Raw genomic sequence first — 288,358 nt, forward strand, 5'->3', positions numbered from 1 at the left:
TTAAAACTATATTGCTGTTAAGTATACAATGTTCTCTGTTCTGCTAATTTCTCTCTTCATTATTCCGTGCAAGTGTTTCCATGTTTTTTTAAGCTCATGGAGCTCATCATTTCTTATAGAACAGTAGTATTCCATCACAACCATATACCACAACTTGTTCAGTCATTCACCAATTGATGCTAACTATAATTTATCCTGTATATCTTTTGTTGGTCTGTTCTGCTTGCATATTGTCTCCCCCATAGCACTGTGAGCTCTGTAAGAATCAGAACTATCTTTTGCTGCTTAGCACGGTGCTTAGAATATATTAAATGCTTAATAAATGTCTATTGACTAACTGACAAGAGATGATTCCTTTCAGACTCTAAGAAATAACTTTATTTCTCCCAAGCTATTTCTGATAACTATTTCTGTCTCAAACCTTCTGTAGGTGATTTCAAGTCTCCCCAACCTGACCAACAGGAGTCTTAAACATGTCTATGGGATAATGGTGTCTGATAACACAATAGAACCACAGAATTTTAAACCTGCAAGGTCCTCAGGGCCCTTGTCTGATCAAGAATTTCCTTTTAAACATTCCAGAAAAGGGTCATAAAACACTAACTTTAAAACTTCCAGTAAGGGTAAAACTACTACCTCTTATGGCAGTCCATTCCATTTTGAAGTGGTTTTAATTATTGCACAGTTGTTCATCATGTCAATCCTAACTGCACCACTCTACTACCTGTTACTTCTAGTTCTACAGTGTTAATGAAAACAAATCAAGTTCTACCCCCACTGACAGTCCTTCAAATATCTGAAGCAAGCCTCCCTCCCTGCCAATTCTTTTCCAAACAGAATCCTCTTTTTCTTCCTTCAAGTTTCCTATCACCTCTAATCCTGATTTGCCCTCCTCTGTGTGGACAAGTTCTTCTTGTCAATATCCTTTCTGTAATTTGACACCTCTTGCTAAAAATAACACAATAGATATAGGTCCTTGGATAACAATAAATTTGGGGGCTTCAGTCTTATGTTTTTAATTGTTCTTGAAAGTCCCCTAAAGTTCCCAAATATACCTCATAAGAATTACTTTTCTAGTTATACTTCACCAATATTTTACTTGTGGAGATAATTTCTTGAACTCAGTTGTAGAACTATACATTTATTTTTATTAAATTTCATCTTTGGTCTATTGTTCCATTATTTTGAGATCTTTTTACATCCTCACTTTGTCATACAACATGTTAATTTCCCTCCTAATTTCTTGATGTCTATAAATTTGACCAGTAAATCATCTGGAGATTTTAGGCAAAGAGTAGATGACCACTTCAGTATTTGTCCAAGTAGCAGTTGGATTAGATAGTCATTAAAGTCCCTTCCAACTCTGAAATGTTGTGCTCATGAAATACTGTGAAACCATCTGACTTAGCCTGCAAGAGGCTGGGAGAAATTAGTTTCAATTAGTGGCCAGATTGCAAGAGGATGATGATAAAATGGAGACCCTGAGTATAGAGTCTATACTATGACTATTGATTTTAAGAGTTTGATAAAGGAAGGAGAGATGTAAGGCAATACATTGAGAGGAAAGCAGAGTTAAATGAGGTTTGGTTTTTTTGTTTTCAGGATCAAGTAGACCTAAAGCATATTTGTAGACTTTGAGAAAAAGGCAAATAGCCTGGAAGAAATTGAACATGGGGGGAAAGGAGAAGATAAAAGAAGTATAGATAGGGATTTTGAAGTGCAAAGTAATTCAGGGGAGCTTATGATTCATGGCCTTAGTTTTTTTCAGTAAAGTAGGAGGTCAGGACATCTGCTTAGAGAGAGGTGGTTGGAGGTGATATAAAAGATTTGTGAGAGAAGAAAAGGTTTACAGCAGCAGCTGAGGATATATGGTCAAACTCTTTCTCTTTTTTGTGCCCAACACTTTCAGTTCCCTTCCCCTGTCCCCAGCTTGCCAATCCCTGCATTGTTCTGAGTGTAGGTGCCATATTTAAGGAAAGGCTTTGCCAAGTAGCAAAAGATCCAGAAGAGGGTGGTCAAGATGGTGAGAGGACTGGGAATCATCCCATTTGAAGATTGACTGAAGGAAATTATGATTTTTAGTTTGAAATCATGTAGTTGATAGGAAACCAGCCTCAGAATCTGGGCGACCTTAAACACATTCTACTCACACATCAAGGAAACATAATGACCAGGATCAACCATAAATCTCTTTAAATACAACTTTCCAGGTTTCTAATGCGAAGTGATTTTATCTAGGGTGGATGCATATCTCCACATCTTTCTTGAGAATTATTTATTTACTAGTACTTGTAGTCAACAAAATGTTACTGAAATCCTACTTTGTGTCTAGCATTGTACTAGGGGTAGGATCTGTGGGCAGTTCACAAGAAAGAGACTAGATAATTAATTAGCTCCTTGATTGAATTTTTCATATTTTCTTTATATCTCGCCCATTGCCTAACACAGTGTTTCTCACATAGTAAATACTTAATAAGGAAGGAAGGAGGGAGGGAGGGAGAAGAAGGAAGAAGAGTTCCTTGGCTCTCAGACAGCTATAGGTTTGGATGATACTAATTACTTCAAAGGATCTAGAATATAAAGGTGGTTTGGGCAGATAAGATAACCACCAGTGGACATCAGCATCAAAGAGTGACAGATCAGCTTCTTTTTAGCCCCCATGATAAAGAAACCTTGAAACTTTGGAGTGGCTCCCAAGTTCCCATGAATTCTATAGGCCATCACAGACCTGAATGACCCCTTATAGCCCAGAGCCAGGAATTAATAATGCCTGCCCCTCAAAATATGGGTTAATCTGCTTTTAGGAAGATACGATCAGTTGTCTCTGGAGTCAGAAAATAACTGGGATTTAAGTTTAAAGAATCAATAAACCCATCAGTCCAAGGAAGTCCCTGCTGAGGATATCATGTCTATCAAGAACTTGGGGGGCTTCTTGGTCCCTGAACAGTGCTCTTTCCATCACCCAGCATATCACAGCATTCAGACCTCATGCAGACTCTCCTCCTATTGGCCTTAAGTTGCCTTTTGCCCAAATGTTTCTGATTCAGACATGTCTGTATGTTTTTTTCTTTGGATCTCAGCTTTTTTTTTGTAAGATGAAGGGGTTAAACTAGGTTCTCACTAAGATCCCTTCCATCTCTCATAGCTTTCTGAGTGATATTTGAAAAATAAGAATACCTCTATATCCACCACCACCCCTTACAAAGTAGCCAAGGCTCTATAGTCAACATTAGCATTGTTTACCTTCCTTAGCATAGATTTTCAGAGCATGGCTAGGGAGCCTTTCATTTTAAAACAAAATAAAATTATTTCTATGAATCATAATGAAACCTATTATGATTACTTTGAAACCCATTATTTTCTCCATGGTGCACATGAAACTCATGAGAAACTATTGAATCATGCCACTGTATCACATACCCAATTAGGGCCCACAGAAGCATGGCTGATATGTTCTCCTCATCAACCAGATCTGAGTGATAATGGCCCCAGGCCATGCTAACTTTAGGCAAAGGAGTCAGTCAGTATGTGCCTTTCTCCCCAACCCTCTGAAGTGCCGGTTGGCCTTTCTACTGGGTTATTTAATAAACAAGGAAGGATATTTTTAAAATTTGAACTTATATCAAAGACCTAGAAAAGAAAGGTTATTTCAACAAAGTCCTTGGCATTATCAAATACTTCAAGATCAAAATCTGATATGAATTTATCAGATGGAAATGATGTTAAAGAAGAATTTTTTGCTATCTGCTTTCAGAGGACCATGGGACCCTTCCATCTGATTTGTGACTGAAACCTTTTCTATGTATTGTCTCCCCAGTTAGAATGTGAGCTTCTTGAGATTAGAGGTTCTCTGACTTCTATCTGTATCCTCAGCACTTACCCCAGGGCTTTGCATATAATAAGCATTTCTCATATCCTTCATTCATTCATTTATTCTTCTATGTTGGAGGCAAGGAGAAACAAAGAAGAAATAAGATAGGAATAATATAACAATGAAAAGGCTAAAATATTCAACCTTTATTTTGCTTCTGCTTTCTTTTCCAAGGAAACTATTCTTCAGACTTGCCATGGTAAAACAAAAATCATTCATAGAGAGCTGACATCCAAGGTAGATCTCTTCAGTGAATTCAAGTTAGCAGACCAGCACAAGCTATATCATAGGTTAAGGACAGAACTGGCAAATGAGATTTCCAACAAACATTTATTAAGTACCTACTATTTGTCAATCACTATTCCGTGTTCTAAAAGGCAAAGGTGAGGAAGGAGTGGGTGCAATTGAAGTAAGGGAGACTACCTGGATAAATACATTTGAGATGAAATGTGGTGTGTGGGGAACTGCAAGTAGCCAGTTTGGCTAGAAAAGAGCATTCATGAAAGAGAGAGAAAGACAGGAAGTTAGGGAGAGACAGAGACAGAGAGACACAGAGAGAATGATGGTAATCAGCCTGGAAAGACAGTTTGGAGCAAGAATCTAAAGGGCAGTAGGGAGCTACGAGTAAGGTAGTTAAATGTGCTTTAGGAATAGCACTTTGGCAACGATGTGGAGGATGGATTAGAAAAGGGAGAGACAGTATGTAGGTAATTCAATTAAAAGGTCATTGTAATAGTCCAGGTGGTGATATTCTGAATTAGGGTGGTTGACCATACGTAGAGAAGGAGAAATGTGAAAGATGTTGTAGAGCTAGAATTGACAAGATTGGGCAGTTGATTGGCTAATGTAGTGACTATCAATATCAGCTTGAAACAGGGAGATATCTGCTTATCAGAGGCATTCATCATTGTTGTGGAGGAGTCCCTGTGCAAAGGACCAATAGGAAGGGAAGTCCTGATTGATAGAGATGGTCTCCAGATACTTCTGTTTGCAGATGACATTGTGCTGACTTCACTCAGCTCTGGAATAATACCAGGCTTCCTCAATCAATGCCAATTTCTTCATTTTTATTTCCCCAGTGGGAGGGTAGGAAGTTAAGGATGGCTAGGGATAGGATAGAAAAAGAAAAGAAAAGAGGATCAGTAAGGAATATTTTTTAATGGAGAGAAAAGAACAGGAAGGCCAGATGAGCAAGATATCTTTGAAAGCTATAGGGTGATTTTATTATATCATATAAAAGGCAAAATGCAAATAATAGAGACCTGCAATTTCATGTACGTTTTTTCCATTCTGCTATATATAGGCAAATGCCCCTTTTATTCGGTATTTGTTAAATTCAGACTAAAAATAAGAATTGATTTTTTTAAAAATCTATGACCAATTAAAGAAAGCAATGTATCAATCCTCACAGAAAAAAAATAACACTAGACGAAGAATGTATCCAAAGCCCAGATTGTAACACACAGTTATATGGAAAGAATAGTTAGTTCATCAATACATACATACATACATACATACATATATGTGTGTGTGTATACATACATGTATACATGTATGCATGCATACATACATGTATACATATATGCATATATATACATACATATATATATGACAGGTTCTACAGATACTTAAGTTAGAGAGACTACCCAACGTTGAATGTAAGGAAGAAAACAGAACTGATAATATTTGGAAAACTGAGTAATGCTTTCAAGGATCCCAAGATGCTTGCTGCCACAAAAGCCCATACTTTTAAGATAAATTTTCTCCTAGTAATTCTAGTTATGAGCACCATAATCTCAGAAGAATCACCATCACAGGTAATCCTAAAGGAAATAGAAAAGATACATGGACATAGCATACCATCACTGATGACTTACACATGAGATAAGCTGATAAAAAGAGTGCGGTTTCCTTTCCTTTAATGTCATTTGTATGTCTAGCAGAAGGCAGGGTTACAAATTTAGTAATTGAAGTCTGCCCCCTCCATGGACATCCCCTCAGATCTACTTTTTTTTTCCCTGGTACCTTCTTAGTGATAAGGATTGTCTGCTGGAGTGGGAGGGAAGGAGAGGGATAGAAGAAGAAGGAAGAGGAGAAGAAGAAGAAGAAAAAGGAGGAGGAGGAAGAGAAGGAAAAGGAGGAAGAAAGAAGGAAAAAAAGAAAGACCATATGAAAACCAGAGACCCATAAAGAGAGAATAATTTTAGAGAATTAAGGGTATTCTAGCCATTAGGCTAAGGACCTGAGTTTCAGTCCCTGCCAAGCCATTTAATAGATGACCTTGGGCAACTCACTGGTGCTTTCAGGCCCTAACCTGTAAAATGGGAAAGCTGGGCAGAGGTTCTCTAAGCTCTCTTCAGCTCTACCACCACTATATGATTCTAGCAACATGAGTAGTTTTATCCTGGCTCTGGCCATATATTCTCTGTGTTCAGTCTGTTTCTCCTCTTGATTTCCTGAGTGAAGAACTATTCCCTTGGTGAGCCTTTTCTGTTGCTGCCAACAGCTCTCAAAGGGATAATTCCAGTGTTCTCCTCTTTTGACTGTCAGTCAGCTGTCAGTCATGCAGACTTCCAAAGGGGCTATCAAAATTTGCAAGGCTGCCCGAAATTGTACCTCTGCAGACCCAGCTCAATGGGGACCAAACCTGGATAGGTCCAGAAAACTTCGTGAGCTTGTTTCCTCCTGTGCAACAGTAAAGAGAGACTTAGTTACTTCTCCATAAAAATGAGAGGCTAGAACCAGGTGACCTCTAATATCTATTTCAAATCTGATATTTTGTGATTTAAAAAATATATATATACTGCAACTTCTAGTCCACCACATACAGAATACTGGCATAGCTTCCATGAAATAAATTGCTCTAAAGGTAAGATTTGGGTACTTATATTAGGTACTTACTTAACACATATTTGTTGAATCGAAATATTTGAAGCCAGTATTTAGTCATTTTCCATTAGAGAAGAAAGTAGACAGCCACTGACTTTGACCTGAGTCTCAGTTAACTGGGTAATTTGGAGTCATTAAAGCTATGCTCGCCTTGGAGGCAGCTAGGTGGCTTAGTAGATAGAATATGAGGTCTGGAGTCAGGATAGACTTGAGTTCAAATCTGACCTCAGGTTCTCATTAGCTGTGATCCTCTAGGCAAGTCACTTAACTTTATTTTCCTCAGCTGTAAAATGAGCTAGAGAAGTAAATTGTAAACTACTCATGAATCTTTGCCAAGAAAACCCCAAATGTGGTCACAAAAAGTCAGACTCAACTGAACAACAGGGAGAGATAGGAGTCAAGGAATAATGATAGTTCATACTTGCATAGTGCTTTCACATGCACTTTTTTGATCTCCACAATATCCCTTTGATATAGGTGTCATACAATTTTGCCTTTGAGAAAACTGAACATAAGAATCAGATAGTCTAATTCTCTTATTTTATAGACAAGGAAACCCAGAGGCCCAGGGTGGTTAAGAGATCTGTACAAAGTCACACAGGTGGTAAGTGACACACCTAGAATTTCAGCTCAAGGTCTTCTGACTTGCAAGGTCACCCAGCTAGTAAATGCTGGAACCAGGATTTGAACCCTAACTCCAAAATTCTTTCCACTTTACCTATTAGGCACTGTGGCTGGTACTAACAAGAAGTTTCCAAGGGCAGCATTTCATGGCAAGTAACTGGGACCTCAACTTGGAGGAAGGCCAGTCATTAACAAATCTACAGACCATGAGAAGAGAGATCAGTTGCCCTTTCTTTGAAATCACACTTGAAATTGATCAGATTGTAGTAACACACAAATGTTGACTGGGGTTTGTTTTTTTTTTTTTTAAAGCAGAGAACCATTTGCTCCACCGTTTCCTTTAGGTGATAAAACTTCAGTATATAAGAAGCATCCACTTTCAGGCCTCTCTATTCTTACTCCCAAGGCAACTGGATTAGCATTTTGTAATTTTACATTTGTTCAAAGTGGAGAGCAATCTTTGCTAGACTGACAGTCATTCATTTCTTTCTGTCCTACAGACATAATAAATAAGAAACTATATGAATGCCTTTGAAGAGAAATAATTAGTTCCTCTGTTGCTATTTCTAAGGCACAGTAATATAGGGCTTTCTGACTATGAATTTGAGAGAATTTACATTGGCCTGAAGGAACAGATAGCAAACCTCCCAAGAAAAAAACTGCATGATGCCTTGCACTGGCTAAACCAGGAAACGTTGGTTTAATATTTGGGCAATTAAGAAACTTAATCTTTTCATTCTAAAAGTTACCTTTTAAAAATGAAAATGTGAGTCTACAGTTAAATATATATATGTATATATATACACACACTTATACACACATATATAAATTTTTATACACACGTGTGTATATACATATACTCAAATATATGTGTATATATGTTGATGTGTTTATACATAGACATACAAATCCAGTAGTAAAATTCCTGCATCTACAGAGCAATTGTGATTCACTGGGCTTTCCACAATAGCATCTCTAAGGACTCAGACCCAGTAGGGACTAAACTTAGATTCTGAAAGCCTAGCAGGTGTCTGCTTCCTCCTATGCAACTATAAAAAATAAGCATTATGTATAGTCACACACATTTATAGAAAGCTTTAAGTTCTGCAATACATTTTATATTTATTATTTCACTAGATCCTCATAATAAGGTGGGAGGAAGGGAAAAGAAATGAAAATAAGCATTTGCATAGTAGGTACCAAGCCCTGTGCTAAGTGCTTTTCAAATATTATCTGTGAAGTAGATGTTATTAACCCTATTTCCAGATGAGGAAACAGACTTAGAGGGGTCAAATAGTCTTCCCATGGTCACATACCTAGAAAGTGTTACAGCTAGAACTAGAATCCAAGTCATCAACCAGAAGATAGTTAAGCTATTATGACTGCTGTTTCTTGTTAAGGGAAACGTTTTTTTGGTTATCAGTACCAATGTCTCATAATCTCTACAGTTCATGATTTCTTCCTAAACCTTATCTAAAGCTATCAAAATGCAATTGAAGTTCTCTCTTACTGTCTTTAGTATGTAAGGGTGAAGGTTTTTGAACCAAATCAATCAAAAAGGCCTCAGAGCTAAGAAGGGTGGGGTGATTGGTTCAATCAACTCCCATCCTTACAAGTAGAAAGGGAGAAATGCTACTCATATATTATCCCTTCTTACTATGCTATTAAATATTTCCTTCATTCTTCACTTAAGGTATAATTTTCATTTACTGAACCCCTACTATGTATAAGACATTGTGCTAGGTCTTATGAGGGAATTTAAAGATAAATGGTCTCTAATTTAAAGGTGGTACAATAGATAGACCTATGGACCTGGAGCCAGGAAGACCTGAATTTAAATCTAACCACAGGCACTTACTTGTTGTGTGACCCTGTTTGCCTCAGTTTCCTTGTCTATAAAATGAGGTTAATAACAGCACTTCCCTTCCAGGATTGTTGTGAGGATCAAATGTGATAATAACTGTAAAGCACTTAGCACAATAGCTGGTGTATAAGAGCTATAGGAATGTTAGCCATCATTATTTAAAGAGCTTAAAACTGTTTCTGAACCACCGATGTCCAACCAGAAAGGGATTAGAAGAGATATCTAGGAATTGCACAGGGTAGGAGGTTGATGGGGAATCAATAATGAGAAAAGCAGTGCTGTGGTCAGCATATGATGCCCATTGTCAAGCAACTGGATGGTCCTCAGCAAAAGTATCACATGAGAAAGCAGAAAGAGGCATGCCAGGAGAGAAGGCTAGATCCCAGTCAAGGGAATGGGAGGCAGAGATAGTAGCCAATATTGAAGAACCATCCAAACAAGCCAAGAGGTCACTCACAGAAGTACAAATGAGCCTAGTAGAGAGCAAACTAACAATTTATTAATTGCGTCATCTATAAGAGAGGGGTGATGAGAACACCAGCCTCACTGAGTTGTTGTGAGGGTCAAATGAGATCATGAATATTAAAGCCCTAGGTAAACATGAGTTTTTGTTGCTGATTTGTTTGTTTGTTTACTGTTGTGTTTATTGCTGACATTGTGACAGGCTGACAGTATGCTCTGATGATCCATCCTTTTGAAAGAAACTCATGTTTGCTGGGTACACTTGCTTCTTGAAGGTAAAATGCTGTCAAGTGACTCACATTATCTCTCTGGAATATCCCTTGTAAACTATGAATGCAAGTATATTTGGCTTTTATTCACAGGATTCATATCCTTAAACTATCAGTTTCATTGTACTCTTCTGGATCCACTCCATGTGATCAGGTTTACATAGGCTATGTTCAATCTTGGGGAGTTTCTTAATAATCACATTTGTTTCATTCCCCAATTGATAAATGGTCAAAGGATATGAACAGGCAGTTTTCAGAGGAAGAAATTAAAACTATCTATAGTCATATGAAAAAATGTTCTAAAATGTTCTATTGATTAGGGAGATACAAATCAAAATAACTCTGAGGTACCACATCACCTATCAGATTGGCTAACATGACAAAACAGGAAGATGATAAATGTTGGAGAAGATGTGGGAGAGTTGGAACACTAATTCATTATTGGTGGAGCTGTGAACTGATCCAACCTTCTGGAGAGCAATTTGGAACTATTCCCAAAGTGCTATAAAAATGTGCACACTCCTTGACCCAGAAATATTGTTTCTAGGACTATATCCCAAAGAGATCATAAAGATGGGAAAGGGAACCACATGTACAAAATTATTTATAACAGCTCTCTTTGTGGTGGCCAAAAACTGGAAATCAAGGGGATGCCCATCAATTGAGGAAATGACTGAACAAGTTGTGGTATATGAATGTAATGGAATTCTATTGTGCTATAAGAAATGATCAACGGGAAGACTTCAGAGAGGCCTGGAAGGACCTATATGAACTGATGCTGAGCGATAGGAGCAGAACCAGGAGAACTTTGTACACAGCAACAACCACAGTGCATGAGGAATTTTTCTGGTAGACTTAGTACTTCGTTGCAATGCAAGGACTTTAAAAATTCCCAATGGTCTCTTGAGACAAAATGCCTTCCACATCCAGAGAAAGAACTATGGAATTCAATCGCAGAATGTAGCAGATCATTTTCTTTTGTATTACGTTTTGTTTTCTTTTATGGTTTCTCCCATTCATTTTAATTCTTCTATGCAACATGACTAAGGCGAAAATGTATTTAATAGCAATGTATGTATAGAACCTATACAAAATTGTATGCCATCTCAGGGAGGGAGTGGGGAGGTGGAAGGGAAGGAGGGGCAAGGAGGGGAAAAAAATCTAAGATATATGGAAGTGATTGTAGAACACTGAAAACAAATAAAATAATTTTTAAAAAATAATCACACTTGTTGGTTCATTATGCCACCCAGGGTTTCCCCTGGGAATATCTGAATTTGGTTCACATGTAGGTTTTCACAATGGAGAAAAGTGTCAGTCCTCAGATCCTGTGCAAGCACCCAGGCAAACAATACATTAATAATTGATACAGATTCCCTCAGATGTTAATGTTCTCATGTCTCTTCCCTTTTTAAATTCATATACGTGCATGTGAGTCTACTATAGCCCAGCAGGGGGTTAAGCACCATCAGGCTGAAGCCATGGGGGCTGACAAACTGCCCTCACAGTTGGTCCTGGGTCTATTGCTCTAGGGTTGCCAGTCTCTTCAATAGGGAAACTAGGCTCCCAGTGCTTCCATTCCACCCCTATTTTAGATTCTTCAGGACTTATCCTATTTTTGTCTCTGGTTTAAAGGATCCTCTCCAGTATAAGGGATGGAGAGGAGTAAGCAGGAAGGGAAAAGATAACCAGGGCACAAACATGAACAATCTTATTCCCAACAGAAAAGGAAATGTTGAGCAACAAAAATTCACAGAATGATTACAATCAGTCTAGAGGCTAGTTTGAGAGGCTCATGGGCACATTCATTAGATAATTTACATTTCACCTCCACTGAAGGGAATCCTGATCAACACCAAATACCTTTTTTTCTCTTCTGTGTCCTGTCCCTGTGGGTGGTAACTCTGCTTCTATGTAGGTCTCCCTCTGCCACAACTGCTTTGGTAACTGATAGTTTCTTGTTCAAGGGGTCCAGGAAGGGGATTATTATTAATATTACAGCTATTAATATTACAACAGTGATAGCATTTATATAGCACCTTATGGTTTGCGAAGTTGTTTACATGCATTATCTCATTTGATCCTTTCAATAGTCCTATGAAATCAGTACTATTATCCCTATCTTGCATATAAGGAAACTGAGGCTGAGAAATTAAGTGATTTGCCCAAGGTTATACAGCTGTCTGAGGTGGGATTTGAACTCACATCTTTCTGTCTCCAAGTCTGAAACTCTTAACTACCGGGTCTTCTAAATGCCTACATGCAAAGGCCTATACAAATTGGAGAAAGAGGCAGCTCCATCACAGACCCAGACTTTGTCCAAGAGGCCATAAACACTTTTCCCTCCCCATGATCTACCACCTTTCACAACTCAGAGCTCAACCTCATGCTTCAAAACCAGCAGGAAGAAGCATGAGGGAGTGAAGATGAACCCCTGAGTATATCCAGAGAGTTACAGCTCAGCAGTCAATGAAAAGAGTCCTCATAATCTACAGGAAGCAGAGGATAAGTGGACCTGATTTGAAGTTAGGGTAGGAAGGAAGGCTTTTCAATAACGAATGTCCAGTGGGATGGTACACTCATAACACATATGTGCAAATTAAAATCTAAGTTCCTTTGGGAATATAAGCTGTTCAAGCATACAAAATATCTTGCACAGAGGAGGTGCTTAATTACTGCTCCTTGGATTGAATTGGAATGCCCAACACACTTTATAAAACCAAACACAGAAAAACCTCAGAACAGAAATGGCTTGCACTTGAACCTGTGAATGGTCCTCCCCTGTCCCCCATTTCTCCAATGATCTCCTCCTTCCTCCAAGACCCAGACTGATACAGAATTCACAGAATCTTAGAGTCCTGAGAGATCATCACACCTAAAAAAAGAGCCCCCTCTATCACATATCTCCAAAATGTTAATCCAGTCTTTGACTGAACACTTCTAGCAAGGAGGTATCCACTCCTCCTTAGCGGGCCCATTCCAGTTGGGATAGTTCTAATAGTTCTAAAATAGTTCTTTTACATCCAAGCTAAACTGAATTAGGTTTTTGCAGCTTCTACCCACTGCTTGTAGTTCTGACCTCTGGGACCAAGCACAGAATTTTATCCCATCTTTCACATAATGACCTTTTAAAGACTTGATGACAGTTACTCCATTCCTCCAACATTTTCTCTTTTCTAAAGTTAAATATAGAATCAAGATTATACCTGTAGGCTTGCTCAGACGCCCCTAGTTCAGTGCTTCTTAAACTGTGGGTCAAGACAGTCTCACCCCACAACTTAAGAAGTGCTGAAGATGTCTTGAGTGGAAAAAGTTTAAGAAGCGCTGAAGTCCAAACTACCTTTTACAGATGAGGAAACTGAGGACCCAACTGGTGGTATCAGCAGTAGGATTTGAACCAAGGACCTCTGACTCCAAAGTTAATGTCCTTTACCTGCATAATGGTGCACAGATCCTTCAGTTTTCTGGATGGCCTGATCTCAAAGCTTTTCATCACCTTAGTTGTGCTCTCCTTAATGCTTTTCAGCTTATCAATGTCCTCACTAAGACACAACACTCCAAACTGTATACAACCAGTCAGATATGGGATTACAAGGTATTGCCTGTCAATATAGCCCAATAACATTTTTTGACTTTCTCATCATATTATTGACACTTAGTGAGCTTTGAGCTCATTATATCACCCCTTCCCAGATAATTTTCATTCTAACTGCCGTTTAACCATGGCACACTTATTTTAAATCTGATTTGTACAGAAATTCAAATTTACCCTTATTAAATTTTATCCTCTGAGATTTGTCTTAGTGTGACCTAGTCCTAGTCAAAACACCTAGTCAAGGTCTTTTTCAGAAAGCAGCATGGTACAGTGGAAAGTGCTCTGGGTCTAGAGTTAGACAATTTCGGTTCTTATTATCTGTGTTTCTTTGGGCAATTTGCTTAACATCTCTGACCTCAGTTTCCTCATCCATAACCAGTTAGTCAATCAACAATTGTGTATAAAGTGTTTGTTGTGTGTCAGGCACTGTGCTAAATGTTAGAAATGCAGAGAAAAGTAAATGAGGGGAAAAGACTAACATTCTCTCTAACTCTAACTATAATCTTATGATCTATCATCTGGTATGTTAGCTGTACTTGCCAGATTTATGTCCTTTTCAGATTTAATGAGCATACCCATGTGCTTATGGTAAGCTATACTTTCGATGGACAGTATTACCCTAGGTTTGAATCTAGGGAAAAACAAGGTCACTAGAAAGACTTTTATATGGCAAACCTCATCTAGGAGTACAGCTCTCCTGATTTTTAAGAGTGTCCTGAAGTCTATCCTACTATATATTTATATAGATAATATAGATACTGTACTATTTGGTATATCCTGCTATAAGGGGAATGAAATTTACTCCCAATCACCAGACTCACACAGATGATATAATTCATAATGCCCATGAAAGATAAAGTCTAGATTGGCTCTTCTATAAATATGGCTTCCAATCACTTCTCAATTTCAAGGTACTAGAAAATAGCCTACAACTGGATCCCTTTTCCATAAAGTAGATCTAAAAGCTATATCTTTACAAATATTAAAAATAACAAATAATATGAGCATATAGAAATACCAACATATCATTTATTCACTACCACAGTAGTAAGGCTATGATAAATACTGATCTGCATTGGGAAAAAATGCTGCTATTAGCCATCTTTTTTTCCCTCCAGATTGCACTTGTCTTTGTTTCAGAAGAACTTCACAAGCTGAAAATTTGGAGTCAAAGTAAGCAGTATTCTCTTACCTCCTCTCCCAGGTCAAATTTGACCAGAGAAGGTGCCCAACCTTGTTCAGTAGTTCGCAGGGAATTCATAGGATTTCCCAGGTAGTGCTTGATTCCTCGTGAATAGGGAGGATGGGAAATACAACTACATTTAGAATAAGGTTTTTCTTCCTACATACAGATATATCCCTTAGCCAATCATTGGCCTGAGTAAGTCCAAGGGGGAATGTGCAGTCTCTCCAACCCACATAAGAGAACAAGTTTCTGTTCCCATATAGTCATGATAAGTGAATGCTATCTATCGATGAAGAGAGAGTCTTTAAACATAGGTAAGCTTAGAGGAATTTGGCCTTTTCTGATTCTCCTATCCTGTTTTCCATTTTCAACATTCCACCCCCACCTTTTGAAAGCTCCTTACCTCTCACACCAGGCATTACGCTCCACCTCAGATCTTTCTCTACAAACTTATGGAATTTAGAAAAGGAGGAAGGGAAATAAAGTCACAGAGGTACAGAATACTGTAGCTGAAAGGAACCTGCACAATCATCTATTCCATCCCCTCATTTTACAATGCAGAAAATTGAGGCCTAGAGAAAGGAAATTGCTTGCTCAAGATGACACAGCTAATTAGTGGAAAAGCTAGAGCTAGAACCTGATTCCTCAACTCTTTAGTCTCATCATTTGAAAATTTTTTAAAAATCATATCTCAAAACCCAAAGAATGATACAGATGGATAATAAGTCTAGAGATGGAAAGAACCTCAGAGGTTTAGTTCAACTCCCTCATTTTACAGTTGAGGAAACAGTCCTAGAGAGATGGAGTGAGCTAACTAAGGTCCCACAAATAGTAAGAATCAGAAGAAGGATTTGAACTCAGCTCTTCCACATCCAGTGCTCTTTCCACTGTACCACATTGTACCAGACTCCCAAATCAATAAAAAACAGGAAAATTAGGTGTGGAAGTAATATACATATATTCTAACTAATATCTACTATTTGTTAAAATACAAATTCTTTTTAGGGTGACATTTGGCTGTGCCATTAATTTTACCTTCAGACATTGGAAATTTCATGACTGCTCACATATATTCAAGCCAAAAGTGATTCCTTGATTTTTCCTCTTGTTGTTATTACTTTCTGCTGTATTTGTTCTTTGACGCTGTTTGTATGGAAGCCAGAGCCCGCCTGCTTTTCGCTTTCACTTTCCATGGTAACAGACTGCAATGTTGTGCAGGGAGATGCTGAATTACAGACTCCCTGTAAGACTGAGCAGAAAGAAATGTTTCTACTCCAACCAGGCTTGGTCATTCAAATATCTAATCATTCAACCCCAAAGTGGAGATTTTTCAGACTAAATAAGGCTCCATGAAACCTGTTCTTGTCTTATTTTCCCCTATTGCAGATTATTTGAGATCTTGATGAGGCAATGTCCACTTTCATTTAATTTATAAAAATGCCCACTCATGTAGTACGTAGTCATTCAGCAGAAGCCCACAAGGCAGAGTTTCTTAACCTGGTGGTTCACAAATCCCCAGCAGCCTATAGATAGATTTCATGGGGTTTGCCAACATGGATGGGAAAAAAAATTACATCTTTATTCCAATATCATTATTTTCCTTTGCAATCCTGTGTATTTTATTTTATGCAACTAAAAACATTATTATGGTCCATCAACTTTACCAAATTGCTATGGGGGTCCTTGATACACAAAACTGTTGAAATTTTCTGTTGCAGGATAATAGAGCTACAGACAATCGGTGTGTTGTTGGAGAAAGAGCACTGGACCCCAAAACTTAGGAGAGCTGGGTTTCATTCCAAGTTCTGCCTCTTACTATCCTTGTGGTTTTGACTAAGGCACAATTTCTCTGAGCCTCACTTTTCTCCCCTCTATTGTGTCTTCTTACTAGATGAGACATGGAGTGGGAAATGTGTGGGATGCTGTGGAAAACATGGGATGGGTACATGGTAAGGAGTCATATTAAAGATGAAGAGTTAAAGAATTATTAGAAGGAAAAGGACTGGAGCTAGAGAATAAGGAAACTAACTGTGAAGGAAATTTGAACGGTTTTAGAGAAGCTGTGGAGAAAACCAGATTTGAGCAAGGGAAACTTGTGAGGATTTAAGGAGGAGAAAGAGTATGACTCTACCTTAAAAAAAAAAAAAAGACTTGTACTAAAGGAACATCCCATGGCTCTCTCCTCCCCTACTTGCTTAGCTGAGAACCTTGCCTCCAAATTCATAACTGTATGAAAGGGGAAAATCAAGGATGATTCTCAAGCCTCAAACCTGGATGTCTGGAAGAATGGTGGTAACATCAAATGGTCCAGCATGTGGCCTATGAAAATCCAAAAACATAGAAGAAGTTGGAAAGTTCAATTAATCTCTGTTGGGAAAAAAAATAAACCTTAAGGATCATACTAATGGATTGGTAAGTTTCACTCATTTGACATGGAAAGTGGCCAGGTAGTGAAGTGGCATAGTTTTTTCCAACTCTCCCACAGAATTAACTAATAAAATATAAAAGTAGAAACTCTGTCAACTTCCCCATACCTGGGGTTAGCAAATGGAAACTGAAGTGAGATGGTAAGTCAAGTGAAGACTTGGGATTTTGCTATAGTTTTGCACACACTCTCTCCCTCCTTTCCTCGTTTGATATGGAGAGATGACAACAAGTCAATGATGAAACCAAAATTAGAATTCAGACACCTACTCAGGTACCCTCTCCACTACAGCATTATGTCTGCCATGTACCTTACACAAGAATCATCGTAAAGAAAAAGAAAGGAAAGAAGATGTATTAAGAAAAAGGAAATACAAACAAGGAAAACACCAGAACTGAGGTATAGTCCAGATTTCAGGGCTAGGTTGATCTCATAGATCCCTTCTAACTTTCATCACACTGAGTCAGACCAATAGTCCATTCAGAACCACTCTTCCATTTTAGCAACGATACCACAAGGTCTTAGAATCTTAGAATTTTAAAGGAGTGGGGACCTTGGAGATCTACACCCTTTTCATTTTACAAGTGAGAAAGCTAAGGATTAGAGAATATATGCTGAGTTAGAGTGAAAGAGCTGTGACTAGAAACCAACTTTCTTAACAAGTAGTTCTTTGCTTTGTCTTTTTAACAATAATTCTATCTTAGCCAAAGTGTTAAATGCTTTCAGAGTAGGGTTTCACGAAAGACCTTCAGAAAGTCTAAATCAATGAAATGAAACCCACAGATTTCTTTTTTCTATATGCTTAATTTACCTTAATCAATATTTATTCCTTTTCCTATTAATACTGGATAATTACAATAGCCTCTGCATTGGTTCTGCCTTAAACCCTCTCCTTTTGCTTCTGACCTCTCCCCTCTTCAATTTATCCTCCACAAAGCTGCCAAAGTACTCTTACTAAAGTATACATCTGAGAGTGTCTCTCTGCTGCTCAGTAAATGCTAGTGAATTCGTATTGACTCAAGGAAAAATTAAATCTCATCCATTTGACATGTAAAGCCCTTCACAACTTAGTTTCAGCTTTCCTTTTTAGGCTTGCTTTATATTTTATTCCCCTTCACACATTCTAGAGTTCAGTCCAAGTGGACTATTTACTGTTCCTTGCACATGACATTTTATTTCCCATCTATGTTTTTACATAGGCTGTTCCCCATATCTGGAAAGCCCTCTCTCTTCAATTTGACCATTTAAAATCCTTAGCTTCTTTCAAAGTTCAGCTCAGCTAACATCTCCTACCTGAAGCCTTGCTTGATTCCTCTGTCTGCTAGTAATCTCCCCTCCTGAAATTACTTTGCATTCCTTTGGTCAACCCTAAATATTGTCTCACCTGACAGAAGGTAAGCTCCTTGAGGACAGGAATCATTATGTTTTTGTCTTTGTGTTCTCAGGATCTGAGTTCAAATTTGTCCTTGGACACTTCCTAGTTGTGTGACCCTCAGCAAGTCACTTAACTCACTTTGTCTTAGTTTTCTCATTTGTAAAATGAGCTGGAAAAGGAAATGGAAAACTGCTCCAGTATCTTTGTAAAAAAACAAACAAACCCAAAATGACATGGGATCAAGAAGAGTTGGACACAACTGAGATGACTGAACAACAACAACAAAATTTCAGTACTTAACAGTACCTGACCTAGGTTAGGGATTTAATGACGCTGATTGATAGATCAACACTTTGATGGTTATCTGACCTCTGATACCTGGCCATGTAGTATTCTGGGGCTTGATACAGTCAACAAGGTATTATTTACCAAAAACAAAGCAAAACCAAAAAAAAATCTAGAAGACCTCATCTTTTATAAAAAAATACTTATTTTATTTAAATTCTGTATAGGATGTCCTGCATGCCAGTAAAAATACTTGGATGAGTTTACTTCTCACCATTTCAATACGTAAGCAAAAGCTTTATCAAGGCACCAGAGTTATTCATTTACCTCCTGCCAAGCAAAGGATAAGCTTAAAATGCAGAGAAGCACATTTGGGGGGTCTGACCAATGTGGGATTTTACTTTACTGGGTTGTGGACATTCATCATGAGGGTATTTTGTTATCATTGTTGTTAATGATGCTATTCAAATGGGTAGTAGAAGAGAAGTGGAAAGGATAGATTATAAATGCAGGTAAAAAATAGATAAACAAAATTTTCAAAATTTATTTAGTATGATCAAGTAAGAGACAGAAGATTAAAAGATGGTTCAATATTAGGAAAATCATGAATATATAAAAAGCAAAATATTTAAAGACCTATTATATCAACAAATATTAAAAGAATCTGATAAACTGTCAATTCATGATTTTTTAAAAACCCACATGGGAAAAATTAACAGTATAAAAAAATCTACCTGAAACCAAGAGTCAACATTATATGTCACAGAGAACTAGAAAGAATTCCATTAAAGCAGGTGCAAAAGAAATATGCCCATTCTGACCACTTCTATTTGTCATAGTTCCATGAATGCTAATGATACAATTAAGAAAAATAAATTAGAGAAGTTAATACCAAAAATGAGCAGGTCAAACTAACATTATTTACAGCCAATATGACTGTATATGTAGAAAATACAAAGGACTAAACACAAATGTTTATTGCAACAATAAATGAGTTCATAAAGATAAACCCACAAGAATAGTTCACATTCTTATTCATTACTGATAAAGAACAAGAAAATCATATAAAAATAAATACCATTTACAACAAATAATATAAGGCATTTTGGAATGAATCTGCCTAGACACTCTGGGGGGCTTTAAAAAGATAACTACAAAAGTATTGACAGAAATGAAGGAAGAATTTAATAAATGAGTGAATATCCATCATTCATGGATTCTTCACACACTGATTCAACGCAACAATTATCAACATGCCAATGCACCTTTTAAAAATAGAAATGAACAAATCTTGACAAATTTATGGGGAATTTCAAGGAGTATTTCAGGGAACAAGAAGAGTTGAAGATGACGAATTTTCCCTCCCAGACATTAACAATGATTACAAAGCATTTGCTATTTAAATGTATGCACACACACTACATTACCAAAAACAATAGAATATAGTCCAGTAAAATAATAAATAAACTCCAATACATGTAAAACATTAGTTTTCCATAAATCTGTAGAAAGTAAAAAGTTTGGAAATGATTCATTATTTTGAAAGTTTTGTTAGGAAAACTAGATAGCAATATAGAAAATAATTATCCTGCTTTTCTACTTATTCCTTATACTGTAATAAAGAACAAAACTATAAGAAGGTTAGAAGAAAAAAGAATAATAGACTTCTCTCAGTTATGGAGGGAAAATAATTTATCTATTAAATAGGGAAAAAATATTAGGGAAGAGATGGAAGGATTTGAGTTCACAAAAATAAAAAAAATGAACATTTAAAAGCAATCTAACATGTAAGAAGAAAAATTAAAAAATAATGTCTGTATCAAATATATCTGATAAAACTTGACATCCAAAATTTACACAGAATTGGCACATATAATCAAGGCCAACATCCAATCTCTAAGGGATAGTCTAAGAATATGAATACACAATTTATACAACAAGACCAAAATTATAAATAATCATAAAATTCTCAATATCTCCAATAATAAAATAATTTCAAATTAAAACAATTCTGAGGTACTAATTCATATCTACCAGACTGTCAAAAATAAAGAAAGTGACAAAACTAATGGGGATATGAGGAAATAGATACACTCAAACATTGTTGATGATACTTCAAATTGATGACATCTTTTTGGAGAGTTACCTAGCAATATCCTAAAGGAATAAGCATTAATAAAAATAAACATTTCCTTGGATAACATACAATCCCAATATCAGGAATATACTGTAAGAGTATTATCAAAAGAAAATGCATCTATATTAAAATATTTATAACTATATTATTTGTAATAGCAAAAAAAAAAAAAACTAGACAAAATGTGGGTACCCAACAGTAGGAGAAAGGTCAAATGCTATATTGCCGTAATGGAATGTTGTAATACAATTAGGAATAATCAATAAGAAAAATTCAGAAACACAGAAAGACTCAGAAAAATAGGTGACAAAAAGAACAGAACTAGAACATTTACACCAAAAACGCTATTTTAAAAACAGGAGTTCTTAATCTTTTTTTGTATCATGAACTCCTTCAACAATCTGCTGAGACCTATAGATCCCCTCTCAGAATAATGTCTTTAAATTATTGGAGGAAATGCTAAGCTTGAGTCAAAGGTCAGTAAAAACAAAGATGTATTTTTCCCCACACAAGACTCCCTGAAATGTGTACATGGACCTCAGGTTAAGAATCCCTGATTTTATGCACGTAGATACATGAACATACATGGATGAATGGACAAAAAAGATTGGAAAGAGACAAGAAGCAAGTAATTGATAAATGATTATAGTCATTGTGTCCAAATTATCATTTAACGTAAGGATTATAAAATATTTGGTTGACTACATTGGTGATGTTTAAAGTAAAGTAATCTATTTATAATGGTCAAAAATAATAAAAATTACTCCTTTACCAATCAGGCACCAGACTTCCTTTGCTGAGTTCATAGTCCTCTGGAGAACCTTGTTGGGTGTTTCTTGAAATCTTCAACTCACCTCACTTCTAGTTCATATTTGACTTGTCCCACTTGATTGATTTTCCTCTTCTCTTCACCTGGGTTTATATTTGAAAAAATAAAAAATAAACATCTGTCCCTTACCATGACTTCTCTTCTTTTTTCATTTAGCCATCCAGGGTTTTTGTTCCAGAATCTAGTTTAAATGATTCATAATACATATTTTCCTGGACTTTCAGTAAGGTGTGTTCAAGCTCTCTTTCTGATTTCTTTTGAATTTTATTCTTTTTAAAAACACAGGCATTCCTTCTATTTTTATTTTTAACTAGCTCCATTTTTTATTATAGTTTAACTCTCTAAATTAAGTTACCTTGATGGACTGGAGGAATGGGTTATGTGTGTGGCTTTTATTCCCCTGTGGCACCATTGAACTTAGTTTTGATAGGAAATAAACTGACCTTGATCCTAAGGAATCAGTACAAGAGGTGTCTGTGGATAAACTATTATATATCGTTCCTATTTTTTCCTTAGGACCAAGGTCAGTTTATTTCCTTTCCTTATGGGTTCTAATACACCTTTTTTCCTTGGAAGAAGCCATTTGTCTAATTTAAGTCTCTTTCATAAATTATTAAGTTGATATATCACCAATCTTTGCATGGCTAATTAAATTTCTTCATTATTGTTACTTGTTCTAATTTTGCACTTTTTTCAGTCTCATATAATGTTGCAAACTCATACTCATTATCATGGTCAAGTGGTCTATATGTAATAGCCCTTCTGACCCTCCCTTAAATTGACCTCTTCTCCCTTCCTGTTTATCAGTTTCAGTACTACAGTATTTTCCTTAACTTAGAAAGGAGATCTTTCAAAATACTATTACCATTTATAATCATCAGAACTGATATTTATGTGCCACTTCAGAGATGACATTATACTTTATATCTTGTAATAATAGCATCCTCCACTAAAATTCTATTCCAAAAAGATTGGAGCTAATTTAGAAGTGACTGTAAAGTGCAACAGAGCAGTGACTATTTCATTCTTATCTTTGTCTAGAACCTATGAGAGTTCCTGGCACATAGTAGGAGCTTAATAAATTCTTAGTATTGTATTGATTGATTGCCAGGTGAAAGATTATATGGCTGTATTCTAAGAGCTAACAGCCAAATTAGGATCCCGAAGGGTGATGAATTATTGGGTCACAGAATCTCTTAAAGACTAGTCACCAAGAAACACCAAGGTTTTCATCTTTAAGGTACTGAAATAAAAATAATAGCAAGCAAAGAAAGGGGGTGTCCCGCTATATAGTTGTATTCCAGTGATGGATATGATTCCCCAAAGGGAAACAATTAAAGACAGGACCTAACAGTCATTATTGCCCCAAATGAGAGCATTAAAACACACATCAAGACCTCTGATTCTGAAATGAAGTCTCAGATAACTAGGATGAAACACTAAGCTAGTATTCTGAATCAGCTCTGAGGACAGAGACTCCCATACCACTCTGATGAGCATCTATAAGTCACCAAGTCAACAAATATCTTGCCATATGCAATCACCATTCTAATTGCTGGGAACATGTGTGTGTGAATGTGTTTCTGTGTGTCTTTAATATATACATATGTGTGTGTATGTATGGAACAGTAAGGAAGTTAGTATTCCAAAATCATATAGTTTACATAGAGCATTAAACTGTAAGAAGACTGGAAAGGTAAAAAAGATGCAGAGCCAATTTGTGAAGGGGCTTTAGTGACAAACAGAGGACTTGAAATTTGATCTTGGAAGCCACAGGGAATAACTGGAATTTAATGAATAACAGGGGATTTGGGAAGGAGTGTAATTTGTGGTCAGACTTGTACTTTTTGTAAATATCACTTTGGCAATTGAGTGTGGATGAATTAAAATGGGGACAGGCAAAGCAGGGAGACCAAGCAGAAGGCTATTGTAACTGTCAAGGCAAGAGATGATGATGAGTCTATACTAGGTTGGTGACTGTATGAGTGAAGAGAAGGGAAAGAATTGAGTGACGTTGTGAGGGTAAAAATGACAAGATTTAACAACTGATTAGATATTTGGGGTGAGTGCAAAGGAATCAAGGATGACACTGAGGTTGTAAGTTTGGGTGACTAAGTAGATACATGGTCATGCCCTCATCAGGAAAAGGAAACTTGGGAGGAGTGAAATGTTTAGAGGAAAGATAACAAATTCAATTTTGAAAATATCAAGTTTGAAATGCCTGCGAGGCATCCAATTCAAGATATACAAAAGACAGTTAGTGATGTGGGACTGAGACTCATTGGAAAGATTAGGGATGGATATATAGTCAGTCAGTCAACTAGTACTTCTTAAATACCCACTATGTGTCAGATAGATAGACACATAGACAGATAGATAGATAGATAGATAGATAGATAGATAGATAGATAGATAGATAGATAGATAGAAAGAAATATGAAATTATCTGTATTGAGTTGATAGTTGAACCTGAAGGGACTGGTAAGATCACCAAGATAGTACAAAGAGAAAAGAGAGGATCAAGTCTGAGCCTAGGTGAGGAAAGGGAATGGATACCCAAATTAATGAATGTAACCTGGATGAAGATCCAGCAAAGGAGACTAAGAAAGCATAGTTGGACAGGTCAAGGGAGCGAGGGGTCCCATGAAGACCTAGAGAAGGGAGTGTATCTAGGAAGGGAGGGTGATTAGCAGTGTCAAAAACTGTAGAAAGGTCAAGAAGGATGAGGACTGAGAAAAGGCCATTAGATCTGACAGGTTAATGAAGAGAGAAAGGACTTTAATGTTGAGAGGTCTTTCACTGGATTTCAATGGATCAGAAAAAGTATCTTCCAGACTAGGTGACCTCAATTACTTACCCCAAGCTCATCATAGTTGCTATCACTCTGGAGTGCCTCTTTCTCCCTAGGCCAACTCTTTGGACTGATTGGGGAATTCAAGTACCTTCTAATTCTCTTAATTGAATAATCACAATATTCAAGGGTAACCTCTCAATTCAGTTTAATTCACTTCAAGGGAACTAGGTGGGCAGTGGCTAAAACCCTGAGCCTAGAATCAGGAAGACCTGAGTTCAAATCTTGCCTCAGACATGTACTAGCTATGTGATTCTGGGCGAGTCACCTTCTGTCTGCCTCATTTTCCTCACCTTTAAAATAAGGATAATAACAGCACCTACCTTACAGCACGATTATGAGGATTGTATACGTGTTATAAGAACTGACTGGGGTGAACAGGGTGCTCAGAGAAGACTAGCACTTCTGGTATGAGGGCTTCCTGAGCCTTTTTCAGGGTTGCTCATCCACCTCTGGTCTCTACCTGCTCCCCAACTCTCATCTGTGGCTCCAAGAAGCTGTAGCATACACAGCAACCTCATTCCTGTGAAACAGTCTCAGCAGACAGACTAAACCAGGTTAAGGATACCGGAGGCCTCAGATCCTTCAATGAGTTAGGAAGGTATTTACCTCAAATATGTGACACCTTCCCCAGAGGAATGGGTGGATGAGAGCAATTTGTTCCAATGGCCATGAAGGCAGTTGAGTTGAGGCACTGACGGGTACTTAAAGCTTTGTCAGACATCCTGGGTCATTCATTACCAATCACTTTGACTTTTGTCTCGCCACTGGAGTTCAATGACCCTGGAAGAGAGAGTGAGGCTGATAACTTTGTGCAACTCTGCCTAACTTAAATCCAAATCACAAACAAATCAGGACATCATTCCATGATATCACTGGTCCTTTTCAACAAATAAAGTACAAACAACAATGAAGTTTAAGTGAGATAATATTTGCAAAGTGCCTGACACATTATAAGCCCTCTGTAAATTCACATTTCCTTCCTGCCTTTCAATAAGGATTTATTAAATGCCTCCTATGTGCCAGGCTTTGTGCTAGGTGCTAGGGATACAAAATTTAAAGAGTAAAACCAAAAATAGTCCCCAGTTCTCTCTAAACTAGGGCAGCTAGATGGCACCATAATGGATAGAATGACAGACCTGGAGTCAGAAAGACTTCTCTCCCTGAGTTCAAATCTCGCCTCAGACACTTACTAACTGTGTGACCCTGGGCAAGTCATTTCACCCTCTTTGCCTCCATTTTTTCCTCTAGAAAATGAACTAGAAAAGGAAATAGTTAACGACTACAGTATCTTTGCCCAGAAAACCCCAAAGAGGGTCATGAAGATTTGTACACAACTGAACAGCAGTACATTTTCTAAAGTAGCTCACATTTTATTGATGTGGAAACATGTATACAAATATACATGCAAAATATATGCAGAGAAAATTCAAAACAATTTCAGAGCATGGCAGCAAGACAAGAGAGCATTCTCAGATTGCTATTATTATTGATCTATCTCAGCTAAACAGGCCCAAACATATCGTGAGGATCCTTATTAGAAGAGCCTAGAATAGGACTTTGGAATAGTTTCCCTGAATAAGCGTATTGATCTATGAAAGACGGGGACCCTGAACTCAGGGTCCTGAACACAGAGTCATAGGATTTTAGAACTAGAAGTTGTGATCTACTGTAGTCTGATCTCACTTTACAAATGCAGAAACCAACAGTCGAAAGTAACACCCAAGTTTACACAAGTGACAAGCTCCTGAACCAGTGCTTAAATTCAAATCTTTGCATTTGGGGTGATTAGTTTAGGAGAAAAATAAGCTATTCCTTCTTTAATAGTGGATGGAGCCATCCTGTCCGAAATCCTCCCTTAAATTTAATGCTGGGAATCAAATCCTCTCTGAGAAGGTCATCATCAGAGAACATTTAGCAGCAAGTAGTAAACTTGCCTCATGCACATCTCTCTTAGGGAATCAGCTCTGTTCTTTACTCCCCCAGACTCCTTTTCAGTACTTAAATCTGCTTACTCGTGACTCAGACTTTTGTCAGAGAGAAGACCTCAGCTTCACCTTTTCCTCTGCTTTGGAAAGTTTACAAATGTCATAATCCATAAGATTCTCTTTGCTTTATCTGAGGAGTAGAAGTCATAATAGAATCTTGCTGATTTGGGCAGTGGATAAGTACACCTTTAAAAAATGAAACAACATAGGTAAAGACTGGGGTAGGGTTGTATCATAAATTAAGAAGGTATACTCATACGAAGGCAGTTGAATGGGGCAGTGAATGGAGTGCCAGGTGAAGAGTCTGGAAGACCCCTCTTCTTGAGTTCAAATCTGGCTTTAACACACTTACTAGATGTGTGACCCTGGGCAAATCACTTAATCCTGTTTGCCTCAGTTTCCTCATCTATAAAATGAGCTGGAGAAAGAAATAGCAAACAACTCCAATATCTACATTGCCAAGAAAAACCCAAAAGAGTTGGACATGACTGAAATGACTGAACAACAACATTAGTGTGAGGAAATTCAGGAATCAGAGCAGAAAAGAATGGTGGAGAACGCCAGAGGAGAAAGGTCTAGAAGTATTTTTGTCATCGTGGTAGAAAATAGACCACCTAGACATCAAGAAAAAAGTGATGAGGAATTTGGGAAATAGAATGCAAGCCTGGCACAGGGGCATAATGCTGTAGTGATAGAGAACTTTGGTTATCCAGACATCTGTTAGAGATCTCTCTGCCAAACTCAAAGTAACTTTCCTGACTTCTAGTGATAACTTCATCCTTCAAAAGGCTGAGAAGTCAACAAGAAAAAATTCTGTTCTACATCTGATCCTCATTAACAAGAAGAGACTGGTTGCTACAGTGGGGATGAAGGGCACTTTGGGAAAAGTGACAATTCTATCTTAGAATCATGCAAAAGAAGAGGAAAATTGAACATAGTGTAAAATGCACTATAGATTTTAGGAAGTCAGATTTCAATAGGTTCAGAGGAAAGGTGACTAGGATCCCATGAACTGAAATATTTCAGGGGAAGTCAGCCTAGGAGGAATTGGATATGTTCAAGACTGAAATTCTGAAAACACAAACTAAAGCAATTGTATGAGGAGGGAAAATGGGATCTGTCTGAAAAGACTGATATGAATACTCAGGGAACTCACCAACCAACTTAGATTTTTAAAAATGAATGTATAAAAGATGAAAGCAAAGCCCGAAGATGAACATTGGAGAGTGTGATGGTGCTGCAAAAATAATGTCAAGATGCTAAAGTATAGGATGAGCTGAGGTTAGGGAAGGAAACTAAGGAGAACAAAAAAAAGGCTGTTTTAGCTACATTGGGAGAAAAGGGAAGACCAAAGAAAGGTTCAGTAATTTGCTTGGGGGTAAGTGGGATAATGATAACTAATAGCAAAGAAGGAGAATTGCTGCTCAACTCATTACATTTCTGTTTCTCCTGCAAAGGAGAATGAACTTTGCACTGGAAATAACAGAATAAAAATCACAACAGGGAGGTGATGCCCAGTGTAGGTAAGGAGATACAGTAGTAAGAAGGTGCTACTTAGCTGTCATTGATGAATTCATGTCACCTGACCCAGAAGAACAAACCATGAGCCCCTGAAAGAATGAATATATATGATTACTTAACCACTATCAATGATATTTAAAAGATCATGGAAAACAGGAAAGTTATGAAGTGAGAGAAGGATAAATGTTATCCTATTACCAAGCCAGAGAACAGAGTATGAGAGCTATAAGCTGGAAAACTTGACTTCAATTCCTGGGAAAATTCTAGAAAATATTAAAGAGATGGCTGGCAAAGGTACAGTCAAGGTAGAAAAGTGAGAGTAAGCAGTGCAGTAGCTTTCCCTACACAAACTCCTCCAAACAGATCTAGAAAATGTACCAGACCTAATCCTGATAAGAAAAATCAAGAAAAATGTCAAAGTAAATAATTTATTCTGCCTAGCTTTATATAGAGAGAAAAAGAGGGAAGTTCGTAGATGCTGGGTACAGGCCGATGCCATCCCAGGAGCACTCCAGCTCCAGGGCAAGTCTATGCACTGGGGCAAGAGATCTTAGACCCAAATGGGCAGTCCAGATCCATTTGGAGGCACTGAGAAAGGGACAGTGTGAACTGACACCTTTGTCACCCACCATCCAGGTTTGTTATCACAGATCCAAGACAGACTGAAAATGGCATTTCCCATTTGTGGCATTACAAGGTATGGAGGCGCTGGATGGTTTACCAAGAAAGCAGGAAGTTCAGAAGCCAGCAGCAGTAGCAGTGTGGTTCAGACCCCAAGTACAGAGCAGTTTCTCATTTCCAGCATCTAGCCCAGCCTACAAAGGAATAACAAAGTAGGGGTCCTAGATGAAAGAGGAGCCTACAGTTCTGCCACTTTGAACCAATAGAGCTTTCTGATTACTCCATAGGGGGCAGAGTCCAGGAGCAGACAACTCTGGCAGAAACCCAAACCCAGGGGTGGTTAGATGGAACAGTGGATACAGTGCCAGGCCTGGAGTCAGGAAAACTCCTCTTCCTCAGTTCAAATCTGGCCTCAGACACTTAGTAGTTGTGTAACCCTGGGAAAGTCACTTAACCTTGTTTATCTCAGTTTCTTCATCTGTAAAATGAGCTGGAGAAGGAAATGACAAAACCCCAAATGAGCCATGAAGAGTTGGACATGACTGAAAAAGGAGTGAACAGCAAACCCAAGTCAGGAACTTGCAGAGTTACACTGAGAAGGGGGATGGAGTGGGGTGGGCAGCACACAGACTTTGCCTTAGATCAGACCATTTTGGGAGCACTGAAAGCTTTCAGGTCCTAGAATAATATAACACCCAAAACCTAAAGAAAGCAGCAGCAGGATCAACCTAGACCTTCTCTCCAGAAGCATGCAAAGCCCAGCCCTAATATAAAGGCCAAAGGTAGGAAGTAGACTAGAAGAATGGGGAAAATAAAGAATTCTACCATAATGATCTATTAGGGTGGCAGGGACACTCAAGACACAAATGTAGAAGAAAATAACTCTAAAATATTTATAAGCATTGTCTCTGAGAATAATGTAGTTTAGGTACAAACTCAACTAAAATTCCTGGAAGAGATGAGGCAAGAGTTTAAAAAGTACTTTTAAAAAATTTTATAAAAGGAATGAAAGTGGTTGAGAAAAAAATTGGAAAAGAAAGGAAAACTATGGGAGAAAGAATTGGAAAGGGAATTAATAGCTTGGCATAAGAGGTATGAGAACTTCTTCCACCAACAAATTCCCTGAAAACTAGAATGGATCAAGCAGAAGCCAATGACTTAATGAGGCACCAAGAAATATGAAAACAAAGTTAAAATGCTGAAAAAATAGAAGAAAAAATAAGTTATCTCAAAAGCAATTGACCTGGAAAACAAATTGAGGAGAAGATATATTTAGGTATTATTCTATTATCTGAATGCCATGACCAAAAGAAAAAGAAAGTCTAGACAATGTATTTCAGCATATTTTAAAAGAAAACTGCCCACATCTCAGAACTAGGGGGCAAAGTAAAAACAGAAATAAACAAGAAAAATATACCAAAATAAAATTTACCAAAAACATCAAAGCCCAATTCCAAAGTTTCCAGGTCAAAGAAAACATACTGCAAGCAGCAGGAAATAAAGAATTCATGTACCAGGGAGCCACAGTTACATCACACATGATTCAGCAGCCTCTACCATAAAAGACTAAAGAGCTGGGAATATGATATTCCAGAAGTCAAAGGATAAAGGGCTTGCAGCCAAGGTAATCTTACACAACAAAATTGAATATAATACTACAGCCAGAGTTGGGTTGGGCTTGAGGGAATAAACTTTTAATGAAAGAGAGGATTTCCAAGGATTCTTGATGGAAAGACCAGAGCTGAGGAGAAACTTTAAACGTTAGTTCTGGGCATCATCATTTAAGAGGATATTGATAAAATGGAGAAAGTACAAAGAAGGGCAAGGAGGATGGTTGAATGGTAAAGGGCTTCAGGTTCGTGATATGTAAGATTGAGCTGAAAGAACTTATGCACATTTATCCTGGAAAAAGGAAGACTCCAGAGGATTGTGATAGTTATGCTTGTGTATTAGAAGGGTTGCTCTGTTTGGCCCTGGACAAGGGAAAAAACCAGGAGCAAGGAGGGAGCACTGCAAAGAGTTTAGTCTTGGTATCAGGAAAAAGTGTTCTAACAATTAGGACTGTCCAAAAGTGAAATTGTTTCCCTTGTGAAGTGGTGAGTTTTCTACTCCTTGAAGGTTTTCAAAGCACAGGCTGTACAAACACTTATCAGTTATGTTATAGTATGTTATACAGATTGTGTGTGTGTTGGCTTAGATGGTCACTGAGATCCCTTTGAACTCTCAAATTCTATGATTCTGTGAACCTCAGTCACCTTTTCTCTCTTACTTTGCCACTGTCTCTCCCCCCGCCACTTTCTCTGCCTTCCCCTTCACAACTCATGAAACACTAAAACCAGAACAGTTAATATCAATCACTTAATATAGCCAGTTAATTCAAAACTAATGAGATAAAAATGATAAATCTAATTTTAAGAGCTGGGAAACTTTTGATTCTTACACACATCCTCCCGGTGGAAGAAAGAAGGAGGGGGAGGGGGAGAGGGTTGGGGAAGGAAGATAGAATATCTCAAAGAGGAAAGGGGGAAGGATTTCAGCACGACCAGACTTGCCTCTTGGTTGGTTTAAAGTCATGACCTATCTCATCGAAGGGAAGCCGAGCAATGGAACCCTCTATGCCCACTTGTACAGCATCCTAACTTGACTAGCCAAGTAAGACTGAAAATGCAACTTCCTCAAACTATATCCCTCCATGCTTCTGTGATGTTATTCAGTTCAAACCTCCCAGAACACTTTCTCCCTTCCACAAGAAATTAGTTTTGGGAAAACAACATTATCTATCCCAGAAATTCACACAGCTAGGTGCTGACAATGTTTTTCTCTGCTCACAGAAAACTGGCATCTAAAACCCTATCATATCTTTCTGACTTCCAAATTCTTTCTACTTTGCCATGCGGGTTTCAAACCATATTCTCTGGGCAAAGACTCTCACATTCTCTTGGTATACACAGCAAGATGTCAGGCACCAAAATAAAATTCTGTTCATTTAACGTTTTGAGGTATTTTCCCACAGTATTACTCAGGCCCACTCTAGTGAATGGAAACTGGACATTTCACAGAAGTGTCAGTGGCTGCGCATGGTGGTTATTGAGAATGAGTGGTTAACTAGGGAAATTCTCCATTTTCTCTGTCTCTTCCTTCTTTCTGTCTCCAACTGTCTCTGTCTCTCTGTCCTCTCTGTCTTTCTCTCTGTGTGTCTCCCCTTTCTGTCTTTCTCTCTCTGTCTCTCATGTCTCTGTCTCTATCTCTTTTTGTCTCTGTCTCTCTCTGTCTGTCTCTCTACCCCTTGAAGTTAATGTTCATTTCTTTCCCCAAGTCTTCCATTCTTCAAGGAAAACATCTCCAAGCCTTTAAATATAAACTTCCCTGGCAGAGTCCAGATGGCAGAGTAAAAGCAGGTGCTTGCTAGAGCTCTCCCCACAAACTCAGTCAAATACCTGTAAAATATTACTCTAAACAAATTCTGGAGCTGCAGAATCCACAGAATGATGGAGTGAAGCAAATCTCCACCCCAAGATAGCCTGGAAGGTCGCTGGGCAGTGTCTATCACACCATGCAGGGAGCAGAACACAGACCAGTGTGAGCTGAGCCAGCACAGATGAGACCTGAGCAGGCCTTGGGGGAACTGAATCTTGGGCATCTGGGGTGGTTTTCAGACTTCATAACCCCACAATGCAGAGGACAAGTTGGAAGATCAGTGGAAAAAATCTGTGGGACCTGTGTGAAAGAGTAGAGCGGTCAGGCCTCAGCCCCAGGGTAGCAGAGGGGGTTGGAGGAGCCCATGGCAGCAGCAGCAGGGGCAGGAGCAGCAGTTTCTGGAATTCTAGGTCTACAGACTGTGGGAGGATTGAGGGGCTGACAGAACACCCCACCCCCACCCCCACTAGAAGCAGAGAATTATCTTGACAAAGAGTTCAAAAGTCAAGTAAATATCTGGGGAAATGAGCAAAAACTGGAAAAAAAATCAGACTATAAAATCTTACTTTGGTGACAAGGAAGACCAAACAGAAGACAACAAAGTCAAAGCTCCTTCAACCAAAGCCTTCAAGAAAAATATGAATTGGTCCCAGGCCATGGAAGAGCTCAAAAAGGATTTTGAAAATCAAGTAAGAGAAGTAGAGCAAAAACTGGGAAGAGAAATGAGAGTGATGCAAGAAAATCATGAAAAATGAGTCAACTGCTTGCTAAAGGGGATCCAAAAAAATTCTGAAGACAATAATACTTTAAAAAATGGACTAGCCCAAATGGCAAAAGAGATTCAAAAAGCCAATGAGGAAAAGAATGCCCTAAAAAGCCAAATTGGCCAGATGGAAAAGGAGGTCCAAAAGCTCACTGAAGAAAATAATTCATTAAAAATTAGAATGGAGCAAATGGAAGCTAATGACTATGAAAAAATCAAGAAATTATAAAACAAAGCCAAAGGACTGAAAAAATAGCAATGTGAAATATCTCATTGGAAAAACAAATGACCTGGAAAATAGATCCAGGAGAGAAAATTTAAATGTTATTGGACTACCTGGAAGCCATGATCAAAAAAAGAGCCTAGACATTATCTTTCATGAAATTATCAAGGAAAACTGCCCTGATATTCTAGAACCAGAGGGTAAAATAAATACTTTAAGAATCTACCACTTGCCTCCTGAAAACTCCTAGGAATATTGTAGCCAAATTCTAGAGTTCCCAGGTCAAGAAGAAAATATTGCAAGCAGCCAGAAAAAAATAATTCAAATATTGTGGAAATACAATAAGGATAACACAAGATTAAGGGATCAGAGGACTTGGAATATGATATTCCGGAATCAAAGAAGCTAGGATTAAAACCAAGAATCACCTACTCAGCAACACTGAGCATAATACTTCAGGGGAAAAGATGGTCATTCAGTGAGGACTTTCAAGCATTCTTGATGAAAAGACTAGAACTGAATAGAAAATTTGACTTTCAAACACAAGAATCAAGAGAAGCATGAAAAGGTAAACAGGAAAGAGAAATAATAAGGGACTTAGTAAAGTTGAACTGTTTACATTCCTACATGGAAAGATATTGTAACTCTTGAGACTTTTCTCAGTATTTGGGTAGTTGGAGAGATTATATACATATAGACAGAGGTCACAGGGTGAGTTGAATAGGAAGGGATGATATCTAAAAAAATAAATTAAGGGGTGAGAGAGGAATATATTGGGAGGAGAAAGGGAGAAATAGAATGGGGCAAATTATCCCTCACATAAAAGAGGCAAGGAAAAGCTTTTTCAATGGAGGGAAAAGGAGGGAGATGAGAGAGAAAGAATGAACCTTACTCTCATCACATTGAGTTTAAGGAGGGAATAACATGCTCACTCAATTTGGTATGAAAATCTTTCTTACACTACAGGAAAGTAGGGGGGGAAGGGATAAGCGGGAGGTTACGGGGGATGATAGAAGGAAGGGTAAATGAGAGGAGGGTAATTAGAAGTAAACATTTTTTAGGAGGGATGGGGTCAAAAGAGAGAATAGAATAAATGGAGAGCAGGATAGGATGGAGGGAAATATAGTTAGGCTTTTACAATATGATTGTTAAGGAAGTGTTTTGCATAACTACATATGTATAACCTATATTGAATTGCTTGCTTTCTCAGTGGGGATAAGTTGGAAGGGAGGAAGGGAGAGTAATTGGAACTCAGAGTTTTAAAAATGAATGTTAAAAATTGTTTTTATATGCAACTGGGAAATAAGATATACAGGCAATGGGGTATAGAAATTTATCTTGCCCTACAAGAAAAGAGAGAAGATGGGGATAAGAGAAGGGAAGGGTGTGATAGAAGGGAGGGAAGATTGAAGGAAGGGGTAATCAGAAAGCATGATGTCTTGGGGTCGAGGAGGGGAGAGATGGGGAGAAAATTTGGAACTCAAAATCTTGGGAATGTGTCTGTTGAAAACTAAAAATAAATAAATAAGAATTTTAAAAACCAGACGGTAAACAAACAAATAAATAGCTTTTTTTGTAAAACTAAATAAATAAACTTCCCATGACATGGTCTGTGCTCCCCTCACCATTTTTATTACTTGTCTTCTGAAAATGTGCTACCAAGAATCAAGACACAATCAGAACAGACTACAGAACAGTAGAACTTTTACCTCCTTTCTGGATATTAGTCCTCTGTTAATAACATGCTGAAGACTGTTCTCATCCTTGAGTCAGAATGAAGTTGCTAGTTTAATTTTCTGTTTGACAATATTTGGTGCACTAACATATAGGCAGACACAGTTGATCCAAGTAGAAACCAAAAAGGAGAAGCTTAAATATAGTCCCAACAGTTACCTTCTCACCCTAGAGGATCTTTACCCCTGGAGTCTCCCTCTCCTGCTTGATAACTGCTTTGTCCAGACTGATATTTCTGGAAAAAGCAGAGGGATGCTTCATTTCACTCTCATCTGCTAACCCCCTCAATGACAATATTTTCTTTCTCCTCTGCCCCTCCAATCTGGAACCATGAAGCATGATCAAATCAACTCTGCCACTGTACCTGAATAGAGCGTATCAAGCTATACTCCTATATCCCCTTTCACCATCCCTATAAATGTCTGGCTTTAAATGCCATCATTCTCTTTTATGTGTTATCTTCCCCTCTTCAAATGTAAGCTTCCTCAAGGTGGGGTCCTGTTTTGCTTTTTGTATTTATATCCCCAGGGCTTGGAACATTTTAAGTGATAAACAGTTCTTCATTCATTCAATGAAGTCCAAATCACATCACATTTTTTTTTTTGCTAATTTTATTTTTTTGGCTGACTATTATCTCATAACAAGCTTGCAATCCACTACCTGCCCCAATCTTTTTCACCTGAAAAAGTTTAGCCATACCCTCCCCCCATTCCATAATTGTGCAGTTGAATTCTGGAGCTCAACAATGGAATTGTACATTTGTCACTATCAATTTCATTTATTAGTTTAGGCTCGTTGTTCTAGCCTGTGTTTGGATACTGACTCTTGTCCAGTGTAATAGCTGTCTCTTACAGATCTGTATTATCTGTCTGCAAGCTATGCCTTCATCCAAGTTCACGAAAATGTTGAACAAAAAAGGGACAAGGAGAGATCCCTGGGGCACTCCACTAGAGATTACCTTTCACGTTGATATCAATTCATTTATCACTATTTTAATGGTCTTGTCATTTGATCATTTCCTAACTACCTAAGGATACTGTCATCCAACCCACACCTCTTCATTTTATTTGTGAGGATATTACAAGTAGATTATGATTAAAGAGAGTAAGATAAGATTCTATCCATAACTTAATATCTGACTTATATTTTCTGAATTCCTTCCTCTCAGGCCTTAAGGGATGGACAAAGAAAAATCTAAGACCTTTTGATACTAATCGCATCTGCTCTTAACTTGAGTTTCAATTCCCTGTTAACCTATTTTATTTTAATCTTCCCAGCCTAAAGGTGTTGGGATTGGAAGCTCAATTCCGTGTGGACAGTCTCGGGCGGGTAAAGGTGGGAGCTTCTAAATCTTAGAGCTCTCACGAGACCCCCCCAGGAAACGGCAGGGGATCGAGGTGAACCGAGCTATCTCGAGTAATTCTGCCTCTTCCCCTGAGAAACATGATGGGAGAGAGATCTCCCCGCCCTCGAGATTGTCCCGGATCTGGGCACACCTAGTTACCTAACAGCACGGTATTCAGATGCAAACTATGCGGCTGAAGGTTAAGTAGGATTGAGGAAGCCTGAAAGCTCTCTTAGCACGTGAGGAGCCAAGAGGACAGTAGGCTCCGCTTCTCTTCTCTCTCCCCTCCCCCTCTCTCCCCGCTTGTACTTCTACTTCCAATCCCTTAAGATCTTAGCCTCCTTAGGAAATCTCCCCCTCTTCCTCCTAAGGAAGACCCCCCTGCACTTGTAACCGAGACCCTGAAATAAAGCTCAACCCTTGTTCGACTCTGGAACGTCCTTTCTCTCATATGAGCATCCGGTTTTGGCCAACCGAAGACCTTGGAGGTGAGGTAAGAAGACTCGGGTAGCCCACACAGGCCTCTAGGCCTGGCAGTTGGCGCCCCAACAGAGGACTGGGAGCGCAGATAATCTTGGGTGTTTTTGGGAAACACCCGGAATGGGCTGTGAAAGAAGCGAGTCCTGAATCCTAGATTCGGAAGGAGAGAAAGAGTGAGAGAAGCTTCCCACACCCATGGGAAAAGGGCAGAGATGGGGAATCTATTGCCAGTAATAAAGCCAGAGGAACAGGAGGTCTGGGCTGAGAAACTTCACAGGGAATGCAGGAAGGCGGAGGTCACAATAGAGTTAGATGACCTCCGAGAATTTTGTAAAAGGATTTGGAAAGTTTCTCCTTGGCTCAAGCAGGCAGGAATATCAAGAGAACCCCCCTGCACTTGTAACCGAGACCCTGAAATAAAGCTCAATCCTTGTTCGACTCTGGAACGTCCTTTCTCTCATATGAGCATCCGGTTTTGGCCAACCGAAGACCTCGGAGGTGAGGTAAGAAGACTCGGGTAGCCCACACAGGCCTCTAGGCCTGGCATAAAGGTTATATCTTCTCAGAAGAGAAAATAGAAGTAAAAAGAAAAAAGAAAAGAAAGATAGAAAGGAAGGAAAGAAGGAAGGAAGGAAGAAAGAGAGGAGTTGGTTAGTGTTTCCTTTGTTTTTCCATCCACCCTGAGCATCTTTTCTTTTTCTTTAATCCTCCTGCTTTCAGTTTAGCTAAGGAACCCCATTTATTATCTAGTACTCTTTGACATTCTCAGCTCTCTACAACTCACTACAATCTCCAGCACTACTTACAATGTTCTTAGAAGAATGCTTGGTGATCTGCAGTTGTTTCCATCTTTAAAGTTCTGAGTTGGCCAATAAATTCCATGTTCGTCACTTTAATTTCCTTTTGTGTTTGAGTCTTCTTGAAAGTATCTTATCCCTTGTGGGTTGACTTCTGTAGAATTTTAAGCCAATATCTTTTCTCTGATTCCTTTCAGTCAGCTAGCCAAGAATTTTTTTATTAAGTTTCTTCTTTGTGTCTTACATTGAGCTAAGCATTGAAAATAAAAAGAAAGACAAAAAACAGTCCCTGCACACAGGAGCTCATATTCTAATGGGGAGACAATATGCAAATAACTATGTACAAACAAGCCGTGTATAGGATCAATTGGAAATAATCAACAAGGATAAGGCATAATAATAATGATGATGATAGCTGACATTTATATGATGCTTATTGTGTGCCAGGCACAGTCCTAACAGCTTTACAAATATTATCTCATTTGAGCCTTACAACAACCCTGGGAGGTAGGTACTATTATTATCTCCATTTTACAGATGAGAAAAATGAGGCAAACTGAGGTTAAGTGATTTGTACAAAGTCACATAGCTAATATTTGAGATCAAATTTGAACTTGCCTTCCTGACTCTAAGCCCAACATTGGTCCACATAGCTGCCTTGCACTAAAATTACGAGGGATTGGAAAAGATTTCCTACAGAAAGGGGATTTTACCTGGAATTTGAATGAAGTCAGGGAAGCCAGGAAACAGAGATGAGGAGGGAGAGCACGCTGGGCATGTGGGACAACAAATGAAAATGCCCAAAGTCAAGAGATGGCATGTCTTGTTGCTTGAAGAGTAAATTGAGAGGTTAGAAGTGTAAAAAGGTATAAGGAAGGGCTAGGTTATGAAGGACTTTGAATGACAACAATAGGATTTTATATTTAATACTAGTGGTGATAGGGAGTCCCTAGAGTTTGTTGAGTAGAGGGGTGACATGTTTGGACCTGAGCTTTAGGAAAATCACTTTGGCATCTGACTGTAAGATACACTAGAATGGAGAGAGATGAGGCAGGCAGACTGATCGGCAGGCTATTGCAATAGTCCAAGTATGAGGAAATGGGAGCCAGGACCAGGGTGATGGCAATATCAGAAGGAAGAAGGGGGTATATTTGGGAAATGTTGTGAAAGTGAAGTCTATAGGCTTTAGCAACAGATTGTATGGGGGAGGGGAGGGAAGAGATAGTGAAGAGTTGAGGCTGGCACCTAGGTTTCAAGCCTGAGGAACTGGAAAAATGTTACACCTTCAATGGTCATAGTGAAGTTTGTGATGAAGGAAGGTTGGGGGTGGGGAGAAAATTACTTTTTGAACATGGTGAGCTTAAGATGTCTACAGGATATTCAGTTTGAGATAGGTAATAGTCTAACAGGCAGTTAAGATGCCAGACTGGAGGTCAGCAGAGAGATTAGGGTTGGATAAATAGATTTGAGAATCATCAGCATAGAGATGATAATTGGATCAATGAGAACTGATGAGATCACCAAGAGAAAGTACAGAGGGGGAAGAGAAGAGGACCCAGGACAGCTATAAATTTTAAGTATGACCATGTTCTCCTCATCTTTTATGAACTATAAGTTGTAGTGGCCAATTCTTCCAAAGGTACACATTATTTCTATTTAGGAAAACATTTCCTCCTTGTTTGTCAGAATTGACCCAGAATAGTTCATACTTTCCTTTTCAAGAATGAAATTACCAAGGATACTTACTCAAGACGTTCTCCAAACAAGAGGCGAGAGGAAGGGGGCGGGGAGAGAGAACCAGCAGTTATCCATATAATTGAAGTATCCCATTACTACTATATTATACATTAATATCACATTTGTGATCTCTTTCCCAAAGTAATCATTCATTTCCTCCTTTTGATTGAACTTTCTCTAGTGGGGCTGCAATAATGTCACTTCAGTTTCTTTCTCCATTAATCTTCACCCCACCATACTTTTCCCACTGGGCAACATGCCTCCAGACTGTAATATGTAATGCTATTACATGGACTCTTTGTTTAATCTATTCCTTCTGAATGAATTCTACTTTTTTACAGCCATATTAAATCTCAAGTAACATCTCTCTAAGTCTCAGGGATACCTAGGGGGTTGAACTTCCTCTCTAATTTACCTAGTTTATTACCTATACTCTGCACATTAGCATATCTGATATGAAGGATCTTACTATTACCCTTGTTCTTGGATATTGTCTCTGAAAATTACTGGTCTTCTTCCTGTATTGTATCTAGCCTTTACAGTATCGGATTTGGTCAATGTATTTCCTCCATTTCAATCAGATTCATAAATCTCCAGGCAAATACACACACACACACACACACACACACACACACACACACATATATACACACATATACATATTATATATATGCATGTATTTTGTTCAGCCTTCACTAGATGCACTTTCTTGACCAAGATCCCATTATTTCTATATCTTGAAAGGTGCTTCAGAAATCTAAATCCCACTCAAATTCCATCTTCTTAAACAAAAATTTGTTTCCCAAAGACTTACATGAACTGATGCTGAGTGAAGTGAGCATAACCAGGAGAACAATGTACACAGTAACAACCACCGTTGTGTGATGATCAGCTTTCATAGACCTAGCTCTTCTCACCAATGCAATGATCTAAGACAATTCCAAAAGACTCATGATGGAAAATGCTATCCACATCCAGAGAAAAAACTAAGTCTGAATGCAGATCAAAACATACTATTTTCTATTTCTTTTTCATGGTTTGTCTCTCTTATTCTGATTCTTCTTTTACAACATGACTAATGTGAAAACATGTTTAATATACTTGTACATGTATAGCCTATATCAGATTGCAAGACATCTCGGGGAGGGGAAAACTTAGAACTCAAAATGTTATCTAAAAAATTAATGTTGAAAATTAAAAATAAATAAATAGTTGAAATTTAAAAAAATAAATTTTTGTAAGGGGAGGATATTGGGCTATATCAAATTTGAGTGATCATGTTATTCAGTCAGTCAATCAACAACTATTTATTCTTACAATGTGCCGGACACAGATCCTAAGCTGTTCACTACTACAAAAGCCTATTTCTTTAATAGTAATATATTCCCAGTGAATATATATGTATATCTTTGAATCATGGAACACCAAGATCTTTGATCAAGGAAGTAGGTCTAAGGATAATATAATAGGTGCAATTAGGCAGAAGTATGTTACCAACCATGACTTCCATATAATAAGACTGCAAAAATTCTCATTGAAGACATAAATGTATGCTCAGAAAAAGAGGAAGGCTAGTCACTTAACGAAAATGAAATACAATATATGAATCCCTTGTGTTGTAAAAAGATATTCTATGGATCATTGTCTTAGAGCTAGAAAGAAACTCATAAGCAAAATATTCCAATTTCCCTAATTTCATAGGTGAAGAAACTGAGTAATCAGAAAGTTGAGGGCTTTGTCCAATGTTACAGGTAGGAAATATCAAAAGTGGGGATTTGAATCCAAGGTTCTCTGATTACAGAGATCTTTTCCTTTCTTTCTTTCTCTTTCTTTTTTCTTTCTTCCTTCCTTCCTTTTTTTTTTTTACTATATCTCTTTATATGTCATTAAAATAATAAATGTCATTATACTACATGATATGTATCACATTATACTATGTGATATTTACATAGAACTTCCTTTTATATTAATTATTTCATTTGATTCTTTAAGGAATAAAGTCATTTCTACGTGAAAAAAAAATCGCTTCCCAAATCTGCCTTGAATTGAATCAAGAGAAATGTTGAAAATGCTATTTATGTTCCTAATGTCTTTAGTAATAGGGTGGTACCATCAACAATAATTCTTTCAAAGAATAAATCATCCCCCTTGATACAAAGAGAATAGAAAGGCATTTCTTCAGTTCTTCTACCTTCTCCTTTAGAAGGAGAAATCACCAGCATTTTGTGCTCAAGAGGCTGTACTGACATGGGCAGAAAGACAAAGTGTCACTCTCTGCAGGTCCTCAGATGTTCCCCTTGTTCTGCCAATTCAAGTCACTCTTGCTGCTCGCTCTTATAGGGAGCTAACTCTTCTGGTTAACCACTGTGGCAAATTACTTGCCATGCCAATTTACTCTGCTATGAAATTAATCAATGAGGGCTCCTGTAGGATCATTCCTATACCCTGCTTTCTCCTTTTTTCTCATGAAATGATTACCCCATGATCAAATGCATTCAACATTAAATCAAAATAATTTTGCTATTGCCCTAACAAAAAAAGATAAACCCTCCAACTATTGTCATAAAGACTTACTTAGTCATTTAATTTCCAGTCACTTTTCACCTTTCCCCTTTACTTCTCTTCTGGCTGCTTGTCTTTGACTGCAACTCAGACGTCAAATACATTTAACCATGGTGTAGTGGCAAGAGCTCTGGATTTGAATAGTTTGCTCCTTAAGATGTGTCCTTGGGTACTTTTTCTCTCTGTACTAAAGTACTTAGTACAGTGCCTGGCATTTAGTAAGTCCCTAGTAAATATTTGTTCCCTTCCCTCTTTGATGTCTTACTATTTTCTCCAAGCTTCATGGGTTTTCATAGGCTAATCCCAGTCTTTCCTTGTCTACTGGCTACTTAACTACTGCCTACAAACACATCTATGACTCCTTGTCCTCAAAAATCCTAACTTGATCTGTCCCTCACCACTATTGGCCTATATCTCTACTCTCTTTTGTGGCCAAACTCCTTGTTCATTTTAATAGCCTTTTCTCAATTCCCATCTTTTTTGCTTTCTCTACAATTTTTGATACTGTTGATTATTACCTCTTATCCTTGGCAAGCTCCTGTATCTGGGTTTTGGTGACACTCTCTCCTGGTTCTCCTCCAAACTAACACCTTTTTCTCAATTTCCATTCCTGGACTATCATTCAGGTCATGCCCACTAACAGTGGGAATCTTACCAAGGTTCTGATCTGGATCCTCTTTTCTTCTACTTCCATATTCTTTTGCTATTCATAAGCCTGTTTGAATTCAATTATCATCAGATGATTCTCAGATTTATCCCACCCTAATCTCTCCTGACCTCCAGCACAGCATCTCCAACTGCATATTGGATATCTCAAACTGGATTCCCATAAATGTTTTAAATTCAACATGTCTAAAACTGAAACCATTATATTCCCTACTCCCCACTCCCAACCCTCCTCTCTTCCATACTTTTCTGTCACTGTTCAAGGTTTATCAACATCCTCCCAGTTGCTCAGGATAACAACCTATATGTCATCCTCACCTCTTTACTCTCTTTTAACCCCCATAACCAATCTGTTGCCAAGTTCTATTGTTTCTGTATTTCATAACTTCCATGTTGTTTTCACTCTTATGTATGCCCCCTTCTCTCCTTTGATATTGCCACCCGTCTGGTGAAAGCTTCTCAATACCCTTTGCCTAGACTACTGCAATAATCTGCTGATTGGTCTCTCTGCCTCAAGTTTCTCCCCATACAGTCCCTCCTCTATTGGGCTATTAAATTGATCATCCTAATATTCCATCCTATCTACATCAACTCTTCCCCCACTCAATATACTAAAAGTGTTCTTTATTGCTCCTAGTATAAAACGTAAAATTCTCAGTTCAGCCTTTTATAAACTGGACCTTTCCCACCATGGGATTATAGATTTACATCTGAAGTGGCTAGTTTAGAGATTATCCAGTTCAACACTCTCATTTTACTTATGAGGAAACAGGAATCCACAGACAAGGTCATAGAGGAAGTAAGTAAAGAGGTAAAATTTGAACTCAGGAATCATGATTGCAAGTTCAGTGCTCCAAATTCAGTACTCTTTACCAGCATTATGATACAAAGGAAGAAGTGGAGACTGAGAAAGATTAAATGGCTTACCCAAGGTTATACATCTAGGAAATGGCAGAGCTGGGATTCCAATTCCTATTCTCACTTGGAATCCAGTGTTCTTTCCATAGAATTTATGTTGTCACAGTATTATACTCTTTCCTGTGTATCCAACCCTATTTTTCCTACGGTGTTGTAGCCTGGCAGCTCTTTTATCAACTGGGTATCCTGCTTTTGCCAAGTTTCTGAGACACCATTTGCATCAAGGTCCTCACTTGCTGCCAAGCATTCTAGTTCATTCAATTTATTATTATCATGTCTGTCACACCTTCTGTTCGAATGAGCATATGTGAAATTCCCAGCATAGGATGCTGAGTGTTATATGTCACATATGCCCACTGCCAAGCGTCCTTCTCTAGGGATGGGAAATCAAGAGTAAGCTCAGATGGTACCATTCAGATCAGGAACTCTAGCTTGGATCTGACTGCAGCTTTCATCAGTACTTACTTCCCAAATCCTGGCAAACGCTCTATGTGGGCCATCAGCAGCATGAGCCATGACCATGAACTGACAGGTCCCTCTGAACACCCTCCCTTCCCATTTCCCCTAATAATAAAAGAAGTGGAAATGTCCAGAACTACTGAGGCGTATCACATCTGTACTCCTCTTTCTAGCCTCAACCAATCTCTTCCTTGCACTCTCTCTTCTGACTCTCTCCACCAAACACAGGGAAATTCAATCCAGTATATGTGAACTCCCTTCCTATTACCTAGTTCCCTTATATATCTTGGAAAAAAGTGCTGGTGCATTTGACTGACTTGCTTTAGTGGTTTCTTGTAGCCCTGGTGGGGCTAAAAGCATCCCAATGCCCCTTTTGCTACATATAAGGCCATCTGAGTCTTCCTCTGACTCAGGGACCCAGTAGTCTCCTATTCTTCTGAAATTATTTTTTGCTACTGTTCCCAAAGAAAATCTCTCAAAGACAACTCTGCAGTGTCTATTCGTATCCTATAATGGCCTGAGACTTGGTTCTACTTTGAGGTCCACTTCTAGCACTAATTCATGTTTGGCTCTTTTTAATTGCCCACACCCACTTCCATTTCTAGGCAGCTAGGTGGCATAGGGAATAGAATGATGAATTTGGAAGGAGTAAAATCTGAGTTCAAATCCTAACCCACACGCATACTAGCTATGCTACATTTCACTTCTGTCTGCCTCAGTCTCCTTATCTGTAAAATGGGAATAATAGTGGCACTTAGCTCACAAGGTTGTTGTGACTCTCAAATGAAAGGTTATGTAAAGAATTTTACAAAGCTTAAAGGGCTATATGAATATTACTTGTTTCTTCTCCTCTTTCCCCTGCTCCCTTTCTTCCATCCTTCCTTCCTTCTTCTTCTCCTTCTCTCCCTCCTCCTCCTCTTCCTTCTTCTTCTATTATTATTACCAGCCCCACCAGGATAGGTCAGACTACAAACATGATGTGAGATGCAGAAATAGCTGGTGAAGCTTAGAGGAAAGACAACAAGATGGAGAAATGACAGCCAGAGCTAACACACAGCTATACCTGCCTCCCTGCTATTGTAAGTATTAGGTTTGTGATAGTCAGGTGGTGCCCTGTGGGCATCAGCCTCTGAGATATTTGGGGAGTGCCTGTTTTTAAGTGCTGAGGTTGAAATAAGAGAGAGTACATGAGCCAGATATGGAATACAGCTCCTAGGCCTTTGGAGCTAGAGATTCTTCTGTCATGTTGGTCTATTAGGCTGTAGGTATGAGAAGTACCAAAAAATTCTACAATGTTTTCCAACCTCAGCAGGGTCAATCTGTTATAAATTAACTATCTGTGTCCTATTCCTGCATTACTAGGATATAAGAGGTCTAGCATGAGACATTAAAACTACAGAATGGTTCTCTCCTGCTTCCATACTATGGTTAGGAAGGGCAGCTAGGTGGTGCAGTGGATAGAGCACCAGTGCAGGAGTCAGGAGGACCTGAGTTCAAATCTCAGATGCTTGACACTCACTAGCTGTGTGACTTGGGCTTAAACCCACTTAACCCCAACTGCCTCATCCTGGGTCATCTCTAGTCAGACTGATTAACATCTGGTCACTGGATTCAGATGACTCTGGAGGAGAAGTGAGGCTGGTGACCTGCACAGCCCTCCCTCACTCAAAACAAAGTCAAGTGCAAGTCATGTCATTATTTCTCTGATGGCATGGTCTTCTTTGGCAATGAAGAACAAACACACACAGTATGATTAGGAAACTAAAGAGGAAGGAACTGCATTTCAACCATAGAGGTTTCTATCTTGGAACTGAGAAGCATTTAGGATATTGCATTTATGATACATGTGCCTGTGGCTTTCTTAATTCTTACATGTTACATATCCCCTCTAACTAAAAGATTATTTACCCATGACCATGGAGTTATAAATGACCAAAATTACTTTGAGTTTGGAAAGAATGAGCATGGTTAGTAGGTAGAGAGTTGAGCAGTTGAGTGAAAAGTCATGACATAGAATCTGGGATGTAACATGAGATTCTATGTGACTGATATTTATGGGACTGATATTTGTCCTATACTTGTGCTCCCAGTTTCCCTTGTTATACTGTGAAAACACTTCTGACTAAATGTAATTTCCTTCCTTGAAATTTCTACAACTCCTTTGAGCAATGAAATAAACTGAAAATATATATGTTATGAAGCTCTTATAAGTCATTGCTACAATTCACTGATTGCCTTACAGAAAGTAAGACCTTGAGGAAATGGAACATGGGACAGTCAAGTTTTCATGAAGGGCAGAGGGAGGCAGAGGCACTGTAAAATATGTAAAAATTGTTATATATCATATGACATCATTTCATATTATCAAGCTGTAAACTTGACAAACATCAATAAATTTGGGCATATATTATACAATGAACAAAAAAAGACTGTACATAAAGTTATGAATTTTTTCCATGCGTTGTTTTTTTAAAAGTATATATTACATTTCACATGGTAGTACCAACATTGCTTGTGGCTCCCTGCTTTTGAACTTTCTTCTGTTCTCTGAATTTTAAAAATATTTCATTAATACTCTTTTGTTTCTTTCTTTTTTTTTTTTAGGGGGATCTTAATTCCCCTTCTCCCTCCTTTCCTATAGCTTCTCATTTAAAAAAAAAAAGAACATAGACAATCAAAAACAAACCTATAAGTCTTTTGTGTTTTAAGGATTTGTAGTGATAGAAATAATAGTTCTACAACTGCTCAATTTTGCACATTGAATATTTTTCTAGAAAAGACCCTGTTGGTCCTTTTGTGGGACAAGAATCATATCTACATCTTGTTTTAAGGATTTTCCCCAGAGTTTCACTTTGGGATAACGGAATAATAATCCAGAGAATTCAAGAAAAGCTTGCTTCCCCTCTTTTAGAAGTTAGGCTTTTTAGGGACACAAATCTGCCTGATCTTTTCAGCCAAGGTCTAGGATCTTTCAATACCTGAGAAGGCACACCCTCCTTTTTCTTCCCTACCCTCCAAGCCTGGGCCTAGGAGGTCAAGGGTCTTACATCAATATACCTATTTAAATTCTGAATTCTGACCATTAAATTAATATTATATGTCTATTATGTTCATGATTCTTCAGTAAAATCATGTATTGAACTTTAGAAATTATGTCATCCAATCCTCTTATTCTACAGGTGAGGAAACTGAGGTCCAGAGAGAGGATGTGTCCAAGGCTTGGTAAATAGAATGACAATTCAAATGCAGGTCCTCTGACACCAAATCTAACAATTAACCTTGCATTTTTAAAAGGGAAACATAAGCAAAATATTCATTTTCCAGGTTCAACAAACACCATTTTAATCTTCTAGCTCAAATGCTTGACACAGCAGACACAGCTTCTGCCCTTAAACTATTCTAAATAAGAGCTGAATACACACTGTTTGCTTTAACAGTAAGCAAATAAACTATCATATAGTACCTATATATCTTCTGATATAAAAAGCAAACCGAAAAGGATCTGTGAGGGAGAAGAGACAGAGGCAGAGAGAGAGAGAGAGACAGAAAGACAAAAATGAGACAGGGAGAAACAGAGGCAGAAACAGGGAAACAGAGACAGTCATAGAAACAGACAGGCATTTACAGATGAATGAACAGACCAACATAGACAAAGACAAAAAAATAAAGGAAACAGAGACAAAAAGAGATAGAGAACCATAGAATGAGAGAGTCAGAAAGGAGAACCAAATTCCCCAACTCCCATTTCTTCTCATCTAGTCTATTTTCTGTTTTAGGCTCTGTCCCTCTAAGTTGTGATCCATTTCTTTCCTTTCTCTTCTTGATCACTGACATGAACACTTTACTCTCTATGCCTGCCTTCACTTCTCTCTCTCAAATCTATCTATTTCTCCTTTGTTTCCATCTCTCTCTTTCCCCTTACAAGATTTCAGAGTTTAAAGGGGGACATAAAAGGTCATCTAAAACAGGAAATCTTATCTTCGTGTATGTGTATGTGTGTGTATGATGTACCCATTTGACAATCTGTTGAAACCTAGGGACCCCTTCTCAGACACAGGAAATGTCAGATACAACAATTCAAACAAAGCGTGGAGTACAGAATAAAGTCATTGTTTCATTTTCTAGTGGTTCACCCAATTCTTGTGATTCCTTATAATTTGACTTTAATCAGATGGAGATCCTGCTCAATAAAGGTCTTGACCAATTAGCCATGAGAACTTTCATTGACATGCTCCAAGAAAATGGGAATGACAGAGTAGTTGATTCACCAAATCCATCAGCTGACAGGTATGAGAAAGTGGCAGACGGCAAGCCAAAATAAATAAATGCCTACTATACTTATGCCAGAAGGTGAAATAAAAACTTTATACTGGGCAGTTTGAACATTTGACAGAAAGTAGGAACCTTAACTAAGCATGTCAGAAACTTGATGGAAGAAGGATCCAGTGATGCTACCATCTTACTAGCTCCGTAGGAGGAAAAAATCATAAGAGAATGGACAGGATTGAGAAATAGCTTAAAATGCAAGGGGCAAATAAGTAATGTGAAAATCTTACTGCACAAAATTAGTACAGTATAATTATAAATTCCATGCTTAAATACCAAAAATGTGATCTCAGCAATATGCTACAAACTACAGGAAACTACAACCCACATGACAGTTTCCTGAACCATGCATAAACCAATACAGACTATTGACTATTGATCAGGACAATGAGATTTCACTATTTGGCCAAGTAGTAATAAAAGGAATTGAAGGGTGGGAGAATGCAATTATTCCAAGCAAGGCTGAGGTGGAAAAAGATATAGAGACAAGATTAAAAGCATGGGACAGATGATGCTTCCCAGAATAAAATTATATAACCTAAAGAAAGGAAATATACCGGGTTTGTTTCTGAGCAGTGAACAGGAACTGGTACAGGAAGTTTCCATGGGTGCACCATTATATAACAGTGATCACAACACAACAAAATTCAACATTCAGGCAGGAAAGAGAAACCCAAAAGAGTCTATAGGGCAGCTATCCAATTTTAAAAAGAAAAAAAAAATTCTATGACAAAATGTGAGTACTAATTAGACAAAAAATCAGTAATACATGGAAGTCTAAAGACTACAGAAGCCTTGTGACTATAAAACGCTATATAAATACAACTGATAATTGTGAAGTGTGGGATAAAGGTAAGCCAGAGATTTTAAAAAAAAAGAGCTCAGGCATTAAAGGAGAACAAAGATAAAAAAATATATAAACAAAGTCCTTTGAACTGCTAACTGCTGTTGAAATAAAGATTATCTTTCTGAGAGAGTTATCTTTCAAGGAAGAGAAAGATTGAGGCAAAACAGGAAAGTATAAAATGTGAATTGAGAAGCAAGTTAGAAATCAAGGAAGACATAAATGAATTCAAGAAGTAACTGACAATAGACCAGTCTAATAGTTATAAATTCTGTAGATAAATTAAAAGGAGGAAGGTACATTAGGTTATTTCATGATCATAATAAAAAAGTGCTCTCAGAGATAAAAAATATAGTAGAGATTAAATGTATTCTTTGCCTTGTCATTTTACAAATGTTGTATGATGCTTTTTTTAAAAAAAAATGCAGCTGTCATTTTCCAATTCCTCATCCCTACAGAATCCCTACCAGGGAAATAAAATTACGCAAACCAGACCAGTTGACCATGTCTGACATAGTATGTCTCAAGTTACATCTGTTGTTCACCAATTCTCTGTTGTGTCCACTAGAGTCAAGACTGGTCACCATAATGATCTGTTTGATCTGATACTTTTAGTTTTGTTTTCTTCTGTATTATTCTGATCACTCTGCATATAATTTTCTTGATCATTCATATAAACATATTGTCTTTCTTTTTCTCCCTCCCTTCCTTCCTCCCTCCATTTTCTCTTTTTCTTCCTTCCATATTTTCTCTCTTTCATGAGCTAGAAGTGCAACAACCACTCACTGACCCAATCCCACTGCTGACCTGATCCATTTCTGACCTTGATTGGTTCGCTCTTCTTTAAGCAGCATGATGTCCCCATCCCTCAAAGGGACTCACCATGTTAATTCCAGATTCAGTGTAGATGCCTAATTAGCTTTAGCCCTACTGTAGCTCAGGACTCCCAAGTTCAAGCAATCCACTGACCTCAGCCTCCCCAATAGTAGGAATTGTAAGCATGTACCATTACTATCAACCAGTTCATATTTTTGCCAAATTTCTCTGAATTCATCATCATTTCTTAAGGCAAAATAATATTCTGTTACATGTGTACACAAAATTTGTTCAGCCATTCTCCAAACAATATGCACCTACTTTGTTTCCAGGATTTTGCTTTGTTTTATTTTTGCTAATGCAAAAAGTTTTGCCTTAGTCTTTACTACATAAACTGGGAGGGACATTCCTATTTCAGATGGTAATTTTCCATAGTCTTATCTGAGATACATAATTTTTAAAAAGGCTAAGTACATGACATCTTAGAGACCCAATCAACAAACAGGATGAAGATCAATCACAGGAACTTCATGGCATCCAGTGAAGACTTAGGAAAGATGTCAAAGTCAGAATTGTGGAAAAAAAAAAAACAACCCCCCAAAACCAAAACATTTTAGTTTTTCATTATAGCCATTGCACCTGAGAGCCAATCTCCAAAGAATAAACTGGGAAATACAGAATTAGGACACAGTGATGCTCCCTAACACCATTGTTTTTGTGTGTGAATTTCTTTTGAGTAGTACCTTCAAGTGTCATAGATGGACAGTACAGAAACTACCAATTCTCCTACTAAAATAAGCTTAATTTAGGAATTGAGGAAAGAGTTTTCTCACATCTTCAGGGTGTGGCAGTAAATCTTTCAGAGTTGGGAAAAGTGGGCCAAACTTGCCAATGAAAAACCGGTATGGGGCTCTGAAAAATGTGCTCTGAGCTTGAATTTCTATGGCAAAATGGAAACATTTCATGGTTACTGTCAATGATATCTATGCTACATTAGGATAGTTTGTAGTTCTTCTGTGTTCATCGGAGTAAGCTTTCAGACAATCCTTCTATGTCCATTGAAGGAGGTAGGAAAAGCATCCAGACAATACACAGATTTAAAAAAAACAACTGTGTACATTTTTTTATTCTCATATTTAGTCCATGGTTTTCTGTTCTGCAGTTGGATAGCTGCATTATTGGTTGGTCTTCCTGTGTCTTGGTCATTTTCCTACCCTATCATCTTCCATTCATGAACTTACTACTTTTTTTCCTATTCTTCATTTTATTCTTTCTTTGATCCTTGACTCCCCAACTCCTATTTCTTCCCCTCCATTCTATTTTCTGTTTTAAGTTCAGTCCCTCTAAGTTGTGATCCATTTTTTTTCTCTTCTTGATCATTGACATGAATACTTTATTATCTGTGCTTTCTCTCTCCCAAATCTATCTATTTCTCATTTCTCTCTTTCCCCTTACAGAACGTGTTTAAAGGGACATAAAAGATGACTTAAAACAGGAATTCTTATCTGTGTGTGTGTGTGTGTGTGTGTGTGTGTGTGTGTGTGTGTGTGTGTGTGAGAGAGAGAGAGAGAGAGAGAGAGATGAAGTCTGATGAAACTAGGGACCTAGTCTCACACTAATATTTTTAAATGCATTTAAAAAACAAATAGAATTACCAAGGAAATAAAATAGTTAGCAAAATATTTTTAAAAATACAATCATAGATTTCAAGTTAAAAACCCCTGATCTAGACCAGGTCCTCATTTTCTGGAGGACATAGAAGAGTTAGATATTTTCTGCCTTCATGAAACATACTGTCCATGGGGTTTTCTTGGCAAAGACGCAGGAGTGGTTTGCTGTTTCCTTCTACAGTGGATTAAAGAAAACAGAGATTGGGTGACTTGCCCAGGATCACATAGCTAATGAGTGTCTGAGGCCAGATTTGAATTGCAGTCTTCCTGATTCCAGGTCCAGTACTCTGCCCACAGAGCCATTTAGAGGCCCCAAAGCATCACATACATGTGAGCTTTGATTATTTTATCTTCATATATCATGTGTCTACCACAACTTAATAAATTCTTGTTGGATTAGTTTGGATTAGAAATTAAAAACAAAAACAAAAAACCTCAGTCTAGCAGAATAGGTCGACATATTCTCAAATAACTACAGTACCAAATGATATTGAAGGCAGGTACAGGCAAAGTTCAGTGGCAGAAAGGTCCTTACTAACTGAAGAGATCAGGATCCACTTTGTGGAGGAAGGGCTGTGTAGGGAATCAACAGGCATATTTGTGTGGAGCAGGGGCATTCCCTGCGTAAGGAACATCATGAGCAAAGACACAGGGGTGATAAAATGTTGAGTATCTCTGAGAAACAGTCCAGTTTGGATCCAGGAGAATGTGGAAGAGAGTAGAATGTTAAGGAAGAAGGAGAGTGACAAAGATTGTGGAATCTTTAATTCCACAGGACTGAGGAGTGATCTAACCCAGATAAATGTACAAAGAAGAAAACTTTGAAAGTGGTTTGAAGAGGGAGAGGAAGAGAAGGAGGTAGGAAGGAAGGGAGGGAGGGAGGGAGGGAGAGAGAGAGAGAGAGAGACAGAGAGAGAGAGAGAGAGAGAGAGAGAGAGAGAGAGAGAGAGAGAGAGAGAGAGAGAGAGATTGGAAGACCCATTAAGAAGGTATTGCAATAGATCACACAGGTGGTAATAAAAGCTTATAACAGAGTAGAAAAGATAGCCTAATTGGCTACTTCGGCAAGGGAGAACAGAGTCAAAGGTAAGACCAACGTTTTCAACAAGATTGGGTGAATGGTAGTGCCACGGACAAAAATACCTTGTCAGTCTAAAAAAAATCAGAAGCAATAGGTTTGGGGGAAAGATGTTTTGGATATGTTGAATTTGATTTGTTGATGGGACATTCAGTTTGAAGGGGGCTGTCCGGAACTCAGGAGAAGGAACTGTCTAGAAATACTGATTCTTGAAGAGTTTGGCACAAGTTTGGGAACGAAAAGAGCAAAGGTACTGGAAGGATGAGTAGAGGTCAGTGGGCTTAGGTAGAATGGTAATGATGGGAACATAGGGTGGGAGGGAGTTAGAATACTGAGGAAGAGGACCTGTGAAGAAGTCATTTAGGGACAATATAATAGGATAGGAAGGGAGACAAGTTTTAGGGTCCTTTGTAGAAGGGGAACAATGGAAAAAGTCTAATGTCTCATTGAGGATAATTTCTTGGACAACTTCCCTCTCAGCTGGAAATTGTGCTGAGTCCCAAACGACAAACTGCTTTCCTTAACTTCCTTTTAAATATGCAGGAGTAAAAGAGAGCACAGGTAAGGGGGGGAAATGAGAGGGAAAGTACAGGAGAACCTGTAAGGCTAAAGAAGAGGAGAGGGAAACTTAGGGGAAAGAAGAGAGAACAGTAAAAGAAACAGAAGTGAGTGGAATTCTCAGTGAGAAAAGGAGACAAAAAAGGAATAAAAGAAAAGGATAGGCAAAGGAAGGGAAAAGGGTAAGAATGAGAGAGTTGGCTCAGAGTGGAGGAAGCTCTTGAGCCAGCTCTGAGCTTCTGTCTAACGCAAGCTTCGGTGAGCTGCCTTGTAGTCAACTTTATTTCGGAGCCTAGGAGTGTGTGTATCCGAGGTTACTTAGCCCTCCCCTCAAATGATACTACATGGGTGGAGGAGAGATTCTAATGCTAGTTCTGCAATTTAGCAGATTGGCTCATTTGACCTGCCTGTACCCAAGTTTCTCTTCCAAAGAAAGGTTTGGGCTCAATGACCTCTAAACATTTTGGAGTGGGAAGGGACCAATGAGTGGAAGGTTCCTCTAGGAGAGAAAATTGGACAGTTTCAGGTGCATTGCCTCCTAACTTGACCAAGGTCTATGGCCTTGCAAGGGAGCCTCCGGCCCGCCTCGGCCAAAGTCGGGCCATTACAGGTGGGAGAATCAGAGGCACGTTAGGGTGTCCGAACTGCAAGGGACCTCAAAGGTCATCTAGTCCAGTCCGTACCCTGCGTGGAGGGGTCGGTTTGGTAGGTGGGCGCCGGGTAGCCCTGCGGCCAGCCCTTCCGCCCGCGCCCCACCACCACGTCCCCCGCCCCAGCCCGCAAGGCCGCCCGCTCCCCGCCTCCCCGAGGCCGCGCTAAGCAGCGGAGGGCCAGCGGTGCCCAGCAGGGAGCCCAGGGAGCTGCGCGCTTGCTCTCAGGCCACGCGGGCAGCGAGAGGCAGTGCCCCAGTTTGTGGCCAATCAGAGAGTACGGGCCGTGCCCCGAGCCGGGCGGGCAGCGGTGCGTAAACAAACCCACGGAAACTCCTCCGCCCCCTCCGCGCTCCCTCGCTAGCCCCGGGCGCCTCGGGCTCCGCTCTTGCGCGCTCCTGCCGTTTCGAGTTCTCCCTCCTTCCCCCGCCGCTCACACACCCCACTCCTCCTCTTCCTCCTCCCGCGAAACTCCTCCGAGCCACTGTTCAGTTACCTACCGCCTCCCCACGCGCGCGCGCGTGCACACACATCCACCCGCGCAGACACACACACACGCGCACACACACACACACACACACACACACACACACACACACACATACACACACAGATCATGGCCTTTGGAGAGCAAGGTAAGGCAGCTGCGAGGTGCGGGAGCCTCCTTCCCTAGCCGGGGCGGGCCGGGAAGTTTCTTGCGTAGTTTTTTTTCTCTGCTCAGGGGTGCGGGCTGGGGGGAGGGTGTTTGCGGGGGATCGCCGGGGGGCTGTGCCCGCGGGGATCGCGGGCCGGGCCGCGCCGGGCAGGGGGTGGGGCGGGGGGAACAGCCGCCAGGCGTCATGTGTCACAAGTTGCCCAACAAGCCCGGGGCCGCGGCGGGGCTGCGGGGCCGAGAGGGCGGCCGCCGAGAGCAGCCGTGCGGGCCGCCGGCGGCCGCTAACTTTGTCCTCCGGGAAGCCCGCGGTTCCGCCCCGGCCGCCCGGGCTCCTGCCCGTAGTTGTGACCGGAGGCAGCCCAGGCGATGTGTTTGAAGAAGCTGACGCAGTTGGTGACGCTCGCAGCTTCCTGATGAGGGACCGGGAACAGCCGCACATTGCCAGGGCTGGGGAACAAGCGCCGCTTTGGGCCGCTTCCCCCGTTCGCGATTGTTCCAGCTACGCGCCCCGGCGGCTAGTTAGGGAGCTGCGGGCCCGGGTCCAGAGCATCTGTTCCCAGGGTAATTATCTCTGGCTCCTGTGCCATGGCAGCGCGGTTCGCTTCCGTTTTGATTAGCTCGGATTATTATATAAGATGTCACAGAAGGGAGGGAGCGCGGCAGAGGGGGAGGGAGAGCGGGCGTTGCGAAGGCATTTTTTTTCCTCCTTTCGTAAGTTGTGGGGGAGGGGCACGCGGGAGAGAGCGGGCGAATCCGCTTGGGGCTGAGGACCTGGGGACCCACCTGTGTGCCCTCCGGCGCCTCTCCTGGTGCATCCCCACGTGCATCTACGGCCGACTGGGGAGGGGAGGGGGACGACGGAGCTGCGTGTGTGTGTGTGTGTATGGAGGTGTTTGTGTGTTCTCTAAGCGCTTGTGTGGGAGCCGTGCCTCCCCGCTTACGCCCCCTCTACCCGCGTCTCACTTTTGAGGTGTGTGTACCTTAAAAGCCCAATTTAAATATTAAGAAATCTGCGTGTGCGCCCGTATAGTACGTACGGAACGTGTGGCCGCGCTCCGAAAGACGCGTGAATGAATCATCGGCTGCCTGGAATGAGCTCCGATGATTCACCCGGGCGAGGTACACACACACGTACACACGTATGCAGGCACACATACACGCGCTAGTACATCATGTGTTGTCTTTCCTGACAGTGAAAGGAGAATAGCCTCCCAGAATCGGGGGCCGGGGGTTTGCAAAATCTTTGTGAAGTCTGGCTTGGGGTGGGGGGCGGGGAGCACGGGATAGGAACCTTTCTCCCCCTCCAAATCTTACTCTGATTCCCTAGGGTGTCTTCATCTAAGTTACCTGATCTAGTTCACAGCTAGGCTGTGTCTTAATTACATTCAGAATTCACTTACTTTGGATGTCCTGTCGACATGCATAGGGCTAGATTAGACTAGTAACATCAATTTTCCTCTTTCTACTGGGAGAGGTGGAGTAATTAAGAAAAATTGGAGGAAATAACTTTAGCAGAGTTCTGCAGATAACTTAAGGAGTTAGATCGTTAGGTGAGTCAAATAATCTACTGTGCGACGCAACCTTAAAGAGTCGTAGTATGTACTTCTTGCCTTTTGCAAAGGACCTTATTATTATTGACCTCCACTTAGTATATGCCCCACTTCTCCATCTCTCTCCCACCCTCATCTCTGTCTCTCTAATTTCAGATCAACAGTTAGAAGTATCCTAGCCAGTATTCCTGACTGTCTCTGACTTCTCTTGAAGGCCAGAGCAAATCTTGCATATCATAGAGAGAAATGTAGAGCTTGATTGCATTTGTAAACCCTTGCTCTTAGGTATTATTAGGGGTGTTAGTTCCCTGTGTTTCAGCATGACATTTTCTGCTTCTGTGAACAGATGGCATCTGTAGTGAGTGTATGTTAAGTAATCAGAGTTTTAAGATACTCTGAATAATGGAAGCCCTGAGTTTAAGAGGAAGCCATTTAGAGGTTTGCTATTCTGTACAGTAAGGGACAGCTTTTAATTGTTCATTGAAAGTGATACAGAAAGTTTGGGAAGCTTAAGTGGCTCCTGAAAAGTTCAACTGCCATAGTGATGTACATAGTCTTCGTTAGATTTTGTATATTTAGGTTAAATTTTTTCCCCCCTAAGCTTTAGTGCCCAGACATTGCTTCAGTACTGGGGATAGCTCATAGTAGACAGGCAGTATCCAATATAGTTTAGGTTTTTAACCAGAATCATAGATGTTGGGGAGAAAAAGGGTGTGGTGATAAACATATGAATTAAAAGTCAGATGACCTGGGTTTATATTCTGGCTCTATGTAACTAACTGACTTTGTGATCTTGAGCAAGTAATTGAATCTTAGTTTCTTCACCTGTAAAATGAGTGAGTTGAGCTAAATGAGCTATGGATGTATATAATCTGTGATTGATATCTACTGAACTTAACTAACACCAAATATGATGAGTATTTCCATATACAGAAGACTTAAAACCCCCCCGAACTTGTCCAGCAAATGTTTGAACATATATATAATTTCATTTTTTGTCCTAAAAAAATTAATTCTGGATTTAATGAAAACAAAGAGAGAGATCGTTTCCTTGTACAGAACAGAACAGAGATAGATAATTGTGAAAATGCAAATCTGTATTGGACCTCTTGCTTTAAAAAGAAAAAGTAAATAATAAATTTATCATTTTACTTTCAAATGCTGTGCAGCTTGCCTGTTTTCTTTTGAACTTCCTTCAGTCTTCTCTACAATAAAAAAAAATGCTACAAGGACCATTATTATTTTCTCCTTTATTTGGTGACCCTGTTGCTGTCTCTAGTCTTTTCTCTTAATGCACACATGCACACACACCCATACAAAAAGAAAAATGCAGTCATTGTAACAAATAACCAAAGTCAAACAAAACAAATCCATCCCTTTGCCGAGTCAGAAGTGTTTGTCTCATTCTCTGTCTTGAGTCTACCATTCTTCTGTCATGAGATAGCACAGTGCAATGCACTCAGTCCTCTGGAGCTTGGCTGATCATTGAATTAATTGGTCAGAGTTCTTAAGTTATTCAGAGTTGTCCTTAGGATGCTGTTATTTTTATATAAATTTGTTTTTCTGGCTCTGTTTACTTCACTCTGCATCAGTTTATACAAGTCTTCCCAGGTTTCTCTGAAACTGCTGTCTCAACTGAGAATATTTGTGAAGTGCTTAACACAGTGCCTGGCACACAGTTGGTGCTTAATAAATACTTGTTCCCTTGTCCCTTTATCCCTTTTGCCATTGCCCTAGATGGCCTTTAAATCCCTTCCCCCTTCAACTTTCCATAATTCTTGTGATCATCTAATTGATGAATCCAAGCTAAAAAGCTAACAGAAATATTTCACTGCTGATATTTTAAGCTAACAGTAAGGTGGATTTTAAAAACATATACTTACATGTGTTTGCACATATACCTTTACAGAGATTTTAAACACTAAACTTAGAGTTTAATTCAAAATATATATGGTTCTATTATCTCATTGATGAGTATTATATCTGATGAGAGTGAACCTATTCATGCTGTCTGCCCTGCATGACTATTTCACATATAAACTGTGAAAACAAATTTAAATTTAAATAATATTAAACCTCACACACCTACATAAGGCTACTCAGTTTCCAGATTATTTTCTTGCCCGTATTCTCAGTGTTTAATCAATGAAGAATTAGAGTTGGCTGTGATATGGACAGTCGGCATTCATCTCTCCACAACATGTATTTTATTAAATCTTAGTGACTTCTGTCTAGGTTTCATAATAAAGTTTATTCCTTGGGATCAACTTGTTTAACTTGAGAATTGAAAAAACAGGAAAGCTCATCTCTCTTTTTCCTGCTTTTATCAAGGAGATAGTGAATTAAGCTGCTCAGTCAATGGATTTATTTGAAATTTTTTGTGGTCACTTGATTTGAAGTGATCTAGTTTCCCTTTTGATACATAAAAATGATTAAAGATTAGAACATAGATGTGCTTATTTTAATTAGCACAATTGCACATAAGAGACTTGGCTGGTTATGTTGAAATAATATTGAAACAGGATTCAGGAAACCTGAGTTTTCCACCTGGCCCTGCCGCTGACAAGTTAACCACTGGACCTTAGTTTTTCTCATCTGTAGAATAAGGGGTTTGGATTATATGATTTCTTTGGCTCCTTTCAGTTCTAACATCCCGTGAAATCAGTCAAGAACGCTTTTCGGATAGTAAAGCAATTGAAATGAGAAAGCAGATTATATGACTTATCTGTACTGGCCATGTGATACTCAGCTTGGTAGAAAGAGGCAAATAAAAGTAAAGAGTAGTTTGGTAGACTTGGTAATTTGTTTAAATGAAAAAAAGTTTAATTGGAGAGAATTGGTGAATTAAATTAAGATTTTCTTGATCATAGGGATAAAGAGGAAGGGAGGGATGTTAACATGAGGGTATCAAGGCATTGATTAAGTGTTGGCAGAACTAAAATTATGTTAGCATCATGATTTTGTGAACTATATGCTGTTCAATTCAACAGACATCACAGAGTACCATCTAACATGCCAGGCATGGTGCTAAGTACTAGAGATACAAAGACAAAACTCAAAATTCCCCTGCACTTAAGGACTTAACATTCTACTGAGAGGATATAACATTTATACAAATAATTGGATGAAGAATATTTTGGAGGTATATAAGGCAGCATGGTATAGTGGATGGATAGATAGCGTAGTTGGATTTGGCATCAGAGAGACTTGCATTGAAATTCCACCACAGATACTTACTAGCTGTGTGACAGTTGGCAGGTCCCTTAACCTCACTGTTAAATGAGGATAGTAATAGCTTCTGCTTCACAAGCTTGTTGTATGATTTAAATGAGATGTCTGTATAACTCTTTGTAAATTTCAAAATGCTGTATAAATTGCTAACTTTTGCAATTACTATTAATAAAGAAAATACAAAGCAGTTCATTGTGGAAGAGAGAGCACTAAAATTGAGCAGGATTAGGAAAGTCTCTGAATAAGAGGGAGTCCCTGAGATGAGCCTCCAGAGGAGCTAGTGTTTAGAGGTAGAAGAAAGGAAGATGAGCACTTGGGGCACGGGAAACAGCTTGTACAAAGGCCTGTAAATGGGACGTGAAGTATGTCTAGTTTGACTGGAAGACTGGATTGGGGTGGTGGTGTAGATAATGTGAAACAATTATGGAAAGCCTGGTCAGAATTTGATAATGAATATATTTAAATGCCACACTGAGAAGATGGTATTTCATTGGCACTAGGTAAATAGGGACTCCTTGAAGTTTCTTGAGTGAGAGATTGATGTGGTCAGATGCATTTAAGATTAACAATTTGACATTTTGTATTGAGGATAGATTGGAGGGAAGAGAAGTGAGAAATAGGGGGGTGATGGGAGCCTACTCAAGGTTTGTAGTGATCTGAGTGAAAATAAGGGGATGCCTGAGTATAACAGAGGTTGTCAAGGTAGAATCATTATGACTTGAAGAATTGAGGATGACTCCAAGCTTTTGAACAAGTGACTTAAAAAGGTTTATTGTGTGTTGTACAGAAATAGGCAGGTTTGGGGAGATGGAAAGCAAGTCCATTAGGGACATGTTAAATTTGGGATGCCAAAGGATATCCACCTAGACATGGCCTGGAATTATGAAGAGAGATGAAGGCTGCATATATAGATGTGTGAATTTTTTACGTAGGGAAAATAATTGAACATGGGAGTTGATGCTGTCACCAAAAGTAAGATGGCTTAGAGAAAAAAAGAGAGAGGAGGACCTGGGATAAAGCCTTGAGGATACCTACATAGAGGGATGGTATGTGGATGAAGAAATAGCAAAGTATTTTGATGAGTAACAACCAGATATATAGAAGAACCAGGAGAGAGGAGTGACAAAGACCTAATTAGGAGAGAGTATTCAGGAGGAGGGGCTGCTGAACAATGTCAGAAACTTCAGGGAAATCAAGGCAGATGAGAACTAAGAAAAGAACATTGGAGACAAAAATGGAGATCATTGATAACCTTGGAAAGAGCAGTTTTAGTTGAATGTTGTTGGGCAGCCAAATTTCAGGGCATTGAAAAGAAAGTAGAAAATGAGAAGGTGGAATCAAAAAGTGTAAATGTCTTTTTCTGGAGTTTGGTTGTGAAAGGGAGGAAATGTAAAGGATGATAACTTGAGAAGATTAAGGCTTTCTTCATTATGAGGAAATGTGGACATATTTGTAAGCAGCATGTGCAGAACCAGTGGATAAAGAGAAATTAAAGATTAGAGAGAAAATGATCAGAGGGGAAATCTTCAGAAGGAAATGGAAGTGGATGTGATCAGGGGTGCAAGTTAGAGGGTTTGGTCTTGTCAAGAAGAGCCACCTCTGTCAGAGACTGGAGCAAAAGAGGAGAGAATAGAGTTTGGTTGATGTTGAAGGATGTGAAGAAAATTTTGTTTGCAAGATGCTCACTATATGGTGGAGTAAAGGTGCAGTAAAAGCTCTCCAGAGCTCATCCAAATTCCCCTCCAAACAATTTAAAAATAACATCTCAAAGCAAAATACTAGAGCAGCAGAACCAGCAAAAGGATGGGGTGAAAGAATTTCCCAGCCCAATACAACTTAGAATGTAGGCAAGAAAATTCTGTCTCATGGGGGTGACAATGAAACACAGTCCAGTGCAGGCCAAGCACCAGCAAGCCAGCAGCAGGCCTTGGTGGTGACTGAATTGGCAGCAGAGGCTTCAGGAGCTCTCAGCTGGTTGGTAAGGGGGTTGACCAACTGGTCAGAAAGAGATTACAGGGAACTCTTTATAAGCACGTGGTGCAGGGCTTTGTTGTATTGCCCTTATGTGGTTCTGAGTCACAGTCCCAGGGCAAGAAGGAGCATTAGCACTCTGTGGCCACAGGGGACTCTAGTCACAGTTCCAGGGCAGAAAAGAGTACTTGTGGTCATGCATAGGCCAGGAGTTCAGTCAGCCTCTCCTTAGATCATACTACTTTGGAAGAACTGAAAATTTACAGACTCCTTTCCTCCGCCCTCACAATTAGCTCTGCAAACAACAGCATGAAAAACCTGAAGCTTGGAACAGTGCTCCATCCACCCCAGGAATGGAATCCAAGTTTAACATAAAGTTAAAAGTCAAGAAATAGGCTGCAAAAAAAATAAAGAACAAAAAAAGACTTGAGTGTACAAAGTTACTGTGGTGACAGGAAAAAACCAAAAATTCAGAAGAGGACAACAAAGTAAAAAACTGCTACATCCAGAGTTTCCAAGAAAGATGTGAATTGGTCTTAGGCCCAAAAAGAATCCCTGGAAGCACTTAAAAATTATTTTAAAAATCAAAGAGGAAGAGAGAAAATTGGGAAAAGAAATGAGAGTGATGCAAGAAAATCATGAAAAAAGAGTCAATAGCTTGGTAAAAGAGGCACAAAAAATACTGAAGAAAATAATGCCTTAAAAAGTAGAATAGGCTAAATAAAGAGCCACAAAAATCCACTGAAGAGAAGAACATCTTAAAAAGCAGAACTGGCCAAATGGAAAAAGATGTACAAAGGACCACAAAACCATGCATACCCTTTGACCCAGCAGTACTACTTCTAGGGTCTGTATCCAAAGAGATTTTAAAAAAAGAAAGGAAAAGGAACTATATATACTATGTGTGTGTGTGTGCGTGTGTGTGCGTGTGCGTGCGTGCGTGTGTGTGTGTACATATATATATATATGTATTTTTTAAAGTAACTTTTTTTGTGGTGGCAAAGATTTGGAAATCGAGGGGATGCCTATCAGTTGGGGAATGACTGAACAAGTTCTGCTATATTATTGTGATGGAATACTACTGTGCTATAATACTACTGTGCTTTTAGCACTACTGTGCTAAAAAACAGGATGCTTTCAGGAAAACTTGGAAAGACTTACATGAACTGACACAGAATGAAATGATCAGAACCAATAGAACATTGTATACACTAAGAGCAATATTATATGATGAACTACTGTGAATGACTTAGCTATTCTCAGCAAGGTAACGATCTAAGACGATTCCAACGTGCTTATGGTGAAAAGATGCTGTCTACCTCCAGAGAAAAAATAGATGGAGTCTGATTATAGATTGCAACACAATATTTTAGCTTTCTTTTTCATTTTTTGGTCTATGTTTTCTTTTACAATATAATATGGAAATAAGTTTTGCATGACTGTACCTGTATAACCTGTATCAAATTGCTTGCCATCTCAGGGAGGGGAGACAAAGGGAGAGAATTTGGAACTTTAAAAAAAAATTAAAATGTTAAAAATTATTTTTACATGTAATTGGAAGAAATAATTGAAAAATCAAGTATGAGACAGAATCTTGAAAGGCATTGGGATGGAATGATGGTGTAGTTGTCTTGAGAAAAGATTGGACATGACAGTATATGCCTATAATTTTTGTGACTTAGGGGTCTTGGGCTAGGGGATCAGGAGCTTGAGAGATCTGAACTACAGTGCACTGAAATAATCCAGGTATTAAGTCCAGCACTCCTTGGGAGTAGGAGGACCATCAGGATGCATAAGGAGATGTGAATTAGCCTAGGTTGGAAATAGTAGGTCAAAGTTTCCATCCTGATCAGTAGGGGAATTGGGCCTGTGGCTTGTGTCAGAGAGCAAGACTCAGTTAAAAAGAAAGAAAAAAGCAGCATGAAGACGAGGTTTGGAAGAGAGGCTCTATAGAGAGTGTGATATAGTTAGGGAATGAGTCAATAAAAGATTTGCGTTGAAACAATGAATCTCCATTTAAACTTAGTTAGCATGCCTTTTTGTTTCTCTCTATATAATAGTTCTTATTAATGGAAGTTCTTTTTTTATCATCTCCAAAGCGTCTGTAAATATCTGTTTCCCCTCCTCCTCCCAGAATGCCATGCCATATAACTAATGGCATTTTTAAAGACAAAAAAATGAGAAAAAAAAACATTTTAACTGCTCAATACAACGAAAAACTCTAAAATATGTGTAATGCACAACACCTGAGGAGGGCCTTCTCCTAGCTCTTCTTTTTAGATATGTTTGTTCTTTATAATTTTGCAACATTGTTTTTAGTGGTTCTTTCTACGCTGTTGTGGTCATTGTGTACATTGTTTCCTTTGTTGCACTTATTTCTGCATCAGTTTATGTAGATCTTTTCATGCTTCTCTGTTTATTATTTCTTACAGCATGGTAATGTTCCATTACATTCACGTAAGCACAATGTGTTTAGCCATTCCCCGATCTGTGGGCATCCACTTTGTTTCCAATTCTTTGTCAGTCAGTAACAATGTATTAAGCACTTACTGTACGCCAGGTACCATGCTAGCCTAGTGAAAATAGTGTCAAAGACAGTCCCTGTTCTCAGGGAACGTGCAAAGGAGAGACAACAGAAAAATAACTGTATAAGCGTGATATCTAAACACACACACACACATATATATGCATATACCTATACATATATATTCAGGATAAATTGAAAATGTTCAACATAAGAAAGGCACTAGCTTTAAGGAATCAAGAAAGGCTTCTTGTAGAAGGTTGAACTTTAGCTGGGATTTGAAGGAGACCAGGAGGGGCAGGAGAGGATGATAAGTTAGCAGGAGTGGGTTACCTGCAGCCTTGAGGCCACATGTGGCCTTCTAGGCCCTTGGGAGTGGCCTTTTGATTTGAATCCAGTTTTTACAGAACAAATCCTTTTATTAAGGGGATATGTTCTGTGAACTTTGGATTCAGTCAAAGAACTGCACTTGAGGACCTAGGGGCGTTGAGGCCGCATGTTCCCCACCCTTGAAGAGAATATTGGGCAAGTCAGTGAAAATACTTGAAGTCTAGAGATGAAGTATCTTGTTTGAGGAGCAGCCCTGAGGCCAGGTCACTGGATGGCACTACACATGGGAAAGAATAAGGTAAAAGAAGGTGGGAAAGGCTGGAGGAGGCTGCTTGTGAAGGGCTTTGAAAGCCAAACAGGATTTTTTATTTCATCTTCAAGGTGAATGGAGGCACTGAACTTGATTGAATAAAGTGATATGGTCAGTTCTGCCCCTTCAGAAGATCAGTTTTACGAGCTGAAGTGGGGAGAAACTTCAGGCTCTCATCCAGACTTTTCTCTGAACTTCTTTTAAGAAGAAGGGGAGGGGAGGGGGTGATAATCTCCAAAGTCTCTATTTGGCTGCTCTGTCTTCTCAGTCTTCTGATCTCTGCCTTCCCATCTCCGGTTGCTCCTTATCTGATTTCTGATTCCTCCATTTGAAAAACCTAGACTCCACAGTTCAGTCCTTTGCAACATAAACATGATATCACTTTACAATAATCTCCAAATGGTTCTTTGATTTCTATTGTTTTCAGCTCTATTTTTAAAACCTTGAAAATTATATTTAAATAAGCTGATTGGCAATATTGCCTTAAAGCCAGCTTTTCCTTGGTTTCTGGGCCTCTAAGAACCGCTTTAACACAAGTTATACTTCTCTGAGGGACTGTTTTATCTTATTCCTCAGAAGTATCTCCAGCTTCTTTTGAATTAAGCTATGAAAAAATATCAAGTGCTTACTAAGTACCTTATGGGATGCAAATAAAAAAGGCAAAGATAGCTTATCCCCCCAAGGACCTTTTATTCTAATGGGGGAGAACAGGTTAGGAAGGGAGATGGTTAGGGAGGGTTCTAGAGTGAGGCCACATGTGGCCTCGAGGCCTCTGGTTCCCCACCCCTGGTCTAGGAGTTCAGAGTGAAAATACAAGGGAGAGGCAGGCACTGATTAGTAAAGCTATTCTCCACAGTGCAAGGCTGTTGTCTAGAGACACAAAATATCATTTTCTGCCCTTTTCAGAAACTAAAATGTACACATATGAAAGAGGTGGATAGATGAAGCAAACCTCAAAGGGAAGAGAGGTTGCTGAGTGAAGGTGGCCCACAATAGATGGAAGTGGCAGTAAGGAGCTTGGAATATGCCTCTTCCTTTTCCTCTTCTAGTATGTAAGTGAGCATTCATTACTGGAGAGACATGGCCAGGCTCACAGTGTAATATGGAAGGGGCTAGGTATCTCTTAAATGCAAGAAGATGAAAGAAATGGGAGAGGAAAAGGAGCCCTAGATAGTGGTAGAGGGCTGAGATATGGTTGGTTAATTCACTGCCTCTATCTCAGGCACCCAGCTCAGAATGTGCAGGGATAACCTACTGAATCCAATTAGGTTTGCCCCAAATTTCAGATTTTTTGTTTTTGTTAACTTTTGTTGCCATTCTATGTGTGGATTTGCTTTGTGGCTTTTTCAGAAAGTTATGTTGGGGAAGAAAAGATAGATCAAAGAAGGAATTTAATAACTTCCTACAATTTGGTATGTAATAGGTTAAGATCACAGGAGAAAAGCTTCTTTGCTAAGGAGAGTGTTCTGTTGTCTGGAAAAGATATAACAAGAAGGGTTAATAGAAAGGTGAAAACCTGCAATGAGTTTAACTCTTACCCAGTACATTCTAGTATACTCAAACAACTAGTACCTATGATTGCTAATGTGGCCACTCAAATAAGGTGCACTTGTATTTCCTTCTGCTATTGATATCTTCCCTGTTGGTCTGTCTGCTTAGACTGAGTTTTCTTCCCCCTGAGATCTTTGGCAATTTGGTCTTTTATTTTTTTTTTAATTTCCCCCCACTTTTCACTTTCTGACTCCCCCTCCTTGGATGGGAGTCACATTGTCCTTCCATGCTGGGCAGTTTATGGCTCACCAGTATGTACCCCAAGACTTATAGGGGGAAAGAACTGACCCCAGTTGTATGCAAAGCACTTTTTTTCAAGTATAGTGACTACACAGTCCCAAGTGTGTGTGCCACATATCTCTGCCACTGTACTATCGTAGCTGAAGTAAACAAATAACTTCAATTTGGAACTCCAGCACAGGGAGATGGTGGGGAAGAAAGAAATGGAATGTAGGGTTGAGTTGTTTTGCAGGTCCCTGGGTTGGCCTATGCAGCCCTGCTGCCAGGATTGTGGTTGGGGGTAGGTGAGAGGACATTGAGTGACCCTGAAGTTGCTTTATCTTTTGTGCATAATTTCTATTTTGGAGAAAGGTCCTAAGCGTCAAAGAAAATGTCTAGTCTTTCAACTGGTAATGTAATTTCTTTCATAAATTTCTTTAATTCATTGATTGTAATCATGAATTTCTTTCAATTGGTCATGTAATTCAAGTTTCTTCTATATATGTCCTATATAGGTGAGGTCTAGACACAAAGTGGTATATAAATACCCCCACATGGTTGCTTTTGGGGTCTCTTACCTCATCTAGGCATGTGAGACATCCCATTTCTCTCAGTTTGACTCTCTCTTCTAGTTTCTTTTCAAACTAGCAAGTTTGATTTCCCCAAAGATAGACCACCACCATGCAGTCTTAGGGCAACCCTGTTTAAGAGAAATATGCTTCCTCTACTCACCATTCTAGATTTGGGGTCTTCATCCAATGTATTTTCTGTCTATGTCACTAGCTGCTCACAAGGCAACACAATATTGTGTATGATGTTTATACAGCCAACCATGCATAACAAGGGTACTTTGGAATCTGAAACAGAACTATTTACTTAGAAGGTAAAATAGATAATAAGATGATAGATATTCATCCTTTAAAGCAAATGTGTAAATAAGAAAATATACCACAATATGCATATAAGCCCAGATTATTCTCTCCTGCCAGCGAACTCATCTGCAAGCTTCATTGTAATTGGCTTCTTCAGGAGCATCTGCACCGTAAGAACCTACTTGGGCTCACTGTTTGGTTGTTGATGCTGTTTCTTCATCTGGGGAAATCCCTCTCCTCCTACATGGCCTTTAATAGTCTTTCATTTAAGTGTAACCCTTGAAAAGGCATTTAGAAGTTGTGAAGCCGTCCTGAACCTAGAGAAATGCAGAGCTGGGTTCACCATCTGTTGTGCTGACCAGCCCAGCCAGCTTTTCATTCCCTTGGGTATCTGTGCTGACCAGAGTGGAGCTCACAGCAGCATAGTTCTGGCCAGAATTCTGGAGCAGTTATAAAGCCTCTTCTGCTTTTCCTTCTCAGACCAGTAGTGGCAGCAGAGAGCAGTAAGCCCTTAGAAAGATTATTCCTGAAAGGCAGTAACGCTGAATAGAGCTCTCAGCAGATGAAATAATAACAAATAGGGGGTTTCTCAGCTGAAGTCTTCTGTCAGCTGACTGCTAACTGCCATAACTCCTATGGAGTAGCCTTTAGAGCCCTCCAGCTGGCACTTCAACCCTTCTCAGGGTCTCCTTCGCATGCTGTTGTCTTCCATGATACGCCTTGCATGTATTCATAGCAGAAATGAGTCTCCTGAGTCATCAGTCATAAACAATTCATCTTTTACCTAAAAAAGTCAAATCTCACCAGCTTTTTCCTCTCAAATCGACAGTCTCTATTTCAGTCATACCTCAGTTTCCATTTATATGATTTCTTTTCTTCAATTTTATCTGCTTTAATCATAAAACATGCATATGTAAATTAGCCTTGTTCTGAAATTTTCAACAAGGTCATCTCTCCTTGGTGCTACCAAAGATGTATTTCTTTAAAATCCCATTTCTCTGGTTTTTCATAAATAAAAGACGTTTCTCTGCCTGTATAGCATTATACTGCTTCCATACAAGTGAGGCTTCATTCCACCTTGGTGACAACAATTTTGGCCCTCACTTAGATGCAGTATATCATTCTTTCCAAACCAGCTATATCTTGTCTGAAAGCTGTGCTTCTTCATACGCATATTTTATCAGTTTACATTAAAGCTCCTGTCCACTTCCCTGCTTCTCTCCAGATCATTTTCTTTCCCAGACTCCCCCTAACCTGTCTGAAAGCTGTGTTTCTTCAAACACTTAATGTAATGGTTTACATGAGAGTCCCTAGGGTCCTGTCCTCCCCTCTCCCATCTTCTCTTCTCCTTAGTATATCTAGCGGTAGTTTAATAATAGTAACTCACATATACATATACATATAATTATATATATATATATATATATATATATATATATATATATATATATATACACACATATGACTTTTAAGGATTATCAAGACTTTAAATCACAATAACCTTGTAAAATAGGTAATATAGTTATTTCCCTCCATATTTTACAGATGAGAAAACCAAGGCTTATCAAATTTAACTGATTTTCCCAAAGATCACACAAGTAATTGTTAGATCTGGGAATCAAACCTAACTCTCTCGACTCTAGGTCCAGTGTTCTCTCATGTTATTTGTTTATTTGACTTCTGAAGAAACACCAAAGAAGACTTCAGTATTGATGGTGACTTGTCTTATCATTCAGGCCTCAACTGGAAAAGTACCATCTTCATGGAAAACAAATGGGTTAGAGTTGAACTGGCAAAAGATGCCACTGATAACATATTGGTTGCCTAAGGAATGATTATTTTATCTTAAAAAAAAAACCTTATCCTGTTGTCCTCTAAAACTGAATTCTCTCAATTTTTCCTTTACATTTCAAGTGAATTATAGTGAAAGAAAAATGGCTTTTCAGTAATATGAGTAAATGAAAGTTGCTGAAAAATAAACAGCACCATGAGTTTTTCCAAAAAATCACTTGAATCCCTTGGTTCACCAACTAGGTTTGCCTTCCTTACGCTATTACATCACACGCTACAGGAAGTAGCAAAACCATCTTCAAATTTTTATGGGGGAGGGGGAGTGAGTAGGGATGAGTATGCATGGAGGGCATCTGTGATTTCATTGGCTTAGGGAACTCTCAGTGTGGGCATGACTTACACTCATATAGATCTAGACCTGCCCTGCAATTATCTGGGGCAGATAGAGGTTCAGTAGACTTGCCCAGGGTCACGTAAACAGTATGAGTCAGAGGTTGAATTTGAACTCAGTTCTTCAAGACTTAGATTCATCTCTCTGCTACACACATTAAGCCATTGTTATTTCAGAACTGAGAATGCCAGTAATTTTTATTGTTTGTTTTTTCCAGGGGAAGGTTTTAAGAATGACAATAAAAAAACTTAAGGAAATGATCAAAGAAAAGTCAGTTTCATTTCATTATCTAACCTTCTTTTTCCCATCTTTAGGTTAAAGGTCTTGTTGTGTAGAAATTTTGACTAAAGATAAAAGTGTCCTCTTGAAGAAATTACTATAGGACAGAGTTGCACTTTCATGAGGACTCAAAGATATCAGAAGAAGATGTCAGAATCCATTTTATGTATTTCCTGATACAACCATCTCCTTGCTTCTTGCAAATATTGAATTTGAGGTTTAGATCAATGTATCTAGGATTCATTACCTTATGCCCATAAATGCTTTGATTCATTTCTATGGGACAGTTCAGTTCAATTCAACCTTTAAAGGCCCGCTGCTATGTGTTATTCCTGTTGGAAAGTATTAATTTTTAAGACAATTGTACTCTTAAAGTGGCCAGATTTGCAGGTGCATGCTCCTAGTCCTGCTGGTGAGGCTAAAGCTAGTGGATGTCTTGTGTTTGGGAGTTCTGAGTTGCAGTCAGGCTAAGTCTGGTACTGCTGTGGTGAATCCCTGAGCACAAAGAGCCCCCAGCTTGCTTAAAGTGAGGTGAACCAGCCCAGGTTGGAAAAAATGGTGCAGATTAAAAGCTTCTGTGCTGCTGGTCAGTATTGAGATTAGGTCTGTGGGTTGCCTGTTCTACTTTCAGCCTGGGCAAGATAGAGACTCATTTTCCCAAAAAAGTTTAACCATTAAATCAAAGTATACTTATTGAAGTAGAATGATTTTATAACCTAAAAAGTTTAACCATTAAATCAAAGTATGCTTATTGAAGTAGAATGATTTTATAATCTAAAAAGTTTAACCATTAAATCAAAGTATGCTTATTGAAGTAGAATGATTTTATAATTTAATTAATGAGTAGCCATGGGAAGCAGCCATTCACTTAGGTCCTGCAGATATCGCCTGGAACCTTATTACTTATGACTCATAGGAAAGGGTCATCCTCCATATATGAGTGTTGTGGCCTCTGGGAATGTATCTTTCATACAGTACATGTAGTTGCTTTAAACATGGATCAGTGATTGTGGGAATGGTTCCTTTTGCATTACCATATTACCACAGATGGTTGCTTGCTAGACTAAGGTGGCCATTTGGGGGAATTGACAGAAGAAACAGATGGTCTTATAAAGAACACAGATGTCACTTGATAGGAAGAATGACTCTTGATATGATGATCAGGAATGTCATAAATGGAAAGTTGGTGTCCATTTGGTCAAGTGATATTTCCATTTTCTGAATATTTTAAATAAGAAATCATGGGAAAGGGGAAATTTATATAAACTTGCTTCTATTTCTCTTTGAATATAGACCCTATGTAGACAAGAGTGTAATATTTACCCTTTCCCACTGCTTAGTATTTATAAAAATCTTGAGCACTTCTCACACAAAAAACACCAATTCTTTATAGCTCTCAAATGTCTAAAAATTGAGTGAGTGTGTACCATGATGATAAGCACAGTTTTAGATTTGGAAAGGAGTCCAGTGCTAGTGGCAGTTTGGTAATTCAATTTAGTAATCTTGGGAAATTCCAGGTCCAAGGGTCAGATTCTGAGCACACTTAAAGCTTGTAGATCTTACAGTTATATTAGTTATGATACTTATTTCCACAACTTTAATCATTAGCGATTGGAATGGGATTTAAATAACAATATTTTAAAGTCAGAAGTAGCTTCATTTGTGTAAAATGAGTTGAGATAGCATAGGATGGAGAAGAAAGTGCCAGATTTGGGATCAGATGATCTAGGTTTGATTTTTCAGCTTTATGGATGCATCTTCCTTTAACCTATTCCCCTAACACACACACACACACACACACACACACACACACACACACTACCCCCTGTGAATGCATTTTCTTTTAACCTACTCCCCTACACACACACACACACACACACACACACACACACACACACACACACACACACACACACACACACACACAACCCCCTCAACAAAGAAAAACATTGTAAAACTAGCAAACCCAGTGATTCAGTGTCTACACTGTGTTCCAGTTCTGTAATATGTCTCCTCCTGAGTAGAGCGAGGAATGCTGCATCATTTCTTTGGGGTTAGGACTAGTCATTATAGGCAATCAGATTTCAGTTGAACACTAGAATTGTGGGCATTTTCACTATTATATGCAGTGTCTATAGTTTTCTCTTGGTTCTGCTTACTTCATTCTGCATCAGTTCCTGCAAGTCTCTGAATTTGAATCAATTTTCTTTAAATTCTTTATATTCATTTTTAAACAGGGCAGTAATATTCCATTGTATTCATTTTCAAGAGTATATCTATTTCTTGATTGATGCACATTCATTTTTCTTTCCACAGAAACATGCTGATATGAATATTTTGATATATTTGGGGCCTTTTTTCCTGACTTTGACTTCCTCATGGTAAATGCCCAGTAGTGGGCCCACTGAGTCAAAGAACAATTTAGTAACTTTTCTTAGGTAATTTTGGGCAACTCATTTAACCTCTTTGCCCTTTTCCCTCATTTCTAAAATTAAGGGATTTGGCCTGACTGCTAATATTCATGCATAATCCAAATCCTTTAAATGCTTTTTGATACATGAAGCAAGACTGTTCCTCTAACCATTCTCCTCTGCTGAATGATCTTCCTGATAAGACCTCCTTGAGAAAAACTGTATATTATTTATGTTCAGAAGTACTAAGATTCTAGAGGGGCTTTTGTTGATCGTTAATGGGAACCAAGTAGCTTATCTAGGTTCTTATTAAGACTCCAACATTAGAAAAAGGTATGAAAGAGGACAAATTGCTGAAGATCATAAACCCTCTAAAAAAACATCTGCACTGTTTAGGCAGTTTACTTGTTCACTGTCAGATGGATGTCTTTAGTCAATGTGAGATAATATATGAAACTAAGAAATGAACTGGGCCCGTTTGGCTTAGTTCCTGCCCTGCTATTAAGTCCTGTGGCAGAAACCTTTGCCCAGTGTGGTGGATAAGGGTTTATTTACCAGTATAATCAGTCTGATACTGCTATTAACTGATAATTAAAATTAACTTTTGTATATTAATTTCATAACATTTTTCTTGTCAACAAACTTATTGGAATATAAAAAATGAAATGTCCTGGTTTTAAAACATTGAACTACGTTCTATGAGAAATATAAAGTACCGTCACTGAGGAAAATTGTAGCATCATTTAGATATGTTAATGTTAATAATACTTGTTTTTTCCTGAAGATTTGAATGACAGAATTTAATTTTGCATTTGAAAATGGTGTAATAACATACACACACACATGTATCAGTGAAATAGCAAACAGCATTATACTAAAAATACCGTTTGCCTTACAAAAAGCAGGAATGGCTGAACTTTTTAAGTTGTACTTTTTTAAAAAAGCATGATTTGGTTGTGTAAATATGTAGTTTAAAAATATTTTCTCTGTACAATTTGCTAAAAATAATCTTACCAAGTTTGTAAATGTTATAATAAATGTAATGAAATAATACAAAGTATTAATTGTTAAGTAAATTATATTGATAAGTGTAGGTTATATTATTTACAGTCTGCCTCCATGTATGAGTTCCTACACAGCACATAAAAAAAATGGAATTTTCCTATGCAAAAAAAATTATAATGGTGATTATTTTCTCATAAATTTAATGATCCTTCTTATGAACAAAAAGTTGGAGGGATCAGAATACCCAAAAATTTCTGAATATGACCTATCATCATGATGAGAAAAGTGCATCAATGGCTCTGTAAAGAGACTTATGTCATCATTCTGTATAACTGATTTATTTCCATTGATCTAATGGTAAATACTATGTCCCTTTCATCTTACTAAATCAATTTCTCTTTTTCTTAGTTTTTTAAAATGCTGAAGTTGCCAAAATTAAATGAATGAACTTTTAGCTGTAGAGTCAAAGAAAAAAACAACCTTTCATTAAATGAATAAATGAGTATTTGAATTGCTGTAGTTTTACAAATCTGCTATAGATATTCAGAGACTGTATGGTAGTAGATTTTTGACATATTTAGTAAATACTTCTCTTAAATTTCCAAAGTGGACATTAACCTAATATCCTATCTTTTCTGTTTACCTGAGAAATCTTCCAGTGTTTTGTTATTTATTAAGTTCTTGAAATCCATTTTCCTTTACTTTTACTTTGGTATTGTCAGCAAATTATCATCTTGCTGGCAGTATTTTGACTTATCTAAGAAATTCTTATATTCATTATCAGTTGCCTTTTTTTAGTAAAGTTAGTCCAGTAATTTTACTCCATTCTTAACTTAAATTGATTTGTTCTCACTGTAACCTAATATAGCTATAAATGGGAATTTTTTTTAAACCTTAAGGTACATAATAGATGTATCATTCTCAGAATTGGAAATAACAGAATCTAGTTCTGTCTCTGCCACTTATGAGTCTTGTAACTTTGGTGTGGTTATTTCGAGTCTTGAGTCTGGGTCAAATAATTTCTCAACTGTAGATTATAATAACTCTCTACCTACTTGATAAGGTTGTTATGAAGAACAGATGAGATTGTACATAATAGCTCCACCTCTTCTCTTTGGTTTCCAGAATAAGTGGCAACTAACTTGGCACCCTATAACAGTAGGTTAACTAAATATATAAATTTTATAATAATGTCACATTTTATACATGCTTTAAGATTTGGAAGATACAGTGACTACTCTGTGAGTTATTTAGTCCAAGTAAAATTATTTTTTCCAATTTAAAGATAAATACACTAAGGTTTTCTACCCTGTAATTTGCAAATACAGGTGCAACTATAAGAACTATTGCTCATTTTATATATGAGGAAATTGAGACTCAACGAGGATAATGACTTGTTCATACTTGTGTCAGAGTTGGGAAATAGTATTCTGAGATATACACAGGAACTACTGGAATGCAATTCTAAAATATTCTTTACACAAAGACAGATCTAAATAATTGGAAAAATACTAATTGCACTTGAATAGATCAAGCCAATGTAATAAAAATGGCAGTACATTCTAAATTAATTTACTTATTCAGTGCTGTGCTAATTATGGCAGCTAGGTGGTACAGTAGATACCTAGAGTCAGGAAAACCTGATATCTCATCCATCCATCCTCAGGCATTTATTACCTGTGTAACCCTGGGCAGGTCACTTAACCTGTTTACCTCAGTTTCCTCATTGAAAATGAGATAATAATAGCACCTACCTTCCAGGATTGTTGTGAGAATTAAATGAGATTAATAATTCTAAAGTGCTTAGAACAGAGCCTGGTGCATAGAAAGCACTATGTAAATGTCCGTTATTATTTAATTATGAAAATATTACTGTATTGAGCTAGGAGAGAAAAGGAATTCCGAGGAAGAAAGATAAAGAGTATCCAAGAAATTACTGAAAAGATATGAGAAGGAAGGGGCTACTAGTACTAGATCTCAAAGTATACTGCAGAGCAGTAACCATCAAAACAATTTGGCACTGGTTAAGAAACTGAGAGACGCTCTGTGATGTCGTCTCTCTGAAGAACCTCTTTCATCAGGTGTTCTTGAGCCTGTCTCTCTGTCTCCCATCCACATCTGCTTGGCCTCTTCCTTATACAACACCTGTAGCTTTTTTTTTTTTTTTACATTCAACAAACATTTATTATATGCCTGCTAAGTTGTGTATTTTGGGCCCTCATGGCTTACAGTGAATATCAGTGGTAACTGTTTCTCTTTGGAACAGCAACCCCGTGGGTCTTCCCTTCCCAGCTTGATTTTTTTTCTAATTAAAGGGGCCATCCCTTGACTCATTCCGTACGGAGGCCTATTCACTGAATGGGCTTTACCTCATTTTAAATAAGTACCTGAAAAGGTCTTAACCTAAAGGGGCTAGGGTCTTCCCCTGCATCCTGGGGCCATCTCCTGTCATTCTGATGAATATATAGTTACTGGATTCGGATGGCTCAGGAGGAGAAAGTAAGGCTGGTGACCTTGCACAGCCCTCCCTCACTCAAATCAAAGTCAACTGCAAGTCATGTCATCATCTCCCTGGTTCATGATCCTCTTCGAAAATGAATGACAAACAGCAACAACTAAGTTTATGGCTGTATTCACAGAAAAAAAATAGTTCCTACCCTCATCAGCGCCAAAAAAAGATGGAAATTGGTGTGCACTCGAGGAAGCCTTGAAGACTAGGGAACAGCTGACTTGAGAGACATGTAGAGAAAGAACAGAAGAGGGGGATTGAAAAGAGCTCTGAAGTGGAGTTGGAGACACAGACAGCAGAGGGCCTTCTCTAAGACCAGGAAGAACGCAAGCCACAGAGAAAGGAGGAGGAAGAGATGAAGCTTGCCCCTGATTGGGTGAGAGGGACTTCCAGTCCAAGCCCTGTGGTTGCCCCCAAATTACCTGAAACTCAATCTGGGCACCCAGCAAGTACTAGGACCAAGTACCCTGAGGTGTAGTTTGCATTGCTAATAAATTTGATTAGGTATTTCGGAGATTTAAATATAAACATATACACACACACAAGTGTCATGGTCACCAAAAAAAAAAAAAAAGAAATAGATTGATTGATGGAACAGATTAAGTACTTAGTATATGAGCATAGTAGTCTAGTGTTTGATAAACCCAAAGACCCCTGCCATTTGGGCAAGAACTCACTTTCTGACAGAAATGATTGGGAAAATTAAAAAAGCAGTTTGACAGAAGTTAAGCCTGGACCAAGTTCCCACACCATCCACCAAGATAAGTACCAAATGAGTACATGATTTAGAGATAAACGGTGACATCATAAACAAATTAGAGGAACAAGAGAAAGAGTTCATGACCAAAAGATGATAGGGAAGGTGACAGAAGGTAAAGTGGATAGTTTTGATTACATAAAACAAACAAGTTTTTGCAAAAGCCCTTGAAACTAAAATTAGAACAGACACAAATAAATGGGGAATAAAATCTTTGTAGTAAGTTTATCTGATAAAGGTCTCTTTTCTAAGACTGTAGGGATCTGATTCAAATTAACAATAAGTACCATTTCCCCATTTGATAAATGGTCCACTATACATGTTTACAATAGGTTTTTTTTTAATGAAATATGAGAGGGGAGATGAGAGCCAGAGAATGTGGATCTTCATGAAAATAAAATAAAATTTAAAAAGAGAAAGTAACTCGGTGTCCTGACTCAGCCAAATTTAATACTTTTTCATTGTGTCATGCTACTTCTTCTCTAATGTCTTAGGAAAATATTGTGGAAGATTATACAGCAGCTATAATTGTGTTTATGGAGGGATGTGCGATATCCTGAATTGGAATTACTTAACCATGTACATAAACAGGATAGGAAAAGAGGTGGTGTGGTGTAGTGGAAGGAACCATGAATTTAGGGTTTTAAGTTGCATAAGAGAAAGGGTATCCAGCCTAGGAGCATGGGTAGTGATGCAGTCACTTCTAGGGGCAGCCAATTTCTTATCAGGGCAAGATTAAAAGAGTTCAAATTAAATTGAAAGATTAAAAGAGAAAGATGTTTAATACAAAGTGATAATTATTGATAGAACCAGGGATCTAGAAACTACAGTGATAGGTGTAGGCAAAGCAGAATAGAGATCCAGGAAAGTTAGAACTGAGATGGATGAGACTGAGAGAACAAGGAGCGAGTGATAGCCATGTTCCCTCATGGACTGGGTAGCTAAGACTTTGGTCCATGGCTAAGTCTTGGTGTTGAGAGGTTTGGTATTTGGACCTTACTGTGATTAGGGAAGGTTGGGAGTTCTGTTAATTTTCTTACCCTTCCCAGTGTTTGAAAATGAAATAGAATGACTTAGTGGGTAGGTAGTGGGTCTCCTTCTCAATTTAGGCCTTCATGCCAAGGTTGGAGGACCATTTTTCTTATAGGTTGTGGAGGGGATTCTAACTCAAGTCATGGGTTGAACTAGGTGGCTTCTGAGATGTCTTTCAATGCTGGGATTATGTGGGAGAAAAAGACTGGAACTTGAATCCTGGCTCTGGTATTTACTACCTTTGTGGCTGTGGGCAAGCCATGTAAACCTTGTGCTTTTCCCTTTGCTCATTTTAAAAATGAGTGAATTGGGTTAGATGGTTTTAATGGTTTTTCAGGTTTATTTAATTACTAGGATCCTTATTGTTTTCTCACACTTTTATTGCAAACATATGGCATTTAGGCTATCCATAATGTTAATTTTGTGACTGACCTAAGATACTAATCACCATATATAACTATTTTTATGGGGAAATTATTCAGAGTTCCAAATAGCTGACTTAGAAATGAACTTTCGGAACATGACTTCTTGCTAAGTTGAATATTGCCATTGTATATAAAGGTACATTCTCCTAAATGGCCTGACAAAAATGAGTAGGTCTGTGTTCTTGCCTGACTTAAACTCTGATAATGAGGATCCAGTAATCATTTGGAAAATTCCATGAAAACAAAACACTAAGTTGCTGATGCTGTCTTAATTGTTCACTGAACCTGTTATTCAGAGTTAATTGGATGTTGAAAAAGTTTTGTTGTTTTGGGCCTCCTTTCTCTCTCTAGGTTACCAAAATATAACATATAACAGCCAATACATATTTGTTATTTCATAAAATCATAGACTTTGAGAGTTGGAAATGACCTTAGCAACCATTTAGTCAACTCTGCATGAAAGAATCTTCATTGTAACATCCCCAGCAAATGCTCATCTAACCTGTGCTTGAAGAAGTTGAGGGGATTCAAAACCTCTCAAAGCAGTCCATTCTACTTCTGGGCAGCCCTAATTGTTAGGAAGACTTTTCCAGACAACTAGCATGAATTTGGCCTCTTTTCAGTTTCTAGGACTAAACAGCACAAGGTTAATCTCTCTTCCACATGATAACCTTTCAAATATTTGGACCCAGTTATCATCCCCACCACATCCCTTTTCCCCCAGCCCTATCCCCACCAGAGTCACTTTTTTTTCCCTTCAGATTAAACATGTTCAGTTCCTTCCACTATTCATGTTATCAACTCAGGTCCCTTCAACAGCTTGGCTGCCCTTCTAGAGGTTCTCTACCCATTCAATGGGGCAGCTAGGTGGTGCAGTAGATAGAGCACCAGTGCAGGAGTCAGGAGGACCTGAGTTCACACCTCAGACATTTGACACTCACTAGCTGTGTGACGTTGGGCAAGTCACTTAACCCCAACTGCCTCATCTTGGGTCATCTCCAGTCATCCTGATGAATATCTGGTTACTGGATTCAGATGGCTCTGGAGGAGAAGTGAAACTGGGGACCTGCACAGCCCTCCCTCACTCAAAACAAAGTCAAGTGCAAGTCATGTCATTATTTCTCTGATGGCATGGTCTTCTTTGTCAGTGAAGGATGAACACACACCCAGTCAATATCCTTTATCAGTTTTCATAAACCATGGTGCCAGAACTGAACATAATACTCCAGAAGTGGTAGAGTAGAGTAGGATTGTCACTTCCTGTTTTCCTATTAAGTATCATTTCATTAGTGCCTGGCCCATAGTAAGTCCTTAATGAATTCTTGTTAACTTGTTTTGAGTAAGGCAATCTAAGGTGACATTAGCTCTTTTGGTTACCACATCACATCCCTGTTGAGGACATTGGAATCCCTACTCCCTCCCTTGCCTCAACCTTTTCAGAAAAAGTACTCTTTAACCACATCTCCCTCCGCTTATATGTATTGTTCAGGGTCTTCTTCTCCCAGTTTGAATTTTTTAAAGGGGCCATTCCTTGAGTAACTACTTAAAGAAGCCTATTCATTGCATGGGTATACCTCACTCAAAATGAGAATGTGATAAGACCTTAACCTAAAATGGCAAGGGTCTCACATTGCATCCTGGGCTATATTCAGCCATCCTGATGAATATCAGTGCATTGGACCCAGATGACTCTGGAGGAGAAAGTGAGGCTAGTGACCTTGTGCGGCCCTCTCTCACTCAAATCAAAGTCAACTACAAGTCATGTCATCATCTTGATGTCATGGTCCTCTTTGGGAACAAAGGACAAATACAACAACAATATATTGTATTTGTGGAATCATTTTTTTTTTTATCCAAGTGCAAGACTTTACATTTATCCATATTTAGTTTCATCTTATTAGTGTTATCCCAATGCTTTTTTACCTGTCAAAATCCTATCATCCCTTGAGTTAGCAATCCCTCCTAATTTTGCAAATTTGATGAGCATATCATGCATGCTTTTATCCAAAAAAATGTTAAACCACATTTCTTTATTTGTTTGGAACCTGGCTATCTGTTATCTAGAAAGGATCTTCCATGGGCTTCAGTCTTTATTATTTCAATTTACCAACTGTGCAATCTTGGGCAAGACACTTGAATATTTGGACTATTATTATACAAGATTATTGTGAGAATCAGATGAAAATGCTGTATGAGAAAGCAGATTATCAATTGTGAAGTATATCATCAGATAATTAATTAGTTTTGAAAAGTGACCTTAAAGATCATCTAGGGTCTAGACCAATCCCCTCATTTTATAAATTAGACCCAGAGGGGTTGTGGGACTTGCCCGAGGTTACATATCACCAGTGAGCCGGCCAACTAGGGTTCATTTTGTTTTTTGGTCTAGGACAATTCATCAAACAAACAAATACAAAATGGCCCTCAGACTTATACAATATCCTTTCACTTCGACACTGACCTTGACAGAATAATGGGAAAAAGTGGCAAAGTATGTTCAAAATCACATAATTTTTAGACAGTTAATAAACTTAATTTGACTTCCGGTATTCTAAATGTGAGATCCTTGTCTAATGACCAGTGAGTGGATGTATTGCTATAGGAACTGAATCCTATTGATTTTTGACATTCTATAAATGAAATCAGAAGAAAGAAGGAAGTTGCAACTAAACGCAAGAATGAGTCACAGGTACTTATTGGAAAGGCAAAGGAATGAGTTGGCAGAGTGAGTTTTATCTTTTTGTCCAAAGGCAACAAGAAACATTATTTCATGAGATACTTGTTCGTCACATATTGCACTATTAATGTTGTGTTGTTGTTAAGTTTTCAGTTGTGTCCGAGTACTAATGCTGAATGTTTGCAAAAACACTATCATGAAAATAATGGCAGCTTATGTACCAACATTAGTTGCTAGAGAAAGACAATTAGAAAAATTCTACAAGCAACTTAAATAGATTCTGAAAATTAAATCGGCATACACTCTGATATTAGTGCCTTCAATTCAAAGTTGGGAAAAGATGAGAGTCGAGTGAAATTATGGGTAAGCATGGTTCAGGATGAAGGAATGAGAGAGGCCAAAGACTTGGTGGATTACACAGAAGCCTCACACATCTACAGTACTAACACGTTCTTTGGTAAAAGAATTGGTAGATGCTGGGCATGGTGAGCACCAGGTGACACCACAAAGAAGAAAATCAGTTATTTTTTAACAGTCACAGAAAGACTTGTTATTGATGTGAGTTTTATCTTGAGTCAGCTATCTCAGACCATCAACTTCCCAGAGCTAAGATAAGAATTAGGTGGGTTTTTATTTAAAAAAGAAAAATAATAAAAGTGAGGCAAAATGTGGCATATACTTGAAGCAATTTAACTCTGAGCTATTTAAATAAGTTTACACATTTACAGAGAAAAAAATCTTGGGTTTTTTTCCCTTAAATTCTACTCTGAAAACATGGTCTCTGACCCATGTAGTCCAGATTCAGGGTTTTTGTGCATTAATTAGTTCAGTATTTCAAAGTAGGCAGCCCCCATCTAGTTGTTTTAGCCCTCTGTGCTACATGATGCAGCCCTTTCCTCCTTTATTCAGAACAATATGTAAGCAAACAAATCATTGTGAAAATAGTAAAATTATATAGTACATTTAAGACATAACATAAAATTTGAGTTTGAAACAGATGTTTTAGTGTCATTGCTAAAGATTTCGGTAAATATTTATGTGGCTTTGTTGTTGTTGTCATTCAGTAGTGTTTGACTTCATGACCCTGTGTACCATAGTACACCAATACTGTCCACGTGGTTTTCTTGGCAAAGATACGGGAGTGGTTTGCTATTTTCTTTTCCAGTGAATTGAGACAAACAGATTAAGTGACTTGCCCAAAGTCACACAGCTAGTAAGTGACTGAGGTTGGATTTAAACTCAGGTCTTCGTGACCCCAGGCACAGTGTTCTGTCCGCTGAGCCACCTAGCTATCTTGATTCCAAAATGGAGGACAGGTAATGGGTAACCATCACTTTCAAAATATTCTCTATGGCCTGAGGAGAGGAAGTTTTTCTGAAGGAATTAACTACAGCCTTCCATCCCTCCTTCCCCCTCAAACTTATATAGTGAATAATATCATGGTAGTTAGTCTGGCCCATCCCCATCTTGTAGAGTTCAGCTATCCCTGAATATATTTAATTAGTAGAACTCCTCTTGTATGGTTCTCCCTCTTGTCATACATTTAGCCTTTTAGAAAGATTAAGACATGAAGACTCTCTTGCTTTTAAGTACCACCAACAACATGGGCCTCACAGTCTAAAGTAGGAGAAATCCTAAGGAGGTATTGTTTTCCTTCTGTGATTTGTATCTGCTCATGTTCATAGTGCCTTTGAAATGTACGGTTCTCTTTTTCCTCCTTGCCAAAGTTGCCTGTACTGCCCTACTCTCTCTGCTATTTATCAAATAGACGCAGTTTATCATAAAGCACTAGAAGCAGAAGAGAGCCTTAGAGGTTGTCCAGACTGGTCACTGGTCCTGCTTGTTTTATTATCAGGGTCTAGAGAAAGTAAGGAAATTGCCAGTTTCACCCATTTTGTTCATGGTGTGGTTGGAACTATCATTTCCAGTGCTCGTTCCATTATGCTGGTTCCTTATGCACTATACTTAATAGTGGCTTCCCTTATGTATGTTTTTAGCTTTGAATTTCACAGATAATACCTCGTGTTCCAATTTTTAAGATGAAAAAATTCGTCAGGATTGTCTTCATTTAAAATACATACATACATATGCTAAATTTTGCTTCTTGCCCCAATCTTGGTCACTTTATCTATTCAGTTACATCATCTAGGGATTTAGCACCTAGGTGATGATTTCTTGTCCATTAGGGTCTGCCATAAAAAAAAAAAATCAGAAATTTAGTACAGGACAAAATTTGGCTATATTACTCTTTCTAATGGTCCACTTAGGTATAAAGAAATAACGTCATAGATCAGTATTGATTTGGTTTTGATAGCATAGCTTATTTTGTTCATTCATTTAGAATGTTAGAATAGAATCTATTGTACTGCTTACTAACTATATGATCACTGCTGTCTGAGACTTAGTTTTCTGTAAAATGGAAGAATTGGAAATTGGTTTCTAAGGCCCCTGAAAGAAAGCTCTCAATCCTATGATTTTATGACCTCCATGCTTTATGGATAAGAGAATAAGTCCAGAGCAATAAGTAGGGTTGTCCCACAGTATCAAAATTATTAGATGCTAGAAGAACCATATCCCAGGTCTCGTGACTCATGGCTTAGTGTTTTCTCCACTGTATAAAAATATAGTAATATAACTTGGTATTTCTTAAAGCCAGGAATTGAACCCAGGTGTGGTTTTATACCAGGTATATTACTTTCCTATGGAATAACTAGAAAACTATTATGAAGAAATGCAAAGAAATGGAAGAGGAAGCTATACATGAAGTACTTCTTTATTTATGGTTGTTGTCCTTCATCTTCGAAGAGGACCAAGATGACATCACCATGATAAAATGAAATTTCAATGTGTCCAACTGTGGCTAATCAGACCAATATGAACTTGGAATGCTCTACCACAGGTTGAGCACAGATAGTCCATGTGAATATTTGGGGTGGATATCCCAAATTTGCATATCCTGTGTTTACTTTGTGCTATCTCAATTCTGCTTTGCTCGAAGAGCACAATACCCTTTCTGATGTGGGCACACCATGCTAATGGGTCCTGTGCCAGTGTCTCCCATGTTGCACAGTCAAATCCAATGTTCTTGAGAGTGTCCTTGTATTGCTTCTTCTGGCGACCATGTGATCTCCTCCCATGTGAGTTCTCCATAAAATAGTCTTTTTTGGCAAGCGTACATTTTTTCATTTGAACAATGTGGCCATCCTGTCGGAGTTGCGCTCTTTGAAGCATAGTTTGAAAACTTGGCAGTTCAGCTTGAGCAAGGACTTCAGTGTGTGGTACCTTATCCTTTCTGGTGATCCTCAGAATCTTCCTAAGACGGTTCAAATGAAAGCGATTCAGTTTCCTGGCATGGCGCTGGTAGGCTCTCCATGTCTCACAAGTATTATAACAATGAGGTCAGCACAGTGGCTCTGTAGACCTTTAGTTTGGTAGTCAGTCTAATAACCTCTTCTCTCCCAAACTTTTCTTCAGAGCCTCCCAAACACTGAGCTAGCTCTGGCAATGAGTTCATCAACCTCATTGTCAATGTGTACATCCCTACAAAGTACACTACCAAAGTAAGTGAACTTATCCACAGCATTCAAAACTTCTCCATTTTTTATAATTGATGGTTCCACATATGGATGGTGTGGTGGTGCCTGATGGAGCACCTGTGTTTACTTGGTGTTAATTATTGGGCCAACATTAGCACAAGCAGCAGAAAATTGATCCCTACTTTGTTGCATCTCAGTTTCAGAGGCTGCTTTGAGTGCACAATCATCTGCAAACAGAAAATCATGCACCAACACTCCCTCTACTTTGGTCTTGGCTTGTAGCCTTTTCAAATTGAAGAACTTACCATCAGTATGGTAGTTGACCTTGATGCTGTGTTCATCCTCATTGAAAGCATTTGTCAACATGGCTGAAAACATCATGCTAAAAAGCATGGGAGCAAGCACACAGCCCTGTTTCATTCCATTTGTGACTGGGAAGGCATGAGAGCTTTGTCCATTATCCTGAACCTGAGCAAACATGCCATCATGAAATTGACATACAATATTGATGAACTCCTCCAGGCAACCAAATTTTGACTTAATTTTCCATAAGCCCTCATAACTAACAGTGTCAGAAGCCTTGGTCAGATCCACAAATGTGGTGTGCGGACCTCTGTTTTGCTCCTGGCATTTCTCCTGGAGTTGTCGGGCAGCAAACACTGTATCGATTATTCTTTGGCCCTTTCTGAACCATACTTTATCTCAGGTATATGGCCATCTTCCAGGTGAAGGAGCAGCCCATTAAGGAGGACTCTAGCAAGAATTTTCGCAGCACTAAGAGAAAGATCCCCCTGTGATTGTTGCAAGACAATCTACTCCCTTTATCTTTATAGAGATGGACAGTGGAGGCATCCTTGAACTCCTGGGAGATAACCTCCTCTTGACATATAACCTGGAAAATTTTAGTCAGCTTTTGTATGAGCAATGGTCCCCCACCTTGTAAATCTCAGCTGGAATAGAATCAGCACTAGGTGCTTTGCCACATGAAAGGAGCCTGATGGCCCTCAAAACCTCTTCTTAAGTTGGAAGTTCAGCTAAGGAAGGATTGACTTCAACCTGAGGTAAATGGTCAGTGGCCTCTGCATTGATTGATGATGATCTATTGAGAACACTATAGAAGTGTTCAGTTCATCTCTCTAAGATCATGTCCTTATCACTAATCAGTGTGAATTCATCAGCACTGAGTAGTTGTGATGCACCATAGGTTTTTGGTCCATAAATAGCTTTCAGGAGATCATAAAAGCGCTTTGGACTGTTACTATCAGCATAAAACTGAATTTCATCTGTCTTCTTACTGAGCCAGGAATCCTGCATCTCTCTAAACTTTGCTTGTACTTTGTTTTTGGTGGAATTAAATGCTGCTTTCTTAGATGTCAATGAACTATTCTGCTGGTAAATCCTGTGGAGTTCTTGTTTTTCATTTAGCAGCTTCTGAATTTCCCCATCATTTTCATCCAACCAGTCTTGGTGTTTGTGAGTGTTCTGACCCAGATGAGCAAATGTAGTGCTGTACACCAAATCTCTGAAAGCTGCCCACTCCTTTTCTACTCCGCTGTTGCCAACTGTGTGTTGGCTCAACTTTCCCTCCAAGTCAACAACAAACTATTCACGCCCAGAGAAGAGCTCTAATTTGTTGATGTTAATTCTTCTGGTAATCATTGCCTTGGGGGTGGTGCTTTTGATGAATGCGAATGTTTAGCCTGGAAAAGATAAGTCTATGATCAGTCCAATACTCTGTACCACACATTGCCTTTGTCACTCTCACATCTTGTCTGTCTCTTCTCCTTACAATCACATGCAAAGCACTATATGTAAGCAGTTAATGGGGAGTGGAAGATAGATTCCTTGCCTGTGAGCAATTTAAAATTTAGTTGGAGAGACAAACCAACCTTGTATACTTAATATTCAGGGCTTTCCAGTTTCATGGTTGTTATGGGTAATCCTATCACTGACACAGAAGACAACCCTTTTGTGACTAAGTATATGGTCTTAGTATGGCCCAAGTTTTTATCACTATACATCTCCAAACTGGTGATGATCTTCTCCAAAAATGAGCTAAATTGGTCCTCAGAAATCAAACAGACATCCATTTCTAGGCCTTTATTAAAAACTTTTCTAGCATGGTAAGAATTGCCAGAGCTTCTACTCCACTGGTATTGTCTTCAGAAAACTAAGTCACCCCTGTGCCATGATGAGGTCTGTGGTGGGGTATTAGTGATTACATAGTGAACTGAGACATGGAATAAGGTTGACCGGGGTTCATATCTCACCTCTGCCCAATACTGACTATAACTGTGGGCACATCACCCACATTTCCTAGTCCCCCCAGCAGCACTGTAAGATTCTGCCATTGTAGAGCATTGTAGAGAAGGTGATCTGCTTTAGTAGAGGGTACTTCCTCATTAAGAAGTATTTCCTTAGACCAATGAAATTCCAAGTCCTAGTCTAAACATTGTGTGTGTGTGTACATGTGCTATATATAGATATAGCTACAAGTACATCTGCAGTATAGCCATACTTATATATAAAAGCTCTGTTTTATAGATGAAGGAATTGAGACTTAGAGAGGTTGTGACTTGCCCACATTCACACAGCTGGTAAGCCTTAGAGCAAGATAGGAAACCCAGAGGTAGTTCTATACCACATCTTACAATCTTAGGAAATAACTAGAAAATGATTATAAATTCATGCAAAGAGATGGAATATAAAACTACACATCCTATTTAAAAACTCTTAAGATGTTTGAAATAAAGAACTGATTGAAGTGGGTTCATGATTCTTAGGACTTAGAACTGAAGAGGGCTTTGCGGATCATCTAGTCAAGATCTTTGAAGAAACAGACTTTCAGAGAGGGGTCAGCACTTGACTAAGGACATATCAGTAGGAAGTAGCTGTATAAGGAGTCCTTTGACTCTGAATCCATGTATATTGTCAACAAGGGACCCGGTACTGTTCTAATCATTGGAGACACAGGGACAATGAATGAAATAATACCTGCTTACAAGGAGCTCACCTTCTACCAAATTTGAAATTCAAAATCTAATAATTGATACCAAAAATAACTTTCAACTTATTGAAAAGCTGGTGGTACCCCTGAAAATAATAGGAAGTTGAAGTTGTTCATTTGGGTTTCTTTTTCATAGTAGTCTATAAAGTAGTGCCACATTTATCCGACCTCATTAGGGAATAAAACGTTGCATGGAATTAACTTTTCCTGAATAAAAAAAGCTTAACCTTTTAAGTATTAAAGCTTATTTTATGTTAACCATTTTAGATGAAAATTTTTATAGACATATTTTATATACCCATGCTATTTTACGGAGTATGAATATCATGTCTTAATGGGTTAAACCTTTATCTAGAAAAGCACACTTCTTGGATGGCTGATATTTTGAAGTATTTAAATGAGCTAATATCACATATAAAAGCTATCCTATGCTAGTTCTCCTTATCTTTCTGGTTCCTTTTAATTAGGATTTTTGAAATTTGAGTTCTTTTAGCTCAGTGGTTATGGAAGAAGTAGGAGGAAGTGTGGGTGGCTAGAAGGGACAGATGTAATCAGGACAAGTTCAAATTTAATAACGAAAGTCCAAGAATAAAACTTATGAAGTTTGGGTAAGTTAAATATATGGTAAAGTGGCAATATTTTAAAAATACGTTATAGTGTAGTTGAGTAAGTATTTAAATGTACATTATAGTTGATTTCATAATTATATCAGAATGGTTTAATGCCAATCTGATACAGGGTATGTGTATCCACAAATACCCTGATGCATCCTGAATGACCTGCTGGCCCAGGTTCTTAGATCTGCTTTTCTAAAAGGAAAGCAACTGTTAAGGAGTCAAGTTTTCTTTAATTTCATTCCCCAACAGAGAAAATACAAGCAGAGAAATAAAGACCAACAGACAGGACTTCTAACTGTCTGACCATAACCAATACATACATCACAGATCAACAAATAGATCCACCTGTCTGACCATTGCATATATATACATAGTTACCAGAGAGAGATGCACCAACATCTGGGTTTTCAAAGTAGCTGAGGGGGCCTACAGCTACCCAGAGTCTCACTCATCTGGCATATGAACCTTCTTCTAAAGAAGCCCCCAAAGCAAAACCTCACCTCAGAGTATATATACACTTTTTTTTTTATAATTAAATTTATTTATTTAAGTTTTAACATTCATTTTCACAAAATTTTGGGTTACAAATTTTCTCCCCTTTTATCCCCTCCCCCCCCAAACACCAAGCATTCTAATTGCCCCTATGACCAATCTGCTCTCTCTTCTATCATCCCTCTCTGCCCTTGTCTCCATCTTCTCTTTTGTCCTGTAGGGCCAGATAGCTTTCTATACCCCTTTACCTGTATTTCTTATTTCCTAGTGGCAAGAATATTACTCGACAGTTGATCCTAACACTTTGAGTTCCAGCTTCTTTACCTCCCTCCCTCTCCACCCCTTCCCTTTGGAAGGCAAGCAATTCAATATAGGCCAAATCTGTGTAGTTTTGCAAAGGACTTCCATAATAGTTGTGTTGTATAGGACTAACTATATTTCCCTCCATCCTATCCTGTCCCCCATTACTTCTATTCTCTTTTGATCCTATCCCTCCCCATGAGTGTCGACCTTGAATTGCACTCTCCTCCCCATGCCCTCCCTTCTATCATCCCCCCCACCCTGCTTGTCCCCTTATCCCCCACTTTCCTGTATTGTGAGATAGGTTTTCCTACCAAAATGAGTGTGCATTTTATTCTTTCCTTTAGTGGAATGTGATGAGAGTAGACTTCATGTTTTTCTCTCACCTCCTCTCTTTATTCCTCCACTAATGAGTCTTTTGCTTGCCTCTTTTATGAGAGATAATTTGCCCCATTCCATTTCTCCCTTTCTCCTCCCAATATATTCCTCTCTCACTGCTTGATTTCATTTGTTTTTTTTAAGATATGATCCCATCCTCTTCAATTCACTCTGTGCACTCTGTCCCTATGTATGTGTGTGTGTGTGCATGAGTGTGTGTGTAATCCCACCCAGTACCCAGATACTGAAATGTTTCAAGAGTTACAAATATTGTCTTTCCATGTAGGAATGTAAACAGTTCAGCTTTAGTAAGTCCCTTATGACTTCTCTTTGCTGTTCACCTTTTCATGCTTCTCTTCATTCTTGTGTTTGAAAGTCAAATTTTCTTTTCAGCTCTGGTCTTTTCATCAAGAATACTTGAAAATCCTCTATTTCATTGAAAGACCAATTTTTCCCCTGAAGTATTATACTCAGTTTTGCTGGGTAGGTGATTCTTGGTTTTAGTCCTAGTTCCTTTGACTTCTGGAATATCCTATTCCATTCCCTTCGATCCCTTAATGTAGAGGCTGCTAGATCTTGTGTTATCCTGATTGTATTTCCACAATACTTGAATTGTTTCTTTCTAGCTGCTTGCAATATTTTCTCCTTGACCTGGGAACTCTGGAATTTGGCCACAATGTTCCTAGGAGTTTCTCTTTTTGGATCTCTTTCAGGCAGTGTTCTGTGGATTCCTTGAATATTTATTTTGCCCTCTGGTTCTAGAATCTCAGGGCAGTTTTCCTTGATCATTTCATGAAAGATGATGTCTAGGCTCTTCTTTTGATCATGGCTTTCAGGTAGTCCCATCATTTTTAAATTGTCTCTCCTGGATCTATTCTCCAGGTCAGTTGTTTTTCCAATGAGATATTTCACATTATCTTCCATTTTTCCATTCTTCTGGCTTTGTTCTGTGATTTCTTGCTTTCTCATAAAGTCCTTAGCCTCCATCTGTGCCATTCTAATTTTGAAAGAACTGTTTTCTTCAGTGAGCTTTTGAATCTCCTTTTCCATTTGGCTAATTCTGGTTTTGAAAGCATTCTTCTCCTCATTGGCTTTTTGAACCTCTTTTGCCAGTTGAGTTAGGCTAGTTTTCAAGGTGTTATTTTCTTCAACATTTTTTTGGGTCTCCTTTAGCAGGGAGCTGATCGGCTGTTCATGCTTTGACTTCATGTCTCTCATTTCTCTTCCTAGCTTTTCCTCTACTTCTCTAACTTGATTTTCAAAATTCTTTTTGAGCTCTTCCATGGCCTGAGCCCATTGGGTGGGCTGGGACACAGAAGCCTTGATTTCTGTGTCTTTCCCTGATGGTAAGCATTGTTCTTCCTCATCAGAAAGGAAGAGAGGAAATCCCTGTTCACCAAGGAAGTAACCTTCTATAGTCTTATTTCTTTTCCCTTTTCTGGGCATTTTCCCAGCCAGTGACTTGACCTCTGAATATTCTCCTCACACCCACCTCGCCTCCTGATCCTCCCAGCCAGCGTTTGGGGTTTGAGATTCAAATGCTGCTTCCAGCCTCAGGGCTTTTGGCGGGGGCAGGGCTGCTATTCAGTGTGAGATTAAGTTCAGGTGCTCAGGTCAGGGCAGGGCCACCTCTCAGGCTCAGTTCCCTCAGGGGGTTTATGCACAGACCTTCCACAATGGATTCAGGCTCCTGCCTGCTTGGGGAGCCCTGGTCTGCAGCTGCCTCTCAGCTTCTACCTCCCGGGGGGGCCTGAGTTATGGGGGCACCCCACTCCCCTCTCGACCTGCCAAAGAGACTCTCTCACCGACCCCCGTCACCTGTGGGTGGAGGGACTTGTGCGGCCACTGGAGATCCCGTCCCTGAAGCCCGCTCGGATCTTTTCCTCTTGGTGCCGGGGCCGCAGCAGGGCTGCACTCAGCTCCCAGTCCCGGCGCCCAGTCCGCAGTGCGAAGGACCCCCCGCGAGAGGTTTGCAGGTCTCTCCGGAACAGAAATCTCCCTCGCTCCAATGTTCTGTGGCCTCTGGGTGCAGAATTCGCCGTGAGTTACTTCCCTGTAGCCGTTCTGTGGGTTGTGGGTTCGGAGCTGTGTATATGTGCGTCTTTCTACTCCGCCATCTTGGCTCCACCCCCTGTATATATACACATTTTAAAGCCAGAGGGCATGACCCTCCTGACCCGGTGCCTCATTAGCAATTAACCAAAGGTGTGGGCTTTCCTACTAAAGAAATCTCCCTTAATCTGAGACCCATTAATGGGTGGTGAGATCTTTCAATAACATAAATCTCAGTAAGGAAGAGGGAAAGTGAGTGAAATCTGGGAGAGGAAATTAGAAATTTTGGGAAAGGTATTTTTGAGGATTTGTTTTGAAAAGTTAAAAAACTCAAGTGATGAATAACATGTTTAGCATAATACATTAATGATTTGCTATCTGAACTTGACAGTAGATTTGTTACTTCATTGTTGTGGGTATTTCTCCCTATTTTGTATTGATGGCAGTCTGTCCATTCCTTACCATGTATAGTTTTTGTTCTTTGTTTTCCCATAAATCTTCCTTAAAAAATTTGAGTGCCAGAATTTTACTCTCCAGAGATGGCCCCTTAAAAAAAATGTAATAGATGACAATGTTAAGGGTGTTATGGAAGGAATTCATTATTGTATTGGCTGAACTAGAATAAAATTATGCATAATACATTTACATGTTCTTAAGCTAGTCAGACAACTTCAAAATTGTAAAGGATGGGGGAAGGGAGTAGGAAAGAGGAACACGGCGAATAGAAGGGAACAAAGCTTCATTAAGCACCTACTAGTACCAGGTACCTGCTAAGTGCTAGCCAAGGAAATTGAGGTAGACAAGACTTGCCCAGAGTTACATAGTAAGTGTCTGAGGCTAAATTTGAACCCAGGTCTTCCTGAGTCCAGGTCTAGCTCTTCATTCACTGTGCTATCTAGCTACCTAGGTGTTGGCATTACATAAACATCTGTTTTCCTTCCTGACTGAAGAGAAAAAAGAAAAAGTCTAAACCTGCTGGAATATGTTTTTTCACAGTGTCAGACTTTTCAGATATATTATATTTCAAGAATATAGTAGAGATAGTTAACACATTTGTGTTCTAGAAGTTCATTTGTGATTTGCTGGTTAGGAAAATTTATTTTTCTACAGGCATAATGTTATGAATGGTGGTTAAATTTCCAGGCCAGCTCTGAAAACCAGTAGTGTAGTTGAAATACTGTGTATTTTCAGTGAAAATGGAAAAGTACCAGGTGATTCCCCACTAATTAAACAAAACTTAAAATAGGGAAATTTAGCAGAAAATAGTCCTGATGTTAAATTCTAGTATTTGAAATTGGTGCAGTTAGAGTATGCTGAGGAGATAGAGTTTTTTTCATGGAGTCTGAAGCCTTCTTTTTGGCTCCAGAGCAGGGGCTTTTATCCTCTTTTGTATTCCGGACCCCTTTGGCAATCTAGGGGAGTCTATAGACCTTGCTTAGAATAATGTTTTTAAATGTATAAAACAAAACTTGTAATACATAGAAAACTAATTGTATTAAGATACAGATAATATCAAAATATAAAAAAAAGCCTAAGATCCCAGACCCTGGTTAAGAGCCATTCTGATTCCAAACTTGGTAGTACTAATTTTCTTTGCCTGGATTGAGCTTCAGGACTTAAGGGTTTTCTTTTTACTCGTTAGAGATGCCTCATGAGCTCTACACTCAAGATTATCAGACATGATTATGGTAATTCTTTTATTTACAGAGAGAGAGAGAGAGAGGTCTGTTTCCCTGAGTTCACTGAGCAAGTTGGAGAAGAAAAAAGGAGGAAGTGACTTATGAAGGGATAGGGTTATGTAAGAAAGAAATTTCCTGACCTTTAATCAGCCGAGCTGTGAATGATGAAAGACTAAAAAAAAGCAGGGACTAATAGCATGTACACAGTCTCCTAGGAGGAAAGAAAAAGGGAGATAATAAGGAAGAAATTCATGAGTTCTGAGATTTCTCTTCAGCCATTGAACTGCGAGCCCAGGAAAATCTTGGTTGCTGTCCAACACATGTAGAAAGAGGGAAGAGGAACTAAAAGCTAGCAAAAGGTGAGGAAGTGGTATACAACCAGCCAGCTGTTTTCACATATATTTGTAATGTGTAGAGTCTTTCAACTCTCTTTAGTCACTACCACCCAGACTTACTAGCTAAGTGTACTTCAAAACTTGTAAGGGTTGAATAATGGGGTGTCACATTGCTTCTGCAATCTCCTCTATTCTGTCACTAGGAAATAGACCTAAATAATTGGAGATATATTAATTGTTCATGGATAGACCAAGTCAATAAAACAAATATGACATATTTGTATGTAGGTACATAAAATACCTCAATTAGTTTACTTACTCGTTAAGTAATACTACTTAAAATATTAAAGGATTACTTTGTAGAGCTAGGAAAAAATGACAAAATTCATCCAAAGGAAAAAAGGTCAAGAATATTAATGATAAATTATAAATGATAATTGAAAATTTTGATGAATAATGATAAATTATAAATGATAAATGCACAGCAGCCACCCATTATTCTAGCTTTACAAGTTTTGAAGTACACTTAGCTAGGAAGTCTGAGTGGCAGTGGCTAGAGAGAGTTTAAGGGCTCTAGCCATTACAAATACATGTGAAAAATAGCTTGCTGGCTATATGCCACTTCCTCACCTTTTGCTCTTTTGGTTCCTTTTCCTTCTCTCCACCTGTATTGGTTAGCAACCAAGATTTTCCTGGGCCATCAGCTCATCAGAAAAGAAAAAAATGGGAAAGAAGGGGATCTAGCAGTTCCAGATCTCAAGCTATACTATAAAGCAATAATCATGAGAATAATTTGGTGCCAGTAATAAAAAAGAGAGACTGTTCAGTAAATCATCAGTCAACAAACATTTATTAGATGTTTATTATGTGCCAGGCGCTGTGCTGAGTGCTGGATCAGTGGAACAGATCACACAACATACGAAGAGACATATGACATAGAAGACAACAAATCTGGTAGCCTAGTGTTCAATAAACCTTATTAGATTCTAAGCTTCCGGAGAGCAGGAACTGCCTTTTGCCTCAGTGCTTAGCTTCAATTTTTGTTCAATCGTATCTGATTCTTTGTGACCCCACTTGGGGTTTTTTTAGCAAAGATACAGGAGTTTATGTTAGAGATGTCAGAGAGACAGAGAAACAGAAAGAGGGATCTGTTTCTCTGAGTTCACTGAGCAAATTGGAGCAGAAAAAGGGAGGAAGTTACTTATAAAGGGATGGAGTTTATGTGCCATTTCCTTCTCCAGTTCATTTTACAGATGAGGAAACTGAGACAAACAGATTGAAGTGATTTTCCCAGGGTCACACAGAGAGTCAGTGTCCAGATTTGAATTTAGGTCTTCCTAACTTTAGTCCTGGCACTGTGTCCACCGGGCCACATACTTGAAAATTCCAAGTGGGGTCATGGAGTTGGAAATGACTGAAAAACAACTGAATAATGCTTAGCACATTACAGTAAGTAGTGCTTGATTGATTAAGCCCAAAAACTTCAGCTACTGATGTAAGGATTCTCTATTTGATAAAAAATGTTGGGGAAGCTAGATAATAGTTTGGCAGAAATTAGGTTTAGATTAATACCATACACCACGTTAAATAGATCTAGAAATGGATATATGACAGAAATATCAAAGACCATATCATAAACAAACTAGAGAAACAAGGAAGAAATTTCCTTTCAGATCCATAGATAAGAGGTAGAGCTAATGACTTAGACAGGATCATGGAAGAAAAAATGGACAAATTTGATTACACATGTATAAGCAAAACCAATAAAGCTAAAATTAGAACAGAAACAGTTAACTGGGGGGGAGGATATTTTTAATGGTTCTTTGATAAAGTTCTCATATCCAAGATTTGGCACTGATTCAGTTTTATAAGTGCCACTAGATAAATACTCAAATAACACGAATGGGCAGTTTTCAAGGAAAGAAATTGAAAGGGAAGAAAAATGCTCCAAATCATTAATAATTAGAGAAATGCAGACTAACATAACTCTAAGGTTCTGCCTTACACTCTCAAGTTGTCACCGAAGGCAAAAAAGGAGAATGACAAATGTTGGAGAAACTGGAGGAGAAAGGAAAGCAGAGAGGACAGGAATAAAAGGAATTGAAAGAGCTATTATAACTTGCAGGACATGTTCCAAGGCAAGGTGTCTCTTGAGGTGACCATGACGTAGGCAGTGAAAAGCAGTACTTTGACTCCATTTGGGTTCTAACACATCATTATCCAAAGGGATATAATAAGAATTGAGGAAATGAAACAGGGAAGAGCAACTTGACTTGACCCAGTAAATATATATAAATGTATTTTAAAGATATTTAAAGTTGATTATTAAATGCCTTAAAAGACTCCTAAAAGAACTGAGAAAATGACAGAATTAATTTTTTAGAAGTGACTGTAAGAGGGGCAGAGCCAAGATGGTAGAGTAATAGCACACACTTTCTAGGGCACCGACCCCAAGCCCAACCAAATACCTGTAAAAAATGGCTCTAAACAATTTCCAGAGCTGCAGAACCCATAGAATGATAGAGTGAAGCAAACTGACAGCCTGGAAGATCGCTGGGAAGTGTCTATCATGCCACGCAGGGGTCAGGGCACAGTCGCTGTGCCAGCACAGACAGGACCTGAGCAGGCCTTGGGGAAACTGAATCTCTCACACCTGTGTCTGTTTCCAGACTTCAGGACCTCAAAAATGCCTAGGACAAATTGGAAGGTCAGTGGAAAAAGCCTGTGGGACCAGTGTGGGAGAGTGTAGTGGTCTGGCCCCAGCCCCAGGGCTGCAGAGGGGGAATGGGCAGAGGAGCCTGCAGCAGCCACAGCAGTAGCAGGGGCAGAGACAGCGACTGTTCCTGGAGCTGTGGGCCCACAGATTGTGAGGGAATTGAGCGACTGACAGTACATCCACCACTAGAAGCAGAGAGCTACCGTGACAGAGAGCTCAAAAGTCAAGTAAATGGCTGGGGAAATGAGCAAAAACCAAAAAAGGAATCAGACTATAGAATCTTACTTTGGTGACAAGGAAGATCAAAACATGTAAACAGAAGACAACAAAGTCAAAGCTCCTCCATCCAAAGCCTCCAAGAAAAGTATGAGTTGGTCTCAGGCCATGGAAGAGCTCAAAAAGGATTTTGAAAATCAAGTAAGAGAAGTAGGGCAAAAATTGGGGAGAGAAATGAAGGTGATGCAAGAAAGTCATGAAAAACGAGTCAACTACTTGCTAAAGGAGACCAAAAAAAAAATGCTGAAGAAAATAACACTGTAAAAAAATAGATTAACCCAAATGACAAAATAGATCCAAAAAGCCAGTGAAGAGAAAAATGCCCTAAAAAGCAGAATTGGCCAGATGGAAAAGGAGGTCCAAAAGCTCACTGAAGAAAATAATTCCTTAAAGATTAGAATGCAGCAAATAGAAGCTAATGACTTTATGAAAAATCAAGAAATTATAAAATAGAATAAAAAAAAAAAAAACCAATGTGAAATATCTTGTTGGAAAAACAACTGACCAATAGATACAGAAGAGACATTTAAAAATTATAGGACTACCTGAAAACCCTAATCAAAAAAAGAGCCTAGACACCATCTTTCAAGAAATTATCAAGGAAAACTGCCCTGATGTTCTAGAACCAGAGGATAAAATAAATATTGAAAGAATCCACTGATTGCCTCCTGAAAGAGCTTCCAAAAGGAAAACTCCTAGGAATATAAAAGTGACTATAAGAATCAAAGTACATCAGTAACTACTGGCTCACAGATCTAATTTCTCTTAGGTCTTTTTGAAAGTGGATTCTGCACATATTGAAGATATCCTTAATGCAAATAGGAGAAGGAAGCAAGCAGGCTTTTGAAGGTGATTGCTTATAGCAGACACATCTTCACATTTACACAGGTGCTGAGATGTGTAGATAATGCACAATCCCATTGTGTATATTCTTTTGGGCAGCCAGGTGGCACATTGGAGGGAGTGCTGGGCTTGGAGTCAGGAATACCTGAGTTCAAACTCAGCCTCTAGGCACTTACTGTGTGACTCTGGGCAAATCCTTTCACCATTATCTGTCTCAGTTTCCTCCACTGTAAAATGGGGATGGTAATAGTACCTTATTCCTCCAGGGTTGTTGTGAGGGTCAAATGAGATAATATTTTTAAAGCACTTAGCACAGTGCCTGGCACATAGCAGGCACTTAATAAGTGCTTGTTCCCTTCCCCTATATTACAAACAAAAACCATTTAACAAAATGCATACCTAAATGCTACCTTCCAATAATCTGTGCCCTTCCACGTGTTAAGGCCATTCAAAATTCCTTGACAGTTTCAACCATAGAAATAACTTTGTTCAGTGCCTCTGTCACTATTAAGCAAGGCATGCAGTAGATCTGTTCATCCCAGGTGTTTGTTTATGTTATGGAGAATTTCCTAGGCAGAGTCCTTAGGTATAAATAGTACAGTTCTATCTTAAATGTTCCTGATTATGATGATTATACCAAACTCTGGAATACTATAAGGGGCTCCGAAAAGAGATCCACAAAAACCCAAGAGTGTTGTCTAACAATCACATTAGAAAAACCAAGTGGATGATGAATACCAAATGTCCAGGCTGTTATATGCTATGTAGGTAGATGGACAGGCACTACATATGGTTGGTGATGCCCAGAATAGAAGAGGAGGAAGATATCACCATGGATCTTTGGATCACATTAAATAACATATTAATCTGTATCAATTTTGACTCTTACTTGAGCAGCCTTTTAAGTAATTCTCCAAATCCATCATTTGAACTGATGCCAAAACCAATTTATTTAACACTGATAGGTGTGCAAAGGAGTGATATTAAAGGCATTTAGAAGGACTTGTGTAATTGGAAAAGCACGTAGGCAAGTCTTGGATTAAGATCAAGGTGTAACAAAAAGATGGACAGATCATATTGAATTCATTTTCTTAAAAAGACATTTTAAACACAGAAGAATGGTTCTGGTGTTTTGGATAGAACCTCTGTGGAGGATTTATGGGAAGAGTCATTTGGGACAACAAGGCCTGGATAGGTTGGAGTCTGTACTATTGAGAAAGGCACCCATGGCAATAAGATTATGGATCAGTAGTACTATACAAAGTCAGAGAATCATAGTTTTGGAGTTGGAAGGACCTTTAGAGGTCGTAAACCACCTTATTTTACAGAATAGAAAAGTCAAAAGCCATAAAGGTTAAATACCGTGCCCCAGATCACAGATACTTGTGTGCATCTTTTCTTTTATTGAAGGCAAATCGGCAACCTCCTCTACAGATGTTGGACTTGGAGTCAGGAAGACCAGAGTCTAAAACATACCTCCTCTTTATTAACCATTAAATGCATTTTCATCATTGTACAGTAGAGATAATAAAAATATCCACCTCTCAAGGATGTTGTATCAAATGAGAAAATGTAGAATATGTACTTTGAAATCACAAAGGATTATTTGTAAACTTTATTTCTTTTATATTATTACAAAATAATAATTTGTAAGCCCCGTGAAAGCACAGTCCAATGTCCTATTCTTGCTTTGTTGTTTTAATTTATTTAGACTTTTTCTTTAGTAAGCTATTTGATTTTACTAATTATAAATTCTGTTCCATATACATTATGCATTTAATATAGGTGTCGATACAATTTAAACAGACCTTTTTATTTTTTTTCATTGTTAGGAATGAATTGAAATCCCTGGTAGAAGAGAACTTTATGAGTCAGTGGATACCAAAAAGAATGCTGTGAAAGTGGTAGAAGGACCACCAGAAATCAGAGGACAAGAGCTGGTATGAAACTTTATTATTTTTAGTTCTGTAGTAAAATCCTTTCATGGGAATTGCCCTGCTGTTCTGATGTTAAGTTTTTGTTATATGATAGCTTAATTCTCTGTGGCTATACATATTACCTAAGAGAAAGGTAGGAATCTCATTGTTTTCATTTCTGTCAGTGTTTTATGTTATTCTAAGCCCATGAAAACACAAGTCTTAGAAATACATTTATATTAAGCTCTGGTATATAGTATCCTCCTTGAGTTATGATTGACCCCATATATATGAATTATAGCAGTTGTTCAGGGCATTGTTGGATTTAGAACCTTGCCCCACTCCTAAAGAAGCCAGTGTTGCTACTATATGACTCTCCTCTCTCCAATACTGGAAAACTTGTGAGAATCTTTAACCCTCCCCAGCTCCTGGAGCCCTACATTTCTCCTTTCCTGACACACAAAGGCCTTCATGGGAACAGTTGTGGCTAGAACTCTTAGTAGTATGAGAGGCCACCTTTGGAGCCTTGGGCCAAAAAGTAGGGAAATACTTCACTGGAGTGCAGAGATGTTCTTGGTTTCCCTGGAACTTGGAAAATATATTCAACAGCAGCAGTGTCAGCAAACAAATATTTCTAGAGTATCTACATTGCAGTGGTCTAAGACAGACCAATAAACTGGTTTGGAAGTTTGGTTGGGAGTTGTTTGGAAGAATGAATGCTGAGTTAGGAATGAAATCTGAGAAGTAACTTGGAGTACTGGTTACTCAGAAAACCTGGGTCTATCTCTCTTGGACTCTGTTTCCTCTTCTATGAAAAGAGAGTTCAGATTGGGGGAGTCTTTGAGGTCTTTTCTTGCTCTGATATTCTGTGATTCTTTATTGAGCATAAGTGCGTGGACAGACATTTACATGAAGAGCAAGTATTTGGAACTCCATTCTGTTCAACATATATCTATTAAGTCTCTACTTAAATCAGCAAGCATTTATTAAGAATCTTCTATGTGCCCGGTACTGCCCTACACACTGGGAATGCAAAGAAAGACAAAAAACAGTCCCTACTTTCTTCTTCTTGTTGTTTTTAAATTATTATTTATTTTTAAAATTCAATTTTTAAAAAATCTTGAATTCCAGCTTCTGTCCCTCCCACCCCTCTCGCACTCATTAGCAAGAAATATTATATCAGTTATACATGTGAAATCATGAAAAATATATTTCCATATTATTCATGTTGAAAAAAAAAGCTAGAAAAAGAAAGTGAAAAAATTATGCTTCAGTCTGCAGTCAATTCTTTCTATGGAGTTGGATACATTTTTCATCAAAAGTTTTTTGGAATTGACTTGGATCATTGTATTGATACGAATAGCTAAGTCATTCTTAGTTGATTATTGTACAGTATTGCTGTCACTCTGTACAATATCCTCCTGGTTCTGCTCCCTTCACTTTGTATTAGTTCACATAAATGTTCCCAGGTTTTTCTGAAACCATCATCTTCATGATTTCTTATAACACAATAGTATTCCATCACAATTGATCAGCCATTCCCCAACTGATTGGGGATGAACATCTCAATTTCCAGTTCTTTGTCACCCCAAAAAGAGCCACCATAATTATTTTTGTACATATAGAACTTTTTTCTTTTTCTTTGATCTCTTTGGGATACAGACTTAGTGGTATCACTGAATCAAAGAGTATGCACAGTTTTATAGCCTTTTGGGCATAGTACGAAATTGTTCTCCATAATGGTTGGATCAGTTCACAACTCCATCAGTAGTACATTTATGCCCTGATTTTTCCACATCCCCTCCAGAATTTTTCATTTTCCTTTATCAGTCCTATTAACCAATGTGATAGATATGAGGTTGTACCTTAGAGTTGTTTTAATTTGCTTTTCTCTAATTAATAGTGAATTGGAGCATTTTTTCACATGCCTTTAGATAGCTTTGATTTCTTCTGAAAAGTACCTATTCATATACTTTGACCATTTATCAACTTATCACTCTCATAAATTTGACTCAGTTCTCTGTATATTGAAGAAATGAGCCTTTATCAGAGAAGCTTGCTATAAAATTTCTTACTTCTCCTGATTTTGACTGCGTTGGTTTTGTTTGTGCAGAATTTTTTTAATGTAGTCAAAATTATTCATTTTACTTCCCATGATCCTCTCTATCCCTAGTCATAAATGTGTCCCTTAGTCATAGTTCTGATAGGTAAAATTCTCTTTGTTCTCCTAATTTGCTTATAATATCACTCTTTGTGTCTAAATCATTACCTGTTTTGACCTTACTTTGATATGTAATGTGACATGTTGATCTATACCTAGTTTCTTCCAAACTGCTTTCTAGTTTTCCCAGCATTTTTGTCAGATAGTGAATTCTTGTCCCCAAAGCTTGGATCTTTGCTTTTATCAAACACTAGATTACTATGGTTATTTACTACTGTGTATTACATACCTAATCTATTCCACTGATGCACCACTCTATTTTTTAGCCAGTACCAAATTGTTTTCATGACTACTACTTTGTAGGTTTGAGATTTGTTATGGTGAGACTGTCTTCCTTCACATTTTTTTTTATTGATGCCCTTAATATTCTTGACCTTTTTCCTCTTCCAGGTGAATTTTGTTATTTTTTTCTAGCTCTATAAAGTAATTTTTTTGGTAGCTCAATTACCAAAGGCACTGAATAAGTAAATTAATTTTGGTAGAATTGTCATTTTTATAATATTGGCTCAACCAAACCATGAGCGGTTAGTATTTTTCCAGTTGTTTAGATCTGTCTTAATTTGTGTGAAAACTGTTTTGTAATTGTGTCTTCGTATAGTTCCTGAGTTGTCTTAGCAGGTAGACTCCCAAATATTTTATGTTGTTTGCAATTATTTTAAATGGAATTTCTCTATCTCTTTCTGCTGGACTTAATTGATAATATATTAAAAATGCTGATGATTTATATGGTTTTATTTTATATCCTAGATCACCTAGGTGGCACAGTGGATAGAGTGTGGGGCCTGAATTCAAGAAGAATCATCTTCTGAGTTCAAATCTGGCCTCAGATACTTATTAGCAGTGTGACCCTGGGAAAAATCATTTAACCCTGTTTACCTCCTTATCTGTAAAATAAACTGAAGAAGGAAATGGCAAACCACTCCAGTATCTTTGCCAAGATATACAATACCATCATATGATCTGCAAAGATTGATAGTTTGGTTTCCTGATTGTCCATCCTAATTCCTTCATTTTCTTTTACTTGTCTATTGCTAACATTTCTAGTACAGTATTGAATAACAATGGTGATGATAGGCATCCTTGCTTCATCCCTGACTTTACTGTGAAGGCCTCTACTTTATCTCTATTACAGATAATGCTTGCTGATGAGTTTAGATAGATACTACAGACATCCCTTGACACTCATGTGTTTCACATTCTCAGTTTTGGTTATTCATACATTAGTTGTCAGTAGTTAAATGGAAATTTTTGGAGATTCGTGGCAAACTGAAAAATCACAGATGGTGTGCTTATGTAAAGAAGACCAAAGATTTTTTTTCTAGGTCACAGATGCATAAATAATACATATTATCAAACCATTTGGCATTTACTATCATAAGGGTACATGCCTAAGTTTATTATAAATAGTTAAATTTTGTTTAAAATTTCATTCCACAAAAGAGCTGCAGGTTACTCACTCTTCTTGGGAATACCTCCTCTTTGTCTTTCTACCACCCAGACTCAGTCATGTGATTTTCCTCAGTCAGTGATCTTGTATCTTACAATTTTTGTAGGAGAAGGGAATCCATGAAGCAGTTGCTACAGCTGCACTAGCAGCTGCAAAAGACTCTGCATGAGATACTAATTTTTCTCTTATAGAAACTGCAGCATTTTTATGGGTCCAGAATGTTGTTTTGTTTTGTGTGCTAAATAAAGATGATAAGAATTATTAAAAATAAAGGTTTGGGGTGACGCTTAGAGTTATTCATGGTTTTTCACATTTGTGGGGGTCCTTTAGCCCTAACCCTGTCAGTGTCAGTAGATGGCTGTACTTATCATTTTAAGGAAAGCTCCATTTATTCCTATACTTTCTAGTATTTTTAGTAAGAATGAGTATTGTAGTTTGTCAAAAGCTTTTTTTGCATCTGTTGAGATATTCATGATTTTTGTTATTGATATGATCAGTTATGCTGATAGTTTTCCTGATATTGAATCAGCCTTACATTCATGGTATAAATCCCACCTGGTCATAGAGTATTATCTTTGTGATATGTTGCTGCAATCTCCTTGCTAGTATTTTATTTAAAAATTTTATCACTATTCATTAGAAAATTGGTTTATAGTTTTCTTTATCTGTTTTTCTTCTTCCTGATTTAGGTATCAGCACCATATTTGTGTCATAAAAGAATTTGGTAGGATTCCTTCTTTCCCTGTTTTCCCACATAGTTTATGTAGTATTAAAATTAGTTGTTCTTTAAATGTTTGGTAAAATTCACTTGTGAATTCATCTGGTCCTGGGCATTTTCACTTAGGGAGGTCATTGATGGCTTATTCAATTTCTTTTTCTAAGATACGATTATTTATTCTATTTCCTTTTCTGTTAATTTGGGAAACTTACAGTTCTTTTAAATGTTCATCCATTTCACTTAGACTGTCAAATTTATTGGCATATAATTGGACAAAATAACTTCTAATAATTGCTTTAATTTCATTTTCATTGGTGATATAGTCACTATTTTCATTTTTTGGTACTGATAGTTTGATTTTCTTCTTTTTTTAAATTCAAGTTAATCAGTGGTTTATCTATTTTATTGTTTTGTTCCCCATAAAACAAGCTCTTAGTTTTATTAGTTCAATGATGTTTTGTTTTGTTTTTGTACTTTTAATTTTATTAATCTCTCTTTTAATTTTTAGGATTTCCAATTTGGTGTTTAACTGGGAATTTTTAATTTGTCCTATTTTTAGTTTTTTTAGTCACATGCCCAATTCATTAAGCTGCTCTTTCTTTGTTTTATTAATGTAAGTATTTAGAGATATAAATTTTACTCTGACTATTGCTTTGGGTACATCCTATAAATTTTGGTATGTTGTCTCATTATTATCATCCTCTTTGATGAAATTATTTATTGCTTCTTTGATTTGTTCTTTGATCCATTCATTACTTGGGATTATATTACTTAATTTCCTATTAATTTTTGATCTATGTTTTCATGGTCTGTTATTGAATGTAATTTTTATTTGCATTATGGTCTGAAAAGGATCCATATTATATTTCTGCTTTTTCTGTATTTGGTTGTGAGATTTTTATGTCATATACATGGTCAGTTTTGGTAAAGGTGCCCTGTATAGCTAAGAATAATGTATACGTCTTTTCATTTCCATTCAGTTATCTCCAAAGGTCTCTCATTTGTAATTTTTCTAAAATTCTTCCTCTCCTCTCCTCCCCTCCCCTCCCTGATCTGCAATCAGCATATTGTGCAAGTTGAGTGAGGGAGGGCTGTGCAAGGTCACCAGCCTCACTTTCTCCTCCTGGGTCATCTGGATCCAGTGATCAGATATTCATCAGGATGACTGGAGATGGCCCAAGATGCAATGGGAGACCCTGGCCCTTTTAGGCTCCTTGAAGGCAGATACGATTTCATTTCTGTCTTTGTATCCTCAGCACCTAGCACAATGCCTAACACATAGTGGGTGCTTAATAAGTGATTGTTGAATTGAAATTAATTGAAGAACAGGAACTCTTGTCCAGCATCACAGAACTGTATTGATAATGCATTTTTTTTGCTTCTTAATGGGAAGATCTTTCCCATCCATTAGTGGACTTATGTGTCCTGTTTAAATCACCTAGATTTGGGACCCCAAAGTACAATGCCTCTAATTTGTTCCAGGATTTATGGCCATTTAGGTTGTAAGGTCAATGATCCTGGAAGGGTGGAGTATAATGGCAAGCAAAGTAGGATCTTTTGCTGTTTTTGTTTTAGTGTAATCAAGTGCCTCTGATTGAATCTTGCCTTTGATTGAATTTATCAAGAGTCTTTAACTAGAAACAGTATATGTATTTGTATTGTTAATTATTTTAATGTGATTAAAGATTTTGCCCACCCATTAATGGGCCTGAGCATTAAGCCTGTTGTTTGATTAGGGAAGATTTGTAGGAAGGTCTATACTTTTTGTTAATGAAGCACTGGTTCTCAAAGGTTGGGATGCCCTCTGACTCTGAAAAGTGTATAAAGACTCTGAGGTGAGGTTTTAGTTTGGGGCTTAGTTTTTAGAAGAAGGTTTGTGTACCAGATGAGACTCTGGGAAATTGCTGAGCAGCCTTCTGGCTTTGAAAACTCAGATGTTGGTGCTTCTCTCTCTGGTTACCATGTATGTATCATGTATGTATATGGTCAGACAGTTATCTGTCTGTTGATCTGTGATGTATGTATTGCTTATGGTCAGGCAGCTGGAAGCACTGTGTGTTGATCTTTATTTCTCTCTATTTTCTCTGAAGTTCAGGGTGCTGACTTTTCCCCCTAAACTAAGTGAATGATATATGAGCTAGATTAAAGTGATTTTTGACCCCCAAAAGTTGCCTTTCCTTTTAGAAAAGCAGCAGGCCCTCCTGTGTATGTCGGGGTGCTTGCTTTTACAAGAACTAAGACAGGATAATGCTGTAGCAACCAAGAGAGAAGAAAGTTTCAAGACGGATGAATTATCAGTAGATAACACAGAGACGTCCAGAAAAATCAGTGTTCTTTGCCCTAGAAATTAGCTTTGTTGGAAGAGAAGAAAAGGGTAAACATAAACAAAATATCACTTTTCTGGGTTCGACAACACCATGAATGGAGACTGGCTATTAGAGACTATTGGGCAGTTTCTAATAAAAACATTTAAATAAATAAACAGCTTTTAAAATTTCACTCAAAGCTTCTCTAACATCAGTACATTATACTCTTAAAGAGATAAATGGCTGTTGTTAGCTGGTGATGGCTATAAAAAGAGGCATATGCCATGTGAGGCATGTGTTCTGTACACAACACAGACATGATATTTGGAGTGTTGGCCATGGAAGTGTGCCGTGCCTCTTAGGGAAACTAGCAAACCTATTCCAGTTCCTCATGGTGCTAGACACCTGGTGCCATTTAGATAGCACCTGTTTTCTGCTGTTCAGTCTCTCACTCATCATCATCTACACATTTTTATCAGTGAGACTCAGGCACGTTTGAAATTCTGGATTGGACCCAGGTCTCTGTTATCTTTTATAGTCTCAAAAATTAGTGTGAAAAGTATGAGAGTCACTTTACATTTTTCATAGACTCTTCTCTGTCATATGCTCAGGAATAACTCTTTGATACATTCTCTACTCTGGGAAAAAATTTATAGACACACTAACTATTGTATTTACAAACTAGGAGATTAAATGCAAAACAAGTGTAATATGGGGTCAAATAGGAAAATAAATCTCAGTTATTTCTTTTACCCATCTGTTATAAGAATTTGCAGTAAGGTCTCTGATGTTTGCTCCCTTTCTGATCCTAAGCAAGTCATTATATCTCTGTGCCTTGGGCAGTTTCCAGGATTTATCTACTGACTTGATTGAGGGAGTTTCCCACTTGAGGAATTTCCCAAGTTGAGGTGATCACAGAGCCTTTGTATTTTCCTGTGTATGATTTTATAGAATTGTGTTGCATTGACAGTGTTTTTATTTGAACAGTTATTAAACTGTATTCCATATTTCTAACTGTATTTATCAAGATTCTTTTCATTAACCTAGTTGTTTATTGAGAATCTACCATACAAATAGCAAAGAATACAAAAGAAATATAGAACAAAGTCTTTGGCTTCCAAGGGCATACTGCTTGTATTTAGGAGATATAGGGTAGAGGAAGCTCTTAAAATCTTTTTTTAATGGAAAATTTACAGAAAAACAATGAAAAGAATCTCAGAATGAGAAGACATTGACGAGTTGCAATTTGTACCAGTGGAGAAAGTAACTACACAAGTGGGTTGACAAAAGCATTGATGACTTCGCTCTTTTATGTCCATGATATCTTTGTCTCTTTGTGTTTTCCTTTTATGGTTTCCCTAGCTTGTCTAGACCTTTGACTATAGTCTCCAGGGGGCTCAGTTCAGAAATACTAATACTTTGTATTTCGGTAGTGCTTTGCAATATAATGTTTCTATTAATGTAGCACTTTATAGACACAGTATCCTAAATGCATTATTTCATATGATTATCGTAAAAACTCTGCTTAATAGTTTTGCAAACAATTAACTCCCCAAGTATTTATTTGTTTACTGAGTGGAGTATCTACTGAAGGCAGTGCAGATTCAAAGACAAAAATGAAGTAAACATAAGATACTTGAAGGCAGGAACTGTCTTAAAGACAATGTGGACACATCTAAGTATATACCAAATATATACAAAATAAATCCAAGGTAAATTTCAGAGTGACACAAGTATCAACTGGAATGAATCATTAAAGTAATGCCAGAGTAGTTGAGAGAACTTTGAATTTTAGGGGGAGAAGTTTGGACTTATTCAAATAGAAGAAAGAACAGTCATAGATTTCCATATGATACATAATTTTTCCAGTGCTTAGCACAATGCCTGGTGTGTATTAGAAACTTAAGAAATGCTTCTTGACTTGTTGATTTAATTATAATGAAAGCGATATTTTCAGAAAATTAATCTGGGCACTGTAATAAAAGGGTAAATTGGAGTTGGGAGAGATTGGAAGCAGTTAGATAAATTAGGAGGCTATTGTAATCCATGATGTGATAAAAGATAGAATTAGAATGGAAAGGAATTGGAAAATTTTGAATGATATATTGGAGAAGGAGGGTGCACACCAGTAAAAGTGACTCTAAGGCTTTATTTCTGGTGCACCATACATGTGCAGACTCCAGTGGCTCTCTATTCCCTCCAGGATCAAATACAAAATGCTCTGTTTGGCATTCAAAGCCCTTTATAAGCTAGCCCCCTCCTACCTTTCCAGTCTTCTCACACCTTACTTCACAAACGTACTCTTCCATCTAGTGACATAAGGCTCCTGGCAGTTCCACAAACACACAGTCCATCTCTCAGCTTTAGGCTTTTTCTCTAGCTGCCCCTCATGCTTGGAATGCTCTCCACCCTCAACTCTGGCCACTGACCTCCCTGGCTTTCTTTGAATCTCAGGTAAAATACTCTTTTATAGGAATCCTTCCCCAACCCCGTTTAATTTTAGTATCTTCCCTCTCTTAAATATTTCCTACTTATTCTATGTATGTAGTTTTCTTTATATATATTTGTTTGTGTGTTGTCTCCCCATTAGGCTGAAAGCTCCTTGTGTATACTCCTTGTTTATACCCAGCTCTCATCACAATGCCTGGCATATAATAGGAGCTTAATAAATGCTTATTAATTGAATTAATGAATGTAAAAGGATTGCTCATAAGTATGAAATAAAGCTTATAAATAATAAAAGGCAGAATGTTGTGTATAATAATGAAGATAAAGAATAACAGCAATGTTGAAATACATATAAAATATCTTTGACCTTTCTAAATATATACTTTTTAAAATAGCAGAATGATATTTACCAAGTTTTATACATGACAACAGAAACTACCTTCTTGTTTGGGGATTTTTGTACTCAGGAGAATTCCATGTGTGGAATTCTGTGTCTGTGATTATGGAATCTCAAAGCTGTTAAAAAGTTAAAAAGCTTGAAATTGAGTCCCGTATTTTATAACGTATGGATTAGTTACATATAACCTAAATGTAGTGCAATAAAAGTAACTTGGTTATGAGATCAGTGGCAACCTGGAAGAAAAGCTTCTTATTTTTTATTTTTTAAATTATTTTTTTCAATTACCAAGCAATGTTTTTCCCTCCATCCCCTCTTCCAAATAAAATCCTTGTAACCAATATTCAGTCAAGCAAAACAAATTTCCATATTGCTTACAGCCAAAAAATGTGAGTCATTCTGCATAGAGATCATTATTTCTAAAGAATCCATAAAACAAAAGTTCTAATTTATACTGAAATACCAACTTTTATATCCTTCTTAGAACTGAAAATTCACGTTAATCAAATAACTAAACATTCATTTCAACTGTGGAAAAGAAATTCATAAAATCTTTCCTTAACTCACAGCATGAAAAGTAACAGCACATAATTTTTCTCCTGTAGGCCAAATGAAAATAGTAATACAGAGCATCAGATTTAGGTGCTGAAATTCGTAATAATCCACCAGAACTGGGTAGTAGATAATAGACTCTAGAGCTGAAAAATTCTTTAACATAGTGACTCACAAATCTTTAATCCTTGAGTTCCACATATATTTTAGCGACTGTTAGTGAGAAACATTTTTTAAGTTTAGGGGTGAGGGAATTTCATTATAATTAATCTCATATAATTAGTCCCAATTCTTGATATAATGTGAACCTGAATTCATCAAATTACTTCTCTTCCTCTGACTTTTTTATATTTTTTTATCCTTAGTATTAGGGACAAATAAGAAAATTTTAAAAATTAAATATATGGTTTAACTTTATGTGAACTGGTAATTTTCAGTGCTAAAATCTACTCTTTGGCATAGGATTTATCAGCATTAGGCAATAAACTAAATTTGATCCAGGTATGTTCTAGTAGGTTCTGCAAGACTCAATTTTTTACCTTCTACCAGATCTGCAAACTTTCAGAAGCTTAACTGAGTAATCAGTTCTCCCAAACCTGATAGTATGCAACCAACCAATTAGTACCTGTTGCCCCTTGGTTAGAGTTTCAGGTTTCTTTCCTCCTTCTTGGGATATCAGGCCACATCCAGCTGCAACAGCTGTAGTGTCCTTAATTTCAAAATATGCCCTCTCGTTGCAGCTGCAGTCTTTCAGAGGAGATGGGATGGTGATCTCTCACCACCCTGTCCTCCACGGACTCTTCTCACACCAGGATCCAGATTGCTGAAGCTGGCCATGGTGAGGCCGGATTTGACATATAGACAGACCTCCGCCTTGATCTCCAGTTGTCAGGGCAACTGCAGCATTATCTGTAAGTATTTAAGCAGGGAGCGTACAACTTGAAACCCTCTCTGTTCTCCCAGGTTCACCATCACTAATTCCCAGGTGGAATGGGAAAGTAGCCCTGCCCAAGTGTTACACGGGAGCTTTTTGTGTGTCTTTGGGACAGAAAATGAAGACAGGTGGGAAGCCAAAGCTGCTTTGTGCCAGTCAAGAGAAAACAGTTTTGTTTATTATTCTTTTTCCCTGTGCTGTAAGTCTTTGTCTCTATTCTGGCATGGGAAAAAGGACAGTCGATAATCTATTCTCCATGGAAAAGACTTGGCGATGGTTCTGTTACCTCCGTTGAATTACCATTTGTTTTGCCTGTTGGTGATTAAGCCACAATCTCTTCCTCTCTGCCTCTCTGCCTGGAAATGGAGATGGTGAAAATAAAATTGACCTACAAAGTTCTAGTAGGAATGATGATCACCTCATGCTACTGCCACCATTCCTGTCCCCCACCACACAAAGTACTAGGATGGGAATTGGGGGGTGTCTTATCCCTATAAATCATTGAATTTTAGATATGTAAGGGACTTTAAAAGGGACTTAATCTAGCTTCCACATTTTTATAGTGCACTGGAGTACATGTCAGCACCTCTGTCCAGTTCTAAGGTCTTTTGCCAGCTAACTGTGGAACTTTGGGCAAGTCACTTAACCTTGCTTTGCTTGGTTAACCTCGATTTGCTTGCTCTCATCTCTGAAAGATTTTGAAAAAGTTGAGCTCACTGATCTTGAAATTCTAGTTCGTAACATTCTATAAATTTCTGTGAAATTTGCCTCAGACAAGCCAGATCCACAGCTGGCCAGTAGCAGAGCTAGCTTTTTCCCATCCATTCTAGTACTACAGACTCTTTCCTTGGCCTGTAGGTCAGTTCATCCAAAGTTGGTATGTGGGGGGAATGGAATTAACTCCACCTCCAGACTTGGATATTATAGGGTAAGAAAAGGCTCTATAGCTAGCTCATCTGATTGTCACAGCCATCCTGGGAGATGTTATTACAGTACAGATATTATACTAGTGATACAGATAAGGAAACTGAGATTCAGGGACTTTAGTGAATTTCTTAAGTCCACATAGCTAGTAAATATCAGGGGTGGGATCTGAACCCAGATGATTTCTACAAAGGCTTAGCATACAGCATTTTGAGTAAGTATTGAATGAATGACATTGTGATTTAGATAATCTTTATAGGGGAATCTCCAATCTATTAAAAAGCTATTTTAAAATTTTATTTTGTCAAAATGAGCTTATAAAAATGTTTCATATAAGTAAAACACAATCCTTAATGAAAGGCCTGCAACAACACAAATAGTCGTCCTCCTTGTCCAGTACCTCTACTACTGAATCTATCTATCTGTCCCTGAATCTCCCCTCTTGCCTTGAAGCTGCGGGATTCACGGTGCTCTCTGCATTTGCCACATAGTTGGCTTCACATCTGCCTGCCCCATGTTTGCTCCCACTTTCCTATTGCCATTGAGTCCATCTTTCTCTCTCTTCTGCTACCATCCTGTGGAGTAGCATGTAGATGTCTCTCCCTCATAGGGGCAGAGAAAAGGATCTAAGCTTTGGGATCACAGAATCTTTGAATTGAAGGCACCTTAGAGGTCAACAGATGACATCTCCCCCCTCCTTAGTACCCTGGCCCTGAATCCCCTTCTCTTCTCTCTCTTCAGAGACAGTGGAGAGTTCCTCTCAGATCCTTCACTTAAGGAAGGCACTCAGGCCGTGTCTTCATTTCCTACATGACTGAACTGGACTTCGTCATGCCCTTTGGGTCCTATTCTACTTTTAGCTTCTTTTTGTGTGTTGTCTCCCGCCATTGGGTTGTGAGCTCCTCAAGGGCAGGGATTGTCTTTTTTTTTTTTTTTTTCCATATCCCCAGCATGTTTGTTGACTGACTGATTTGATACAGAAGACCCCTCTACGCCATCCCTACCAGGTGGTCATGAAGCATCTGTGCAAGCATGTCTAATGACAAAAGAACTCACTACCTCACAAAACAGACCATTCTATTCTTGGACAGTTCTAATTATCTAAAAATTCTTCCTTACATTGAGCCAACATCTATTAGAGTTGTATCATTGCTCTCCTGAGCAGCCTAATAAAAGTGTAATATCTTTTCCATATGACAGGCCTTTATCTGTTTTAAAACAGCTATTAACTCTCCCCAACACTCCATTCACCACCCTAACATTTTCCTCTCTGGGTTAAACATCCTCATTTATTTCAACCACCCAGTATAGAAAAGTTTCCAGACCCCATACCAAAGGGTTAAAGTTGGACAGAGCCTGTGAGGGCATCTATCTATCCTAGGTACTCTCTTTTGGACATATTCCAATTTGTCAGTGCTTTCTACTTTTTGAAAAAGTATCTTTAAAAAAAACAGACTTTTGGAATATTGTACTGACACTCCAAATGTGGTCTGAGCAGCTCAGAATGAAGGAAGGCTATTATCCCTTGATTTAGATCCTATGCTTCTGTTAATTTGGTCTAATATATTAGGTATTTAGCAGCCAAGTCATGTTGTTGGCTTATATAAATAGTTTAAATTTACATAGTAAAATTTAAATATGAAGAATTGTGCTCCTAAGAGATTGGAGGACCCTTGCTGTCCAGTAAAAGAACTCTAGGAAAGTCTCCATTGGGGCTTTTTTCACCATTTGTCCTTACTATTGACAAAGTTTTGGAAAATGCTCAGTCAAAGCTGTGTGTGTGTGTGTCTGTGTGTGTCTGTGTGTGTCTGTGTGTGTCTGTGTGTCTCTGTGTGTCTGTCTGTCTCTACTGGGCTACTTGTTTGATGACTGGTTCTCTGTATTCCTTAGGGGGATTACAATCAGATTGTCAAAACAGTCTTATGAATAATCTTCCTAGTTCTTTGACAGTTATCCAAATGTGTTCCCTCACAGATTTAATATCTAACAACCTAATTCCAAAATATAACTTAAATAAATTCTGTCTGCATGATACAATAGAACTAATAGCTCTGGTTGGCAGAGTTGTTGAAGACTTAATCAATCATTTTGTAGAAATTAAGTGACTTGCCTAGGCCATATAGCTCATTAATGGTAAGGCTAGGACCAGAACCTAGGTCTTCTGGCTCTCCTTCCATCCACTACCTTCCTCCCAGGGGAGGGATTCATTCTGGTCTCCAAAAATAAAGGTTAAAATGAAGGTAACAACAGTAGTCCATGTGCTCTAATACCTCTTTAATGTGAGTACACTGCTTGTTGTACTGATTAATGATATTTTTATGTTTTATCCTTTGGTTAAAAAAATTCTGATCCATTTGTCTAACACATTAATATTTGCTTTAGTGAACTGAATACACCTCATCTTTCTCAAAAGCAGTGAGGAAGCTAGAAAAGCCTATATTTTTCACTATTGTCAGTGAACTTTTCATTCCCATGTTCCAGGAGAGCAAAATTTAATATGATCTGCCTCTTGCCTAATGTATTTGAAGGTAATTTGTTAGGATCTTAAATAGTTTGCATCCTTCTTGCTATTTTTGTCTCTGTGTAAGTGTTTAATATCTTTATAGTGTTCATCTTTAGTGGTCTCACCTAATTTCCACCTTTTGTGACTATCTTAAATGTCCTTCAGCTTCTTAGTTCTACGTGTCACCAAATTAATCTTATTACCTGTCTTGTACCCTCACCAAAAGAACCTCAAGTCTTTATGTCCATTTCAGCAATTAATTATATTTGTTTTAAAACATAAATTTCAAAAGACTGCATCAAATAGCATCATTTAGTCCCTTTGAAAAAGAAATCAAAACACTAATTCTAATAGGGTAATGAGAAACACATCATAGTGTTCTATATTTGTTTAATGTGCCTTAATTGTTTTCTCATGAATAAAATCACAGAATCATGACATTTTAGAGCTTGAAGGACCTCCAAGGCAGTTATAGTGCAAACCAGAGCTCAAAAGGATCATCCCGGAGAAGCTGTGATCCAGCCTCTGCTTGAAGAAACCTTCCAGGAGGGAGGACATCTTTTACCTCCTGAGGTAGGCCATTCTCCTTTGGGGCAGCTCCAAATTGAGAGGAAGTTTTTCTTTGTGTAAAACTAAATCTTTCTCTTTGCAGTTTTTCCCCTCACTCCTGTTTGTGTCACACAGAACAAACTTGATACATTTTGCAAATGACAGTCTTTCAAATTCTTGGAGCCAGTTAGGATGTTCACCTCCTGAGCCTTCTGGTCTATAGATTAAGCATCTCCCTTTGGACATTATGTATACATACACACACACACATGCACACGCACACGCACACACACACACACACACATCATGCTGTCCAGACTCATCATCCTGGCTCTCTGGCTGCTTGTCAATGCCTATCCCAAAATGTGGTTGCCCAGAATGAGATGGAATCCTCCAGTTTCTTTGGGCCTGGCACAGAGGGCAGTAACCCTATCACCTTCCTTGTTCTGGGCACTGTTCTCCCCACCTTGGATGATATCAGCAGTTGTATAGCTATTGGCTGCACTGTTGTTGAGTCACTGAGCTTGTGTAGTCTATTTAAAAACAAACAACAGTTATCTTTTTCACAAGAACTGTTGGCCATCATTCATTCATTCAACCTATTAAGTATTTATTACATGCCAGGCACTGTGTGAGGTACTTGGGATACAAAGATGGAAACACAAGGCCCTGCCTACAAAAAGTTATGCCCTAATGAGGGGAAATAACATAGTTAAGGAAATTTTAAAATATGTCAAAAGTAAGTTTAATCGAATTTTTGACAAGTGGGGGAATGAGAAGGACACTAGCAAGTGGGCATCAGGGTAAAAATTGAATAGATGAATTGTGTCTTTAAGGAAGGTAGGATTCTTTTTGAGGGCTGGAGGGACTCCTTATTCAAATAAACATGGATGGAGGAAATGAACTGTCAGGTACAGCCAGTTTGGCTGGAATGTGGAGTGTGTAAAGAAGATAATGAACTGAGAAAGGTAGGCTGGATCTAAACTGTGAGGGGTTTTAAACGAGTAGAAACTCGTGTTTAATCCTGGAGATAGTTGGGAGCCATTGGAGAAGGAGAATGGTGCACAGGCAGACCTGTGCTTAGGAATGGCACTTTATCGGCTTTGTGGAACACAGAATCAGAGAAGGAGATTTAAAATAGGGAAATGTTAAGTGGCTATTGCATGTGTCCAGGCTAGAGGCAAAGAGGGCCTGAACCAGGGCCTCAAGCCCACATGTGGCTCTCTAGGTCCTCAAGTGCAACCCTTTGGCTGAATCTAAACTCACAGAACAAATCCCTAAAAGGTTCCCCAGCTCTGAACCTAAACCAAGATGCAATTGGAGGAAAAAAGGGGATGGATGCAGGAAGCGTTATGGAGATAGAGTTGACAGGATGTGACTACAAGTTAGATATAGCATTCTATAGGAGAGGGAAGACTCAGAGATTATACCTAGCTTGTGAGCCTGGGTGATGGGGAAGATGGAAGTGCCCTGAACAGAAATGAGGAAGTTAAGAAGCAAGGAAGATTTAGGGAAAACATAATGAGCCCTGCTTTGGTAGTGTTGAGTTTAAGTTCCAACATTCACTTGGAAATGTCCAATAGGCTTCATCCATACTGTTTTTTGGTAGTTAATTCAGTTTCAGACAAACATTTATGAATGTCAAGTACTGTACTAAGAGGTGGGAAGGTGAAGAAAGACAAAAACTGTCCCCTGACTCAAGGAAGTCAAAGTACAACTGCATACACCTGAGATCCTGGCAGTACAAATGAGGGATAAACTCAGAGGGAAGGGGCTCCAAAGACTTGTGGGAAGTAGGGTTTTAACTGAAACTTGAAGGTGTAGCAATAAGGACCCCGACATACACAGGAGGGTCTGCTGTACAGGTTCTTAGATCTGCTTTTCTAAAAGGAAAACCACTTTTGAGGGGTCAACAATCACTTTAATTAAGCACATATATCATTCACTTAGTTCAGGGGAAAAAAAGTCAGCACTCTGAACCTCCGATAAAATACAAAGAAATAATAATCCACAGAGAGTGCTTCCAACTGTCTGACTGTAAGCAATACCTACATCACAGATCAACAGACAGATCCAACTGTCTGACCATTACATACATACACAGTTACCAGAGAGAGAAGCACCAACATCTGGGTTTTCAAAGTCATGGGGCTCCTTAGCAGCTTCCCAGAGTCTCCTCTGGTCAAACAAACAATTCCAATGAGTAAGCCCCAAAGTAAAACCTCACCTCAGAGTATTTATACACTTTTCAGAGCCAGAGGGCTCTTGAACCAATGCCTTGAGAACCAATGCCTCATTAGAAAAATAACAAAAGGTACTCAAGACCTATTAATGGATGGTAAAGATCTAATTAACATTACACAGGGAAGCCTGGAGGGAGAGATGAGAAAGGAGCAAATTCCTAGCATGAGGGACAGCCAGGGAAATTGTGTGGAGTTGGGATACTGAATGTTGTGGAACAGCAAGAATTATTAAGCACCACTATTATCCTCAGTACAATTTTAGGCTTCAAGGAAAAAGATAGAAAATGAAGCATAACCTAAATTCAAGAATCTTATGTTTTACTGGGGAAAACAATGTATACTTACAATAAAATGGGAGCACTGACAATTGAGGGGCAAGGGATCTAAGGATTCCAGTCATCAAAGGTGAGGAGAGGAAGAACATTCTGTGCATAGTAGATACCATCTGTTAAGACACAGGGGTGGTATATGGAATATCATGTATCTACAGCAAGTAGACCAGTTTGACTAAAATATAGAGTATGGAATGAGAAATAATGTGATATTCTAGTTAATTCCTTAAGTCCCAATGTAGGATTTTACAGCTACTCCTTTTAAATTGAAACTTATTATAATCAATCCATCATTCGATCTTAATGAGATCTTCTTTGGTTCTCCCTCTTTAATTCTCTTTCTTGGATTTGGGATATCTAAAATTTTGATATGTACAGCTTCATATAAGTCATTGATGAAAATGTTGAACAACCTTGGGTCAAAGAGAAAAGATCCCTAAGGCACTCAACCACAGGCTTTCCTGAAAGTTGTTGTCCTATTAATTATTACCCTTTGGATCTAGTCATTAAACTGGTTTTAAGTACATCTAACTATATCATCAAGCCCACATTTTATTTAAAAGGGTAAGAGATCTGCTTTCAAATGCTTAGCTAAAATTCAGGTTTACTCTTATCTAATGTACATTTTACTTATGTACTATTTTCATAACCCTGTTCTAAAAGGAAAGAAAAGAGGTCAGTCTGGGCTTACCAGTTTTTGATGATCCTAGACTGGCTTCTTTTGATCACCATTTCCTTTTTAATATGTTGAATAATCATCCCTTTGGGAACACATTCTAGAACTTTGGTAGTGGGGACGGTAGTAGGAGGAGGAAGAGAAGGAGGAGTACAGCTTTCTATGGTGCCTTAAGGTTTGCACAGCACTTGATATTATACCTTGTCTCATTCAGCTCTCAAATCAAGAATCTAAATGAAGTGCAGTGGACTTTGTTCTTCCCTGTTTTGGAAAATGTGTGTAGAATTGCTTTTCTCCAGGCTTGCTACTTCTCTTTTCTTCTCTTCCCCACAGATCTGCTAAAGGCTCAGCCCCTGTCCAGTTCTTTTAGAACTCTGGAGTTGGTGGCCCAGGTCTGGTATCTTGAATTCACTGAGAGGGCTAGGTGCCCTCTTATTAATGCCTCACTTATCTTGGGTTTTAATTTCTTGATGTTTCTTGATCACCATCTTTCTTGGCAGAAATTAAGCAGAATGAGAGTTGAATAGTTCTGCCGTCTCTTTTTTTTCTATTACTGAGGTTCATACGGCAGTAATCAAGTAAATGCTTCTTTACAAGATAAGCTCCTTGAAGACAGGAGCTGTTTACCCTTTGGTATTTGTATCATCGTTGATTACCTAAGAGTCACTTATCAAAGGCTGGTTGGTTGATTGATTGATTTCTTATCCTTTTATAAGAAAATCTATGAAAATCTTGTTGCATCTCTTGGAGTATGGACAGTGATTCAAAAACCTTTGTTTACTCTTGCCTTTTACCATTTCTCCACTTATTTTAATCTATACCCCATGTTTAATGGGGCAGTTAGGAGGCATAGTGGATAGGGTGGATAGATATTTGGCCTCGAGTCAGGAAGATTCCTCTTCCTGAGTTCAAATCCAGACTCAGGCACTTACTAGCTGTGTGACCCTAGGCAAGTCACTTAATCCTCTTTGCCTCATTTTCCTCAACTATAAAAAAAGCTGGAGAAGGAATTGGCAAACCACTCCAGTATCTCTGCCAAGATCCAAATGGGATCATGAAGAGTCAGACATAATTGAAAAAATGACTAAAGAACAACATATATTATGATACATAATCGATAAATACTTAGATACTTTTTGAGGTAATTATATTTAAGTAAATAACACAAAAATTTATTGGCAACTGCCCTTTCATAGTCCAGAAGGTTGATGACAAAAAAATTACATGGGCTTTTGAACCACAGAATGCTGGATTTTTTTGCTTCACATTTATAAATAAACGTTTATTACATAAATAAACATTGCATAGTACAAACCCTGCACTTCCCACTTCTATGCTTTTGCTTATGAAGTTGTCTATGCCTGGAATGTCCTCCCTCACTATTTCTTCTTGTTGAATTCCTCCTCATTATAGCCCAATTCAAATGCTTCTTCCTCTCTTAAGGCTTCTCAATGCTTCCTCTGAATTGCTTTAGCTGTTCTCATCATTGAACCTCACACTGAATTGTTTGGTGCCTCTCTAATGCATCAGAATATATTATTGTGTATTAGTTATTTTCTGTCTTATCCCCTTATTATTTAAACTCTGCATCTCCTCTAGAGCTTAGCATTGTGCTCTGCAAACAGTAGTTACTCAATAAATGTTTGTTTAATTGAACTGGACAAAAGGGAAAAGTTAACATTTAGATATTGGAAAGTTAGGCACAATTTACAGGTCAGAGGTCATATGGACCGCCCTTGTCTTAGAATTAATAAAGGAATTTTTAAAATGGTGATAACCTTGTTGAAATTTAACATTTGCTTTTGAATCCCTGAATATTTGGGAAGGAAGACTAAACTGTAGAGAACCAAAATAAAAGTGCCACATGCATTTCTTATCTATTGAATGTGCTTATTATACTGCATTTCTGTCATTTCTCCACTGTGCTCTTTCTTACCCCTCATCTCCATCAGGGGCATCCCCAGGCCTTGGCCCTTCTAAGGTATGGCTATCCCCTAGAACTGTGTTCCTCTAATCACTTCACTCCTTCAGGTATCCATACTGGCTTGACCCACTGCTGGCCTACAAAGCTATTTTCCAATTTGAGCCGCTCTGCCCCATGTTTGTTTCAGCTTCATTCCTTGCTGCTAGCTGTCATGGACGTAGCTTTGTCCATGCAGCTCTCCCACTTGACTTACTTGTCCTGCCTTTTTACATAGAATTTCTTACACAAGCAAGTGCTGTATGGCCCTTCCTTCACCAGTCCCTGTCTTCAAAATTCACATTCCCTAGGAAGCATTCTTTAATACCATGATGGAAATCATTATTTCAGAATTTCTTCATTTACCAATCAGTGATTATTCACTGGGGAATTATTATTTATAGAGCATCTAGAAATGTACTGGATCAAGCACTGGGCCTGGAGTCAGGAAGATCTGAGTTCAAATGTGGTCTTAGACATTTACTATATGACCCTGGGCAAGTCATTTCATCCTGTTTGTCTCAGTTTCCTCATCTGTAAAATGAGCTGGGGAAGGAAATGGCAAACCACTCCATTATCTATGCCAGGAAAACCCCAAATTGGGTCATGAAGAGTTGGACATGACTGAAATGACTGAACAGTATCCACAACAACAGTTATTTATTACAGGCATGCTATATTCAAACACACATACAGTATCAAAGATACATACAGTATAAATTAGAGACAATTTCAGAGGGAAGGCAGGATCAGGAAAGGCTTCTTGCAGAAGATGAGAATGTAGCTGAGACTCGAAGGAAGCAAGGGAAACCAGGAAGGATGAAGAAGTAGAGTATTTCAGGCAGGAAATGCCTGGATAGCTAGCTAGTGGAAATGAATGGAGGAAGCAAGGAAACCAATCAGCAGGTGATTACAATAGACCATGTGTGAGGTGATGAGGAGTCTGTACCAGGGTGGTGGCATTATTAGAAGAAAAAAGGGGGCACATATAAGAAATGTTTCAAAGTTAGAATTAATAGGACTTGACAACAGATTGGATTATAGTGGGGAAAATGTGACAAAGGGGATGACACAGAGGTTGTAAGCTTGGGTGACTGAGGGTGGTTGTGCCCTCCACAGAAATAGGAAAGTTAGGAAGAAGGGAAGGTTTGAAGGGGGAAATCATCAGTTCAGTTTTGGACATGTTGAGTTTAAGGAGTCTGTGAGACATCCCATTCGAGATGTCCAGTAGGCAGTGGGAGATGCAAGACTGGGGGTCCACTGGCACAAAAAAACCAAGATAGATAAGAATATCAAAGAGAAGAGGATGATTAACAGTTTCAAAGCCTTCAGAGAGGTCTAGAAGGATAAGTAAGAATTAGGAAAAGGCCATTAGATTTAGCAAGTAAGAAATCATTGGTAACATTTTAGAATCAGCTGGTGGCATAATAGATAGAGGGCTGGGGCTGGAGTCAGGAAGACCTGTGGTCAAATCAGGCTTCAGATGCTACTTAATCCTGGACAAAAAACTTAATCTGTTTGCCTCAGTTTTCTCAACTGTGGAACAGGGATATTAATAGCACCTATTTCACAGAGTTGTTATGAGGCTCAAATGAGATAATATTTATAAAAAACACACAGCACATTGCCTGGCTCTTCGGCACTATATAAACACTTATTCAGCCTTCCTCCACTTTGGAGACAGCAGTTTCCACTGAAGGATGAAGTTGAAGTCAGACTGCATTGTTAAGAGTAGGAGAAGAGAAAGTGGAGGCACATCTTGTAGATGGCTTTCTCAGTGACATCTTGTGGGGTAGATGGATCAAGAGAAAGTTTTTTGCGATTGTGGGGTGGGAGGGGACTTGAGCTCTGTGTGTGTATGTGTACAGCAGAAAAAGTTGCATATCTTGTTTTACTCAACAAAATAAGAGCATTATTGATTAGGTATAAGGTCTTTTCCAGCTCTAAACATTTATGAAGTACTGATTTTTATATAGTGGATTTGCTTAATATTAGGACTTTTTAAAAAATCTGAACCTGTGATTTCATCTGCTTTAATATGGATCTCCCTCTTCTAATACTTAGCAGCAACTCATCTTTAACTTTCAGTCTTAGCCGGTTATGGTTAAATGATTTCCCTTGTCACACAGCTAATACATATCAGAGAAGCCAGGACTTGAACCCAGGCCTTCTTCACTCTATCCCCTACATGCTGCCTCTCAACATAAGGAATCCCTATACTGAGTTACATATAATTGCATGCTGCTTTATGACTAATTTTTGTCAATATGTTTTAAGCATAGACAGTGTAAGCAGGGAAAGTGTTTTCTACTTTATTTGTGTGCTTTCTTCCACTTATCACTCTCACTCATTCCCTCAATACTTGGTATAGGGCTATACAGTATACTTGGTATACAGTACACAATGGGCACTTTATTCACTCAACAAACATTTAATCAGCATTTACTATATGCCACGGCACTGTGTTAGACTAAAGGAAAAGAAAGATACAGGTGCAAAGGTTACTGTCAAGGCATTTATAATTTTATGGGGGAGGAAGAATAGTAAACAAATAACCCAGTCTAGTGAGTACTAAGCATTGAACTGCTGAAGTTTGATGAGATAACTGGAGAGGAGATTCTCTTCCCCAAAGGAAGGGAAATGGTTAGGGAAGGCTTCATTGAAGAGGTGGTAGAGAAAATGTGTGTGTTCGTCCTTCGTTGCCAAAGAAGACCATGCCATCAGAGAAATGATGACATGACTTGCACTTGACTTTGTTTTGAGTGAGGGAGGGCTGTGCAGGTCACCAGCCTCACTTCTCCTCCAGAACCATCTGAATCGAGTGACCAGATATTCATCAGGATGACTGGAGATGACCCAGGATAAAGCAGTTGGGGTTAAGTGACTTGCCCAAGGTCACACAGCTAGTGAGTGTCAAGTGTCCAAGTGTCTGAGGTGAGATTTGAACTCAGGTCCTCCTGACTCCTGCACTGGTGCTCTATCCACTCTACCATCTAGCTACCACTGCCACCCCTCCCTCCCCCATAGAAGAGTGTTTGAAAGAAAGTAGGGGGAGGTCTTCCATAGATACTGCTGATGGAGAAGAGGAAGAAGCAGAGGCAGGTAAGGCCATTTTAGGCTTTTAGCAAGCTAAGCATGGAGGTGGCAGAGGGCAGAATGAGAACTGGGATTAGAGAGGTTAGCCCAAGTTAGCTATGACATTTGCAAGGGTATGTGAAGAGAAGCAGTGTTAAATAAGATTGAAAAATAGGCTGGGGCTTAAAGTCCAAGGTTATTCTTTGTTCAATAGCCAGTGAAGATTTTTGAGTAGGGGAGGGAGATAGGAAGATGACTCAGGCATTAGACCAGAGGCAGGAGTGGTGGAGGAGCCACTTGTAATAGTATAGATGAGAAAGAAGAGGGCCTGAACAAAGGTAGTTACAATTGAGGGGGAACTGAAAGTTGAGAGGAAGAAAGAAATAAAAGAGATAATGTAGAGGAGGAATGGATAGATTTGGCAACTAATTGGAGAGGAAGAAATTAAGAGGACCCCAGGGTTATCAGCCTGGATGGCCATGAAGATGGTGGGTGTCATCAACAGAAATAGAAAAATGGGAGGAGCAGGTTTTAGGGGCAAGATAAAGAGTTGTTTGAGGTGCTGTTGTATCCTCTAAGTGAAGATATCCAGACAGCTATCAGAGAAGTGGAACTGGTGGAGTTGGGGATGGAAATAAAATCTGGAAGTCATTTTCATAGAGGTAAAGGATGATACAGTGGATGAGATCACCATAAGAAAGCTAGTCAGAGAGCAGAGTTGAGTACAGAATTTTTCAAGACTTCCATGTTGAAGGGGTAGAAATAAGTTGAGCCAGCAAAGCAGACTGGAAGGGGGTATTGACAGGAGAAGGTTGTCCTTTATCAGGGCCATGTGACTTGAATTCATCAATAAAATGGCAACTAGATGCTTTTACTTAACTCCTTTCTTAGCTTGGCCATCAATTTTGTTACCCACATCTTTTCTGTCATTTCCTGTCCAAAGAGGACTTTAGGGGGGAATAATTGCACAACTCTGCATTGGCTTTTTTGTCCGCTGTTTTCATCCCATTTATCTCAAGCACAGTTTCTATCCGTTCTTTTATCTTCTCTTTCTCATAGTTTAGTTTCAAACAAACAGTTCTTGCCCCCCTTTGGTTCCTTGCCTGCCTCAGCTCATTTGGAGTTTTAGTACCACTGACACAATTCTAACAGTAACAGTACTTGCTTTCTACATATGTATCCTCTCTTACCTGACAACCTGGTACAATGTGTGCTTAATTTGGACTTCAAATCCCAGATTTGCCACTTACTGTTTGTGTGACCTTAAGCAATGCTCCTAATTTCTCTGCGCCACAGTTTTTATTCATCCATAAAGTAAGGCAGTTGGACTGGATGATTTCAGGTCTCATGATCCTTTGAACTATGTAAGAATGTTTGTTGTATCATTTAAAATAAGGCAATAGGGACTCACAGTGTGAATTGTCACAGAGAAGTTAAAGAGGATAATTGCAGAAAAAAAGAAGCTGCTAGATTTAGTAAAGTAGTCATTCAGAATTTGGGGAAAACCAAGTGGTAAAGAGAAACCAGATTTTAAGGTTGTGAGCAAAGAAGTGTAGACTAATCTTTCTAGATTTGTGGCAGTGAAAAGGAGGAAAGAGAAAGATAATATTTAGAAGGGATTGAAGGGAAGGATTTTGAGGGTTGAGGAGAGGGGTGAGGATAGGGATCCATGCCTGTTGGCAGGCTAAGTGGAGACTACTCTTTTCTTTAAGTTTGGCCATGAAGCGGGAAGGGAGCAAGTAATAGCTTGAGGGAAACAGGTACCTAGAAGTTATTGGTGTTATGGTTGTGTATTGGGGGGAAGGGCAAATTTTCCATATGTGTAGGCTGAGGAAAAGCTGAGCCAGTAAAAAGTGAAGGATTGCTTGTGAGTCCAAAGTGATACTAATGAGCAGGGCAGGGACATGAAGGAGAAAGGTGCTAATAGGTCTCTTATGCTTTAATTTTTTAGGGGGGGGGGGGGCCAGAAGCTTCATCTTGATTTGTTAACCATTCTTTCCTTAGAAGTATACCTTTTGCAAAAGGAATCCTTGGTTCATATTATTGGAAGGTAATGCCATATGTACTCCTCCCCCCCAAAAAAGTTAACTTCTTCTGACCTTTTCTCACCATGCTATTTTCTCATGAAAGCAATTTGTCTATATTGATCCAAAGTCATTCAGTCTGTTTGGACAATATATAAATATGAATTGGACTTGTAAAATATATCAAGAAAATGGGAAAGCATCCATATATTTTGTGTATTTTTCAATACATATAGCTCTGCTGTGAATGATAATTTCTTAAAGTTGGCATGCTGCCATGTGTGTTATGACTTATTGTAATGGGAATCGCTTCCATTACATATTTTAAATGCGCTGGAAATAAGATGACTCTTCTTATATTGGTTTGTTTATTCTCAGAGATTAAAGAAACCTGCAGTCAAGTTCTTCAAGCATAAAGTCGTTTACCTAGCCTGTTTTCCCAGCTCATCATGATTGGTGTAACTTATTGAAGCTGATCACAGTTTAGCAAACTGGCAGATAAGAGATTTATGAAGGGTTCCCATTAGGATTAGTAAAGTATGATTGGTGAAAGTTGTTTTTGATGTGGAATGCTCTTTTGGTGTTACAACAGATTGCATTTGCTTTCTTTTCCCTTCTTCCCTCTCCTCCGGCCCCCTCCACCACAAATGTAAATATAGAAAGAACAATTCAAACTCTGCTCCTTCCTTTTAGTCATATGGGTTAGATTGAAGACAGAAATTAAGCTTTAAAGACACATACAAATTTTATTTAATTGTTAAGAGCCACTTCAGGCCCTAGCAACATTTTTGTCTCCTTCCCCCACACATATACATCCACACTCAGTAACTGAGGGAAGAATGATAATAATTGACTTTCACATATTGATTATGGAGGGTTTTATTGAGCACCTGCAAATGCTTCATAACATTTGTCTCATTTGGTCCTCACAACAGTGCTGGGAGGTAGGTGCAGCTACTGTCTCCATTTTACAAATGAGAAAACAGGTAAATCACCTGGTCAGGGTTATTACAGCTAGTAAGTGTCTAAAGCCAAATTTGAACTGGGTGTTTATGACTCCTGGCCCATTTCTCTTACCTATTGTGCCACCAGTCCCTGCCCTCTAAGTATAGATGATGTCTGGATGTATGTGTATGTATAGATATACATACATGTTATGTAATATAGTTATATAATCTATCTAGATCTATGTCACCTATCTATAACTTCATGCATGTGATGAGGTCAGGGAACCATAATGTTGAGGTTTGGGGTACTCAGGACTCCAAAATACCGACATGCCGGATCCTGCCAATTGAAATCAGCTTAAGCCTTTCAGCCAAAGTAAAACAAAGTTTATTAAAGATTTGCCATATAGGGCTGGCTCTTAAGGAGCCTAAGCATTTGTGATGCTTTCATTGACAAACGTGTCAGATAGAATCTCAGCTAGACAGAATCAGAGCTGGACTGAATCTGAATTCCTTCATGGAGGCGAGATGGAACTTATATACAGAAAGATCATGGGAAAGATCTAGAGGTGGTCCTTTAGTCTTCGAGGAGGGTCTAAGGAAGATTTTGATGAGTCTGGGGTGACTAGTGATGTAATCAAGGGTGGGAAACAGCTGGAGGCAATTGGGAGGTATCAGACAATGGAGGGCTGGGGTGGGAAGCAGGTGGGGCAATCCAGAGGTAACTGACAATGGAGGGCCAGGCTAGGTTAAGGGTAACATATTTGAGTATGAAAGGTCAGATTAAATGGGAAGATTCAAGGGCAGTTCAAGGAGGTTCCTAGAGTCTGTACCCCATCATATCTGTAGATCACATACTAATATATAATTACATGAATCTATAGATATGTCTGATTATAAAATCCATTTAGGGAGTTCTGACAGCTAAGGGGAAACAAAAGACCCTAGAAATGGGTGTCCCTTCAGCAGAGCTTTGAAGGAAACCAGAAATTCTAAGAGGCAGAGCTTTTGAAGAAGGAACATATATGTCCTGTGTGTGAGGAACCTCACACTACACTGTAGAGGTCCTGAAGGAGGAATTAATGTATAGCAAGATTGGAAAGACAGGCTGGTGAAGGGCTCCAAATATCAAATGGATTTATTTATGTTTGATCCTACAGGTTAATTGAGAGCCATCTGAATTTATTGAGCAGAGAAGCGATGTGCTTAGATCCGTTCTTTAGGAATCTCACTAAGGTTGACAAAGCAAGTTATATACTTTATGGTAATATACATTCTTATTTGAAACATAAAACAACCTTGTGTAGTAGGTAATGTCTTTCTCATTTTACAGCCAAGGAAACTAACTTTCGAAGACCTGCTCCATGAAGCTTGTTCCGTTGGAGGTCCAATCTGTACCCAAGATTTCTCTAGACTCCAGCTAACTGGAGTCTGGGAGGGGGAAAATAAAAGGATGCACTTTGCTGCTTAATGCACTTTAGTGTTTAAAAGAGTAAAGAAAGTCATTTAACACCCACCTTCTCCCACAGGCAATTGGCCTTTGGGGCTACTTTACCAGTTTTAAAGTGCCTTTTTTGAGTCTGTCTGGGCCGTCCCAGGTTATCATGGGGAGTCTTCCTCCTCCATCCCCCACCAAAGCGGTCCGGGAGGGTCCATCTATCGAGCGTTTGGTCTGTGAAGGGGCGAACCATGTGATTGTGGCCGAGAGCCGCCTCCTAGGTAGGGCCTAGCAGCTGGTGTAGCGGAGAGCCGCTACCAGGGGTCGGTAAATACTTGTTTCATGAGTTAAGTATACAATGGCAGGCGCGGGGTAGGTGGGGCTCGAGGTACCCTGAGTGGGGTTTGGTTTGGTTTTGTTAACTTGGGAAGCTAATTCTTCGTCTTGACCCATCCATTGATTTTGAGTCATTTCCATTACTTTTCAGGAAAAAAGTTTCTCCCGGCTCCCAGTGTCTACAGCGCCCGGCTCTTCCGACAGTTAAGGTAGTGACTTGGGCAAGTCGCTGACCACAGTGCCCCCGATGCCCCCGGGCCCCCAGCCGACCTGATTAAGGCGGGCGCGAGTGAGCTGGCCGCGGGTCTCCCCGCCACCCGGCGCACAGGAGCTTCACTTGGACGGACAGAAACCTTGACCGTTGCCTTTTCAAGCCACCGGGGCAGAAAAAATTGCTCATTGGTGATGATGGAGAAAAACAAAACCTCGCCCTAAATTTCGCCGCAGCCACGCGTTAAACCCGGGCTGAGGCACAGAGCGCGAGTGGACCGGTGTGGACTGAGCCTTCCTCGGGTGAGCGGGGCGTGGGAACGCGGGCCGACCACGGAGGGGGCGCGGCTCGGGTGGGGAGCGCGGGGCCGCTGGGCTGCGTTGGGCGTGGGGCTGGGAGCCTGGGGGTGGAGGTGCCCTGCGGGGCGGGTGCGGGCTGGCCTGTGCCCGGAGGCCCGGGGCGCGCTCCCGCCTTCCTGCGGGGGCGGGCTGGGAGGGGGCCTGGCCCAGGCCGCGCGGCGGGCCCCGCGGGTTGGGCTGGCGGTCTTTCTCTTTCACTTTCCTTCTCTCGGGCTGGCACGCTGGCGGGCGGCGAGCTCTGCGTTTGGGGCTGGCGGGTAAGGGGCGGCGGCGGCGGCGGCGGCCGCAGCGGGGTAGGGAGGGGGGCCCGCGGCGGGAGTGGGGAGCGCTCGAGCCCCCGCCCCCGGAACTTTGCACCCTTTGGGAAAGCGACCACTTGGAGGCACCTGCCGCAGCTGCCCAGCCCCGCCGGCGGCGAGGGGGAGAGGGCAAGCCGAGCCTGCCCTGCCCAGATCGAGGCGGGAGCCCACTCTGCCTCCTGCAAAGCGGGAGGGAGTGTGGGGTGAGGACTGGGCAGGTGGGGGGGACTCTGTTCTCTCCTCAACCCATTCGTAGGAGGAGGGCTTAGTTTGTAAGTCGCGTGTAAATGTCGAGAAAGGAGCGAAGACACGTGTTGACCTGTTAGAGCCAGGCCACCTGTGCATCCTTCAGAAAAACGGGACCCCAGTGTAGGTGCCCCAGCCTTTCCATTTAATGGTCATCAAACCCACACCCCACCGGGCCCACTCACGGACACAGAGGCCGAAAGAAAAGGCTTTACAACTTTGAAGAAGGCTTTGGATTTTTTTTTTAATTGCCTGTCTACCTCTTTCGATTTCTCATAGTACTGGGGGTTCCTCTCTGGTGCTGTTCTCACATTGCGTTTTGTAGTGTAACTGCCTGAATGTAATTCACTAAGGGAATTGTAACTGAGCTCCTTTAGGGTACGGACTCTAATGTATGCACCGTCTACAGTTTTCAGTAGCTGCTTAAGAAAGATTGAATGGTATGTTGAAATGAACTTTTATGAACCACTAATTTGTAGCATGTCAATAACTTGTTTCATTCTTGAATGATTTCATTTTCTTAGATTTCTTAGATTCTTCTTAGATTGGAAGGACCTTTGTTCATCTTAAGTCTTAACTCCCCATCCCCACCCTCACCCTCCATTTACTGGTTAAGAAAAAGAAGGTGCAGAGAGGGTAAGGTTTTGGAGTCAGTAAACATGAGTTTTGAGTCTTGGATTCTTCTGCTGACTAAAATGGGGATGATTTCCAGTACCTACTTCACACAGATTTTTGTAAAGAAGGCCCAATTTAAAGACTTCTGTGATTGTTTCCTCTTTTGTAAAAATGGCATTAGTAGTAGCACCTGCCTCCTAGGGTTGTTGTGAAAATTAAATGAGATAATATCAGAGAGCCATAGTATCTATGTCTAGGGAAACGATGGCCTCTCATTCTGTCTGGGTCAGATTACATCTGGAAAAACATGTTCAGTTGCATACCTTAAAGTGTTGTATAAATGCTAGGTATTAATATCATTTATTTGTATTCTATAAATTTTTATTGGTTGCCCCGTTAGACTTATAATCAGGAAGACCTGAGTTCAAAATTCAGGAGCATATTAGCTGTATAACCCTTTACAGGACACTTGATTTCTTTGCCTCAGTTTCCTTATCTGTAAAATGTGAGGCCTGGGCACATTGACCTCTAAGGTCCTTCTCACCTAAAGATCTGTGTCTTACAATGAATGAGTGGCAGAAAATAAATGAGTTATGTAGGTGGCAATGTGGTAAAGTGGATTTAAAGTCAGAAGATCTGTTTGAAGCCCTGCTTCAGCAGCTCTTAACTGCTTTTATGACTTTGGTTGGACAGCTCACTTAACCTCTGGGTTGGGTTAGATAACTTCCAAGTTCCCTTACATACCTAATCTGTGACCCTATTATTTTCCTTGGGTATAGGTCCTAGGTCAGGGATGGGGAACCTGTGGCTTCGAGGCCACATTTGACGTAAGTCCTTGAGTGAGGCCTTTTGACTGAGTCTTAAGTTTTACAGAACAAATCCTTTTATTAAAGGGGTTTGTTCTGTGAAGTTTAAATATATGATTTTAGTTATATGTGTGTATATATACATGCATATATATATCAGGAGATTTTTACAGTACATATGAAAGAAACTTTCTTAATTACTGTTTGCATTTTAAGAGCCTTAGACATGGTGATTTCAGTAGCTAGAGTGAGGTTCAGTAGGAAGTTTTTTATTAAGAATTTAGAAAATTTAGAGATACACTCATAATTTCGATAGTTGATATGATGTTTTTCCTTCTGAGTAAAACTAAGACAGTTTTAAAATCCTAATGTGTCAGAGGCATGTTTAAATTCAATCATTCAAGTTACATGTAGAACTAAACTATCATTATACAGCAGCTGATTTTTGAAAATTATTTTTATGACTTGTAGCAAAATTTCATATTTCCTCTCCCCTTTAAATAAACATAACAGGTATGAAAAAGCAAAACCTCCCAACAGAGTTATGAGCAGATTGATTCATTCAGATGTCTCAGAAAGTCCACCTACACAAAGAAGCACATTGGCTCCTGTGATTTGACTTTGATCCACAAAAGGTTTTCTTGTACAAACTACTCAACAATATCAGTTACTCCTCGAATGGCTACTCAAAGGAGGCACTTGGTGAAAGACTTTAACCCTCATATCACCTGTTACATCTGTAAAGGGTATCTCATCAAGCCAACTACTGTGACAGAGTGTCTCCACACCTGTAAGTATTCTTTTGGAAGGTATCAGTCAACATTATGTGCGCCTTTTTAAATTGTTTCTATTTTTATGAAATTGAAATTATGAAATTGCAAGTTTTTGAAAGAACAATGTTCTAACCGTCAGTTGCTAAGCATTTGTAAAGTGCCTGGGCACCAAAGATAAAAAGACACCATGAAACAGTTCTTACTCATGAACTTAGATTCTGTTGTGGAAGACAGCCCCTACACATATAAGTACATACAGAACAAATCCAAAGTAAGGGAATCAAAGAAGAGGTGGGTAAGGTGGTTGGTGATAAGGGAAGCTGGTTTAAGAAAGGCTTCGTGTAAACAGTAGTGTTTAAGTGGTGTCTTAAGGGAGTGAGAGAGTTTATAAGACAGAGGTGAGGAGAGGGTACAGTCTCGGCACAGGAAACCAACAGTACAAAAGCCAGTAGGACCTGACCACAGAGTATGGGAAAGGGAGCAGTGTACAATGAACCTGGAAACACAGGCTTGGACCAAGTTTTGAAGGTCTTTAAAAGCTAACCATGGGAGTTTGTTTTAAGTTAGAGACAACGGGGAGTCAGTGTAGTCCATTGAATTAGGAGAGTAACATGGTTGGATTTGTACTTAAGGGAAATTATTTTGGCAGCTTCGTGGAGTATGGATTGTAGTGCAGAGATGTGCGGCAGGGAGACCAACAAGAATGACATCGTAAAATAGACAGGGTGAGGGTTTGAACCAAAATGGTTGGCTGTATGAGCAGGGAGAAAGGGTGGATTGAAGAGATTTTGGGAAAGTAGAAATGACAAGGTTTTGCCACTTTGTTGGATATTTGGGTCAGGGGAAGTGAGAAGTCAAGGATACGAACCAGGGAGACTGGGGAAATGTGGTACTTTTGAGAGGAATAGAGAAGTTTGGTAGAGGAAGAGGGAAATAACGAATTCTGTTTTGTACATGTTGAGCTTGAAATGTCTATGGAACATGCAATGTTAAATGTCCAATAGGCAGTTGACATTGTGGGACTGATCCTCAGGAGAGAGGCTGCCCCAGGATACTTAGATCTGTAAATCATTTGGGTGGAGATGATAACTAAACCCTTGGGAGCCAATGAGGTCACCAAGAGAATAGAGAGAGCGAAGAGGCCTCTGTTAGGAGGTAGGATGTAGGTAATGGACTGATGGAAGAGACTTAAGAAGAGGAGGTGGTCACCCAGGCTGGAGGAGAATTGGGAAAGAGTAGTGACATGAAAAAAACAAGAGGAGAGCATGGTCAGTAGTTTCTAATACAGGAGAGAGATCAAGAAGGATGAAGACTGAGAAAAGAGTATCACTGTCAGACTTGGCAATGAAATTATTAGTAACTTTAAAGAGAGCAGTTTCATTTGAATGATGAGATCTGGAGCTAGATTGCAGAGGATTGAGGAGTTGGTCACAAGAAACGAAGTGGAGACAATAAATGTGGACAGCTCTGCCTGAGAGTTTGAGAAAGGCATGAGGACAACTTGAAAGGGGTGGTAGAATGGGGGAGACTTGAGTATGCCTAAAAGCAGTTGGGAAGTAACCAGCGGATGGGGAGAAACTAAAGATTAGATAGAGAGAGGGTGAGAAAGGAGAGGAAATAAGATGACAGAGGACAATCTGCTGCAAAAGATGGAGGGGGCAGGGTCAAGGGCACATAGAGAAGGGTTGGTACTGTTAAGGAGAAGGAAAACTTTTATCATCAGAAACCAAAGGAAGGGAGAAACTAAGGCCATATTTACTAGATTTACAACTTTTTCTAGTAAGGAGCCTTTAGAGAAGCTAATATTACCTTAATAGTATATACAGAGAGCCATAGCATCTATGTCTAGGGAAATGAAGGCCTCTCATTCTCTGTCTGGGTCAGATTACACCTGGAAAAATACGTTCAGTTGCAGGCATCACATTTTAGGAATGACATTGATAAAACTACATAGCACCCAAAATGGTAAAGGTAAAGGATGTTAAAACCTGATAGTTGAAGGGCGGAAATGTTAAGCCTGGAGAAGACTTGGAGAAGCGTGCTATCTTTCTACTCTCTTAGGTTGGAAACTTCATGATATTTGATTCCTCTTTCTTATTTCCTCATATGGGTTCATATTGAATCAGTCACCAAGTTTTATCAGTTTTACATCAACACTTACATCCATCCCCTTCTTTCCACTTTAGAGGTTCCTGCTTTGCTTCAGACCTCTATCAACCTTTTGCCTGAACTATTGTTAATTGTTCTCCCTTCCTGATCTCTTTCTCCTCCCCAATCTGTCTTCTACACAGTGCCCATGTAATATCTAGGAGGAACATCAGGCAGTTAGGTTGCATGGGAGCTGGAAAAGAGATTTGGGAGTCATCTGCATAGAGATCATTAATTGAACCCAAGGGTGTTGATGAGATTATTGAAATTGTACACTGAGAGGAGAGAACCCTGGGTTACATCTATAAATAAGGGATTGTATGTGGATCATGATCTAACAAAGAATACTAGAAGGAATGGTCAGGTGGGTAGAAGAATTAAGTATTAGTAGCCATGTGAAAGACTGCTCCAGATCAGTTGTAATAGGAAAGAGAAATCAACGCAAATCTGATGGTTCACTTCACATCCAAAAAAATGGGAAAGATGATGGAAATAACCAATGCTGGAGGAACTTGGAAAAGATATTCACACTTATGTTCTATTGGTGGACCTTTAAGTTGGTAGAATCATTCTGGAAATAATTTTGAATTATGCAAAAAAAAAAAAAACCAAAACACCCTGACCAATGTCCTCTTTCCTCTGACCTACATGTGTCCCTGCTAGACATTTGCCCAGAGAAGTTAAAGATAGAGAAAAGTTTAATACCCACCAAAATATTAATAGCACTTTTTGTGGTAGCAAGGAATTAGAAATAAAGTAGATAATCATTGATTAAGAAATGGTTTGTGAAATTGTGGTAACTAAATAAAATTGCTGAACAGTAAGAGAGGATGAAAATGAAGAATGCAGAAAAATTGGAAAGATTGATATGAACTGACCCTGAATAAAAATAAGCAGACCAGAAATACGCTATACACAATAACTTGAACAATGTATATGGAAAGAACAAAAGACACTGTTTAATTATAATGACTAAACTGTTTAATTATAATGACTAACCTTGTTTTCAAAGAAGAGATGAGAAGATAATCCTCTCACTCCCTTCAGGACTTAGTGTGGAACATTATATCTACCTCAGATTTGATTGGTATGACTTTTGTTACGAATGGTGACTTCCTGCCTAAAAGGGAGTGTGAAAACTACTTCCAACAGAAGCAGTCCATTCTAATTTTGAATTCCCATGGGTTGAACAAATGTCTCTATGCAAATGACTACCAAATCAGTAGATCCAGTCCCTTCTTCCTGTCTAGAGCTTCTGTCACCTACCACTTGTCTTTTGGACTATCTAACTGGATCTCAAATTCCACATGTCCAAAATGGAACAGATCTTCTTTCCTAAACCATCCCTTCTCTTGACTGCCCTGTTTTTTTGATACTCTTCCATATACTAGCACCTGGTAGTTATCCTCAGTTCTTATTCTCATTCATCTCCCATCAGTTATCAAGTCTTGTTGATTGTAGCTCCACCTGTTACACCACAACCAGTCTAGTTCCAGGTTCTCAGTACCACTTGCATGGACTACTGCAGTAGTCCAGTAGATTTCTCTACCTCCGCCCTTTTGCCTTTCAAGGCTTTGTTTCACACTACAGAGCTGCTAAAGTAATACTCTTGGTCACAGGCCTGACTATTACCTCCCTCCCAGGTTTAATTGGACCCCATTTCCTGTAAGATAAAATATAAACTTCTCCTGAAAATTTAAATTACCTCCCTAGGCTGAATCCCCGTTCATGCACTCTATATTCCAGCTAATGTAGCCTTGCTGTCGCTGCTCCTTGCTGGATATTCTGTCTCTGGTTTCTGTGTTTAATAATTGCCTTTTAAATTGATTTGAGTGTAGGGGAGAATGTAAAGGCTACCTCCTTAACTTAAAAGGGTCAAGACTGGAAAGGATAAAAGTGAGACCAGACCAGGGATGATGATGTTTGGGAAGGTTAGAGTGAAGATAAAGAACAGTCTTTAGGAGTGGCAAGGTATAGGAGTTTATGGTTCGAATAAACTGAGTAGAATTTGAAGTCTTTCTTGTACAGGATACATTGGACCTGGATCAGGAAAAACCAAGTTCAGATCGTGCCTCAGAACTTATTAGCTATATGACCCTGGGCAAGTAATTTCACATCTCTGTGCCTCAATTTCCTCGTCTGTAAAATGAGAAAGTCAGACTTAGTGGCCTCTCAAATTCTTCTAAATCTGCAATCCTAAAGGGGAGTATAAGGAAGAGGTTAGTGATGAAAGGTCTTAAACCCTGTCATAGCCCACGCATCCCCAGGATTCTTAGAACCTTTGTAGGTCATCATCCAAATGTCACGCCCCCCCATCTTTTCACCTAGTTCCTTTTTCCCATCCCCCTCCACCTTTCCACCCCAAAGTCCTAAAATTTCAATGAAACACCACCTAGCCTTTCCACTCTGCCCTATACGCAACAAATTTCCCTTCATCCTAAATCTTTACCTCCTTAACCTTTCTGTCTTTTAGCTGTTATAGAAACATGGCTTCCTCCTGCTTACCCAGCTTCCCTTGCCACTCTTAACAGTTCTGGCTGCCCCTTCACTCATTCTCTTCAGCTTCCTGATGAGGCAGTCCTCCTTGCCTATCCCCTTTCCTACCTCCATCACTCAGTAACCTCTCTTGAGATTCATGTCTATTCATCTTCATCACCCAATCAAAATCCTGGTAGCTATTTTCTACAGATATCCAGGTTGCTTCCCTTTCTTTCTCAATGAATTTGACAATTAGCTTATAATTTTTCTCTACTCCCTAGCTTCTGCCCTTGTAATAAGGTACTTTAACAGTTTCTAACCTACTCACCTCCAATGAGCTCAACTCCTCCACCTCACCTCAGCTACACACTAAGATGGTAGTACCTTCAATCTCATCATTACCCACAGATGTGTCACTTTCATGTTCAAGAACTCTGAAATTCCTTTAACTAGCCATAACCTATTGACTTTTTACCTCTCCTCTGCCTTCCCTTACAAAACTCTACTCTTTGTCTATAGCCTGATCACCAAACCACCACCCCTCTCACACCATCTCCCTTGCGTTAATCTCTCTCTTCCTTTTCCCATCTTGATGTATTGATAATTAATTTAGCTCTACACTATCTTCTTGAATTCCTTGCCCTCTTAACGTTATGCCAATTATTCCCTGCCAAGGGAATCACTTAAATTACTTAAATCACTCCCACCACCATTCACTGCCCTCACTCTTTCATACACACTGCTAAGCAAAGGTGGAGTTTCACTGATTCAGTTCACTGTAAATTTATGTGAGTTTCCCATACTCAGAGGTCTTTTAGCAAATACTGGATAACACAACCACTTTTTAAATAGATTGCTGAAGGGATTCTTGTTTTTGTTTGGATTGGACTAGACTGTCTAACCTGTTCCTCCCTACTCTGTGATTCTGTATATTATGCACATGTAACATCCCCCTAGAGCTAATCCTTCAGTTTACCTTGAAATTCCAGACAGATTTCTCTGAGAGTTGAGTTCCACTCATGAGCCCCCAGTGTTAATGGATGGTTTCCCATTAATAGTCAGCAAGTAGACTTAATTAGCTTTTAGCAAAGGCATTTACTAAGATGATAGAGTAAGAACAGTTCACATAAAACATTGCCAAGTTCTTAATCTGCCATAAATATACACAGCATCTGTGGGGAGAGTAGACTCAACTGAAGTATTATGGTAGTGAGGCACACTTGGAATATATATATTTGTGGACAAGGTTAACTTATAAAGAAATAATGATTATAGTTTTGTTTAAATAATATTAAGCTGTCTTTTATTGATAGTAATAACCTTGCCATTAAAAGAAGAAAGTTGATAATATGTGTGGTAGTACTACCACCTTTTAATTTAATTTTGTAAATTTTATGCTTCATATAGGAAGTAAAACTAGAAAAGGATTGAAAAAATGAGACCATAACAAAGCATCTTGATATTGAAAGCTGAAAACAAAGATAATAAATAGAAATCATAACATTTATACACTGGGTATGGCAGATATCTCCATTTTTCATATGTTTGAGGTTTGCAGAGGTTAATTTTCATGCCTCTACACATGCCTAATTTGGAATTTGAACCAGGGTCTTCTGTCTCTAAATCCAATATTCTTTGCACTGTGTCATGTGCTGAAAATTCTGTAGCTACCTTTATTACTGTAGTGAATGGAATCCATTTAGGAATGCTTGAAACTGGCAGGGGTTTGAGAAAAGTATAAAATGTATAGTATATAGCAAAAATATTAAAAATGCTCATCTAGATGACCTGGCCAGAATATCTCGAGAGGAAGTAAACCTATATTTAAAACTCATAGCACAAAACTGAAGATATACATCATCACCACATTCTAGTGATTCACTAGCATTCTAATGAGTCAGAGAAGATCAAATATAATATTTTTGACAGAGGTTGAGATCTTTTAAAACCTTAAAACTTAAAAAACTACTCAACTGATTATCCTTGTGTCAGTATAGGGAGTTCACTATATGACTGCATCTAAGAAGACCCTTGAACTTAATACTAGATGAGAACACATCTAATTCTTTGTTCAGGTTAACTCAGGTTACTGACATTTGCTTCCTTCTGCTAAGAGACCAATGTCATTAGCAAAATAAGTCAGCTTCTCATTCACAGTACCCTATCATAAGACCCAGTAATCTCATCACTTCTGCCTCTTTCTCAGTCAAGAGCAATTGGACCTGCTTGGGTTCAGTGCTCCCTTTGAAAGCAGTTAAATATCTGTGGCCAAGGAGCTAATCACAAAGGAGAAGGATGAAAGAAGTCAGAGGTTAGCCAGCCTTTGCCCTTTAATTGTAGATTAACTTAGAATTCTTTTTCTCTCCTGCCTGCCTTGACCTGAGACTTTTCCTGATCCATTAATCTTTGCTTGCTTCCCTAGGTTCAGGCTCTTGCCTGTTTTGATGTATTATGATGCTTGTCTCAGATTTTTTTTTTCAGTATACTTCTTAGATTCTAACTTATTGTTTGGTCACATATAACATCAAAGTAGACTTTTTTCACAAAAGAGAGAGCCTTCTCTAGAGAACCCATGTGTGTTATGGTGTCTTCTAACTTTTTCAGCATCTCATTTCTTAATTCTAGCGAGTGCTATTTAATGTGTTGCATATTGTCTTTGAAAGACTTCCAGAGGGAATCCTTCAGTTTCCACGACTATCCCTTTCCAGGGAAGAGTATATGTCTTACCTCTTTCTTTCTATCTGAGCTATTGTATATATAGCTTTACTATATCATCCTGGTAAGGCACTATAATCTTTCAGATATTGCACCAAGGATGGTTTGTCTCATTTTGGCAAGGTAAGGAGTGGTTCCCTAGGATCCCATGATCACGTGCCAGTAACCAAGCTTTTATGTCATGTTCTCAGGTTACCCCAGCTACTGCCAACCACTCGAAGGTTATCAGAAAGTCCATATTTGGGATTTGTGTTGGATTTATTCTGGTCAAGTTCATACTTTTCCTCTACATAAATTCCCTCAGCTCTCCTCCATCCCTTTCTGTTTCCTCATACATATCCTGCCTGCTTTAGCAGAAGAGGTGGCCCTCCTTGAAAAGGCTAACTAATCCGTTTGTATATATGATCCCAATCTTTTCCATCTCTAGACTTTGCTTCTGAAAGTAGGGACCATTTTGCTTGTGTCCATTAAATGAAAGGATGGAATGAGTTGATCTCTAGCATTCTTTGTAACTTCAGATTTGTGATTAATGATCATGAAGCCTCTGCTGATTCCTCTCCCAGGGGCTAAAATCATATTCAGCTCCTGTTTCCTAAAAAATAACTTTCCTTAATCTTGTTTACTACCTCATTACGCTATCTCATTCTGTCTATACTTCCTTTCTTTATAAGAACAAAGTCTGTTTACTGACTCTGCTTCCTTGCAACCCAGTCATTTGTCAGCCTTGACATCTGATTTTAGTTTCTGTCACTCTTCAAAAACTGTTCTCTAATAATGACCAAGTTATGAAGTCTTTGAGTTCAGAGACTTTGTTATATCTGTCTTTGTAAATAGTATACACCTAGCAGTATGGTATTTGGAGTCAGATTTGGTGTCAGAAGACTTAGGTTTGAATTTTGATTGTACTGACCAAAGACCTCTTAGCCTTGGTTACTTTATCCACAGGGGTTACAATTGGATGATTCCCCAAGTTTATTTCCAGTTCTGGTAGACTAAATTATCTACTTTGCTCCTGCATAGTTGCCACTGAATACTCCTCGTGTAACCTCCCTTAGTATATCCTCTAGAATAGGGGTCCTTACCTTTTTTGTGTCCTGGACCCTTTTAGCATTCTGGTGAGGTTGATGAACCCCTTCTTAAAATATTTTTGAATACATAAAATAAAACACATAGGATTATTAAGAAAATTCATTATATTGAAATGTAGTTTTAAGTTCAGAGACCCTAGATTAAGAATACTTAACCACTGTTTCCACTTCACTTTGAACATTTCAAAAATCCTGCTGGCTATTCTAATCTTTGACCACACTCATAGCTCTGACCAAGAGAGTGGACTAGGTACTTAAGCAGTAATCTTTAGGTATTAGGATCATAGGGTTTTCTGGAGGCCACAGCTGATCACCCAGGTCTCCCATCTTTCATGGAATTTTTCTGAGACATTTCCACTGATACTTTGACCTTGGAGAGTCCTTTATGTGCCAGTTACAGCCTATATCATGGCACATACCCCACAGTACCAAAATCCTCACTTCTCTTCATCAGTGACAGTGGCGGCTGCCACTTATGCATGATTTGCTGTGGCCTAGCCTGCTCAGCTATGAAGGCTCTAAGAAGTCTTCAGAGGTCAGATACATTGCTGCTGCTGAGTGAGACCTCTCTCTTTTTCAGGGGACAAGATATGGCTATCCCTTGCTCATCACTTGGTAAATCTCAACAACAAATACTGACCTTTCCCAAGTATATAGCAGACTTCTCTTGTTTTTAAATTTGCTGTTCAGTACTGACTTAACAGAGCTGGTATTCTATCCCTTATTTAGAGCCTTTTCACTGCCTTTTCCCCTTCTCCCCTTTAATCATAGGACAGAAGGGAGAAATACTATGTCTAACAAACCTTTTATATCTGGAGAATCTAGGATGCCTCCATTATTAAATAGACTAGGAACTGGGGCCAAGCGACTAATCTTGGAAGCCTAAACATAGAGTCAGTATACCCCAGTGAAAGACCAGGCTTTCCTTTGTAACCTGTCTTGACCAGTCTGGGTTCCAGAAAGAGCCAAGGATACTTCTTGGTCCGAGGGCCAATTAGATAACCTACTGATAATCCTATCACCTCTCCCAAACAGGGTCAAGGTAGAGTTGGCAGTTGCTTAACTCTCCTTTTGGTTATCACAATCCTTTGGGCCCAGAGCTACCTACACATAAGAAGGATGGTCTGACAAAAGGTAAACAGTAATCCCCCCTTGCTTTAGGACCATAGTGTATTTTTTTTGTTCCTGTAACTTAGTGCTTCTGCCTCAAATTCTCTGAATTCTGGACCTTTTCCTTCCTTAACCATAGAAACTCTGTACCTACAGAAACTTGTATATGCCTCATACCTGTGTTTTAACACATTGCCTGCTCTGATATACAATGCTTTTCAGTCTTTTTAATCCTTGTTAGACCTTTAAGGCTCTTGACTTACTTGCCTCACCTTGATACACACTCTGCCAAGCCATACTTGAATTCCTAGTGTCTTAGCTGGAGTCCTTCTCAATAATCCATATCCTGATGCCTTTCCTTACACCACAGCATAACAGTAAGAAGATATTCATCTCAATAGAAAATAATTAATAGATTTTCATATTGTTAACATATCTTTTTTCAGTAGACAACTTAGCTGTATTGTTAACTGTTTCCCAAAATCGAGCCAGTTCATACATAAGGAACATTATCAAGATGGGCCCTAACAGATAAATGGGGAAATGATTGAGCAAGTGAGTTTAAAATACTTATATCTTGGTCATGGAGCAGTACCAAAACATTTTTGAAATCAGACATAGTGAGAGAAGAAATGTATTACTGACATAGGGTAAGCTGCTAAACATTTATTATACCATTAAGTGCCTAGGTGAAGACAAAATGCTTGATGTTATGGATACAAAGATTAGTATAATATAGATCCTGCTGTTAGGGAGCTTACAATCAAATAGAAATGGCATGTACAAAAATAATTGTGATACAAAAGAGAGTGAGAGAAGTATAAATGGAGAGAGCCAGAGTGTTATGTTAGGAGAAGTTTGAGAAGGGAAGAACATTTGTAGATGGAGGGGAGAGAGGTGATTTCTGAACTGGTCATTGAAGACACTAGTGATACTTAAAGGATGAGTTATCTTATGTATGTTATGTATGTATGTATCTTATGTATCTTATATACATTCCAGGCAAGGATAATAATAGTATGTGCAAAGACAACTGAGGTAGGAAAGGATCCGATGAAAATAGAGAAAAACAAATGTATTCCACTTTGGTTTGAGTATGATGCATGTGCCGTGGAGTGATAATAAAGCTGCAATGGGATGTTAGAGCCAGAATGTAGAGGACCTTGAATGCCTAGATCAAGAGTATTTGCTTTTTTAGTGGATAAAATGTTGAACTTGACATCAGTAAGACCTGAATCTGATATTTAATAGATTTCTGACCTTGGGTAAGTAGCTTAGCATCCCTGAGCCTGGATTTCTTTATCTCTAAAATGGGTTTAAAATAACCATTTTACCTATCTCAGAGGATGAATTTGAAGCTCAAATGAAATCATGTATGTAAATCACTTTGTAAACCTTAAAGGCTATGGACTTGGTAGTTTTTATAGTTAGGTCAGTGGTGGGGAACCACCTGTGGTTTTTGAGTAGAAAAGTTATGTGACTGGAATGTTGGTCAGATACTCATGTTAAAAAAAAGAATTGAAATATGGAGTATTTGCATATGCAAGATTTTACTTTGTGAACAGACTTTACATGACAACATGTAGCCAAACACAGGTGTCAGAGATGTGATGCAAGCTGTTTGCTCTACCATGTAAGAGATAGAAGGGCCATATGAATCACAAGCAGTACAATGTGCAGTTCATTATAATAATTTTAAGAAAAAGTTGTCCTCAGTTGAAGTATGGGCACTGGGCTCAAGAGCAGAATTAAACTGCCTTGATGTTTTTCTGATAGGCCAGATAAGAACCAGGCAGATAAATATAAAAGAAGATGCTATGAACCTATTGACCTTTCCCATTTGTGGTGATATCCTCTGCCAAACTGTTCTTTCTTTCTGCTATGGTTCACTGAAATTCATTTGTGAGGTGAATAGTTAAGTTTGGTCCAGTTAAATCAGGGCATAGAGAATAATGTACATTATACTTATTCCTTTCATTCAGATACAAGTATAGCAGGAGTGTGTTAACTGTATACATGTCCAGAACAGGGCACCTTCCTCACTGAGTTGTTGACTGGGTCAGATGAGACAATGTACATAAAAAGCTTTGCAAACCTTAAGATGTTGCATAAGTATTGGTTACAGTTGCTCTTATAGTATTTCTTCCCAAATCCATTACTCTTCCAATCTTTACTATTTCTTTTTGAGTCTGTCTTCCAGGTTCCCAATCTCAAGTCATCCATGACATGACTTTTCTTATGCCCCTCTTCCCTGCTTGTGTCCAGTCAGATGCCAAGCTTCTACCTCCACAACATCTCTTATACCACCCTTCCTCTCTGGATTCCCAGGGCCAAAACCCTAGTTCAGCTCTTAGCTACTTCTTGTCTGGCCTCTTGCATTAGCTTCCTGATTGGTCTCCTCATCCTTACCATCTCTAGTCCATATTCTGCACAGCTCTCAGAACACCATTTCTGAAGTATGTGTCACAGCTCTCGTCCAGAAGCTCTGCTGCCCTCTATATAGAATGTAAACCTCCTTTGCAGCCTGACTCTATCTTTACGGGCTCCTTCATACACTCTGTAGTCCAGTCAGACAGGCCCTTTCGTGTGTCTCTCACACAGAGGAGACAATGGGGAGTTGTATGTCTGGATTTGAATCTTCCCCTTATTGTATTTGTGATCTGGGGAAAATCACTTCATTTCGGAGGGCCGCAGCTGGATTAGGTGGTCTCTAAATCTCTGATCAGCATTTCATCTTTTCTCCCTGTAGCTTTGCATAAGATATGCCCCCAAGCCTCTTCTGCCTCCTACAGTTCCTGCCTTCCTTTCCTCAGATGTTATCCCTAGCTGATGCCTTGCCTGACCTCTTCAGCTGCTTCTGCTGTTCTCCTTCCCAAGTTGACTTCTTTATGTTTTTTTATGTCCTCATGGGTAAAAGTTCTTTTCCTTGATAGAATTTTGCTACCTGAGGGCAGTAACTGTTGCATTTTTTATCTTCGTATTTCTAGCACCTCATGCAGCTCTGGGCACATACTAAGTGCTTAGTAAATGCGTGTTGATTGCTTTGTTTGACTGTAGTTTAGGTGTACCAATATTTGCTTTCGTAGGTGTTGTAGCTTTGAAACCAGATAAATATAACCTTTTGTACAAACTCCAAGTTAGTTATTACAAATAATGTATGTCGGTTATTTTCTTTTTGTAAGTACACCTAAAAATATGTGTGTGACATATAGCTGTATATTCTTATAGCAATAGAGTTCTATGTTAATAAAGTTTAGATACAATGTAGCAATTCTAAGATTTTTTTTAAAAGTGTAATGAATCCTGTTCTACTGTAACAGGTGACATGGAATAGTTAATCAGTAATTCAATAAGTACTTATTAGACACTTAATATGTACCAGGTGTTGTTAGGTGGCAGTGATACATATACAAAGGAAGAAAAGAAAATCCTTATTCAAAAAGAACTTTTATTCTTTAAGAAATAATTTCAGTTAAATTTCACTTAACATTGTCTAAATAATATTGCGTATTGCTTGTTATCTGACAACCCTTTTTCTTTTTCCTAGTTTGTAAGACTTGCATAGTCCAACACTTTGAAGATAGTAATGATTGCCCAAAGTGTGGCAATCAGGTTCATGAGACAAATCCATTAGAAATGTTACGGTAAGTGAACATGTATTAATTGTAGACCCCAAAATTGAAACATAAAATTTATAGTACTTAATCCTTATTTTTTTAATTATACTCATGGCATATTGGCCTAGGTTAACATAATTCTTTGGAATTTTAAATAGTTTTGCTATGTTTATAATTTATTTCAAAATTTTAAAATATTTTATAACAGAACTAGAATATAGTATTATGATACATTTTTTATATTCTGAGAGCTGTCATAATGGAAGTTATCTAATCTCAATTACTATTCACCTTTTCTTGGAATTAATTACAAAATAACACAGTTAGATGATTATACATGATTATCGTATAAAGAACATTGGAGTTGGGGTCAGGAGACTTTGGTCCTTAGATGAAGTTATTCTTTTGGTTTGAGTTCTTTCTGTATAAAAAAAAGAAAGGATGGATTTCTAAGACCTCTGCTAGTTCCAAAATTCTGTGACTAAATTTCATTTGCCTTAATCACTTTGAGTTTATAAGATTTATATTTTTTTATCTGTTTAATTTTGGGCACTCTGGCTATAAATTATGCAAATTGCCACTACAATAGATGATGATGGTGACTAGGAGATGGTCCTCAAACTAAATAGTCAAATTTTTAATATGTCTAATTAACTGAATCAAACAGACTATACCATGAATTTCTACTTTCTAGTTTTTTTCCTACTTAAAGATCTCTTTTTTAAAAACAATTTGCCTCTTACTGAATTACTAAGTAATCATTCAATCCTATGCTTAAAATGATATGTTTATAGAAATTAAAGGTGTTGATTATAGATCTTATCCATAGCTATTCACAAGTTAGGTATACAGTTCTCATTCCTCTGCAGGTGATTGCCAGGTCTGTGTATCTACCTCTGATCTCCTGAGCCCCATTCCAGCATCATTAAGTACTTTCAAATCTTATTTATTATGTTTACAACATCTGTCTATCCCCTTCTCCATTCACACAACCACCACCTTACTTCAGTGAGTCAGCCAGTAAACATTTATTAAGTGCCTACTGTGTGCCAGGCATTTTGCTAATACTGGGGATAGATATGAAAAAGGAGCTTTCTGTCTAATTAGGGAAAACACCACAAAAAGAAGTTGAAAATCTGAGGGAGGCAGGAGCAAGGAAGAGAGAGGGAAATGAGAAGCTCTGAGCTCCCTCTCTAGATGGAGATTTTCGCATTCATGGCTCTACCACCTTTCAGTCAGAGGGGCAGAGGATGGTGGTGTGGTGGAGTACCATAGGATATTAACGGATGATGAAGTCATATTGGAGAAATAGTGCTGCAGCCAGGTGAGAAGTGACTTCAGGCCCTCTTCACCTCTTGCCTTCACTCCCATACGTCTACTCAGTTGTCAAAATGATCATAAAATGTAGGTATAACTAAATCCCCTTCCCCTTTTTCAGTATGCTTCAGTAGACCTTTCCAACATGACTCATTTCTACCTGTTCAGCCTTCTTGACCTTGACTTCTCTATACACATTCAACTGTCCAGTAACACTGGCCCGTTTGCTCTGTCCATCTTCCCCTTGCCTATAATACTCTGCTTCTTGGCTTCAGTCTGGGCTCTACTCAAATTATGCCTTCTGCTGGAGGTCTTTCCTGATCTCATTCTCTTCTTCCCCTTTATTATGAGACGACCTCACTTTTACACTCTGTAGTCTTGCATAGATATAATTGTTTGAATATTCTTTTACTCCCCAGTTAGCATGTTCACTCCTTCAGGGACTGTTTGTATCCCCAAGTGTTAGTACTGTGCTTGATCGTGGTCACTTTAACAAATACTTCTTCACTGATTATGCACCTTTTAAATACATAACTTTGAATTTTCCCCCTGGAAATAGTAGATCCTAATTTTCCAATAGAACTTGTTCATATTGTGAAAAGCTAAGTGTTTCAGAACTTATAGGAACCTTATGAATTTCTAGTAGGAAAGAAAACTTTAATTGCTTACCTACAACTTTTCTGAGGAAATTCCACATTTACCCTTTCGGTCCAATTTAGTGAACATTTATTTGTTAATTACCTGCTGTGTGCATGTAGCAACTAGGGTTGTAAAGATGGAAACCAGTTCCTGATCATACAAAAAGACATTCATCTGCATGTCAGTATCACAAATCTCTTTTTTTTTTTTAAATCAGTAATTTTGGTTGAAATCTTATAGCAGTGCTTTGTGACCATTTGTTTTATCCACATATAATTACTTGTTCAAGTTTGCTAATTAATCACTGTATTATACATCTTGTAGCTTTTACTAACCTGGATTCTAGTAATATACCACCTTAAATATATATTGAATTTTATGGTTACACCCATTTTTTATCTGCATTTTAAAGATGAAATCTTCTGTACCAGAATTTAACTCCTTAAAATATATTTAAAAAGAATATATAACTAGATTTTAAATAGAGAAAGCGTGATTTCTTTCAAAATTTTGGTAATGGTTACCAGTCATTCAGGGTTCACCAAACTCCTTCTCCTATGCTGCAGAGAAAGAAGTGCTTATTTCTGCCTAACTCCTAAAATTTCCCACAGTGTTCAGATTTTTAGTAGGTTATCCCAGAGAAAGTATTGGCCCTAACTAGCTGTAAAATAGTAACAAAAGAATTTTCTGTGGGGTAAAAACCAAGCACTTAAAAGTTATCATAAGGAAGTAAAGGAATTTCATAAAATTATCTCCGTGACAAAATACCTTTCTCACTTCACCTTTAGTAACATGCCTTGCTAGGTAACTAGACTGTCTGGGAAGAAAGGCATGGGTAGTGATCATGTACACATATATAGAATAAGTATCCATACATGCGGAAGGGAATCTGGGTAGGGGATGTGTGACAAAGAAGGGAGCACAGTTGAGTATCATGAAGTTTTCATCTCGTTCTTTTAAAAATGTCTTTGCTAATCCGATTTCAGTCCTTTTTGAACTTATGAAATATAGTTAGTACTTTGATTTCAGTATACATATTACTAATCTAAATTATATTTTTAATGATAAAGTGAACATCTCAAAGAAACAACACTTGTAGTGAATTTTATAAACTGGTTTAAAATGTTAAGGAAAGCATTTTCCTGCCTTTCCATGATGGCACATTTGCTTGTATCACCTATAGAAGTACATTTCAAAAATTTATTCGTCTTTTCATTACAGAATCCTAACTTTTATGTCTTCTGTGGCACCTCTTGGTGATGTCCAAACTTCTGTCAAAGGATGAGATCCTAGCAGTGACTGTGATCACATTTGTTAAGAACATTCCTAGTCTTCTATGTGATTCCCGGTTGCCTGGACTCACATAGTAAAACTTTAGCTATTTGAAATCCCCAGAAAGTATAATCCTTCTAGATACTCAAGTGCCCTAGGTACCCCAGGGTTTATCCTTTTATGCCAGACTTTAACATTTTTATTGTTTATTGTTATCTATCCTACTTTTCTGAGCAAAATGTACTGAGCGGTTTCTTTGGGTAACTGAAATAAAAAAAATCGCTGGATTTAGAAAACTTGTGTTTTACACCCTTTCTCTACTGCTCACTGACCATATATGATTCTTAACCTTTAAGAGCCTGTTTTCTTCTCTGCAGAATGAGGATAATACATAATTTTAATGTCCACTGCCTTGGGGAGGGAGCTCTTCTGGGACAAACAAATCAAGTGATAAGTGTCACTGTTCCTTTAGGTGGAGTAATTCCATGTTCAGATTTCTGAGGCACAACACTCTAGACTCCCTGAGACAGTCAAAGCTCAGAACACTTACTTGGTGATGTTTTGATATGCATTCTGAGACTGCCACTTCAAAGACTTAGCTTCTTGTATGGCTGCAGTTAAAATAGTGGCTGTTGAACCTACTGGAAAGTCCTGCAGAGAGCAAGAGGTCCTCTTATACAAAGGTCTGTGAAGGCAGCCTCACTTAGCACTGGTGGCCCCAGTGACCCTACCTCATCTACATGCTGCACAGAAATGTTCTAAAGAAAGTAGTTTATAAATTGTGAAGTACTACATAAAGATGAGTTGCTATTAAGATTCAAGGTCATCGTGAACATCACTTTATAGTAAGTGCCCCAGATTGCTTTTTATAATTACATATAGGTGTGTGTGTGTGTATGTGTGTATAATCTTTTCTACTGACTATGTCAGAATTTCCATGTGCCTACTTGTAGCAGCTACTCTTTCTGATAACTTGCTATTTTAAATCTTTGGACTAAGAAACATGATACCCAGATTTGTTACAATTACTGTGAAGTCAGACTGAGTGAGAACCTCAGTCAGTTCCATGAGTAAAGTGTAAGGATTTCCTGTTGCTTAGCTATTTTAGAGACTATATTGGTTGAGTTTTCCGTAGGTGAGGCATTGCTATTGTTGTTTGTTTAATATTCTCAACCTTTCTTTTCTCTTCCAGGCTCCTGAATGAATGAAAAAACTTTAATTTAGCCCAAACCTTGTGCTTAGTCCCATGCTAATTTATGGGCTTAGAAATACAAAAGCTGGGATAGACTCCACCTCCACCCCTCTCCCCAAGGAGCTTACATTTAAATTGAGGAGAACTTACTTGGACTGGAGGCTGGGGTGGGGTAGTTTGGTTTAGAATGGTCCCAGGACTGTTTCTGTCTCTTTAGGCAGAACTTCTTGAGAAACCAAGACTAGGTTTTTTGTTTGTTTTGTTTTTGCCTTTCTTCCACTCCTTTTTCTTGCTCGTAGCAGGAGCTTAATAAGAGTCTTGTGTAGCCTTAAGGGAGTAGATTGACATACCTCTCCAATAGCTGTGTCCATATTGATAATGGTTTCAGAATTTGAGGGAGTGGAAGGACAGGGATGCAGAAACTACTAGTTTCTGGGAAGGGTGGGAGAAGGTAGGTGGGATATCCGTGAAGCTTCAGTGAGGCCATTTGGGTATGAGCCCTCTTCTGGACTGTGAGTATAGTCTCTTGATCCAAGGATGCAGAAATAGGCTGATTGGTGAGTTCTTAGTAGGTATTGAGACAGTAAGTGCTTCTGGTATTGGAGCCACTTAGGCACTCCCTAATTAAGATAGCAGAGGTCTCAGAAAGAGAAGAATTCTAGAGCTGGAAAGTCTGTGTGTCTGTGTCTGCCAGCACACATACTTGTATTTATGGTATAGTGGAAAGAGCAAAGGATTTAGATCCAGAATCAGTTTACCTTTTCTGCTCTGTCTTCATTTGTAAAATGATGATAATCATAATGGTATACTTTACAGAGTTCTTAGGTAGATCAAACAAGATAATATAAAGTGTTTTTGAAATCAAAAATTGCTATGTAAATATGAAATTATAAAAGATTATTCTGTTTTCGTGGGTGGATCAAAGTGAACCTGTTTAGAGAGCAAGGATAACTGATTTCTTTGAAGGCCAAAAGGAGTGATAGATTGTTGAGGTCAGGGAACCATAATGATGAGGTGTGGGGTGGTCAGGACCCCAAAATACCAACATGCCCGGTTCTGCTGAATGGATTTGACTCAAGCCTTTTTTCAGCCAAAGTAAAACAAAATTTATTAAAGATTCACCATATTCAGTTTACTCTTAAGAAGCCATTTGTGATGTTTGTATTGACAAGTGGGCCAGATAGAATCTCAGCTACACAGAATCAGAGCCAGATTGAATCTGAGGAGCTTCATGGAGACTAGAGGGAGCTTACATACAGAAAGACCTTGGGAAATCTAGAGGTGCCTATGTCCATCCTCTCCTCCTTGTTCTGGTCACTTGACTGTAAACAATTCCTCCTCTTTTCCTCCCCCCAAACTTATGCCTTGTCTCTTAAGTAGAAATACCCCAAAACAATGGAGTATTTTACCTTGGGGATGCAAATCAATATGTTAAGTCTTTGAGGGTTCGGTCCTTTTTTTTTTTTTTTTTTTTTTATCATTTTCTACTTAATTATCCACTTGATCACTAGTGATGGGGTACAGACTCTGGGAACCTTCTTGAACTCCCCTTGAATCTTCCCACTTAATGTGGCTTTTATACCCAAATCTGTTCCCCTTAACCTAGCCTCCATTATCTGTTACCTCAGGATTGCCCCACCTGCTTCCCACCCCAGTCCTCCATTGTCTGATGCTTCCCAATTGACTCCAGCTGTTTCCCACCCTTGATCAGTCACTCCTGTCCCATCTAGACTACTTGTCCACTCTAGATCTTTCCCAAGGTCTTTCTGTATATGAGCTCCCTCTTGTCCCCATGAAGATCCTCCGATTCAATCCAGCTCTAATTCTGTCTAGCTTAGATTGTCTGGCCTGCTTGTCAATACAAGTGTCACAAATGGTTAGGCTTCTTAAGAGACAACCCAATATGGCAAATCTTTAATAAACTTTGTTTTACTTTGGTTGAAAGAAGGTTTGAGTCAAATTCATTCATCAGGACCAAGTATTTTGGTATTTTGGAGTCTCAAGTACCCCAAACCTCAACATAATGGTTCCCTGACCTCATCAACAGGTGGTTTTTTTTCCTAAAAATTTTATTCTAATATGTTTGTTATCATGAAAGAAGAAATACTGTGTGTGTGCATGACCAAAAGAGAACTGGACTTGAAAGTAGGGCACCATAATATCATTAGGCAATTCATTTAACTTCTGGCCCTCAGTTTTCTCCTGACTAGATGAATTCTTAGGCCCCTTCTAGCTCCAAATCTCTTTAATATTATTGTCAGGATTTGGGATTTGTCAGTGCCAGGTGTATAAACTCCTTCTAAGAGAAAGAGTGAAAAATAGTACCCAAGAAACAGCTTCCTGGGCAATGAAAAGTTAAGTTAGCCCACTTGGTACCCTGCAGCTAATAGTGTCAGGCCAGGCCCTAGGCTTCCTTTCTCCACGGTTTCAAGTGCATTTCTTCTGCCCTCTCTATGATTTGTAGAATGAAAATCCAAGATGGATGAACTGGGGAAGGAAGGACAGTGAGTAAGGAAACAGGTATTTACTTAGGATTTTAAAAAGTTGTTCCCCAGTTGATAAACGAGCAGAAGATAGGAACAGGCAGTTTTCAGACAAATCAAAGCTAACTATAGTCATATGAAAAAATGTTCAAAATCACTATTGATTACAGAAATACAAATTAAAGCAACTCCGAGGTACTACCTCACATCTATCAGAGTGTTTAATATGACAAAAAAATGGAAAATGTAGGATGTTGGAGGGGATGTAGGGAAACTGCGGCCCTAATGCACTGTTAGTGGAGTTGTGAACTGATCCAACCATTCTGGAGAGCAATTTGGAACTCTTCCCAGAGGGCTATAAAATTATGCATACCATTTGATCCAGCAGTACCTTTGTTAGGTCTATATCCCAAAGAGCAAAGAGATCATAAAAAAACGGAAAAGCAGCTATTTGTACAAAAATATTTGTTAGCAGCTCTTTTTTGTGGTGGCTGAGAATTGAAATCACTTGGGGAGTGTCTAAATAAGCTGTGGCGTATGATTGTAAATGACAAGTAGGATGATTTCAGAAAAACCTGGAAAGACACTTAGATGAACTGACGCATAGTGAAGCAAACAGAACTAGAATGTAGTACACAGTAACAGCAATATTGTTTGATGAACTGTGAATGACTTACCTATTCTCAGCTATGCGACGATCCAAGACAATCCCAAAGGATTAAAGATGAAGCGTACTACTATTCATCTCCAGAGAAAGAAGTGATATTGCCTGAATACAGTCTGAAGCATGTTATTTTTCATTTTCATTCTTTAATTTTTTTCCTTTTGAGTCTTGTACAAAATAATTAATGTGGAAATGTTTTACGTAATTGCACTGTATAACCCATATGTGGTTGCTTACCATCTCAGAGAGGGTGGAAGGAAGGGAGGGGATAGAATTTGGAACTCAAATTTAAATTAAAATGTTAAAAATTGGGGAAAAGATACTTAAGAAAAAAGAGGTGTTTTTAAAAACTCAACCATGCTTTTTTACTTCTCCTCTGGAGGTAACTTTCAGAAAAAGCAGGCTCATTTTCCTTATTTCATATCACCTTTTATTCAGTAACTGAAAAAAGAGAATATTTTTTCCCCCTTCATTCTTTTTTCATATCCCTGACAGCTTCAGGAGTTTCTTAAAACAATCATGGGGATAATCCAAAGATTACCCTAGGATTGAAATGAAATGAAAAAAGGGGTGCAGTGTTAGCTCAAAATTTCATTGTTTCCGAGGAAAGTAGGTTGTAGGAATAAGTGACTGTATACAACCAGAAATTGTCTACAAAGGTGGAAAACTCAACTGACACTAATTTTATTCTTTAATCGGCTACCAAAGATCTTTGTTCATTTCTTGGGAACTGTAGCAAGGTCTAAAATCTACAGGGATCATTTAGTAATTAAATAAGCACATAATACATGCAGTGCCCTAGGGCAAATACAAAGATAAATGAGAAGGGATAGTAACATAGGTCTCTGGCCAGGATCTTGCAACAGGTAGAATGCATACAAATAGTTATAACAAAATGTAGGAAATTATAAGCACATAGACCCTAATGGGAAAAACAGCCCACCAGGAGCCCATCCTTGTGTTCACACCATTCTGTAACTTTCAACAAGTCATTTAAGGATTCTGAGTTGTGCTTGTTTTCTCATATGAAAATGAGGATAATAATACCTACCCTACCTCCCAGGGTTGTTTTGAGTGACAAATGGAATTTTTTTCATTTTTTTTTTCTGCCATGTCTGACTCTTTCGTGACCCTGTTTGGGGTTTTCTTGGCAAAGATACTGGAGTGATTTGCCATTCCCTTCTCCAGGTCATTTTACAGATGAGGAAACTGAGGCAAACAGAGTTAAGTGACTTGCCCAGGGTCACACAGCTAGTTTAAGTATCTGAGGCCAGATTTAAACTCAGATCTTCTAGACTCCAGGCTGGACACTTTATCTACTTCTGCACCTCTCAAATGAGATAATCATTATAAGACACTTAACATAGTGCCAGCACATAGTAGGAGCTATATAAATACTAGCCAGTATTGTTATTGATATTTACGAAGTGCTTAGCACAATACCTCACACAGTGCTGGAGCTTAAATGGTCATTGCCTGCCTTCCTTCTTCTAATCCAGGTCAGTATCTGATCTGGGAGAATTGGCTGGGATAGTCCTCATCAGCCAGCCAGTACTTGAATGCAGGTCTTCTTGATTCTGAGGCTAGTGCCCTAACCACTCCCCACTATTCCTGGAGCCTTTTTTTCCTGCTCTGTAAAATGGCAATATGAATCCTTGAACTAGACTTCTCTTGAAATAAATAGGGTTCAACTACCTTTGTCATCTTACTCAAAGTTTTTCCGAGCAGTGGGCTCTTTTCCTTTCTTGTTATAGCTAATCTTTCTTAATCTGCTTCAAAGGGTATGAGCAGAAATTAGAATTTTCATATTTATATTTTACCTTCAATACTTCAAGTCCTCCATCCTCAATTCTCCCCTCCCTCCCTCCATTTCATCTAATGACCCATCTTCTTTTGCAAAGCACTTTTTATAAAAAAGTTCATATACTTTCTACCACTAAAGTTCTCCAGTCTCCAACTATAAAAAAGTATTTGATTTGGTGACAGATTGTTAACTATAACTTTATATAAGCACATAAATCATTTTTTATGTGATAAGTATTTTGAAAACATTAATAACTTCTAAAATTCAATATAACATTGAAAAAGAAAGCTATATGATGTGGTGATGTATTTATACAAGGTTTCCTTTGCTTGATAATTAACTGCATTCTAGTAAAGTTTAGTTCCATTTGTGTAAAGCAAATTTCTATTAAATGATTCCATTTTTTCATTGAATTTCATTATGATATTAAAATCATGCCAGAAAAAAATTGGCTTCTGGTTTAATAAACTCTTTTAAGAATATAGCAGATAATTAAGTGTCAATTTTGGGAGAGGAGGAAGAAGTTAACTTTGGGATAGTATTGGGGGGAAATGGATAATATTAGAAAATAATAAGATTTTGCACTCTAAGTCATAAAATACTAAGTATGAAACTAAGCAGTATTAGAAATTGGTTTATTTCATGTTTTCCTTAGTAGAAATAGCAGTTTTTAAAGTACTGTTAAGAATTTGGTTGAAATGTGGGTGTGGGGGAGGGGGTTGGTTTTTCTGTTGCTTACTATTTTCAAACTTTTGGCACTTTCAAGTCACTAAGTTTACATAATAGATGCCTCTTCTTTAAAAAAAACAATTCCAGTAATTTAAAATTTTTTATTTTTCATTATTTTCATCCCTTGAACTAATTGATACTTTCGACTAAAGTTGGTAATTAATCTATAGCTATAGTATACTTGAACAGGAGATATATAATGCTGTAGCCTTATGTATTTTCTTAGCATCTTACAATGTCTGCCTGAGCAGACATTATAAATCTAGTAGCAATTAGCAAATTAGTTTGTATCTGTGTTAATCATTCTGTTCCAGCTCAAAGATGCTGCCAGTTAACTGATAGCTGCTGTCATCTGGGATTTGTTAATGATGTAGCAAAATGGTCTTCAAAATCTTTACCATTAGCCAACTGCCAGCGTTCAGCAGCTGGGAGGGATGAGAATTCTCCCTAGCCAGGAGTCTCAATTACTGTAAATTGGGGGAGCATTAGTCATAAAAATAACTTTAAATTACTTTGTGATATATTGTAGTTGGAAGTTTTCTTAGTTAAAACCTGTGATTTAATTACCTTTTAAAATTAGTCATTTGTAATTAAATGTTTTGGAGATAATTGAAAAAACATTTTGAGTTCCAAACGTAAGTTTTACAGCCCCAAAGACCTTGGTATTCAAATTCCAGTTCTGCTATTTTCTAGTTGTGTCCTCGGACATGTCCCTGTACTTATCTTGGTCTCAACTTCCTCTCCTCTAAGAGGAAGGGATTCTTCTAGATCATTGGTTCTTAAAATTTGGTCTGGGGGGTCCTCAAATTCAAAACTATTTTTATAATAATACTAAAATTTTACTTACCCTTTAAAATATTCCTCCCCTTTCCAATGATATATCCATGAAGCCAGATTTTCTTCATAAACTTTGATTTCAACCCAAACTGCCTATCTCAGCAATTTGAATGCATTGAGATAATCTAGCTGTCTTCTATTAAGCCAGATGGGCAGCTAGGTGGCTCAGTGGATAGAGTGCTGGGCCTGGAGTCAGGAAGACTCTTCAGCCCAAGTTCAAATGTGACCTCACACACTTACTAGCTCTGTGATCCTGGGCAAGTCATTAACCCTATTTGCCTCAGTTTCCTCATCTGTAAAATGAGCTGGAGAAGGAAGTGGCAAACCACTCCATTATCTTTGCAAAGAAAATCCCAAATGGGGTCACGAAGAGTTAGACACAATTTGAAGATAACCGAACGACAACAAAAAATTAAGCCAGATACTAGATTTGCAAAAATATGTAAAACAGTGCTACATGTCTCACTAATTTCTTTTGGAAAATGAGTTAGTTTTCATTACAGTGTGGTTTATGTTAACCTGTAATGAATTTATTCTTGTTATTTTTAAATGAATTTATCGTTTTGAATTTTTAAATAAGGTAAATATTGGTAGATATAACCCATGTAAAGAAAAGCTCTTTGGCATCCTTCATGATTTCTGTGAGAGAATCCTATGACCAAAAAATGTGAGTCCCACTGGACTAGGTTTTCTCTTAGGTCCTTTGCAGTGTTAAAATCCAACGATCCTAAATACGTAGGTATTTTTAATAGATTGTAAATTGCCTGAGGGAAAGATGATGGAGTAGGAGGAAGCAATACAGGCCATCTCTCCTCCCCATAACTACTCAAAGAAAGACCTAAGAAGGGAACCACTCTTGATCAGGAAATCCAAGGCAAAGTCCCAGTGAATCATTTTTTTCTGTTCCAGATCTGCATAGGGAGATAGAATCAGCCAGCCATGGGAACTTAGCTGAGGGCTAACACTGTTCACAAGAGTAAGAAAAAGTCTCAAGAGAGAGAAGGGGCAGACTGAACTCTGTGAAGGAAACAGCTACAAGAGAACTGTTACTTGTGTCACTGAGCTGGATCATGGATCCATTGCAGACTAAGGAGGGGGCACCTTCCCCTAGTAGCAAATAGTGGATGAAGGCAGAGAACAGCAGCAGGCCAGAGGCTGCTGGGCACTGGGTAAGGAGCAGGAACAGCAGCTGTGTGACCGACCTTGGAGTGAGGTCTTGCATTCTGTCCCCAGGACAGTCCAGACATGCACTTGGGTAGAGCAGGGAGCTCAGACCATGGGGGAGCCTTAGAGAGCCTTTCCTTGACTTTCCAGCTAGCTGTCGCAGGAATGGGGTCAGTCTGTGGCAAACATACAGTTGTGTCACCCAGATCAAAAGCTGGCGGAACTCAGACCAAGGGGGCTGCAGGTAGACTGTCCCTAGAGCAGGCCACTTTGCTGGACTGAAAGCTGGTAGACGCCCATCCTGAGCTGTATGGAGATCTTTTACGAACACAGTGCTCAGTACCCAGAAAATCTAGCAGCAGGACCCAAGAGAATATAAAACAGGATTTTATAATGCCCAGACATTCCTTCCAGTAGTTTGCAGAGCCTGGTACCATCAAATTGTCAGTTTGGAAAATAGGACTATAAGAATGAGTAAAGAAAACAGAAAGACTGCTTCTATATTAGGTGCTATTTTACAAATGAAGAACCTGAGATTGACAGTGGTCGGTAACTAGGTCCCACAGCTAGTAAATGTCAGGGGCTAAATTTGAACTCAGGTCTTCCTGACTTCGAGTTCACATGGCTTTTCTTTACTAGCAACTATGAAAATTAAATCACTGATTTGAACCCCAAAATAGTGTGCATATGTAAATATAAAGTATTTTATAAAACTACAGTGATTGTTTTTTGGATCATATTTATTCATTATCATCATTTTTTCTCTTTATAAGACTGGACAACACATTAGAGGAAATTATATTTAAGCTGGTTCCTGGACTACGAGAACGTAAGTTATTTCATTTTGGTCTGGGGAAAATTTTTGGTGTTTTAGAAAATCGACGTGTTTGTATTAATACTTTTGCATTTATCTTTGATGTGTTGAATTTTTTTTTAATTAGAGGAACTTGAGCGTGAGACAGAATTTTGGAAGAAAAACAAGCCTCAAGAAAATGGACAAGGTACCTTTTATACATACACACACGTCTATTTGTAAAATTAACCATGTGATTACTTATTTTATGCTCATCAGCCTTTTCTGTTTTTTGGTGAACACAATTATAACTTTTATCATTTAAAAAAATTTACATTCTGAGAGGTAAAGAATAATAGATAGAATTTTGAACTTTTCCTTCCTTATTACTTGAAATATGATAACTTTTTATTTTGGTAGGGCTCCTAAAATTTGTAATAGTTGAAGTTTAACTGTAAGTAATTTAATTGATTTATAGTATGTGTGAATACATCACACACAGGAAAACATGAGGGTATGTTTAACAAAAACTCCTTTTACTTATTTAATAGAGTATTTCAACAATATGTAATAATCAAAATGTTTAGTTTAAAAAGTAATACTATTCTGTATCTGTTTCTGTATCAAATATCAAATTATAATTTTTACTGAATTAATTATATCACTTGAGAATTGTATGGAACATTGGAGGCCACTTAATCCAATCTGTCTATGGAAGGAATTCTTAAGTATTACATACCCTGTTATAATGTCTGTCCAGCTTCTGTGGCACTGCATTCCTCTTCAGTTCCTCTGAGTGTAAGGAAACTTTTCTCTATCAAGCCTAGTGTCATTTATCAAGCCTTTTTTTAACTCCTATCCTTTGCTCCTGGTCCTGGCCATTAAGCCAAACCAAACAAATCTAATCACTTTCTGACAGGTCTGCCCTTCCCCTACGTGAAGATTGTTATCATGTCCTACCTCAGTCATCTCTTTTCTAGGTTCCACATGCCCTCTCCCTTCACCAGCCTTGCTCCTCTCTGTACACTCTCTAGTTTATCCCCTTGAATCTTCAAGGAGGTCTAGTAGATTAGAATACAATGGGATTATCAGATCCTGGAAGTTGCTCCTTTTAATTATAGCCCAGGATGACATTAGCTTTTTTTTTGGCTGCCATATTTTGCTGAATCATTCAGCTTATAGGCTACCAAAACCTTCAGATCTTTTTCAGAACACTGTCTTTCTAAACATGCCTCCCCACCCTCTACTTTTGAAGATAATTTTTTACTTGAAGATTTTACATTTATCCCTACTGAAAATTTCATCTTATTTAGATTCAGCCTTTTGGATACTGACTTCCAAGGTGTTTGCTGCCCGTCTCAGCTTTGTGTCATCAGCAGATTTGATGGGCTTGGCATCTATTCTTTTATCCAAGTTATTGGTAAAAACATTAAGCAGCCCAGGGGCAAGTAGAGATCCCTGGAGCCTTCTTGTCCTTTGACATTAAACCATTAACACTTCCTCTCTGGTTGAATAACCTTTCTGAATACATTTGACTGGTGTTTTTGTATTATATGGCTTGACCAAATGAAACATTTGTAAATTGTATACTGTCAGAACTATGGCATGATGCCTTTTATTCTTCATAGAACTCACAGTTTAGTAGGGAGCTATGACATATATAAGTCACTGGTGTCCAGAAAGTACATAATAAGGTACACACAAAGTGCTAGGTAAGGTCTGAGGGGTGAGAAAGTGAGTGGTGATGATGATAAATAACACCTGGTATTTCTATAGTGCCTACTATGGGTCAGGCACAGTACTTTACAATTATTTCATATTATCCTCATAGCAGCCCTGGGAGATAGGTGGTATTACCTTCATTTTACAGTTGAGGAAACCAAAACCAGTAAGTGTTTGAGGCTATATTTGAACTAAGGTGCTCCAGGCCCAGTGCTCCATGCAGTATGGCACCATTTAGCTGCCTCTGACTACTGACTAGAAGAATCAGAGAAGACTTAACAGGAAGTAGAGTTTGAATTGGTCTTTAAGGGAGGAGTTGGAATTCAACAAAGAAGACAGTGAAATGGGTATGTCAGCCAGTAGGGTAGAGTGTGGAAAGTTATAGATTTGGAGTCAGAGGGCCTGGGTTCTAAGTCAACTATACTTCTTTAGTACTACCTAAGGCTTAGTTGCCTCATTGATGAATTAAAGGGATTACCCTCAAATCCCTCCTTAACTCTAAACCCTTGGAGGCTTTGGGTTCAGCATGAGCAGAGTTATGAAGCTGTGCATGAAGTATAAAGAATACTAGATGGTACTGCCAAAATTAAATCTGGTGGTAACAAGGGCCTAGTCTATCCAATAGAAATGCACGTAGAGAAAAGGGGACAGATGCAAGAGATACTACCAAGATAGAATGAGTAGGACTTTAAAACTGACAAGATAGAAGAGATGAAGGAAGGAAAGGGTTATACGTGTTCCAGGATATAAAACATGGGAGACTGGACAGTGAAGGCAAAAGGCTGGCCACATCTTTATAATGATGTAAAATTTAGGACATTCTCATATACATCTCCTTGAAGTTAAGTTTACGGTATCTACTAGCTATTAAATCTAATGAAAAGCACATTTATTCGTGCAGCTAATTCTTCAGTACCTATTTTAAAAGGGTTAAATAAAGACATTTAGATTTTTTTCCCCTCTCAAAGCTTTATTGAAGCTAAATTTGGTTTTGACGATTTTGGTAGCTAAGTGACTTAGAATCTAAAATCACCGACTTTGAATTCAATTACGTTTTAATTGTGCAGATGAAACTTCAAAAGCTGACAAGCCCAAAGTAGAAGAAGGTGATGAAAATCAAGATGATAAGGACTATCATAGAAGTGACCCCCAAATTGCCATCTGTCTCGATTGCTTACGTAATAATGGGCAATCAGGGGACAATGTGGTAAAGGTGAGTGCACATCTGGAACTGGCTTATGGTAGCAAATAATTCATTTGGTAAATCTAGCGCATTACACATGATATATTTTCTTTTGACAATCTTTCAAGCTCTTATTTACATAATTAGAATTATAGTCATTTATTGATTTTTGCAGGTACTTCCAGAACTAAGAGCAGCCTGCTTAAGGGTTTTTCATAATCATCGACATGCAAAAAACATTCATTAACTATAGGGCACAGGGCTCATTGTTTAGTGGAGTACTAAAAGGGAGACAGGCCCTATCTTCAAGGAGGTTACATTTTACCAGTGGGGGATGCTAACAGATAAGTGAAATGCATTATGAAAAGTGATATATAGTGGGTGAGGAGGTATCTTAGGTCATGGATACCACCTTGTGGCTAGAGCCAGAAACTGTTTGATTCAGTCTCCTTCCCTCCCCTCTGCCTCCTCCCCTTTTTTCCTCACAAGGAGTTTTCGTTACTATTGGGTCTTCTTTCATACCTACAGCTCAGTTAATTTCATTTCAGACAGTCACTTTTTCATATCTCTACATCTCCCCTTTGATTCCTTTTCTTGCTTCCCTTCTCTTCTCTTCTTTTTCTCCCTCACTTTTCTTCTCTCCATTTGAGTAAAAACAACAACCAACAAAACACCCTTATCCTGGCTGAGAAGCTTGAGAGTAATGCTGGTATGGAGAAGAGGAAAGCCATGAGTTTTGAATTGAAATAATACAATAATGAATTAAGTATTAAAGAACCCGTGCCATTATCCTCCAGAGCCTTTGTAAGTACCTAAAAGGACCTTCTATATCCTCCACAAGTATCTGCTTTTTCAACTATTAAAACCTGTCTTACCTTCAGTTTACCATCAAGATAGAAGGCATTTTTTCAATTATATATTTCTTATCCAATCCTATTATTTTCACTCTATAATTTAATGAATAGTATAACAGTATTATATTTTCCAGTATTTTCTATTATAAATATATGATATTTCAGTCTCTTGATAAAGCTAAAAAGACATTTTTTATCCATCTTGAAAACCAACCCTACACTTAAAACCCTATGTCTTTGGGAAATTATGTTTTGAGCTTTTAAACAGCCCACTTAAAAACTTGTGTGCATGGGGTTAAAAATGAAGGGACTCTGTATTCATTAGCTCTTGTAACTTTTATTCTGTTTCATGGAATAAACAGCCCAGTAAGTGAACTTTAAAAATAATATCTTAATGTATGATTTTTTTTTTTGATACAATAAAGAATTCCCAAGAAACACTGAAACACTTCTCACTTTGAAAAGAGTGGTCCTGGGAAAAGTTAGTTTATTAATGGTTAATGGAAAGGTGGGATATATCCTGTAACTTAGGTTGTATGGTACTAATGTTGACCTTTGTATTTGACCACCATTTTGTTGGTTTTCAAATGCCTTTATATGGTGGTTGTAGTTGTGTGTAGCATTTTGGGGGCTCTGCTCTCTTCTTTCACTTCATGCAAATCTAGTTCTTTTCTGAATTCTTAATATTTGTCATTCTTTGTATCATAATAGTAACTGCATTATATATTAATACACCAACTGGAAAATTTGGAGAAAAAAATTTATATCTATTCCCGGGAAGATGTGGAAGGCAAATTTAAAGCAAATGTATAGCAACTCACTTTAGGAGCAAAGAAAAAATGAATTCTAGAAAGAGGAACAGCTCTGGTGAAATTTTGGCCATTTGTTTTTTGAAGTGTTTTGATTTTCCAAAATATGTGCCAAGTTTATAATTAAATGTTAAAATTTGTATTCCAAAACAGTCTAATTTACTTTTGTATTATCCATACCCCTGCTTCCTTCCACTATCATGAAGAGTTGAATGTTCATTATATTGATAAAGCACAACAAATCCTAGTCAGTAGAGCCTTTTAAATGAATTAGCACTCAGTTGTGTTTTTTTTGTAATTTTGTCTGAACCTGAGATTTTGTTGGTATAGGGAGTTCTCAGTGAAGAAATTCCCTCTACCTGTGCAGACTGCAACTGTTCTGTGACCTGGATCCTTAAAGAGATGCTTGGGATTCTGACAAGTTACATGACCTGCCCAATATAACATACCTATTTTATATCACAGAAAAGATTTGTACTCAAGCCTCCTTAAATCCAAGGCCAATTCTTTATCCTCTCTGCCAGGAAGCCTTTCTTGCCTATATTATTAACATAAAACCATGGCACTTAAAGATTAGTATAATTGTCACCTCTAGCAAGTTTATGGATTCCATCCTTAAATGAGTTCAATTAACTTTTCCTAGGAAAAAAGATTTTGTACAGCTTTAAACTTGACTACTTTAATCTTAACCAGGCTTCTCACAAATAGTCAAGGATAGAATGGGGTAGATTATGGTAGTTGGGGAGAGAGTAATATAAATCACTGTTAGAAGAACATTTTAATACATATGACTTACTACCCTGAAGGTGACCTCATTGGTCATCTCTGTCTGTCATCCTCACCTCTATTACTATTATTTTCAGTACCTATTAGAATCTTAGAATGATTACCCAAGTAATGGACCCCCTGAAAAAAGGAGGGAGCAAATAGATTTTGAGATTAGAAATATTAGAATGAAGTCAAAAGATTGAAATATTAGGGAAAAAAATACAAGGGATCTGCTATTTAAAAAAAAAAAAAAACCTGACCAAATTAAGAATCACCAAAGTTCTCAGGGTGAGGGTTGCTGATGGAAGCATATTTTTTCTACAACTTGGTTAATATGGAAATATCTTTTGCATTATTTCTCACATATGCAATGGCTATCACATTTTTCCCCCTTCTCAATGAGTGGGGAAAGAGATATAGGGAAAAAAAAGAATTTAGAACTGAAAAGAAAAGGAAAAAAATTACCACATTTCCCGAAAACCATAACCAAACAAAAAACTTGAACACTATAGTCCAAGAAATCATAGAAGAAAACTACCCATATCTATTAGAACCTAAGGGCAAAGTGAAAATGAGAACTTCCTTTTAAGGTTGTAAAGTAAGAGGCCATGGAACTTCCACATAGACCAAAGAAAAAAGTAAGTTTTTTCATCTAGTCCCAGACAGCATAAGAAGATGGTGGCCAGAACCCTATGCTTTCATCCCATTGTGTTCTATTGGAGCCAGAAACAATATCCAGTTGAGGATGATGCAAGCATAAGAAGCTGTTGGCTAAGGCTACCAGTGCCAGCCACTATTTTCAGAATTGCAGTGACATCCAGACAGTAGAGACATGGCCAAACAACATCTGCCTATTACATTCAAGAGTATAGGCATGGACAGTATCAGGCTCTATAGTACAAAGTTCCAATTCAGAATTAGAAGCTAGAGATACATAAGTAAACAGAAGAAAACACAATACATTGAAGAAATTGTATAGATTGAGAAGCTCAAGAGGTAAACTTAGAAAGGGAGCATAATTCCATAAGTACAAGTAAAGCCTCAGAAAAGAATAACTGAGCCACAAGGACAAATCACAAGAGTGATTTGAAGAAATTCACATGAAATTGGAATTTAAATTGGAGTTCTTGAAAAAAAAATGCAAAGAAAAATAATCTGGAACAGAAGGTGTAATTCTTTACCTAAGTAATGGGCTTCCTGAAAAATAGAAGGGAGAAAATAGAATCTGAGATAAGAAATATTAGAATGAAGTCAGAAGATTGAAATATTAGAAAAAAACATGAGTTCTTGAAAACCATGACCAAGCAAAAAACTGGAATGCTGTATTTCAAGAAATCATAGAGAAAAATAACTCATATCTACTAGAACCTACTAGTTGCCTCTTGAAAGAAACCCTAAATTAAAAATACCCAGGAAGGCTTTAGCTGAAATCCAAGTATTCAGGTCAAAGGAAAGTACTCCAAGTGGAAATGTAAAAAGTTCAAATACCAAGGATCTGGATTATAAAAGATTATGTTCTATCAGCTTTGAAGTAGAAGACATCATGGAATACGTACAACTCCGCTTGGAAATTAGGCAAGCTTAATACTCTTGCACTTTCTGATAAGTTTGGGACGTATATTTTTTGAATGCATTAATGTATGAATTTATTTTACCTGCTTTTCCTTATTTGTTGTAAGAGAAGTCTTTTATTTTGTTGCGGGGGCAGGAAGGAGATGAAAGCATTAGAGATTCAGAAAGAAAAAAATTAGTGTTAATGAAACACTTTTGTAAATACACAGAAAAGAGCAGAAAGAAATTCAGAAAGAGAACACAGATCAGCAGGATAATATCACACTTCTGTGTTAACTTTAATAGAATAGGGCTAAGTATTATACTTTTGATTTCATTGGTAAATGGAATTCCTTGGGGAAGAACTCTCTAACATGAAGGTCATATCTTCTTTAAACAAGCTGTATGCAATAGATGTTCACATGCAATCCTTTTTTTTCTGTCTACCTATAACTGTAGGTTAATTGTATTAATTGAGTGCTTTCTGTATTCCTGAAGTACAAAAATAAGTTTAGGACATGGTCATTGCCTTCAAGAAACATCTAATCTAGTTGGACAGGCAAGACACATAGAATAGTTAGAGAAGAGTTAGGTTTTTGTACAACATATATTTGATGTGGTCATATCAAAATTATTGATACAGAAAATAACTGCAATTGGAAGTTGTCAAGAAATAGTTACTGGTATTTGTATATTTATAGATTTGAGGCAAAGGGATTAACAAGATTTACGTAAGTTTTGGGACCACTGAAGCTCAAGATGAGCTACGACCAGTGATGAATGCTCAGGAGAAAAAGTCTTTAAAGCAGTTTTCTATCTGGTACAATGTCTGGCACCAAATAAGCACTTATTCAAGGCTTAAGACCCCTAGTAGTTTTCATCAAGTTGTTATGGCAAAACTTTTAGGCCCATTCACTTTTTGGCTAATGAATTTCCTTGAAATGTGGCACGTAGAACTACACAAAATATTCTAGAATCATAGAATGTTGAGAGTTGGGACACCAAAGGCTGTCAGTAATGGACGAAAAGAATCCCTATTATAACATACCAAATAAATTGTCTTCCACTTTGTTCTGGAAGATGACCCCCATGAAAGAGGAGCCCACTGCCTTTCAAAGCAACTTATCCTGCCTTTGGACGGCAGCTCTAATTGTTAGGTGATTTTTCCTGACAGAAATCCCAAATTGGCCTCATTACACTTTCTACCCATTGCTTTTGGTTCTGCCTTCTGGAGTCAAATGAAAAAATCACATCCTCCTTCACATGACAGTCGTTCATATACCCCTGAGTTTTCTTTATTCCAGGCTACATGTCCCCAGCTCCTTTCAGCTGATTTTCATATAATATAGACTGAAGAACGCTTCAGTTTATCATTGGCTTTCTCAAATCATGGTCCCCAGAGCTGAATAAAATATTCCAAATGAGATCTGATGAGGACAGATTCTATTCCTTTCATATTCTATCCCTTTCATATTGCTGGAAGTTACCTTGGCTCCCCTCTTTTTAAAAAAATAAGTTTATATTGATAATTGTCTGCTTCTTACATTGTCATAACTATCCCCAGTCTCCTTTTCCTTCCCCTTCCCAGAAAGACATTCCATATAATAGTATTTTTTTAAAGAAAAAGTAATTAGCAGGAATAATGGTGCCCAAGATTGCATTTGATTTCTTCTTTGCCTGTCAGTTCATACTCTTGATCCATATTGATCTTGGCATCCATTAAAACTCCCAGATCTTGGTGAGAACATCTGCTGTCTATCCATGCATCTACTATCTTATGCTTATGAAAGTGATGGGTGGGTGGGTGGGTGGGTGTGTGTGTGTGTGTGTGTGTGTGTGCGCATGCATGCGCCCAAGAGTTACGATAATTCCTATTGAATTTCATCTTCAATCATGTACTCTAGATTGTCAAGATAATTTTGGAGTCTGTCATTTAGAATGTCAGCTCTCCCTCTCAGCTTGACGTCATCTGCAAATTTGATTAGCTGTCTACCTGTGCTTTTATCCAAGTCTTTGATAAGAGCCAAGCACAGATCTTTGGGCAGTGTGGACTGTTCTGAACAAAGTAGTACAGCCTAAAATTTCTGTAATATTTTTTGATGCTGTGCCACGTCCTTGGCCTTGTATTCTACTACAATCCCTAAATGTTTTTGAGATTAAATAGATTTGAGATAGCCCCTTCCATCATTTACTTGTAAACTTTTCTTAGATGTAGCTTAGTATCCTAGCCTGTCAAGATCTTTTTGGATCCTGGTTCTTGTTAATGCTGTAGTTATTTCTGCCTGCTTTATGCTCTCAGCAGGTTTGATCAGCACATAATATGGGTCTTTATCCCTGTCATTGATAAAATTGCCAACCCCAAGCCAGGCACAGATCACTAAGGTACTCTACTAAACACCTCATTTTTAACATCAAGCCATTAATGAATAGTCATTGGGTTAACCATTCAAACCACTCTCAGTTTATGTCCCTGTCCCATCATCTAGTCCATGTCATTGCATCTTGACCACAAAGATGGCACAATAGCATCACCCTAATCTGCCAGCCTTATGCCACTGACGAGAAAGAAAATGATGTTAATCTGGTATGGTTTGTTTAAATGACTTGCTAATTTTTGTTATGACGACTTCACTTCTTTTTAAGATATCCACTACCCCTTCCTTTGTACATTTTGCTACAAGTTGATATTGAGATCATCAGCCTTCTATTTTCTTCCTTTAAAAACAAACAGGACATTTTGCCCTCTTTTGGAGCCTGTGTCACCTCTCCCATTGTGCATTATTTTTCAGTGATTACTGACACAATGACTACGCAGTCACATTTTCCAGTTCCATCAGCCCCCTATTTCAGGTCAGTTAGGTACTCCATTATTATCCCATTCCCCCTGAACAGCAGTGCTCTCTGTTCTTTGGTCCTACTTTTTCTCTTAGTTAAAAACCCTTTTATTGTACTTAATGCTGCTTGTCAGCTTCAGCTTATTCTGAGATTGAGTATTCCTGCCACTTCTTTCCTAGAGCCATTCCATGCTTTTGCCCTCTCTGCTGTCCATAGTTGTTTTCATCTTCTACATGTATATTAAAAATGTTAATTGGTTGAACTTTCCATTTTCCTTCTTATTAGAATTATTTCTCTTTGTGACTTCAGAATTTCATTCTGAACTGACTACCTTGGAAGAATTTTAGGCATTGGAATGTGGCCTATTCTTTCTCTGATTCCTTTGAAATTTGTTCTCTCCAAATCTGTTCTTTAAACTATGTCTGGCTTCCCTTTCCTTCTTTGACATGTTGTAAAATGGATTAGGTTTCTTCGTCATCAAGGTTTCAGTTGTTTCTATCTCAGCAGCTCTTTCCTTTTCTGGAGGTAAGAACTCAGTCCAGAGTAACAGTTCATTCAGTTTTTTAAACATTTATTTAAAACCTGTTATGTGTAGAGCACATTCTCACTCCCTAATTTCTGGGAGTTTACATTCAAGTAATAGAGTTCAGCATGTACCCAGATGAGTAAGTGAGTACTAACTCCTGACCAATCAGAACAGGCTTTGTGTAGAAAGTATACCTGAACTGAGCCCTTCTAGGGGAGAAAAAAACCCCAGAACTCCAGAGATAGCCTGTTTGAAGGCATGAAGGTAGAAGATGGGGTACTAACATTCAAGAACAGTAGTCCAGTTGGATTCAGACATAAAGGCATGAAATGTTATGCGTTTCGGAAGTCAGAGCCAGATTAGACTGTGGAAATCTTTAAATTTCAAACTTAATAGTTTTGTATTTTATCCAAGAAGACATAGAAAGCCACTGAAGATTTTTGAGTAGAGAAGATTGCCATAGGAAGATTGTTTTTGGTGGCTGTATAGGGGAATGGATTAGAGAGTGTAGAGCCTTAGAAGCAAGGAGATGAACGAAGAGGCTCTTAGTGTTCCAGACAGAGTTGATGAAGTATACAGGGGAGTAAACAATATAGTAGAGAGATGGTAATAGATGTGAAAGATGTAATAGGAGTAGAATTGCCAAAACATCAACTGGTTGGATATAGGATGTGAAGGAAAGGGAAGAGTTGGGGATCATTTAGAACTTTTGAACCTGGGGTGGTGGTAGCCTCAACAGAGACAAAAAAGTTTGAAGGAGGGGCAGTCTTGAGGGAAAGATAAATTCCATTTAAAATGCTTAGTTTGAGGTGATGGTGGGATAGCTAAGTGGAGGTCTCTTGAAGGCAGTTGGCAATGCTGACTTGAATTGAGGAAAGAGACTAAAGGTGAGATAAAGATTTGAGTCACTTATGTAGAGACTGTGGTTAAACTGATTTGATTACCAAGAAAGAGTGTAGAGAGAGGAGGAGACTGAAGGCAGAACCTTGGATACCAGTTCATAAGAGTTGGGAGATGGGTGAACCAGCAGTAATCTTGATCAGTGCTTTGCCTTCTGTTTCCATTAGTGCAGTTCTGGACATGCAGGAAGCATTTGGCAAATAACTTTTGAACATCCATCATTTTTCATTGATGGTTAAGTGTGATTTTGTGTAGGGTATGTTGCCTTGAATTGCATCTTGAGCTTCTTTGTTCTTAAAAACACATTATTCAAGTCCCTTCTTGAGTTTGTGATGGGTACAGAATAACGTATTATTTTAGTTTACTTGACATTTGAATATCAATTTTCTAATCACTTGCAAAAAATTATTTGTTGAATTTAAAGTGTATATTTTGAAGTTTGCAGCATAGAACTTTTTTCCTGCTTGCAATCCATGGATTCTTTCAGTTAGCATTTTGTATTCTGCTCTGTACTTGGAAGCTCGCTAGTTTTCTTTAATTATTTCTTATGTTTACGGTAATCGGGTTTTTTGACTTGTCATATTTTCTAGACCTTTAATCCATTATTTTACTTTTTATAGAAATAATGTTTTCTTTTAATGAAACTACTTTTTTTGCTTTCTTCAGATTGTCCTTCATGTCTCTGTACTTTGTTTTAACTTAATATTTTACTTTTTCCCAATTACATTGTATTTGCATTTCTAATCAGGTTTTTTTTGTTTGTTTCTTTGGTAATATATTTACCATTGTGGATTTAAGTTTTTCTAATCTTTCAGTTAATTTTGTTGTGTAGCCCATCATTTTTGCTTTTGTGATTTTTATTTCCCTCTTGAACTATTTAGGAACATCCTGCTATGATTCCTTGCTCTCTTGAGAATCTACAGGGAACTCTTTCTCATCAGTTTTAGTCTTTTTTTCCTTGTATTCTCATGTTGCTTGCCCACTTTCTCACTCTTTCATCTTTGATGGTGGTTTTCTCAGAGAGTGAACTTCAAAGCTGGCTCAGCCTCCTCCCATGCTGAGAAATTCACTTTACACCAGCTTCCATCTCTACTCCAAGTGACTTCTGTGGGGACAGAATTGACCACTACCTAGATACCAGTCTCCTTTTCCTTCAGACCTGATGGAATCTCCCACACATGCTGCAGACCCCTCTGCTCTTCAGTTCTCTGGCTGGGTATTTATGTGACCACACTACAGATTAGGCAGAGTGTTCTGTAGAGGAGGATGGGGAAAGACAGCGTTCGGTTTATGGAGTGCTTTGTAAGCCTTCTAGAGGTCAGGGGTCATACTTTTCTGATGTAAGTTCAACAGGTTGTCACCTCGTTAACATTCTTAGCGTCTTTGACTGTGGAGACTGCAGAAATTGCTTTATGTATACTTCGGAGAGGTTTGAGAGCAGTAAGAATTAGGGAAAATGTCTAGTCCTCAGTCTCAGAAATTACATGATTTTTAAGAGAAGTGAATACTGGGCAGTTCACTAAAATATACTATTCACTCCTGTTATTTTATCCTTTTTCTCTGTAATACAGGTAATTTTTGTACCATTGGCATTCTGTCTTCTGTCTCAGTTACCTTGTCTTCATGTGTTTTCTCAGTCTCATCATTTTTCTTATTTTTCAGTTTTTCTTTTTCCTCTTTGTGTTCTAAGTCTCATTTTATTTTTTCTACCATCCACAGTTTTGAATTTATAGATTTTTCTGTTACATGTTCTAAATGCCCTGCTCTTTGTCTCAGAGAGTTCTACCTTCAGTACTACTTTCTACCTTTATTTCTCTTAATTATGCCCTTGCTCTTTTCAGCTACAGCGGCTGTATTCTAATTTCTGAAAGAATATGTTCTCCAAGTTTACCTTTCAAGAATTTCCATGATGATTTTCTTTCCCCATAGCATTTGTTAAGTGTCTTGGCTCCCATTCTTGCTTGTTTGCTTGGCTTTTTTCCCTTTCTTTTGTTTGCTCAGTCTTTCTATTGGCTTTGCTGTGATGCTCTTCTGTTAGCCTTATATATCTCCAATCTGCTTCTTTTTTATGTTAGAGATGTTTGTAACTGACCTAAAATTTTTGACTCTTCCTCCTTCTCAGGTAAAATTTACTTTCGTGCACAGTATGAGTTTCAGACTGTTTAGGGAGTGTTAAGCTAAGTGCTGAGGTGTTAACAGGTTAACTGTACCATTAATTGCACTCAGTCCTGGCTGGGGATCTAGCCATGGAGGAAGGCTTTTCTTCTCCCTAAGAGGCTGTTAGAGAGGAGAGAGAAGCGGGTACTGTGAGTAGATAGATTTACTCTGTTTAGAGTATATAGCTTCACTTCAGGAACTCATAGCAAGGGTTGGCAATAAGTGTCACTAGGCAGAAGACTAAATGACCTGCTGGCAAAACTCACAGATGTGGGAGGAGAAACCAGATTAAAATGAAATTGGGACATGTTTAGCAAAATAAATAAAAATACAGTAAAACATTGTTCATGTTAATTTGTGTTTTTCTGCATCTATATGTGGCCAGCATTCAATTCTATTTGAATTTGATGTCCCTGCTCTGTAGGGTTATAGTCTGTAGGGTTATGGGTTATTTTCTAGGTCCTTGCTTTGCCTATGCAGATGCAGAGACTTACCTCTAAAGGAACTGAGTGAAGCTCATATACTGGACATGGGACTATGATGTTGGTGGATGATGTAGCTGGAGCCAGAAATTTAGTCTAGGACAGAGGTGGGGAACCTGAGGCCTCCAGGCCACACTTGGCAGTCTAGGTCCTTGGGTCCCGCTTTTTGATTAAGTCCAAGTTTTACAGAACAGGGGATTTGTTCTGTGAAGTTTGGATTCAGTCAGAGGGCTGCATTTGAGGACCTAGATGGCCACATGTGGCCTGGAGGCTCTAGGTTCCCTACCTCTAGTTAGGACCTGCTATTTGGAAGCAGAAGAGCACCGATCCTGGAACAGGAGTAGTGTTGAAGAAGGAAAGGGTTAATAGCACAAACTGAGTCCAGGATTCAGGCTCTTTGATAAGAAGAATTGGGTCACTAGACCTGGGTCTAGCCTAGAATCAGAGTTAGCCTGGACCCAGGCACACGTTGTTCTTGGGACTTAGAACAAAGTAGATAGATAATTCTATTTCTTCCCTCCATTAACTCTGACTCTCTTTGGAGTCAGAGAACATGGAATCAAATTCCCATCTCTGTTGCTTACTGTGATGATGTACTGATCCTTCTCTATAAAATCAGTCAGTTGTACTAGATCACCTTTTATTTGAAAACAGATAACAACTCTTTAAAGCTCATTTTGGCAGAGCTTTTATACCAAAATATACCCAAAAGATAGTATTTTTTTAATAGTAAATGCTTGCTGATTGATGCTTTTGTGCCATTATCCTTTGCTAAATTGGCAAAACTGTCAACTCAAGTTACTTCCTGGTTGGTTTCTTAGGATGCCAAGTTTTTGTATTAAATGCTTTTGCTCTTGGAAATTTGGAGAAGTGGGATGGATATGTGTAAACATAGTGATTTGTGGAGAGATACCTTCTTTACCTTCTTGCCCATCTTCTATGCCTTTGTAGACAATCTTAGTAAGTTATATATAGGGAAAAAAATTAACCACTTGGTGACCAGCTATCTACTCACAAGCTTTTTTGAACCTAGTTAGTCTGGTCCTCAGATGACGCAGACACAGCCCATCACCAGGTCCATGCCTTAACAATGGAAAGTGTTAAGCCCTGGCAGAACCTACCCTTTATTAACATGGCACTTGAGTGCCAACTCCATGTAAAACTTTAGTGGAATAAATATGAGTATGATGGCATACTGTAGACCAACCTGCTTAGAAGACTGAAAGATTTCTTATCTTGGTCTGCAGCACCTCATTCTTGTTAAGTTTCCCTATTCTACTAATGCTGTAACTTTGGCATTAGTGTGGCTTGGCTGCAGAAATTGAGGTCCCTCAGTTGGCCTAGGGATGAGAGAAGTGAACCAGTTTAAGTTGATAAAAGAGTAGGTCAAATAAACTATTTTATCATTCATTTCAGAGTGTGAATATAGTGTGAGTATAAAAACTAATTTTTAGTTGTCGTTAACTTCCAGATTTGTAATAGCAGTAAGTTACTAATAATAGAAAAGGTAGAGGGTTGGTTGTTTATAACATCACAGTAATTTATTCCCAAACACTGTATGATCCTTGAAGCTTCTTTGTTATTTTGTCATACTATATTACAAGGGTAAATGAGGTAACCTCATAAGTAAGATGTTCTTGATTCTTGTAGAAGGATGGATTTTACTGGGTTTTGTGGCAGTCTCTTAGGAACTTTCTTTTTGCCTACCTTCCCTCAAATATAGAGTGACTTCTTTAACAAAAAAAAATAGTATACTCTTGTATACTATTATGAAATGTAAACTGAGAAAAAGACATCAAGAAGTGAAGCAGCTTACTTCCAAGTATTGAAGAGCTACCTTAAAAAAAGTTCAAAATTAATTCTTAAATGACTGCCAATAGATACGGAACTAGCCTTCCTTTAAGCAGTATAATTACTTTAATAAAAGTAGGGTAGCATGTTTTGACTAATTGCTTAATTTATTTATATTAGGGTTTAATGAAGAAATTTATCCGATGTTCTACACGTGTGACTGTGGGAACTATTAAAAAATTTCTAAGTTTAAAGTTAAAGCTTCCAAGTTCTTATGAGGTAAGTTGAAAAGTCCTATCTTTCCTCTGATGTCTTTGTATTTATCATTAATCTGATCTGAAATGAAATGATAAAGAGAAAATTTGATAATATATTTTAAATTTTCTATATTTTAGTGTTTTTCTGTTTTTTCCCTACTTGAGTAGGACAAGTTTTTGTTTCTTGTTTTTTTATTTCTTTTTTTATTATTTTTTTTTCAGTATTCTGCAATCACTTCTATATATCTTAGATTTTTTTCCCTCCCTTCCCAAGATGGTATGCAATCTTACATAGATTCTACACAGACATTCCTATTAAATGCGTTTTCACCGTAATCATGTTGCATAGAAGAATTAAAATGAATGGGAGAAACCATAAAACAAAACATAATACAAAAGAAAGTAGTCATTTTGCTATCCAATTCCATAGTTCTTTCTCTGGATGTGGGAGGGCATTTTGCCTCAAAAGTTCATTGGAATTTTTTAGGTCCTTGCATTGCTATGAAGGACTAAGTCTACCAGAAAAATTCCTTGCACACTGTGGTTGTGTACAAAGTTCTCCTGGTTCTGCCCCTTTCACTCAGCATCAGTTCATATAAGTCTTCCTCTCTGAAGTCTTGAGTTAGGATAATTTTAGAGAATTTTGAATTCTGTTCCTATATTTCCAATTTAATATTCCCTAGTATGTTCACACTGGATCTTTGAGAAGGCATTGGTGTTTTGTGAATAAAAACATGGTTTTTGGTAGACTTAATCTAATCTTACATAGTCTCCAGATAAATAACTTAGTTCAGCTACTGTAGGCTAGCACAAATTTTACACAGACTCCCTTTTGTCCTTGTTAGTTGCAAAATAAATGGATTTCTATTCTGAACTTTGATTTGAGGAACCTGAATTTTAATTTTATTCTGATAATATACTGAAGTTTATTTGTGGACACGTGCATAGACTTTTTGTGATCTGTAACATGCTCCAACCTTTCTTTTCCTCTTCAGTAAGAAAAGAGAAAGGGGTTCCTAACTTCCAGATATGGAGCAATATTGCAAGAAGCTCTTAACAGAGGACCCTCTAGGTCTTCACACGCAGCCCTTTGACTGAAACCCAACTTCCCAGAACAAATCCCCTTAATAAAAAGGATTTGTTCTGTAAAGCTTGGACTCAATCAAGTACATAGAAGGCCACAGGTTCCACACACCGCCCCCCCCCCAATAGAATCAACTTTGAGTCGATTCTGTTTAGGATTGTCATGAAACACCAAGCAGAGAGGGAATACTCCCCTCCCCTCTGGTGTTGACCCTGTTGCTCTAGCTCCAGGCTGTTCCTTAGGAAGCTGACCTCCCAGGCAGTTGCTCATTCCCAACATTTTGGCTAAGATCCAGAGCCTCATACCTTGTTGCTACCATCCAAAAGTAACTTGCACAAAGCATTTTTAGTTTTCTTTCAGACCTATTCATTAGTATCAAAGAAAGAATTAATCTTATCCTGTTTTAGTATCATAGAACTTAGAGATAAAAAGGACTTCAAATCATCTAGCTCAGTCCCTTCACTTAGGTGAGGAAATGGTTCCAGAGAAATGAAATCACTGGTCCGAGGTTTACAGCAATCCTAATATTTTGCACTTTTTTGCCAACTATAAAGACAGCTGGGTTGTAAACGATGTCATTTTTGTAATAGATATCTGTGTATCCCAGGGACTTTTTAAAAGATTGTTTCTATAGTCATTACGTATGGTAATACATCATTTTTTTGTTACAAATCTCAAACTATGTAGAGACTTGACTTGATTTTCTTTAGGCCTTTCAGATGAAGGAGGATTTCACCACACTTGATTATAATGTAACTTGAACTTTAATCAAAAGGTTTAGAGAATGTGCATGATGTTTTAGGGGAAGGATGGTGGGGGGGGGATAATGTAACCAGATTTGACTGCCCAGGGTGACAATGCTATTGTACCTTCAGGTGCTTCATCCACAACTCTTCCCTTCCCTTGTTTGAACGAGTGCCATTATTTTTTATTGATCCCTACTGTGCCCAATTCCCTCAGCTTCTGAAAAATACTGCATGTATTCAAAACACACTGTGATTTCATGCTGTGGCTTGAACTTTACATCAAAGTTTATTTTCCTCCTCATGGATAAGGAGGTAGATAAATTATATTTTTGGATATATGGTTTAGAATTTGAACTATTTATTAGAAAACAAGATCCTAGAAAGACAATTTTTTATTTTAAAAAACTATTAAAATAAACATGCAAAATCTAAAATTTTAAATGTGTACAGATAATTTTCAGTGGAGAAATTGATTTTTTTTTAAATTGGTAAATTGATTTTTTTGAATCTAATACACTTCGTCATAAAAACACTTATTCATGGTGATTATAAAACCTTCCCTGGGTTTGCCAGAGAACCCTACAAAAACCTTTGACTCATGATGTACCTAAATTTAATAAACACCTGTGAAACTGAGGTACTTGGTATGGCAGGGAGCCATATCTAAATGCCAGTACCCTGGTAGAAGAATGATTAACTCCCTTTTTCATAACCTCACCCAGTGAACAATGGGATTTGAGATTGACACAGTCCCAGTCTCTGGCTCCTGATCCTTACTTACTTAAGGAAGGCACTTAGACTGAGCTTCTTTCATAGGAAAACAGTGGTTTTTTCCCACCTCAAAGGAACAGTGGTGATTGAGGTGATCTAATCACCATTGAGTATTGATTAAAGATGGGAGTTTTGGTGAACAGGTAGAGAAAATAAGAAAAGTCTGTGAAAAGGGAATAAAGGGAAGGTTTCAGTGGGTGAAGAAGAAGGAATGCTATGAGAGGGGTGATGCAAAGGGGTAATTAAAAGCAGCAGTGGCTTGTGTGTTTTTCTTTCCTTTCACCTTCATTGCTTCAGATGGGTTCTGGAGCCAGAGGCCAGAGAGAGATCTTATGGTGATAGTGGGACAGAACATTACCTCTTCTTCCTCTTTGCTTTTAATTCTAACCTGATCAAGTGGACCCTCTCACTGACTAGCCCTTCTGTGAGTTGAGTAGAAGGGACTTGGGGTCCTGATGACTCTAGAATGATAGATAAAGCTAGAAAATATCTTTGGACCATATAGCATAGTGGGGTGGGGAACCTGCTGCCTCAAGACCACATGTGGCACTCTAGGTCCTCAAAAGCAGTACTTTGAGTGAACCCAAGCTTCACAGAACAAATCCCCTTAATAAAGAAATTTTTTCTGTAAAAGATGGACTCAGTTAAAAGGCCACACCCGAGGACCTGGAAGGCCACATGTGGCCTTGAGACTGCAGGTTTTCCATGCCTGGCTGTAGCCCTTTTATTTAATAAATAAGGACACTGAAGTGTAAAATGAGTTTAAGTAAAAATGTGGTATAACTCAACTACTTATGTTAATTTATGTAGGGGTAGTAATAGAATTTACAAGAAATCTCTAAATTTCACAAAGCATTAGATTTCTGTATGCTCTTTCCAAATCAAAAGTCCTGAGAAATAAATATCCCATCAAAAATTAGGTAGCTAAAGAGACCCAAGTGATGAACCTAGAAATCGCCAGAGTGCCTGTTTGTGTTAATTAAGGATTAATCACGAAAAGATACTAGAGACAGTTCTGAGATTTCATGACAAGGAAATCATAAAGGTAAGTTATATGACCAAATACTGTGAATAAACTTAAGATTCAAATACAGGAGGGCCACATAAACAAGCTATACCTACAGTAACTTGGCATAATTTCTTTTTTACCTGAGAGGATAATATCGTTTGACTCAAGTGTATTTATTGGATGTTTCTAAGAGTCTTACAGTTTTTTTTCTAATTATTTGTACTTATCTGAAAATGAGGAATCATTGTTAATGATCAAAATAAAATGCTAATGGATGTTCCTTTTTTTTTAAGCTGGATGTACTATGCAATGGTGAAATTATGGGGAAGGACCACACCATGGAATTCATCTATATGACAAGATGGCGACTAAGAGGCGAAAATGTAAATAGCTTTTTGTTCCTGTTTATACGTTTATTATTTCCACGTTTCACAATGTACAATTTATACTACTAAGATTTTACCCAGGGCTTGTAATTTGTTGGAGAATATAAAAGTACTGGTTCACCAGCGTTTCTTGTTGCATATACAATTGAGCAAAGAGGTTGGCTTTGGAGATGGTATCTAGTAGTTTCATATTCAGGTTTTGCAATACTAATTCAAGGGCAAAATATATTACTTTGCATGGTCAAGGCATGAGAAAATTGGTACCAGGTGAGTTGAGAGTAAGAGCTACCTAGTGTGATATAATTTTGTGTGTAATCAAGACGGACAGCCTTAGCTCTTTCACATACATTCAGACTTTCAATAACAACCTCATAACAAAAAAAAAAAATTGTTTTTCTCTCATTCAGACATTTATTAAACAAACACCTTTCATGATAAAAGTCCCTAGTCTCCCATGCTAGGTGTAAAAAGATAAAAAATGGCAATCCCAACCTCAAAGAGCTTTGAATCAGTAGGCAAAGGAGAGAGTGATACTGTCCAAGGCAAGATTGAAATGTTCTAGGGAGATTAGAGGAGGGAGGGAGGGAATACTTTTCAGACTTAAGACTTTTTAAAAATATATATTATGGCAACTTGATAGGGTAAAACCTGAACCTTCTGACCCTGCTTAGAGGTTTAGAATGTAAATGGTTGGGGAATTAACTGAGTAAGGTGTTGTATCAGAAAGCCTGGCAGCAGCATCTTCTGTTTCATCTATTATTACAGCTTTAGAGGTAGCCATCTATTTTGGCTCAGGGTAGGCAAGAGGAAGCAGGGCAAAGCAGAGCTTTTCTAGTTATTTAGCATATTGTACAATTTGTATAAATACTATACAAGTCAACCTACTTTCTAATAGTAAAAAAAATAGGTCAGACATGAGCAAACCTGTAACTTTAGTTGCCAGAACTCCTAAAATTGTCCTACTGTTCTGGTTCTCTTTTGGATGTAGGAAAATCATGTGTAGAAAAGGGAGAGTTTAAGATGGTTTTGAAAGCTGCAAATGGCTTATTCCCAGTCTGAAAAAGAATGTGCACTTATCAGTTAGCCTTAAAAAAAACCTGTGAAAAGATTAGGAGAAATGTATTGACAAATAAGTTTCAGTAAAAATTTTATCTCATAATAGATTTTGAAATTGTATTTGTAAAAGATTGTTATGCACATGTAGATTTAGAAATGATTAGAATTCATGATCCAAGTAGCTCACCTTCTGTTAACTCTTATGTAAGTTAGGTAGAAGTACAAAACTGTAGCCACATTACAAGAAATTAATTATGTTACCCCTTCTTTTGGAGATGAGATCTTTCTCTAAAAGTGACCAAGGCTGTCTTTGATATCAGTTTGGAAGACTAAAAGAATTTTTTGTATTTAAATATTTTGTAGAAGTAAGATTGTAGTATCTAACTCATTCTTATTTATGTTTTGAAGTAATACACTTAGAACAATATACAAAGCTAGTTTGGAGTGCTATTTGAACAAAGACAGTTGTTGTAGTATGAGTTCAAAATAATTTTAAAATGATGTTAGATTACAATATATAGCACATAGGAAATAAGGATCACCAATGTGATTAGGAAGTGGAATAGTCTGATTAATAGGAGTATTTAGAATTTCATTTAAATGATGTTTTCAAAGAATTAGGAAATAAGTTTGAAAAGCAGTCTAGATTGTGCTGCTCCAGGGTAGGAAAACCTTGATTCAAGTATTGTCCTGAAGTAGTACTTTAAAGCAGGTGCCAGTCTGCATGGGTTAGCCCCTCCTCAGGGGCTGCCAATAGTATTGAAATCAGGTTAGGCCAAAAAATCAATCTGATGTAAAACTATACTCAATTCACAATCTTTTGATGATTCAGAAGGCCACTTCTGTATCTTAACAATAGCGCCCCGGGATCATTATGTGAAACTTGCTTTGTTGTGTTAGTAAAATGTGGGAGCACTATGATGAATGTAAATTTTCTTTTATAGGATGCCATAAGTTGGTCTTTACAAAATTTAATTGCATATAGCAGATTTTTAAAATAAGCTCATGAGTGTTCTTATGGACTTACTGGTAAAATTCTGAGATATTTGGGTATGCTTATTTTCTTTAAAGAACTTTTCACAAGTCATTAGGGCTGAAAATTCGAATTTAGAGTCATAAAGCAGTGGAGAGAGAGCTGGCCTTGGAGTCAGGAAAACCTGAGTTCAAACCCTGCTTTAAGTACTCAATATCTGTGTGAACCTGGGGGAGTCACCCTTAAGCTCTATTTGCCTCAGTTTCCTCATATGTTAAGTAGAAATAGCACTCATCTATTCCTAGCATTTTTGTGGGGATCAAATGAGATAATAGTTTTAAAGCACTTAGCATAGTTCCTGGCCTGTAGTAGTCACTATGTAAATGTTGTTGTTTTAATTATATTAAAAGATACTAAGCAGGACTTATTGCAAACAATATAATGTACATGAAATATAACTTCAGATTCACAAGTCACATCCAGGAATCTGTTTCAGTACTTCATAATTAGTATACATATTTGACAGCAGCACTGTGAAATGCTATAGGGACTTCGTGCACAATTCAGTGCTAACCTTCTACATATCTATTTTTATATATTGCTACCTAATTCCTACAGTGAGGTGCAGTGGGGTTTTTTGCTGCACTTTTAATTGTTTAGCATACATTGTTTTTCCAATTTACCACAAATAATAAACTATCAAAGTTGAATGTGAGCACAAAAGATGCATTCCTGGCTAGCGTAGAGCCAAGTGGCATAGAAGCTACTTTATTAATCCGTAGATTTGAATACAAGGAATAAGTAGACTTTAAAGATCCTCTGACCCAAACCGCTTATTTTTCAAAAAAAAAGAAATTGACACCCAGAAAGTTGAATGTTTTCATTGTTACTTAATGATAGAACTGAGATTAGGTAGAACCTAGGTTTCCTGACGGCCAGTCCAAGATTTTTTTTCACTTTTTATGAACCACTGTTTTATTTGTTAGGTTACTATTATAATACAAATCATAAAATTCACCTCTAAAAATGAGTAGGCATCTTTCTGACTTAAGTCCACCCTATCAAAATTTTTATTTCTTCAGATGTGTCCCATTATTACCATGGCACAAACTGTTTTCTATAAGTCTGTGGTATTAACGCATCATATAAATGCGGTGTCTTTGAATCTCTGTTGCTATGGCAACTCTTTTCTTGACATGCATTTTTCAGCTTCTGTAAGGCTAAATTTCTTAACCTTGTATTAGCATTGGTTTTTACATTTAATTTCTACTTTCTCGAAAAAATAATAAAAGTAGCTTATAGAATGAAAAGGTCAATAGTATGACATACTTTATCATAAATCATAGTTTCTTAGAATTGGAAAGAACAGGCCAACCTCTCACTCAGTGTGAGATACTTATAAAATATAATCAAGGCTGACTCATTTTACCAGTAATCAGGAGAAATTTTTTCTGAGGATTTAGGGCTTGAGAATTTTTTTGCTTTTCCCTTAAGAGAAAAGTTTATAATATGCAGAATTTATAAACAGAACATATAGGTCAGATTCATCTTTGTAGTAAAATGATCATGAAATGGGAACACTACTCACAAATTTTTTCACTAATGTGATCTGGGGAACCTAGAGGTAATATATTTTATTGCAAGGCTTTTTTCTCTGAGATTGTCACAGAAGCACTTTGTTGGGTAACAAGAAACACCATGGGAATCAGATTCTTAAATTGCTCCATTCCAGAATTCTGTCCTCCCTGTTGATGATTTTGTTAGGGTTATAATTTGAATAATAGGTAAGACAAACCTAAGCCCCTCTCCTCTCTTCCCCTGTGTGTTGTTACCTCTAAAGATCCACCACAACTCATATCTTTGTTATGCAAGCTTCCATTAACATATTCTTGGGATGGATTTCATACCAAAATTTCAGTTCTTTTCACTTCACAGTATATATATATAAAAGCTTCAGAGATTCTTGAGAAACTACCAATAATTAGGTTAAAAGTCATTATGTTCGTAGGTAAGTCACCCTCCCTTTTAACTCCTCGTCCTCCCAATTTACGTCTCAGCTCAGATTATATCTTAGACTGCGGTGTTCAATTTGGGCACTAAGTTTTCAGAAATGAACGTCATTTTCAAACTGGAATATGTCCAGAGAATGGGGGCTAGGACAGTCAGGAGATTTGGAACCATGTTACATTAAGATTGGTTGAAGAAATTGATAGTATTCAATCTGGAGAAGAGAAAACTTATAAGGAAGAATATATTCTTCAAATATTTAAACTCCTGCTATTTGTTGAGATACTTAACTAACTTTGCTTTGTCTCCAAAGAAGGGGAATTGGGTCTGATGAAGGGAAATTACAGGGCAAGTGACCTTGACTTAACACAAGAAAGAACTTAGCTGTGCAAAGTTGAGTGAATTGCCTCATAAGGTAGTGAGTGCCACCATTTTGGACAAGTATATGCAGAGACACAATGACTGCTTGTCAAAAAATGCTATTGAGGGAAATCATTCATTGAGTGATGCATTGGATTTTTTTATGTAAAGTGGCTGCTGTCTCTAGGCAACTCCAGGTTTACATGTAAACATGTATTTTCATAAGAAAACCTTTCCAGTTATCCCCATGCTGATCTTGATATACTATGTTGGATTCCTCATTAACCTTTCATTTAGTTTTATTTTTTGCTGGGTCTTTCATTGTTTCAGGGAACTTACAGAAAGGAAACTCCCTCTGCTGATGGAGACCAGCAATAGCTCTTTAATTACCTAGCACAGTCAAAGCCTATATAACTGCCTTAGCGTTTCCTGGCCAGTGAAGGCAGAATCTGGAACCCAGGTCTTCCTGACTCTGAGGCTAACGCTCTGCCCCTGCAGAAGTCTGCAAATTCCCGACTTCTTGTGGTCTTTCATAGTTGTATTTAACACATGTAAAATCTTTTAAAATAAGGTGGTTGAATACAGTTGTGTACAAAGAACGTATATACAGGGTTAAATAGGAAATCATCAACAGAGGGAAGGCACTAGAATTAGGAGAGGTTGAGAAAGACTTCCTGTGGAAGGTGGGACTTCAGCTGGGACATGAAGGGAAGCCAGTGGGTAGAGATTAAGGAAGAGAGCATTTCAGGCATGAGGGGCAGCAATTGGAAATGCTCAGAGCTGAGAGATGGGCTGTCTTGGGGAAGGAAGAGGCCAGTGTCACTGGATTGAAGAGTTCTGGAAGAATGTGAGATGTAAGAAGCCAGCAGGTGGGGACAGGGACATCTAGTTATGAAGGGCACTGAAAGCCAAGCAGGATTTTGTATTTGATCATAGAGGTCAGACCTGTACATTAGGAGAATCACTTTGGCAGCTGAATGGAAGACGGGCCGGCGTAGGGAGAGGCTCAAGGCACACTGAGCAACCAGCAGGCTATTGCAGTAATCCAACACATTTTAGAGAGATTTTTTTTTTCATCAGAACAGGAATAAAATTAAAATCTCATTTAACCCTTAGTTAACTAGAAATTAGATTTACTAGAAAATCCCTACCCCAAAATTCAAGTTAGCTCTTCTTTATCTATTAACGGAAGCTTTATGAAGTCATAGATTCGGAGCTGGAAGATACCTTGAAAGTCTTCTCTCCCAACTCCCATATTTTATGGGTGAAAATATTTGAGGCCGAGCCAGGTTAAATAACTTGCCTAAGACCCCACAGGTGCTAAGTGTCAGAGCCAGGGTTTGAACATAGTTCTTCCAGTGTCCAACCCACTGCCCTTTCCGTTATAGCAGAGGAGGAAAGGTTACCACGTAATAGGAAACAATCCAAAGCAAAATGCTTCTAGGTTCAAATTGGAGCACCACTGTATGGAATAGTCTGGAAATGAGTTTTAAACAAAATTACAGCATCTCAGAACTGGAAGAGATCTTCAAGGCCAGCAGGACTCAAACCCTAGTCCGCAATGAGTCCATTTTCCACTGTAAAAAATGAGGAACAGCTGACATTTATATAGCACTTGTAAGTTTGCAGAATGCCTTCCCTTCATTAAATCATTTACTCTTCACAAAAAAACTTGGGAAGTAGTTACTTCAGGTGTTGTTATCCCCATTTTACAGATATGGAAATTGAGTTTCAGAGACGGTAAGGGACTTGTCCAAAGTCACACACAGCACGCTAGTGGAAGAGCCAGGACACACACCCTGGTTTCCTGGCTCCCAGGTCAGTACAACTTCCACTCTGTTGCACTGTGGCCTTCTCTTAGAAACCATTGACTCTCAAGACTGAACTCATGAGAAGGTGCCAGTAACTCTCTGTGATCTTGGCACCATGCATCTCTGGGCCTGAGTTTCCTTACCTGTAAAACATGAAGAGATTGGATTCTATCTTAGGATTGTCATAGCTCTGTGTTGGAAGACTGGAGAAAGTCTGGGGCTCATTCAAAGCATGGGCAAAGGAACATCCAGCGTGTTTTAAGTGATGACCAGGTTTTGGTGTGTGTTGTTCTGATGTGAAACTAAGCAAACTAGTTAGCTATGAGAATGACCAGAAGCCTGACCTTAGTTTATTTTACCAACATTCCCTACTCTACTATGCTTCTTTAGGGAATGGAAGAAACAGATATGGTCAGAGTAGGAAGGAAAAGTTCAGGCCTGTTGCTATAGAGCTAGACCTATGTGGAATGTGAGATAGTGTTGCAGGGAGAGGCTGGAAGGTAAAGAAAAAGAATTAAGAAGAACATACAAAAAAAGGACGGGTAGCAATGCAGGAAGGGAAAAAAAAGTAGCAGAGAAAGATAAGACTTGACAAATTCCATTTGAACTTACAGAAAATTGGAGTTTTTAGCATTAGAGGTGAAACAAGACAGAATTTCACTAAATCACAAGCAATATTTGTTAGGTTGTTTGAAATTTCATTCCCACATGCTTGCCCCATTATGGGCCCTGTTCACTGACAGAAGTGTACCAACGTAAGTATGGCCCATTTTCCAAATTAGACACTCGAGGGCAGTTAAATCCCAGACATCTCATCTCATTCCTTTCCGTATGTGTTGGCACCTTCCCTCATCATACTTTAAAACTAAGGACCTCGGAAGTCATCCTGTCCTACCTCCTTATGTTGTACATGAGGAATCTGAGACTTTAACAGGTAAAGTGAATTGCCCAGAGACATAGAATTAATTGGCCATCACTAGAGCCAGGATTTATACTGAGCTCCTCCAACTCTAAATACAAGACACCTTATGCTACCTCTACCTACCTTCTATCCTCCTACTGAATGAGTCTTACCCTCTGCTGACTAAGTTCATTCAATTTGAATTCAGTTCAATTCTGCAAACATGAAGTTGGTTGATATTACGTGCTAGGCATCAGGGATGCAGAAACAAATCCAAAAAGGTCCCTAATCATCAAGAAGTTTATATTCAGCTAAGCCAACATGCCTTCTCAACTCCTTGCATCTTTCTTGACTAAATGCTGAATAAAATTTCCTCCCGCAATATCCACTTCTGCCTATTGTACTGTCTTTTTTATACATTTAAAAGAAATTAATTTATGCTATTATGTCAAGGTCGTAGTTGTCTGCCCAGAAGCATCTGCCTACCACCTCCATCTTCCTGGTTTCCTATAGCCATTCCCCCAAAAGCAGCAGTCGAATCGTTTGGTCATATTTCTCCTCTGGGTCTTCTTTAACACTTGCTGGCTCAGTGATCCTTATATCAATCCACCAAACATTTATAATTAGAGTTGTTGAATTCTGAGTTTTTCATAAGGTCATAGACTTACTGATAGAAGAAATCTTCAATGTTGACCATGCCAATGCTCTCATTTTACAGGTGAGGAAATAGGGGCCCAAAATAACTTTCCCGAGGTCACACATGTAGTAAGTGGATTTGGACTCAAATCCTTTGACTTAAATCAGGTACTTTTTCAGTTACACAGTGCTAGCATATTGAGTGCCTAGCTTAATCTCTCCAAGAAAAGAGTTAATAAAAATGAGTTGTGTTATGCAAGACTGTTTTAAGCAAAGGAATTTTATAAACCATAAAATACTATCTAAGTGTGAGTGGTAGTTACATTTATTTTGAGAACCTTTTTAGCTGGATCATTCATTAGGGATGAGTACCTAGCTCAAGCTATGTTTATTTCCATTGATATTAAGCTTTATTCTCTTTTAGTTACAATTTCTAAGAATAACTTGTCTCAATTGTTGATGCAAAGTTTGTACCCTTAAAGCTACAGTCATCCATCCTGCTTTTACCAGGGTAAAAGGATTGAGCTCAAATTTTGGATGTTTTTGTTTCAGCCCACTTAGGCATCATTAAAATATCAGTTAATACACTACTTCTTTGTGAGTACCAAGTGATTCTCTGATGGAATAAAGATTAATTTATTGCAAAAAGTGAATACATTCTTAGCCTTTTAGAGCTAAGGGATATATGCAATTCTAATGGTATGGTCCTCTGCTTTCAGATGAATAATTTCTTTATAATCAATTTTATGGAGTGTCAGGCAGCTTGCTTAGGATCTCAAAGCTCTGTTGTTCAGCAAGGATAATGGGGCACATATAATAAAAAAGTTCATAGGATTTTGGAGGTTTCAGAACTGAAGGAGAACCCTGGCAATAATGATTGATAGTCTCAGCCTTTCATTTTTTAGATAGCAAAAAGTGAGGCCCAGACACATAAGTTGAGTATCTCAAGGCCACACAAAGTAGTTGGAAGTAACAAGTCAGAATTTCAACCCAGGTCCTTTGACTCCAAAGTTAAAGCTCTTTCCACGAAGTCACACTTTCACTAATAACTCTTCCATTTAGTTGGGGACCACATCTGGCTATGTCAACAGTGTGATTCCATTCTCCATATCAGAAAATCATTTTATTATAGAACTTTGACATAGTGAGTAGGGCTATCCAGTCACAACCCTGTTTCGTCTAGAGAATTTGCATCCTCAAGGAAAATGGTTCATAGTGCTGACCCACCCAAGCATGCAGTGGTCAAGAGTGTACTGTGCATAAAGACTTGGGTGTCTAGAGTGAGCATTAACAATATAGTCCTCCACTGGGCAGAAAGACCCAATAAATTTCATATACATTCCATAACTTAGCCTCACTGCTTTAAGCTAGTGAGGAACTTTTTCATACAACTGTGAAATGGTGACTGCCCTTCTGATCAAAAATATAACTATACAGCATATGATGAGTGAATTTCACATATAGCATAACAGAACTGAATCATAGGATGAAGAATAAAGGTCAGATATGTGTTCTGGTCCTGCCTCATTATGCTGCCTGATATTGTATCTTGGTCAGCCTAAAGCCTTTCTGGCACTGAGTTGCCACCCTTACTTTCTGGGAATCCCTATCTCTAGATTCTACTCTTGAATCCATTTTATTGGGTGGTTTTTAAAATTTTCCATTTTACTTGATTTTCCCTTTTTTTTTTTTTCTGAAAATAGAGGGGAATATCACAGAATGTACTTTGACTGTTAGAGGAAACAATCCGTGCTGCTTTTATTGCTTTGGTTTTAGGGGGAAAAATGTTCAGTTTTAGTATTGAATAGAAAAGGAATAGTGTAAAAATGCCTTAAAATCATTGGAAATAACTTGTGGGTACATTAATATTAGTTGTAAAAAATTTTGTCATCTTAATCATGAGCAAGTCTCGGAAGTGTTGCTAACAACCCACAGCCAACCAGAGGAGGTCATGGGAAGGAAAAAAAATTAAAAATTAAACTTGTATTTATATAAAATTGGGAGGTCAAGGAAGAAATATAGATGCAGGAGATTCCAGTTAACACACAATGTAATCCTCATGATAACCAGTCATTAGACTTCCAAAGCAAAGGTGACAGAACATCAAATGTGATGGGAAAAATTTAAGAAAATAAATAAAAATACAATATAAATGATATTAATTTAATGTTTTCTAGGTTGCTATGCAACCAGCAGGAATTTGTTTCTATTAGTTTGACCAAAGTATCTTTTTACCCTCCTCTGAAACCATCACAGTCTTTTTTCTCCACAGTCTCTCCTGCTGTTTTTTTTGTCTCATTTACCAAAGCTACACTTCTTCACCTCCATTTGTCTTTTCCCAGTGTATAAAGGCTGTGGGTAAATTACTCTTAACCATCCATAGTAGTGCTAGTACTTTGCATTAATAGCTGATAAGAGAATGGAAATGGATACTCAATTGAAAATAGTATTACACCAAACCAACTACCTAAAATGAATCGGAGCTAGCTATTCACAGAATAATAGAAGTGCCCAAATTCACTGCATCATACCCACTTAGGTGATTTTAGACACTTAGGGTCCAATTGGTGCCAGGCCCCTTTTTAGTTGCTTTATTTGCACTGTCAGGAAGCACTGATATTTTCAAGAAAAGCAAGGAAGTCTTGATTCGACTACACTTTTCAATAAAGGAAGGGAGAAAGGACTAGCTCTTGTACAGAGAACATAAATGATAGGTTTGAACGATCATTTAGGGAAGTAATTTCTTCACCCTTTTGTCCTCCCACCCAACCTGCCCCACATAAAAGCTTGCTAATATTAACTGCTACATTTAGCCAGGGTGACAATATAGACATATATAAAAAAATAAATAACTCTATAATAGAAATAAAGCTGCTATTAAGGGAGGAAAGCCTACCCAGGAAGCAGCAAGTTAGCTGGAAGTTAGCAAGGAAAGTGACCATGAGACCAGCAGTGACCCATGTGGAAGGTTTTTCTTAGGTATATATGTGATTCATGCCCAGATAATCAATGACCATAAAGTCTGTTTCCTTAAAGTCCTTTGAATAATAAATTCTCTAAGGAAAAAAGAAATTTAAGTTAGGGGTACCATGATCATATTTGTATTCTCTTCCCCAAATTTACAACCTTTTTTTAAAAAATCATATATTCATATGTTATAATTTGTGAAGAATGTCCCATTCCTAAAGATTGTTTTATTGAATATTTTCTTTCTTATTGGACATAGATACAGTGCCCATCAGAAATGTTATCATTGGCATAGGTTCAGAATGTTCATTTTATTTGTTTTGATAATCCTATTGAAATAATTTCCATTTATGGCTAAGAAAACATTTAGGATGCATTGTGTAAACAGTGAAAATCATGGCGGGGTTTCATTCTTATTTTTGAGTGGATAAACTAATATTAGATGGTTATTTAACAGGGAAATAGCTCGTGATGTTCGAACCTTTTTGGATACCAGAAGTAGTTTAAGCAGATGCAGAGCCTCATTCCCAATCTTGAAAATTGACCGACGTGAAGTTCTTGGTATGACTGAGCAAGGACCATACATACATAACCTTCCTCAGAGCTTGAGCTACCAAGGCTGTTGAATTGTATGACTAAATCCATTTAAAAATTAATAAATTAAATGGAAAGGAGAACTTGGTAGGATTGAACCTACTAAGGAGGAAATGACAAAAGTCGGAATGTAGGGAAGTCAGGTTTTCCTAGCAGTATTTTCTTTGAGAGGAGATCAGTAGGATGAGTTCATAGAATATACCCTGTTTTGACAGAGCAAACCTGTGATTTCACTAAAGTAGAGGACTCCCAGTGAAGAAATTCCCCCTAAAGTGCAGATGTGGAAGTATTCATAGAGAGTTCCCCAAGACCCATGAGAGGTTAAGTGACTTCCCCAGGGTCTCACGCAGCCAATATATGTGTCAGCATCAGGGAATGAATGAACTGAGCTCTGATTCCATGGCTACTTCTCTAGCCTCTCCTTGTAATTTTAAGTTACATTTATTAAACGTATAAGACAAAACTTCGTGGACCAAATTGAATAATCACTATGAATTATGAAAATCATTTTCTCATCAGAAAGACATAGCATATTTTACAAAGTACCTACTTAACCTAAGTTATCTCTGTCTAATGTTGGAAGCTAAAACATTTTAAGTGATTAGTTGTAAATATGTGTCCAGTTGTGGATGCCTCTTATCTGATCAGTTCATCTCCTCCGCAGTTTCGGTGTCTGAACTGCTCAGCTTCGCAAGTCTGCTCACAGGATGGTCCTTTCTATCAGGTAAGAGGCACTCACGACTGTACATGTTATTGCTGTAAGGATATGTGAACATCTCTATGATAAGGACCCACTCTCTGAGATTTATATAGCTTTGTAATCCTGGTACTGTCGGGTTATAAAATCAATGGTAGGTTACAATCATTTCCAGTCATTGTACTTATTTCTATAGAATTACAACAAAGTTGAGGTTATAAAAATGGAGTTGCAAATAAATTTGAAGACTGTCTTATGAAATAAATGGATTTTACTAGTAACTAGCTTCAACCTACATGAGCTATTTCTTTATGTTATGGCAAGCCTTCTGTAAGTTTTACACATTTTTCTGACTTGTGTGTCATGCACAGGTGACTAAAAAGATAGAATTTCAAATTGTGGACAAATGTGAGTCATAGATAAGTTAGAGGCCATTTAATCATCACCTGTACCTGAGTGAGAATCCCTACAACATCCTTCAAACGTTGTTATTCAGCATTCATATGAAAATCTCTAGTGAGGCAGTACCCAGTACCTACCTACAGTCCATTCTTTTAGATAGCTTAATTAATGCACCTTATAATTTAGCCTTTTTGAATCTTCTCCTCTCCACTTCTAGTTGTACATTCTGGAGCCAAGCAAAACAAATTATCCCTATTCAGCAGGACATCTCTTTACATCTTCATGCAGTTATATTTCTTGTATTTCCCCTTTCAAAGCTATGCATCCCTGCTTCCTTCAGCCAGTTGTCTTATTGGCATGGTATTGAGACCCCTCCCCTTCCTGGTTGCTCTCCTCTGGCTATTCCAGTTTCTCAACACCCTTCCTGTGGCACCCTAGTGAAAATAATACTTGATGTATTCTGAACACAGCCGGATCCCCTACTTCAGGACATGCTATCATCCCCAGGGCTGAGGGCACTGTGTCTCTCTTACTGGACCGTGGGGTTGTGTTAGCTTTTTCAGCTAGTTCCTTAAAGCACCCTGACTTTTTTCATGAAACTTACTGTTTGTCTAGGCCTCTTCCCATCTTGCATTTGGGGAACTGATCTTTTGAACAAGTATAAAACTTTACATTTTTCCATATGGAATTTCATCTCATTTAAATTTCATCTTTTGTTCCAGCCTGTTGGTTCTTCTGGATCGTGAACCTGTTAATAAGCGTGATATCTTTACCTCCTGGCTTTTTGTCTTCTGCATTTCATCTGTGCATTTGAGGCCTCCCAACAAGTTGACTTTTTGAGCCCAGTCATTCTTAGAGTTCTAAACCCTTAACTGTGTTTATTGCTTACAATTCTATCTCTTATCTGTCCCCCATACACCCCCAAAAGATTAGAGGTCTTGTCAGACACTATATTGCTAAGATCTTGGTAAACAAAGTCTATAACTTGCCCTTGATCTGTCAGTCTAGTTAGCCTTCAAACAGAAAAAAGAAATAGAATTAGTCTGGCATTGCCTGTTCTTGATAAATCCATACAGTCTCTTAGAAGATCAGACCTTCCCCTTTTAGATATCCACTTATAATTCCCTTTAATAAAATGTTCTAAAAGTGTTCAAGAATCAAGATCATGACCACTGGGCCCCAGTCATAATCAGATTGGTCTGTAGTTTGCCCTGTGACTTCCAAGCTCTTCTCTCATGTAAAAATCAGCCTTATAGCATCCCTTCTGTGCTCCATGACCTTTCAAAGATCACTAAAATAGGCTTAGCAGTCACATCTGTCAGGCCTTTCAAAACCCTGAAGGTACAGTTCATGTAGGCCAGGGAACTCCTCTCCTTACTCCTCTTGGGTTTCAATTCCCAGTTAACCATTTGTGTTTATCAAGTCCAGGGATCACTTCTCTTAGAAGAGAAAACAAACAAAATACCAGTTCTTCCTTCTCTCTTGTCGTTTCTTATCAGTTAGTCTGTCTCTATCAGATAAAATTTTGCTCCAACAAAGCAGACGTAAAGATGTTGGAAAAGACTTAAGTAAGTGTTCCTTGATCCCAAAACAAAATGTTTCCAAAACTTGAAACTGTGGTTCTGTAAAATATTGTTCCCATCCTCATCTCCCGGGTTTCAAATCATGGGGATTGTTATTCTCTAATACTTAAGAGATGGTTGCTAACTAAACCATAGTAGTTTGAATGTGGAGCCATAGAATCTGACAGATAGGAAGTATCTTAGAAATGTAGTCCAGCTTCCAACCCTATGATAGTACAACAGCCTTGGCAAGTGATCAGCCTCCTCTTGCTGTATCAAGAAATTCACATTATCATAAGGCAAGAAATTATAAAATTATTTTTCATATTGATCCAAAATCTACACCCCAGAGACAGTCTCTCTGGAGCCAAGCAGAATTCCTCTTCCAAAGTTTAGTCCCTCTTCAAATGACAGTCCTTCAAATTGATGGCAGCTGGTAGGTCTCTTCTCTAGGCTAAACATGCACAATTCTTTCAGTGCTTCCTTATATAACATGGTTTTCAGTCCCCTCATTATTCAGGTCATTCTGTAGTTTGTCAATGTCCATCTTAAAGTTGGACATGTCGTACTTAATAACAACTGATTTCTCTCCCTTATTTTGTTCCCTCCTCTTATGGCTATAAGTATAGAACCTTAGAATATAATTCAGATAGCAATCAAAGAGGAAGAGAGAGAGCTTACTCTTATCTAGGATATTTACCCACTGGTGGCTTAGCTGTCCTAGATCATCAGGGCCCTCCAAATGGAAATTTCTTTTCTTTGGGACACAGAAGATAAATATGTCTTCCTTGGACCAGTGTCAATAGCCCTGGCCAAGTGTAGGATACAAGAAATTTAAAAACTAAACTAATTTTTCAGAGGACCTGGAAATCACATCTTTCATAGCTGCTAATGTGTGTGGGGGAAAATCAACCCTTAGCCACATTCAGAGAAGTTAGTATAAATGCTACCTAGCAAGGAATGGACCTTCCTTGCTGGATCTAACATACAGCGTTGGCCTCTGTTAATAAGGACAGGTGCAGAATCACCACAACAGCAATCATTGTAGGAATGAGGTTAATTGGTTTATCTACAGTAGGTAGGTAGCATAACATCTAGGAAATGCCTGAATTCTCAATCCTGCTAGTGAAGCTCAGTGGTCAACTTTCTGCCGGTTACCTACCAAGAAGGTCCCAGTTAATGGTCTGACTACATTGTAGAGACACTATGCTTCCTGTTAATATAGCCTAAAGTGGCATGAACACTTTTAGCAGCTGAGTCACACTACTATACTGACTTTGTTCTCAACCAGAGCACTTCCATCCTCTTCACATAGGAACTACTGTGAAATCACATCTGTTTCCCCCCAGTACTTGAGCAGTTGACTTAATGTAAGTGCAGGCAGTGCTCTACATTTATCCCTATCTTGTTATTTCATCCCCTTGTTCCAGCCTTGAAATCTGTTGTTAGCCGGCTTGCTAAAATCCAGATACGCTGTCTCCAGCAATTCCCTAATCTCTCCGTCTAGTTAAGGCTATCAAGACAGGAAATGAGGTTAGTTTGGCATGACTTGTTAGTGAAAGTGCTGCATCTTAGTGAGCACACTGTTCATTTTAGAATATTCCCATGGATAGGCATCCAGCTTCTGCAGTTTCTCCTTCCTGCAGCAGTTCCCTACCTTATTCTTTCTAGAACCTGTTCCCTTGTTTGACCGTTTCTCAAAGTGTATCGACAGTGGTTCTTCCATTATATCTGCCGTGTCATTCTTTTGGATCAGATGACTTCAAATCATTTAAAGAAGGTATTTGTTCTTTTATTTCCTCATTCATCTTAAGTTTCAGTTCCCTCTTAAGTATGTTTATTTTACCTTTGTAAAGGTCACTTAATATGAATCCTTCTAGATAACCGAACAGAAGCAAAATAGGAGTTTTAAATAGTTGAGGTCTGTGCAATCAAATAATATTATACTATATTCCAGTAGAACTTATTCGTCCCATTGAAAATACACATGAAGAAACTTTGTCATTTTACTTAGCTTTTTGGGGGTGAAGCTGATGGAGTGGAACCCTCAGCTATTCAGAACTTTGCCACTCCTGGCATTCATCCACTGGTCTTGCCACTCTTTTCTATTTGTCCTTGACTTTGTGTGCCCCTTTAAATCTTTTGTTCACATCCTTTAAGATTGGAGTTCTTCAGCAAACCCCCTGTGCGATGCACATACGCCTATTTAGATGACTCCTCTTTTCCTTTCCCTTTCTAACCTTATGATCTTAAGAGATGGATGAATTAATAGCAGTTGACTGCTTGTACATGTCATCATTTATACCTGTAAATAACCTCTTTTCTGTTTTAGTATTTAAATCTAAAGGTGTGCGTGTGTGTGTGTATTTAAGGATAGCTTTATTGCCCCCCTCCCCTCCCCAAAAAAGTAACCACTTCTCTTACTGCTCAGTTTGAGGCTAGTGGGAAATAATTTGTACAACTTCGGCCTTAGGATGATAATTCACTCTGTGGGTCTTTATTTTTCTCCTCAACACTTATTCCTACTCACAGCCTTAAGGATAAGTTTAAGTTGGTCCCAGTTTGATAGCTTTGCAGAGTTTCTTTGAATAGTTAACCATCTAAAGAATATCCTCTAGGTTTTCCTTGCTTTCCCCAACAGGTTTTATAACTTGTATAACAAACCAATTAGAAAACTGAACTTATGTTTTCTTATAATGGGAGGTTAGAAGGAAACTTCCAGTACAGTTCAAGTCCCCCCATGAGGAAAACAGGCTTTGAGAGGTTACATGACTGCCTATGTCAAAAAGGAGTAAGCAACTAAATGAACCCTATGTTTTGATATCGTATTCAGCTCTTATAAGCCCTGGTAACCAAAAGTCAAATAGAAAATGTAAAGTAAAAATATTTATGTAATAAAATAGATAAATTTCTCTAAAACTTTGACCATACTTGATTAAATGGTAGGATAATTTAAATCAAAATTCCTAGTCTTTCCGCAGAAATATTATGTTGATTAGACTTTATTTTCATTAGCTTGTAACAGAGAACTTAAACTGTTGGTTTTTAAGAATTGTTAGAGCTCACTTATTTTCATCACATTTTCATAATTTCTACCTGCATACCAAATTTTGCTACAAAATAGCTGACTCAGTTTCAGTCACTGTAGTTGTGTTTCAGAATGGTATAACTGAAACACAAATCAGATTCGTGGTGTATTTAGATACTTTGTAGCATGACTGAGTTGGATCCAAATTGGTAAACCCTACCATGGACCAAACAGACATGAAGTTCAAATTGAAACAGATTTTCCCCCCATTCAAAACAGTAGGAAAAGCTCATGGCACACTGCTTGTGTTGTGTGAGATGTTCCTTGATTTGAGGCATGTCAAAGGAGAGCTGCCATCTTTTCTTCTTGTGTTTCCTTTTTTGATTGTTGAAATGATCCTGATTCTCTAGAGGCAGGCAAAGAGCAGATCTAGAAATGATCATTTTGAAGGGCAAACTGAAGAGAAAAATTTCCTAAGAACTTCATTATAGAATATACATGGGAGGCCTCCGACATAGGATCTAGGTTTGACTTAGAACACACAAAAATTTTTAAGTCATTTTATCTAATTTGTCTATATTGTACAGAACCCTAAGGTGGTTTGAAACTGAAGAAGCAGTTTACGCTCTATTTGTAAATAACTTAACTGGCCTCTTTTAGGAGGTTACTTGTCTTTTTTATTGTACATTTTTATCAGAGTACTTTCATTCAGTCAGACTGAATAATTAGCCAGATACTAGTTTGTTATTGAAAAAAACACTAATGATATACCATATTAGACTCTCAATAGTTAATATAGTTCTTCCTAAATGGTGGGAGTCGGAGGGGAACAAAAATAAGTAGAGTCCACAGAAACAAATTAAAAATGAGAATTTTAACTAAATAAAAACAGTCTTTGATTGTGGAAGCCCTTGACATCCCTGCTCTAATCATAGAAAAGGGGGAAAGTGACTAATTGAAATTTGTCTTACAACTAAATTGTCCCAGGTAGACATTTGACTAGTAGTGTTTGCAATATTAAAAAAATATATATTTGGGAGAGGGAATCTAAACTTGTCTAAATTAAAGCAGTTATTGGAAACTCCTCCAACCCCCTACCACTTTGGAAAAGTAACGAATGAATGGAAGACCAATATCTAAAAAATGAAAGTCTAGAAAAAAGCATTTTAAATAAGGAATATTTTCATAATCACTACTATCAGCAGATCTAATAATAAGTTATAATTTCCAATTTAAAATTCTCAAGATCCTTGAATGGATACAACTTAATGAACTATGTAATTTGTGCTTTATATAAATCTAAACGATAAATTGTTCATTATCTGATTTTTATTTTATAGTCTTACCCCATGGTATTGCAGTATCGACCAAGAATTGATTTTGGTTAAACCAAAGGGCATAAATCCCACCAAGAGGAATCCTGCACTATTTGTTTACCCATCGACAGATTGCACAATGAATGGATATGTTGGACTAGGGGGACACAACTAGAATTTCAGCATGCAAATAAGAACATTGTCTTTCTTTAAATTGTCAACTGCATCTATGTCATTTCTATTGAGAACAAACCAAGTGCCATTCTGCTACTGAAATCTCTGCGTTAGATAACTGTGCTGTCCAACCATTGCATTTCAAGTCATAGCTGAATCCAGTCCAGTGTATCACCAAGATTCAATCTGCTGACCCTTTTGCTCGCCTATTCCAAGACTATACTAATACCAACGTTGATTACACTAGGAAATGGCAGTGCTCAGTCTTTGTGGTGTTGCAGTTTTCACATATTTACTATTTTACTGATTATTGTTTAAAGTAATAGTACTGTATGAGAACTTAATGATTATATCTTGGAATTATTTTGTATAGAAAATATATTTAGAAAAGTGGTTACCATGCCGCTGTCCTGTTCTTGTTAAAAATTCCCATGTGTACAAGTAGAGTTTCTTCATGTACAAGAGTCCTTTTTTCAGTGAATATTAATTATTCTTCAGATAACATTAAAACACAGCATAATTATAGTAAATTTTAGTTGTCTAAATAGAATCTACCAGTAGCTCCAGAAAGCCTTTTTTGGTTTTCTGGGTGCAATTTTATGTAACATATATAAAAAACTGAAGTGAGATTCATAAATATTCAGGACATTGGCAGCTGATCACATTATCAGTGTGTAAGTGAAGTTATTTACCCCCTCCATAATGCCTTATGGACAAGCAGGAGCTGCGATTTGAAGCTTCGTTGTATTTCCCATTTTATATATGTCTCCCTATTTGATTTTATTCAAGTTAGAGTACATTTTTAAAAAGTTGGCCTTAGGTGTGTGTCATTGTGGCATGCAGAGTTATGATGACTTTAACATTAAATGTTAGAATTTGTAGTCGTTATGACATTAGACATTTTGTGCTTTTCAAGAGTCTCAAAGAAAATTGTGTATTAACATTTTTTGTCAGCTGTCACATTTCCAAACAGTATTTTTAAAAACAAAGGTAATGAGATATGGCAGATGATTAGACTAACCAAAATAAATGGTTAACGGAATTTCATTTTAGATCCTTTTAAAATAATCAAAGAAAATGGGACATTTGCCTTATACAGAAAGAAAAAAAAAACTTTGGAAAAATTAAGTTTTATTGAATATAGAGCTAAAATAGCATACTTAATTTTACAGCTTTTGTAGATACATGTCCTTTGCTACCTTCCATTCATTTCAGATCAGTTTGCAAGTTGAGAGTTATATTTTATTGCAGCCCTACAAAAGTAAAGCTTGTATCATTTCATCTACAACCACCATTTTAAGTAACTTAAAAATTACAGTGATACTAAAAAAAGAGGAAAATTACTTAAGAAGCTAAGCTATATCAATAATTAGAAAACAAATTAACTTGTTTTCTTAATCAGGTGGGGAGGAAATTTTAAGAGTAGGAGTAAATAAACTCTCTGCTTTAGAAATTTGACATGAGCAGTTTGTGTGTTAAACACAGTCTAATGCACTGTATGTATACTAAAATTTCCAGTAAAATGTAGCTTGTAAATTTTCTGAATCAGCTCCTTAGTACTAGTAATAATATAGCTAAAATCTTAATATATTTTACAGTATGTAAAAGGCTATAACTTCATAAGTCCTTTTTAACATATCTTTGATAGAACTTTTTGATTTAAAAAAAATTATTCATTCTGACTTTGTTAGAAAATTAATAGCAATATTTTTAGGCTTTCATTTGTCATGGTGGTTCTTTGGGAGGGTTCACAAGCAAACTGGGAAAGGAGACATTTATATGTCTTCAAATATTTAGAAACAGATTTTTACCCTTGCCCAACAAAGCCTTTTTTGAATTCAAGAAATTCTTTTTCTTTGGTGCCGAGGTCTACTTCCTGGCTCCCCTCTTGTATTAGAAAATCCAGCATAAATTTGTCATAACATGGTAAGTAGTTAAAATAACATTTCAGAGTTGAAAATAATTTTTTATTAATTCAGCCACTGGGGAACTTTTTTTTAACTACGCATAGAAAACTTAGTTATTTCTGTGTTTTCTGCCAAGAAGCATAGCCTTAAACACATTTTTATATGTACCTGATTTCTTAGCTACTTAAACGTATGCCGTTCTAAACATTACTTAATCATATTTAGTTGGCTATTTTTCTACCAAACAATTACACAATTTTAGGGAGAGTCTTATTCTAAAATTCCTTTATTTCATATCAGTGTGTGATGCATGTTTGTTACGTGTAATGACAAAGTATATGTCAGTATGCACCAAAAAAAAAGGTGGGGGAAAGATGAATATCACATGAACACAGGCAGATAATTTGGATTAGTTAAATATTTTAAGAAGGACATAAGTAATACAAAAATATCACATGATGGACTTGAACTTCACAGCTTCATCAACCTCTAAATAGACACATGATGTAGTCTCCACCTGTTCTGATACTTTTTTTAAATGACTGTAGTTTAAAACTGTTTGCACATCTAATAAGACTATAAATTCCCAGATACTTATTTCCCTTAATCAGGTTTTTGAACTTCTAAGAAGTTAGACACAGAAAATTATAAAATGATTTTTAAGGCTTATTACACATAAAATAAGAAATCTCTTACAAATAATCTCTATGAAAAAGTCAGTTAGCAGTTAATAGAATCAGAGAAGAAATTGAAACAAATTTCTTAATAGCTATTCAATTAACTAAGCAATAAACTAAAGAGATTTTGGCCCCAGAAAGTTTTGAGGTTTTTTTTTTTTAATCTGTTGTTAGTTGCCTTGGGGAAAAGCCCTAAATGTATATGGTCAAGTCCAGGAGGCTTGAAGAATAAAAAGGTGTTTGCATAGTACAGACAGCTCATTAATTGAAGCCAATAGATATAATTGACAGATTGGACTTTTGTTAGATTAACTATATGTTTTTAAGAAACAAGGAGTAAAATATAAAGTATATTGGTGAGGTATTCTTGTGGAGCCTGGGAAAAATTGAACAGTGTCTTTATAACTATCAAAGAAAATGTATTATTTCCTTTGTCAACATTCCTTCCTAATGTGCCACATTTTATATCTGTAAATGATTATGCCTAAATATGGCATTCACATACATACTAAATTTCATTGGATTCTTGGGGTAGGGGACAGATGTTTATCTTTCGTGATGTTGCGACTAATTCATTAGCTTTATTGACAATGTTATTTAAGAGAAAGTGCCTCATTGCTAAAACTACATTTCTGTCTTTTAGATTTACTGCATAAACTTTGAGTAGGAAGATGTTTTGGTTTGTGTTTCCTAGAAATTGTTTCATTATTTAAATAGTAATTTTAAAAAATGTTTAGAAAATTTTGTTTTTGAAAGATTTATGTTAAACAAATAGGCATCACCAAAGACACATTTACTGTTAGTTAGGTAATGATGTTGGGAGAAGAGCAATTTTAACACTTTAAAGATTGGAAGCATTAAGTTTGGAATTGAATAAATTTTCTATTCTTTTAGGCAATAACCTTGATTGATTGAGATAAAATTCACCAAAGAAAGGCATCAGACTGAACATGCCTGGTGAGATAAGTCATATATAGATTTTCTTTTAACAATTTAAACCACCTTACAGATTAAAATAAATCCCCAAAGATGGGAATAAGATGGGCACAATTTTTATTTCTTTGAAGTGATAAGTTGTAGACTGGATTAAGATAAAGAGAAAGACATAGTAGAATGAAAACTTTGAAGTCTGTACTTTTGTACTTTGAGCTAGTTCTTTTACGGTAAAGTTCAGAGTCAAAATTTAAAATTTTGAAATAAGCATTTTTTTTTCCTGTGGTGGCGATCTGTTCTAGATTTGTATTTGGTTAGTACCTGGTTAAATGACAGGAAATATTTTGAGTGCAAACTCTGTAAAAGTACTTGGTATGCTTAATCTTTAAACAAAAAAATGATATTCTGAGTGACTTTGAGAAAAGCTGTTTTTGCCACCAGAAAAATCATATCTTTTCATAAAGGGGGCTTGTATTTTATTCTTAAAAAGCAAAAACAAAAAAACTTTCATTGTTATTATTCAAGTAGGGATCCAATTAAGGGCTTTTCCATTTTCCAAACTACATTTTTGTCCTCAGGATCTATATTGTTTGACCAGCTTCTTGGAGAAATTATATCTTAAGCATCAAAACCACTTTGGATGGGGCTTCCATGATGGATATCTCATGCCAAATTCTGCCCTTTCATGAAAAATGTGATAGTTTGGGTGTAATAATTCAGTTAAAGGAAATTGTGTATGAGCCAAATGTTGGTTGGCTAGTTCTATGAATTTAGAAAGCAAATGATTGGTATAACTGTTATTCTTTTGATTGAGAATAAGAAAAGTTTGGAAATGCCATGATCATAATTCAAATTCATTAAGTCCTATGATTCAAGGATGAGGTCACCAAGCCAAGAGAGAGGAGCAGGAGCACAGTCTGCCACTGCTGGCTTCTGAACAAAGAAACATTTTAAAGTGTGCTGTCAGCCTCACAACCCTTCCAAAGCACAAAATACCCAGCTCCTTCTGGATTTACTTGACCTGTCTTAGTAATATTTTGATGGGGAAGGGCCAGTTTGAAGGTTCATAAAAATACATTTAAATCTATCATACAGGATTTGATGGTTTTTTCCTCTTAAAGCAATGCCATTGCTTTCAATACTTTCAGATTACTGATAGTAAAAACGAAAAAGGATGACTTTTTAACATGGCAACATAAAATTTTTACTAATTTTTGCTTCCTTGTATTTTAAAATAAAGTACTGCAGGAAATTGAGCACATCTTACTTAGGAAAATTTAAAAAACAAAAAGGAAAAAGTGATTGAACACCTTTGTAATGATCATTTTAGTATATCCATTTATGCATTTTTTTGACATTAAAACCTGACTTTTAAGTTGATTTCTTCCCTGCCTCAATTGTAACGAAATTTGGTATCAGTTACTCAAGTGAAAACATATATATGTATATATAAAAGTATATACACACATTATTAGACCTAATTTTCTTCCTTTCTTCTGTAGATCTTATCAAGTACAGATGCTGACTAGTACATGTTTCTAGGTAGTGTTTGGAAAAACACAAGCAATTTCATCCCTTGGTCTATTAATCTGTGCATCAATTCACTGAAGTAGGAGTTCTACATGTTAAAATATATACTGGGATCAGCCCAAAGCAGTTTTCTTTTGTTCTTTGGAATTTTTGTTTTGTTTTTAGGATGGGGATGGGAGGGGGGTGGGCCTAAGTGACCTTAAGTAAAGCTGTGATCCAAGTAAGGAGAAGAAAGGACCTAGGGTGTACCAATGTTCTAATGCTTCCTTGCATCTGGTCAGCCACCGGAGTGATTGTCAGTTTTTAATACAATAGCCCTCACAAAACTGAAAAGATCATAGGTTATATTGTAAAGTTATGTTGCTAATTTTCTTTTAAAATATAAGATATTTTAAGCTTTTTGTCAAAAGTGATAACATCTTAATACAAATAAACCTTTTTGTGGTTGTAAAATTTAGCTTATAAATCATTCAAATTGAAGTGAAAGAAATACCAGGTCATTGTTAATGACTTAGTCTATTAAGAATATATGTATTTTTGTAAAGAAAAAGTACTTGTAGATATTTAATCAGTCCAAGAAATACCTTTGTTTTGCAAAAAATAAACTGCTGCTTAGAGAATAGTCCCTTAAATATTTTTTATTTTTTTGTGCTCAAATGTATTTTCTGTTGATTTATGGAATGTTCTGTATAAAGCTGTGTATAGTTGTTACAGTTGGGGCTAAAAGCATTTTTTTATCTGAACTTAGCCAAGTATATTTGACCATGTCACAAATAGTATCTTTGTTATTAAAATTTTGGTTGCCTAATGATCCTGTGTTTGTTCTTTTTTAATATTCATGACCATAGACCTCATTCCCTATGCTTTTTTGGAATCATTACCCAAAGGCCAGGTTACATTGAAATCCATTAAAAATTGTAGCTCAGCCCTTTTATAAAGACTTCTTTCAAGAAAGAAAGTGCCATTTTGTTTCTAGACCCCATCATTCCACAAAGTGAGCCTTAGGGGTAGTGTGTAAGATTGTATGAAAATTGATCCATTCCTTTGAATGTTAAGCTTTGATACCCTGATAGACCTGTGATCACCTGAGTGTGGGTGCCCCTCCCCTCCTCCCCATTGGTGCAGGAGATCACATCTTTTCCACACTTCAGTCACTGCGATTCTTACCCTGTTTCATCTTACGTACTAGGGGCCTCCTCCTTATAGATCACGACATCATATAGGAGATTAACAATATACAGGCTGTTCTGGTAAGTTCTCTAAAACAACTTGAAAAAAGTTGAATAATTTGGTTTAGGTAGACTTCACTTAAGTTAGTTTGCTTTATTACAGCTTTTATGAGCACATGCCTTAGAATTCCATTCTCATGAGGTGTAGGAATCTCCGTTAGGCTAAGGCATTGGTCACTTGGAATGTCACATACTAATGGAGAGTTGTTACGCTATCATGTCTTCCTCTGCCTCATTACTGCTTTGGTACCCATCTCTAATCTTGCACCTGTGTTATGAAGTAGCCGTCAAAATGATTCACACCATTTTTGTAACAAAGAATGGAAGCCCATTTTTCCTGATAGGCCTAGAGAGAAAAGTATGGTGAAGAGGTGTAGCCATATTCCTGTGTCCCATTACTTCTGCTCCAATTGCTTTGCACTAAGTGGAATGTTGACTCCAAGTTTGCTCACGGCCAGATTCCATACAACTCGATTCTGGTGACTGGGACACAGATGGTTATTTTACAGCAGTGCTGGTAGGAAAGCATATTATATATGTTTGTTTTTTAGAGTTACTACCAGTGCTTCTGCAAAATTCTTCCAGCCTTGGAAAAATTATTCCAGAGTACGTTTTCATTAAACAAACAGATCTGGTGGCTGGCTTCATCATGGCAACCTGTTTCCTGTAGCTTCATTTGAACAAAAGTCATGAATTCATGCAAGTTCTAGCACACAGCCCACAAAATAACACAGGAAGCAAAAGCACCATTACATAGTTCAAAGATATTTTTATTCATGCAAATGGTTGAGTGGTTCATTTTTTCAAAATTCCAATTTAACTGTTAGGCACAAAGTGGTCAACCAAATCATACAATCTGATGCAAACAAAGGAATCCCTACCCTGTGACAACTTAGCATACTTTATTTTTACTTAGAAACATTTCAGAACTTCAAGTTTTTCAATTGAACTCAATCAGCTGCACAGTATATCAGCCACCTTTCAGTGTTTCCAACCTTAAAGAGCATTTGTCAGATTCCCTCATGGTAATAATATTTATCTCTGAAGCAGAGGAGAGAAAGACCTTGTTGTAGATTCAACACAGTATCAGCTCATAGGGTCATAGGGCTGGAAGGAAACCAGGAGGGAATCTAGTCCCTACCTCTCCATTTTATGAAGTAGGAAGACCTCCTCACCCACTTCACCCAGGGTTGTTGAAGGAACGTGCCTTTTGTGCTCTTTACAGCCCTACAACAATGTGAGGAGCTTCAGTTAGCACAACTGAGGTCCAGAGAAATTAAGTGTCTTATCCAAGCCATGCAAGTAGTACATGGCAAATCTGGGACTTGTATCCATTGATTGTAACTGGAGAATTGGCCAACCAACCTACATATGTGCTGGTTTATATTTTGCAAGATAGAGGTGGATACCAGTAAAATACTGTACTGAAGATTTCCCCTTCCTTCCCCTCCCCCCATCAGCAATCAATCAATAAGTGAGTCTTGTATTCATAAAACATTCCACAGGGTCACAGGAAGATGAACTCCAGGCCACCCTTCACCCAGCCACCAAAGTGATTTTCACCTCCAGAATTTCTCTCTCTCTCTCTCTCTCCTTCCCTCTCCCCTTTCCTTCCTCTCTCCTCTGTCTCTTTGTGTCTCTCTCCATCTTAACTCACAAATCTGTAATATCCAGCCCTACTCTCTTGCCTCAGGTTCAGTCCTTCCTCACTAATAGCCTGATGATATTTCAAACTGGATGCCTGCAAGAAATGTTAAATTCGGCATGTCCACAACTGAATGTGCTAATTCTCAAAAAAAAAGTGAGGATGAAAAAGGAATACATTCCAACCATGGGAAACAGCCAGTGCGGAGACATGGAAGCAGGAAAACTCTGCATGAAAAATAGGCGGAGCACCAAGTTTGACCAAACCATAGTATATGTGAACCAGTCACTTGTTAAACACATGCTTAATGCCAGACAGTACTAGGAATATAGCAAAGAATGAAATAATCTCTTCTCTAGGAGCTTACATTCTAGTAATGAAATAACCCATATAGATAGAGGTATATGCAGAAGAAATAAAAGCAAGTTTTAAGCATCGGGTACCTAGGGAGGGAGAGCACAAAGAAGAAAAGATGGGAGTGGCATGTTTGGAACAGAGAGATGGTTGATATGACTGGAACGCAGAGTGCAAGAAGGGAAATAGTATGTAAGGAAACCAGAAAAGGTAGGAAGGGATCAGGTTGTAAAGAGCTATAAAAACGAAACAGGGATGTTTACACTTTGTACCAGAGGCAATAGGAAACCACTGGAGTTTGTTGAGTAGATAAATGATGTGGTCAGGCCTGGGCTTTAGGAAAATTACTTTGGCAGCTCTGTGGAGGACAGACTTGAGAAGCAACAGATATTTCAGGCAGGAAGGGCATTTAGGAAAATGTTACAGAAGTCCAAATGATAGATGATGAACTAATGAACCCGGCTTATGGCTGGGTTGGTGAGGAGAAGCAGATGAATATGAGAAAGATTTTTGGAGGTAGAAACAATATGTGGCTATTGATTTGATATGTGGGGTGATAGTGAGGAGTTAAAAATGACAGTGAGGTTGCAAACCAGGGTCATGGGAAGAATGATGACATACTCAAAAGAAACAGGAAGCTTTGGAAGAATGGTGGGTTGGATGGTGAGTTTTGTTTTGTATATGTTGAGTTTGAGGTATTATAGTAGATCTGGTTTGAAATATCCAACAAGAAGATAGCAATATGGCACAGAAACTCAGAAGCAATATTAAGGTTGGCTGTACAGATATCGGAGTCATTTGCAAAGAAATGATAATTGATCATCAAGATGGTACCCAGAGTGAAAGAAGAGAAGAGGACCTAGGACAAAGATTTTAAGGAATGGTCAGGCATATAGAAGGAGAATCATGAGAGATAAAGGAGAGATGACAGGAAGTAGTGGTCAACAGTGTCAAATGTTGCAGAAGTCATAAAGGATAAGTAATGAGAAAAGGCCAGATTTGACCATTAAGGTTGTGAACTAGTGCAACCATTCTGGAAAGCAATTTGGAACCATGCCCAAAAGGCTATAAGAAATGATCAAGGGGATGGTCTCAGAAAAACCTGGAAAGACTTGTATGAACTGATGCAAAGTGAAGTAAACAGAATGAGGACAATTTATAAAATTACAGAAATGTTGTAAAGAAAAACGACTTTGAAAGACTTAAGAACTCTGATCAATGTAATGACCAACAATTTGAAAGAATTTTTGATGAAATATGCTATTCACTTCTAGATAGCTGATGGTCTTAAACTGTAGGTTGAAGTTCGTTTCCTTTTTTTCTTCTCTGTTTCTTTTCCTGGCTCTTCTTTTCCTACTCTCTTCTCTTCCTTTCTTCCCTCCCTCCCTCCTTTCTTTTCTCCATCCTGTCTTTCCTTCCTTGCTTCCTTTTCTTCCTTCTTTTCTCCTTTCTTTTTCTCTTTCTTTCTTGACATAACTAATGCAGAAATTTGTTTTGTGTTACTATATATATTTACATGTTTTGCTTTCCTGTCTTTTCAATGGTTGAAGAAGGAATAAAAGAGAAGGAAAGGATTTGGAACTGAAAAGAAAAAAAATGAATTTTTTTTTTAAAGAGACTATTACTAACTGGAGAGAGAAACTTCAGTTGAATGATGAGATTAGAAATAGACTGAGAAGGAGGTGAGAGGAGAAGAAATGAAAGCTTTTTCAGGGGAGATAAAGGGACATGAAATTTGGAACAATAACTTGAGGATGTGGTAGGGTCTGGAGGGGGAGGGGTGAAGGATGGGAAAAACTTGAGTATATGTGTAGGCAACGGAAAAGGAATTAGTAGATATGGATCAGCTGAAGACTGAAGAGAGAAGGATTGATAGTGGGGGCAATCTTCTAGAAAAGACAGGAGAGGAATGGGATCACAGGTACATAAAGAGAGATTGACCCCGGCCAAATCTCTTCATCAGAGACTCAAATAAAGGAGAAAAGAATGGATGAAATTGTCAGGGGTTTGTGAGATTTAAATGAGAGTTTCATTAGCTTTCCTCATTTCCTACAGGTTCAAAGACAGTAATTGGTAAGAAAGGAAGTGTGTTCTTGGGTCATATTTTTATGTTACTATTCTAGTCCTATTCTAGTTTCTTTGATTTCATTTTCCCAGCATCACTTGTACAATGGCCTGCTGCCACTTAATGTCCTAAAAGGTCCCGATTCAAGCCATTCAGAATCCAAGTTCTCCTTGGGTAAAAGAACACATATTTATTCTAGGTATTCATGTAAAAAGAGCCCAAGTCCTTGAGATGGCACAAGTAGGTGTCTCCATAAAAAGTTCTTGCTTCTTCAGGGCAGACCAGAGGACATGTGACATGTGAACACTGAGGATGAAGCCATCATCTGAGAGCCAGAGTGGAGAGGAGGAAGTAGCATTTCCATCTGAATTTTATTCTTGTGAGATGAGTCTTATGACATTTTGTAATAGCTTTCAGTCTTTCTCCTAAAACAATTTCAAGCAAGAACAGAATGACTAATTCCAAAACTTGAAAATGGTTTCAACTGGAGCCAGAGATCCTGGTTAACAGGGAAATGTGATGATGATGAAGACTTGGGTTATTTTGAGGTAACTATGGAAACCCTACTACTCTATACTTGTATTTTTCCTCTTTTAGCCAGTAACTTCAACTATGCTCCAAAATGCTTTAATCAGATTTGGAAATTACAGTATGTTAACTATGATAACTATTCAAAGGAGCACATTCTCCAGGGCTATAAGTGAGGGATAATCACCATCTCCTACAAGTCTGAATTTCAAGTTAGGAAACCTGAGTTCAAAACCTAGATCAACCAATTCTAGCCTTTGACCTTGGGAAAGTCTCTTTGTGACTCAATTTCCTCATTTATAAAATGAAATTTTAAAATAAAGATTTGTAATAAGATTTGTAAAATAAAAACTAGATGACCTCTAAGATTCCTTCCCACTCATGATCTGTGATCCTGATTTCACAAATTATAGATATTTGAGTTAGAAGGTCCTTTAGAGATCTAGTTCAAATCTCATTTTGTAGATATGGATATTGACTCAGGGAGGTAAAATGATTTGAAGTTCAAACAGGTGGTAAGCTGCAGAAGTGTAATGTGCACTCTCTTACCAGATCTTTCTGATTCAATGTACTGCTTCTAGGTAAGCTGAGGCAGTTACACAACAGGCACTTCTGATCCCAGGGTATGGTACTGCTATCTAATGCTTCTCCCATTGTGTTCCCCACAAACATTTTAAAAATAATATAAGCAAAAATCATATCATACTTTTGTTCCCCCTCAATTTCAAAGTGGCCTTTGTGGTATGAGCAGAGGCTATCCTTCCCAGCACAAAGGGCAGAACGAAAGAAGCATATGACTCCTTGCCACAGGCTGACGTAGGAGGAAGGAAGTCAGCACTCCCTTTTCCTACTCCCTTCTAGCTGCCTCCTATCACTCCCCATCTGTCTCCCTCCTACCTGCCTTGGGTTGAAGATACAGAGCTGTAGGCTTCCCAGTGCACCTCCAGCCCTGTTCATGACATAAGCAAGGATCTGAATGTAGCAACTGCCTGGTCCTTCTCCCTGATCTAAAGATGCTTTAGTGCCTAGCCTGAACTGTGAAAAAGTAGAAAACTCAAAATGTAAATACTTCATTTCAATCACATATTTATTATCCTCTACTAATTTTTTCTCAAAACCAACTTTTTTTTCCTCTTTCTTATCTTCCTCCATTTCTAGCTCATGTGGTAGCACACTCAGTAAGTAAGCTATAGTGGAATTGATGTCCAGCTTCTGCATTTTGTGACCGATAAGCCCAATCGGTTATACCCAGGACCAGTGAGAGAATTCAGAGTTTGTTGTGCAACAGGGCTCTCTATTCTATGAGTGTCCTCTGTACCAATAATGGACACAACAATATAAATGTAGATTTATTAGAGGAAGAGAAGGAAAGGAAACTGGGCAAGAAAAAGAAGGAATAAAAAAATACAAGAAAGAAGGAAAAAAGAAAGAGAAGGACCAAGATAACAATAGTGCCTTTGTTTCTGTTTTCTACTTTTGTCCTCTATTTATTTTGTTTTGTTTTGTTTTGTTTTTGTAATATAATAAGAGGACTGCCCAATGAGTGTCCAGGATTTGGAACATTTTTACATTTGCTCTTCACAGAGGATTATACAGAGCATGATCAGATGTTCTTTGCCCCATTACAATTTAATGCATGGAGTCTTAGTGAGAGTCCTTATGGCCACAAGTAACAAGTGATGTAGTGATGAAGTCTTCTAGTTCACAGAAGAGCTGAGTGACTAAGTGTGCATATTAAAACATTGATCCATCTCTCTACCAGTATTTTTTTCTTCTTTTCCTTCCTGGTGGTGTGAGATGCCAGCTGGCAGTTAGGGGAACCCAAGTGACTGAGAAATCCATGAGAGGCGTTGAGGGAATGTCCACCGATGTAGTGGTAGATGTTGACCTAGAAGCAAATTTATACTAAAATGGAAGAGTGGTCCCCCAAAGATGGCAGCAGCTTCAAGGATCAGAATTCCTCAGTGCACAGAGAAATGTTGTCTATGGAGTCGAGAAAACACCAAATCCTGAAACCTCATGAAGATTTCACAGTGGGCAAAAAGGACTTTTGTGACCTGGAGTCGGGAGAGACCCCTGGGCTCCATGTTTTCTCTACACAAGGACATTATTACCATTTTAAGATTCAAACCCATTCTCCACAAGGACCTTGAGTATGTAAGTACCTACCTCTTCGATGGGAAAGGGTGGGTTGGAGGAGGGAAAAGGGATTGTTTTTGGAACTACTATTCTTATTAATAAATCCCATTGATTGACAATGAAGAGCCTAATAATGTGGTACTTGTGAGCAACAGTACTAGAACTTTGTTAACCCTCAGGGGTTATGCTCCAGAACCCTGAAGGAAGGTCCTCAGCAGTCTTCTGAGGACCCAACCTGCCAGTGCAAATGGGGCTTGGGAGAGTGAGACCAGAAGGGAAGGGGCATCTATAATTTCATGCTTTTCTTCTCTCTTTCTACCTTTCTCTTTTTTCTTTCCCTGGCCTCTTTTTCCCCCCTTATATTTCATTCTTCTATTCTTTCCTTCGATTATTTTATTTTTTTTCTCCATCCTAATTTTTTTCCTTTTCTCCTTTCAGATTCATTTCCTTTTTCTAATTTTTCCTTTAATATCTCTCCACTCATTTCATTTTTAGGAATATCAATTGATTTTTTAAAACAATTTTATTGATAAATTACATAGTATGTAATTTTTAAAGGTTTACCCTGCCCTTCTTCACAACGCTCTTCCAAGTGGGTACTCTTACTCCACCCATTCAATCTGTTCTCCTCCTCCAACCAAATCTTATTTAGGGGACACAGTCACAAACATAAAATTATCAACGTTATTTAGTTATCTAGAAAAGTGGGAGACCCCTTGGAAGGCCATGGCATAACTCAAAGGAACATTCATTAACCAGAGAGTGGGAAGATGGGTCACATCCCACCCTTGCTTCAATAGGCAATTAAGGGTCTTGTGTGTATCACAACCAAACCACCTGGTTCAACCATTATTTTTTTTTTTTATCTTTTTTTTTTTCATTAATTTATTTATTTAACTTTTAACATTCATTTTAACAAAATTTTGGGTTCCAAATTTTCTCCCCTTTTGTCCCCTCCCCCCCCAAACACCAAGCATTCTAATTGTCCCTATGACCAATCTGCTCTCTCTTCTATCATCCCTCTCTGCCCTTGTCTCCATCTTCTCTTTTGTCCTGTAGGGCCAGATAACTTTCTATACCCCTTTACCTGTATTTCTTATTTCCTAGTGGCAAGAACATTACTCGACAGTTGTTCCTAACACTTTGAGTTCCAACTTCTTTACCTCCCTCCCTCCCCACCCCTTCCCTTTGGAGGGCAAGCAATTCAATATAGGCCAAATCTGTGTAGTTTTGCAAATGACTTCCATAATAGTCGTGTTGTATAAGACTAACTATATTTCCCTCCATCCTATCCTGTCCCCCATTACTTCTATTCTCTTTTGATCCTGTCCCTCCCCATGAGTGCTGACCTCAAATTACTCCCTCTTCCCCATGTCCTCCCTTCCATCATCCCCCCGACCCTGCTTATCCCCTTCTCCCCCACTTTCCTGTATTGTAAGATAGGTTTTCATACCAAAATGAGTGTGCATTTTATTCCTTCCTTTAGTGGAATGTGATGAGAGTAAGCTTCATATTTTTCTCTCACCTCCTCTCTTTATCCCTCCACTAATAAGTCTTTTGCTTTCCTCTTTTATGAGAAATAATTTGCCCCATTCCATTTCTCCCTTTCTCCTCCCAATATATTTCTCTCTCACTGCTTGATTTCATTTTTTTAAGATATGAGCCCATCCTCTTCAATTCATTCTGTGCACTCTGTCTCTATGTGTGTGTGCATGTGTGCATGTGTGTGTGTGTAATCCCACCCAGTACCCAGATACTGAAAAGTTTCAAGAGTTACAAATATTGTCTTTCCATGTAGGAATGTAAACAGTTCAACTTTAGTAAGTCCCTTATGACTTCTCTTTGCTGTTCACCTTTTCATGGTTCTCTTCATTCTTGTGTTTGAAAGTCAAATTTTCTTTTCAGCTCTGGTCTTTTCATCAAGAATGCTTGAAAGTCCTCTATTTCATTGAAAGACCAATTTTTCCCCTGAAGTATTATACTCAGTTTTGCTGGGTAGGTGATTCTTGGTTTTAGTCCTAGTTCCTTTGACTTCTGGAATATCCTATTCCATGCCCTTCGATCCCTTAATGTGGAAGCTGCTAGATCTTGTGTTATCCTGATTGTATTTCCACAGTACTTGAATTGTTTCTTTCTAGCTGCTTGCAATATTTTCTCCTTGACCTGGGAACTCTGGAATTTGGCCACAATGTTCCTAGGAGTTTCTCTTTTTGGATCTCTTTCAGGCAGTGTTCTGTGGATTCCTTGAATATTTATTTTGCCCTCTGGTTCTAGAATCTCAGGGCAGTTTTCCTTGATAATTTCATGAAAGATGATGTCTAGGCTCTTTTTTTGATCATGGCTTTCAGGTAGGCCCATAATTTTTAAATTGTCTCTCCTGGATCTATTTTCCAGGTCAGTTGTTTTTCCAATGAGATATTTCACATTCTCTTCCATTTTTTCATTCTTTTGGTTTTGTTTTGTGATTTCTTGGTTTTTCATAAAGTCATTAGCCTCCATCTGTTCCATTCTAATTTTGAAAGAACTATTTTCTTCAGTGAGCTTTTGAATCTCCTTTTCCATTTGGCTAATTCTGGTTTTGAAAGCATTCTTCTCCTCATTGGCTTTTTGAACCTCTTTTGCCAATTGAGTTAGCCTATTTTTCAAGGTGTTATTTTCTTCAGCATTTTTTTGGGTCTCCTTTAGCAGGGTGCTGACCTGCTGTTCATGCTTTGACTGCATGTCTCTCATTTCTCTTCCCAGCTTTTCCTCCACCTCTCTAACTTGATTTTCAAAATCCTTTTTGAGCTCTTCCATGGCCTGAGCCCATTGAGTGGGCTGGGATATAGAAGCCTTGACTTCTGTGTCTTTGCCTGATGGTAAGCATTGTTCTTCCTCATCAGAAAGGAAGGGAGGAAATGCCTGTTCCCCAAGAAAGTAACCTTCTATAGTCTTATTTCTTTTCCCTTTTCTGGGCATTTTCCCAGCCAGTGACTTGACTTCTGAATATTCTCTTCACACCCACTTCACCTCTGGATCCTCCCAGCCAGCGCTTGGGGTCTGAGAATCAAATGCTGCTTCCCAGCCTCAGGGCTTTTGGCGGGGGCAGGGCTGCTATTCAGTGTGAGATTAAGTTCAGGTGCTCAGGTAGGGGCAGGGCCACCTCTCAGGCTCAGTTCCCTCAGGGGGTTTATGCAGACACCTTCAACAATGGATCCTGCCTGCTTTGGGAGCCCCTGTCTGCTCCCACCTCCGCTTCTGCCTCCCGAGGGTGCCTGAGTTATGGGGGCACCCCACTCCCCTCTCGACCCTCCAAAGAGACCCTCTCACCGACCCCTGTCACCTGTGGGTGGAGGGACCCGCGCAGCTGCTGGAGATTCTGTCTCTGAAGCCCGCTCGGATCTGCTCATCTCGGTGCCGCAGCCGCAGCAGGGCTGTACTTGGCTCCCAGTCCGTGGCGCAAAGGACCTTTTGCGAGAGGTTTGCAGGTCCCTCTGGAACAGAAATCTCCTTCGCTCCAATGTTCTGTGGCCTCTGGTCCTGCAGAATTCGCAGTGAGTTGCTATTTACAGATGTTCTATGGGTTGTGAGTTCGGAGCTATGTGTATGTGCGTCTTTCTACTCTGCCATCTTGGCTCCGCCCCTGGTTCAACCATTATTGATGAACATTCCCTCACCACCAGCAACCCTGTCTCCTCAAGACCAGGCTTTTGTCCAGTCTCCTCTGGGCAGTCATAACCTAACCTCAATCTGGGTACTTTCAGCAGCAGCCACACTGGTGCCCTTGGAAAAATTGCCTTTTGTCCAACCCCTAGCAATCCCTACTATGTCTCCTAGGTCAGTAGTGTCAAACTTAAGTAGAAGCAGAGACCACTGAAGCATATAGAAGGATATTTATCAGTCACGTATTTAGTTTTAAAATGTAATATTATCTATGTTTTAATGTATTTTTATTTATTTTGTTAAATATTTCCTAATTACATTTTAATCTGCTTCAGGCAGTACTCAGAAGTGGTCCCTGAGCCACATGTTTGACATTTCTGCTCTAGATTATTCCATGGGTACAAGAGGTGACCCTCAGCTGACTCTGCCCTCCTTGATTGGCTCTTTTCTTTAGGAGAGTAGCTGACGAATAGGAGTCTTTGTAGCCCTTTTTATTTCCAACAGTGAATTGCACAAGTTGAACAAGCATGAATAATGTGAATCTGTACCCCAGATCTTACTGTATTATCTTTCCCCAACCAACTACTCTTCCAAATTCATCTGTTACTACGAGGAGTAGGCAGATCTGGAGTTGGGTATAAGGGTTAAGCATTGAGGTAAATGGGATGGATGGGAATCAAGGGATAGAGAGGGGAGGTTTCTCTTTAACAGTTTGAGACACAGTATCATAGGGATGGAAATCATGAAAAAGTATGAAAGTTTACCAACCATTGAGAAATGAGTCCAGGTGAAATAACTCTGGGAGTAGCTCTGCTGATGAAGGCAGATGAGAAGGATGTTCTCCACTTGGTCAGTCTTTCTCTCTCACTCTCTCTCTCTCTCTCTCTCTCTCTCTCTCTCTCTCTCTCTCTCTCTGTCACTCTCACTTTCTCTCTCATTCTCTCTCTACATATACATATAAACACATACATGCATATGTATATATGCACATGTATAACTTACATAATAAACCATTATATTAATAATTATGCACATTATTAAGTTTACACAAAAGTAGAAACTAAGACTAATGGAATACAAATTTTAAAAAAAATTTTAATTTTACAGTCAGGATGCACTAGAATTTATTGAATTTGGGGAGTGACCCGGTCAGACCTGAACTTTAGGAAAACTGGCAACATGGAAACTGTGTAGGGGATAGATTGGAATAGAGAGAAATTTGAGGCTGGGATACCTGCCTTATTAGGAGGCTGGTCCAGGCCAGAGGTGATGAGGGGTTGAATATGTGGGTAGAGAGAAGGGGATAGATGAGAAAGATCTGGAGGTAGAAAGAATAAGATTTCCAAAGTAAATAAATACCTATCAACTGAGAAAGAGCTAAACAAATTGTGGCATATGAATGTCATGGCATATTAATTGTTATACAGTAAGAAGTGATAACTATGTTGAATACAGAGAAGCATGGAAAGACTTACATGCAAAGTGAAGTAAGGAGAGTAAAGAAAGCTCTATATGACTTCAATGATATAAATTATTGAACAACCACAAAACAATTTAAAACTATTTTTTTTAAATTACAAAGAACAAGAATGACCCCAAAAAAGAAATATGAGAGGATACCTCCCCTACATTCCTACCTTCGGAAGTCAGAGATTCATGGATGTAGATTTATTTTATATGATATGCTGTACCTATTATCAAATTGTTTTTAATGTATTGATAATTTTAAAATTACTTTTTGTCTTCTTTTTCTTTCAAAAAATTCTTTGTTATATGATATAGATCTTTGTTATATGATAAAGATATATAGATATAGATACATGATATAGATATTTGATATATGATATAGATATGATATAGATATAGATGAGAGGGGGAAGAGATAAAGGGAGAAATTTAGGTGATATGAAAACAAAATATATCAAAACTTTTTAGGAAGGAGCAATATAATTTGGTAATGGATTGGATATAGGGAATAAGTGAGAGTGAAAGTGACACTGAGGTTGTGAACCTTGTGATCTCATCAATAATAGAAAAGTTTGGAAAACAAACGGTTTGTAGTAAATGAAGATGAACTGAGATCTGGGATGCATATTTTACCCATCCATTATTCATTATTCATTGCCAGTTATCCCGTTCCAGTGAAAATGAAAAGGTATAGGGGTAGCTAGTTGGCTCAGTGAATAGAACACTGTATGTATGGGGAATTTTAGTGTAAGTAAGGTGGATTTTAGTGTGTGTAAAGTGAATTTTTATTATTATTTCTTAGAGTTCCATATCCCAGGATCCATAGCCATAACAATCTCTTGTTCCCAGGTATTAGATATGAGTTCCCACAGTTATGGTTCAAAACATCTCCACCATGCTTGGGCAGCTTTATATGATGATAAGTAACATAAACATCCACTGCGACTGCGCAGTAAGATACAGGGATGAGGCTATTGCTGACAATATGTCTTCTTTGTCTGTTGATCTATAAAGTAGGTGGTCACTAGTCAGTGAATGGCGAACCTTAGAGGAAACCTTAGGGATGAATGCTGTGCATGCCTTGATCAGCCCCCATCAACAAGGCTTGGGGAGAATCTGTGTTTGTCTGAACTGGCCCCCACTGAGAGGATTTAAGGGAGGCACAAGTTGTGTCTGTCTCGATTGACCCCATAAAGACATAAGGGTAGTTGCACCCCCTTCTCTCTGGCCCCTGCAAGAAGGGTGATTAAGGAATGCTGTAGGAGTTTGTGCTCTCATTATCAGCAACCTCTTCTGAGAAAACTAGATTAAATTAAAGTAAGATTATTAACCCCTCCTTAATGACTTTCGTGTTTGACCAAATCAAGAGGGAACCAGTGTTAGCCGCCCTTCTGGGTGCTATGTTTATCTATCTTACAAATACCAGCCCTGGAGTTAGGAGGGCTTGAGTTCAAATTCGACCTCAGACACTTGACACTAGCTATGTGATCCTGGGCAAGTCACTTAACCCCAATTGCCCCACAATGAAAGAAATAAGAAAACAAAAAAAGAAAAGGTGTGTATTAAGGGAGGGTTGAAAATTCTCACCAGCTGCTAGCCCAATCAAGGGGCGTGGAATCAGCTCTAGGAATGGCTGCTACAGATATGAGATGATCTGAATCAGAGGGTGGGGATAGCAGGATCTGAGTACATGAGAGAAAGGGATAATTTGTCCAATGGCACCAGTGCAGCTGCTGATACAGGTACTTGGGTCAAGGTAAGTTATAACTGACTTGAGGGAGCCACTCTTGAGCAGAAGAGGAGAGGATTTCCATCTTCTTGCTTGTGCAAGTGAGAGGAGCAGAGTTGAGGAGTGTTGGTCAGTAATGGGTGAAAGGAGCGGTGTGGTTGTGTTTGAGATAAACCCAGTGATCAGATATCTTGGGAAGTGTGGGGTGTGACCTATATTCCCGCCCTTCAATTGGTTGACTAAGCAACCCTTGGGGTCATGCCTCAGCTACCCCAAGGATAGGCCAAAAAAATATCATAGACTATTAGAGTTGCAAAGGACCTTGGTAGGCATCTAATTCAAACTCTCTCACCACTATATAGAAATCTCTTCTATAACATCTATAAATAGTCATAAATTTAGTCATAGATTTAAGCCTCTTTTTAAATAAGGAATATATTCTTCTTGGTGTAAGGAATCATGCTCATACATTTAGAGCTGAAAGTAATCTTGAGGTAGCCAGATGCAGCAATGGATAGAGCCGTTGGAATCCAGACGACCTGAGTTAAAATCCAACCTCAGACACATTACTAGCTGTGTGACCCTGGGTAAGTCACTTAACCACTCTGTGCCTAAGTTTCCTCGTCTGTAAAATGAGGATAATAACACCTACTTCTCAGATGCTATTATTATGAAGATCAAATGAAATGGTATTTGAAAAGTATCAAGCACACATAGTAGCCACCTAATAATTGCTTGCTTAAAGTGAAAGCCAAAACCAAAACCCCTCTCATTTTACAGACAAGGAAAATGAGGCAAGAGAAAAACGACTTGCCCAAGGTAACATGCAATCGACGAAGCCAAGATTTGAAGCCAGGTCCTGCAACTCCAAATCTCATACTCTTTCCACTGCAAACACTCAAAGCTCTTTCCTTAGGAAATGTTGATGGTTGGTCCTTCAAGGAAACTGAGGATCACAGAAATGAAGTGACTCAAGTGTGAAAAACAGAATTTAAACTTGGGTTTTCTAGGATTAAATCTGATATAGGGGAAAGTTAATTAGACTGGATAGCAAATCTCACCTCTGCTACATAAGATCTGGGTGACCATGGATAAGTTATTTGGTCTGTGTAGGCCTCAGTTTCTTCATATGTAAAATGAGATAACTGGTCTAGGTGACCTCTAAGTTGCCTTAGAGCTAGCTCAAAACATCACGATTCTAGAGACTCTAGGTCCAGTGCTTTGTCCGCTACTGCCTCTAGCCCCACCCAGTGTCTTGGCATGTGAACTCCTTCATTGAAGCAGTTCAAACATAGATATAATACCCAGCCTTCACCCTGTGTTAGTGAAAAATTACCAAGTTAGTAAACCATTGTAGTTTCCTCATTCTCCCATTCATCTGCCATCACCCTTTAAAGACACAGAAACTCAGTTAGGAGATTTAGAAATTACATCCTCATCTTACAGAAGTGGAAACTGAGGCTTAGACGCTAGAAGTTACTTTCTCAAACTCTGTATAGAGCTAACTTATGGCTAAGCCAGGATGAGGTCCTAGATCTGCTCATTCCTCGTGCAGTTTTCTTTCTTTGATACACATAGCCTTTCATCAACCATTGCCATTTCTTGGGAAATGAAGGTTGTTTTAATGCTTAAATATTATGGCTTTCACTCAGTTACCCTGTGAGGAGGCAGAATGACTCATAGCCCATTCCTGTAGCATAATTGACCTGATGGCAAAAACAGATAAAAAGGAAATATTCTAGGCCCAGTCATTTGCAGAAGCCAATCTAAATACAGTTCAGCCTGCCAACCAGCTTTCGTCTCTTTCAATAACAACCACCCAAGAGCCAAGGACCAAAGATGAAATGAAATGACATTATGCTTGAACTAACAAATGTCCCTGAGTGGGGACTGTCTAAATTGCATTGCTAGTTCAATTCGGCTAATGTTTACTATGAGCCAAGAGCAATGTTCCTTCCGCTCAAGGGAGGGGTAGCCAGACGAAATAAAGCAGAAAGTCAGCTCAAGGGAGACCAAAGTTATAATTTTAATACTTAGAATAAAAGGGTTTTTTTGCTTTTAATGTGTGTTAATGCTCAAGGAACATAGTTGGGCCAAACCCATTACTATCAAAATACTCCTAATCATAAGTTATTGAATTTTAAACTGGAAGAGGCTTTGTTTTTGTTATTATTGTTCAGTCATGTTTGACTCTTCATGATCCATTTGAAGTTTTCTTGGCAAACATACTAGATTGGTTTGCCATTTCCTTCTGCAGTTCGTTTTACAGTGAGAAAACTGAGGCAAACAGGGCTAAGTGACTTGTCTAGGATTATACAGCTGGTAAATGTCTGAGGCTGGATTTGAACTCAGGTCTTCCTGAGTGCAGGCCCAGCATTCTATCTACCATACCATCTATCTGCCCTAAAAGAGGCTTTAGAAACTCACTACTCCAAACGTATCATTTTGCAAATAGGGAAACTGAGACTCAAAGAGGTTGAATGAGTTGGCAAAGGTCACATAGGTAAGTGACCAAGATGGGATTTGAAGCAGAGTTCTCTGACCCCAAATCCAGTCCTCTTTCTACTGTACTATGCTGGTGGAGCAGAAAAATGATTGGGTTGGGAGTCAGAAGACCCGGTTCTGAATCCCAGCTCTTCTATTTATCATGGTGTAGTACTCACTCTGGGGTTTTCTGTCCCTCTTTCATTCACATTATTGGGCCTGAGATCTCAGAGAGTAGTTGACTACCTCTTCCTTCAGGGTTTTAGGGATAGGAATGGAGTTCCTATTCCAGCATTTGTGAACCTTCACCATTGTGTTTCCTATTAACAAATCAGCCAGTAGCCTTTATTAAAACAGTATAACAAGTACAGTGGTTTAAAAAAACACACCCCAAATCCTTGGTCACAGTCTCTGTCAAGTACACTCAGGTCCATGGGAAAAATAGACTCAGAGTATAATGGTAGTGAGGTATACATGTAAGATATACATGTGGCAAAAGGGTAACTTCTAACTTTAGTAGAATTCTTCTGTCATTTTAAACCCTCAGAGAGGGGCTTGCTTGGGGAGCTAATCATGTTGCTTTCTTCATGACCACTAGAAAAGGATTTCACACCTCACAAAGAGATCACAAGGTGGAAGCCATCCTGTTCACACATTTAAAACTTCATTAATTCTGACTATACTTACACTTAACACTTTCTTATTAGCTTAACTGGGGGTAAGGTTAGAGCCTTATTCTCAAACTAGACTGAGCTGGTGAGGACCTTAGATGTTGTCTGGTTCATCCCCTTCATTTTATGGATGAGGAACATGAGGATTGGAGAGTTTGTGACTTTACCCAAGATTCATAAGTAGTAAGTTTCAGAAGCAGGAATTAAACTCAGATCCTCCAACCCCAAACCCAGTGTAGTTTACAGTACACTGCATTCCCTTCTCCTCCATACTAGCCATATGATCTTGGGGAATTACTTTCCCTCTCTGAGTCTGTTTCCTCATCTGTAAAATGAAAGGTTAATCACTACTGATTAGAGAAGAGCAAATTAAAATAACTCTGAGGTACCACCTCACATCTATCAGACTGGCTAACATGACAGAAAAGGAAAATGACAAATGCTGGAGGGCATGTATAAAAATTGGGATGCTAATGCACTGTCGGTGGAATTATAAACTAGTCCGACCATTCTGGAGAAAAATTTAAAACTATGCCCATAAAACTGCATACCCTTATTACTATTATTACTATATCCAAAAGAGATCAAAGAAAAGATAAAGGGACTTATTTGTACAAAGCTATTTGTGGCAGCAAAGAATTAGAAACTGAGGGGATGCCCATCAATTGGGGAATGGCTGAATAAGTTGTAGAGTATGATTTTGATGTTATACTATTGTGCTATAAGAAATGATGAGCAAGATGGTTTCAGAAGAACCTGGGAAGACTGATATGAACTGATGTAAAGTGAAATGAGCAGAACTAGGAGAACATTGTACATAGTAACAACAGTATTGTAACTGATCAGCTGTGAAAGACTTAGCTACTCTACTCGACAATGATCCAAAACAATTCCACAGGATCCATGAAGTACAATGCTGTCCACTTCCAGAGAGAGAGAGATTTGATGCAGAATACAGAATGAAGCATACTTTTGATAACTTTATTTATTTTTATTGTTTTATTTTGTGTTTTGCAATATGGCTAATATGGAAATATGTTTAGCATGACCTCAAATGTATAGTCAAAATCAAATACCTTCTTAAGGGAAGAGGTGGGAGGAAAAGAGAAAATTTCGAACTCAAAATTTTTTAAATGATTGTTAAAAATTCTTTTACATGTAATTGGGAAATATTTAATGAAATAAATAAAAATTTAAAAATAAAATAACTTTAAACAATATAAAATACTTGGGAGTGTACTTGCCTAGAAAAACTCAGAGACTGTATAAGGCTGACTACAAAACACTTTTCACACAAATAAAAACAGATCTAAACAACTGGAGAAAGTAGTTGCTCATGGGTAGACTGAGCCAATATAACAAAAATGACAATGACAAAAAACAATTCTGCCTAAAATAAATAGATAAATTAAATCAAATGAAGGGTTGGATGAGTTGCTCATCACTAAAATCCTTATCATCTCTAAAGCTTATGATTCTGTACTTCTGAGAAGTACAAAAAAGCACATGATACAATTCAGCAAAGGAGAAAGATGATGCTGGTACTTTTCCCATTTGGTCCAAACCAGGAAGAGAGGTAGAGGCTGCTTGAAAGTCATCCCTCTCATTTTTTTTAAAGTAGACTCATTGTGGAGCTATATCAGGAACAGGCAATTGTAGTTACCTGCGTCATATAAACATTTGTGATGGTCCCAGGACCTAGAGTCATCTTTTGAAGAGCAGAAAAGCCCAGAGTCAGATCCACCTGAAAAAGGACATTCTGCCAAAACTTGGCACGTTATGGGCTGACGTGTAGAACCAGACCAAATTTCTTGACTCTTGGTTCAGTGTTCTTTGGATTATACCAACAGTTGTAGGAAACTTTTAGTCCAATAATAATGATAATAATAGCTAGTATTTACACATCACTTTAAGGCTTACAAAATGCTTTACAGATATTATCTTGATTCTCACAACACCGGGAAGTAGATGCTATCAATATCCTCTACAGTTAAGAAAACTGAGGTAGACAGAGATTGAGTGACTTGTCCAGGGTCTGATGCCAGATTTGAACTCAGGTCTTCCTGACTCCAGCTCCATCTTTCAATCCACTGTGCTACCTAGCAGCCACCAGTGCCACTGATCAGAACTTCCATTTACTTAGTATTTTAAGATTTTCAGTGACTTTCAAACCCATGAGGTGGACAGTGTAAGCACTATTATGCTTATTTTGGAGAAAAGTAAAGTGAAACCCAGAAATGCTAAGTTACTTACCCAAGGTCACATGGCTAGTTTTAGTAGCAGTCCTCCATGCCCAGAATGCTCTCACTCCTCAACTTCACCTGCTGACTTCCTGGCTTCCTTTAAGTCCCAACTACAATCCTATCTTTTAGAGAAAACCTTTCCCAACCCCTCTTAATTCTAGTGCTTTTTCTCTCTTAATTATTTTCTATTTATCTTATACATAGCTAGCTTTGTTTATATTTACTTGCATATTTCGCTCATGAGAATGTAAGTTCCTCCAGGGCAGGGGCTTTTGTCTCTTTTTGTATCCCCAGTGCTGAACACAGTGCCTGGCACATAGTAGGTACTTAATAAATGTTTGTTGATTGATTGATGAATTGACAGAACCAGAACTCTGAGTAGGAGCTAGATCGTGGAGAGCCTTCAATGTTGAGCAAGATGAGGATTTAATAACCCTAAAGAAGACAAGTTAAAAACATTTTTGTGAACCCTGCCAGGGGAGATCAGATATGTGAAACACATGTGACACTTATAAATTAGCAGAGACCCTCTTAAATGTCCATTTCCATTTTCTTCTTCTGTTGCTTTGCTTTCTTCTGTTAGATGTAGATTTTAATGTAGTCATGTAAGCAGCCTTTCACCCAGGCTGAACATCACACATGATGCCAAAAGGTCACCAAGAGAGCTGAATTGTTTCCTCCTCTGATCTATTTCCCATAGTCTGGTGGGCACTGAGATCAGTAAACAATTGGTACTGATTTACAAAAGCAGTTGCAAATGTCAAGAAAAAATGTGGACCTTTCTGAATGTTAAATCATTACTAAGTGATGGGGTGGAAATAGGTGATGGGATGTAGTGGATCCCCCTTGTCCTAATAATGATATCAATGGCTGTATGATGGACTGCCAATGAAATCCCGTTTGTTCATTCTATCATTCACACATTTATTAAACTCTATGGTTGATAACAGTGTAAGAGGAAAAGTAGCTATTAAAAATAGCTAGTAGTAGCTATTGCTAACAGACTAAAGAAAACAGAAGATAAAGTCCTATTCCTTGAAGAGGCTAGAGAAAACTCATACATACAAAGAGTAGATAATAATAACTCATTTATATGCCATATTACATTCATTCATTAAGCAAACAGTAAGAATTTATTGTATACAAAGTACTGTATTAGATGCTAGAGAAAATAAAAGGTTCAGATTCTTCTCTGAACCTGGCCCCAGAGAACTTGTTGTCTAGGAAGGTGACAAGACACATGCAGATAAACTATGTTGCACACTATTACATGATGGGAGGGGGTGGGAAATACTATGTGAGTAGGTGAGGTCTGAGGGCGAAGGGAGATCGGAAAAGGCTTTGTGGCAGAGGTAGCATTTGAACTGGGCTTCAAAGAGGTAGAAATTCAACAGGTGAAAAGGAAACGAAAGGGCTTTTTAAGCATAGGGAATAGGGTGAGCTGAGTCGTGGAAGTGGGAGAAAGAAAGACATTTTGGGTGTGGAGAATAAACAAATTTGTCTAGAAGGGGGGTTCATAACTTTTTTGTCATGGATCCCACATACCGCATTGTTTTGCCTTTCTAAAATACTTAGCATATAATATTGCATATTAAAGTTGGCTATGTTTGTGTTTTATGCACCTATTACATTGGATCCTCAATGAGGGGGAAAACTGTGTCTCTTTGAAACTTTTTTATCTTTTCTAGCACTCAGCTCTACACAGAGTAGGTGCTTTATAAATGAATGTTGAATGAATGAATGAGATTTTTCTTCTGCTTCCTTCAGTCTGTGAGGGATATGAATTGATAGAGAAGGAAGAGAAACTGTTCTGGTTAAGAGAAACAGTTTGTGTCACGTCCCAGACTCAAGAATGAGGCAAACTCCAGTTCAAGTGTGTGTGTGTTTGTCCTTCATTGCCAAAGAAGACCATGCCATCAAAGTAATAATGACATGACTTGCACTTGACTTTGTTTTGAGTGAGGGAGGGCTGTGCAAGTCACCAGCCTCACTTCTCCTCCAGAGCCATCTGGATCCAGTGACCAGATATTCATCAGGATGACTGGAGGTGATCCATTGGGGTTAAGTGACTTGCCCAAGGTCACACAGCTAGTGAGTATCAGGTGTCTGAGGTGAGATTTGAACTCAGGTCCTCCTGACTCCTCAGGAGCCCCTAAGGAAGTCCTTATCGCCAAATCTAGCAACCTTTTTGTTTTCTCATCCTCCTTGACCTCCTTGCACCATTTGACACTACTGACCTTCTCCTCCTCAATATTCTTTTCTGCCTTGACTTCCATTACATGACATTCTTAGGGTTCAGCTTCCTTAACATCTGGTCTTCTTTCACAGACACTTCATTTTCCTCCTTTGAAACGTGGCTCTTCTCCAAGGTATGATCCTGAGCCCTCTTTTCATCACTTTCTCCACTCTCTTCTTGGGTGTTCTTATCAATTTCTGTGGTTTCAAGTATGCACATGACTCCTAAGATCCATGTCTCTGTCCCCAACCTTTCTTATGAGCTTGTTACAAATTTCCAGATGATTAATGGGTATCTCTGCTAGCAGCCCCTCAAACTGCATATGTCTAAAACCAGACTCACCATCTTCCCCCCAAACCTTCTCCTCCTCCTCCTCTTTCTATTAATGATTTCACCATCCTCCCAGTCACTCAGGCTTGTAACCCTGGAGATAGCATGATGGAACAAAGTGGCCCTTATCCCTTTGATTCATCCCACACACCCCAGCTCAACAGCTATCTCAATTGGTCCTCTCCATTCTATTCCTACTGAAATCATCCTTGCCCATACTACTGATGATCTTAACTGTTCTTTCTGCCTACATTTTCTCTGCTCTCCAATCATCCTCCATAATACCACCAACAGATGCCCTGCTATCATCGTCCTACTGTTCTCTTCAAAATCTCCCCATAACCTGCCAAATAAAGTTTAAACTCCTAATCCTGGTATTCAAGTTTATTTGGCTTCTACCTATCTATTAAGCTCTCTCTTATCTTACTTTTTTCATGTATTTTATATTCCAGCCCAACTGGACCACTTTCTTTCTCCCATTTTCCCCATTAGAGTATGAGCTCCTTGAAGTGAAGGATTGTGTTTTTGCCCTTTTTTTGTTTTTGTTTTTGTATCCCTAGCATTTAGCACAGAGTATGCCAAGTCATAAGTGTTTAGTGAATGTTTGTTGATTAACTACCCTTTCTTGTTTTCAATTGCTTATAATGTTTCCTATGTTCACAATGGATTCTCCTCAACTCTCTGTCTGTTGAAAGGGCTTTTATTTAAAACTCAGTTCAGATGGCAGCTCCTCCATAAAGCCTTGATGGACAGCAGAGCGAGAGACTGAGGTCTGTCTTGAGATGGGAGAACTGTCCAGTTCGAGGAATCTGGGAAACCATAGGGGTTACGTAGGTGGCTTTCCCCAAATGTCTATATTTATGTTTCTCTTTGTTGTGTGTCAGTCAATTCACAAGCACTTATGAGCTTACTATTTGCCAGGCACTGTATTCAATCTTAGGGAAAGTGTTCTATTACAAGCTTCCAAGGTCTTAGGCACTGATTATTTTGAAGGACTAGACAACACTAACTTTGTGTTATGAGGTCAGAGACAATTATGTCCTTAGCAATAGCCTTCTCTCAGATGTGTTTGTCACAGGGATCTGACAACTAGCCTGGCTGGAATGGAAGTGGAAGATTCACATAGTAGGGGATAAAATTGGATAAGTGTGATCAAGCACCTACTATGAGCTTCACATGCTAGTAGGTACCAGAAGACTATGGAGGGCCTTAAGAATGCAAGATCATAGTAAGTGAATTGGGTGAAAAGAAATGACATTATTGTGAGTTCTGTAACAACTAATGAATACTACCCCCCAACAACTAACAAATAGCAAGAAAGAAGAGTGGCTGAGCCCTTAAAGTAATGTGACTCTACAGGCAACCCTTAGCTAAAAACAGGTTGTGTTCCAAAGGCTCATTTGTGAGTCAGTCATTTGGAACTTGGTTTGCATTTTCTCATAGAAACGATGTTGTAAATGGATGGAGTCATATCAGAGGTTGGCCCACAAAAGCCTAGTCAGCAGCAATTAACCTGAAATAGTGTACATTTACAATGGAAAATAGAAAATAATACTGTCATAAAATTACCAATTTAAACCAACAATAAAGTAGGATAAGCAATATTTTTTAGTTACCTAAAAATCTGGATCTTGAGAAAAAGATTTAATCAGGGGAGGATAGAAGATGGATATAAAGACTTTTGTGCACCTTCTGAAAAGCACTCCTGGGTCCTTTCAGTGACTTTAGATGTTGACGTCATAAATTCTTTATCCTATTTAATTTCACTTCAAAATGTCTTTCCTTTTCTATGAAGCAGGTGGAACACTAGCTCTATCATTAATCAGCTATGATTAAGACCATTTTTGGACTCACAAATGGAATTGTATCAAGTGGAAGAGAGTGAGAGATGTTCCTGAGGTGACCAGCCAGGAGATGGAAGAAAGTGTTAGGAAAGAAAAAATTTAAAGGACATTTGTAACTCCAAGTGAAAATGAGGTTCCCAGGAAAGGAATTACCTGATCTATGACTGGTAATGAATATATACTTATTTCCCCTAAAGTGAAAGAAAAATGGGGTGGGGAAGATACGTTGGATCAGTTTCCTGAGCCTTCCACCAGGTGGTGATGACAGCCGGCAACAATATGGTAGCTGGAGCAAATGAGAGGGAGAGGGAAAGGGCACTCAGAGTAGCCACAGGAGCATAGAGGAGAGAGTGAGGAAATGCCCATTTCTATGTATAAGTTGACTTCTTATATTGTTGTTTGTAGCTCAAGAAAAGCTAGTCTTTTCAGATCTTCTGGTGTTAACCCTAATTAGGGCAAATTTCTATATCTCATCAAAATAGTGCCCTTCCCCGTTACCTTAATTTAAGGAGTCTTCTGTAGTTTAGGAATAAGAATAGGAAACCCAACATAAATAAATTTTCTGGAACCTATACACTTCTTATGGAGAGAACACTGAGTGACTGTTTACAGCCCGGTAATCATGGATGCCACATCTCCCAGGAACAGTGCACAGCATCCCTGCTATGAGGCTGCTTAGACCATGAACCCCTGGGTATGTCGATCAACAGCTTTAATGAATAGGAAACTGATTGCTTGATTGCTACAACATTCTGGTTGATGTACATTTGTTCCATGTGAATTGTTATGAGGAAAGAAACATTCCTAAAAAGGGGTAAAATTGCTTGGGTAGGCTGAAATAGCAGATGAATTCCGAAAAACACCTGGGGGACAAGCCTCATCTCTGTGTAGGATGTACAATGAGGATGTCCATATCTTTCCTTCATAATATGGGAACACTACAGAAAAGAATCGAAAAACATGCCATTTGTCTTCTTTTATAATCAACATTCATTACAAGGGAGGCAATATATTCATAGGAATTAATGCTTAAGATACATAGGATAATGGATTTCAAGCTGAAAGGAACCTTTAGAGGGCAGCAAGTCCAATGCCCCCATTTTATAGATGAGGAAACTGAGTCCCAGAAAAGGTAAGTGCAACTTGTCTGCCTTTTCAGGTTTATTAAACATTTCTCTCCTTCACAGACTACACATTTCTGCCAAACTGTACAGCTTTGGTTATGCCATTCATTTGCTCCAAAATCTTCAACTCCAAAGCCTCCCCCTCCAAAAAAAAATTTTCATCTGGAGTTTAGGGACATCCATAATCTTATGTCAGCCCATATTTCCTGTCTTATTCTACTTGCCATGTACTCTGTGCTATAGGCAAAACAGACAGTAGCCTCTCTATTCCCTGAAAAGACTTGTGTTTTTCTGTCTTCTTGCCTTTGTCCATTCTGTTTTTGTCTGGAATGCCTCCCCCCTTACCTTCCTACTTTCTCATTTTCTGCTGAATTCTTCCTTATCCTTTGAAACTCAAATCAAATGCCGACTCTTCTAGGAAGCTTCCCTTCATCACCACTCTCTGTGGTTCTTATCATGAATTATTTAATACATTTGCAAATCTTATAATTATCTATGGAGCAGTCATATACTATACTATAGTACATTATACTGTAAACTCCATGAAGACAGGGCTCTAGTCTTATCTAAACTTTATTATTTTTTCCAGCTGCCATCTGTGGTGCAAATCCGTTGGGTTTAAGAACTATTTGTTGAATTGAATTAAATTCATCAGCTAATTACCAAATACATTCTTTTAAGACCCACGCCAGAGTAATTTATGCTATTGCATTTATCAAGGAATCTTCTACGATCTTAAGAAGTTTATGGGAGATAACTGGTTGGAAGAGAGCTGTTAAGTGTGAATTTTGCTCTACTGGAACAAATACTTTCTTAAAACATCAATGTACCATAAACACAATGAGACCTTGAATTCTCTGCACTTTTCAGGCAATTAAGTGATTGTAAACATACGATCTGCTGAAGACATCTTTGTAAGATATATATTACATATATTTGTAAAAATCTCTTTTCCTGAAATATGCCACAATGAGCCTAGTAATCTGTGTGAATACAAAATTTAATGGTACACAGATTAGATTTTGTGGGGACTTATTTTTGATGATAAATAGATGTAATTTACAAATGCTATTTTATTCATCCATTCATTCATTTATTTGGCTTAGCCCTCCCTGGCTAGGAGCTTCTAAATTTTTCTAGATTCAGCTTGTACTATGTTAGCAGAACAGACAAGAAATATGGCTCTTAAAAATTAAAAACTTCATCAGTTCTAAAATTGTTTTAGTATTAATACCCTTAGATACTCTAACCTACTCACCTCCCATGAGCAGCTTCTTTATCCATATCAGCCATACACAAAGATGGTCATACCCTATTCTTGGCATTACCAACAAATGTAACATCTCTATGTTTAAGAATCCTGAAGTCTCTTTATAAGATTATATAATCTATTAACTTTTCACCTCTTTCTGCCTTCTCTTACAAAACTCTACTTTTCATCTGCACCATAACTTCTAATCCCTTGACCCCTCAACTCTCTTCCAAGCTATCTCCCCTGCACTAAACACTCTCTCCTCTTCTCCCCATCTTGACCCCTTCCAATTCAATTCTACACTGGCCTCTTCTCTAAATCTCTGGCCCCATTATCACATCACCAATTATGCCCCCCAGTCAGACCTCAGCCTTGGATCACTCCCATGGTTTCTCACCTTCACTTCTATATACATGCTGTTGAAAGAAGGTGGAGAAAATCACACAACCATTCCAATTGGGTTCTCTGCACAAGGTCAACTGGTCCATCACTAATGCTAGGCAATCCCACTTTTCAACTCTCACACTCTTCACAGCAGTTCTTCCAATCCTTTTCATCCCTCCACAAACTTCCCATTTCTCCCCTTCCCCCTGCTCTCTCAGCTGAGAATTTTGTTCCCTATTTTAAAAAAAAAATGGAGGCTCCTCTTCTCTCCTCTTCCTCATCTCCTATCACTCAGATGCCTTCTGCCATCTTTCACCCCTGTCTCACATGGTGAAGTGTCCTTATTCCTTACCATGGCTAAATTCTCTTCTTATTTAAGTGATCCCATTTTACCCCATGTCCTCCAACAGATTGCCGCTTCAGTTATCTCCACTCTTTCACTCATTTTCAATTTCTCTCTCTTTATTGGCTCATTGCCTATTGCCTGCAAACATGCCCATGTCTTCCCAGTCTTGGAAAAAACCTCTCATTTCATCTTTCCATCCTCACTGTCATCCTATATCTCGTCTGCCCTTTGCAGTTATGTTTCTCAAGAAGGCTCACTATAATAGAAGGCTCCACTTTTTATCCCCTCATTCTCTTCTTAACCCCTTACAACCTCACCATTCCATGGAAATTGACCTCTCCAGAATTACTCTGGGTTGTCAAATCTCATGGCCTTTTCTCAATCTTCATTCTCCTTGACTTCTCTGAAGCCTTTGACATTGGAATTCACTCTCCCCTCCTTGATAGTCTCTTCTCTCTAGCTTTTTGGACCCCCACTTTCTCCTCTCCTATCTATCTGACTGTTCTCTGAATCACCTTCCAGATCTTTCCCTATATCCATAGGTGTCCCTCAGTATTCTATCCTGGGCCCTCTTCTCCTTCTATACTACTTCAACTGATGATCTCATCATTTTGCACAGCTTTAATTACCTTCTCTGTGCTGATGATTCTCATATCTACCTATACTACCTCAGACTTTCTGCTGATATCCAGTCTTGCATCTCCAACTGCCTTTCAGACATCTCAAACCGGATGTCCAGTAGGTATCTTAAACTCAATATGTCCAAAACTGAACTCTTTATCTTTCTTCCTAAACCCTCCCTCTTCCTACCTTCCCTGTTACTATAAAGGGCAACTCCATCCTCCTAGTCCCTCAGGCTAGTCCCTAGTCCCTAGGCTCACAGCCTAGCAGTCATCCTGGATTTCTTACTATTTCTTACCCCCACCCTCATATCCAATCTCTTGCCAAAGCCTGTTGATTTCACCTCTGTGACATCTCTTATACTCCATCTTCTTTCTTTTGACACTGTCAGCACCCTAGTTCAGGCCCCCATCCTCTCCCACCTACATAGGGTCCAATTGGATCAGCCTGCTTCAAGTTTCTCCCCACTCCAATCCATCCCCCATTCAGCCACTAAAGTGATTTTCCTAAAATGAACAGCTGATCATGTCACTCCCCTACTAAACAAATGCCAGTGATTTTCTATTGCTTCTAGAAGCAAATACAAAATGCTCTGTTTGACTTTCAAAGCCCTTCATAACCTAGTTATTGCCTACCTTTCCAGTCTTCTTATACTCTGATACTTTAACAGGTCTGGTCTCTGAGCAGTTCTGCAAATAAGATACTCCATCTCTCAGCTCTAAGCTTTTTCTCTGGCTGTCTCCCCTTCCTGGAATACTCTCCCTTCTCTGCTCTGATTACTGACTTCTCTGACTTCCTTTAAATACTAACTAAAACCTCACACTCTACAGGAGGCCTTTCCCAAACTCTCAGTTGCAGAGCCTTCCTCTTTTAATTATCTCCTATTTTTCCTGTATATAGCTTGCTTTGTATATATGTGTTTGCAGTCCCTTGAGGGTGACGACCTATCTTTTATCTCTTTTTGTATTCCCAGTGCTTAGCACAATGTTTGGCACATAGTAGGCTAGTAGGCACTTAATAAATGTTGATTGACGTGAAAAGGGAAATAATTTTGCTTATGCATTCTAGGGATTTAGGTACTCATATTTGAATGAATAGTTGAGAAAACAACATCCTCTGGGATACAAACTCCTATTTGGGTCAGACAAGGCCCAAATCTCTAGTATGGCTGGACTAAAGTTTGGGAAACTCCAATTATGGAGTATATACATATATATATATACATATATATATGTGTGTATATATATATCCTCTTGAAGCATCTGCTGCTCTCCTGGGTTGAAGCAGGAGTTCTTTTCTCACTCAAATCTCCTTAGTCTCCACTCTGCAGTCGATGAGAAAACTATACTCCTATGGTCCTGCCTGCACTGGGTACTAATTTAAGCATCTTCTCCACTCAGTTTCCCTTCTTCCAAAGGTTCCTACCACCCTTTTGATGTCATCATTCTGTGCCACAGACACATAGTCTCTTATGTATTGAAGTTTCAATCCAGTTGCTTGAAACTTAAAACTTTCTGAGTAATGTTATTTTTAGGTAGGTGGGCTTGTGTACACTGGGAAGTACAAACTTGACTTTATCTGATCCTATTCCATCAGCTAACATGGAGTGTGACCTGTGCCTGAACAAGGATCTCTTCTTCAACATTCCTGATTGGTGACCATCTGACCTTTGCTGGAGGAGCCTGAATGAGAAGGAGCACACCATCTCCTCAGGAAGCATATTCATTCATTGATTAAATAAGCCCAAGGTGATCCATTGCATCCTGGGCCATTGGCAGTCACCTTGATCTTTGTCTTGTGACTGGACTTGCTCTGGAAGAAAGAGTAAGACTGATGACTTTGTATCTCACTAGAATCCAATTTTTGTGCAAGTCAAGACATCACCCTCACGATATCAAGAAGTAAGGATGGACAATTACAACAACCACAAATACTAATTCTGGTGAGGAAGAAAAAGGGAGCTGTCTAAAGAGACTTGTGTAGCTACATAGGGAACCCATCAAAGAAGTTAGATTTTCTTAAAAGATATATAGAGATAATGAGATGAATGAGATACAGATAAATACAAAGTGTGGCATAGTCCTTTTAGTATATCATGAGAAAGAAGCCAAGAGGAGAGTCTAAGACTGAAGTACACAAGAGGGGCTTTTTTCAAGCTATGTTGATGGCAAGAGGAAGAAAAGCCAACAAGATTCTTATCTTCTGTTTTCTCTCTCTAGAAGAATGATCTTTAGACTGAGAAAAATAGAACAATAATCACTAACATAGACTTGCAACCCAGGATAAGTGAGAAAATGATAAGAAAGCATCTAACTGCTTTTAATGAGTTCATGTCACCAAGACCAGAAGAGCTACACTCTCAATACTCAAAGAACTGGCTGCTGTCCATGGTTTTAGAAAAACCATGGAAAACTGGAGAGATGCTGTGGGTCAAGAACTAGGGAAATGTATAATTTTCCAAAAACAAAGGCAGGAATGTAGACTTTTCAAACTGTAGGCTAATAAGTATACTTTAATTCCTGGCAAAATTCTCAAATGTATTATATAAGGTATGACTTGTGAACACTTGGAAAGGGAAGTGGTAATCATTAAAACCCAGAATGATTCCATCAAGGCCTATGTCAGACTGATTTCCTTTTCCTTTTTTGACAGTTACTAGACTGGTAGATCAAGGGGATGATGTAGCATATTAGAACTAGATTTTTAAAAGGCATTTTCCCAAGTTTTTCATGATATTCTTGTGGATAATATTAAGGGATGTGAACTAGATAGTAGTAGAATTAAGTAAATTCATAATGATTAGACCCCCCCAAAAAAGTGATTAATGGATTAATATCAACCTGGAGGGAGGTTGCCAGTGGAGTACAGTAAGGATCTGTCTTCACCCTATGCTATTCAACATTTTTAATCAATGACTTGAATGAAAACATAGATCATGACTATTATTTACAGGGTTTTCCAAAAATCTTGATGCAGTTTTAAGTTATGTGTTATTGTATGTGTTATCTTCATAGGTGGTATTATTATTCCAATTTCAGAGATTAGGAAACTGAAGCAAAGAAGGATCAATGACTCACCCAAGGTCCTGTAGCTGCTTTCTGAGACAGAATTTGAGCTCAGATCTTCCTAACTCCAAATTCAATGCTCTGTCCACTGTAGCACCCTAGGGAAGTGTAAACTCCTTGAGCGCAGCTGTTATCTCCCTTCCAAGTTTGAATGCCCATCACCTAACACTGTGCCTGTCACTCAATAGAGGCTTGTTGATTGATTGAGTTGTTGGAAGTTTAAGTGACTTGCCCATAATTAAACAGCAAGTATCTGCCTCTGGATTTAGATCTCAAACCTAAGTCCAGGACTACACTGCACTACCTTTAATGAGCTTTGTTTTAAGGAATTAGGCATTATTAGTCAAGGAAGACTTGGTAAGCAGGGGAAGGCATAATATCTGAAGGGCAACTATATATAATAAGAGTTAAACTTGTTCTGTTCAGCCCAAACGGGAGAAGTGGGAGCGAGCAGTGGGTAGAAGATACCCACAGGAAGATTTTTGACTTGATAAGGAAGAAATTCTTAAAAAGGCAAGGTGTATAAAAATGTAATAATCCATAATCGGGAAGCAGCATATTTCCTATTCCTGGAGGTCTTCAAGTGGAGACTGAATAACTCACTTTTTGGCCACTTGTATTAGTGTTTCCTTTTCAAGCCCAGGGGCATTAGCACTTACAGAAACTTGAAGGGCAGGAAAAGTACCTTGCAAGCAATCTCTTTGCCATGCTGGTAATATTATTATATGTGTCATTGCCAGCTGGTACATATAAGTAGGATGGTCACAGTCTTGCTTCTCAGCAGTTTGAGTGGTTGACAGTAGTCCAACCCAGGTAAGCCTTCGGAGTCTCAGTTGCACTGTTTAGGAGTTCTACCAGATCTCAGAGTTAGAAAGGACCTCATGGACCACTTATTCTAATCTATACCTAAACGAGAATCCCTTGTGTAAATTCCTCATAAGTGATCCTCCTGTCTGATTCCCAAGGCAGCCCATTCCATTTTTGAACAGTTCTGATTGTTAGGAAGTTTTTCCTTACATTGAGTCTAAATTGGCTTCTTTATAATATCCTCCCATTACCCTAATTTTGCTCTTTGGTGCCAAAGGGAACAATTTTATTCCTTCTTCCAGGAGAGAAACTTTTGAATAGTTGAAGTCTGGTTATGTCTCATCTAAGCTTTCTCGTCTTTTATTTGCCCACTTAACAGTATTTTTTTTCCCTCCCTCTCTCTCTCTCTCCCCCCTCCCCAAGACAGCAAGCAATCTGATATAGGCTGTACATGTACAAACATATTAAACACATTTCCACATTAATCATGTTGTGAAAGAAGAATCAGAATAAAAGGGAAAAAACCAGAAGAAAGGGACAAAAAGGGAGAAAATAGTACACTTTGATCTGCATTCAGACTCCATAGTTCTTTCTCTGCATGTGGATGGCATTTTCCATCATGAGTCTTTTGGAGTTGTCTTGGATCCTTGCATTGCTGAGAAGAGCTAAGTCTGTCAAAGTTGGTCATCGCACAAGGTTACTCTTACTAGTCTTCTCTTCTTAAACATTCTCAATTCATTCAACTGGATTTAATTCTCAATTTGATGTGTATTTCACTGTAGTGACAATTCAAGTTTTCCAGTTGCTTAAGAGCCAATAAACTGGTATGTTATTGATTGTCGATAAGCATTTATTAAGTGCCTACTATATGCCAGACTCTGTACACTGTGTTAAGAACTGGGAATATAAAAAGAGGCAAAAGACAGTCTCCGCCCTCAAGGAATTCACATTATGATGGGGGAGACAGTGTGCAAATAACAATGTACAAACAAGCTGTATACAGGATAAGTAGGAAATTATAGAGGGAAGACACTAGTTAAGAGGGATTGGAAAAGGCTTCCTAGAGAAGGTAGGATTTTAGCTGGGACTTGAATGAAGCCAGGGAAGCCAGGAAGAAGAGAATCCCAGGAATGGGGGACAGCAAGTGAAAATTCCTGGAGGTGGGAAATGGGTTGTCTTGTTCTAGGAACAGCCGGAAGATCAGTGTCACTGGATCAAAAAATATGTATATGGTAGGGGGTTTAAGGTATAAGATGAGTGCAAAGGGTAGAGAGGAATAGATTAAGAATGATTTTGAATGCCTCATAGAGGAATTTATAATTGATCCTAGAGGTGATAGGAAGCCATTGGAATTTACTGAGTGAGAGGAGGTCAGACATGGTCAGATCTGTGCTTTAGGAAAATCACTTTGGTGGCTAAATGAATTAGGGTGGGGAGAGACTTGTGGCAGGAAGACCCTCAGACTATTGAAATAGTCTAAGCATGAGATGATGAGGGCCTGTATTAGAATGGTGGCAGTATCAGAAGACAAAGCAGGTGTATGCAAGAGGTATTACACAGGTGAAATTAACAAGCCTTCTCAACTGATTGGATATGGGGAACAGATAAGTAATAGTGAGGAGCTGAAGATGATACCTAGGTTGTGAGTCTGGGTGACTGGGAGGATGGTCATGACTTAGTAATAGGGTCATTTGGAAGGGAGGAAGATTTCAGAGGAAAGGTGACAAGTTCGGTTTTTGACATGTTACATTTAAGATGTCTACTGAACATTGTGTTTGAGATGTCTGATAGTCAGCTGGAGATGTGAAACTGGAGGTCAGCTGAGAGAATAGGACTGGATAAATAGATTTGAAAATCATGGAGATGATAATTAAATTGATAGAAGCTGATGAGATCTCCAAATAAAATAGTATTGAGGGGAAAGAAAAGAGAGTCTAGGACAAAAACCTGTTGGGCAAGCATGATTAGAGGATATGATCAAGATGAAGATCCAACAAAGGAGACTCAGAAGAAATGGTCAGATAGGTAGGAGAAGAACCAGAAGACAGTGGTGTCCCAAAAACCTAGAGTGAAGTGAGTATCAAGGAGAAGAAAGTGATCAACAATGTCAAAGAATGGAGAGAGATCAAGAAGGAGAATGATTGAGAAAAGGTCATTGGATTTTAGCAATTAAGAGACCCTTGGTTGAGCTTTAGAAAAGGAAAATGAAGCCAGCATAGTTTCATCAACAGGTCATGTTTGGCTAATGTTATTTCCTTTTTTTTTTTTTAAAAGGTACCTAAACTAGTAATCCATGTTCCAAATTCAACTTGGAAAGTCACTTGCTACGTGACCTTAGGAAAAATCCCTGAATGTTTTTGAACTTCAGTTTCTTCTTCAGTAAGATGGTCATAAAAATAGTTTTATTGCCTCCTTCACAGTGCTATTATGAGGACAGAATGAATTAATATATGTGGGAAACTTTTTTAAAATCTTAAAGTGCTGTATAGTTAACTATTTACGAGGGGAGGTATTTTCCTGAGTTTGATTCTAACTGCTATACGGGAACCATTTGGTGAATAATAAATGATGAAGACCTTTGGAGTCAGTGACTTTGCCATCTTAGAATTTTTAATAGAAAAGGAGAAGGAGTGAGAGAGATGACAGATATAATCTGGAACATACCATAACCATCAGTTGAGTGGATTTTATTGTTTAACCTTCATTTTGTTTTATTTCAATTAAGTACTTCTTTTCTGTCCTTCACATTTCTTTCCCCTTAATTTAAAAAGGGAAAAATCAAACTCTTATAACAAATTTGCATCATCAAACAAAACAGATTCCCACATTGACTTATCAAAAAATGAATGTCTTATTTTGAATCTTGAGTCCATTCAGGTAATATGCTTCCCCATCCATCTTCTGGAATTAGGATTTGTTACTGCATTAAACAGAGCTCTTAAGTCTCTCAAAACTGTTTGTCTTTACAGTGTCTTGTTATGGTACAAATTGTTCTCCTTATTCCTGTTATTTCATTCCACCTCAGTTCCTATGACTTCCCAGGTTTCTCACCACTTTCATCATCTTGTGCATTATGGTACAATAATATGCTCCTATATTTATATGCCATAACTGGCTGGACCACTTCTTAATTGATGGGTAACATTGCTCTTAGTTCTTTTGTTCTTTGCCACTCAAAAAGAGCTGCTAAAATATTGGTGTACTTATGGGTTTCCTTTTCTTTGACTTTTTTGAGGTATAGAACTATTAATGGTATCACTAGGTCAAAGCATATCTACACAGTTTGGTAATATGGGGGTTGTATAGTTACTGATGGCTTTCCCGAATGGCTAGAATACTTCACAGCTCAACAACAGTGCATAAATGTAGCTGTTCTTCCACAGCCCCTCCACAATTCAGCATTTTCCTTTTTTATCATCTCTACGTACCTAGTAAGTGGCTTTTAAACAGCTCAAGAAAATGATACATAGGATCTTATGAGCTGAGACTCTAAGTATAGTCAGAGCAGAAGAGTAAAAGGCTGTCAAGAATGAAATTCTGCCAAAACAATTGTATTTAATTCTTATGTGGGGAAAAAGGGAGAAGTATATAAAGAAATCAATTTGACAGCACATCATTAACCAAGCCAGGTTCACAAAGGGCATGTACAAGAGATAGGAAAGATGTAAAGGAGAAATAGACATGAATGGTATGTTCTGTAAGAATTACACTTGACCCAAGTCAGATGTGAGTTCAAACATCGCTTCTTATATCTAAATAGCTGGATGACCATAGTGAAGTATGTTGTCCTAGTTTCATACAGGGTTAAAACCTAATATAAGTTAAAGACTGCAATAAAAATCTCAAGACAACACATATGTTGGGGAATGAGATGCAAATAGAAGAGAAAGGACTTTTGTTTGAAGTGGATGGGAAGATGAGAGAGCAGGGAGAAGTTAATGAACTTTTACAAAGATAATAATGTATCTAGTTCTTCCTTCAGTGCTATTAAGAAAAACTACTTAGAGAGGATTCTAAGATGGCAGAGTAGGTCAGAAAACTTTGGGCTTTCCAAATTTCCTCCATAAAAAAAGACAGAATGGGGCAGCTAGGTGGTATAGTGAATACAGGACCACCCTGGAGTCAGGAGGAGCTGAGTTCAAATCCAGCCTCAGATACTTGACACTTACTAGCCGTGTGACCTTGGGCAAGTCACATGCTTTGCCTTCTCCCCTCAAAAAAAAAAAAAAAGACAGAACATCACCTCATAGCAACAGAAACAAACACAGGGTAAATTAGGTTGTGTTCCTCAGACAATTTGAGAAGACCGAAGGAAAGAAAAGACCCCCACCTCCAGGGGTAGAGGTTGTCTGAGTGAAGTGCAAACACCTCCAGGCTGGCTGTAGAATCAACAAACAACAAGGACTTTACACACTGAATGAGAGAGAGTGAAGAAAAATTAGGAAAAAAAAGAGCAATCCAAGAAAATTATGAAAGGAAAGTCAACCAACATGAAACAGAGAATCAAAAACTTAAGGAAGAAAATAATTCCTTGAAAACTAGAATTGGGCAAGAGGAAGCTAATGATATTCTAAGACACCAAGAAATCATAAAACAGAACCAAAAGAATGAAAGAAAGAAGAGAAAGTAAAATATCTCATTAGAAAAACAACTGATCTGGACAACAGATCAAGGAGAAATAATATAAGAATACTTGGACTACCTGAAAATGACAATAAAAAAAGAATCTTGATATCATATTATCATATACATATTGTCATACATAGAATATATATATATGTATATATAATATAATATATAGAAATTGTTAAGGAAAATTGCCCTGAAGTTCTAGAATGAGAAGGTAAGGCAGAAATAGGAAAAAATTCACCGATCACCAGCCAAGAGAGATCCCTGGAGGAAAACTTAAAGAAATATCATAGTTAAGTTTGAAACCTCACAAGTTAAGAAGAAAATATTGGAAGCAACAAGAAAAAAACAATCTAAATAATATGGGGCTATAATAAGGATTGTGCAGCAAGACCTAGCAGCTACTCTATGGAAGGATTGTAGCTCTTGGAATACTATATTCTGTAGAGCAAAAAAATATGGACATTTAACAAATTTTTGTGGCAAAACCCCCAGAACTTAAAGGAAAATTCAAGATATAACGTCCAGGAGAAATATAAGGTAAACATTTTAGAGACTAATTAAAAGGGACTTAATAAGGTCAAATTGTCTACTTCATATGTATGAAAATTTTAGCAGTCCTCTTATGATTGTCATCATAATTTGGGTAGTTTGAAAGAAAGGTTTGGTGCCTTCAGCTGAGCTGAGTATGATGGGTGATTCTAAAAAAAATAAAACTATGTAGGGAGAAATAAAAAGGAGTAATTATCTCATACAAATGAGGCATAAAAGGAAAAATTAATACAAAGAAGCTAGTGGGGGAGGGCAGATAGTGCAGAAAATTTACTTTCATTGGGAATGGGTTAAAGAAGGAAATTATATATATATGTATATATACACACACACACACACACACACATATTTGTATGTATAAAAGTCTTCTAAATTCAGAAATAAAGAAGAGGGCAAGAGGATAGGATGGGGAGGAGAGGATAAGGGAGGGACTCTTAGAAGAGTGGGTAAGTGAAGGAATAAGAGAGCAAAGTAGGGGGTAGAAGTAAAGGAGAGGAGTGAGGAGAGATAGGGTAAATAGGGTGAGAATAGTGAGGAAAAATAAGAAGGAGGAAAATACACAAAAAGTAGCTTAGAACATGAATGGGACACATTTACCCACAAAATAGAAACAGATGGATTAAAAATTTGAATTCAACAATATGTTGCTTTGAGGAAACATTATAAAAATGAGAGATGCACACAAGGATAAAACAAAGGGCAGGAAAAGAATTTATTATGTAAAAAAGCAGGGATAGTAATCATGATCTCAGATGAAGTTAAAGTTAAAATAGTTTGAATCAAGAGAAAAATGGAGAAACTACACTGCGTCAGCAATATTATTCAGTATTCTTTTAGACCATTTAAAATACCTAGGCAGTATAAAATACTTGAGCATATATCTGCCAAAACAGACACAGGAACTATATGAACATAAACATAAAACACTTTTTATACAAATAAACTCATATCTAAATAATTGAAGTAATATTTTATGGTTCATATGCAGGTAAAGCCAATATAGTTTTTTAAATGACAATTTTATCTGACCTATTTATTCAATGTCATCCCAATTACATTACCAAAAAATTATTTTACCAAGTTAGAAAAGTAATAACAATGCTTATTTGAAAGAGCAAAAGGTCAGGAACTTCAAAGAAACCAGGGAAAAAATGTAAAGGAAATAGATTCATCAGTATCAGACCTTAAACTATATTATAAAGGAGAGCATTGTTGAAGTATAAAAAGGATAATTTTGATTATTTTAAATTAGCATTTTCTTGTGTAACTAAAACCTAGGTAGCCAAGAATAGAAGGAATGCAGAAAATTAGGTGGAAAGAACTTTCATAGACAATCTGTCAGATAGGATGTGATTGGGTTGAAATACTGCTGAGGCATAGGAAATGATGAGCTGGTTGATTTGGAAAAATGTGGAAAGACTTGGACCTACAAAGGAAGATGCTATCCACCTTCGGTGAAACAGATACAGGTGAAATAAGCATAGTACAATCTTACATGTATGTTTGTGAGTGTATATGTGTATGTATGTGTATGTTTATAGATTTCTATGTGTATGTGTGTACATATATACATATATATTTTATATATGTACACACATATGTAGAATATATATATATATATATCTCCACACTTAATTGTAGATTTCTTTGGGGGAGAGGAGGGAGGAGACAGAAGAGAATAAAATAAAATAAAAAGTACACAGGAGAGAACAAGGGAAAACCAACAAGGAAGCAAAGAAAAGCTCAGCAGCTTTGAAAATGATGTGTAGTATTTATTATCTAGGTTTTTTCTCGAAATGAAAATTTATTATTTTCTATTGAATCCTCTCTTATGATCTGCTGTGTACATGGCAATTTTTTTCCTTTCTCATTTTGTATTTAAGTTTAAAATTTTTAAAATTACAGAAAAAAAGCTACTCAAGCCATAGTTTACCTCTGTTTACTAGAGAGAATTAGCTTCATATTGGGAAAAATAGAACAAAGAAATTGTTTCCAGGCCCAGGAGGGGCTCCTTCAGGAGAGGGGTCTGGAGTTGGCTGCCCATACTCCTCTAATTTCTCACAGTCCCAAAAGGGGGAAGGTTGGAGCCTTGGACCCTCTGCCTATGTAAAATAAAAATTGCAATATCATCTTCCCCACATCTGGGGGAAAAAAGATTAAACCTGAAAGAGAACTTAGAAGCTATCACCCTACCCTCACTTTTTTTTCTTACAAATAAAGAAACTGAGGCCTAGAGAGTGCAAAGTCACATTGGCAGTAAATACGGAGCGGAGATTCAATTGTCTTGACTAAAAATTCAGTGTTCACGTTGAAATGTGAGATAAGTGAGGAAGAAAGCAGCACTTAGCTGCTGTTTTAGAAACCTCACACACAATCATATCATCCAGCACTAAAAACAATAACCAGAACTGATGTTTTTTTTAAGTGCTCTATTAAATGCTTTTGTGAGGTCCCCTTACAACAACCATCTAATGCAAGTACAGATATCCCTTCCACATCACAACTTTCCCCGTTGTGGTTTTGATAGATTGTGGATCGGCATAAGAAATTAAATGAGAATTTGAGGGGAGTTTTGCAGAAGCTATAGATGACACATGAAGACCAACAGACAACACAGAAAACATTTAGAAACTCAGAAATGCATAAAATATATGTACAGCATTATATAGTATTGATATGTTTTATCTTTTAACACCATAATAATTCAGATTTGTTCTATGGTATAAAGAGAGGGCCAAAACATTTTATGCAGATTTTCCTAACTGTGGAAGTACTTCACCCCCAAGCCCCAGTGATGTGGAAGGGGTAACTATTTGTCTCATTTTACAAATGAGGAAACTGAGACTCAGAAAGGTTAATCACTTGCCCATAGTCACAAGGCTGGAAAGTGGTAGGTACAACTACTTCAACACTTCTGACTTCAGCTACTTTTACTGTTCCACACTATTCAGATAATAGATTTAGAGTTGAAAAGAGTCTTTAAGACCATCTCTTTAAGTACAATCACATCATTTATATGGGAAAACTGAGACCCAGAAAAGTTAAGTGACTTACTCATAATCGCATATTTTAGGAGTGGCAGAATCAGGATTTAAACCCAGGCCCTATTCTTCTAAAACCAAGTGCTTCCCCCTCACCTTCCTCTCCCCACTCACCATACTGCTACTAGTCTTTTATAAAGTAACACTCACGGGAATTAAAGCTAGCAAGAAAGGTAGAGAACATCTATTAAAATCTAACTAAAACCCCAAATGGGCTATTAACAGCCCTAACTTAATTGAGGCAAGACATAAAAACTTTTCCCAGGCTCAAAGTCCTTTTTGTAAGGCCCTCAGAAGAATAATTACAGGCATTCACCAGAGAGAGACATGTACCTCAGTCACAGGAGAAAGACTTAGTTACTGTAGAACTACTCAGAAATGAGCCAGCTTTGAAAGGAAACAAGGGGAAAAAATGTTCACAGAAACAGCTTGTGATTGAAGCCAACTCCACCCCCATCTAGGGGAGATACTGACCTCATCCCCAGCAACACATCCATGACTAATTGCTGACAATTAGGCTGAGTCTCCTTCCAGTTATTCTTTTCCATCAAGGGAGCAACAGAAAACTTTCCCCTATGGCCAAGTCCCAATGCATTTAGGAGGGCTTGTAGGACTTGTTAATTACACAATTCACTTTCACAAAAGGCAAAAATTACCTGTGTGGTCATTTGCTCATCCCTATTCTGTTCTCTTTTGCATCAGAAGTACACACAATCAACAGATGGCTTCTTTCCACTTTGAATGAGTAGAAATCACCACCATTTCTCCTAGAAGATCTCTTATCTTTACAACCCCTCAGCAGTCCTGCTGTTTGGAGAGGAGCAGCTTTACAGGGTTCTTCTAGAGGCAGAGACGTGGAATCTCAGAGTTGTAAGGGATCTAATAGGTCACCTAGTCTAATATACATGCAAGCCATAATCTTGAGATCAAGGATTTAGAGCTAGAACTTACCTTAGGTCATCAAGCCGAGTTAGTTTATTTTACAGACAAGGAAATTGAAGCTCAGAGAGGGAAAATGACCCACTATATCCTAACCACCCTTCTCATTCCATCCCATCATCAACCCTGAATATCTATCTCACTGTCTTCTCCATGTTATTCCCACCTGGAATACCACCCATTCAGACTGATCCTCCAGAGATGATGCCCCTTTTCTATGAAAATCCTCTCAGCTTTGGAACTGCTTTAGGACTAAGGTATTTTGCTTGGTGAGTGAATGAAGACAAATTCACCTAACCTACTTTATCTAGCCAATCCCAGACCATGCCACCATGTGTTTATCACCCTAACTGCACAACTCCCCTGAGCTCCCCACCACTTTGCATTTTCTGCTCTAACAGTAATGAAATCAATACATCAAGTGCTATCAGAAAGGGCACAAAGGTCAACAGCCCTATGACTTTACTCATCATTTCTATTATCGTCCAGACCAAAACTCCCTTTCCTGGTCATGTCTTTCCTATATGTGTTATTTCCAATTATTAGAATATAAATTCCTTAGGAGCAAAGTCTGTCTTATTTTTGTCTCTGAATAGCTCCTAACTCCTAGCATAACTTTTGGCATATGGCAGGTGCTTAATAAATGCTTTTTCATTAATTCCTTGTTTAAGGTTGTATAGGTAGTAAGTAAGAGAGTTAGAATTCAAAACCATATCATCTGATATGCTCTTTCTACTCCCCTGAAGACTCTCAGAGAGAGAGGGAGAGAGGAAAAGGGGAGAGGGAGAGGCAGAGAGAGAGAAAAAGGGAAAGAGAGAGAAAGACAGAGAAAGAGAAAAGAGAGAAAAACGGTGAGAAAAGACAGACAGACAGAGAGAGAAAAGCAGAGAGAGAGAGAGAGAGAGAGAGAGAGACTAGTTGATGTGTAAGGCCCATTCCTGCTCTTAATCAGTGATTCTTGCTTGGTCATGAGCTATTTGAGAGATTTTGTGTTTTTAGGGTAAAAGAACTGTTGAGAAGGGTGGGAGAGATGTTAGCGGTACCCCCTGAGAACACAGCACCACATATATTTTGTGAAAGTGAGAGGCATGACTATGAAACACTGGGTGCTATTTGTTAATGCTTCTGGAAAAGAACCTTCCAAGTCATCAGATGACAGCATATTAAAGGCGAAGGGAATTTTACAGAACATTTAGTCTTGCTTTCACAGGAACAACTGCAGGTCTGGCATCCAGCAGCAAGAACACGTGTCACTCTCTTCTCAGAGTTCATAACCCCTCTACAGGTCAGTGGATGATCTCCAGGCTTCAGTGGCTCCCCATTGCCATCAGAATAAAACACACACTCCTCATTTAACACTTAAAATAGCCCACAATCTGGCTTTAGCCTATCTTTCTAGACTGATTATATCTTATTCTCCATTATACATTCTATATTTCAGACAAACTGGCCTCCTTGTTATTCTCACCAAGACTTTCCTTGTCCCAGTTTTTTCCCTTTATCCCCTGGAAGGCTCCCCATCTCACCTCCACCTTTTAGAACCCCCACCTCTCTTTAAAAGGCTCAGCTCAGTGTCACTTCCTTCAAGGGCCCTTTCTGGATTCCCTGGGGTGTAAGTACCTCCCCACCCCACTCCCCAGAAAATTATTGTGTGTTTCTTTTGCACAAATTGTGTTTGCTTATCAGTGACTGCATTGGATCTCTCCAGTAGATTAAGATCCTTGAGGTCAGGGACAATCTCACTTTTGCCGTTGTATCCCCAGCAACTAACACAATGCTCCTCACATAGTAGGCACTTAATAAATGCATATTGAATTACTGATCAGTATACAAGAGGAAACTGTACCCACACTGTGGGTGTATGTATCAGAGCAACCTTGTCCTCAGAAAACCTCTGTATATAAGTTTTATGAGAAACCAAATGCAGCAGAGAGGAAGAGGTTTGTGGAAGAAGGAAGGACCATTGGGAAATTGCCCTCAGCAAACTTAAGGACATCAAGTCTTTATTTATCTTTCCTATGGGGGCAAGATTCCTGTGTTGGACTCGTTTCTTCATCTGTGAAATGGGGATAATAACACTTAAGCTATGTGCCTCTAAGAGCTGTGAGAAAACGACTTGGTTTAAATGGCATTATTGTTTTTGCTTTCAACTAGGATTGTTATCATTATTGACAATAACAATATTACTGAGGGTTAAATTAACATTATTCAGTGGTTTGGCAGGGTAAGAAACCCTTGGGAAAACTGTTGGTTGTATTACCAAAAGTAAAATATTCCATGTGATCTGAACATTAGATTTTTGCTTATTCAGCACACACACATAAACACAACACAAGCTCCTCTTCAAATTTCCCTATTTCTCAAAGAGTTTATAAACATCTATTAAGCACCAGACACTGTGCTAAGTGTTGATACGAGAAGATCAAAAGGTAGCCTCCGTTATAATTTTCCCTATAACGTTATTATGCTCCCTGCCAGGCTCACAGTAAGCACTTCAAGGCTTGATGACTGAATGACCTCAGCCCCAAGCCTTGTAGTCACTACTGATTTCTCCCCCATTCCCAAATCTCGTTTAGTCACTAAATCCTGTCTATTTTTCTTTCGTAACATCTCTTGCAGCTGATTTCTCCTTTCCATTCCCATTGCTACCTCCATCTTCCAGGATTCCAACACTTGATGCTTGGATTAGTCTACCAGAAGAACCTTGGACTGGTCTCTCAGCCTCCAATCTCCCCTCATTCTGATCTATTCTTTACATCTCTTCCAGATTAATTTTCCCCAAATATACTTTCCGTAGTACTTCACTGTGCAAAAGTCTCCCCAGGCTTCCTATTGTTTGTAGAATAACACCTTAATTTCTTGATGTGGCATTCAAGATTCTATAAGTTCTGGCCCAAACCTACACCCCCTACCTTAACTCCCACTGCTCCTCTAGGGGATTTTTTCCCCAGCCAAACTATGCACCCCTCAGCCTCTTCTTCCTTCATTCTCCTCCATTCATACTTGTGAATTCTTATATAGCATATCACCTCACCCTCTCACCCCATGCTACACACACACACACACACACACACACACACACACACACACACACACACACACACACAATGAGAGAGAGAGAGAAAGAGAGAGAGAGAGAGAGAGAGCTTTGCTAAATTTGTCTGTCTTGTTGTACTAGAACCCTTCCTCAGATTATAATGATATCTTCTCTGAGTAACAGATATGTTGTCCTTCTGAAGCTACAGAACTCCTCCACCATGCATGCTTTTCTTTTTTTAAAAAAAATTTTTAATATAGAATTTATTTGTTTTTCAGTTCTCAGCATTCACTTTCACAAGAATGTGTATTCAAAATTTTCTCCCCATCTCTTCCCACCCCCACCCCAGGACAGCATGCTCCCCATCAACCCCTTCCTCCAGTCTGTCCTCCCTTCTATTACCCACCCTTCTTCCATACCCCTTCCCCTCTAATTTCCTATAGGGCAAAATAGATTTCTATATCCCATTACCTGTACATCTTATTTCCCAGCTGCATGCTAAAACAAGTTTTAACATTCATTGCCAAAGCTTTGAGTTTTGTATTCTTTCTCTTCCTCCCTCTCCACTCACCCTCATTGAGAAAGCAAGCAGTTCAATACAGGTCATACATGTGTAGCCATGCCAAACACTTCCATAACAGTTATGTTGTGAAAGACTAACCACATTACACTCTGTCCTGCCCTGCCCTCCATTAATTCCATTCTCTCCCTTGACCTGTGCCCCTGCAATAGTGTTTAGTTCTGATTATCCCTTTCCCCAAAATGCTGTCCCTTCTATTATCTTCCCTCTCCTATCCTCTTCCTCCCTGCCTTCCTGCAGGGTGAAATAGATTTCCATATCCAATTGAGTGTGTGTTATTCCCTCCATAAGCCAAAGCCCATGAGAGTAAGGCTCACTTATTTCCTTTTATCTCCCCCATCTTCCCCTCCATTATAAGCTCTTTCTTGCCTCTTTTATGTGAGACAATTTACTACATTCTACCTCTCCCTTTCTCTTACTCCTAGTACATTCCAGTCAGTAGTAAATTTCATTTTTTTAGGTATTGTCCCTTCATATTAAGCTTACCTTGTTCCCTCTATGTGTGTGTGTGTGTGTATACACACACACATACATGCATACATACACATATACACCCACATACATATACATACCTACACATATATAATATACAAATATGTACAGATCCATACACATCTACATATATATTCCCTCTAACTACCTTAATACCTAAAAAAGTCTCATGAGTTACAAATATCATATTTCCATGTAGGAATGTAAACAGTTCAACTTTAATGAGTTCCTTAAGGCTTCTCTTTCCTGTTTACCTTTTCATGTGATTCTTGTATTTGAAAGTCAATTTTTCTATTCAACTCTAATCTTTTCAACAAGAATGCTTGGAAGTCCTCTATTTCTTTGAAGTTTCACTTTTTCCCCTGAAGTATTATACTCAGTTTTGCTGGGTAGGTAATTCTTGGTTTTAATCCCATCTCCTTTGATCTCTGGAATATCATATTTCAAACCCTTCAATCCCTTAGTATAGAAGCTGCTAAATCATTTGTTATCCTTATTGTATTTCCACAATACTTGAATTGCTTCTTTCTGATTGCTTGTAATATTTTCTCCTTGACCTGGGAACTCTGGAATTTGGCTACAATATTCCTAGGAGTCTTCCTTTTGGGATTTCTTTCAGGAGGTGATCAGTGAATTCTTTCCATTTCTATTTTACCCTCTGGGTCTAGAATATCAGGGCAGTTTTCCTTGATAATTTCTTGGAAGATGATGTCTAAGCTCTTTTTTTGATTATGGTTTTCAGGTAGACCAATAATTTTTAAATTGTCTCTCCTGGATCTATTTTCGAGGTCAGTGGTTTTTACAATGAGACATTTTACATTGTCTTTTCTTTTTTTTATTCTTTTGGTTTTGTTTTATAATTTCTTGATTTCTCATAAAGTCATTAGCTTCCATTTGCTCCACTCTAATTTTTAAAGAAATATTTTCTTTAGTGAGCTTTTGGACCTCTTGTGTCATTTGTGTTAGTCTATTTTTAAAGGCGTTATTTCTTCAGCATTTTTCTGGGTCTCCTTTAGCAAGCTATTGACTCATTTTTCATGCTTTTCTTGCATTGCTCTCATTTCTCTTCCAAATTTTTCCTCTACCTCTCTTACTTGATTTTCAAAATCCTTTTTTGAGCTCTTCAATGGCCTGAGACCATTTCATATGTTTTTTGGAGGCTTTCGATGTAGAAGCCTCGACCTTGCTGTCTCCCTTCAGTTGCATGATTTGGTCTTCCTCTGATTGTATGCTTTTCTCTTACTCATCCTAAAGGATGAAAGAAAATACCTTTTTCACCAAGAAATTAACTTTCTATAGTCTTATTTTTTTCCCTTTTGTAGGCATTTTCCCAGCCAATTACTTGACTTTTGAGTTCTTTGTCAAGTGGAAAGTAAGCTACCCCAGGCTTCAGAGGTTTTGTGCAGCTGTTCTCTGAGATATCTCTAGGACCTGTAAGTTTTTAGTTCCTCTAAAGTGACATAGTCAAGGGAGAGGTGTTTACCCTTCTACTGGCCTGCCCTCTGGTCTATGAGCAACCAAAAGAACTCTTTTCTGCCCTGGAACTGCAAATAGAATTCCCTTTCCATAGCCATCACCAGTTCTGCCATGCCAGCACTCCTCCTCACCCCAGGACCACCACTCAGGACTGAGACCCAGATCAGCTGCTTGATTCCCCAAGGGTCTGTAGACCTAGATCTTCAGAAGTGGATACTGCTGCTGCAGTGGCTGCCACCACCCTGGGGCTGGGGCTGGTGCCTGACCAAGCTCCCTTCCCACCCAGGTCAAAGAGCTTTTTCATTGACCTTTGAAGCTGTCCTTGGCATTTGTAGGTCAAGAAATCTGGAAGCTGCAGGAGCTGCTGTGATTCCAGCTCTGAAGCCTGCTCCAGTCCTGTCGATGCCATGCAGCCCACACTGTGCTGCACTCCGCTCAGATCCGATAAACCTTTCCTGTTGGCCTTCCAGGCTGTCTTGGGCTGGAAATCTGTTTCACTCTGTCATTTTGTGGCTTCTGATGCTCTAGAATTTGCTTAGAGTAATTTTTTACAGTTATTTTAAGGGCTTTCGGGGGGAGAGTGTGAGCAGGTCTATGCTTCTACTCTGCCATTTTGGCTCTGCCCCACCATACATACTTTTCTAATCAAGTTTATTCAACAAACATGGGACCCCTTTACTAATGGCACTATAACCAACTGACCAGCCAAACCCACTTAATCTGATTCTTGTTTTCATAGGGCTATATGTTATTTGTGTAATACTAGTAGGATATGAATAAAATATACTTTCAGCATCACACAAAAATGCCATTTTGGAATTGTAAGATACATAGAGAGGTCATTTAAGCCCAACCCATTCATTTAAAAATAATATTTTATTTTTTCTAATTAATGAAATTCTATTTTCTCTCTCCCCTTTAAAAAACCTCAAAACAAATATACATAGTCAAGTCAAACAAATCCCTTCATTGGTCATGTTCAGAATATCTGTCTCAATTTGTACCCTGAGACTATCACTTGTCAGGAGGGTAGCATGTTTCGTTATGCATCTTTTGGATTCAGTGGCTGGTCATTGCATTGATTAGAGTTCTCAAGATTTTTAAAGTTATTTGTCTTTATAATGTTGTTGTTATTGTATAAATTATTCTTCCTGGTTCTGCTCATTTCCCTCACAAGTTCATACAAATGTTCTCAGGTTTTATCATCACTTCATATATGGTTTCTCTGAAACCATCCCTTTCATCATTTCTTATAGTACAATAGTTCCTCTGTGTTTATATGGCATAATTTGTTCAGTCTTTTGCCACCCCTTAGTTTCACCATCCCCTTAGTTTCCATAGACTTAGTGGTGACATTGCTAGGTCAAAGGGTATATATAGTTTGGTAATTTGGGAGAGGTATAATAGTTCCAAATTACTTTTCCAAATGGCTAGACCAATTTACAGATCCACTAATGGTACATAGATCCTACTTTCCTACATATTGGTCATTTTCATTTTTTATCCGCTTTACCAATTTGGTGGGTATAAAGCAGAAACCTCAGAGTTGCCTTACTATGAATTTTCTAAGTATTAGTGATTTGGGGCATCTGACTATTGATAACTTGGATGCTTTCTTAAATAACTGCCTCTTCATATCCTTTGCCTATCAATTGGGAAATGGCTTTTATCCCTACAAATATGAAACTATCCCATATATATGTGTACGTATATATGTATGTATATATACATGCATATATATAATATTTTCCCCCAAGTATGTACTTCCCTTCTAATTTTCAATGCATTTTGTTTGTGCCAAAACTTTAATTTATACAATCAAAATTGTCCATTTTACTTTCTGTGATTCTTTCTATTCCTTGTTTGATCATGACCTTGTCTTTTCTCCAAAAATCTGAAAGATAAGTTATTCCTTGTTCCTATAATATGTTCATATTACCCTTTATGTATGAAGTTGTACTCATTTGGAGCTTATCTTTATGTATGGTATGAGATGTTTGTCTAAATCTAATTTCTGCCATGCTGCTTTCCAGTTTTCCCAGTCATTTTTGTCCAACAGTGAATCTTTGTCAATCCATTAATTTTCAGATGAAGCCAAGGGACTTGAAAAGACCTGGCCCAAAATCACATTTCAAGTTAGTATCAGAGCCAGAAATTGACCCTAGGCCTCCTTCCTCCCATTCTGATGCCTTTTCCACTACTCTGTATAGAAGTACCATTTCCAAAAATATGGTGCTTGGTTTAGGGCCTATTTTAGCTTTGATAATTTAAAGACCAAAAAGAGATGGTGATTTATTTTGAGATGGGCATGACACTTCAGTGGCATAAGGCATAAAGTGTGAGACTTGAAATTAGAAGGACCAGGACCCAAATTCCCTGCTTATTTTAGACCAGAGGTTAAGACCTTTTGGTATCATGGACCCCTTTGGCAACCAGTATGGTGAATCATAGGGATCCCTCCTCAAAATTATATTTTTAAATGCAGAAAAAAACATAGGCTTACAAAGTAAAATAATAGTATTGAAATTAATCATCAAAGAATTTTTTTTTAAAACTCATGAATCCAGGTTAGAAACCCCTTGTTTAGACACTCATTAGCTGTTGTGATCATGGATGAGTCACTTAAACTCTCATCCAAAAAATAGGATTACAGTAGCTTCACAGACCCACTGTGAGGTCCAAAGAAGGTCATGTATATGAAGTATTTTGGAAATTTCAAAGTGCTATATAAATGTTGATCATTATAATAATTACTGTTATTAATTAGCTTCATTGACTTTCCTGACTTCAGCTCTGACTTGCTTAGGATTGACAGTGAGCTTTTCCTCATTTTCCCTTGTTCTACTCACCAAAGGATGAAGTCAAGGAACTCTGAAGGGAAAAAACACTGAGAAACAAAGAGGAGGAGAAAAACCATCTCAGCATATGATTATAAAGCATTAAAATCACCCTAACACAATAACTTTCAAGGATCTGAGGCCAGCTCTCTCTGTGGCTGGGGGAGAAGGTAGAGAGAAATGGGTAGTAGGCCCTTTCCTCCCAGATCTTTTTCTGCATTTACTCAGGCCTAGTCCCAGTTTTGACTGGGATGGGGCCCAATTATAGAGGGGCTGAGCCTGGATATGCTCAGTTACTTATAGCTGTATTTAGCCCCTCACCGGGAACTTACACTTCAAATGGCTGATTTTTAATCCATAGATATACTTTCTCTTAGCTGACCTATGGTCCCGACTTGATTGCCAGCAGTTAAGAAAATCTCTGAAGTACCTACAAAGAGTTCAAGAGAAAGATGGAGGAAGCTTTTTTCCCTCTCCATGCTGAGGATACTATTGTCGGTCCAACATTTCACAGTTCCCAGAGATAGACATGATATATGCACAGAAAACAAACCAACAATGTACAAGTTAATTAAGCAATACCTATCAATTCCCTCAGATTACTAATTCACATCCCATAATAAATAACCATTGTTTTTGGCACCAAGAAAAGACAAAACATGCATTAACTATACTCAGCCCAGTTTAGTTTCCCTGGGATACTTCTAATAGTCAACAGTCACTCAGATCACAACACTCCTGCCTAGATCACACAGATCTACCCACTTCTAAAGATAAGGGAGGCATTGTGGTGTAATGGAAAGAGCACTGAATTTAGAATCAGAGATTGGTTTTGAATCCTGGCTTAGCTATTTCCTAGCAGTATGTCTTTGGCCAGATCACTTAACCTTTATGGGCCTCAGTTTCCTCAGCTGTAAAATAGGGAGTTGGACTAGGTGACTCATAACATCCCTTCAAGCTCAAGAGTCTCTGATTGTAGGATCGTAGATTCAGAGATAGGAAAGACATTAGAGGTCACCCCATCCACCTCCCTTATTTTACAGACAAAGAAATTGAGACTGAGAGAGGTTAAGCCTCTTCTAGCTTACCCTTAGTGCTCACTTTAACCTGATTTTACCTATATGAAAATGATGGCAGTTGTGAAACTATGGGAAAACACCATAGGTGTGATTGGCCCCACCTCAATTTTCACCCCACCCCCAACTTCTGCCCAGGACAACTTTGAATAAAAGCATGTTTTTTCTTGCTCTCTGGTTCTCTTCTCATACTTACATCTCCTAAGCTTTCACATAAATTCAACAGGTTGTTGTTTAGTCGTTTCAGTCAAGCCCAACCCTTCATGATCCCCTTTGGGGGTTTTCTTGGTAAAGATATGAAATGATTTGCCATTTCCTTATTCAGCTCATTTTACAGATGAAGAAACGGAGGCAAACAGAGTTACACAGCTAGTAACTGTCTGAGGCCAAATGTGAATTCAAGTCTTCCTGACTCTGGACCCTCTGTTACACCTAGCTGCCCCTAAATGCAAAATGTGGTTTTGTCTTGACCTTAGACAATCATATAATCCTTGAACATCAGAACTAAGAGGGATCTTAGAGATCATCTAGCCCACCCTCTTCCCCACTGATCCTTCAACCCCGTTTTTCAGATGAGGAAATCAAAGCTGAGGACTTTGGGTGCACATCAGTAATCATGTGGGCAGTGTATTATTAGCACTGGTCCTTCAAATCAGACCCAGTGCTCTATTGAATCATCCAGGGAAGAAAGGGCCCCCATCAGTGCCAGTAAAAATGGGAGCTTAATAATTCTCTGGCCCAGTTCCTATCCTGGATGATTCTGTTCACATCGGATGTGAAATTGTCTCACTCCATCAGGAAGTGGAATAAAACAACTGACTCATGTTTCACACTTTCATTTTTGCCAAATAGATGATAATGTCTTAGTTACACAGATGTGGGTTACATTTAGATCTACATATGGATCTAATCGGTTTCACTAGAAAATTAAAATCCAGCAGAAAAGGGTTCGTGATATTCTTTTGTCCTAAAGACAAAGTTATTCCTCATGACTCAAAGTCTTTGTTATACAGACAAACATTTCTCATCATGAAAAATCTGTTTCAACCCTGGGCTAGGTGTGAGAGCTCAGCTCCATACCTATCCAGGAGAAGACATGAGTTCCTGAATTTACTTTGTACTAGGGCAGATCTTGGGATAAAGACTGGTCTTCTAGGCCCAGAATCATCCTGGATGATTTATGGCAAATTGTAATGACTGCCCAGAGTCTTGAACTTTATAAAGAATGATCTAGATGGTGACTTGATAAAGGAATCTTTGAGTCCAAGCAAGGTGACTTATCAATAGTATGACCTTGGGTATATCACTCTACCTCTGAAACTCTATTTCCTCATCTTTAAAACAGAGATTAGGGGTGGTAACGATGTGCTGTAATAGAAAGGTCACTGGACTTGAACTGGTCAGAATACTTGAGTTCAAACCCCAACACTTGGGTTCAATCCCTGGCTTCACCACTTACTAGACTTGTGATCATAATTAATTACTTAATTTTTCTGAGATGCTGATTCTTTGTATTGCCTAACTCAAAAGACTGCTGTGTGAAAAATACTTTGCAAGATCTACAATGCTGTATATAAAAATATGAATTGTCATTGTAAGGAATGTATGGAGGAAGCACAGCTGTGACTGAGTTAAAGTAGAATGATGATGTAGCCATCCTCCACCTAGCATCCAGCTCTAAGCTGGCATCCATGATGAGTCCCTACTGCTGAGCCCTTTGGATATAGCATCTGGGGACAGTGAAGACAAACCTCAATCAATATGAGCTATCTGAATGCCACAGTTCTGAGCCCCTAGTGGTCTACACTGGAAAGGAGAGCATCATTCAGGGTGTTAGGTTGAGGGAACTGAGTGTACATGGCTCTATGCCAGATGGCATGAACATTACTGGAATTGTTATAGAGAGAAATCTTTGTCAAGAACTAGTTGGATTAAATGGCCTCTGAGATCTCTTCCAACTTTTAGAAGACTGGTCAGCGGTGGAATAGATAGAGTTCTAGACTTGAGTCAAAAAGACTTGAGTTTAAATCTGGCCTCAGACACTCGCTAGTTATGTGAATGTACAAGCTAAGAATAATAATATCACTTACCTCCTAGGGTTGTTGTGAGGATAAAATGAGATAATACTTGTAAAGAACTTTGCAAACCTTAAAACACTATATACATGTTAGCTAATATTATTGTCATTTTAGGCAGGTCCCTAACACCTTTGCCAGCTTCCAAGTCCTAGAATCTCTTCCCCCTTAAATTAATCTATGATTCTACGAGGCTTCCCATAAATGCTTGCTCAATGAATCTCCCTTGGATGGCTGCAGTGACTAATTTTCATTCCTTTGTGACCTCTCCGTTCTAGTCCCATTTTTCACTAGGTTCAAGAGCATTTATTTCATCGGACCACTAGATGGCACTTCTTTGCCTGTTTTCACGGTATAGTTTGGCTCAAAAACAAATTGACTAGTTGGCAACCAGGGTCCCTTTGGGGAGCGCGGCACAACTCAGAAATGGATGATCAATGAAAATCTTTTTATACAAAACATGTCCAGAGAACCATCAGAGCAATAAAGACCCAGACAAAACTCTTGTAGCTTAAACAGGAATCTTTAGTCCATTCTAAGTTAGCCAGATATCTCTAATGAAAATTCAAATCTATTTTTATAGGTCTGATATTTATTTTTTGAACCTTCCTGGCTTGTTGTCTCTCTTGAAATCAGGTCTTTTTCTTCCAAGTTTTGTCCTGAAGAAAGCCTTTCTTTGGTCACACTGGGAATGCTTTTTTTTTAGCAATTGGGACTGCTCTTGAAATCTAGCTCTTCTCACCTAATGTGGGAGTTGAATGGCAGCTTTCTCTTAAAGATTATCCACCCCAGTCCCCTGACATGGGTAAACTGTTCTGTAAGGCAAATAAGCTAGTAAAAGACAGGCAAAGGTAGAGACCTTTATTCCTCATAGCCAGGTCTAAACAGTAATTATTAGCTGACATTTACAAAATTCTTTACAATGATCATCTCATTGGGTACCCACAACAAGCTCTGAGGTAGGCTCAGCAGGTATTATTAGCCACAATTTACAGATAAGGAAATCAAGGCTCACAATAAATGAACTACCTTTAACTGTTGGAAAGTACTGAGTTCAGTGAATGAATCAATTCAGTGAATCAATAAATAACTATTCTCAACCAGCAAATGTCAGAGGTAGGATTGGAATCCAGGTTGCTCCAAGTTCAACACTCTTTCCACTCTACAATGTAGTCTCTTACTGCCCTCAGATGAGTTCTCCCTCAAATTTGGGGAGAATTTGGCTTCTTTTAGCCAAAGAAACCTTGTCTTTTTTTCACTGTGCTTGCTACCTTATCAGATGACTAAACTTTCTCATTTTGCCTTTTTCTGACTCTTCTAAATAGAAACAAGATGACCTCTCCTAGCTCTTTCCTGTCCACTCATTGAAAGAGTAACACAAACTGATAACTTGCAGTAATTCAGACTCATCTAGTACTAACTATCCCAAATCCAAAGACCAGATCTAGGAGCAATAGATGGCAAAGAGGCAGGTTTAAGCTTTATGTAAGGAAAAGATTTCTGACAATTAGATTCCTCCAAAAGCAAAATGGCCCAGGAAGTGATAGTTTTCCCCTCATTGAACTTTAAGTAAAGGCTGAATGACCACTTGCCAAGTATATTGTAGTAAGGATTCCTATTTAGGGACAGGTTAGACTAGAAGGCCATTGAGGTCCCTTCTACCTCTGACATACTGTCATCTGAGATTCTGTTTGCTTCATCTCCCACTGCCTTAAGTTAACAAGGAAAGGAGACTGCTTGAATAGTTTCCTGAAGACATCACATCCTTTGGTACCTTTGAATCAACCTTCAGAGTTGCCAAAATAATGTTTCCAGTGCACAGATCTGACCAGATTACTCCCTGTTTAAAGTCTTTCAATGGTTTCCTATTGCCTATAGGACTTAAATGGTTGGCTAAGGAATTTGTCTTTTGTCCTATATACTTTTAATCTACTTTTTCTCAGCTATTGTTAGATTACTTCTTTTCAAATAGTTTCTATTTCAGCCAAACTGAGTGGACTGCTAGCTCTTCCCTGAAACTAATATGCTACCTTAGGTCTTCCTGTTTGTATTTCCTGTGTCTAGTGGGCACTACTTCACCTCCATATTTCAGAATCAATCCTTTCGTTTTCCTTCAAATTCAGATGACATATTAGTAAAGCCTTCCTATATTCTCCTATGGGAGCTGGGTGGGTGTAGTGGATAGAGTGCTAGACCGAAAGTCAGGAAGACCTGAGTTCACATTTGGCCTCAGACACTTGTATGACCCTGAGCAAGTAACTTAACCCTGTTTGCCCCAATTTCATCATCTGTAAAATGAGCTGGAAAGGTACATGCAAGACCCAAATGGGGTCATGAAGAGTTGGACATGAAACAATTGAACCACAACAGCAAAATTACTCCCCCAGACAAACATTATCTTGGAATTTCAAATTTCCTGGAACAATCTATCTACTTTCTCTTTTGCTTCCATCATACCCCACCAAGCATCCTACTTACCTGTGATTTCCCACTCCTTTGAACTCCTTTTAGGTGGGGATGGTGTTATATTTTTTAATCCTTGATTCTCAAACATCTAACATAGTACCTTGAACAAAGAAGGCATTTATGTATTTGTTTTAATGAATGAGTGAATAAATGAATGAATCATATTTCCTAGCAACCAAAAATCATCAGTTTAGTTCTAAGGCTATTAAAGACTACCTAAGTCAGATATATCAGGTTCTCTAGCCCATAACCATCTTAAGAACTAGAGTGAAGTGGCAAAGGGCTATTTATCCCATGCACTAGCCCTCTGTATTTAATTAATTGATAATCCCAGATGTCATCGCAGTCCCCATCATTAGCAAAGAGCAAACCAAGCTAATGTAGCAGAAGAGGCAAGGAAGACATCCTAAGCTATCTCCATGGTTACTTTGAACATTTTGTACTTTTCAGCATCGGACTCTAAGTGGGAGAACGGATATGTTTAACTAGAAATTTCATTAAATAAAGAGCTCAGCAAGAAGCTATTTATTTATTATTATAATTATGGTCCATAATAAGCACAAAATGAATTAAAGTACATGCTTAAATTTGTGTAATAATTGACTTCTCTACTGAAATCTGGAAAAATAGGATGCATTTGTTGTCAAAGGACCTGGGCTTGAATCCAGGGTATATCACTTATTATCGCTGGATACTTAGACAAATCACTTCCTCTCCTGGACGTTAGTTTCCTCAGATATAAAATAGAGGGGACAGATTAGATAACCTTCAAGATCCCTTCCAGCTCTAAATCTCTCTATCTCTCTGTCTTTGTCCATCTCTCTGTCTCTGTTTCTGTCCCTCTCTCCGTGTGTGTGTGTGTGTGTGTGTGTGTATACACACACATATATCATCTACAATGGATGCCTCCACTTCCTTTCCTCTCTCTTTTTAACTCTATAATTCAGCTTCCAACCTCATTATTCAACAGAAACTGCTCCCTCCAAAGTAACCAAAATTACCATCTTACTAGGCAGTTCTAGTGGTCTTTTATTAATTTTCATCCTTCTTGACCTTCTTACACTGCCACTGACTTGGTGCAAGCCCTCATCACCTCATTTGTAGACTATTGTAATATTCTTCTGGTTGTTCTCCCTGTCTCAGTCCTTATCCCACTCCAGTCCATTCACTTCTCAGCTGTCAAATTAGTTTTCTTAAAGCACAGGTCTGACTATATCACTTTACCCACCCTCCTCACTGCCACCACACACACACACACACACACACACACACACACACACACACACACACACACACGCACGCACACACGCACACAGACTAAACTCTAGTGACCTCTTATTGTCTCCAAAATCAAATATAAAATTCTCTCTTTGGTGTTCAAAGCCTCTTATAACCTGGCTTCTTCCTGCCTTTCCAGTCTTCTCATGCCTTATTCACTCCCACATTTTCTGCAATCCAGTGACACTGATCTCTTTGCTGTTCCTTGGACATAACAACCCATCTCCTGATTGCAGGCATTTTCACCAGTTACCCTGGAATTCTCTCCCTCCTATCTCCACCTTCTGTTTCCCTAATTTTCTCCAAATTTTGTCTAAAATCCTACTTTCCATGAGAAGCCTTTCTGGATCCTTATTAAGGCTGGTGCCTTCCCTCCTCAGATATAAATCTGATTATCTCCAATCTATTCTCTCTCTGTGTATCTTGTTTGTATGTAATTGTTTTCATGTTGTTTTCCTCATTAACTCTTTGAGATCGGAGATTATCTTTTGCCCTTCTTTAAATAAGAACAAAGATTATTTTATTTTAATTATTATATTATTTAAAGCATTACCTAATACTTAAAATGGTGCCTTGTACATAGCAGGTATTTAATAAATGCTTGTTGACTGATTATTATCGATCTACATATCTGCCTATTTATAACTATGATCTATTCTCTCTCTCCATATTTGTCTACCAATATATCTATCATCTATCTACCTACCTGACTATCCATCTATCTATCTCTCTGTCTATCTATCTACATATATACATACATACCCACCTCATCTCTCTTTCCCCTCCTCTCTCTCTCTCTCTCTCTCTTTCTCTGTCTCTCTCTGTCTCTCTCTCTCTGTCTCTCTCTCTCTCTGTCTCTGTCTCTCTCTGTCTCTCTCTCTGTCTCTCTCTCTCTGTCTCTCTCTCTCTGTCTCTCTCTGTCTCTCTCTCTCTGTCTCTCTCTCTCTGTCTCTCTCTCTCTGTCTCTCTCTCTCTCTCTGTCTCTGTCTCTCTCTGTCTCTCTGTCTCTCTCTCTCTCTCTTTCTCTCTCTCTCTCCTCTCAGGTGCACATGGCCTTGGATTATTGAAATTCAAGCCAAATGAAACACAAACTCTGGCAGATCATACAAAGCTGGCTCAGGGGAAGATACTTTATTTTCTAAGGACCATGTAGCTAAGTTGGGGGAAAAGAAGGTTGACCAGTAGGTAATACTCTTTTTTTGGTCCATGGAATGTCATGAAGATTATTTTCTAAGATGTGGCATGGTTGTGCCCTGCGTCAGTAGGAAGACTGCCCATGTAAATGAAACCCTGTGCCTTTTGAAGCACTTCTGTCAGTATACACTTCATTTCTCAATGAGAGCTTTCAAAATCATTCTATGCAAAAAGGACACCTTAAAATGTGTCTTCTTTTACTTGCTAAAATGTTAAAAATTTATTTTTATATGTAAAATAATGAAATATTAAAAAATTTAAAATAACATAAACATTAACTAAGCTTGAATGCTCTTTGGAGAAAGTTCCCAATCAAACCCTCAAAACTTAGCTATCCCTGTACGCCTGGGAAGTCTGGAAAATCCCTGAAAATATAATTTGGTAAGAATGTCAATCAAATCTTGGGAAAATTAAGGAAGTCTGAACTGAATCATGCATCCATCTCCTAAGCCTCTGTTGTATCAGAAGGGAGAGGAACGTTAGGACATTTCATGGAACCACCAGGTCAAAATTTGGTGCTGTTTTCTGAAGGGATTTGGCTTCTTTAAATGATTTCTCTTGATTTGTAGCATTTTTAACTGAGTTAATCCCCAAGACTTTAGAATCTAGTAAACTTAACAGTTGTACTATTTTAGCTATGTTCCCATCTAAATGTGTGCTGTCATGTTGTATATTTAAAGATTGGAAAAGTTTTAAAAAATGTATCCTCTCTTAGAAGCAATTACATGAAAACAGGCCTTTCATTGCTATCTAGCAACTGATGTCCAAGCCTCAGGCTTGTTGCCATTTATGAAATAGTAACCATTACCATGACAATCAAGTTGAGCTAGAACAAATAGGAAATGATCACTGAAAAAAGGCTACAGTGATCCTGGGCTCAGTGCATCCATCCCACACCTTAAAGTGGAAGCAGATGCAGATCTTGGAATCTAGGGAAGATCTGGAAGGGAACCATGAAGTCAAAGGAAGGGCTCTTGCTCTTTGGGGCCAAACTCAGTGCTGTGATTATGATATAAGATGACAGCAACGTGTGGGGGAAAGATCCTAGACTGGGGAGTTGGGAGGTTTGAGTTCCAGCTTCAGGGTTCCTGGGATAATTGAGGTGACAAGGAGTCTAGTGAAATTTCTTACCAGTGAAATGCAAAAGAATGGGGGAAATTTGGGTACAGAAATAAAGAAACTATAAGGAAAGAAGCATATAGTGGAAAGAACACTGGAGGTGGTATCAAAGTAATCTGGTTTCAATCTGACCATGTTGATGTCCTTGTCTGAAGTTTCATCTCATTCCAATTCGCCCCATACACAGATGCCAAAGTGATTTTCCTGTAGCATAGGTCTAACCATTTCACACATAATTCCTGCCCCAACTCGGTTAATTCAAGTTGCTCCCTATTGCCCCTGCGATCAAATCTAAACTCCCCTGGCAATTGAATGGGCATTTAAAAGTCTCCACAAATTGGACCCTATCTAACTTTCCATCCTTGTTTCACATGACTTTCTTTTGATGAGTGCTATGACTCAGTCAGACTGGCCTCCTTCCTGTTCCTTATTCACAATATTTGACATCACTGTGCTTTTGCATTGGCTAGCCCACATACCTGGAGTGCATTCCCTCCTCACTTCCACTTGTTATAATAGAATTTCTTTATAAAAATATATACGTACACACACACAGGCACATATCTATATATGTATACACACATACACATATTCACACACATATATATACACATACATATATACATCTATCCATATAGAGAGATCTATATAAATATTTTTCTATATCTGACTATTGCTATCTGTTTATCTGTCAATCATCTATTTTTCTGTATTTGTATCTACACAGGATATTCCAAAAGTCTTAATGCAGAATTATTTTTCAGTGTAATAAATCTGTAAGTATTCATCTGTGCATGTACATATGAATATGTACACAAAAATACATATAATATATAGCAAGAGGTACTCCAAAAGTCATAATGCAGTTTAAGCATATATACACCTGTGTCTGTATAATCTCTCCTCTAGAACCACTGTCCTGTGTACATACATGCACACACACCATCCCTCTGGAACTACTTTCCTAATGCCCAGATTGATGGACTTGGTCCCCAGAGAATCATTGCTTCTCAGAAGACCAAGTCTGCTGAATTGAGTGACAGTTAGGACAATCGTTCGTGAGGGGAGATTATATATACATACATGCATACAACCATATAGATATTTATGTGTATATATTTACATATGCTTAAAACTGCATTATGACCTTCGGAATATTCTGTATAAATAGATGGCTAGAAAAGATAGACAGCGAGAGGACCTAAGGACTTAGTCCCCAGAGGACAATTACTTCTCAGGGGACCACAAGTCTTCAGGGTAACCCCAAGAAGGATGGGGTTTTAGTACTGTAATTTAAATGTCCCCATGAATGTGTTTCTCATTGATTATTACCCATAATAATTAAATTTTAGCAAGAGAAATTACTAAGTTGTTAAAAATTCCCCTGTCCCTAGCTGAAGTTATGCTCTCCCTTCCACGTACTGGGTCCCTGGGGAAAATGGTCGTGAGTTGCATTTGGCAGAGGGGTACCTCACAGCTCCTAGTAACTAAATGTTATTTTCTGCCTTCATAAGGATCCTCATGAGGTTCACCTGAGGTGACTCTGTGCTGGCTTCTGAGGGTTGATACCATTGTAGAGTCTAGAGGTGACCCGTCTTTGTGTCCTCTTCCTTAAGCTATTTCTCATTTAGTTGGCCACATTTCTGTTCCTCCTTGTCTTTGATGAGTCTCTCTTTCTTTACTGTTGGCTATAACTTTTCCTTTCTTAGGTGACCATCTGTTTCCCCTCAGTATGTGTCTCTGCTCTCAGCTGGATACCTTGTCTCTTATTGGTCCCTTCTCTCTGGTGACATGGTTAATGGGAATGAGTGAAGAGACAGAAGACATTCTCACCTCCTCACTATCAAATGATTCTCCTTCAGGGTCCTGGAATCTTCAGCTCCAAATCCCAAACCTCCCACTTGACTGGATCCAAACCACCTTGCTGTCTTTATATGCAGCCCAAGAAGTGTGACTTGATCATATCCAAACAAATCACACAATATTTCATAGAATACAGTTATACAAGGCTGTGCTTTCTGTGATTAATTGGGAAGGGAGTGACCTCCACCCTTACACATACATGTTGTCTTTCCTTTGAGGTCAGGAACTCATTTTTTACCTCTGTATCCCTAGTGCTTAGCAGAGTATCAGGCACAGAGCAGAGGCTTAATAAATTCTTGTTGATCAATTGATAGGTTTATAATAATAGCACCTTAAACATGTATTGCATGCTGAGGTTTACAAAACATTTCTTGCAAGCATTTCTTCTAGCTTCTTCTTCTAGCAAATGCTTCTAGCATTTCTAACTCTCAAGAGAGTTAATGCAAATATTATCATGCCCATTTTATAAATATAGAAATTTAGGCTCAGGGAGTCTAAGTGACTTGTACAGAATCATACTGCCAGTGAGGACTTGAAGGCATGTCTTCTGATCCCAAGACAGAATTCCAGAAGGTGAAGAGGTTTTGTGTTACAAGCTATACACAGTTAAGGAATTCATTCACTTTAGAAATGTTTATTCAACATTTACTATGTTCAAGGTCCTATACTAGGTGCTGAGGGAGATTAAAAAAAAGATGTGATGGAAAGGGTGCTAGATTTTGAGTGTGGGATATTTTGAAGCCCCAATGAGATCATGTATATAAAGAACTTTATAACCCTGGAAATAGCATAAAAACATACAGATCAGAGATTGAGAGCTGGAATTTACCTGAGAGACAATCAAATCTAACCCACCTCCATACCATTTTAAAGACAAGGAAAAATGAGGCACTGAGACACCTGCCCAAGATCAAATAGCTATAAATATTGAGGCAAGATTTGAACTCAGTTCTTTCCTAACTAAACCCAATGCCGTATACATTTCACCACGTTGCCTCCTGTTATCTCTGCCATGCACCTTTCCTTCTTGCTTCCCATTCTTGAAATCCTTTCTTTAGATCAGCAGTGGCATCTGACCCAGTTCACAACCGCCCACCTCACATTCTGACTTCTCATTCTCTTTTCTTGCTGGTAAGTGCTTTATATTAGAAATAAACAAATCAATAACAACAGCAGAGGAACAATGAAGGATAAATCTATAAACTCCAACAGTTCATTAAAATTAATTTAATGAGGTGATCATCATCTATTGGCCCTTTCCTCCCCTTCTGTCTGTGTACTTATTAGATTTTAGTTGCTGCTATGTATTTACAAAGAAACGCACTATTCCAATTCTGATTTCTTCATACTACATAATTGGGCATAAGATTTTCAATGTTTCTCTGTATTCATCATAATTGTCACTTTTACAATTGAGCAGAATTCTATTACATTGATATAGCACAATTTATTCAGCCATTTTCTAACTATTGGATATTTAGGTCACTTCAGTTTCCCCCTCTCACCAATAAAGCTGTTAAAAATAGTTGGCACAGCTTATATAACCTATATCAGATTCTCAATGAGAGGGGAGGAGGAGGAGAAAGAGAATTTGGAACTCAAGATTTAAGATTGCCCAAACATTAAAAAGATAAGCATTTTAAAAATAATATTTAGTGCAGAATATTTTGGTCTTTTTTTAGCTTTTAATGACATCTTCAAGCTTCAATTCTAAGAGTAGGATGACTGAGTAAGAGATATACCAATTTTGTAATTCACTGTATGTTATTGAATTGTTTGAATTTATATCCAATTTATATTGGATATTTATTGAATATTTATATTTGATTCAGTCAGTAAACAGAGAAAAACATGTCATTTTTCCCCTGCAATAATACCCACATTTAATTTGATCATTTTTCACTGACTTACAAAGTCTCAATGTTGGAACAGAACCATTAGTTCAACATGTACCTCAGCAATATTCTGATCAATAACATCCCTTGAAGACCACTCAGGGATAGGGAGCCCACTATCTCCTGAGGAAGCCACTTATTGATTTAATTGTTAAATAATTTTGTTTAAAATAGTTAAAAATTCATTTGATCATAGATTTAAAGCTAAAAGTGACCTTAGAGTCACTAGGTCAACCCCCTCATTTTATAAATGAAAATTTAGGAAACTGAGGCACAAAGAAGTTTGCTGAAGGTCAGATCTGTAGTAAGTGGTCAAGGTGGGAAACGAACCTAGGTCCTCTAACTCCAAACTCATTGTTATTTCCATTCTACCACCCTGTGTCTCCTTCAAAAAATATTGAAATATGTGTTTCTTAAACTTTTATTCTTTTCTATGAGGCAGTGAGGGTTTAGAGTGAGGAAGATGGATTGAAATCTGACACACTGCAATTTTAAGCAAATTACTTAACCTTCTCTAAACAACAGATAATGATACTCCGAGTACCTATCTCATAGGGTGAGGCTCAGGTTCCTAATGTCCGTCAAAGGCTTTGCAAACTTTAAAGGACTAGTTAAGCATTCATTTTTGTTATTACTCCTGTTCTCCCAAGTCAAACAGAAGTGGGATCTTCTCTTACTTATCTTGAAGGTACTTGAAGACAACTGTTATGGTCCTCCTAAGATTTCTCTATTCCAGGCTCCATCTATCAGTCCTTGAATAACATGATCTCCAGTCTCCTCACTAACCTGGCCACCTTCCCCCAGATCTCTGTGGGTTGTTTAAGTTCATCCTGGACCCTAAACAGAACACATGACTCTAATGTACCCTAATCTACCAGGGTAGAGTGGAACTGTCACCTCCCTGGTTCTGGACCCTATTGTTAAAATACCTAGAGAGACAATCTCCTCCCTCTGCCCTCACCCTTTTTTTCCCTACTGGATAACACTGTTGATGTGAAGTAGACTAACTTCAATATCTTTTCAAAATATACTGTTGCTTAATCAGGCTTCACCATTCTATATCTATATAGTTGTTAATGGGGTTTTTTTTAAACCTCAAGTAGAAAATTTTATATCTATCTTTATTAAATTTCATTTCACCATATTGATCTATTGTTCAAGCCTCTAGAGAACTTTATTTTGGAACATGACTATTACATATCCCGCTGAACTTCACACCACCCAGAAATTTGATAAGAATGCTGCCAATGACAACATTTTATAATTGTGGGTTTATCAGAACCTTCTTTTCAACAGATTACAAAACACTTATGGAGTAAATTATTATTGAATAAAAATTATGGAGGGAAATAGGAGAGCAGTTTGGTGAAAATGGATATATAGATGGTATTGGAATGTTGGATGTGAAATCAGGAAGACCTGGGTTCCAATTTTGCTTCACACACTTAGTAGCTTGTGGGATCCTGGACAAATCATTTAACCTCTCTAAATTTCAGTTTCCTCATCTGTAAAATGGGGATAATAATAGCATTTACACATCAGGGTTGTTGTGAGAGTAAAATAAGATATTGTAAAGAATTTCGCAAACCTTTGGGCAAGGTGTTATACATATATACACACACATGCATATCTACACATATGTATTGTGTGTATGTATATGTATGAAAGGAGAGAGTGAAACAGAGAAAGAATTTCATACTTTATGTGGGGTTGTAGGAAAACATTTTGATACTTCTTTAGATAATATATACACACATAGATACATACATAGATATGCAAGTGCATATACATATACATATATTCCATAGACAAATATATAAGTGAATATATTTGTCTGTGAAATATACGTATATGCACTTGAATATCTATGTATGTATCTGTGTGTATAGGTCATGTTATTTATATGTGTTTTTGTTTATATATATAATATAATAATATATAATACATACATAAACAAAAGCATATAAATAGCATCACATAGTGGATAGAACCAGTCAGGAAGAGCTGAATTCCAATCCTGCCTCTAACATACGACCCTGGGTAATTCACTTAATTTTTTGTATTCTAGCTAACTCTCTAAGAATGGAAGTTGAAGAGAGGAGGCTGACCTGATTGGTAGAGAGTTTCCTCACCAGGGAGTTCCTTAGAATGCCCAAATCACAGGTCCAGCCCATACACACACATACAAATATACATGCATGTATAAATATATGTACATATATGCACATGAATATTATGTACATTCACAAACACATACACACCAAGACTCATTCCTCAATAGATAAGAACTAAGTTTTTAGAATCAGAAATACAACCAATACAAAAAACAAGAATAATACAAATTAAAGCAACTCCTTTAAAATAACCATAAAATTGGCCAAGATGAAAAAGGAGGGGTGGCACTATAGGAAGACAAGTTTATCTACATTATTGCTAGAGGTTTAAATTAGTCTGAAAAACAACTCAGTGTGATGAAAGAAAACGTACTTAATTGTTCATACCATTTGACACAGTCATCTCACTACTGGCCAATACCCTAATTCTATCAATGACAGAACAAAATGCCTCCTATGTGACCAAGTATTTATAGTTACAATCTTTTTATTAGTATAAAACTGCTGGGGTGAGGGGAGGAGGAAATAGATGTAAATTAGGGAGTGACTAAATAAACTGGGGTTATAAGAATGAAATAAAATATTATTATAATGAAAGAAATGAGAAAATTGAAAAATTGAGAGAAATAGGAAAGACTTGTATGAACAGACATAAAGAAGTCAGAATGGAGAGAACAACTCACTTGACTACAAAACAACACCAAAAGACTGCTGAACTCTGATGAGCAGCAATGAACCATCTTCATTTCAGAGCACAGGGAACAAAACACAGCCCAGGGAATTATGTAGGAATTATGGGTAAAGAATATGACATGTTATCAGGTTTGGTTTTGTTTGTCGTTGTAGTTTTTTGTTTGGCTTTTCTTTTATTTAAATCTTTCTGGAAGCTATATCAATATGCAGTTGGCCATTTCAAACATTGCAATATAGTCATAAACACATGCCTGCATGCACACACACACACACACACACACACACACATCATAGTTGATGCTCTATTAAGGCAAGATTAGGCTGTAAGCTGGATGAAATCCTAGAGGTTGGTCCTAGTCAATCAAGAGCTTCAGAAGGAAACTTGGATGGGATTATTGGCTAAATTGAATGTTGGAATGTAAGAGATGGAGCCACAACTGAATATGTGTGAGAAGAGTTGAGTATCACGAAAAAGTTTATCCATTTATTGCATTCAACCCTTCACTTATCACCTACATCAAGCATTATACATAATCAAGAACATTCTAAAGCAAAATAATCAGATATTATATTGTGAGTGAAGCAGTACCAATCAATCATACATATACACAACATAAACAGCATTCTGACAGCACATAACTGCTATGAATACAGATATACTACTCTCCTTTTCTTCCCTATCATTAAATATAAGCACCATAATTGCCTACAACACTTCCCAGGTGTTGGAAAGACTGAATCTTTCTTTGCCCACACATTCTACAACAGTATACACAATACATTAAAGTTATATATACAACAATGTACAGTAACGCTACCAGTAATACCTTTCCCAAACCTTATCAGATATAGAACACCCCCACAACCATCCAGAAGGCTCCCATATATTATTATATTACCAGATAAGCATAAAACAACCAGTTCATCTTTTTTCTCTGCATGGTTACATGGGCCTAATTCCAGATCACCATATTAAGTATCCTATAACAGAAACTCAAAAGTGTCCATATTTGAATCCAGTTTTTTACCTGGAAACATAGCTCATCAGGGTAGTGTAAATACCTAGAAATTAAGCAAGAATTTATGAAATGCCTACTATATACCAGATACTAAATTAAGTGCTGGGAGGCAGGGTAGAGACACAGAGGCAATAGTATGAATTCCTGCCCTCAGGGACTTATATTCTATAAATGTAAGTTATCATTCCATCGTTTTATGATATAGTAATTTGTGGGCATTGATCTTGAGTGTCTGACTGATGCCTAAAATTACATTCAAATTTAAAACAAAATTGTGTGCCTCATTACAATTTGATGATTGCTTCTTAAGACAATCTTACAGCACTAAAATACTGTAGAGTATAAGTATTTTATGTTGGGGGAGGGAGAGAGAATGATTAAGCAGAGCTCATTAAAAACAAACTGAAGTGACTTTCAACTGAAAAAAATTGTATCATCTGTAACTTACGTATGTAACACATTTGTGCATCTGAAAGGAAACTCAGCAACACATTTGAATATATCTTAATAAACAGAGGAGAAGCTGACCCATCCTTTCATAGTGTTTTTCTAGTTTTCTGTATATTTAAAGGAGAAATCCCCATATTTTAAAAGGTGTTATTTGGTGGTGGGAGTGGCTGAATATGGCAATATAGACAGATACTTTCTGTAAAAAAAATCTAGACTTTAAAAAAATGCTAAAATTATTTATAAATGAGAAAAGCTAAAAAAGAAGAAAGATGAGAAGAAGGAGGAGGAGGAGGAGAAAAGAAGAAGATGAAGAAGAAGAAGAAAGCTGTTATCACAATCATCGTAATTTGTTCTTGCAGTGGTAGGGAACAGAGCTGGTTTTTGCATCAAGTCAAGATCCTGAACTGGGAATATCGGTGTGGAGCCAAAAGACCAGAATTGTTAAGTGGTGTGTGAAAGAGAAAGAGGGTCAAGATCAAAATCAAAGTAACATTGGAAGGGGCTACAAATGGGAGATCCAGAGGTCATTCAGGGCCAACATCCGCAACAAAATGTCAGACTGAACAAATAACTCTCTCAAATAATCACCTTGGCTTGTTCCACTGGTGTAATTTCTGTTCGGTTAGCCCAGCCTCCCACTTGTCCCTAAATGAGTATTCTTCACTTGACCTCAACTAGCTGTGTGACCTTGGGCAAGTCACTTAGCCCCAATTTTCTCATCCTGGGTCATCTCCAGTCATCCTGATGAATATGTGCTCACTGGATCCAGATGGCTGTGGAGGAGAAGTGAGGCTGGTGACCTGCACAGCCCTCCCTCACTCAAAACAAAGTCAAGTGCAAGTCATGTCATTATTTCTCCGATGGCGTGGTCTTCTTTGGCAGCGAAGGATGAACACACACACAAATGAATATTCTTCAACTGGAGAGTTCCTACTGCTATGGCCAGTCTCCTTTCTCTCTGCACCAAGGCTTGACTATAAGTGAAGACGAACAGGGTTATTTTCAGAATCAAATTAGATGATGCAAATAAAGTTCTTTCTAATTCAAGAGCATTGCATAGGAGCTATTACTATTACTGTTATTACTATCACCATTATTATAATTATCCTGCATCATATGTAACAGAGCTAAACAACACAGTCTTGATATAAATAATCTGAATGGAAATGAATCCTAGGAAAGTTCTTAAGGTAGAAAATTGATGTAAATCAAACAGTATTCTTTTGAGAACAATCCAAAGCAAACTTCAACACCTAATTAGTATACACGTCGCTCTGAAACCTGTATGTGAACTCTATTGAAGAAAGCCCTGTTGAGACCAGCAAGATATTCTGTGAACAGAAATAGGAAAATGTTCCATTTGGGTCTGACCTGGCACTTGAGATGATTTATTCAAGTCCAATATTAAGGAGTTGTTCATGAATTTACCTTTTGTTTTTGTTTTGTTTTGTTTTTTAATTTTTTAATTTTTTATTTTTAATTTTATTTTTTTATTAATTTATTTATTTAACTTTTAACATTCATTTTAACTAAATTTTGGGTTCCAAATTTTCTCCCCTTTTGTCCCCTCCCCCCCCAAACACCAAGCATTCTAATTGCCCCTATGACCAATCTGCTCTCTCTTCTATCATCCCTCTCTGCCCTTGTCTCCATCTTCTCTTTTGTCCTGTAGGGCCAAATAACTTTCTATACCCCTTTATCTGTATTTCTTATTTCCTAGTGGCAAGAACATTACTCGACAGTTGTTCCTAACACTTTGAGTTCCAACTTCTTTACCTCCCTCCCTCCCCACCCCTTCCCTTTGGAAGGCAAGCAATTCAATATAGGCCAAATCTGTGTAGTTCTGCAAATGACTTCCATAATAGTTGTGTTGTATAAGACTAACTATATTTCCCTCCATCCTATCCTGTCCCCCATTACTTCTATTCTCTTTTGATCCTGTCCCTCCCCATGAGTGTTGACCTCAAATTGCTCCCTCCTCCCATCACCCTCCCTTCCATCATCCCCCCCACCCTGCTTATCCCCTTATCCCCCACTTTCCTGTATTGTAAGATAGGTTTCCATACCAAAATGAGTGTGCATTTTATTCCTTCCTTTAGTGGAATGTGATGAGAGTAAGCTTCATGTTTTTCTCTCACCTCCCCTCTTTATCCCTCCACTAATAAATCTTTTGCTTTCCTCTTTTATGAGAGATAATTTGCCCCGTTCCATTTCTCCCTTTCTCCTCCCAATATATTTCTCTCTCACTGCTTGATTTCATTTTTTTAAGATATGAGCCCATCCTCTTCAATTCACTCTGTGCACTCTGTCTCTATGTGTGTGTGCATGTGTGCATGTGTGTGTGTGTGCATGTGTGTGTGTGTAATCCCACCCAGTACCCAGATACTGAAAAGTTTCAAGAGTTACAAATATTGTCTTTCCATGTAGGAATGGAAACAGTTCAACTTTAGTAAGTCCCTTATGACTTCTCTTTACTGTTCACCTTTTCATGCTTCTCTTCATTCTTGTGTTTGAAAGTCAAATTTTCTTTTCAGCTCTGGTCTTTTCATCAGGAATCCTTGAAAGTCCTCTATTTCATTGAAAGACCAATTTTTCCCCTGGAGTATTATACTCAGTTTTGCTGGGTAGGTGATTCTTGGTTTTAGTCCTAGTTCCTTTGACTTCTGGAATATCCTATTCCATTCCCTTCGATCCCTTAATGTAGAGGGTGCTAGATCTTGTGTTATCCTGATTGTATTTCCACAATACTTGAATTGTTTCTTTCTAGCTGCTTGCAATATTTTCTCCTTGACCTGGGAACTCTGGAATTTGGCCACAATGTTCCTAGGAGTTTCTCTTTTTGGATCTCTTTCAGGCGGTGTTCTGTGGATTCCTTGAATATTTATTTTGCCCTCTGGTTCTAGAATCTCAGGGCAGTTTTCCTTGATAATTTCATGAAAGATGATATCTAGGCTCTTTTCTTGATCATGGCTTTCAGGTAGGCCCATAATTTTTAAATTGTCTATCTTGGATCTATTTTCCAGGTCAGTTGTTTTTCCGATGAGATATTTCACATTCTCTTCCATTTTTTCATTCTTTTGGTTTTGTTTTGTGATTTCTTGGTTTCTCATAAAGTCCTTAGCCTCCATCTGTGCCATTCTAATTTTGAAAGAACTATTTTCTTCAGTGAGCTTTTGAATCTCCTTTCCCATTTGGCTAATTCTGCTTTTGAAAGCATTCTTCTCCTCATTGGCTTTTTGAACCTCTTTTGCCAATTGAGTTAGCCTATTTTTCAAGGTGTTATTTTCTTCAGCATTTTTTTGGGTCTCCTTTAGCAGGGTACTGACCTGCTGTTCATGCTTTGACTGCATGTCTCTCATTTCTCTTCCCAGCTTTTCCTCCACCTCTCTAACTTGATTTTCAAAATCCTTTTTGAGCTCTTCCATGGCCTGAGCCCATTGTGAGGGCTGGGATATAGAAGCCTTGACTTCTGTGTCTTTCCCTGATGGTAAGCATTATTCTTCCTCATCAGAAAGGAAGGGAGGAAATGCCTGTTCACCAAGAAAGTAACCTTCTATAGTCTTATTTCTTTTCCCTTTTCTGGGCATTTTCCCAGCCAGTGACTTGACCTCTGAATCATGAATTTACCTTTTGGACATATGGGGAGTTTGACTGGGAGCGGTAGGTGGGGAGAGGTAGGGCTAGTTGTCAAAATTTAGCTTTAATGTTTTTGTTCCGTGAGGCCTAAACAATTCTGTGCCACCACGTACATGTCCTTCCTCCATTTAATGTTTTCCTGCCAATATCATGTAGGTTTTTGATAAAGTACCAGCCTGGGAGCTGTTATACCTACTCTGATTTTCTTCCACTTTGGGGCTTAGTTTTCCTTTAACATGAAGAGGGAAAGTCTTGGAAACTGCTTCAGTGCCCAAGAGAATATTTTTCCTCTCACCTCTCTTTGTCGTTCATTTGCACTGGCTTATGTCATATTATTAGTGAATAATAAATAGCTAATGGGATCATGAAGGGTCAGAAATGACTGAAAGGAGTGGACAACGCAACAGTAATAGTTGCTAATATTTATACTGTGCATCAAAGTCTGTATAGCACATTCCATACATTTTCTCATTGGAACCTCAACCCCATGAGGCAGAGATTGTAGTTATTATCCTAGTTTTTCACATGAGGAAATTGAGCTTCAGGGGTGTAAAGACACTCCATCATGATCACACAGCTCTTAAATGTCAGGGGTGGGGTTTCACCCCACGTCTTCCTCACTCTGCATCCAGCACTCTATCCCCTACAGTGTTATACCTCTGGGCTTTTCATTTCTAGGACTCTTGTCTCTCACACCAAGGGGAGGAGAATTTTGCTAAATAATTAAAATAACTTCATAGACTCTGGGGGGTCTGTATGCCAAATCCCAGTCATGAGGATGAGTTGGGTTCTCCAGAGCAAGGCTAAGTCCCTCTGAGAGAATTTGGGTTGTCATCCTAATGTTTTATAAACAGGGACTATGCCTTATTGTTTGTTTCCCTCTACAGTACCTACCCCCCATAGTAGAAACACAGTCAATATTTGGAGAATGAACTTCCTTAATTAAGGAGTGACAATGAAATTTATCTGGGTCCAGACAGGATATGAGTTTTAGAGGAAAAAAGTCATCTAATTCAATTTTCTCATTATATAGAGAAACAAATGACACAGCTAGCTGGTAGTGGTGAGAAGAATCAAATTTTGACCTCTTGACTCCCAGGTTTGTGATCTGACCAGGATACCATTAAAAGTCATAAAAGAACAACAATCAATAAATAGTCAAAGAATGTCAACAGGTAGTTTTTGGAAGAAAAAAAATCCATCAATAGTCACATGAAAAAAGTGTTAACATTCACTATTGATTAAAGAAATGCAAATTAAAATGACTCTGAGTTTCCACCTTACATCTATCAGATTGACTAAAATGATAGAAAAGAAAAATGACAAATGCTGAAGTACCATTGGTTAAAATCACAAACTAGACCAAATATTCTGGAGGACAATTTAGAACTGTGCCAAAAAGGCTAAAAAACTGTGCATACCCTTTGACCTCGTAATACCACTACTAGATCTGTATCCCAAAGGGAAAAAAACCTATTTGTACAAAAATATCCATAGCAGCTCTTTTTGCGATGGCAAAGAACTGGTAATTGAGAGGATGCCAGTCAGTTAAGAAATGACTAAACAAGTTGTGGTATATGATTATGACAGAATACTATTGTGCTTTAAGAAATCATGGGCATGATGGTTTCAGAAAAACCGAGGAAGTCTTATGTGAACTGATGCAAAGTGAAGTGAGCAGAACCAGGAGACACTGTACACATTAAGAGCAATATTGTAGCAATGATCAACTGTGAAAGACTCAAATGATCCAAGACAATTTTAAAGGATCCATGATAAAAGATGCTATCCATCTCCAGAGAGAGAATTGATGAACTCTGAGTACAGATCAAAACATGCATTTTTCACTTTGTTTTTCTTGGTGTGTGTGTGTGTGTGTGTGTGTGTGTGTGTGTGTGTTTTCTTTTGCAACATGGCTAATATGGAAATATATTTTGTATGACTTCATACATATAATCAGTCTCATATTACATGCCTTCTCAAGGGGTAAGAAAGGGTGGGAGAGAATTTGGAACTCAAAAATTAACAAAAATAAGTGTTAGAAACAATTTATGAACATGGGTAGCTCCTCAAGGCAATGAAATGTAAACTACTGATGTGCTAAAACCTGGGCTTGCCACTGTTAATGAGCACATTGAAGGAAAAATGCTCACTAAAAAAATCAAACTGGAATAATAATAGCCCCCCCCAAAAAAGAGTCATGAAAAAGAATGAAAGAACAGTAGAGGGAGGTGAAGATGAGGAGATGCCATTAAAGGAGTAAAGGAAATCAGAAAAGCAGAAGGGAATGAGAGAGTGAGATGGGGAAAGGTCATGAAGAGAGTTTGCTGAATAATCAAATTAACTCACATTTGTAGCCTTTATAGATTGTGGGAGTCCTTATTTCAGCTCCCAATCATAATGAAGAGTGGGGTTTCACGGAGCAAGTCTATTCTATCTCTTCCTAGTTCTAGGGACACCCTGAGAGGTTCTAGTCCATGTTACTGTGTGCTTGCTCCACTATCAAGCACTAGTTATAGCTAATATCTCCCCTATATCATTGATTGACCCAGGAATTCATACCCTAGTATCATTTAGCTAATTCACATTAATTAAGTAAGCCGAGATTGGTCTAAGTGTGCCCCATTTGCCTAGCATGGAGCCTGCTGCCTCCCCTACCGCCTGGATGAGGTAGCCTCTTTTCATTGACTGCCTGTGTCTTTAAACCAATGAGACTGATTTGCTAGCTCTCTTTCTAGTAGTCAGCTTTTGGTTATCTTTTGGGCAGTCCTTATCTAGAATGAGCTGTACTGGTAAGAGAAGAAAAATCCTTCTCCTTCCCCCTCTTTTACCCCAACTCCAAGAAATGGGCTTGGACAGTTGTGTTTCTGCTTTGTGTTGTCCATCCTCACTTTCATGTACCAGAAGTGATGAGACCCTGAAATTCAAGCCATGATGACCTAAGACCCAGGACATGCAGATGATATGGTGTGGGCAGCCTGGTGTGGAGACCCTGGTATGGAGACTCTGAAAGCCAGAATGACTGGGACTCTGCCAAAAGGATTTTTTTTTTTTTTGCTCTTGGAACCGGGACTGTGTTCTATGGGAACTGAGCTAAACTATGAATCTAATGCCCTTTCCTCTCCCAAGTCTGACATGGTGCAAGGTGGAGGGGAGGAGGATTACATCTGCCATTTTGGGGGGAATTGTACTATTAATTTGTTGTTATACCATTTGAAGTACATATTTCTTTGTAAAAGCTCCAGTGATACAATTAGCTTTTTTAAAAAAGGATGTTTACTTTAAAAAATGTATTGCAAAAACAGAAGAACATCCTCTCCTCAAACCGGGGCCATATTCTCTGCTGACTTTGGTTGGTGGGGAGAATGGGTCTGTTCCTTAAAGGAGTTTTGTTTTTTTTTTACAAAGCATTAACCTCACCATGTTCATTTCTTAATGAACCATGGCCAATGGATGGTGTCAATCCTTTGGATAGAGGCATCTCAGAGTCAATCCACTGGATCCAGCAGGTCACTCTTCAAGACCTCACTGGCTCCTCATTTGGCTTGACTATCAGCACCCTCTCTGGGCTCTAGTTACTGAACTTCTTCTGGTCTCCTGACTTGTGGAAGCTCACAGTGTCATGATCTGGTCATTCTCTCTCTAATATTCCAGTAAAGAAGAAGGGCCATGTGTCAGCCCATGTGAAAAGTTGGGCAGCTGGTAGCAGTGGGCTGCTCCTACCACTGCTATCACCTCTCTCCTCACCTGGAAATGTATAGGAATTTACAGTGTCCTCAAGATCAGTAAGAGGCCTTAGTCCCTCTGTGTGTGTGTGTGTGTGTGTGTGTGTGTGTGTATTTATGTCACAAGATCTTATTTTTGCCCAGATTTTAAAGTAGATTTAATATTATATTTTTCCTCAATTATACATAAACACAATTTTAACAATTTTAAAAACTGTTCCAAATTCTCTCCCTTCCTCCTCTCTCTCATTAGTAAGAAGGCAAGCAATTTGATATAGGTTATACATGTACAATCATGCAAAACATTTCTAGATACATGTACAATCATGCAAAAGAAAACATCTAAAAAATCCCAAGAAAAATAAAGAAAGTTTTAAATGGTATGCTTCAATCTCCATTCACACTCCAGCAATTCTTTCTGTAGAGATAGATAACATTTTTCATCATCTAAAGGACATGAGTCCTTTGGAATTTTCTTGCATCACTGTATTGCTGAGAATAGCCAAGTCATTCACAGTTGATCATCATATAATATTGCTATTAACATGTACAATGTTCTCCTGGTTCTACTCATTTCACTTTGCTTCAGTTCATGTAAGTCTTTACAGGTTTTTCTGAAATCATCCTGCCCATCATTTCTTATAGTACAACAGTATTCCATCACAGTCATACACTATAACTTGTTCAGTCATTCCCCGATGGATGGGCATCCCCTCAGTTTCCAATTCTTTGGTACTAATAAAACAGCTGCTATAAATATTTTTTGTTCATATATGTCCTTTTCCTTTTTGTTATCTCTTTGGGATGCAGACCTAGTACTGATATTCTTTGCCCCTCTCTCATCCAGTGTCCCATGGCAGGCTATCTTCTCTTAAATGTAGCCTGGGAGGAAAGAGACCAAGTAGGAATCTTTTGCATACACACATTGTTCTGTTCAAGGAACATGGTAATCGGGACAGAAACAGTCATAAGGCAGAAACAGTCTTCAGCAGACAGTAGGACCCTCCAATATTTATGCCCTGGAAGCAAGTCAGTCAAACCAGTCAGGCAGGTTCTCCATTCATACTCTCAAGACTAAGCTCTCCTTGGCCAGTCTTCTGTTTAACACGTATGCATTATATATGCATGTATTATACATGTACTTTTAGATCACAAAGCCTTTTACTTAGAGTGTAGTACAATAGATAGCAGGCCAGCCTCCAAATCAGGATGACTTGAGGTCAGGAACTGCCTCTAACTCATACTCTATGTCAAATATAACCTCTTTGTGCCCCCAGGCACAAATCTCTGATTGTATATGAAGGAACTTCCAATTAGCATTGGTAGAAGGAATTTCCTCAAATAAGAGTTCCCTGTATCATGAAATCACCAGTCAAGATAAAAAGATACACCCACAACAACCACATGATGTAAGGTATGTATGTCTTATTATCTCCATTTGACAGAGTAGGAAATGTAAGGTAAGGTAAAATGACCTTAGCTAAGGTGAGAAGTCAGTAAGTGATAGGACCTATCCTCCAAATCCCAGTTCTTTGGACTCCTAACCCACTCATCTTTTTAGTACACTTTATTTTTAACTTTTTTTTACAAAAGAGGATTAGAAATGGAAAATACAGGCAAGAATTAGAAGCAAGAGATGAAAGGTCACTAGGAAAGATGAATGTGAGAAGCTAAAGCAGAACATTGGAAAGAGGAGTATGGAATGAGGAATTTGATGGAAAGGGAGTGAAAGAGAGACCCACTCTGCTAAATTATGCTTAAGGTATCACTTCTGCTGTGATGTATGTGATCCATAAAATTCCCCTACAACTTTGTTATGGCACCTTGGAAGATAGGAAGGTAGACTGGTGCAGATGACCTTGAGGCTTGGGTTCTGGTACTATCTCTGTCTCACTTGAGCTGCATGACCTTATGCGAATCACTTTACCTCTGTGGAACTCAGTTTCCTCATGTGTGAAATGGGAACAATAGTTCTTGTACCACCAACCTTACAGGGTAGTCACTAGAGAAAGTGTTTTTTAAACTCTAAAACATGAAAGAAGTGTGAAACAGTTATTATTTGTAACTAAATTGGGAAATGGAATTGCATTTTGAAAAAGAACCTCAGACAATGAGCAGTAGGAAAATAAGAAGAGAAAACTTGGTCCTGTCTAAAGGAGAGCCTGAGTCAAACCTCTTATTATTCGGGAATTGAGTCATAACAGGGCCTCCAGAAGATTCCATAGTCACACATCTAATTCTATCCCAAACTCCCCTTGGGAATGACTCACCCAAGATGGCTTTAGGGAGCTTGTCACAAATGTCGCTGCCTCATAACCCACCCTCCTCAGTATTGTGACTTTATTCTAGGGGATTGTCCTTCCAGAATATGCCACTGATAAGATTACATTATAAGCACCTAGATAATTAAAAGCATTTTTCACTCTTTACAATGTTTAATTCAAATGCATTTTCCTCCCTATTTTAAAACAGAGCCTTGGCTCCCGCCTTCCTTCCTCTATCAACAAGTATTTGGCAAATTTTGTTCTGGGAGTGGGAATGTCATCTTGACAAGTCTGTTTCCATTCTTCTAATTATGCAAAAAGGGCTTTTCATTTACCATTTCCCTACTTTATTAACTGCTCTCTATTTAAAACAAACTGAATCCCTTTATTAAGAAAAACACAGTCATCCACCCATTGGGATTTATCATGTAAGAGATAGATACCAAGTGAACGTTCCCCATTACAAACCTTCTAGGTTTATACAAACTCAAAAGGCTCTCCATTCTTATTTAAAGTTCTACATAAAAGGAATATTTGGAAAGGGGGAAATTATTTTCTCTACCCTGTTGCTACAGAAATAAGCAATCCTTTCATTAGATGAGAATTTGTAGGTGTGTTCCTGACAACACTTCTTTAGGACCAGCACATTCTTTGTCCATATAAGGCACTAACTCCAAGCCAGGCCAAGGGAAGCATTTGTTGGTGCAGTAAATATCTAGGGTTGGGTGCCTAATGTCATTTTAAGTAATTCCTGCCGAGACCCTAAACTGGAGTTTGTGGTGGGGGTGAGCTTATCCACAAGAGAGGCCCTTGATAGACTAACCCATCCTCCAATACAGACTTACTCTGTCCATTTTAAAGACACTGCCCACCAGATTAATGTCAGACCAGCTGGAACCAAAGACAGATCATGTATTTTTGAACTTGAAGTGGAAAAAAAATAGAAATATTTTGGAAGTGCTAAAATCAACGGAAAACTGGAGTAAACAAAGGAAGATGATTTTATTAAGCAACTTGTTCCTCCTCTCTCTGGTTTATTTATGTTTGATGACAGACCTATCTTAGCCAATACATAAATAAACAAATAAATAAGAGTGTGAATCAGATGACCAACTGATCCAATTTTCTGTTAGAATTTTTTCTTTGAGATTAGATTTGGTTTTGGCTAATTCCCATTTTTTATTTATACGTTCAAAAAATTTTAGAGCTACAAAGGACCTCAGTGAGCACAGAAGAAGAGAGTGAGGCCTAGAGAAGTCAATCACTCAATGTCATAACAGCAAGCAGGAAAATTGGGATTTAAACTCATGTTCTCCGAGTCCTGATACATAGTCCATTATACTGCAGCATGAGAACTAGTTTTCTATTGTAAAGGATTTTTCTCAAAATTAGGGGTTCCCCTCCTAAATCCTGTTTCTTACTCATGGGCTCATAGAATGTTACAACAAGACGTTAGAGGTCATCTTGTCCAACCTTTGTGTTTCATGAGTGAGGGAATCAAGATGCAAAGAAATTAAGGGACTTGCCCACCATCACAAAGCCCCTCCAAAGAAGGCAGGGGTTTTAAACACAGAGTTTGGGAACTTTTAAAAATATTTTTGACTACTGTGTTTCAATATAGTAGTATTTTTTCTTTTTTACAATCCTATATATTTTATTTTATTTATTTAAAAACATTATTCTGGACAAACATACAGCTTGCCAAAGGAATCCATGATACAAAAAAAAAGGTTAAAAATCCCTATTTCTATAAGCCCAGCACTGGAATTACAATTTAAAATCCATTTCAAACCTGAGCACAAAGTGCTTTAATAGGCAATTTCAAGATTCTTGTGTCACGCCTGGAGTATGGCTCTGCCTAGCACTTTGCTTGAATTACAGCCCACAATGATGAACTTTCATTTTCCAAATTCTGACAGCCAGTTGTGAAAAGTGAACAATTACATCTGCATTTAACACCAAGGAAGAGTTTCACTTTTTGGTCTTACTCAGAACCCTAACTCCAGGAGATAGTTTTCTTAAAAAATCTGAAATCATGTTCCACTACACCCTACCCCCCACCCCCATCACCATGTTTGGCTCTCTTTGACTAAGTGGCTAACAGATCTTTTATCTCAAGAATTTTACCTCATTGTAACAATGAAATCAGTATTCCCTTTAAAAGCTACTCCGTGGCCAAGGGAAATATAAACTGTTTATTCTAGCTTGTTTATCATCTCCGAGGAGGGCCTGCAAGGCCAACCCCTCTGTGTAGGCAGAATAGGAGGCTGCTTGCCTATTGTGGGATGATCTGAGGGGCATTGAAAGAGCTACCCACTCAAAAACTCCCTCATAGACTTTCTATGATGCCTAAAATGTCCATCATTCCTTCATCCCTGTTATTCTTTAGTGGAAGGTATCTGTTAAAATGCAAATGCATTAAAATTCTCTTTTATCCAGTGTTCTATTCATAGGAAACCTCCCTCTGGAGGCATTTAAAACCATAGGTTGTCAGACCTTGGAAGTTCTTGGAAGGTCCATAGGAAGGGAGCTTGGAAATCATGTAGTCTAATTGCATTTCCCCACCCACTTTACAGATGAGGAAAGTGAAGATTTCAAAAATAAATCTCTTTAGCCTTTTGCCAGCACTATGTTCATAAGAGGACCCTGAGGTAATGGGTACTTCTGAAGCATTTTTGGAAACATTCCAAACTAAGTGATGTTCACTTTAGCTAAAGGACTATCTCTGAACATTTCTTCCCACAACACAGGTCATAAACCTTTCCAACTTAGTAGATGTTGTTAATAAGTTCAGGAGCTGCTGTGACCAAAACAGTTCATCCCTTGGTGGCCAGTCAAGCAAAACTTGGAGAGCCAGGAACTCAGTCCAAAGGAACCTGGGTGATGTTGGGCAAGTTTCTTAACATTTCTGGGCCCCTCTTTTCTCATCTGCAAAAGAAGAGGATCAGTCTAGATCAGGGCTTCTCAAATTTTTTTCACTTGTTACTCCTTTTCCAATTCTTGCAACAGTCTTTGGCATTGCATGGCCTGAGGGCATGCTCAGCGCAAAGTGTGCTTGCTCTTTGTTCAGAACCTAGGTTTCAGTGAAGTTGCCACCAGAAACACCTTGGATTCATTATGTGATTGATTTTGAATTCATTTTTGGTCATTGAATGTTCAGAAACCTTTGACTGTTGCCAAATACAACCCATGGCTTAAGAAACTCTGGTCTAGAAACCTCTTAAGCTCCCTTTCACCTCTAGATCTTAATTCGGGTTGCAGGTGGCAAAAGTGGAAGGTTTCTGGGCATGCAATGACCAAAAATGAATTCAAAATCAAAGAGTAACGTATCCAAGGTGTTTCTGGCAGTGCTTGCCCGTGTTGCATCTCAAAATTTCATGACAGCCTTGGTTCTGAACACAAAGCATGCTCATTTTGCACTGAGCATGCCCTCAGGCCTTGTAATTTCATTGAAAGCTGCCAGAACCCAAAGATGGTCACAAATGGAAAAAGTTTAAGAAGCCCTGCTCTAGACAAATCATTCTGCAATGAGTCTGTTTGAACCTTGTCAGCCTAGCCCTCTGAGGGCAAATTCATAGTCCATTGTCAAGCCCAGGATTGAAACTTTTCTGACTTGAGAAAGCTGGACAACGTTTGTGACCTACTGCCCTAGCTTTCGAGAACACCACTATACCACCACCACCACCAAAACAAAAACAACTATCACATATTACCTAGGTCTTTACAGTTAGCAAAGCACTTTATAAATATTATCTCTTTTGATCCTTACAACATCCCTGGGAAGTCAGTGCTATTGTTATTCTCATTTTACAGATGAGAAAACTGAGGAAGATAGAAGTTAAGTGACTTGCTCAGGGTCATAGATCTAGTCAATTAGTTCATAAACGTTTATTAAGCATGTACATAAGAAAAAAACAGTCTCTGCTCTCAAGAAGCTGCAAACAACTATGCTCAAACATGCTACACACAGGACAAATTGGAAGTAGTCAACAAAGGAAAGTCACTAGAATTAAGAGGGATCATGACAGGCTCCCAGTAGCAAGAATCTGAGGTCAGATTTGAACTTAAGTCTTTTTGCTTCCAGGTCTGTCCCATTAAGCAACCCACCTGATAGAAAGAAAATCAAAACTGGATTTTAGTTAAGGGTGTTGCATAAATTTTTTTTTGAAAATTGGTAATCCATGTATCAATCAGAAGAGCTCATGCACTGATCACACTATATAACCCAAGAGTTTACCATATATAACCTGGGTGGGCACCATATTAACTCTTCTTCCACTACTAACACCTTAGCATGATTGTATCACATTAGTTAGCAGTTCCTGAGGAAATGGAAGAAGTGATGGAGAAATTCTGATGAAAGAGGAAGCAATAAAGAAGGGTCTAGGGCAGAGGTGTTACAGACCACAACATTCCCAAGTACAGCTAAATGAAATTTAAATGTAATTAGGAAATATTTAACAAAATAAATAAAATATGATAAAACATAGACAACATTCCATTTTAAAACTAATGTGCAGCCCATAGGAATCCTCATGTATGGTTTAATGATTTCCATTTCTATTTGAGTTTGACATCACTACAAGCAACAATAGTCACTGATGTCATATAACAATTCATGTTCGTAATATAATGATTATAGATCGTTGGATTTCAGAACTTGAAATTATAACCCTCTCATTTTCCAGATGAGTGCCAAAGGGGCAGAAAGACTGATTAAGAGGTGTTGCATGTATGATTTTTTTTCTTTTTCTAGGAAAAAGTGACGAGGTCCTGAATGTGTCCGTAGCAATGAGAATGGTAAGAAAAGAACAAATCGAGGTAATATGATGCAGGTGGAATATAGAGCTTGGCAACTGATACAATATTGAGAATGTCAACAAAGAGAACAATGGGCACTCGGGGCAGATGGCTTCCTGCAGCCACTAATAATTCCTTGGGCATATTTAGGTACATTAAGGTTAGTTCGATGCTGGTTTTCAGAAAGGGGGATTGGAGAGACTGAACTGGATTGGTATGGAAAGCAGTCATGCGACTAAGAGGGAGAGAGGGAATAATACCATGAGTGAGAGGAAGAGAGAACCATACTACGTGCCATTGAGAAGGTTCAACATGTATACAGGAATGTCAGGAACTTGGAAGCCCTGTGAACTGGGTGAGTCTGAGGAGCAGATGCTGGGTGAGTAAGGCTAGAGACTGAAGACCCCAGTGCACATGCTAGGATTTGGGGTAAATAAGCCTGTTTGCAGAGGACTGGATTGTGTCCTGGAAACTTGTAACCCTCCAGTCCTATCCCAATGACTCAATACCAGTTTTTACAGCAGTAATGACAGAGCATGGTCAGATTCTGTCTATCTGAGTGGCATATTTCTGTAACTGCTGGTAGTACCAGCATGCCTGCCAGTAAGGGAGCATAAGTTGGTCCATGACATCATGTAGGGAAGAATCAAAGATGACTAACACTGTACAATAAGTAGAAAGACTCCTGGCTCTGGAGTGAGGAGACATGGGTTTAAATCCACATGACTTTCAGCAAATCACTTTTCCTCCTTAGTTCCCTTCTATTTCACTTTTCTACACTGAGGCACAACACATTGATTTGTCACCAGAAGATATTAGAGTTTTGTTTTTTTTTTTAAAGATTACTTAGCAGATAAAAGGAACCAAACAATGAGATATAAGAAGAATAAATTCTGGTGGAGTTGACCAGATTGGGAGCAGGAGACATTTTCCAGGAGAGATGGCTGAAGAGTTCCACAGTGCTGAGTGGCCAAAGAACAATTGGAAGGTAGTAGGATCATAGTTCTAGATCTGGAAGAGAGCTTAAAAGTCATTTAGTCCAGTTCCCTCATTTCACAGAGGGGGAAACTGAGGCTCAAAGAAGTTATTGGTTTGCTCTTGGTTACACACTAAGTGGCAGAGTTGAAATTTAAACACTGGGCCCTGAGACTCCAAAACCAGTTTGTATTACAGTGTCCCATGAATAAGCATCATAGAAGGGGAGGGAAAGATTAGGAAAGGGTGCTACAAAGGGAGAAAAAAAATTACCTCCACTAATCTCCCTGTAAAGAGAATCTGATGGCTTCAATTCTGATTTCAGTTCTTGTAAACATAGGCTCAATGGAAGAGAAAGAGAAAAGTGTTGCTGACTTTGCTTGGAGGAGAGAACCCTTTGCTTTGATTCCTTTAGTGTGATTTCAGCTGCGGTTGCTAGGCAACAGCAGTTCACACTCAATTTTGAGCCAGATTTTTTTAAAATCAGCATTTGTCAATCGAGCGTAGCAATCAAGGGTTCCCATTAATAATTCCTTCCTCTACCAGATGCACACAATTTCAGAATCTCAAAGTAGGAAGAGACCAGAGAGGCCATCCCTCCAAAGAGAAGACGTCCCTGACAGGGATGCATCTCAAGTATACTTTTTAATCCAACAATCATTTATCAAATGTTTACTACAATACATTACCCAACACTGTACAAGTTTGCTGGGAATACAAAGACAAAAATGGAATCATCTCTAAGTTCAGGGAGTTTTTATTTACTCATTTGTCAATATCATCCATACCAAGCTCCCTTATACCTGACAAGTGGCAATTGTACTTAAAGGTGAAGTACGTGGCTGCCCGTTTCTTATGATTTCTAAGGCTTTAAAAAGAACCTCGGTCCAACAAAATATTTCTTCCACTGGAATAGAAGATGTTTGAAATTAAACCACTAAAACTTATTTTGGCTTAAAGTTTTGCTTCCTGCTAACATGAAAGTTAATCAGTTAGTTTTACCTCAGTGTAAATGAGTTTATTAGACTATTTCTAGATCCTGTATTTATCAAAATAAATATGAGGAGAAAAGGAATTTGAGAGTGATAGAGATTGAGAGTGAGGAAAAAGGAGACAATAAGGTTGAAAAGGATCCAGAAAGAGGAAGCTGGGGTGCTAAAGATAATTTTGCCCAGACTTGGTTTTACTTTAATAAGAAACTTCAGAAATCAGAGTGGAGGTGACTACTACCCCTATATACTATCCCCACAACAATAATTATCCAAACTAGGAAGCTTACATTTTCCAAAAAGTACAAAGTGAAAATCCATTAAATGAACTAAGACCTTGGTTAACTCACCAGATCCACAAATAGTAAAAATAAACCAAACAAATATACAAACAAATGAGAAAAAACCAACTTGGCTCAGTACCAAGGAGAAAACAAATAACTTTGAAAGTATCCCTCCTTCATTCCTAAAGAATACTCAGATACTTCTTTTAACCCTGAGACCAATAGAAGGTACCATGATTGCAGGATATTACATAATCATCCAATCTGGGAACTGGGAAGACAATTTATCATTAATAATTATCAACATCTTTCTCCTGATGGAAATGGAACAAACATACTCTGCACCATTCCCGTATAATTTGTCCATATTGTGCTCATTAGCATTGAGTTTCATTGTTTTTAATATTTTCTCTAATTCATTAAATGTGAACTAGTACCTCAATGTAGCTTTGGTTTCCTAATAGTCTTTGATTATTAGTGAAATCAAGAATTTTTTTTTCCAAGTCTTGTCTCATTTCATTTTCTCAAGGCAATGAAAATTGTCTTTTCATGTGAGCTGCACACTGCTCTGTTGTGGACTTGAAATTACCACTGGGATTTTAAAAATTATTTATATATTTTAAATGATAAGTTTTTATATGAACTATTTTCCTAACTTGTTATATTTATTTTAGTTATGTTGTTTTTGTTTTATAGAAATGTTTTATTTTCATTTATTTAGGCATTCTATATTATCCCCAATAAAAAAGTCATCTTTCTTTCACCATTAAGATATTTTATTTTCTTCTATTTCTACAGGTCTTTTTTTATGTTTAAGTGTTTCAAGTATATAGAATTCACTGGAAATTGGAGTAAAGTATGGATTTATATGGAGTAAAGTGTGAGTTTCTAAATCACTTTCCCACCAGATTGCCAAATGACTTTACCAGAATACATTTGTTAAACAATGAATCTTTTCCTAAGTATTTATTTTCTATAAATTTATCAAACACTAATCTGCCATAAAAGAAATAACTTAGCATAGTGAACAGCAAGACAGTCTTGGAGTCAGAAAGAGCTGGGATCAAGTCCTACCTTTCTCATACACTGACTATGGTACTATGGGCAAATCATGTGTGCCAGGCAATTAACTCTTCAAGATTAATTCTTGCCCAGGGAAGAAATTTTTCCTCTCTTGGCATTCCCTGAACTGATGAAATCACAGGTCCTGGTCAAAAAGAAAATGAGAAAGAGAATCAGAGACAGAGATATAGTTAGAGACAGAAAGAGATAGAGAGATCATATTTGAGATGTCTCATATCTAATTTGTTGTTCAATTTCTCAGTTCTTAATCAGTAAATGAAAGTTTTGGTGATTAACTACTTTGTAATATGTTTGAAGCCCTGAGACTCCAAGAAAGCCTTTGTCATATTTTCTTTAGTATTCTTGACATTTCTATCTGCTTATTTTAGTTATTAATTTATTTTAAAATTGATTTTATTAATATCTCTTGTTTATGCATCAATTAGATTTTTTCATTTCCCTCTTCCTTTTCCCTGCAAGATAGTCATTCTTTCAAAAAATATTTTGAAGTGAGAGAAGAAAAAATGATTCAGCAAAACTGATCAGCACATTGAAAAAAAATCTGATGTCGTATGTAATTTTATAGACACATGGACCCTGCTCTCTGAAAAAAGGAGCAGGGGATGTGTCTTCTTACACTTCTTTTTCGCTAAGCTTAGAATTCGCCAACATTTTGTAATTGTTCTTTACGTTTATGCTGTCACTGTATGTATTGTTTCCAGCCTTTGTAGAGGGCTCCTGAAGAAGCCCTTTCTATTTCTGGTCGGAAAAGGTCTAATTGTTAGGATTTTTTTCTATATAAAAACTTAGATTTTATTCTTTCTTAACTTCTACCCATTATCACAGAAGTTAAACTAAGAGATTAGAAGTCTAATTTCTCTTTCAAATAACAATCATTCAAATAACTTAAAGACAGCCATCATGTCTCTAAAGTCCTTTCTTCTCACTGAAGATGAGGTATTCTCATCAAAATTATTTCATGATTGTGGGGGAGGGGAATTGAAAACTTGATCAATGAAATGGACTAAGTAAGCAGACCCAGAAATAATGAAACACTATACCATGGTATTTAAGAAACCCAAAGAATTGGGGTGATTTGTTGATATTATTATCATCATTGTTTTGTCGCTATTGTTGTTTTTACCAAAGCTGCTAAGAAAATTAGAAAACAATTTGCCAGAAAATAGGATTATGCTGAGATATTACACCATATTCTATAATAAACTCCTAATGGATAAGTAAATGCAAAAGGTCACAAGATATGCACACACACAAATTAAAGTTATATCAGGAAAGTCCAGATCCCTTGGAGATGAATCTTTGAGATTTTCTGGATTTAGCTTTGTACCACTTAAGACTTGACTGGAATGAGACCAGCCTCTAGAGGCAACCAAAGTTTATACCTCTTTCTAGAAACAGTCATCCTGCTTATTGTCAAATTCTTTGTATGGGAAGGATTGGTCACAAAGATAATGATTATCTAGTTGTTTTTCAATGCTACTTTTGGGAAAATAATAAGTATAATAAAAAACTTTAAAAGGATCATTTCTAAAGGCCTTCAGAGAAAAACTTCATGAGTTTCTATCAGTCACCTCGTAACAAGCTTTCTGGTAATGCACCCCTCTGCCCTTAGCTAAGTGACATACACACACACAGCCAGCTCCCACATGAGTCCTTTCTAGCATGGCAGCAGGTACCAGGGTTTCTCTATGCTAACATGACTTTTGAGAACCTCAGCAACACCTCTATACCGTGATGAGGAATTGGAGTCAGGAGGGAGAAATGATAATACTGACCTCCAATGCAGAGAGTATATAAAGGACAGTTCATCCATGATCAAAAACTTCATGAGATCCCATGTGTTCTCCAAAGACTTCCTTTTCTCATACATGAAGGACAAAATGGTATTTTACATGGTATGAATGTAAATACTCTATTCTATTCCATTTGCATTTCTCTAAAAATAGATGTGTGCATGTGTTTGTTTGCTTATCTGTTGATTCAAAGTATTTTATTTCAATTTTTTAATTCTAAGAATCTACAGTTTCCTCCTATCTTTTATATGCTTGACAGTCACTCAGCCTACCCCCACACTCAACTCTCGTAAAACAACTCTGAGTCTATCACCACTTAGGGAATCTATTTTTAGTCACATATTGAAACTAGAAGGATGCCCTTTTAAGAGGAAGCAAAACCTGAATTCCTATCTCAGGGCAAAGGTACTAATTCTATAGCCTTCTTTACATCTGTCAAAAGTTAAACTAGGATGCAGTATTTTGTATCAGAGATCAGAAGCATTCTGTCTGTGACTTTGAGTGTAAGAGTATTTGAGTCACTATGAAAAAATATTTGGCTGCCTTTTTTTTGGATACTTTCTGTGACCTAAATAAAAGGAGTTCACTCCTCTTTGATTTGGTCACCAAATTATAAATGTAACAAGTCTAATAGTCTGGATGATGTAAAACGGGGTGGGGAGAGGCATTTTACTGCCAATCACCCAGCATACCATTCTCTCTACAGCATCCAAGAATGCGTCAGTCTTGGGCTTAGCCCCAACCTACATGACCAGGCTCTTTCCCAACTTGGTGACATATTCACCCAACACTGAAGATCATAATTCAAACATGCAGATGAATTAGGTCAATAAACAGGATAGGGATTTAACCAATGATTTCACTAATAAAGAGAACTTCGATTAGTCAACCCCACCATTATAGAACAGCACCTTCTTGGCAATGTAGCCTTAGGGAGTTGCCTAGAGCACTGAGGAGTTAAGTGATTTTCTCAGGGTCAAACAGCTAGCATGTATCACAGGCTGGATTTGAACCATTTCTCCAGTACTCTACATTGCCTCTCAATTATATCAATCTTTCTTATTTTAATGTGCACTTGCTAATGTTATGTAATATAGTCTGCAATGCTACATTTAATTACTGGATCTAGACCTCCCCGCCAGATGGAAAGTCCTTCATATTTGGTGCCATTATCCTTTCTTCATATCATCTCAACTCAAAAAATTTACCTTTCCAGGAGGAGCCTCTCCCTTGAGGAGGTCCCCTGAATCCCTCTCTCATATTTGCACCTTGGTGCTCAGAGCTAGTAGAGAGCATAAAGGAATAAAATTGCCTAAATCCTGGTTAGGTTTTATAGTCCTAGAACCAGGACCTGCAGTGGAAGCCTTGGAGTAGGCCTCTGTATTAGCTGAAGGCTGGCAAAGACTTAGGTGCCAGGATAAGGACTTGACTTATTCTTACCAAGTCATTTGTGTATCTTTCTCCCAGAGTCTCCATTGAAGCTCCCAGGCTACCTGCTCATGTCTTGCCTTCTATAGTCATTCTGACATGGGCTAGCATGAAAACCTACCAGAGGCATCCCAGTGCTGGTAGTCCCTCTTTGGATTACTATCCCCAGCTTTCCAATAACCAAGTTTTCTAAATACATTTGACTTTGTATTGATGATGAAGCCTATTTCCTGCCTCTTAGCAGAGAAGTGATGGGCTAGAGATGCAGAACATGTGTGTTGAGACATAGCTAATTCATTCACATTTTGCTTGATCATACCTATTTTGTTTGGAGAGAGCTTTGAGATAAAAAAGAAAAGTAAGAAAAAAGAAGAAATATATTTAAGGAAATACACAGAAGAAAACTAAAAGCTCAGAAAGGGATATAAGCAAATAGGCAGTTTTATTAAAAACTTGTTCAACTGATATACACTTTTATATGTTTTCAGATATAGCCAACATGAAACTTTGCTTTATAGGCCTATGTACATTTGTTACAAGGACTTAAGTTTTCATTTTTCTTTCCCAGTAGGGATGAATGGGTGGGAAGAAGTAGGGGGATAGGGAAGCATTAAAAACAAAAAGGAAAAGGGAAAGAAAAAGTAATTGAGGCTTTTTTTAATATAAAAAACAGGCGAGTCAAGAAGAAAAGCACAAAGAAGACCACTTGGAAAGCTAGAAGTTGAACCTATTTGTTTAAAAAGAAAATAGGTATCTCCTGTTTGTCCATATTCTATGGAAATGTCTGTTTTATTTGTCGTTTGTTATAGTCAGAATAAAAATTAAATTAAAAAATAGTTTGCATTATTAAAACATTATGTAACAAACATTCACAGATTCAGATATAATCTTTTTCTATATGCTTTTTTATAATTCAATATTTGCATTTATTGATGATTAAATGCATCATAAAAAATTAAACTTGATTCCATGACCTACACCTGACCTTCTTAATCTAGTACTTACAACTTACCTTGACATATTCCTTCTGACCTCCCTGTGTCTCATAGAAATGATAACCTATGACTCATCATCCATTCATCTGGCTGATTGGACCTGCCCAGCAAGTCCAATAACCTAGTTAGGTCT

At 38.2% G+C, this 288,358-nt stretch overlaps 1 protein-coding gene and 1 long non-coding RNA gene across 7 annotated transcripts; both read left to right on the forward strand.

The window, feature by feature from the left end:
- The first annotated feature begins 54,203 nt into the window (after nucleotides 1-54,203).
- PCGF5 (polycomb group ring finger 5) lies at nucleotides 54,204-194,576 on the forward strand. Of its 6 annotated transcripts, XM_072625091.1 has the most exons (14): nucleotides 54,204-54,470; nucleotides 98,389-98,496; nucleotides 109,302-109,472; nucleotides 113,353-113,495; nucleotides 126,654-127,015; nucleotides 129,552-129,828; nucleotides 142,898-142,994; nucleotides 155,842-155,897; nucleotides 156,010-156,069; nucleotides 158,651-158,796; nucleotides 171,620-171,718; nucleotides 175,600-175,689; nucleotides 187,662-187,721; nucleotides 194,027-194,576. In XM_072625091.1, exons 6-14 carry the CDS (start codon nucleotides 129,717-129,719, stop codon nucleotides 194,072-194,074), a joined length of 768 nt encoding a protein of 255 aa, XP_072481192.1. In that variant the 5' UTR covers nucleotides 54,204-54,470; nucleotides 98,389-98,496; nucleotides 109,302-109,472; nucleotides 113,353-113,495; nucleotides 126,654-127,015; nucleotides 129,552-129,716; the 3' UTR covers nucleotides 194,075-194,576. The 6 variants fall into 6 exon arrangements, with proteins under 6 accessions (XP_072481192.1, XP_072481214.1, XP_072481219.1 ...); XM_072625113.1 differs by lacking the exon at nucleotides 187,662-187,721; XM_072625118.1 differs by lacking the exons at nucleotides 113,353-113,495; nucleotides 187,662-187,721 and having other exon boundaries at nucleotides 54,322-54,470.
- Nucleotides 194,577-280,770: 86,194 nt separating this feature from the next.
- LOC140524562 (uncharacterized) lies at nucleotides 280,771-283,852 on the forward strand. Its single transcript, XR_011973758.1, has 3 exons — nucleotides 280,771-281,033; nucleotides 281,520-281,666; nucleotides 283,725-283,852. It is a non-coding gene; the product is annotated as an uncharacterized lncRNA (long non-coding RNA).
- Nucleotides 283,853-288,358: the final 4,506 nt, after the last annotated feature.

This window comes from Notamacropus eugenii, chromosome 1 (genome assembly GCF_028372415.1).
Source record: "Notamacropus eugenii isolate mMacEug1 chromosome 1, mMacEug1.pri_v2, whole genome shotgun sequence".
Classification (NCBI taxonomy): domain Eukaryota; kingdom Metazoa; phylum Chordata; class Mammalia; order Diprotodontia; family Macropodidae; genus Notamacropus; species Notamacropus eugenii.

Excerpts from the sequence above, each read along its gene's own strand:
- PCGF5 (XM_072625091.1), top strand. The coding sequence starts at position 129,717 with ATGGCTACTCAAAGGAGGCACTTGGTGAAAGACTTTAACCCTCATATC. Across the intron at positions 155,898-156,009 it reads GGTTCCTGGACTACGAGAAC|AGGAACTTGAGCGTGAGACA; the intron begins GTAAGTTATTTC and ends TTTTTTAATTAG. Across the intron at positions 158,797-171,619 it reads CAGGGGACAATGTGGTAAAG|GGTTTAATGAAGAAATTTAT; the intron begins GTGAGTGCACAT and ends TATTTATATTAG.